Source organism: Serinus canaria, chromosome 20 (assembly GCF_022539315.1).
Source record: "Serinus canaria isolate serCan28SL12 chromosome 20, serCan2020, whole genome shotgun sequence".
NCBI classification, from domain to species: Eukaryota; Metazoa; Chordata; class Aves; order Passeriformes; family Fringillidae; genus Serinus; species Serinus canaria.
This window is the reverse complement of record NC_066333.1, coordinates 7,984,550-8,248,074: the sequence shown is the minus strand read 5'-3', so window position 1 is coordinate 8,248,074 and position 263,525 is coordinate 7,984,550. Positions and strand designations below refer to the sequence as shown.

The following is a 263,525-nucleotide window of genomic DNA, read 5'->3' as shown; positions in this document are numbered from 1 at the left end:
TAGTGTCTGCTAAAAATAGTTCCCTGTGTAGGTGGAAGGAGAGCTCATGAGCACAAACACGAGAGGACAGGCAGACATGGGGGGCTTAGGCTGGAGCAGCAGGTCAGCAGCAGTGGGTCACCGGGTCCGTGGTATGGACAGGGACATCTGCACTAGACCAGGTTCCTCCCAGCCCCATTCAGCCTGGTCTTGAATGCTCCAGGGATGGGGTATCCACATGTCACTTACTCTGGGGGGCAAAGCACCTCCTCTCCCCCAGCATTGTTGGTGTCTGCCTTCAGGTAACATGGGACAGGACAAGAGGAAGCAATTGTGCCAGGGGAGGTTTAGAATGCATATTAGGGAAAATTTCTTCACTGAAAGGATGCTCAGACATTAGAACAGGCAGGCCAGAGCGGTGGTGGAGTCACCATTTCTCCTTAGTAGATCCCCCTTTTGCCTCAGATCTACACTTTCCCCAATAGAGCCATGTTTTTACTCAGATCTGCACAACCCAGTCTGTCTGAATTCAAGAAGGGTTTGGATAAGGCTCTTGGGCACATGGTGGGACTTTGTGTCCTGTGCATAGCCAGGAGCTGGACTCAGTGATCCTGATGGGTCCCTTCAGTATATTCTATGGGTCAATTCAGCACATTCTATGCTTTTGTGATTATTTTGCTTCAGCAAATCAGCCCTGTGCCCATGCCAGCAGCTCCCACTGGGCAACTGCTCCTGCCAATAGCAAACATGGAGCCATCACCTCCCTTCCCACCCCATGGGCTGCTCCTGCCACTGGAGTATATGGAGCCATCCTCTCTGCTCCCACACTGCACCTGCTTGAGGCAACCATGGCTGATTCTTCCCCAAACGCCATTTCTGGTGACTTCCACCCCCGCTGCCGCCATTGCCCTCACGCCGCGCCGCCATCTTGGATCCCTCCCCTCCCTGCCAGCCCGCCACCTTCCTCTCCCTCACTCCGCCATCACCAGCGCTATCAGATCTAATTTAGTTTCAGGGCTACAAGACAGAATTTGTTTTGTTTGTGACAGACTGCTGGTAGCAAATGCCACGTCGGAAACACTGCGTGGGCGGCAGGCGGCTCCCTCCCTCCCTCCCTTCCCTCTGCCTGTGCCTCACTGCCCCCCCAGCCGCAGGCTCTGAGGCCATGCTGGCCACGGGCTGGGGTGGTGGAACACAGCAAAAACCACTCTTTTCTTGCCAAAATATCGGTCTAAGGCTTTCTGAGCCGCCCCAGCCATGAGGCTTCATCACAGCAGCGTGGCGGATGCAGCAGGTCTCTGCACCAGCGCAAACCGCCCCGCCAGGGCCACGCCATTTTTCAAGCTGAAAAAAGGACAAAAATGGGGAGTTTTGAGCATGGCTGAGCCCAGCACTGCACAGACTCTGACCAGGACAGGCACGGCTCCAGCTCCCAGCTGCTGTTGGACAGCCCAGCCAGGAGTGTGTGGCACATGGCTACACTCCCTAATGCCTCGTCCATAACATGGAGACACTGGAGAAAAGGACCAAAAAAAAACCCCACCCTTCTTTTCTCATTGCAAAACACATTTCCACATATCTCATTAAATCAGACCAAAAGAAAAAAAAAAAAAAAGCATTTGATTTATTGCTATCACGAGGTGCCCATGGGCTCAGCTGTAGCACCCTGCTATGGCTGGGTTCCACCTCCCATGGCAGGAGTCCCACTTCATCTGCCTGCCATCATTTCAATCCCAAATCCCCAACCTGGGACCCCTGCTCTCAGCAGCACCTGCAGCCCCTCACCACCTTCGGGGTCCCTGTGCCCATGGCAGGACCACCAGGAGCGGCTGTGCTTCACTTCCTGCCTGGCATGCAGAGTGACCCAAACCCACACTGAGGTGACCCATGGCAGGGCCTCTTGAGCACCATCCCCTCATCACTAAAAATAGACCCGAGCGGTTTAAAAAAAAAAAAAAAAAGCCAACAGAAAAAAAAGCCAACAGGAAAAAAAAGCCAACAGAAAAAAGGAGAACAATGTCTGCTTGACCATCAAAGAGCAACCAAAGTCATTTTGAGGCAGGAACACCTGAGATGAGGACTTTCGGGTTGTGTTTTCTCTTTCTGAAGCAGATGGGCTCGGTTTTCTCTGAAATAGATGAAATCTCTCCTTGCCTGAGGTAATGACATGCGGAGCTCCAGTGCTGGGGGCTGCCCCCCTTGTGGGCTTCTCGGGGCAGGAAAGGAGCCAGGGGAACAATGGGTAGGAAGATAAATTCAATTTCCTTCTGAGCTCGTTACCTGCTTGATTCTTATTTGTACAGAAAGACACAGATCTTGTGGGCCGAAACCTGTGTGCTGGCCCCAGCACTCAGCTGAGAACTAGGAAATTCATTGAATGAGTGGGCTGTGCCGTGAAGGTCACCTCCCAGACCTGGTCTGGGTGAACAGTGTGTCACAGCTCTCCAGACCTTCAAGACCTGGCCTGTCCAGCCTATGGCTCTGCAGGGCACATTCTTGGCCAATTGTTAAAAAAATGCTGAATTTCCGTGTATTATAAACGAGGAGATTTGTCAGGGCTGGCATCAAACACCCTGCTCTATTAGCAGAGGCGGTTTTCAGAAGTTGATATCGAAACAGTGGTGAAAAATGGGGCATTTTGAAGCTGTTGAATGAGCAGTGTTGTGCACAGCGATCAGCCGATATGTCCGACAGGCAACACATGAAAGTGTTTGCCTGGTGCCACTGGAAACTTATTCAGCAGCACCTTTAATCAAACTCATCTAAGCCATCTGCTGCTTAGAGTGATTCTTGGCCAAACTCACTCTCAGAGGCATTCAGAAACATCAAAGATATTTTAAGGCTTTATTTGACCTCAGTGCCTTTGAACAAGGGCATGAGATGACAGGACCACGTGAGAATGGCTCCAAACTGACAGAGGGCAGGGTTAGATTGGACATTGGGAAGAAATTCTTCCTTGTCACAGTGGCAAGGCCCTGGCACAGGCTGTCCAGAGAAGCTGTGGCTGCCCCATAGCTGGGAGTGTTCATGGCGAGGTTAGGCATGGCTTGGAGTAACCTGGGATAGTGGAATGTGTTCCTGCTCATTGCAGTGAATTTTCAGTATACATTTGTTGAATCATAGATTCCTACAAGGAGCTGGAAGGGACTTAAAAGCTCATCTCATTCCAGCCATGGAGTCTTTCCCCTCCAGACCAAGAAACACTACTCCAGATGGGCGTGGATCCTTTGACAGGTTCCATATTTTCATGGTAGGCAGTTTTCCTCATTTCCCTTTGCCCTCCTCTATTTTACAGCCAAAAGGGTTCTTCTGCACACTGAGGATAAATGAAAAATTGAAATAAATTGCTCTCATCCTGATCTTTCCTCTCTGGGTTATGCTGGAGGATCTGCTGGCTGAGGCAGAGTGAAGGGAGATGCAGACAGCCCCACAATCTCTGGTCAGAGCAGGACAGAGCTTTGTCTTATAGCTCCATTCAGTGAGGCAGCATTTGGGAAACACTTTTGTGGGGTGGTGGGTGGGAAGGAGGATCTTCTTGCTGAACTGAGGAGCTGAACTTCTCTATCCCTTTGGGGACAGGGAGGAGGAACCCAGAGCAGCTGAACCAAGACGGCAGGATGGCCTTCAGTTCCCACACAGCCAGGACACCCCTTTTCACCTCTGTCTCCATCTAACAGCACTTTCTCATTTTCAAAAGAGTTGAGAGAACCACTGAAACACAGATATGTGTTGGGGTTCCATTTCTTGCCTCACTTCTCTCTGCTACCCTGCCTGTCCAGCGTGTAATGGAAATTTTACCGCAGGCTCTCGATGAGCAAACAGGAAGCCAGCAGAGAGCGTGGCAGCTCGCTGTGGCCCAGCTCAGCTCAGCCAGGGGACAAGAAAGGCTATAAAAGACAGCATGGGGGTGGCAGGGGGAGGAGAGCAGGCCAGAGGGGCCAGGGCTGGCAGCAGTGCAGGGGACCTGGTCCTGGGTTCACAGGTAAGGCAGGCACTACCCTGCACCCTCTTTTTCTTCCTTCTGCAAATGATTCCTGATTATTTTTGGAAGAATTTTCCACTGTTCATGGGGCTAGTTGAGAGGATTCTGCCATACTTTATTCTCTGTGCCAAACTTACTAAAACTTCACCTTGCTTGGAAGAAAACTAATTCTAATTGGCTTTTACCTCTTCTTTTTCATCTTTACAAAGCCATAGTACAAACCTTAAAATCCCCCAAAGCTGCACAGATTTCCAATGGAGGTATCAGAGAAGGTAAAGCTGGGCAGTGGTTGCACAATTCTCTTGCTCCTGTCAGAAAGATTTTTCTTCCTTTTCTCAGGGGGAAATCCAGAGTCCCTCTATTGAATAGTCTTGGCTGTGTGTGGAGTACTTAGAGCTGCATCTGTCTCAGTCCCCACCACAGAAGTGGGAGGGTGTTTGGACCCAAAGTAAGAAATGCAGAAAGGAGCTGAAAACAGGTTACAGATTCCTTTCACTGTGATTTTTGTGACAGCTTTCCAGGCTCGCTCACTGCTTGCATGGAGCTTGTCAGTGGGAAAACCTTTCCTTTCAGTTTCGTACTAAGTTCATTCATTTTGATTGAAAAGCTTTTAACATTCATTTTTTCCTTCAACTCCCTGAAAGGAGGGTGTAGCCAGGTGGGGTGGTCTCTTCCCCCAAGTAAAAAGTGACAGGATGAGAAGAAACAGCCTCAAATTGCACCGGGGAAGGGTTTACATTGGATATTAGGGAAAACACTTCTTTACTATAAGACTTGTCCAGCCCTGGAACAGGCTACACAGGGCAGTAGTGGGGTCACCATCCCTGAAGGGATTTAAAAGAAGTGTGGATATGGCACTTGGGGACATGGTTTAGTGATGGTTTTGGCCATGAGGGAATGGTGATCTCAGAGGGCCCAAATGGTTCTGTGATCCCTCGATTCCCTGGCAGCATGCAGGGCAATGTGAGGAGGTTTGAGTTGGTCCCACAGACAACCCCAACATAAAAACAGAGCCAAGGGGCTGCTTCTTTGTTGTCTCCAAATTCTTCAGATGTTGGGAGACCTGGGCAAGTACACGATGTGAGGCACAAGGCAGGGGGTTCGGCAGCTGCCCCAGCGAGGGGCACCTCAAGGACTGTCTAACCTGAGAATGGTGAAACATCAGGGTCAATCTCAGGTTCGTCAGCCCATGAGATGCCTCCTCCAGAGCAGGACGGGCAGCACCAACCCCCACCAGCCCCACAGCTGCCACCTCAACCCAGCACATGGAGAAGCACAGCAGGCAGACACCAGAGCTTCATCTGCACCGTGGCACGGCGGTTTGTGAGGCTGGGTAAAGACTAAAGTGGGTGTCAGCCCCCAAGGAGCAAAAGGAGAAAAGTGGCTGGCAAATCCTGTCTGCTCCTCAGGAGAAGCTGCTGGAAGCTCGGCCACACCTTAGTGCTGAAGTTGCCCCGGCCGGCCGGCGATGCAGCAGCTGCCGCTTGTGAGCTGCTTCTCATGTGACAGGAGGCTCTGAGCATCAAAAGCACCTAATTAGGAACCTCGCTTACTCCCTCCCGGATCTGCGCCTCTGTGTGCAGCGAACGCAGCCCAGGGGTGAGTTTGGCATCCCTGAAAGCATCATTAACACTTCGTTCCTCACATTCCTGACTAGAGGAGGAGAGTGACAGCCCTGAAAGTGACGATAATGAATCCCCAGGCAGTGCACAAAGCCCATCAGCGTTGGATTTGTCAGTAATTTATGAAGGGAGCAGGAAAAAAAAAAGGTCTTTTTAATTTTTCAAGTTGAGCTGCCTAAATAAAACACAAGTCCAAGATACACTTGTCAGAATCACTGTCTTTCCTACAAGTAAATGACTAATGGTAAAGGTAAACGGTGTATAACATCACCAGCCACAGAGCAGGCCATGGGGGCAAGGGGTGAACAGAGCTGCCTCTCTCTGCACCTGCCCCTGGCTGTGCCCGCAGTGGTGCAGGAGCAGAAATCTCTAGTGAGCAATGGGCTCACTCTTCTGAGACAAGGTGGTCCCCAAAGCCCACTGAGTGATGCTCTGGGCACAGCTCCTCCTGCTGCATCTCTCCCTGTCGCAGCCCCTGGCCCTTCCAGGCGCTGCTTCTGCAGAGCAGCCCCAGGAGATGGGCTAGGAACAGTAGGAAGAGTTTTCCAGAGACAGCCCAGCCTCACGTGCAGGGGAGGAGCCAAAATTGCTGAGCTGGACCCCTGGACCTGCCAAGTCCTAGAACGACTTCAAGAAGATTTAAAACCATGCTGGGAGCCCCCATGAGCAGCCAGGCAATCCAGGGGAGGCAGCTCCATTCCCCATGCTGCGATCCAGTCTCTACTGGAGGCTTCATCTCCTCATGGGATTTTGGGGTCTCATTTGCCATGAGCCCCCAGCAGGTGTGGGGATACTGCAGGCAGCGCTCCTGGCAGTGCAGCAGGGCCAGGCTCAGCACTGGTATCGGGGTAGGGGACACCCTGGGGTCAGGCATGGGGGATAGGGAGAAAAACAGCCTCAGGTGAAGCAGTGGAAATGAGAGAGGATCTCGATGATTCAGTGAAGAAAAGGACTTTAAAAGCTCACAAAGCCAGCAGGAGGCAGCTACTCCCCCTTCCTGCCCACCCAGCACTTGCTCTGCCGCTGCTGGGAGCTATTCTTCAGCCTGGGAAGGGGGGGGTGAGGGCCCCCCCGGCTTGCCACCCCCACAAACCTCTTGAGCCCTTTCCTGTGACCCTCAGAACTCTGCAGAGCCCTTGTTTTCCATGTGGTTCTTGTCATGGAGGAGGATGGGAGGGGTTCTTGCCATTCATCCAAGTTCTACCTTATGTGGGCTGGTTTGCTTTTTCCCCTTCTCTTAAGTTTGTTCCTCAGGAGGGAACTTTAATTTTAGAGACGGCAGCGCTTCTGCAAGTTGAAGGAAGCAATTGCTGAGCTCTGAGGGGCCGGCAACAGAGGCTGCAGCAGGGAGGCAGGGAAAGGTAAATGAATCCCTCGCACAGCTGCTGTGGATCCCGGGATGCACGCCCAGGTGTGTGTCTGTGCTAGGATCAGGCCAGCAGAAGAACACGCCTTTGTGCTGTGTCAAATTGTGCTCCAGGAGTGCATTTTGCTTCTGCAGTGAAGTTTTCATCAGTGTGATAGCAGCAGAGGGCTCACTGGGAGGAGCCGGGAGGCAGCCGGGGCTGTCTTCACCAAACAACTGCCGAAGGAGCCATCGGGAAACTTTCCCTGCAACACGAAACGCTGCAGAGCTCAGGGCCGAGCCCGCACATGGGCGTGTGCCGGGTGTGCCCCTCTGCCATGGGCACTCCTGGCCCCCGGAGAATGGGAGAGCTCCATGGGGTGCTCAGGGCCCGGGTGCCAGGAACACCACCCGGAGCAATGGGGGAGTGTGGGGCTTGGCTGGCGGGTCCTGCTGCCCCCCCAGGCACCCCGTCACGCACAGAGGGTCTGTCTGGCACACTCATGAACTCACACTCACCTCACACCCCTCCCACCCCCCCAGCTCCCCTTCACCTCTCCCTCACCTTTCCAACCCCCAAACCCGCAACACACCGAGAAACGCCCCTGAACACATTTGTGCCCGCTTCACACACACCCTTACACGCCCCACGCCCCACACCCCCCCCACAACCCCCCCCCTGCCTCACCCCGCATACCCCCCGGACTCACATGACCATGAACCCCCTGTGCCCCCCCTCGCAGACTCTCCCCTCTCCCACGTTCCCCCGGACTGTCACTCCCAGCCCGTGTCCCCCCGGCTCTCCCCCCGTTCAGCACCGCGGACAGATCCCGGCCCCGCTCCCATCACGTGGCTCTCCGCCCCTATATAGCGCGGGGCCGGAGCGGCGCGTCCTGCGGGAGGCGTGGAGCGAGCGGAGCGCCCGAGAGCGGTGAGACGCGCACGGGGACCGGGACACAAGGCGGGGGATCCCGAGCTCGGGGGAGTCTGGTCCCAGGGAGAGGAGGGTCCTGTCCCGGGGTAGGGGGTTGTCCCCTCTCGGGGGGATCCCAGGTCCTGGAGGGTCCCGTCCTGGCTGCCGAGGGTGTCTCATGCCCGGGGGGAGTTCCATCCCGGGAGAAGGGGTGTCGCGTCCCCGGGTGGGGGATCCCAGCCCGCGGGTGGTCCCATCCCCAGAAGGGTCCTGTCCCAGGAACGGGGGGTGGGATTCCCATCGGCGGGGGTGGGGACGCCGTTTTGGGGGGTTTCATCCCCAGGGAATTTCACCCCTGGGGAGGGGGTCCCCAACGGGGTGAAGCCCCTCGAGTAACCCCTGACCGCAGCGGGGGGGGATGTGGGGGTCCGGGGTGGGGGGGGCTGCTCTTGCAGGCTTCTGGCCCCGGAGTGGCTGCGATGCGGGTCAGGATGATTTCAGCTGCCTCCGTCCTCGTCCTGCTCTTCCTGCCCTCGGAGACCTGCTCCCCGCTGCAGTGGCCCCGGGGTCCGTCCCGCAGGCTGACTCTGGCCCCCCAACTCACCTGGGAGCCCTGGATGGGAGCCCCGAGAGCCCCGGTCCCCGCCACCGATCCCCTGCCCCAAAGACTGTGCCTGTTCCACGGGGCAGAGCTCGCCCCGGCTTCCCGAGCCCGGCGGGCGCTGCAAACCGGCAAGAGGCGAGACGGAAAACCCAACTCGTTGGATCTCACCTTCCACCTCCTGCGCGAGTTCCTGGAAATGTCCCGGGAGGAGAGACTGGCCCAGAAGGCGCTCAGCAATAAGCTCTTGCTGCAGAGTATAGGGAAATGAGGGAGGGTCGTTGGAGGTGGGGGAATGAAGGAGACCGACCCCGTAACAAGACACCACGGCAGAGCGGAGAACGGGGGGCATGCTGTGGGCTGCAGCCGTGCCCAGGGAGTCCCCACCTTGCCAGGCAGTGTTCCTGTCACTGCGTCCCGCGTGTCACTGTTGTGCATTAAAGTCAGAGTCGTACCTGCCCTGCTCTGTGCTCTTATGCTTCCCCTCATAAACCAGGTCACCCCAAAAATACCGGAGCAATCCCAGATGCTTCCTTGGGTGAAAAAACCATCTGCATAAAGATCTCTGAATTATGCAGGTAGTGCAGCCCTGGCTAGAAGCTGCACCCTGAGACCCAGCCAGGGCTTCTCCAGTATCCCTGCAAATGGCTCCAAAAGCTGCTGCTTCCCAACTTCACAGCAAGTCTGCACCTTTTTGTGTCACAGCTGGGGATTTGGGACAAGATTGAGTGGCACCTGAGCTTGGCGGTTCTTGGAGGAAGGTGAGCATCTGTGTAAAACATTGGCAGCAAGAGCATTGCAGCCCACCCAGAGGCCTCCTCCCTTCCAAGCTGTGTCCTCTCTGGGGCATGGAGCCCCCCATCAGATCAATCCTCCTCCTGCAATCACAGCCCCAAGCTGTGCACACTCCACTGCCAGGCTTGATGGGGCTGAACCAGGTTTGGGAAGGCTCACAGGCACTGACAATTTTGGTGGAAGGAGGAAAATTGTCCCAGGGCCCCACACTCTGCAGGCCAGGGAAGGGGGTCAATATCCTTCCCCCAGGCCAGCTCAGCCAACCCAGCCTTGGCTGATTGACTGGGGTGGGCACAGGGCTGGACGGGACCTCTGGCACCCTGGGGACATCAGAGAGGGGGCAGTGAGGGAGCAGAGACTTGAGGGGTTGGGATAGAATCTGTGGTAAGGGTCAGACTGTGCCAAGAGAGGAGTGCAGGGAAGTGGTGAGGAGCACATGCCTGAGTCCAGCAGCTTGGTCTCAGGTTTGAACCCAACCTGGCCTGACCCTGCACTCCATTCCTGCCTCTCCGGAGGGGCTGCTCGGCCCCAGCAGCTTTTGGTGTTGCCAGAGCAACATGGGCCACGGGCAGGGATACCTCCCTCTAGATCAAGTTGCTCAAAGCCTTGTCCAACCTGACAACCCTAAGATAAAACACAATTTAGTGCTCATCTCCATCAAATGCAGAACTCACCTTTCCAAAGTGAACAATCCCAGGGTCAGAACAGCCGCTGGTGCCACCTACAGCAGGGACAGCCCCACAGTCACCAGGGACCTGGGGGCAGGACAGATTTGTGCTGCCTTGGTCCCCACCTTGGCTTGGATCAGTCTCAGAGCTCCTTCAGCACATCTTCCACTCATCTTTGTTCTCTCCACCAGCAACACCAGGAGCAAACCCAGTGACAATAACCTGAGTTTCTCCAGAAAAGGGTATTTTTACTGCAGAGACAGCCCCTGTTGCCTTCCTCAGCCCTGCATACAATTCCCAACCCACCAACAAATCTAACCCACATTTACACCCCAAATACCTGCCAGGGTCCACCATCACAAGAAGTTTTTTGGACTTTCAGGCTCAAAACCAGCCCAGAACCTGTGGTGGGTGCAGGAGGAGTACAAGGGAGTGGCTACAGTTCCTGCCCCAAAGACTCTGAACCCACTGCCCATCCCAGGGATGGGTGACCTTTCCCACCTCCCACTTCCTAGCCAGCCCACCCTGTCCCACAGCCCCTCCCTCTTGTGCAAATAAAGAAAGAAAAATCAGATGGGCATTTCTGCATTGAAAACATTTATTTTACAACAGTGGTTTCCGATAACTTAGCAATCTTTATTTTAGTTTATATTCGGACATACAAGACACAAATTACCATGCTAAAACAGAAAATAATTCCTTCTGCTGTCGCCACGGGTATGTACAGGAGCTCAGTAGTATCGAGTGTTACAATCCACAAAGTTCAGACAGCCACGTCTACTTACAGACAACTCAAAGTATGGTCCTTTAGTAACATAACAAAATAGATATATGTCTATATTATATTTGCTTCTCAGATGCATTTATACTTCGATTGTGGTGGGTTTGGTTTGGGGTTTTTTTAAACTATTTTTTTCTTTTTTTAAAGATGGGCTCCCTCTATCCCCCGCCCGAGTTGAAGTGCAGTGCAAATGCAGGCGAGTCTCTCCTGGCATCCTCAGCTCCCTCTGGCTCCATTAAGGGGCCAGGAAAACAAACCTCACAAGGAATGACACAGTTCAGGGCCTTGCTCACATGCAAAATGAACATAAACTGCCTGGGATGTCAGCAGTGACACCAACCAACCCATCCACACCCTGCCCCAGCAAGGCAGGCAATGATGGGGTGAGAGGGAGGAAGGAATGACAGTGATCAGCTCAGCATCCAGCACGGAAACAGCACGTTTGGAATTGGCAAACTTGGAGTTCATCAGTTGTGACGGTCACAAACAGAACTTCAGAGGTGCCAGCAGTAAAAATCTCCCCAATATTCCCTCATTTCTGCCGTGAACCAGGAACCCCTGGTATGCTGCATGTCAGGAACAGCCCCTAGCAGGAACAGCCTGAGGAGGAGGACAGCAGTGGGGACTCTATCCAGCATGGCTAGAGGGGACATGGTGGGACTCACATGTGCATCAGTCACAACCGTTGTGCCTTCACATGGATCACTGCCAGCTTCAGGTGTAGGAATTTCAGTAACTCCAAATCCTTATGGAACCAACCTGCAAGAGGAGGGACAGCACCTGGCTGTGCAAACCCCATGCTGCTCATGTGGGAACTCCCCAAGCAGGGTGTGGGGAGCAGGAGATGCTTCTCCTGCTCCTAGGACCCATTTATTTATACAACAGGCTCCTTCACCATGTCCTCACCAGTCCCTCAACACCACAGGTCGGGTTTGGGTTTTCCTGCAGCTGAGAGCAAAGAAGCACAAATTTGTGGCCACACAAAACTCACACCTTTCCCCTGCCTGGCTGAGTTCAGAGCACTACTTGGAGCCAAATCTCATGTTTTTACCACCAAAGAAAAACCCAAGGTGCACACCTGTTGTATAAATATATACATATGTGCATATATACATACATACACACACGTGATGTTGCAGCCCACGCCCTCAGCACAGGGTGGACCTTGCTCCATGAGCTCACCCAGCCCTGTTCTGGGGAGTCCCGCGTGGTGAAGCCTAGGGAAAAAGCCAAATCCATGTGTTCTATCACAGCTTCAGTGATGATCACATTAACCACATCTAAACACCCCATGTGCCAGTTGCACAAGTTCCAGTCACTCCAGAGCTGCCTCTGTGCCCTCTGCCAGCTCTCCCTTCTCCCCTCCCAAGGAAAGCTGGAGCAGGCAGAGGTCTGTTCCATCCAGAGGAGCTGGGACAAAGGGCAGCTCATGGAATTCAAGTAGATTGTTAAGTTTTTGGAATGGTTTGACAAGCAACCGCTCACAGACTGCAACAGAACACCCACAGGGCTGGGAGAGGGAGCAGAGAAGACAACGGCACTCGGGAATGAACAGCCAGTTTATATAAGAGCTTCCTCTATACATATACATACATATATATATATATAACCACCAGAAATTCCCAGCATCTATCCTTTGAACACCAAAATGAACTGTGCATGTAACATTGGCATAATGAAAGTTCATCTTCCAGATTTCTGGCAATTGACTTGTGCAAACATCAGACAGCCAGCTTCCCTCCTGTGGCTTCTCCTCGTAAAGGAAGTGTCTTCTTGGAAGAACACAGGAATTGCAGTCTTGCTGAGTCCCAGACAGTCCCAGAAAGCCTCCAAAGGCAGCTCGTGGAGGGGACCATGGATCTTGTGGGAGCTGAACACTGACAAATTTCCTGCCACCTGGTGAGCTACTGGCTACGATTCTTTTGAGAGATTTTAAGCAGCTGTTGGTGCAATGAGATACTACAAACTAGATGATCTCCACTAGAATACAGAGAAGCAGCACCAGATGCTGAAGCACGTGAAGTTTATATCGACCTGACACTATAAACTATAACTGCGGGGTTACGGTTCAGTGCTCCAAGATTAATGCATTTAAACACCATTGGGAATTACTGACATGAGGTGGGGGCTGCAAACTGCCCAGACCACCCTGCCAGAGTGACCTGTTAAACATGATGCCAAGATACAGGTGCACTGGGTACAAAAAACCTGCAGCAAAATTTCCTAAATTATCCAGAACTTGGCAAAAAGGTCAAAGGGCACCAGAGGAAGGGCACAAAGTAGTTGAGAGAAGCAGGTGCCGCTCTCAAGGAGTGTACCTGGTATAAATGCTCTGGAACAGCCCCTCAGAGTGCACAGGTGTCCCTCCCACACCACTAAACTGCCTCACAGATGGGACAGGAATAGTTTTTCTGTCAGGCTCCTGCCCTGGTTACACCTGTGTGAGGTGTTTACAGGCTGACAGGAAAGTTTTGGAGAGCTGCACTCCCCCGACCACAGCCCTGCTTCAGGACTGAGTGTTTCTGTACCATGCCCAAGCCCTCCTCCTCTGTTCTGTCCCTCCAAACCTCCAAGAGGATCCCACTTTAAGAACACTAGGAGTGCTAATATCTAAAGCAGTTTTAAAAGACTACAAATCTAAAAAAAGACTAAAAAGGGAACATGGCTTTAAAACATCACCGCATGGGACCAGCAAAAACCGACACCCTATGGGATGCCACGAGGTCTTACATATATTTATATACAGATAAATATTTAAGAATTTCCTACAAATATCACTAACAAAATGAGACTGGCATTTAAGGGGTGTAATGCCCCTTCAGTACAGTGTGTTTAGGATGTTCCCATCCCTAGAGAGGATGGGCAGGACAGATCCAGCACCTCCTTTTCCAGCAGCTCCATGTGCCAGGAGGGACAGCTGGCACCTGAGCACTCTCAGCAGCAGCTTTCCCTCCTCACCTAATCTAGGAATGGCTCGCCATGCAACACAGGGATAAATCAGTATCCTGAACACCAAACTCTCCAGCTGGGATTCACCCTTAGCTACAGGTGCTAAGGAAATCAGTGCTGGAGAGGTTGGAGGAGCTGGATGGAGGCAGCCAAACAACTGGAATGGAGGACTCAGGCAACTTGTACAAATGATACAACTTTAAAGAAACAAATAAATAAATAAAATCCAAGCTCAAGTTTTAATTCTGGCAAAACACCGGACTGAGATGGACAGTGGTCAGGGTTGATTTTGGAGGGAAACATTCTGCACTAAGCCAGGTCAGGCTGCAGCAACTCCCCTTGCCCAAGCTCAGCATTCCTGGCTGAGCTTCTCTGCCAGATTTTAAACCATTATTCCCAATAGAACTTTGCATTTACTAGGATTCCACTTGGCCATTATGAAGTGCAACTCGCGTTAGAGCCCAGGGTTCTCTTGCACCCTCCCTTCAAGAGGGGAAAAGTGGGCATTAATGTACTTATGTGCCATGACACGGTTTTGGCTTCAAAGAAGGAATGTTTAAATCACTTCCTTACATTGTTCAAGAAGAACTTCACTAATACACAATGATCCAAAACTCAGAGATTAAGCAGCAACATGGGCAGACTTGAAAGAGCTTCAAAAAACATGAATACTCCTCTAGAATTATGTTTTCCCATCATTCCCTGTAAGTGAGATCTCAGAACGGTTTCCCTTGGAGCATCTAACATCACTCTGGCATGTAACAGACCAATTTCCTGTTCACACACCACCCACAGACAGAACCAACAGGAAAGCAGTCTCTCTCCAAACTCATCCCTTGCTAAGCAAAGATCTAGAACTGCAAACTTATCCTGGATGTCATCTTTCCCCACAGATAACTGTTCTGCCTCTGGTCCTCATGTGCTGCCCACACTTCAGTTCCCTTGTCAGGAGCCTGTAGAGTGATTCCAGGTGTGTCACACACCTCTGTGGAGCCACAATTTCCCAGCAGCATCTCCAATTCTCTGGAAACAGCCCAGAGAGGTTAAGAAATAAGAGCATTATTCCAAATTAACAGTGACAACCAACCCCCAGCACTGGGGGCAAAGCTGCTCTGCTGCAGAGCAACACCCAACAACCATCTCTGTATTATCCACTGAGATGAACACAGGGACAGGGAACGGAACAGCTTCCAGGAAAGAGCCCCTCCCTCATTCACTGACTTGCCCTGATGAGCCACATTGATTTACAAAGCCAAAAAACCTCAATACCTTTTTTTTTTTTTTAACCAAGAACACAATTTGCAGATGCAGGCAATTTTAACCAGTAAATGTGGAGAGGACAAAGCCTGCACATGCCCCATCGTATTCCAGAGTGCAATTTTACACCAAGAACAGGCTTCAGGAGAAATCTACAGGGACAGACAAAATTATATTGGGTTTAAGCCTAAAGATGGCTTTTAGTTACAAGGGGTCAAAGAAAGACATTAACTAAATAAGGACCTCCAGCCAAATCATGCACAAATGTCCTCAAGGCCATCCAAGTCGAAAGATAAAAGTATCTAGCACTAAACCACCACATTTCAGGTCTGTAAGGACTATGGGCAAAGAAGAAATGACTTAAGGAGTGTGCTGCTGAAATCGAGCCATAAATTAAAAGTAACAGATTTTTTGGGGAATTTTGGGGGCTGGATATTGTACTAAAATCATGCTGATCTGCAGCAAGCTCCCATGCAGGCAAATATGTGCTTGTACCAACAGCCACAGCAAAATCTGGGTTGCAAACACTCCTCACTGAGCACTGAGACCTTGGGGAGAACATGTTCTCCTACCCAGCACGTTTAACATGGTTTCATGGCAGATTTCACGTTGCTCATGCAAAGACAGCAGGAAAATATATTCAGAATAGTTCTCTGGGTCCCTGCCCTTTCCTGGCAGTCTTTGTGCAGACCAGCGGATCTTTACCCTGCTTCAAAGCACCACCTGGAGCTGGTGAAGGAGAAGCAGACACGGGGGGAAGGTGCCAACAGCCCCTCCACAGAAAGAGGGGGAAACAGATCAGGGGGATGGGGGTACAAGGGACAGTAGAGGCATTGTGATATAAAACCGTAACAATTAAAATTAACAAGGCTGTAATTACCCACTGAAAGTGCCAAGTGTGGGTTCTCTGGAGCTGTTCTAGATCTGACTCTGGATCACCTAAAGCAGGACTATTGACAACAAAATACACCAGTAATTCAGCAGCTGCCTAAAATGCCTTTTTAACAGTTAAACCTCAGTAAACCACAGTTTCTAGAACAGAATTCAGACTTGATTTGGTTTCAAAATAGTACAGGAAACCTTTCAGTGGTTTCCTCGTAGTTGTTCCAAAGAAAAGAGAAACAATGGTGTAAACAAATCTAAATGCAAGACAATGTGCAAATTATACAATATAAACACAAAGAAAGGTGGTTTGTTCTTTAAAACCCATTTAAGTACTCCACAAAGATGTTAATTAAATTAAAGGGTTAGTGTATTACAAAAGCTTTAAAAAAAAGACACTTGCCTATTAAAGTCTCAAATTATTAGAACAAATTTTTAAACACCAGTTGTTTTTAAACATTTCTGCTGTTGCCTACTGTCTGCATTTTACCATTTGCTCAGTGAGAGCCAGTTAACCAGTTTCACTTTAAGATTCTCATGCATTCAGAAACAAAGCTGCACTATTTGGTCTTTAGCATTACAGGAAAACAACTGAACTCAAATGAAAACAGAATTGTGCTTGGAGTTAAAATCCCACTGCCACCACCACAGGAGCCCATTCCCAGTAGGTTTTGGTTCCATTGTCACTGGAGATCGCCTCATACACAACGAGCTGTTCAATTTACTGTTCAAAGATTGGCAACTCTCCCTTTTTATTTTTCAAGGTAGATTTATTTAAGCTGAAAACCAGCATTAGAGAGGACTCCAGCTCTGCAGGACTGGCATTTTTTGGTTCTTGGCTTTGTAAACTTGCTTAGATAATAATGCAGGAATAGGAGGAGGAATGAAAGAATTGGTTTGTTGCACTCAAATGAAAATCCTCAACTTCTAAAGGTCTTCGACAGCTCAGCTGTACAGAAGAACAGTGGCTTCTGTGACACTTTTTAAATCTCATTTTTAGGCCAGTACTGCTGCTTAAAATGCAGAATGTCTCCACCGCACTGATATTGTGACAACTCAATACATTACACCACAGACATTTAACATAACTCCATACATGCTATAAAAAAACAAAAAACAAAACAAAACAGGAGGAAAAAAAAAAAAAAAAAAAAAGAAGGAAACAAATAAGACCGTAGCTAAACTGCTTTAAATACTGCATGCTACAGCACTTCACGTATCGTTGAGATACGACACTGAAAGGTGACAAAAGGCTGAAGGGATTACAAAATATTTTCGGCAGGTTGGAAAGCTGCCCTCTTACTGTGGCAGAATTATTCCCCCTCCCCATTCTCTACTTCTAATGTTCATGATTCTAGTGTTGAGTTGGCCATGTATTTTTTTTTTTTTATCCATTCTAATGACAGTGTTTCCTTAACTTAATTAAATCCATCAGTGTGGTAGCTGGGGTGCGAGTCAGCTGTGAGCTGGGTTGTCTCTGTGGCTGATGCTGGCTGTATCACAATAGGTGCGTCTGAGGCCTCTGAAAAGTGAAGACAAAAGGCTTAGCACACCAAGGCACAAACACAGCACTGTATGTTTTGGTAAGCACATTTCCCCACAACCCTCTGATAACACCATTTTACACTCCTTTAGGAGCATTATATTGATTCCCTGATTTTCAGTGTGCACACAACAGCGTTCACATCAACTCTACATGCGGAATGTTTATTGCCATTTCTTTTTTCCTGTAAAAGCTGCTGATCCTCACCCTCCATTAAGCAGTGCCCATTAAAAATGTAATCAGAGCATACACAAGGCTCTACAATATTTTAAATAATTGGTTTAATCCTGCAGAAATAGCTTCACAAACAGTATTAGAGCTACAAGGGTAGCAGTGCCACTTCCTCTACACCTGACACAATTAAAGCTGCCTTGACATCCCCAACCTTTGGGTACAAGAGCCCCTTTCAGCAATCTGGTCCATATGTTACCCCAGGATGTGGAAGGAACACAGTGATGGTCATTGACTGCTCTGAAGTTGATCCCAGCTAAGTTCTGTGAAGACCCTCCAGTGTTTTTAGCAACTTTATCTCTGGTGTCAGCATCACCCCTGTAACTCGTGGCACAAACATTCCCTTCTCATCATCCACACCCCAGGATCTGCTTTTTTCTCAACCAGCTCACTGAGCACTCCAGCAGTGACTGATGTTCATCCCAGAGAGCTCACAGCATTTTCACCTACCCCTTTCATCTGACTGCAACTGTGCCTCCAAGTCCTCTGGAGAGACGTAGAATTCCTGCTCTTCGCCTTCGGGGGGTTTCGGTTTACACTTTCCACAGCAACAATTACAGCAGCAGCACAGACAGCAGCAGCAGTAGCAGCCTGTGATGAGCCCACAGAACACAAACAAGGCCTGCAGAGGACAGAAAACACAGAAATAGTCATAATCTGTGTCTACTGTGCCATGACCACAGAGTTTGTGAGACTTGGATACAGAATCAGAGAGCAAAACCACAGCAGTCCAGAGACAGAACTTAGTAGCTACAGCTTTGTACATTATCACTGAGAAATACTTCAAATCACGTGTAAAAGTGGCTATGGTTGCCCACATTTTACACTGAGGTGAATACTGCCAGCCTGGTTTGCTTGAGTAATTTCTACAATTTAAGTTAAGTGGACTATTCTGCTACATCTGGAAGAAGGTACAGGTCTAATAAGAACATCTGTACTTAAAACCAGGGGTACAACAGCTCAGGACAGGCTGTAACTCGCTTAAATAACCCTGGAAACGACTGAGCTGTACCAGATGCTGCACAGGCCATGATGTACCTACAGCAGGGACTTGGAGCAGCCCAAGGCTGTGGGCATGGCTGAGGATTGATGCTCCCAGCATGTGAGCAGGGCAGCTCCATACCAGCCAGGTCTGCCAGGTGCTTATCACAGTGACAATGGGCTAAATTAAAGTCTTCCTATAGGTCACTGTGCAATTGTTTGAAAAAGGTAATTTTACAGAGAGCAAACCAGCATGCTGATATAATTATTATCTTCCTTAGGGGATCAAGAGATGGAGGCAACACTGGTAAAGGGCAGAAAAATGGACCCATGGAATGAAATGCAAGGAGATTTTCTGTAAGCCGAAGTTCACAGTCAGGACTCATTCTGCAAAAAATATTGACCAAATATTATAGGAGAATACACTTCATATTCTTATCTCTTCTAAATCCATTAGAAGAGTCCAAACTTCAATTAGTAACCCAGGTCTTGCTTATTAGACCTGTATCACTAGAAGTTCCTAGAAAAATACTCCTGAACTCAAGATCACAGCACAGTAAGAGAAGATTAATTAACCCGGTGCCAGAAATTCAGCAATTTTCAAAGGTAAAACAAGAACAGTTATCAAATGGAGCTCTCTAAGAGTTTCCAATACCAATCCAGAATAACTCCTGTGCCCTTTTATTTACCTTTGCCCACCAGCTGGACAGCACGAAGTATGTGTTCACATTTTCTTCACCAAACTGCTCTGCTACATAGAGCCCCAGAGACCCATACTTATCGTAAATGTTCCGCTTTGTGGCATCGGTCAATATTGCGTGGGCATTATTGATCTCTTTAAATTTTTCTGCTGCCTCTGGATTATCAGGGTTTTTATCAGGATGATATTTCAATGCCAGTTTCCTGCAGAAAGAAAAAAGAGAATCAAACCTGGGGTTTGGGTTCCTGTTTTTTTTTTTTTTTTTTTTTTCTAATTCCGTAGCCTGCCATTCAAGGGAGAAGTTGCAACTGTTTTACTTCATCTGTGATTCAATTTCCCTGATGATTCTTCCTTAGATGATAACAAAAGGCTACAGCAGTGTCTAGCTTAGTTCACAGGACTGACTTCAGACTGCTGGATTTGACCCTCAGAAATCTAATGGAAAAAGAATACGAGACATTGAATAAAAATAGGTTTGGGTTTTTTTTATCCTCAGCTCCAGCAATTTCCACCAGTAAGTTTTGCTCCTGCTACAGGAAAAACACACCACAAGTCTAAGGGATAGCACCAAAGAGTAAATAAAAGCAAGTTGCTACAGCTGCTTGAAGAGTGTCTGAACTGCTGCTTCTGCAGTGTCTGAACACAAAAATAGAACACACGATCACTTGTGGTTAATTCACCAATTCCTGTGCAGGAACAAAGTACTTTTCAGTTCAAGCTTTGCTAGAATAGAAAACACTTCTGAGTTTCAAGACATCAGGAAATCACAACGTACCTCCCCCTATCAGTCCAGATCTCTTACAAATAACAAAAAAATCAGATAAAGCATTGATAAATGTGCTAGTTCTCACAAGGCCCAAGCTATTTACAGACACCAGTAGAAATAACTGGCTAAACACCTCCTTATGAAGAGAAAATACGTGCTCCCAAGTAGAAAAATGACACGGAGCCACATGCTGGCAGTTCTCCTGCACCACAAAAGGTACTTGTCCTCCTACAGAAAATGACCACAAAGTCACGTATATGAGAAAGACAGGAGGAGTCTGCAGACAATTACATGTCAGCTTTGCAGTGGGGAAATGTTTAGACAAACATTAAACAAAGATGTGTGCAAGCACTTGGATGTGCCTGCAAGTATCTCACAGCATTTAGAACCAGCCTGAGTGTGCCCTTGGGACACTTCACCATGCATGGTGCTGCTCCAGTAAATCATGTCCACAGCTGCCACTTGTGCCCCAGCCTCAGAGAAGGCTGAAATAAGCACAGCAAGTTTTATAAACCTTGAAAGGACTTAGTCAGGCTGCAATAATTAAATATTTTTATTTCCCATTTCCTACACATACACAAACCCCACAGTCTCAGGACAGCAGAGGATGTTCACACTGAACATGATAAAGGAGCAGCAGAGGAAACAAGAAGAGTTGAAGATTCAGGGAAGTGTGAAGCAGCTACATTTCACCCCAGGATCTTGTAGGGTTGCTCCTCCAAAGGAAAAACTCACAATATTTTCCCCAGGAAAGTAAAACTATTTTCCAGTTGCTTGAAGATAACCTATTCAAACTTCCACTTAAAGCTTCTAGGAATATAAAGCTATTTTTTGAGAATCTGTGGATCTGGTTTATTCATAGACTTCACCATGTAGTTGCCATCATGTAACTTTGGAAGGGAAAAAGCTTTGGTAAAAGCTAAAGACTAAAGGAAAATAAATTTGACATGAGTATCCTCATGGAAAGATGATGCTGACCCCTAGTGTAATCCAAACACATTGCCACTGGTCACAGCAGCAATTGCCTTTAAGTAGATTTATGGGAAAGGAAGATGCTACAAAAGTCTTTTTTTGGAATTGTTATTTGCTAAGTATGAAGCCATTTCATGTGTCCATCTCTTAAGGAAAGGGATACAGGAAAAAAAATCTTTTAAACGAGTAACTCCACAAAAAACAAGAATTTTTGAACAGAATTCCAGGAAAAAGTAATCATTCATGCTCTGTTTTCATCCTTATTTGTATCTTTAATCTCCATCTCCCTGTGCCAGAAGTGGAAATGATGGACAGCAGAGCAGTTCTGCACATCTGTGGTACCCCTAAGACAGATACAAGACTACACAACAGGAAGAGTTTAACTCTGATCTGTCTTAAAACTCTGCTCAGAATTAGGCAAGGACCTTTCAGAATGACATCGTGCATTTCAGAATTTAACTTACTAGATAGAAGATGGAAAAATTTAAAGCCTAGGCATGTTTTCACACCCTGTTTTGCAAGGAGCAACCATGTTTTCACCTATTTTTCCCACATATTTTTCTTGCAGAAGGTCTAAATAAACCAACTGAGGCTCCTACATAAATGGACCGTTTGCTGAACACTGAATTAAAGCCATTTGTGCTACTGGGACAGATGCAAAACTCAAAGCTTTACCTGTAAGACTTTTTGATATCATCTGAAGTGGCATTTTTGTCCAGCCCCAGCACGTGGTACAAGGACTCCCCAGAGGTAGAGAGCGAGCGTTGCCTCTGGTCTGCCATCTCGAGCTAACCTGAGGAGAGAACTGGCCCCTGCAAAAAAATAAAGATTAAGAAATGCTTAAGCCAAGGAAAAAAAACAAACCTCTTTAAGCAAACTGTCCTCAAAAACAAAGTCTACACATCAAGATTCAGCTTTTATAAAATGTGCTTTGAAAAGGTTCTTTACACACATGGAAGGCAAAAAGTTTTAAAATTCAGTGAATTATCAGTGAAAACAACTATGACATTGTTGGCACAACAGCAGCCACCCTGAATCCCTGCTGTATAGACTCAACTCTTCTTTCCAAAAACCCCAAATTAAGAGCTGAGGTGCAGCTATAGCTACATGCTGCATAACACATCTCTCAAGTCACTTCATCTCCTTTCTTAGTCTTAATATTATAAGACAATTTACTTGTGATAATACCTATAAAAACCAACATGGCAACAGGGAAGTTGCTGTTGAGGCTGTCTTTTTGCACTACATTAGCATAGGAATAACTGACTTTATCTGTATTTTCTATTTCAGAAATTACATTTAAAAAACCCCCAAAAACCAATCTTCCCCACAACTCTCAAATCCCAGTCTCCCATCTTATCACCAGCACCAGGTCAAACAGAATCCTTAGACAAATCCAGTGTGACCAAGCCTGTGCATTCCACAAGGAAAGAGGGAATGTCTGCCCAGAGAGGAGATCCCCTCTCTCACAATTTAAAGATGTGGATCCAACATTTAACATGCATTCTAATTAAAATCATGCTACTTGAACATGGATTAACCTCCTGCTCCACATCCAAATGTGACAGACCCTAGAGGCACCCCCTGTGCCATGCCAGGACCAGTTCTGGTTCTGCCCTCTCCCACCCTGAGGAGATCAGCTTTGCTGCTCTTTAGCTGCAGAACTGCAGCCAGGATGAGCATCCAAGAAAAGACTATTGGCTATTTTTGGATTATGTCATTACAATTAGCCCACAACAGATTATGCAGCCTTTGAAAAAGATATTTAAAGCAGCAGACTTTTCTAATTTAACCCTATGTCTTATATAACAAATTAAGCTTTCATAAGGCTGGCTGAAAGCAACACCCTCAGCCCTCAGCCCCTGCACTGCCTGGGTGGAGCTGTGACCACACCTCTGCTCCTCCCAACACACTGGAATTGTCACACCCACACAAGGGGGACCAAGTGACAAGGATGTGGACAGACACATCACCACTGTTTTGTTCAGCTCAGACCCTGCTGTTGATTCTCTGCCTCACGTGGCCTCTCTGACTTTACATCCATTTAACACTGCTCACCAAGCCCAGTTGTTTTAACTGGAATACACTGGCTCACCCCAACTCTCATCTAATCTCCTTCAAGAAGCCTTTGGCAATTCTACCCAAGTTTAACTTAAAGCTTCCTATAGGATGCTATAAATTATTACTATTAATAATAATTTGTTTAAACTCTAATTCTCTGGCTAAAAATTCAAACTACACCCCAAATCTGGAAGGTGAATGTGTGGGTAGGGAGAGAAAATATTTTCTTTTCAAGGACACTGTTCAGTACCAAAAGCTTTCTGTATGGCAAGAAAATTACTGAGTGCTACAAGACACAACAAAAACAACTCACTTACTTGGGCATAATCTGATTCAGGGAAAGGAAAACCATATTTCAGGAAAGAAACCCTCCACCCAGGCACAGAGCAGAGGCATCTCTCTGGGCTAGCCTTTCCCAAAGGCAGCTCCCAGCCCCCTCTGCCCCAGAGCTGAGGTCAAACACTGATGATCCTGACATGTCTCTGATAATCTACCTAATCACAGCAGCCTGCTCCTGCTGCTTCCCAGGCTCCCTGCTCAGCTCCTCCTGCTCTGTGCCCATCATCCCTTCCTCCCACCCCCCCAGGAACCTCCCTGCAGCTCCAGCACACCAGTCCTGCCAGCAGCTCCCTGCCAAGGAGTGTCTGTCACTACTGCTCTTGGACAGGGACCTGAGAAGTCAGGAATGGGGGAAAAAAAGCATCCTGATTGGAATTTTACACATTGATTTAGCCCTTCTGAAGAAGATACTGCTTCAAACAGGAGCTTCCAGGGCATTATGGACATTTTTGCTAAAAGCTGAAGCTCTGTTTAAGCATAACAAGCTTCCTGTAACATCAATCCAACGTGGCCTTGGTGACAGATGCTGCAGATCACAGCCATACACCATGTTCTGCTTAACAAAATCTGCACTGCTCAATTAGGGCCAATTTGTTTAATAAAAATGAATTCAGTTTGACCCAGGCAGTCAGTCTGCAGGCACAGGGATACAATTCCACACTGCTGCATCCTTAATTGCTTCCATCTGAACAGTGCTGGGGATCCACAGCTTGATCTAATGGGATGTTAACATTCATTTCTCCAGACTGGTATGAAATGGACACATTGGCCTTGGCAGAAGAGTGGAGGACAAGGCAGGGATGGGAATTCATCTGGGAAGCTTTTTACTTAAGGGAACAGAGGAGTATTATCACTAGGAATGCAGCCTTTGGCTTTTTAAATATGAAACAGACAGTAAAGGTGCAAGTTACTTAAATTCCAATTTTCCTAAACTCAGGTATCATTTCTGCTGTTTTCACACGTGGCTCTAATTCACAATCCTGAAAGCTGCCCTGTATTTTTAAAAACTGTTGTGTTCAGCAGCACAAGCCATCTGCTCCCTTTTCTAACCAAGCAGGATGCCCTGAAGAGGTTTCTCTGGGAAGGCTCTGGAGAAAGGTAATCTCCTGGATTAACCAGCAGAGTGTTTAACCATCTGAGTACCACAATATCTTGCCTCAGTCAGCTCTACCACAACAGACTGCTTTCAGTACCACCTTGCTGAAAAGACTCAGATTAAACCTGGCAGGTTATTTATGGAAGTCAGCCTTAATGTTCTAAATACATCCATGGAAAACTCAGCCCTAGAAACACTAATTTGCTTTTCAGCTTCCCAAAAGAACCCCATCAAGTTTCACGAAACTGGTGATACCTTAGTTTCTGCCAAGTCTGCTGACCCTTTTGGAAGTTGTATTTAACTCATTAAAATGGCAAAATGTTATTACAGCCAAGGGAAAAAAAGATAGCTCTCTTCCAGTTTAGGGAATTAAATACTCACAGAACATCCCAAATAATGTCTGCACTGAAAAGGGTGACAGCAGATCTGGTGGCCAGAAGCAGGGAAGGAGGAATTAAACTCCATCTGATCGGCTGCAAGATGCTGCAAAGAATTTCAGTGGAAGCTGGCAGTGAGTGGGACACATTTTTCCAAGAAAACATGCTGGGCTGTGTGGCAGAATGGAGGGTGGAGGTACTGACCCTGCTCACACAGACAGCAGGTGCTTGGGACAACACAGAACCACCACTGTTGGATCCAGGAAGGGCTACCTTGAAATAAAGGGATGGAAGGCTCACTCCATGGACAATATGTGGGTGTCATTAGCCTCTGGAAGCAGACTAACAGCAGTTCTCATCTCCTCCAGGGCTGAAGCACTGAGTATTTATTCCAGAACAAACCTTTGGAAACTGTAACCTCAACTATCCCTTTCCCCATCTCCCTCTGTGTAAGTCACACAGGCACTGCTGCCCCTTGAATTTCCTTGCTGGAGGAAAGGCTGCCACAGGAAGGAGTTATGGCTGTTCAGCTGCACTGATCAAAATCAAAAGGGGCACAGGACACCAAACAAGGTTAGCTTTAAAGATCTCCAGCTGGAGCACAATTTCCAGAATTCTAATTTTCTCCATGCCTGTATACTCTTCAGTTTAAGTTCCTAAAAATTAAATAAAATAATGAAATCATGCCCTGAATGGATGTGCCAACATCCAGACCTGTACACAGGTAAACACTGCACTACAGTGAACTGTCTACACACAGGGTGGGGAATCTGGTTGGAAACAGCTGTTCCAGAAAGTGAAATCCCACTGTGAAGGAGAAAATCCACCTCCTGCTGACACAGTGAATGATACCCACTGGACACAGGACAATGGGAGGTTATTAACCTTAATGGATATTGTTTGCAAAAGAGTTTGGTTAAAACCAGAGCACAACATCCTCCCAGTCTTCCAAAATATCACCAGTAACACAGAGAACATAGGAATCCCCAAAAGGGAAGATTTGAACCAGAAGGAATGACAGACAGACTCAGAGAAGTGCTGGATAGGAGGAGGTTGCTGCTGCCCCAGCTCAGCCCAGCCCTGCACATGTCTGTAACACAAGGAATGCTGTCAAGCCCTCTACAATTACAGTTTTAAGAGCATATTAAAAGATGATTAAAGAGTCCAGCTTGGGAGTGATGTTTTGCCAGTCTTATAAAAATAATGTCTAGTTGATACTTTATTATATGACTTTAGGAAGCACTTGAGTATTTTAGGAAAGATTTGGATTCCACAAAGCATTGCTGCTAAGTGATAAAATATAATGTTGGCTTAAGCTAAGATTCCAGCTTTGCAAAGATTTCCAGTGCAGAAAATTAGCTAATACTAACACCTAACTTTAGGTGTTAATCTAAAACTGAATTATTCTATACCAACAGTATTTATCAGTAAAAGTCTAAATAAAACCACGAAGCCTGAAAGCACTTCAGTAAATATTGATTTGTCACAGAAAGGAAAAAGCACCACTGGCCTCCACATCCTGTCCATCTGTCTCAGAGTCACTCAGAGTTGTCCTCACAATCTGGTATTTTTCAAGGAAGGAAAAAAAAAAATTAAAGGGGAGATGGGAGAAGCATACACAAGATTGTGTTACCACAAAAAATATGAGGTGTTTTAGCCTTGGCTTCATGAGGTAGTACGAGATTTTTGCAGGAAACTTTGTTTCCTCAGCAATATTTTGTATTTAAATGATGTACAAGAAATAAAAAAGTCCAGAACTCACCTGGTGTCTATTTTGAATATTCTATTGTAAGTGATAGAAATCTTCAAACACTTCTAAAACTGATTCTCCTAAAGAAAAAACAAAAGCAAATTAGTTGTTCACCAATTCTGAAGTTGAGGATTCATTATCATCACATTACTGGGCAGGCAAAAACACAGAAGTGTTTTATAAATATTTGTACCACAAGTACCAAGTAAGTCCCCACTATGTAAATATTTGTCTTTAGAATTGATAAACTGTCAAAATAAATAACAAATATTTAAAAACATAGAATCAAGGCCTCTGTGGTTTGAACCAGAGCTTCAGTCTCTTCTCCCAACTCTTATCATGGGAAAGACACACACACCTACCCAGTTGCATGGAAAGTCTAATAACCATTATCTGTTTAAGACTTTGGACTTTTTCAACGTAGGCCTTTGTGAATAGATGTGCTGAGAACACAAGGAGCGTGTTTTTCAAGTCTTGGTAATCTGTTGTGCTGTTAGAGAGAGACTGTAAAGCAGCTTACCCAACACAGCAGACCCCAAGCTCCTTCACTGGAGCAGCAGGCACAGCCTGCTCTGGGGAGCAGCACCAGCTCCTCCTGCCAGGACAGATTTCCATCAAGAAAACCATGGTGTCATCCAATTTGGATTCCCTCATCCTGATGCAGATGAAAACCAGTCTCATTCTGGTGTACAAGGAAGGAGAGAACCTGAGATGACCCAGCAGCACACACTTGGTCTTTCAGCAGTCAAGCTCCAGACCAGCCATCCCATGGAAATAACAGAGCAAAGGGGCAAGAGCAGCCTAGGAAAAGCTACCTGGTGCCATGGAAAAAATCAGGGAAACTCACTGCATCAGATTAAAATACCTTTCTGATTAAGCAGGTGCAGGACACATCTAACCCACATTATCAATCACAAAGTCACTTATGCATTAGATGGCTGAACAATAAACCTCATGAGAGGAACTTCAGAGCAGCTTTTACCTGGCAAGTCATCACTTAATTGTCATACAAACCCTTTCAACAGCTTTCAGAGAACAGGCTCTGAATGCACTTGAGAAATAAACTCTTCATTGAATTAATAATTATGCCTTTCATGGGCTGGAAGGTTCCAGCATGGCAAACAGAGATGTTGGGAATACACCCAGGGAGCTGCTGGCATTGCTGCCCACAGCAGTTGCTTGGTGCCATCTGTAAGAAGCTGCTTGATCCAGCAACACATCCCTAAGTGGGTATGAATGAACCAAGCAACAACTCAATAATCAGCTTATTGTTAATGGATCTGTTTAGTTCCTTTGATAGGAACCAGCAAGGACTTTTCCTGAATAATGAAAGGCAGGGAGTTAAACTTTCCTACTCAGAGCCTGTGCAATACTAAGGGCTGGACTAACTCCCCAAGGAAAAATGTGCTATTTTGTGAAGCTATAGAAGCTTCCAGGTTCTCTGCCCACAGCTTTCTTCATTAAAAATAATCCACAAGAACATTATTCAAGCATTTATAGAAAGCTGCAGATTGTTAATGGTGTTGGCAACCAGAATTATGGCTCCCTACCCAGATGACCACCACCTCTAACTGTGCCACTCATTCTGTTTCAGACAGCAAGCCCAGATCCAAGTATGTTGACAGTCAAACTATGTTCAATTTATGGAAATAATATCAGTAGAACAGGGGAAAAAAACAAAGTCCAAATGTAATCTGGAAACAAATGTACTTTGAAAAAATGAGCTGTCCTGCTAAGGTCAGAACTGGGCATATAATGATGTAAATATCATACCATGATGTGAGGATAGAAGGTTCAAATATAAGATACTGGCCCAGGCCTCATCAAAACTCCGTCAGCAGAAAAGTTAGTATTTTTTACAGCAATTATATATAATAACCAGCCATGTAGAGACTCAAAATACACAGTCAAGCATTGTCTTAATCTGGATGCAAGCAGCAATATTTCCTTCAGTCTCACAGCTATGCCAATACCAAGTTTCATTAAGAGAAGGCAGCCTGATTTACAGCTGAAAATAACCAAACAAGACAAAAATAAATTCCCAAGGAAACTGCTTCTTGTAAAAATCAAAGTACATGAGAAATCCATGCCAGGTACCTCTCATCCTCCCTTCCCCAGTGCATCCTCCCTGCCAGCACTGAGCCAGCCCAGCACCTCCCAGGGGTTCACTCCCTCAGTTTCTGTTGCAACTGGCAATTCCAATTTAGTGACTCAGGAATGTTTTGATCTCCCCATCCAATCTCATTATTCAGCAGGCCAGATCCACTGACCCAGAGCTCTACATAATACCCTGCTTGTAATTACTTGTAAATATCTCCCCTCCTTTTTACATGATATTCACAATCCAAACAAAAGCAGAGAAGATGAAAGGACAGATGCTGGAAAAGGAACAGGAGCATTCAAAATCCACATCAGTGCATGACACCAGGTTCAACAACACACATGAGAAAGGAGGAAGTCTGGGAACAGGAATACATAACTCTTGAAGAATCAGAAAATACAGAAATGAGTATGAAAATTACAAGAAAGAAGATTAAAGAATGATGAAGATAAAAACAAGCAAAGCTACACAAATGCAAACTGAATTCAGCAACACATTAAAACTGTGGTAAATTTTGTAACACAGAGGAAGATATTTGCTTGGGGAAGTTGCATGCTCTTGCAACCATTTTGCTCATAGCAAAACCAGCTCTTCCAGCCTTATTTCTCCTGCAAATTTGAATCCAATTAATGCACTGCTGTATCTTCCCCATAACTGGAACCAAAAATCTGCTCAGCACCCTTTCCTTCTCTAACCAAGAGACAGATACTGCCTTCTTTTTCCAGAAATCAGGCATGTTCTCAGCTCTAATGGACAAGAAGCATATGTGTTTCTTGAGAACTCAAAACTCCTCTGAGTGATGCAGGATAACCCTTTTACTGAATAATTCTACTGACAGAATTGTGCTCACCCTGCTCCATATGTTGTTACCAGAAAGGGGAAATTATCTTCAGCATACATGGCTTCATAATCCATCTCCACCATGTACAGGAGCTGTATCATGGCTAGCAAATATTTAAAGAAATAAGGCTGCAATTGAGGTAAATAAAATAAAGTAAATCAATATACAAAATAGAAACTCCAGTCTTTATTTTCACATCCCTTCTTGCTTACCTGACTTGCAAAATGAATCATTACCAGAAAAACAATGTGGAACAGCTGAAGGGAAAGCAATCTGGCCAGCAAGTACCTGCAGAAGACCACTACTATTTTAAAGCACTTTTCTTTGCCCTGTAGCTGTCATGAAATAAAGATTTTTAACCTATTAATCAGAGCACTAACATTTTATATTCCATTAAAGCATCCAAGAGTGTGTTTTGGCGTTGCTTATATTTTTTATATCACAGCACAAAAGTCTTTCAGCTGAATTTTGCTATTCAGTTTGTGACCTTTTGATAAAGATCATGTGAGAGATCTCATATCCATAAAAACATTCTGTTTTAACATATAAGCCCTGATGGAAAGCTGAGTATCCAGGGAATTGATGTAAATGCAGACATCTCCTGGAAAAAAAGAACTTTACTGTGTCCAAATCCATCTACCTCGGGAACAGAGGACAGGTCTCCTATGCTGAAAGACTGTGACACTAAAAACTTCTTTAAAATCACTTGAGTTCTTTAAAAAAATAGAAACGCACACCTTTTAAATAATTGAAATCTGGAGCAATTCAATTTTTCTGCTGAATTCAAGTCTGAAATGACATAACATCCACCACTGCTGACTGCAGGAGAGGTTCCACTGAAACTTGTGACAAACTTAACTACAGCGACACAGAGTTGTTTCTCTAATGAGCTTAGCAGATTAAAATGTAACCATTTAAGTCTGATTGACCAACCTGTTAAAAAGACTTGTGACCTTTTACCCTACACAAGAGTAAGATTCAAACCTACTAAAGAAGGCTTTCCATATTAGGGGAGAAAATATGAAGTAATGGATTTGCATTTTCTATCCTCTCTCCTCAATTAAAATAATTACTCTAAAAACCTGGGGGGGATGGGGTCAGTGGATTCCCTACTTAGGATTTCATTGCTCCTATTTAATCTTTCAGTAATAATGAATTATTGTTTATGACATCACAGTACTTAATGTGCAGAGTGCAAGCATCACAAACTGCACATGGCAATAAAAAAACCCCACATCTGCTTACTCAGTTAGTTAAAAATCTCTGAAAAATCAGCAGCTGTGTTTGCTTTGTTCATTATTACTCTTAATTTTTCCTCCCTATAAATAGTTTTTGAATCATTGTGACTACTCCCTGAAAGTTCTCTAGAACAAATCAGCCAAACCACAACACTCCCTACTGGGATGAGTGATGCTGATGCCACTTCTCTGAAGAAACATCGTCAACTTCTTCCAAGACATAAAGCCTCACTTTCTGCTAAGTGGGTTGTATAAACTACATCAATAAAAAACCCTCATATTGTTAATGACTATATCAATACAGCCTAACCTTTAAATTATAAAAGAACTCTTGGAACAGATGGGTCTACACATATAAAATTGAGATTTACATTATTATGTCACACCTGTAGGTAAGACAACTAAAGGCTTTTAAATAGGGGAAAAAAAAGAAGTCTATTGTCTTGTATAAGAGAAGGTTGAGAAAATCACATCAGTTGTCAAAACATGAATCCCTTGGCAGACTGTTACAAAAAGAGAATTTAAGGAGACAACGTTGATCCAAGCAGCCCCTTTTCTACAGCACAGGCTTTTGCCTGGTCAAAAAGAAGAAACAAAGTGAGGTTAAAAATAACAGCAGAAAAGCCAAATAAGCAGCTTGAGACACAAAAAGAACAGAAAGGAACATATCTTTAAAATTACAACTTGGTTGGCAAAGGGCAAGAAAAAGAATTATCTGAAATTAACTTGGAAGGGCAGGAGAAGGTGGTTCCTCTCTGAGCTCATGGACAGCAGTAAGAGATGGAGGGGAAAAAAGTTCACTCCTATTTTCTTTTCCTATCAACTGTGAGGCAGATGAAAAGGTAAATGAGGGTTTCCCCATACACACAACCTAAATAATGTGAAAGTATGGCCTTACAAACTGCAAAACATATACAAAAATTATTTTACACCTAATTTGGTGTTAGAATTGCTTTGCCATCAAATAAACACTATAAACTCTTGGCAGTTTCAATCATGAGCAGTTTTTGTTAAAGACTTTGAAATGAAGACTTTATTTTCATGAGTAAAAAAGCAAAAAGGAAGACCAGTTTACAGCAACAATGAAGGCAATACTCATATCTTCACCCTGATCTAAAATGATCCACTCTGTGCTTCCCTTTTGAGAAACTTCACCTATTTTCAGATTACTAATCTCTGCTCTTTAATGGCTCTCTCCCACCAAGCACACAAATTTTCCACTTAAAAAGTTATGAATAAAAAGGGAAAATAAGCAGAATTGAACAGCAGAAGTTATAAAGATTTTATATTTTCTGGAAACAATCACGCAGAAAGCTCAGGAACAGAAAATCCAAAATGTCTTTATGTGATTACCAGGAACCCAACGTCACTGCCTCTGTCAGAGCCTTTCTACTTCACAGGATATTAGGTTTTAATCTAAAAATTAAGCTTATTTATTTAATAATACAGGCAGAAAATAAACTTCCCCTCTCCCCCATTTACTTTTACCTCTTGTATCCAATCAGGTCCTCCAGCCTAAGGTGAAGCATAATTATTCAAGCAGCACATGTATCCACTCAGTTAAGGTCCAAAGGCTTTAGTTCCAGAGATTATTTCTTCTGCAAAGTTAAAAATTTAGGCATATCTAAAGATCCTCACTTCTCCTAATTGCTCAACTGGATTTCCCCAGTTTTTGTGGAGGGTGGGGAAGAGACAATTTGATTATTTCACTTCCTCCCAGAAACTGAGCAATTGGTGTTGTAAAAGATATTTTAGGCTTGGAAAAAAAAAACAGAACTATAAAACCTAAATAAAAACAAAACCAATAAAACATCACCAGAAGCAAGGGATGCTCTGATTAAAAGTGGGGCACAGGCTGTAGGTAAAACCCTCTGACCACTCGGAAGGGTGAGCAAAACCCAAACAAACCAATATACCCAGAGACTATCTCCAGGAAATAGACATATATAGATATAGATATATGTCATGGAAGACATTCTTCACTTCATGCCACAGATTTCTCCCCTCTGTGTAGTATCAGAAAATGGTCTAAAAGGCATGATGAGATGAGTTTCATACCTGCCCCCTTCAAATCCCCAGCACATGGACATTCAGAAGCATGAAAGGGCTTAAAACCATAGAATTCCACAATAAAATCTGAACTGACCAGCACAACTTGTATTACTCAAAACTTCTACTTGTTGTTTTGGCAGGAAAATTCAACCAAGTTCCTTTTGAAGGCTGGGTGATGCCAGAGGTGATGCTTTCACTGCAAATATTTCTGTTTCTTCTCAGGTGAATTAAACCAGAGCATATGTCAAGGGGCAAACACACAGTAAATCACAGAAGAAAGCACCCTGGGGTAGAGAACACATTTATTCCCTAGTGATCCCAAATTCATCCTTATGAATACAATGCTAATGTCACAATATTCTTATAATATCTCCAGAATGATGCCCAGTACACCCCCTGCATGTTGGAGTCAGCTCTTTCAGCTACAAATACTCAAACAAATCACAGGGCTGGATTAAAACCAGCTTTAATTTAAAATGGCATTCTCTTACAGAAGACAAACTCTTTGGTATTTTCTAACCATACAGTGTGGTTTCACCAACAAAAAGATTTATTTTATACTACTCCCCCACAAACCATAATGATATTTATTTCCCCTGTTCTCTCACTCTGCATACATTTAATCTGCAGACTGCCTGATGAAGGATGTCCTCAGTTCCACCACTCAGTCTAGCAACAGTATTTCATGGCTGCTTAAAAAGAAAAAAAAAAAAGCCAGTCCATAATTTAGAAATAATAGGGCAACAAAGAATGTATTTGTCCTACTGATTTCCCCACTAACTCACTGGTGATTTAATAAGCAAAGACACAGCTTCAATTTCAGACCATAGACATAGGCTGAGAACTTGACACATGAGGAAAAACCATGTTCAGACTTTATTTGCAATTGAGTTTTCTATCACTGTAATTGGGCAAGAATTAGAACACGTAGATTTTATACACTAGGTTTTCAGACAGGAGTCACATTTCAGAGGGCTTAGAACCAAAAGGCCACTATTATACTGGTGCATAATTTAATCACTTAATCAAAGGCCATTCTCAAGGCCTTTCAGTTTCAGCACAAAGTATGGAATTATCTAATGTAGTCTTTTTTCCACCTAAATAACTTATACTAAAGTCAGAAAACCCTATGCATAGTTTTTGACTGATGTTTTTATTCCTCCCTCTAATTTTCACTAACACTGGAGCGTGACAGATGTCTCTTCACTCTGCCTGTACCCCTGATGTGATGCCATCAGTACAATGTTAAACCAGGGTCATTCCTACATGTATACCCCAAACCAAGGTTATGTCCTCCTGGAGATCCTTAACAGGAACAAAATTAGCTGCAAAATAGCACCTTTCCTCATTTAGGGTTATTTAAAAAGAATACTTCATACATCTACACACTTAAAAAGCCTCAAAACAACAAGAAGAGAGAAAGTCATCACAGATCCTTTTTAACAGCAAGAAGGACTCCCTGGCCTTTATATGGAAAACATCAAAAAACCAAGTCACAGGAAGAAATGTGGTTTTTAGATAAGCTGCAGCAAACCAGGGTAAGGAGTTGTGCATTGCAGGACAAGCACAGGAGATGCTGGGTTTTCATCATCCAGGATGTTGCACACAACGTACATTCCATGCCAGGCCCAAGAACAAAGTCATGTTGGCTGCTGGCCCTGTTACCCAAAGCACTCAGGGAAATAGCAAGGTAGGCTTGGGAAATTACCCTGTGCACCTTCCAAACACCTTCTGATTAATTCTGACTGCCTGGTTTTCCCAAATCAATTGTGAAGAGCCAATGCTGTGCCAATTTAAAAGTGCAACAAGAATGAAGTGAGCTAGTATGGAAATCAGGAACTTTGTAAGAAAAGAGGAAGTGAGACTTCATTAAGGAAAATAAATATTTTCACTAGTTACTGTCCAGACAAAAATACTTCTATGGAACATGCATTTATTTTGCCCTGTGATAAAAATGGTCTACTCCAAGCAAGAATGTTATTTCCCAGCATTACCATGAGAGCCTTCAGAAGGACTGACTGATCAGGATTTGTCAAACCAAACACCAAAATGATAAAATAAGTTTTCTTTAGAAAAGACATGCTTCAGACCCTATTTTTACTTCACTACTCAGACCAGAAGAACTCCAAGACACATCTCAGAACTGTACATGTGGAGAAAGCAGGGCCCCTGTGCAACAGAACTTTTTAGGAATCCCATGGAAAACATTCCTCAAGTTCTCAAAGAACAGTAGCTCAGAATGGACCTGGAACTTAAATCTATTCACTGCACTGAACAGTAACTGAATCTGTCTTTTAAATTCAATTTAAAACAGGAATATTTCTGGTTATAGCTTCCCAGAAACAGGTCACCTCAGATTTCAGTGGATTTCATGGTCCCTTCCCTCCTCCTCAAGAAAAGCAGGTGAGGAGATGCCAGGGAGTGCTGGGAGGAGTGCAGGATCCAGAACCTCCAAGCAAGGTCCCACCAACCACTCCAAACCTCTTGCCCAGCTCACCATGCCCACCAAGGGCCCCTGCCCCAAATAGATCAAGTCAGGTGAGGTGTGTCAGATGGGTCCAATGTGTCAGATCAAAGCTGTCAGCAGTCTGACCTGGGACTGCATTGGGATAACTCCAGTCCCTGGTGGACATGGACTAGAGCAGATCTTAAAAAAAACCAAACCCAGCACTGCTTCAATTCCCTGTCCAGATGATTTCACAGGGAACCCATATGGCCTTTGTAAAAGCACATGAACACTTATTAATTTTATTCCCCTTCCACCTGCTTTTGTCACAATGTCACATGTCTCCCAAAGGCAGACTGCAACCCAGACTCTGAACAGGATCTTACACATCCCATTTTGTCTGCTCATTCTCTTCCTGTACTTTTAACCAGCAGAAGCAAGAGCTTCAGCTTTCATAATCACCTTTGAACTACAAAGAAGAAAAATTAAGACATTACTTAAAATATTTTTAACAATCACTCCTTAATTGCTTACCCTCAGAAAACTCCGGAAGCAACCTGAAATTACAAATATCTCATTTGGTGGGGCCTAGCCTTGGTGGAAGGAATTTCCTGCACCTGGCACATTCAAGATTATGGCAGATATTACCACCAGAAACTGCCCACAACATCTGGAGTTTGGATCCCAAATTCTCCTCCTCTCCACAAGCAGCTTTAAACCTAATTATGTAAATGTCTATTTAGGGACATTCCAGTAAATGTCCCTAAATCCTCAAGACAAGAGAAGCAGATACGTAAAGAAAATTCTCTGATGACTGACCCAGGCAAAGGCCTACATAAATAAAACTGCACAGCAACAGAAAAACCTGCTAAGATATAAAATAAGTAATGGCAGATGGAATGGAAAAGAATATTTTCATTTGAAGTTCAGCCAAAAAATTAAAGACATAAAAGGGGAAATGCAAAGAGAAGACCTCTGTGAGTTTCTGCTTTTTGGAACTGCATAATAGGTCACTGTAACGACATCAGAGAACTCTGGGCTTCTCCTCTGCCACTGCAAAACGTGAGCAATCTGTACATTCACTTTTTCTATAGATTGTTCCTTAAAAGTCACAAAGGTTCCAGAATTCCTGACACTGAACACTACTTTAGTAGCACCCAGATGAAACCAGGGAAGGACTGTGAAGTTCCCTGTGACCAAAGCAGAAGCAGGATGGTGTAAGTGCTCAGATATAGAAATAAATATTCTCAGAGGGAAAAGGAAGCCCCAAAGACAGGAGGGGAAAATGTGGGGTGCTGGTGGATCCGTGGTTTGTGCTTTTCTGTCACTGGTCTTAGATACTGCCTGTCATTGCAACCAGATCCACTGAACTGTTTACTTGCATCATTCACTGGTCAGAAGCCACCACCACAGAAATACCAGTTAATGAATGCAGACTTATGTCACAAAACAGAAAAAAGGTTCCTTAGTGATGCTCTGGTAACAGGTAACCAGATGCTGCTGGGTTTTTTGTTTCTTCAACCATTTGCCCAACAAAGTTGAGATGATGGCATTGAAGTATATTTTAAAAAAAATAAAAAACCAAACAAATAAAGAGCCCCAATCTTTCACTGAGGAACTCTATTCTCATTTACCAAACCCTTGAGCAGATTATGAAAGAGGAGATGGCAGCTGCTAATTTAACTCGGGCCTAGAGGACTCGTTCTGTTTGCACCCCTGTGCACCACAAACCTTCAATTTTCTCCTTTCAATACTTGCACAAGAAGATGAGAAACTTGCACCCAGAGGAAAAAGGCACTTAGATTTTACTGAATTTGGCCCTACACCACACTGGCTCTGAAAACACTTCACCATTAATGAAAAAGGCAGAAAAAGGCTTTAAAAAGGCACATTTCAGTGCAATGCAGATACAGTGTAAGAGGAATTAGAAACAATTGCCAGGACATAGAAATTTTAACATATCATAAAACAATCTTATCATTTAAGCAATCTTGATGCACCTTTTGGAACACAGGTCTTTCTATCAGTTTGTATGGCCTGAAATAGGAAGCAAAGTGCCTCTGAAGATAAAACATGCACTTTCCAAACACTGTGCTTTGTATGTTTTTATTGATTAAGACAATATTTCAACTGAGCCTCTAAGGAAATCCTAAGATATCACAACATTCAAACTCCTTTCTTTCAAGACTGAAAGCAGCCACTGGTTAACCAACCACCATCACCACAGAGCACCAGCACTGCTTAATTCAAACTACTTCAATTATCAGAGCACCTGGAAAACAACTTCTTCTGGTGAAAAGAAACAGTGCAATCCTTCACGTTGGTCCTGGGCACTGGTGATGTTCCTCATCCCTCCCTCTGGATTGTGCCATGACCCAGCTGTCCCAAGGCCCAGGTGGGCACACCTGAGACAGGGGACAGGCTCACTGCAGGACTCTGTGCCATCTGCTGAGAAGGTGTGCAACTGCCAAGCTGCACACTCCTGCTCCTGGAAAACATCCTTCTCCTCAGGCCAGTGGAGAGCAACAGAAGATCCTCATCTTCCCAGGCAGAGGCAAAGCCAAACAAAGAGGACTTGCACAGCTTGAGAGCAAACTGTGAGGGAAATTAGTTAATGTAGTAAAACTACCTTAAATGAATCCCTGTTTGTGGTTTGACAGGTAAGCAGTGAAGTTGCCAGCACATGCCAGTTTGCATGCTCTGGGGAGGTACTGGAGTGCTCAGTCTGGGTATAAGCTCTGCAGAAAAGTTCTCAGAGGGAACTTTTCCATTTCCAGACATACTGAAAAATATTTTGATCTGGTTATTAACATTAACAATACTTACAAAAATATTACAAACTGGCAAACTGATAAAAGAAAGAAATATGGCAAATATCAGAGGCAGTTACAGCACTGTTGTTCTAAGTCAAGTTGTTCAGTGGATAGACAGGATTTGCTGAAGGCCCTTCCAGCCTTCAGTTGTGCCTGCTTTCCCAGGGAGGATATTCTGGCAACTGCGTTCATAAATTAAAGAAATAGAGTCAGAACAGAAGCTTTTCTATTTAGCCTAAAACATGATTTCCTAAGTAATCCAGTTAGGTTCTCATTCATACTCCCTATCACACTGTTCAACACAGACAAAAATCCTTCTTGAAGCTCACCATGACAGGAACTACACTGAATAACAGCATCACTGCTGACAACCACCACCTGCCAAACACAGAACCTGTGAGGCCAAGGGATCTCAACATCAATGCTTGTGCTGTTGGGCTCATGGAATCCCAGACTGCTTTGGTTTGGAAGGGACCTTGCAGATCATTTATTTCCACTCCCCTGCCATGGGCCAGGACCTTCCAGAAGACCAGGCTGCTCCAATCCAGTCTGGCCTTGAACACTTCAGAGATGGAGTAGCCACAGCTTCTCTGAGCAACCTGTGCCAGGGCCCCACCATCTCACAGGGAAGAATTCTTCCCTGGTACCCAGTCTAACCCTGTCCCCTGTCAGTGAAGCCATTACCCCTTGTCCTGTCACTCCAGGGGCTGGAGTCACTTCAGTACTGGAAGGGGCTCTAAGGTCTCCTGGAGCCTTCTCTTCTCCAGGCTGTACAACCCCAACTCTTTTAGTGTCTCTACACAGCAGAGCTGCTCCAGCCTTGGGAGCATCTTCATGGCCTCCTCTGGACTCCCTCCAGCATGAAAGTTCTTAAGTCATACTCTGGTACTCCTCCATGTTTTCCAAAGTATGAGGATCCAAACTCCCTCACTGACTCCATGGATGGCTTCACATGGTGTGAGAAGCTTGTCCATACCCCAGCTGCATCCCAAGCCCTGTTCCCAACATCTGCTGCAAAACAAGCCTCTGGCAGGCTCCAAGCATCCTGGGCCACTTCCCTGCTGCAGCCAGGTCAGTGATGGTACCACCTCAGCCACAAACCAAATCAACTGCCTACAATCCACTGCAAACTGGGACAGGCTACCAACAGAGCAGGAGGTGGGTCCCTGGGCACTGGGGAAGACTGAAACAGTGTTTATACTTCCTGGGAATAATCAACATGAACTATGGTCTACACCAGGAGCCAAAACACGCTACAAAACATTACTTCTTTCAGGCACTCACTAATAAAAGAGGGTTAAATACAGCACAAAGCCACTCTGGGAAGGAGGGGAATCTTCCACTTGAGCCTCCAGCCTGCAATTTATCAATGCAACACATCCAAAAATTAGGAGGAGCATGACCATGTTGCAGCATCTCCCCTTTATTTAAATGCTGTGGACAATCCCTAAGACAAAATAAATGAGGGAGTGAAAGAAGTATTTATGCTTACAAAAAGCTGTTTGGCTGAAAATCCTATCTCCAAAGCCCGAGTTCTCCACAAAGCAGATTCTGCACTGCCAGCAACATGACAAATTTCTCCAAAGCCCTTAGAGCATGGCAAGAAAACCACAGGAAGCTGCTCAATAAAAATAAACTTCTTTTCATCTTACATTCTATGTATTAATGTCAATTTCTCTTCCACTCCAGCTTCTGTTTCCCTTCTTGTCTCCCTCCCAGTGCATAGCATACTTGATTCATTAAAGCTAATTCATTAAAGCAAATTAATTTGGCATCTATTTCTCAGGATCCCTTAGTCAGATTAGGATTCTATCATATTCTACCAAAAGCAAACAAAAATGCAAACACTGATCCTAAGCAACCTGAAACCAACAGATGCCTGAGAAGCTGAAAACACCTCTAATGTAATTGCAGTCAAAAGAATAAATTCCACTTCAAGGAGACTGCTACAATTCAAGAATTTAAATAGGTCCAATCCTGACGCATTTCCAAAAGAAATCCTTGCAGCTCTGCATACTTTGGAGAGCTTAATTTACTCAGAGAAATGGGTGAACCACCACTGCTCAGCCACTGGGTGACTGCGGCCTGCAAGTTTTTGCTTCAAAAGCAGCAAACTAACACAGTATTTAAGCACACACACAGCATTTCCCTTTCCTGATGATAAACTGGCACGAGGCAAACATCAGCAGGGAGAATTAGATTATTTCACACCAGTCTGAGATGAGGTACCAAATTTATGCCCTTTTTTTTTTTAAGCCTTACAGCAGCACAGACAGCACAACAGCAATGTCTCACACTGCACAAAAATTAACGCCCCATTGAAAACAAACCTAGAAAAGATAAAACCCTTTGGCTTTCCCTCCTGTGTCAGACAGGATGGCCTTCACCTTGCTCCCCAGGGAGCACCATCTCCATCAGTGCCCACACTCCACTAATAAACTCAAGGCTTTGTGTCACCGGCGTGGAACAGGCAGGTATTGATACAGCACAAAAGCAGGAGCGAGGCGCTATCAGGGAATCCGCTGTCTCCGTTCGGTCCACTTGCATTCCGTATCTCCAGAATTACCTGACTGGAATTCTTAATTTGAGAGCCAGAAGACGCTGGACGAATAAACAGAAATATGCTGCCTTTGCAAGTTTCTCGTTATAAAGGCTGGATTTGCTTCCCGCCGCTGGTACGTCATTCATTAAGCACCTCATCAGCCGAGCGGCTACTAATTATTTCGATAAAAAATAAGCAGGATAATGTAAGGAAAGGGAAAGGAAAATCACCCCGGCTTCTGGAGAGAGCCAGAGTGATTCACAGCTCCCACACACAGAGATGACTTTCATTTGGAATTCACCTTCCCAGGCCTTTTGTTCGGGGTTCTTCCCCCCTGCTCCGAGGAGTGGGGGGGGCGCGGGCCCCGCACCGGCACCGGGGACCAGGGCGGGGGGCTCCCGGGACGGGGGGGCTCCCGGGGCGGGGATGCGCGGCGGGCGATGCCCCCGGGCAGGGAGATGCCGGCGGGCAGGAAGATACCGGCGGGCACATCCCACCTTCCCCCGGTCCTCCCGCCTCGCCGCGCCCCCCCCTCCGCCACCGCCACCAGCTCCATCTTGGCCTCCGCCCGCGGCCCGGCCCCGCCGCGCTCACCTGCGGCCCGCGGGCGGGCGGGCGGGGGCCGCACAGCCCCGGGCGGGCGGGGGCGGCCCCGCGGGGCGGGGGCGGCTCCTCAGGGCCTCGCGCGGGGCCCGGTCGCGGCGGCGCGCGCGCTCCGTCCTCAGCGCCGGTGCCGCCGCCGCCGCCAGACACCGACCGGGACCCGGCCACGGGAGGGGGCGGCACCGGCACACTGCGCATGCGCGTCTCCGACACGCAGCGCCCCCGCCGCGCGCGGGCACGCGGCCGCAGCGCCGGGAGCGCGCGGGGGATCCCGACGGGAACGGAGGGGGCGGGGACGGAAGGGGGAAAAGCGGGAGAGTGCGCGGCAAAAAAGGACTTCCCTGACCGGGAATCGAACCCGGGCCGCGGCGGTGAGAGCGCCGAATCCTAACCACTAGACCACCAGGGAGCGGTGCGTTCTTTTCTTGCTCGGGATATTTCATGCACTTCGTCTGCGGCCAGGCAGGGACAGTGATACGTTGAGACTGGGGACTGCGGTACAGGGGGCGGGGGCTGCCATCCATCACAGCAGCCAGTGACTGTGGCACGGGGACCGGGGTCTGCAGTGGAGTTGTCGGCTGCGGCACAAGGATCAGTGAGGCCAGGGGCTGCAGCTTCTCACAGGAGCTGGTGACCGTGGCACAGGGAGCGCTGGGTTCGGGGCTGTGACACGGGGATCTGCGGGCTGGGGACAGAGGTACGGGACTACAGGGACAGTGGAGGAGCCGGAGGCTCGGGCTGCAGCAGCACACGGAACACGCCCAGGACATCACCCGCGTGCTGCAGGCTGAGGGTTCCCCGCCTTTAGGGCGCTGTCACAGCCCGCTGCCCGCGCACCGACCCGCAATGAGCCTGGGCAGCGCCTTCCGAGCATCCCACCCAGCCCCACAGCGGCCCTTGGGGTCCTCAGGAGCTCGGTGCAGAGCCGGTTCCCTTTAACGAAAACGAGTGCTTACAATTAGGGCAGACGAGGGGTTTAAGCTCCCGAGTCTGTTTTCCCCAGTTGCTCAAGTTTCCTGGCGTTCCTGGCTGTTTCCTGGGAAACACGGCTATTTCCCAGGGTTAGGTAAAAACACAATTTCCACCTATCCAGTGCATCCTGGAGCAGGTGGGGCTGGGGTGGTGCCTGGTTCCAGTTGTCCCTCCCATCACTCCTGCTGGTGTGCGTCTTCTCCGTGAGGCTCTAATGGCCTTTCCCGTCTGCTGCCTCTGACTCACGTTTTAAAGAAATGAATGATGATGGATCCTATTTGCCAACAGAGTCATCACCATGAATCACACACCCACACCATCTCCTTGCTCCAGCTCCATCTCCAGCCCAGCTCCTGCACCTTTCCCTGTCCAAAACACCAGCCATTTACAGGGCTCCCCAGCACTGACCTTGGATCTTGCACAGAGTCTGCACACAAGAAGAGGTGCTGAGCCCACCCCAGCACCCACGGGGGTGCAGCAAGTGGGCCCAGGCTGGCAGCTTGGCTCTGGATACTGCTCGCTCGGCCAGAATGAGCACAGGCTGCTGGAGTCGTTGTGCAACCCCTCTCAGACCATAAATCTCAAATTCCTTAAGAAACACTTGCTGTGGTTTTGGCTAAGGGTTGGGACATGGTGCCAGCAGGGAAAAGTGGCTCCTTCCTGCTTTTTGCACTGACTTACTTTTCGATTCTGCTGTTTATCTGCTTTGTGGGACAGAGCCATCTGCCCTCACCTCAGCCTGGGTGCTCCCAGCAGCATCTCTCCTCCAGGACCAGGTCTCACACCAATCTGTCTGTCCTTAGCCCCACTTGGAGAGATGTAGTTTTACCTAATGAAGTGATGTAGGAAAAATACCCCCAACCTTCAAAACAAACACCCGAATCCCACAAATCCAAAACCAAACCCTCATCACCAAGCAGATGTCCCAAGCCTAGCTGGGAATCCTTCCTGTGCAAACAGCACATGGAGCATCTCTTGTGGCCTCTTCACAACCTATTTGCCTGCTCAGCACTGCCCTTTTAAACTTGGAGACAGCAGCTCCCAGCTCCAGCCACCCATTCACAACTTCCCCATGCTGTGCTGTTCGACTGCCAGAGCTTCCATGGAGGTGACTGATTCCCTGAGGTATCATGCTGTCAAGCCACACCAGCACCTCAGCTGCAGCTTTTCCACATTAGGAATTTCTCCAGCCTCAGCTCTCATTGCCAAGGTTACTGCTGGGACTGCAGCCCCACGCTCCCAGCTCAGGAGAAGGGCATGAGGAAGTTTGGAATTCACCTGCAGCACCAGCCATGGAGTTTTGCAGCTCCCCAGCCTGGAGGAAACAGCTTGGGAATAGTGTCCAGTATCTTGGAAAGGAAACATCAGACTGTAAATATTATTTAGTACATTCTTTCATGAGAGAGAATCCACAGAGCCAGCAGATAAACCAGAGGGATAGGATGGAATATTTCACTTGCTTCTCACCTCAGGCTGCTGCAGGCAGTTGGTATTTACCTGACGAGTTCATAACAACCACTCAAGAGAGGATTTTGGTGCCATTAGAACAAGACAAAGACATTCACCCCATTTTCTCCCAAAGGAATTCTTTATTGACACATATCCTCAGTCTTTATCTTAAAGAGAAACAGTTCCATACCCAAGCTCCTGCAGTCCCCATTTCACTGGGTCTGCTCCTCACAGTTCCAGTCAAACGAGGAGTGCCTGTGAACGACACTCTACACTCCACCTATGGCCTAGTACATCTGCCCACTAACATCTCATCCCACATCCCCAGGTCTGCAGAGGGAGGGGAGCAGGGGTGGGGGAAATGGAGATTTATCAAATCAGTGTCAAAACTTGCTTCTCTAAAGGGTCAGAGGCAGTTCAGTCCCTCCGGGGTGATCAACCACTAAAACTACCCAGATATGTACATAAGTTTAAAGACCTGAGTAAGTCCCACTTCGCCTCTAAGGCACAGAATTGCTCACTCTAGGTATTTCTATGTGGAGGCACCTTGCCTAGAATAAGACCAGGCCTCTAGGAGAAAACTTGGAATTTGTCAGCTCCTGAGCAATGAAGTTGGACATCAAAAGAGCAAAACATCCAGCCCCTGGAGGGACTGGGTGAGCTCCATGACTCTCTGCCAGTTTTGTAAACTAAAATTAGAGCTGGGGCTTTCAACTGAGAAACCCATCCAGTCACAGCCAGATGTACCAGCTGGAGGAGCCCTCAGAGAGCAGAGCAGAGTCCCTCCAATGGTATCCATATTCCAGCCTTCAGAAATTCCTCCTCCAAGAATGAAGGGATAAGCTGAGAAGGGAGAAGCAAGTTTCATACACTCAAGAGTGCACCACTGAATTTAACACAAGAACTGGCTTTATAAACATGCTGCTATGACTGCATGATGCAAAACTCCAGTGCTCAACAACCAGCTTTAGAACCCTTGCAGTCTCCTCTACAGAAAATAAATCATAAACAAGTAAAGCATAAGTGATGTAAGGCTTGCAGTTCAGCTTCAGAGTCCAAGGGAGCTTTGCCCTAATATGCAAAAGCTTTTTTTTGTTTGTTTGTTTTTACGCTTTATTTCTTTAAAGTTCGTTGCATTTAAAAATAAAGATTCTTAGTTTTGTTAAAGCTAGAGCATTAGTGTAACAATGAGGCAGCTGCTAAGTGAAGTTTGCCTTTTAGGAGCCCAGAAAAAACCCCAACTGTTTACCCCATCAGCCTGACAGCTCCAATGAGAGCCAGAGAAAACAGTAACAGGAGAAGCCTGGGAGCTCTCAGAGTAGCCCACACAGAGAACGGAGCCAGAAGCTGAAGCTAAGGTGCCCATGCACTTGGCTTCTTCAGTTACTGCCCTCCTCATGCTGCTCAGGGCCATGTATCTGCTCCAAGCCATGACAGACAAGGGAAAACTGTTTGCATCCACAGCAGTGGCGTTTCTGAGCTACTATGAGGAAACTCCAGCTTACACGCTCTCCCAAAAGGACAGCAGTGATAAATTTAATCTACAAACTTTAGTGTAAAATATTATTTGTGTACAAAACTTTGCATTCTCTTTATTTGACTTGGATCCAGCAGCAGTGTCTATGAATGAAGGATGGATCTCTCCAGACTGGCTCTCAGCCCCTTCTTGGATTCGCATGTTGTTGCTGTGGTGAAGGTTTGGGAGGGAGGGGGCTCTTCCAGTTGTGCACAGCTGTGCAAAGCCACATCCAGGCCTAGAAGGGAGCGTTGTCTTGTGGAGGCTTGTCCCCAGCTCCAGAGGGAGAGTGGAGGCCGTCAGTGCTGTTTTCCCTGCTGCCCACCACTCGGGACTGGAAGGAGAGAAGAGAGTGAGGACACCAAGAAAGCAGCACTGGGAATACCAAGTCAATTCCCCCTTGTCGAGGTCACCTACTGTAGCCAAGACTTCACATATCTGAGAGGCCATTTGCCCGAATACTAGTCTACAAGAAAAACATTGCAGAAATTAAAGTTTCTGCACAAGGCTTCACGCTGTGTGTTTACAAGACAAAGCAGACTGTTACCTTTATGGTCCCAACTCTATCTTCAAAGGACTTGAAGGTTGCAGAATTCCTTGAAGAAAGAAGAGGGGAGAAAAAAACAACAAATCAAGACAAGTTAGCTCTTAACTATATCAAATGGCACAGTGTGACTGGGCTCTGTGGCCACTCCCTGGCAGTGACACCATCACCCAGAACACTTCCAGCTCCTCACAGCCTTTGGCACAAATCTCTCAGGCACCCTAGGCATGAACACCACATCCAAACTCTGAAGGGAAACACTTATTCCACATGCAGTTCACTCAATTGCTCAAGCTAAAATGTTGAGGGAAACAAGTCCTAGTTTACTGGGGAATCAAGGCCCATTTAAGTGGAGAAGAAAACAGCTCTTAGCTTAAAAAAACTTCCAACTAAAAACATTCTGTTTTAAATAGTGGAAAGGGAAAACTGAGAAAGGTTTAAAACAAAGGCTTCATTTTCCTGTATCATATCCCATGGGGAGGAAGGGGAAGTGCCACGTACCTGCACCTATCAGCAGTTTTATTTCTACAGGGGTGATCATCTGCATCAGGAAATGCTCACAAAAATCCAGCTTAATAAATTAATCAGAGCATTTCATATTTCTAGCAAAGAAAACCAGGTCAGTTGTTTGACAACCCAACAAGCTGCTTGGCTGGCAAAGGATTTCAGGGAGTGCTCTGTACTGAGCATCCAGACCAGGCAATTACTCATCGAGCTGCTCCCCCGGGCCAGGCTGCGGGAGCGCTGGGAGATGACTCGCCCCATCTCAGTTATTTTTGTTCCAAGGAATTGCTTTAGATTTGCAGCCATAAAATAACCTCTGCTGATCTGGAAAGAGGATGAACAGAGAGAATTCTGTGGGCTTGTCCAGCCCTGGCAATCATTTCTCCTGCAAGGAGATCACCAGCTAAGGCACAGTGAGGGAAGGCTGAGAGGGTTCCTGTTAGGATTCACCTCAGTGTCAGCAATGGCTGTGCCATACATTGTGGCAGAACTGTAATCCTGCCCTTCAGGGACCTTTGAAAGCTGCAAGCTTCAACCAGACTTTGGTACAGGTGCAACACTTCACTTAGTCCAAGAAAAGACAGGTGCTAATGACCTTAAGAGATATTAAAAAACCCTTTAAATAGTCAAACTGCAGGCCGTGCTTAATCCACGCTCAGAGAGGGGCCTGCTCGAGAAGGGAGCTGGCTGTCCAAGTCAGAACAAACTCCCCAGCAGTGATGGAGGCAGCTGTCCTCCCCCCAGCCCCACTCAGCAGACACAGGCATGTGCTACATTACCTCATGGCTGGCATACTTATCGAGTGGCGGATGGAGTAGCCGCTGCTCGGAAGCGTTTGGGACAAGGAGGAAAAAGTTAACAACAATTTGACACCATGCAAAAGCAGCCTAACCCCAGGTGTGAAGCACTCACTGTCAGGTTGCTGTGCACAGCCCAAGTGGTAGGAGCCAGCCCTCTCTCCCCTTATTTGATAGCTGCAGCTCCGAGTTTAGTTTCCCAGACACAGGATAGCCAGTATTTAACTGAACTGTGATCCAAAAGTCAATCCCAGGGCATTGGTTTGTGGTAGATTTCTCAATCTGTGTCAAAAGTTTAGGCAAGGCTTAAATAACCAGCTTCCCCTTTAAGGTCTGCAAGGGCCTGGCACAGAAACAAATGCTCTTTTAGAGCCTTGAAGAGTATCTTACCTAAGGGAATGTGAGATGGAGTGAGCCCTGGGAGAGGCCACGGGCAGCAGAGAGAAAAAGGAAGGAATGGTCAGAAACTTGCACAGAGCTAAACACCAAATGCAGGGACATGGTCACAGAACATTGGGACAGCAAAGTCAACTACCCAGGAGGAAGCCTCTCAAAATAAATCACAAGAGCAAGCAAATAAAAGCTTTTCATTAACTCCAGACAAGCTAAAATGTTTCACAAAGAGCAATAACAGCACCTACATCAACTTAGAACTCAGCTGGGGAGGGGAAGGAGTAGATGTGCAACAGAAAACCAAAACACTTTACCTACCCCACCTGTTCCTTTAACATGTTTTTTTAAGCATTTTTTTCTAAACTGAAGGTTTTACCAAGCACCAGCTATATTGGCAGAGATACCTCCTTCCCCCATTTCCCCCTGTGATCCCTCATACAAAGACAGCATTGCTCAGACTTCTGGTAAGGACTTGAGTAAGGGCAACCTGCAATGGATACCAGCACTTCATCTTGCCAAGCCTGCAAATCTCAAAGTTACAGTTCAGAGAACAAATGCACTGCAGGTTACTAAAGAGAAGATTAAAGGTATCATGTTTACCTGTAACTTGCTTGCCCATTTTTAGGATGGGATTTTGCAATGCAGCAGCATCTCAGCAGTCTGAAACAACAGACTGAGGTTTCCTACTTCTATTAGGAAGATTACCAGGATGCTCTAAAGGAGCTTCTCCTGCCAGAGCAGTGTTTTATTCCACTTAAATATAATTCTTCTGCAGTAGGAAGCAGTCATGGCAAGCTGGATGTGAAGTACTTGGCAATGAGTACAAGGGCTTTTCCTGACAGACAGAGTGAAGATGTTGGGCTCTGTGGTTTCATTTCCCCATATATCCAAGTCAGCTCTTTGGCAGGGCAGATGCCTTGAAATGCTGCCTTTGCATGTGAAATAAATTAACCTTCTACTTACTCTTGCTTAAAGGAGAACAACACAGAACATCCATGCACCATGCTGCTCCATACAGAATACCACAAGCACTGGTTCCTTGTTCAGCATCTTGGCCTGGACCTAGCAGTAACCCTTCTCCTCCTTCCACAATGATCGAAAGTTCACATACATTCCAGAATCTGCAGGCACTCTGGGTTCAGGCTGACATTTCCTAATGAATTTGCTCGTAGCATTATGTACAGCAGCAAACTTCATCACACACCACAAAGTGCACAGGTGGACACAAACCCACAAAGCAACAAAAAGGAAACACTTCCAATTTTGCAGTTTACTGGCATCAGTAAAATGCAGCAACAGAATGTTTAAAAGCCAATTTACTTTTTAACTGTAGGTGGAGATAACAGAGACATCTGAACAGGCCAAGATTTGAAAAAATCCCACCCACTAAGGTTCATTTCCTCTCCTCAGAGCAATCCAGTAGAGCATTAATGCAGCAAGCACACAGTTACAGCATTAACTTCCCAAGGTTACAATCCACACATCAAAATTATTTTGACCAGAATACAGCACGTCCAAAGATTTAACATACTACTTTTTTAAAAACAATTTGGCCCAAGCATTTTTAATGGAATTAGACCCACACCCTCAGTGTATTGGAGGCTCTGCCCCATTCATCAGGCTTTCCTTGCACTTATCAGCCAGTGAAGGCTGACTAAACAAGGAAATCCCCTCTGTTATCTCAACACTTCCAGTGCTGGAAAATAAACTCGCTTTACAAGTGAATTTGTAGTGTAAGAAGGAAAAAAACCAGAGTACAGAAATGGAGGTCAGTGTAGGCTACAAGGCCTGTAAGAGAGATTCTCTGGGAACAGAGATCATCCCACTGGTTCAGAGCAGTGATCACAGCAATACAACAGACTTCACTCCTTGTCAGCTCTGATCACATACCAGAACACCAGAGTTCACCTGGCAAGGGTGAAAAGTGGGACAGCCCCTGCAAAACCTTATGCCCAGAGTTAAACTTCCACAGTATCAGAAATAGGAAGACTTGGATGTAGCACAGGAGTTAGAAGTCTGTTTATATTTGCAGAGAAAAACTAAAAGTCTTTAAAAAAAATCATTACTGTGTTCCCCCACAGGGCCACATACACAAATCCTGCTGAAATAACTTTGGCAGGGATTCCCAAATGATAAAACAGAAGCTGCCTGTATTTCATAACACCTCACCCAAGGTATTAGCTATAAAAAGGAATGCAGATGTTGAAGCTGAGAAAACCCATTGCTGCAAAGGCCTGGCATGTGCTTGGGCCAGCTGATTACGTGGCCAGCTGTGACAGTGACTGTGCCAGGCCAGCTCTGCCATCAGGGAGAGTTTCCCCTCCCTCTACCACCTGCTCCTGGGATGGCACAAGCATTTCAGCAGCTGCCTGACCTGCATTCTCCCAGCTCAAAGACAACAGGCAGGACCAAGCCCGTCCAAACAGCTTCTGCCTGTGGCAACCCCAGTTCTGGAGTTCCCCATGTGATCCCAAAAAAAGCACAGTTCCCATTCCTTTGATGCAATAGCCCAGCCAGACTGCAGAAACCAGGCCCCAAGTTCATTTATCAGTTTGGCAAAATGTGTTCCCACCACATCTTGTGCCAGTATCTGTAATCTGCTGTGATTACATGAAATTCTCTTTTTCCATCAGACTAGGGAGTTTCCAGGAAAGAAAAGTTACAACTTGAATGCTGGAAAGGGTAGGAAGCCAGCTATCCCTCTGCCAAATTCAGAGATGTGAGCTTCTGAAAACATCAAAAAACACCCTCAAGGAACACAGTAACTAACTCACTGAGGACAGAACCAGAATAAATCAGTACTGTGTGATCAGAGGCCAACAAGTTCTTACCACTCAGATACTCCCAGCCACAGTGGAATAGGAAATTCCCTACAAAGAATGACAGCTACCCATTCAATCCAAGCTCTGAGACAGCATGTTAAATACAAGCTCTAAAAATCCTTCCTTAGTAACCTAAACAGGCTGTACACCCAGAATTAGCTCTCAAATCCAAGAAAAACATGGTCAAGGGATTCTGCAAGAAAAATGTGGATGTTACCATCAGTGGGGAAGAAATCTTTAGCTTAAAGTTCTGAGGAGCAGGTAAATCACCAATTCTAACCTTGGCCTTTGTACAGCTGAGAATCTCACAGAGCAAGAACCTCAGCCAGGAGAACCTGTCCCTCTTGCCAGTTTGGAGAGGTTGAAATTTGCAATTATTTCGGTGGTCATCCACTTAAGGAATGGAGATAACCCCAACCACAGAAAAAAATGTTAATGTTGTCATAATCTTCTGAATCAATTGATATTTTCCAACCAACATGACATAACTGTGCCTGGAAGACATGCGGCCCCTCTCCATGGAATGTCAACACCCAGGGCTTGAAACCACATGGAATGCAGCAAACAGACTTTTCCCTTTTTGTTTTTAATCATAACAGAGCACAGGAGGGATGATCCCTCTCTAATCCAAAGCAGTTACACTGAGAAAACACACCTCCATAAACAAGTAAGAAATAGAAAAGGGAAATTTTAATTCTAATTTCTTACATATAATATAAAAGCTGCAGTGAAACCACATGATGGTAAAAGGGGGAAAGCTGCTAAAAAAATGTTTGGTCAGTTCTCCTAAACCAAACCAAATTAAATGCCTTAGAACAGGCTTATCCCCTCAGTAAGTCTACAGTAAGAGTTTAATCTGCCCTAAACTACAATGCACAGGGCCACACAGAAGGTGGCAGTCCATCAACAGCAACATGCTGCCAGCTAAGCAGAAAAATGGAAGAAAGCCTAGTTATTGTCTAAAGTCCCATTCCTGTTTGAAACCAAGATCAAAGCCCTGGAGTGCAAAGCAGAAATCTTACCTCATGTCACCAAGCTTCCTGCTGATAACAGAACCTACATTGGAAAGGGCTGCTGAAGTCTTCTGTCCTGCCTGGGAAAGGGTTTCCTGGGTCTTCTTATAACTACATGGGAAAAAAAATTCATAAGCTGAACTAACAAGTTGGATCAAAAAGTGTCCCCCCTCCCCATTTTGGAAAAGGACCCCATATTAAAGGAAAGAAGCTGGGTTAGTGAGCTGCACTGACTTCACTGAAAGAGCCACTCCCAGATTTGCACATATTCAAATACTTGAAGTTTTACAAAAGCAGCAAGTGTAGGATTAACCTTTCCATTAACCTTTTCTCACCTTCTACTTTTGACCATATATTGTTAAATCTAACAAATATTTGCTAAAAAACAAAGCAAAATTTTCCACATGGAAGCTCTAACACCTCAGCACTGCAGCCTAACTGCTCTGCAATCATCTTTTCATGTCCTGGAGAAAATAAATCTAGGAACCTATTCCAAACTATCCTTTCAGCCTTGAGGAAGCCATAGCACTTGACGTGGAGTTATGTTTTGGAGGAAAGAGGCAAGAAGCAAGACCATAATCATCATATAGAAAAGAAATGCAGGAATCAGCATTAGCTCTACAGCAGCAGTTTAGAAATAAATTAGTAGAGAAGTTTCCTATCAGTTACCATTAACCACAGTAGGTAAAAAGTCTGACAGCTTTTATTTGTCAGCTGATTATTTGAGTTTCTACCTGAGCTGGAGACACCTGAGAACCTTTGTTTCCTCCAGATGAGACTAATCTCAGGAACAAAGATTCTTTGTGTCACTTTCATTAATTCATTCTCTCTAAACTATTCTCCAGCTGATGATTAACATCTAGATTTATGTCATTCTTCAGACTACAAAGAAAAGACTCAGGCTGGAAAACAAGTTCAGCATTTTAAACTTTTCTTATTCCAAATATTTCAGCTTGAGATTATTTTTTTGCCTGGTGAGGACATTTGGGAGAAGGGCATTATAAACAGCCTAATGTTCTCTCATGCCTGAGCTGCCCTGGCTACAAACACCACGGTGACAGATGACTTACTCACATCTCCTTCTCTCCAGGCAGAAGTGCAAGGGCAGCACCACAGCACCAGAACTGGATTTGAGCAATTCCAATTACAACATGTTGGGTTTTGTTGGTTATTTTTAAAACCACAGCCAAGTATTTCTGAATCATGAATACACACGAGACTTAGGCAGAACAGGGCAAAACTGCATCAGCTTTTCCTTCCTTCTTCCTGCTTCTCAGAGAGAATTCCTGTAACTCCTATAATTCCTGTAATTCCATTTTTCAGACCAATTCTTCTTGAAGTCCAGAGGTCCGGAAGAACCTGAGCATACCCCAACAGCAAGGCCTCAACACTGCCTCTGCACAGCACAATTTTCTGCACCTCAGCACAATTTAGGAGTGAACTGATCAGCACCAAGGCTGCTTGATCTCACACAAGGATTGCCTTCCTATTGCAACCACAGTGTTTGAGGAGGATCTCGAGCCCTGCCTTCAGCAGCCAGGCTCCTCCCTGGCTGAGCCCTGTCATGGGGCTTGATTTACAGCTGCCTAACAAGTATTGAAGACCTCGTGCTCACCAAAGTAGCAATGCTGACTCCAGGTCTGCTTAGCACTCAGAGCTCAGCCCCGAGGAATGCTTTACAGCCTCCAAAGACACCATCATGCCATTCATACTGCAAAATTCCAGGTATTATGCCCAGCTTCAGCAGGCCAGAGATTTTCCAATCATGTTTTCCACACCTGACAGCAGAATTTTTCATATAACTGAAGAGCAAGTGCTTGGGTGCTGCTGCTTCTGCCTGAGTGTGCTCCTTCCTCCAGCACAACTGCTTGTGCTGGCACAGCAATCTAGATCAAGGCAACGATCTGGATTAAATATAAACTTGGAAGCACAAAAAAGCAGCAGCTGATCAGATGGCCAGCCTAGTCCTGCATCCACAGCTCCCACACACACGTACACACCTCACTGCTGCCAGGCAGAGCCAGGGAAGCACAGGGAGATGAACAGCTCTGTAACCCAGAACTGCCACCACACACATGCGCAGCTGCAGATGTGACAGCAAGGGATCAGCTTATACAAGGCTTTAATGCAACTTAAACTACACCCAGCCCTGACCTAGAAGTTGCAATTCTTCTCCTGCAAGTGCCACAGCCTGGTTTTCCATGGGTGTAAATTCACAAGCACTCTCTTCCCTTAGCCCCAGCACAAAGCACAATGGAATAATCCAAATCTGGGAGTAATAAATATAAGCTCTGGCTAATACCCCACTTTACTTACAGGCAATTGGCTGCAGCAGAAGCTGCAGAGATGATCTCTGCCCTGTGCTGGTCATCCTGTGGTATTCAAACATTTCACTGCACCCCTCTCCTACAAACCCTGACAGGAAGGAGTGAAATCTGCACCCTCAAATCCTCCTTTATCCATTAACAGCAGCTTCCTCTCACTTGCTTTCATCCAGCAATCACCATTTGAGCTGTCTGCCTAAAGACACAAACTGTGTAAGTCACCTCACATTCTGCTTACAGTGAAACTGGATCTAGGAACAGACTGGGGTGGGTTTTTCCCTGTTTATGTACTGCTTGCAGAGGGAAAGTCTGTGGCCAGGAATGGCAAACACCAGGAAATTCCACAGCATGCAAAAGCACCATAAGGTCAGGAGTCAGGTCCATTCCCAGCTCACTCAAGAGCCTTGTTAGTTACAGAGCTGAGCAGCATTGAAACAGGAAAGACGATTTATTTGCATAAAAACCCAAAAACACAGGAATGAAACCTCACCCTTGGACTTCTTGAACTTGCCTTTTTGCACTCACTAAACTTTGTAGAAGTAGAAACTCTGATTGATTTCTGAAATGTTGCTGGAATCTTTCAATCCCCCTCACGTCCCTGTTTCAGTCTCTACCTTGCCAGCACCAGCTGTCACTCTGTCCAGTGCCAAAGCAAGCAGGAAGGCAAAGGTGCCACAGCTCTTCAGCCCCCAAGTGCTCCACAAAAGCTCATTTCCTCCACATTTCTGTGCTTATGAAGTACAAGGAAACACATCTAACCAGAAGCTTTCTGCTCTTGCAGGCACACCCAGGGAGGGACTCTGAACTCTGCTGGAGTCAGCCACTGACAGCAAGCACAAAAACCAAGGTCACTCTACTTGGCAAGTGAAATGGTGACAGTTTACAGCTTCTTAATCTAGAAAACACAGTTGAAAGTCGACCTGTATACTTCAAAGTTCTTTCTGCTACTCCTACACTTTATCTCTGCTCCTCTTTCACCCGTGTTAGGAAGAAAACTGTGCACTCACACATGCTGCTGATAACCAGCCAGCTCCAAGGACTGCTCTTTAGAACAGCTCCAGGGAACAGGAAAAGCTGGCTCACATCTAAGACCTACCTCCCCAGCTTAAATCAGCTCAGAAAATAATGACAAAACGTACCTGCACATTCTCCAGCAATGTAAGGGATTGCTCTACACACTGTGGGAAATGCACAGTGAGAAAGACAAAGGCGAACTTCCACAATATCCCTCCATAATTTAGTCCAGATGAGAATTTAATTTCAGGCATTTAGTAAGAGCACACCTAAGAGAGATTTGCATTCAACAAATGGAGTAGAACAGCTGTGAGGTTTAAGCTGGTTGAGTCGATTTGTGGCCCCAACATGACAGGAAGCTGCCCTGGACACTACAGCTCTGTTCTCATCAGGTACCACAGCAGAAAGCAAAGCTCCTGCTCCCTGCAGAGCATGTTGGGGTAACAAGAAAGGCAGTCTGGCTATTCCACAGCTTCTCAGCTGAAGGTGGAACATGTGGCACACAGGTCTCAGCTACCCAAGAGTTCCAGCCAGTTCCTGAGACCAGGCAGGCATTTACAGAGTATCACTTGGATACTCACCTGAGGAAAAGCTCCCTCTCCCAGCAGAGGCATTCATTGGGTTAAAAAAGTTAAAAGCCAGGAAAGATAAATGTCCAGGTAGATCTGGTGAAAGCAGAGGACTGGGAGCAGAGGCACAGCACAGTTAGTGGCAGCAGACTGGCAGAGGGAAGCATTTGTTAAGGCTGAAGGTTAAGACACTCACGCTTCTGATTGAGTTAATTTTTCATTCCAGTCCTCCAGTGTGCTGCTGGCTGAAAGATATCTACAAACACAACTGAGGTTAGAGACAGCTCCAAGATTCACTACATATGCTTCTTCTGACACTTTCTACATTATTAGGGACTCTTTACACTTACAGTATCAGAGGCTTTATTTCTCTGACAACAGCTTCAGTCTCTCTGATACAGCCAGAGGGAAAAGAACTGTTTGAGAGGCAGGGAGACACCTAAGCCCCAGTTTCTTTTGTTTAAGCATGTTCAAACACTGAGCACCAAGAAACAAAGCCTGCAGTTTAAAAGGTGTCAGGAAATGAAAAACTTTGCATCTTCTGCACCCTTCCTACAACTTCTGTTGCTGGTCTGTATTAAAAGCACAGAGCAGTGAACTGATCTTAAAGCCAAAAAAATCAAACTGCCACACCCAAAGATGTACTTTACCAATACAGCAGGAACCAGACAAACAATTAAACTTTTTGCTTTTCTGATCTTTAAAAATCATGTTTCTCTATACAAAAACAGTACCTTAAGGGTTGTGACAACTAACTCTGGAGGTACAGAACACACACACTACAGGAGGTGGCTGCTCCCACCTCAGAGAGAACACAGAGGTGCTCAAAGGAGGGGACTTATCACCCAGAATTCACTTGCCCCAATTAGATCAGTGCCACCTTGCCTAATGATGTGATGCTCTCAATTCACATTTTCCTCTTAGCTAAATCATCTCCTTCAACACAAGACAAAGAGAGGGAAACTTCAGCACAGAAAGCACTCAAGGGCTCTTTAAGTTCAGTTATGCAGAGGAATTAATGATTCATGACTAATATCAGTGGAGCTTTAATATAATTAAAGAATTTATTACAGAAGCAAAAGTAGCCAGATGCTCTTTGTGTGCATTTGTCACCTGCTTGGATACACAGCAAAGATTAAATTCATGGATTTCTAGTGCTGACACTGGGAAAAGGTCACACACCAATGCAGCAGACTGAGAAGCCCATGAACACATTGGCAGTTGCACAGCCCCTAATTCCAGCTATGGGGAAGCACCTCCAGCCACTTGTCTCCCAGGAGGCCATACAGAAAGGCAGCAGTCAAACTGATTCCTACCACATTCATGATGAGAAACAGTTTCACAGAATAGGTAGAGTTCACTAATAAGACACCTGAAACAACTGACTAACCTACTAATTACCAGCTGAAGGGAAATTGTGGTTACATTTTTGTCCCCTCCTTTTTTTCTTTTTTTTTTTTTTTTTTTTTTTATTCAAAATGTGGTCTGGTAACTGATTGGAATTTTCCTTCTGCAAGACCATGACAGAGATGATGGCAGTAACATTTACTCATCTCCTCTGCACCTGAGAGATGTTTTTAACTGGAAGCCAGGCATGCTAGAAGTAACAATCCTGTTTCACCCTGCCTCCAAGCAAGTCCTGATGCCTGGGATACAAGGAGCAGCACAAATCAGGGAAGGCAGCAAGGAACAAGGAGGTGATGCTGAGGAGCCCGAGGCACTCACAAGTCAGACTGTGTCACTTTGTCATTCCACTCTCCAAGTTTCTCAGATGTTTTCACATAACTAGAAACAGAAAGTGTTAATGAATATAACTTTAATATTCATTTTTTAGAAGACAATGACACAGATTCCAGTGACAAAGGAATAACAGAAACAGGGCAGGGACAGAGGAGGGAAGATGAGGAAAAAAGGAAAAGAATAAACAGCAAGATGAACAGCTCAACAATCTGCTCTGCAGTATCACTGTCATTAACTCCAAACCCCAGTTAAGGTACAGGAGACTTTTTAGCCTGAATGATGTCCATGGGCACCCAGAGTCCCTGACACTCAATGCAGGGACAAACTTACCTCAGTGTCCCTCCTTCTGGCACTGTCAAGCACAGGAGGGACCATACCCTTAATGACAGTTCAGGAACAGTCTCACTTCACATATTTAGGACAGGATGACTCTGGTGAAGCACACCAATATCACAGATTTTTTTTCCTAGGAAGTGCAGGCTTTTAATTCAGGCTATACAACCCAGGGAATGCTTCTGAACTGGCACAAGCTGTGAAACTGCTTGCACTTCTCTTTGAGCCTGAGTTCAGAACAAGGCAGCTGCTGCCTATGCCTCAAAAAAACAGGCAGAAATGGGCAAATTGAACCAGTAAGTGAGATCTAGATTTTTAACACCAAGTGTGATCCAGATTTTTAACACCATGGCAAAGAGCAGCCAGCAACAATTTATCCTGATCATGGATATGGAAGTCCAGTTTATGCAAACACGAAATAGATTTTTTAAAGGTGTCTTTTACTCTATAAACCCACCAGAAGAGAAACCTCCAGGCAGTGAGCAGAGCTCTGAAATACCCTGCTGGGAAGTGTCACAGAGCCCTGGTTAAACACAGGAGTCACAAGCAACACTCACGCGTTGGAGACTTGGACATCATGCCAGCTTTTGGACAGGTTCTGCTTTAGCCCATCCAAGGGAGTCAGACCCAGCTTCCTCTTCAGCTCTCCACAGTGCCTCTCTTTGGCAGCCAGAACTTGTCTGAGAGTACCAATTTCTTCTTCAACCTTAGAGAAAGGCAGAGATTTGTGTTAAATCACAGTTCAGTTAAAAACTAAATTAAAACAGATTTTTACCTCCCTTGAAACTAGCAACATCTCATTAACATTCATTTCAAAAATTGAAAAGAACATCAGATGAATTATTCAACTCAACATGGACTGTGCTGGAATGGGAGGCCACTCAGACTTCACCTCCATACAAGTCACTGTGACTTAGTGGCACTGAGATGAACAGAACCCATTCCTTGTATTGTAATTTCAACAGTAAACATCACTCAGTCGCCAAACCTTATTAACTAAGATTTTATCTTTTGTTTCTTTTCCTCTGATGTCTTTAAAGCAAAGAGTTTTTTCCTCAGAGTTTTTTCCTACAACACTTTCAAAGCACTCTGGAGCTGCTTCCAGGCAGAGTGGGTTCATTTCTACCTTAGCTGCAGCTCACCAAGCCCTGCATGAGCACCCAGAGCAGCAAAGTCCCCCCCTGCCATAAGCTGCAGGTCAAAGAATTACCACAGGATTCTCACATGAAGGAAAGGACCACGGAGAAACAGCTGCAATTATCTTCAGCCACATTTCAGACAGAAATGATAACCAGAGGTGCTCAAACTTCAGGATGTTACAATGTAAACCCTCAGCTCTTTGAAAATGTATAGGCACCAAAAATAGTTGCGGTAAAGTGTAATAAATATTTAAGGGTTAAAGGTAAGAAGAAAAGCTCATTAAGTGCTCCAATGTTTCAGTTTCCCAAGGAAAAATGGCTTTCTTTTGCTTAGTATGTGCCTGAAGTGTTTTCTGGCTTCACATGGAACTCAAATCCTACACTGAGCTCATGGCATCAAAAGCCACTTGTTTCCTTAGAGCTCTAAATTAGGCTGTTCTGGGAAAGAGCAAACAACACACCGCAGCGTTTGAAGTATCTGCCAGCTTTGTGCATTTTAACAATTACCTCCGAGACCCAAAGGTAACACTGCAAAATTAAAAGCCAAAAAAACAAACCCCAACAACAAAACACCCGGTCCTGCCCCCGTGGCTCCTGTTTGTTCCTTCCCAGCAGATCACAGCCGGGGCACACGCTGCCCGGGCGAGCCCCCCGTACCTTGGCGAGCTCGGCTCTCAGCTCCTCCTCCTCGGCCAGAGTCAATCCCTGGGGCGCAGCGCCCCGGGCCGCGTTATCCACGGGAACATCTGTCATGGCATCCGCCAGCAGACCTTTGTTGGGAGAGTTAAGGTTGATATCTGTCGCAGACAAGGAGCAGAGGGCACGGAATAAGCAAGCGGCAGGCGAGGCGCGTTATGCAAAGCAGGGCGGGGGGCGGCGGAGCTGCGGGAAGGGGACAGGAACAGAAACCCCGGCCGGAGTTTCCTCCACGAGCATCCATCGGAACCGGGCAGCGCCGGGCGTTCCGCGGCCTCACAGCCCCTGTGCCCGGCACCGTGGGTGGGGACGGGGCGCGGCGAGGGAAGCGGAGCCAAGGAGAGACCCCCGGGGCCGCTCCCCACCCGCGGGGCCGCTCCCCATCCCCGGGGCCGCGTCCCCGATCACGGCAACGGCAGCTCCCGCACCGCTGTCCTCGGGCTCCCCCCGTGCCCGGCACCCCCCGCCACCCGGCGCCCCATGGCCGGAGCAGCCCCCGGGCCGTACCCTGGTTCGCGCTCTCCATGGCGGCGCCCCGGGCCCGTCCAGCCGCCGCCGCCGCCGCCGCCCCCGGTGACGCGCTCAGCGCGCGCCGCCCGCCCGTTCCGGGGAGGGTCGCGGGCACAGCGCGTCACCGCCGCGTCGCCACGGTGACGGTGACACGTGTGTCACTGCCCCCTGCACCGGACACCGGGGTGACGTCATGGAGGGGGCAGCGCGTCCGGGCGGGGCCGGGCGGGGCCGGGCGGTGCCGTGAGCGCGGCCGGAGGGCAGGGGGCAGCACCGGCACGGGGCACCGGGACAGTGGGCACGGCCCGACACACCGGGCGGCGCCGGAATGGGACACCGTGGCCATGGGGCAGCACCGGCACGGGGCACCGGGGACTTCCCTGCCCTGCTCTGTACGATCCCGGAGGTCCGTTCCCCGGCCCAGCTCCCGCCGCTCTCGTTAATTAGCGCCGATCGCTCAGCACGGTGACGAGCCGCCCCGGCTGTCCCCGCACACTCCTTCGGGACTCGGGGCTCCCGTTAGGCCCGGCGGTGGCTGCGGAGCCCGGAGCCTTCCCGGCACCCCCAGCCCGCCCCGGGGGCCCGGGCACAGGGACCCCCCCAACCTGGGCAAGAGGCCATGGCCGCGGGTGGGAGCGCACGCCACTCACACTGGTGCACACTCAGTCATTCTAGCGCACACTTTTGCACGCTGCTCACACTCACACTCTTGCACACTACTAACACTCTTGCATACTACTCACAGTCACGCACACCCTTACACAGTCACTCACACTCTTGCACACTACTCACCATCACACTCTTGCACGCTACTCACACTCACACACACTATTGCAGCTGCAGGAATCAGGCTCCAAATGTGCCTCAAAACCGGGATTGCCACGGTGCCACCTGCAGTGACATCAAAGAGGAATTAGTGGCAGGAGGGGGAGGTCTGGCCAGTGCCTGCTGCGGGCAGAGCTCGGCTCTGGTGAGATTCTGCTGTTCCCTTTGGAGGGGCTGGGTGTGGATGGCAGCACAGCCTGCAGTTCCGCAAGGGTCTGAGACCTGTGTCAGGGCACCTGGAAGCCCTGGGCTGCAAAGCTCCCAGCTATTTTGCAATCCCTTGCTTGAAAATCCCACTGGGCTGCGGCCTCATTTCATTTTCAGAGCCTTTTCCCCTGTCTCTACGGGTTCCCCAGGACGAGGCATGAAAAGGGAAGTGAATACAAATGGGGAAATGGAATTTGTCAGAGCCCTTTCCATCAGCACCTTGGCCACCCGAGCAGAGGGTTAGCACCCACAAGAGCTCCTGGAAATGCCCTTCCTGGAGCACAGCACATGACACCCATCCGCCTGCTTGGCCTTGGAAGGACAGGGAGCACTTGAACAGCTAAACTTTTTATTGGGGGATTTTTTGAGGGGTTATTGTGAATTTTGGAGCCTTGGTGCACACCTCATTTCGAAGCTGAGCTCAGTGAAAACCCAGGGAGTGGCCAAATGTTGAGCCCATGAGAAAAATCTGGATTTTTCCAAGCTCACCGGAGCCTGAGTTCCTGAAAATCTGGCCCTGAGGTGGCTGCAGCAGGAGGGGCTGGGAGGGCTGCGGCTCACAGGGACTGCGGTGGCCTCTGCCAGCTCTGCCAGGCACAAAGCCCTGCCAAGTCCAGCCTCCCTGAACAGCCAGGGATCAGGCTGTGCCTCACGGGATTGCCCTCCAAAAATCCCCTGCTCTAGCAGCTGATTTCCCTCCACCTTCAGGCGCTGGCTTTTAATTAAATGCATCGTGGTGCCAACTTAATCATCCCCCAATCCCAAGACCTTGAAGGATGTTGGGAAGTGCAGAACAATCCTAAATTTGGGGAGAGGGGAAAAATAAAATCCCTTTTGTGTTTTCGGATCTGCTGTGGCTCTGCCAGGGCTGGGCAGATATTTGGGGGGCAAAATGTGGAGGAATTTGCTCACCCTGGCAGCCGCAGCTCTGCACCCTCCACCTCTCCCCGGTTCCCTTTTTGCTGCCACCGGGATTTTTGCTCGGTTGGGGCTTTTTTTTTTTTTTTTTTTTTTTGGCCGTTTGCTGGCGAATGCAGAAATGTCAGACATGGGGCGAGTTCCCTTCGCTGACGCCCTTCCAGCCGTGTGGAGGCGGAGGGGAAGGAGGGAGCCATTTGACCCTCTCGTTTGGGAGGTGAGCGGCATCTCCCTGTGCCCAGGCACGCGTGTCTCTGGAAAACGCATGTCCCCGGATACCACGTTGTTTTCCAGCCCTGAGCTACAAACCACCGTTTCCCAGCAAAGCAAGGAATTGCGTGAACGGCCACGCACACGAGGAGCAGCACCCGTGGGCGTCCTCGGCCCCGCAGCTCCCGGGATGGGGATGCTCCGGGTGAGCGCCGACATTCCTCCGCTGCCAGCTCCCGGTGTCTGCGCCGGGCTCGGGCAGGCGCTGCTGCTCCGTGGCTTCTCTGGAAGCCGCCGCGTTCTGGGCTCTGTGCCCCCTTTTAAAGCAAGCCCTGACCTAGATTCCCTCCCTGCCCGTGCACAGCCGCCGGGCTCTGCTCTCCTGCCGCTCCTCCCCGCGGCTGGAAGGGGCCCAGCGGAGCGGGCCGGCTCCTGCTCCTTCTGCCAGTGGCACCCGCCCCGGCGGAGCGGGGAGCCAGCCTGCGCCGGCTGATACAGCCCCTATCGCCCTGCCCCGGCCCGGTGTTGATCCCCGGGCGCCAGGTGTTGATGGAGCATCCCCGGAGCAAGAGGGGCGGCCGGTGGGGCTATCTCTGTTCGGCAGAGACACCACCGCCCAGGGGCGTCGGTGATGGCCAGCGGCCAGCCTTTGGCCCTTCTTGTCCTCCCCCCACGGCAGTGCCCCCGTTCCCACAGCATCAGCCGGGGGTGAAATGGGGAGGGAGCACAGCTGGATGGCCTCCTGCAGAGTGTGGGTGCAATAGGACCCTGACTGTTCATCCCTGTGTCTATCTGCCCATCCATCCATCCATCCATCCATCCATCCATCCATCCATCCATCCATCCATCCATCCATCCATCCATCCATCCATCCATCCATCCATCCATCCATCCATCCATCCATCCATCCATCCATCCATCCATCCCTTTATCTTCCTTCCTTCCTTCCTTCCTTCCTTCCTTCCTTCCTTCCTTCCTTCCTTCCTTCCTTCCTGCCTTCCTTCCTTCCTTCCTGTCCTTCCTTCCGTCCTCCTTCCTTCCTTCCTTCCTTCCTTCCTTCCTTCCTTCCTTCCTATCCTCCTTCCTTCCTCCTTCCTTCCTCCTTCCTTCCTTCCTTCCTTCCTTCCTTCCTTCCTTCCTTCCTTCCTTCCTTCCTTCCTTCCTTCCTTCCTTCCCTCCATCGCTATCCACCCCATCAGCATCAGCCCCCACTCACAATTATATCCCTGACCTTTCCCTGGGTCACTCACACATGCAGGCACTCAGGCTAACATTTACCATTTACCTGGGCACTGGTTGCAAAACACACATTGAAGAGCAAAAGCCAGCATTTAAAAATGGTGTGTGCACCAGCACCCTGCCCCTGGTTCCCAAAGGCAGGAATTAGGAGCTGGACGCATTGGAGGATCCCCTGCAATAACCCTGGGAACCGCCCAAGTCCCCAAAAACCTTTAACGCTTCAGGTGAGACAGATCCTCTTTCCTCATCCCACAGGTGGGAAGGGGGGTGAGGGGTGATGTTGGGGTTCCTCTTTCCCCACCCACCACTGGCCCCTGCGTGCTGCAGGGCATCGCCCGCCCGGTGCTGCCTTCCGCTTTTCTCCAGAGCCAAAATAGCCCCGGACACAGCGGGGGGATGCCGGGGGCGACGCTTCCTCTTTCTGAGACACCACCGTGGCTGCTGGGGAAGGTACAGGGACTCTCAATTGGGGATGAGCCGAGGGGACGTGAGTGCAGCTGCTGGGGCTGACATCAGGCATGGGTCTGGAGCATCATTTGTGTGCTCAGCTCCTTGCCTGGACCACCCCAACATCCCCCCCTTTGCCACCTCCCTGCCGGTGTCGGGGGTTGGTGTGAGAACCTGGAGCATGTGGCTGCATCCCATGGAGCAGTCTGGGGTGGGCTGGGGTCCCCAGGGATTCCCCATGCCCACCTCTACACCCCAAGCAGAAAGCTGCACTCACGGGCTGCCCGAGGGGTTCCCGTTCACGTCCTGCTCTTTCCCAGAAAATGTCAGTGACTCCCTGGTTGGTGGCTGGGCTTTCCCACTGTCAGCTGGAGTCCCCCTGTTCCCACCACAAATGCCCTCAGGAGCCATGGGGACAATCTCAGCTGGAGCAAGTCAGACCCTTCTCCTCTGAGGCCACTTTTGAAAATCACTCCTCTGCTGGAAATGGGTCCCTTAATTTCTGCTTTGTTATCCTGTCTCATTTGGCTGATCTCAGCTCCAAAACAGCTCCTGGGGGCACAGGAGCACTCTGTGTCAGCCACCAGTGCTGCCCCAGCTGTGGGGTTTCTCTCTGGGCCCCACCTCGTCATCTCTTGTTTCCACCCTCGTCACTGGGAATTCCCCCAGCAGAATTTGGGGTGAAGTTGCTCATCCAGGGAGCCACCAGCGCCGTGGGGCAGGAAGGGCAGTCCCATTCCAGTCCCACAGCAGCACCCTGCTGCCCACAAATCCATCCCTGTGCCCAAGAACATCTCAGGGACATGCAGAGGACATGGAGGGATGTCTAGGGCTTCCCATGCACCCCCAGAATGACATGCACACCTGGGAGCATGTACTCCTGTTGATGCCTTAGGATTTTAGCTTTTATATTTTTCATATATTTGTAATCCTTCAATTCTTTAGTGTATTACTCTAAACTCCATAGAAAGTGCTTTGCCATAGCTCTAAACTCCATAGCTACTGCTTTCCCATTTTGGTCAGACAAAACAATACCTCTCCAGGCCTGGGAATCAAGGACACCTCACTGTCTCAGGGCCTGAGAAATGTAAACGAAAGTGAGTTGGGGGGGGCAAACTTGAGGTAAATTACTTCATTACCTGAAGGTGTTATTGGAAGATTAACCTCCAATATGCAAAAGGACCAAACTTATAAAAGTGTGAGCACCTGTGACCTGTCATCCATTTTGGGTGTTGCCCCTGGGGGGCTTTGTCTGCCCAAAAGGTACCTGAAGGCCCTTCAATAAATATAACCACTTTTTATTCCCTTAATTTTGTCTGGCCTCTATTTTTAGGTAGCCCAAAAAGGCATCCCTGTGGCGAAGTCCACCTCAGGGGGATCCAGGGGACATGGGATGAAACCTCTGGTCTTGGAGCTTCCCACACACGCCCAGAATGATGAGCACACCCGGGAGCCTGCATTTCTGTGGAGACACAAACACACACACACACGTGGGGACAAGGGACATGTGCAGCTGAAGGACCCGGTGGGTGATGGAGCCACGTCCCGAAACCGGGACCTTGAACCCCGCCGCCGGGCTGGGGTACAAGGGAAACTTCCTGGGGCCATGGCGTGCAAAAGCCACGCTGCTGTCACTGCAGCTTTTTTGACCGGCTCTGGGCGTCAGCTGCCATTCCTGGGAGCTGGGGCAAGGATCTGTCCCTCCAGCCCTTCCTCGCGCTCCGGAAACGGGCTGGGCAAAAACCCTCCTCCTCCTCCCGCTTCTGCCTGATTTCCCCTGCCCTGCCCAGGGCTGCTCTGGGACCTGTTTCCCACCCCGCTAACCCTGCCCTGGGATCCATCCAGCACCATCTGCCGCTTGGAAGAGCCCTGTTCCCTAAGCTGCTCTAATCCCTGAATCCTATCTGCGCCCCGCAGTCGGTGTGAGCTGCCGGCAGCGAGCATCTCCCCGGCTTCCGCAGCCCACGCTCCCGCAGCCCACGGCCCCGCTCCCTGCGGCTCTCCCGGCTTTTCCCTGCCCATGATGGGCTGGTCGGGCTCTGAGCAGTCCCTGCGCTGTGGGAAAATGGGAAATGCTGGGAGAGGCAAGAGAAGAAAAGCAATAAGTGATGCTCGACGCTGCTGCCTCCTGCCTTCTTTTGCCCTGGGAGCGAGGCGAGCTCTGAGCCAGGAGCGCAGGAGGCAGCCCCGGCATCAGGAGGCGAGAGAGGGGAGAGATCCCCAGGGATCGGGAGCTGGCAGGAGAAGAAAAGGAGCGAGGGGCCGCGGAGAGGTGGGAGGAGGGTGGGGGGCGGTGAGTCCGAGGGTGAAAGAGCTGAACGCTGGAGCGAACAGAGCCGGGGCTCAGGAAGGAGGCCGGAGGAGCGGGGGGCTGGGGAGGTCTCCCTCGCTCTCCCCGCCGAGGAAGCGCAGGGAAGAGCTTCCCGAAGGATGCGGGGCATGGAGGGAAAGGAAGCGGAGGAGACAGCTGCACAACATCTGGCAGCGGCGCGGCCCCCCGGGACCCCGAGGCAGCCGAGCCCGGGGGGGCCGGGCCAGCGCGGCGCTTCCTGCCACCCCTCCGCTGCCAGATGCGCACCCCGCTCCCCCCGGCCCGCAACCCCACCCTTCCTCCCCGCCGGGACGTGCCCAACACCTGCTTCCAGTTCAGTCCCAGTTTGCCGGCGCTCCCAGGACCCCGCGGTCCCCGCAAGGCTCAGGGGACACGCGGCCCCGTCACCTTTGGCATCCCATCCTCTGATGGCTTTCCCGGCTCCCGCGGGGCGGGTGGGGGAACGATCAGTGCGTGGCCGCAAATGGGGAGCGTTCCCCTCCGTGGCACTGATCAAGCCCGGGCGTTCAGCAGCCCCGGGCCCGGCAGAGCAGGGCATGGGGTGCAGGACCACCCCATCCCTGCCGGCATTTCCCACCCCATCCCTCCTGTCCCGAATCCCTCTGGATGCAGGCTGCCCGGGGCAGGGAGCCGCCCATTGCGCTGCCCCGGCAAATAGCTGGGTAAGGTTGAACGGCAAGACAGGATTAGCCGCGGGCAGGGAAAATAGCCTCTCCCTTCAAAAATAGCTTCCTGGGATTAAAAATAGCCAGAGGTCCCGGAGCCGTGGCTGCGGGGGGACACAGGCACCAGCTGGGCCAGGCCACCCGCTCCCGCGCCGGGGGACAATTAGGGGCATTATGGAAAGCTTAGGGCTGCTCGGAGCCATCTGGTCACAGGCAGAGCCCCTCGGCACAGTCCCTGCAGCTGGGTCAGGCCCCTCCAGGTGATCCCGTGAGCCCTGTGGTGGGGATGGTCCCCAAATCCTGCTTATTCTCCTTTCCAGGCAAGCCATGTACTGCAGCTGACATGCTGGAGGGAAGGGATGGTATCCAGAGGAACCTGGACAGGCTGGAGAAGTGAGCTTGTGCTGCCCAGAGGAGTCTATAGAGATGCTCCAAAAGCTGGAGCACCTCTGCTCTGGAGACAAGTCGAGAGAGCTGTGGGCATTCAGCCTGAAAAAGAGAAGGCTCTGGGGAGACCTTAGAGCCACTTCCAGTACCTAAAGGGGCTCCAAGAGAGATGGGGCCTTTGGACAAGTGCCTGGAGTGACAAGACAAGGGGCAATGGCTTTAACCTGACAGAGGGCAAGGATAGAGGGGATATTGGGAAGAAATTCTTCCCTGTGAGGATGGTGAGGCGCTGGCCCTGGTTGCCCAGTGATGTTGTGGCTGCCCCATACTTGTGAGTGTTCAAGGCCGGGTTGGATGGGGCTTGGAGCAACCTGGGATAGTGGAAGGTGTCCCTGCCTGTGGCAAGGGGTCAGAACAAGATGAGCTTTAATGTCCCCTTTAATCCAGTCTATTCTGTGAAGTCCCCAGGGATGTTTTAGGCTGTCCCAGGGAAGAGAGCTGGGGTTTCCCTGTGGCTTGAATGGGGCTGGGGCAGGTGAAGTCCAGCTTAGAGTTCTGTGGGTGTCCCACGACATGGGGACTGCCCCACACCCCTGGCACTGGAAAGCCCCAGACTGGGGTGGTGCTGGGACATGGCCAGGCACCCCAAATCCCAGCCAGCCCTGGGGGGTTTTCCCCCATGTCACAGGAAAATGTCACCAAAGGCAGCCAGCAGTTCCTGGGCTGGGAATGTGGAGCTCAGATTTTCCCTGAAAACTCCAGCACAGGCTGAGCCCTGGGTGCCACAGCACTAGCAGGGAGGTGGCTGAAGTATCACCACCACGCTGGGGACCAGAGGCAAAGGTGGTCTCAGTGATTCCTTGAGGGACAAGGACCAAAAGCCACCAGCAAGCACTCTGTCCCCGCACAACCAGTCCTGGGAGGTTTGACATTTTCACCTCTACCTCCTGTTTTCTGCTCTCCTCCCACCGAGCCCTTGGAAACAGCTCCTCTTTCTCTCCCTGCTTTTCTTCCCGCATTTCCGCTGCCTGTGGGCTTTCCACAACATCTCCCGCTTGGAGGAGGAGAGCAGAGACCTCCTCCCACTCCGATGGGAGCGCTGGGTGTGCTGGGGCTGCTGGGAGTCTCTCAGGTGGAGAGATTTCAGCAGGAGCCTTGTAAGGAATAAATCCTCAGTCCCTGGAGTCCCAGGAAAGGGCGAGTCCTTGGATCGTGTCGCTGCAGCCAGAAAGATGTGTGTGGAGTGACAGTGGGGACAGCTGGCAGGGAACGGCAGTGTCCCAGTCTGGAGCGGGGACAGCCACCCTCGGGGAGCAACGGGGTGGGGTGGCCTGTCCGTGCCCCCCCCCGTTATCATCAGCTCCATCCGTTGAGCAGCCCCCCTCTGCCTCCGCCAGCATTATCCAGCTGATCCCGCCCGCAGCCTCCCTAAGGCACTTACAGGGGTTAAAAACAGCAACTGGCCCAGCCCTGACCCCAGGGGACCCTCCGAGTCCCCAGCTCCCTTGGTGCTGGCACTGACCCAATGCGGGGTGGGCACTGTGTGTGTGTGTGCGGCCCTCCCCATTCCAGGACACCTCGCAGTAACCCCATGCCAGCTGGGGTGCTGGGAGCACGCATGGGGTGACCCTCCCATCATTCTGTCCCTGTCTGCACAGGCAGAGACTAGATGGGTGACATTAATGGGTGTTGGGGGCGCTGTGGCTGTCTGCTGCAAATGGGGGCAAGCGGGTGCCACAGCACCCAGCTGGTGCTCCCTTCCCAGCACCCTTCTCCCTGCCTTCCCCAAAATCCCGCCCGAAGGCAGGGAGATGAAAGCGGGGTCACGCTGCCCTGCCTACCCACATCCTTCCCGCACATTCCTCTCCCTCCTTCATCTCTCCGGGGGTGCCCATCCGTGCTCGGCTCCGCAGCAGCCCAGGCTGGAGGAGACCTTGGCGTTTTCCCCTCTGTTAAAAATAGCCTGAGATTTATTTTCTGGCAGCATGGAAAGCCCCCGGGGCGGCCGAGAGGAAGCAGCCGGGCTGGGGCAGGCAGGGGCGGAGGGGGGAGAGTGCGGAGGGCAGGAAATAACCCCCGGCAGCGGCTGCCCTGGACGGGGAGAAGGCTCAGATGTGAACAGTGTGTGGTTCATGTGGAAACTCCCAGGACAGCAGCCACAGCTCTGGCCCTGATCATCCTGAGCTCTGGCCAACTGCCTCCGCCTGCTCCCCACGGCCAAGGTCGGACAGGGCTGGGAACAACCTGGCCTAGTGGAAGGTGTCCCTGGCCATGGCAGGGGGTTGGAACGAGATGAGCTTTATGGTCCCTTCCAACCCAAAGGATTCCAGGGTTACACAGTAGGGCTACAGCCCCTCTGGACTGTCCCCAGCACCCCAGTCACCCTGCCTGAATCCCTGGGTTTGTCCTAACCCCAGCCCCATTCCCCACACCCTTCCTGACACCATCCTGCTCACCTGTGACATACAGAGGGCAGGTGGGATGCTCTGGAAGTCCCCAGAGATGCTGGCAGCCAGCAGGCAGAGAGGGCGGGGAAGTGCCACGCTGAGGAAAGACTTTGCTTGCCACCACTCCCTGCCCTGTTCCCCTTGGGTCCATCCCAAACCACTCCTGGAGTGCTGGGCACTTGGTTCGGTCCCTGTCCTCCTCCACGGCCCTTCATGGCCATGCCTGGAGTAGAGGTGGCGGTTGTCTGCGCACAAACCACACTGAGCTCTGTGCTGCTCTCCTCCTCCCGGCATTTCACTCCAGGGGTTCCCACCCACCCTCCGAGGATGCTCAGAGTGCCTCTGTGCACGTCTGCCTCCCGTTGTCTCTCTGCCTAAAGCGGGATGTGGGGACAGGGCTGCCCCCAGTCCTGGCTGGCAATTCTCACGTTGCTGAAGCATTCTGTCCATCCCTCGCCTTCGCACCCATCTCCGGGAGCTCAGAACCCCCTCCTGTGCCGTGACCTCCCTCTGCTTCCCAGAGGGACCAGTTTTCGTTTCCTGGGGACCTTTTGGTTCTTGTCCCCCTTCCCCAGCCCATTCCTTATCAGCCTCACTATCATTTCCTCCCTGTCCACCCACCTGCTTATTTTAGCCGCTTCTTCCTTCCTCTCAGCTGCTTTTGGAGCACAGTCCGTCCCCTCTCCCCTCTGGCAGCCCCCAGCCCGGCCACACCACCCCCTGCAGTGTCCCCTCCGCAGTCCGAGCGGGGCCCGGCGGGCGATGCCCGGTGCCGGCAGCGCGGGGTGCCAGGCCGTGCTGCCCATGGGCACAGTTCCCTGCCCGCCGGCCGGGGATGGAGGCTCTAATTGAGGCAGGATCCTGCCGTCGCTCTTCGGCTAATTGTAGCCTGCGCTGCCCTGCCAGGCTCCCTGGATCGCCGGCCGGTCCCTCCCCGCTCTGCCTGGCCTCTGTCTGAACCCTGCCTGCGGGCTCTGCCCGCACCCGGCCTGCCTCCCCCGGCCGGCAGCGCCTTCTGGAACGCTCCACCCTGCAAACCAGTTTGCAAGGAAGCATCTTCCAACAGGGAAAAACCGATGGGTCATATCCCCATTGCCCCGCCTGCGCCCTGCCTGCATTCCCGCATCCCTCCCTCATGCCCACACCCTGCCCGCATTCCTGCATCCTTCCTGCATCGCCACATCCCCGCATCCATCACAGCTCCCCAGGAAGCACCAAGCACTTCTCTCCCAACCGAGCCTCAGTGATTAAATCCCATTCCCAAAGCAAGGCTGTGATGCTCCATCACAGAGAGCTTTAAGGAGAGGGTTGGCAGAGCCATCAGCCAGCGCTGACCCCGCCAGGGGCATCCCAGGGCCCCGCCAGCCCTTTTCCCTCGATCATTACCACCCCCCGGGCCGAGCTCCCAGGAGCACTGTCCCCATTCCCGTCGTGTTCCGGAGCGCGGGGGCTGCCAGGGAGAGCTCCCAGCGTGGCGCAGCCAGCGGAGCCGGGAGATGTCGGCAGCTCGTTATTTATTTAAAGCTCCATCTTTGCGGGGAGTGCCTGTCCTGCAGGAGGGATCCGGCTGCCAGGGACGGATTCGGCTGCCAGGGAGGGATCCGGCTGCCGGGGAGGGATCCAGCTGCCAGGAGGAACGCTGGCCAACAGCCACCCTTGCAGGGGCTTTTCTCCCTGCCCAAGGCTGGGCGATGCTCCCCTGCCCCGGGGGAGGACACAGCCCCCTTTGTAGCCCCCTCTCCCCCCGCCTGGCACCAGCCATCGAGATGGATTGGGGGACACGCATCCCAACACTCCTGCTGTCACCCTGAGCCGGCAAGTGGGGCTTGGCCTCACCACCGCAGTGGCTCAGTCCCTCAGTGGTGACAGGGACGGCTCGGGCGCCGTTTCCAAGGTAACCCTGGATGAGCTCGGCCTCCGCATCTCTCCATGTCCCCGCATCCCTCTGTGCCCCTGCATCCCCCAATCCCCCGCACCGAGGAGTCTCCCCCTCAGTGCGGTAGGGTTTGGTCCCTCCAGGGACGGGGATGGGGAGGGAACCGACGGCAGGGAGGAGGGATAGGGAAGTGGAGAGGTACAGGACATCCCTCCCCTCCCCATTCCCAGCACAGCCATCCCCTGGGCATGGGTGTGTGTGACCTGTTCCAAAGACAGGACCTCAAGGACCTCGGGGACCAGGTCAGGGTGTTCCCGTCCTCCCTCCTGCAGCACCTCCCAGGGAGAAAACCAGAAATAGAATCTGTGGTTCCCCACCCTGCCCTGGGCAAGAGGCCATGGCCACGGGTGGGAGCGTGCCCTGAGTCCCCTGGGATACCCTGGATGGAGTCTCTCCCCTGACATCTCCTGTCAGGGTGGGATGGGCTGAGTGGGCAGTGCAGTTGGGTGCAGGGGTCTCTGGGGGTCCCAGCCCAAGGAGGTGGGGGTGGGGTGAGAGACATGTTAGTACTGTCCTGCTTGGGATATTCTGGCCAGACTGGGAGGCTGCCTGGCCTGCCAGTGCCTCAAAAAAAGCCACTTTGGATGTATTCCAGGGGGTCACTCTGTCCCTCCAACCCCTGCTGTGCCCCCAGGCCAGTACAGCAGCTCTGAGTCATTCAGCACAGACAGACACTGCAACCCCCCTCACCTCTCCACCTTCCCCCTGCCCACCCCATCCCTGCAGTCCAGCCAGGATGAACATCCCCAATTTTCCATTAATCCTGGCTTGTGTTAAGTGTTTCAGGGTAGGCAGCCAGGGCTGGAGAAGACTGGGATGCTCCACTGAGAATGGCACAAAGGGGCTCAGCATGGGTGGGATTCTCCCAAAGGGAGCAGAGATGATGCCAGACTCATTTCCCCTTGCACTGGGAGGCCCAGGGGGTCTGTGGGGAGTGCAGGACACCAACTCCCTGATCCTGGCCCACTGGCTGTCGTGAGGAGGGGACACAGCTCCTCTGCCAGGATGCTGCCAGCCCGCCCTGGGCACTGTTTCCATCTCAGCCCTCCCTTCTCCATCTGCTCCTGCCGGCTCCTCAGGGCCCTCCTGCACGGGGCCACCGACAGCAGCGATTTCTTATTACAAATATGTTCCGGTCCATCGCCCCCCAGATCTGCATCCCTGGGACCTGTGTGAGGAGGAATTCGATTCTTTGCCGTTAATGAGTTTATGCCAGCAAAGGGCTTTGAAGACGTAATGCTCTGTACAGGAGCTCAGCATCATTTTTATTATTGATTTCACTTCCAGCCCCTGAGATGCTGCTAGAGGACATGGACCTCTGGGTGAAGCCTCTTGAATCCTTGGGGAGGTAGTGGGGAAGAATATGCAGAGAAGAAGAAATCCCTCCCCTGTGGGCAAACATCTCCACAATGCTTCCAGGTTTGTGCCCTTCCAAGGGCAAGCCCCCCACACACAGCAGGACAGCAAACCTCTCCTTGGGATGGAGAAGGGGTTGTATGGCAAACCCCCCAGCTGGGGCTGGGGCAAGTGATCTGAGTCAGCCACTAACAGAGTGTCACCCTGCCACCCTGCCCAGCCTCAGCCGAGCCCTGGGGTCCTGGCGCCACAGGGGACCCTGAGTCATGAAGGATCTGGAGCAGCAGAGGTCAGGGTCAGGGTGGGGCTGTGGGTTTGGAGGCAGCAGGAAGAGCGTTCAGAGCCTTTTATCAGCCTTGGATGGTGGCAGCTACACAAAGGCTCTACATGGCCCTGTCCCCACATGCCCTCCCCAGGGACCGGCTGTGCTGGCAGCTGCCCTTCTTTCAGAGCAAACATGGGGTGGGTGTGCAGCCTCCCCCAACTGCTGATCCCATTGGAGCAGGATGTGGCATAAGATTCCCTGCCTGCACCCACCATTGCTGCCCTGGGCTGAGCCTGGAGCTGCTGAGATGCTCCATGGACCCCTTGGGCTTTAAACACTGGGGAGGATTTCCTGCCAGCAAAGGGCACCGCTGTCCCTTGGCCTAGACTGTTCCTGGCCATGGGATTTTCGGGAAACGCCTCCCTAGTTCCCCACTCCTGGGGCCACCCATGGTCATTTCCCGTGGTGGGAACTACAGTGGGTGTGGGGCTCACGTCTCCCTCCCAGCACCCAAATGGGGAAATGCCACGCTGGGAGAAATCACCGGGAACCGCAAAGCTGAGGCTAATTATCGGCAGGGGAAGGAAGTGGGGAGGGAGATGCTGTGCTGGGGCCGAGGGTGGGGAGAGGAACCGGGCTGCTCCCGGCTCCGCCACTGACTCACCGGCAGCCCTGGGAAAGCCACCTCGCTCCATGGTTACCAAACACCGACACTGATAACGCCCTTTGGCCATCACACCGAGCAATGTGATCCTGGGATCAGCATCCCTCCCTCCTGGGTACTACTTCTGGGATGCTCTGGTGGCCTCAGAGCTGCCAAATGGGACTGGCAGAGATGTCATCGTGGTGGTGAGCGTGGTGAGGTGACAGCTGTGATCTGGCATCAGGAAACGTCTAAAAAACTCAGGTTAAGAAAAAATACAGAAATCAAGCAGAGCCCCACTTTTGCTTCCTGTTTTGGGGTCTTCATCTCTGCCATCGAGCACTGCCCTGGGGCTCCAGTTTGGTGCAAGAGGCTGATGTCACCTCAGTGCTGGGGACACAGCTCTGGGCATGCACCGTTCTCAGAAGGGGGGTGCCCCGAGCTCACTTGATGTTTGGGGGATTTTCGGTGGAGTTCCCGTGGGTCCTTTCTCACGGGTTGCTCCTGCTGCAGGCAGAGCCAGCACTGCAGGCAGCACAGACATCCTGCCCATAGCAGGAGCACCCTTGGGCACATCAAAGCTGAGTTTTGGGGTCTGAGGAGGGAGCCCAACCTCCCCTCATGCAGCAAACACCCCCCGGGCACGCAGAGGGGGCCGGGCACTGACCCATTTATCAAGGTCACGGCTGTGGCCAGCGCGAAGCAGAGGCGATGTGACTATTTCGGTGAGCTGAGGGAACTTCACTGGCCTGATTCCCATAAATAAAACATGCAGGGAACAGCCCCTGCTCTGTCCTATTAATTCTGGACCCCAGGGGCCTGGCTCTGTGTGCATTCAGCAGCTCAGCACTGCCTGCTCCGTTCCCCTCTCCGGAGCCTGGCTGTGCTCAGGAAGGCTCGAAACCCCTGATTTCCACAAAATGCCGAGTGTGACGGCTCTGAGGGCACTTCATGGAAAATCCATTTGTTTTCTCAGGCACAGAGGCAGCTGGGAAGGATGCTGGTGTGTGGGCGGGTCGGGGAGCAGAGGACAGCTCCAGTTTGCTGCAGCCCCCAGCCCAGCTCCCCCTTTTTAAGGAGCTGGAGCTGTTTCCACCCACTCTGCTTCCCCTTCTCCCAGCTCTCCTCCAGCACACCTTTGCCTCCCAGCTCTCCCGGCTGATTCCTCCAGCCCCTCACCGAAGGCATTAACAGAACAAGGGAGTTTAATTATCTGGGTTTTCTTCCAGGAGGGCATGAACCTGTCTATCCCTTGAATTTATCAATTGCTGCCAGATTTTATCTCTTGCTTTCAATTTGCTTGTGATGGTGTTTTCTGCACCAGGGGCACCATGTCAGCAGCTCCCTCCTCTCTCACCACAGACACAGTAAATGATCTCGCTCTTTCCTCGGTGGCATTGAGTCCTGGGTGCTTTCTCTGACACCCATGGCTGCTCACACTGGATTTACACCCATTACTGACCATGGCACTGCCCATCCAGAAGAGCCACAGAGCAAACCTGGAGCGACACCAGCGCTGGGAGCACATCTTGCCCTGGGGCTCTGCTGAGATCCACGGCCCCACCAGTCATACCCAGAGATGAAGGGCCCCCATTTTCAAGTGACTCAGACTCACCCTTCCTTCCTCAGGAAAACCTGTGATCAGATAAAGCCATCAAACTATCTGGTGAGAATAAACACGCTGCATCTGCACGGATGCAGGCTGTAGCCCCGCTAACCCCGCAGAACCCAGGCAGCCTCTGCTGCCCTAACCCTGTCCTTTGGAGAGACACCTCCAGCCCCGGGCAGCACAGCAGGGATTGCACACGCCTGTGCAAGGCTGGGACCTGCTCTTGCTGTGACCTGCACTCACTGCAGGTCGGGGAGGTCAATTCCCAGCTGGCACTGGGCACAGCATCTCCCCATCCTCCCTCATCCCACTGAGCTGTATCCATGCTGCACCAGCAAGAAACACATGGAGAAAGCAAAGGGTGAGAAGAGGAGGAGCAGAGGATGGAGGAGGGAGAGGGAGGGAGGGAGAGAAAACATTTTAAAAAACCCGCAATTGCCAGCAGATGGGCACTGCCCCCGCCAAGGTGCTGCACTGGCAGGCGGAGGGGCTGGCAAGGAAAAGAGCAAAGGGAGGTGTGAAGATCTCCCTGCAGATTAAACCAAACCCACACTGCTCTGGTGCTCACTGAGCCAAGCCTGGGCTAGGAAAAAAGCAGGGTTGGGGGTTTGGGGTTCCAGTCTGACACAGACAGGACCCCTCCAGGTCCCACAACTACCCACAGCCCTCAGCCTTGTCTGTGAGGTGTCAGGGGTCTTCAGTATCACACTGTTCCCACACTACTTGGGTGTTTGTGTGACACTGATGGGGCCAAGAACCCATATCTGGGGGCAGCTCTGCTCCCCTCACCCCTTGGAGGTTGGAAGTGAAAGAGTGTGCTGCCAAGATGGGGCTACAGGTGCTACGGGAGATTACACAGGCAGCTCCAGCACTGTCTTCTCTGGGAAAAGCAAGGATGGAGTGGGATGTGAGCAAGGCAGAGGGGAAGCACAACGGGGATGCTCAAACTGATGCTGGGTCCAGCAGGATGTGGAGCTCAGGGCTGGTGTGACAATGAGGGAGCAGATAATGTATTACAGGGAACAAACTCCTGGAGGGATAATAAAAATGAGTGGGTTGAGTCTAGAAAAATGCTGAGAAGAGAGCACAGACATTTTTTGGAGGGGGTTGGAACCACTAAATCCAGGGGGAAAGAAAATAAAGAAAGCATCTGTCTTCCTTGTCTTTGCCCACATCCCTGCGCTACTTCCCAGAGATCAGGGGCTCTCCTGGGCTTTGGGGCCAGCAGTGGTTCTGCCTCTGCTTGGGGGCACCCCTGAGCCTGTGTTCGGGTGCTGGCCCTGCTGGCAGAGCTCCAGCTGTGGTCTCACCAGACACTGGATGCCAGGGGGCCCTGCCTGCCCAGGACCCCCACAACCTCCGGGCCAATACCCCCGGCCACGGCCCCGGGCGATGCTGAGCTCTGCCCTGCCTGACCGGAGAGGAGGAAACATCTTCCCGAGGACAGCTGGCTCCGAGAGGGATTTTCCGCTGCCTGTTGGCCACGTGCTGCTGGAGCCAGCTCAGGTGCTGGATCTCCCTGGCTGTAATTTCATCCCTGGGCTCCTGTAACAGCTCTGGCTGGGCGGCACGAGGGAAGTGACCGGGGCGCAGGTCCGAGCCCCAGCCCGGAGCTGCATCCGCCCAGCGCTTCCAGCCCAGCCTTATCTGGCGGCTCCCCCTGTGACTCCCCATTTTCCTCCTCTCCCCTCCTTTCCCCCACTCCACCCCGTGCTCCCGGCCGAGTTTCCTGCAGCAGGGCGAGGGCTGGGGGCTGCGGGGTGCTTGGCCGGACCCCTCCCTGCTGACCCCGGCTCTGCCCAGATAGGAAATCCTGCGGGAACTGAAGCCTGGGAACAGCGGCTGAGCTCTCCCCAGGGCTTGGCAGCACTGGGATTTCGCCTACGGGTCACAGCAGCCAGCCCAGCTTCTCTGGAAAAAGCTGGGATGAGCCAGGAGAAACCCAGGGAAGGGCATGGAGACAATAATGAAGTGTCCAGGGTGGACACCCATCATGGAAATGTGCCATTTACAACAGGAGGGTTTAGGCACTTGAATGAGCCACTTTCCCATTGGGAACGATGGGAGGAGAGGGCATCACAGCAGGGAGATGCTGACCAGGGTGATGCACGGCCACTGGCATGACTCAGGTGTGCAGGAACCAGCTGGGTGTTCACAGAAGGGTGCAAAATGCCATAAATAGCTTTGAACAGCTCCATACACAAACTAATTATTGACAGCCTCATCGCTTCTCCTGACAAGCAATTTACTATAAATTCAAAAATCTTGCAAAACCCTTCTTATTTGCTTAAGAGCATTTTGTGACTGTTTTGCCAGAGTCCTCCTGATTTTTCTTGTTATTATTTTAGCATGGGAAGCAACCAGAGATGTGCTGCTCCCCACACCCTGCAGTTCAGCTCCAGTACAGCCCTGCGGGGAATCCTGAAATTGGAGCTGTCTGAGCAAATTCAGGACACTGGAGGTAAAACCAAAAGGAAGCATCAGGGCAGGAGCAAAAGGAAAACAAGCTCTCCACACCCTCTGAGCTGAGGAGGTTGGGAATGGAGGTGGGTTAATGCTCCCAGAGTAGAGTGTCATCCCAAGTTCCACAATAACTAGAGCAAAACTTGACTCATTGTTTAACCCAGCTAAACCCTGGCTGTGGCCTGAGTTGTTAGGAGAACCAGCAATTGCCTGCTGAAACCCCAAACCACACTTCCCAAAGTCCAGGAGTTATGTATATTTTTATATATATGTATTTTTTAACTGTTCCCTCTGCCTGTTGCCAGCACAGCTCCATGACACGCACGGCTTTCATGGATCACACTGAGCCAAGGACTTGCCTGCAGCCCTGCAATTTCCTTGGGTTCTGAAGAAAACCAAATCTTTGCAAACAGAGGGATCTATTTCAGTGAAATCTCTCTTATACACTAGATTTATAGGTGTTGTGGTAAAGAGGGTTGGGCTTGACTGAGAGACAAATGAGACTTTGAAGGATGTAGGACCGCGGGGATGTCCCTGCTTCTGTCTCCTGAAAATGGGTTTGTCTGTTTCTAAAGGAATGCTGTGAGCCCCTGATAATGACTAGGAAAGGTTGCAGGAGTAAGGGAGGGTGATAGTGGAGGAGGAAGAATCAAAATTTATTCTGAATGTGCTGACATTTTGCTGTTGGCATCAGGACAAAGCCTGGCCCAAGCACTGACATTTCCCGGATGCGCAGAGGTGACAGTCTGCAAAAAGCTGCAGAAGGAGATCTGGTTAAAGAGCACTGCCCAAAGTGCACAGCAGTGAGCTGCTCCTGATCCATACTGGGACAGGAGGAAACCTGGGAAGGGGTGAAGTACCAGAGCACTGTGATGCAAAATACGCTGGAAACAACTCTGAGGAGAACCCAAGCTGAGAAAGGGGAAAGTGGAGATCCTTCATTGCTGGAGGAGGGTGGTGTCAGCAGGGCACAGAGATCTCTTGAGCTCCAACCAACACACAAATGGCCTGTGGTTTCTGGGTGGGACTTTGAGGGGCCCAGGTTGCTCCCACTGAGGACCACAAGAATCAGTGTTTGGCTGCTGCTGGGCCACTCCAGGGAGGGGAACAGAGAAGGATGAGACAGAGCCAGAGCAGCAAGTCAAGGACAGTGGAGATGGAGCAGGCAGGAGAAGGTGGACACAGAGCTCATTGCACCCTCCTGCACCCCCCTGCCATGGCCCCAGCATCCTTCATCCTTATGGTCACCTGCAGCCTTGGGGGACCTAAATGGACACCCCAGAGCTGAGCTCACCCAGGCTACAAGAAGTTGAGAGTGGGGGACTGAATTTGACAGCCTGGATGTTTCTCCACTTGAGAAGCTTTGAAAGGGAATGTATTTTTGGAGCATTAAAGATCAACTGTTTGACTCTGGCCAATCCTTTTTCAAGAGCAGCACTAAAGGAGGTCAGTGGGATGTGTTTGGTCAAATATTTTGTACATGACCATCATCTCTCACCCCCTCAAGTATTTACAGACCTGAGAGCATTTCCTGCTGTTCCCCCCCCGTTGAGTATCTGGTGTCTCTGCTCCAGCAGGATGGTCCTGTGCGTGGTGGAGCCATGAAGGACCACCCCAGTGCTGCCTTTGGGTGCAGAAAACAAAACTGAATCAGCACAATGTGTTTAGTCCCACAAATGGCAACAGGTTTACCCAGCCAGTAGTGAGACACAGCACAGGATAATGAGAACAAATCTGCGGGGGTGGTGGTGGTGGGGAGATGGGGTGGAAAGAGGGAGGTTTACACTCCAGGGTTTTTTTGTAATCTTCACTCACCATATTTAGTAGGCTTGTGACTTGCCCTTGCTAGCTCATGGAGAATTCCCCCAAGTGTTTACTCCCACAACCTAGCAAATGCCTCAATACACATCATGGAAAAAATACAATCAACATCTTCACTCCCACTAGAGAAGGAATTCCGACTTGCCCGGCACAGACCGGGAGTATGAGCCTGTGAGAGAGACAAATGCTGCTTCATTAGCTCCCCTCAGATGTGGTTTACTCCTCAAATGACCTGGTCAGGGCTGCATCACCTCCCTCCTTTCCTTCACCTAAGGAACCCCTGACCTTTGGTCAGGGCAGTGGGGACAGGAATGTGGGTCCTTTAACCCTTTCCTCTGACATCTGCCAGCTGCTCTCCATGCCGTGCACAAAGCTGATGGTCCTGGGATTTCCAGGGATTCAGAGATGCTGTGAAGGGCAGAAGCTCTGCAAAATGGCTTTCTTCATGCTTCACCCAGGGAAGAGCAGGGTTTGGTGATGGAGAGCCAAGTCTACCTTGTCTACCAAGTCTACCAGAACATGGAAACAAAATGGGGATCACTGAGATCACAGATCACAGATTACCCAGGATTGCTTTGGAACCTCTATTTCTACAACACTTTAGTAGAGGAAAAAACAATAATTAGGCCATTTAGATTTTGTCAACCTGTTCCCAAACTGCCTGCATGACAAGGACACAGAGGAAATCATTTCAGTTTATCAAATGTAGAATCTCCTACAACTGCAATGAACATTAGAAGAGAGCTGGAAAGAGGAGCTGAAATGAGAATGTTCAGCATGTCTGATGATTTGGCACTTCTGGCCAGGAATTTCTTTGCCCATATTGGCAAATTTTGGGAATTTCTGCCCACGGAAGTGGTGGAATCATCATCCCTGGAAGTGTTCAAAAACCATGCAGATGTGGCACTTAGGGACATAGTGTAGTGCTGGGTTTGGTAGTGCTGCTTTAACTTGATGATCTTGGAGGTCTTTTCCAACCTCACCCGTCCCATGTTTTTGCAAATGGGACATGGTATGAATGCAGCACCCAGCCAGCTGTCCTCTGCTGCTGTCCCCTGGTGTGGTCCCACCATATCGCAGTGCAGGAGAGAGTGGGAGGATGGTGCTGACTTATTTGCTCTGGAGAGGTTTTGGAGATTGTGCAGGGAGCAATCACAGAGGAGCAGGATTACTGAAAAGGCAGTGAAATTCAGCAGCACCCGTGCAAGTCCATGGTGCTTAATTTACCCACTCAGTGAGGATGGAGCACTGGCACGTGATGGCCGTGTGGCTGTGCTGGGGGTCCAGGTGCTTTGGCAGAGCAAAAGGAACATATCAGGGCAACCCCAAGCACTCTTGTGCTAGAGGAATATGGTCCTTACCTGTTGTGCCAGTGGCTAAAACCCATCAGTAGTGTGATACCACCAGTCTCCATCCATCAGTAGTGTGATACCACCAGTCTCTGCCAGGGTAGAACCTGTGGTATAGTGGGTACCAAGGGATGTGGACTCGGGCTAGAAACACGTGGTCTGCAACCTCTGACATGATATTACACTCCTAATCACTCCTTTGCACCAAAAATCACAGGAACTACCCCAATTACTCCGATTTTTCCTCCAAGCTCTTTTTTTTTCCATGCACATCCTTCCCTTCTTCATGAGGAGAAAGCACCTCTCAGGGCATGCTGAGCTATTGCAGTAATTACCTAAAATACAACACAAACTTCTAATTAAAGGAGAGGGGCTTGGCAAAAGAATATTGAAGCATTTCAAGTCTCCTGAAATCCTTTGTGTGGAACAGCTTTGGGAAACGGGGACTGCTGCCACCCTCCCCCTCTTGGGAACATTCCCTAGGGCAGTGCCCGGGCAGCAGCTGCTGCTGCTCCGGGGGAGTCAGCCCAGCCTGACACACAAACAAATACCACAGGAAGAAATGCTTTCTTCCAACAAAGACCTGGGGAAGAAACCCTGGGCAGGAGGAGAGGAGGGGAGCTTACATCCTGCACCTGAGGAGCTTTGGGCTAGCAGGGGAAGCTTGGCCTCAGAGGAGTGAGGAAAGGCAGGAATGGTTACAGCCACAACGAGGTATGATGCAGATGTCATGCAAAACAAGATATAATGGCATAAAGATAAAGCTCCACTTTCAACAGCCCCTTGAACCTTCTTGTTTCAGCCTAAAAAAAGCACTGACTCAAAGCACAGAAGGATTTAATACCTGCAGGTGTGGGGCGGACAGAAACACGTGAAAACCAGTGCAACATTTAGGGTGGAAATGGGATTTTGCTTGTTCACCTCTGGTGCTCCTCACCCACAGGTGACAGAGGCTGGAAAACATGTTCTACACAGGATTGCGTGTGCAGAAAGAGCAGGTGGCAGCAGGAATTCCCACCCAGCACCGATTCTGAGTGGCTCAAGTCTAAGAAATAGTGTCCTTGGTTGCATTAACAACTTCTGCAAAGTCTTCATTTGCATTTTAATGGAACTCTTTCTAGGAAGGTGGTGCTTGGACTCTGTTGCAATATAAAATGAAGAGGTAATTATAAACATGCTGGAGTGAAAGGCATTTTGTTTTCATTAATCAGGTTTATTCAGAGTCTTTTCAAAATTAAAGGTATTTAGGGTATGTGGGAGGAAACGGGGGGAAGAAAACACACGATGGAACATCCGTTTATTTAAATTACAGATTAAAAAGTGGAAAATACACTTTTTTTAAGGGGATGTCCTACGGATTAAAAGCACCTTATAGAAATGGATTTGGATGAAGAGCAGGCATAAAAGTCAAATCTAAGATTTCGACAGCAGGTCTGCCTACTTGAAAGCCAGAGATGAAGGAAATATATAGGATGAGGGAAAGGAAACCACGGAGGAAATTTTTAAACCTTCGGCACGCGATTAGCCAGGCAATTACTGTGATTACACACCTAAGTCAGTTAACCGTGCAAACGGCCAACCCCGTTGGTCAGACACGTTATTTCCCCAATTTCGGGCGCAATCACAGCACGCAGACGTTGATTAAACAGTTTGCAAGCGTTTTATCTGCTGGACCAGCTCCTGCTTTCACAATCCAGCGACCGCACACAGCACCGAGAGCGATCCCCTGCTCGCCGCAGCCATCGTGCGACCGCGCCGACTTCCCCCACGCTCCAGACCTATCCTGCCCTGTTAAGCTCCGTCCTTTGAAATATAGGGCAGTTTCTGTCAGATCCTTCAGCGCGACAGTCAAAAGGGCAAAGCCCTGCCCTTTGTTGCAGCGGGCGGTTTTCCATTGCTGAGCTGGCTCTGATCTCCATCCGCTCTGATCTCCATCCTTCCCCGGCCACCGGCCTCGCTCTCTGGCCATGACGGGTCAGGGGGCTCCGAACTGCACTTATTTTATATGATTTCGTTTCAGACCATTGTGCGACATACACCTCAGTGCGTACAAGAGGGGGCAAGTGATTTTTGTTTCTCCTTGCAAGGTCCGGAGGAGGCTGCGGCGCTGCCCCGCTCCAGCACCCGCCGCCCTCCACCCCGCGGCGGAGGCTCAAGGTATGCGCCCCGCTGAGGGCGCACAGCCGCCCCGCCCGGGACCAGGCGCACCTGCCGGGGGCAGGAGACAGCCGGGAGGCCCAGAGAAGTCCGGAGCAGGAGCGGGGTTAGGATCGGGAGCAGAACCGGGACCGGCACCAGCAGCGGGACCGATGCCGAGCTCCCGCCGCCGCCCCCGCCTCAGAGAAGCCCCCGAGCTCTCCCGGCGTGCCCCGCGCGCCGCGCGCCCCCGCCCTCCCTCACTTCCGGTGTCCGGCAGTGGCAGCGCCGCCGGCGGCGCCCCCGCTCCCCCGGCGCAAGGGGAGGGGGGCGTGGCGAGAGGGGCGTGGCCGACCGAGAGGTCGCCGCCCAATCACCGCCTGCCGCTGGGGGAGAGTGGGCGGGGACAGCGCCGGCACGCGCTGCGCGGCCCCGCCCCCCCGCGCCCCCCCCGCCCGCCGCGGGCTCGCGCCCCGCGCGCCCGAGGGAGCGTCGGGAGCGCGCCCGGGCGCCCCCCCCTTCCCCCCCTCCGCCGGGTTCTCCCCCCCCTCCTCCGCCCTCCGCCCCCCCTTCCCCTTCCCCTCCCCACCCGGGAGGAGAGGCACGGAGTGACCGACGGAGCCACCGCTCCGGCCGCTCCGACACCCCGCTCTCCTCCATGGGGCACAGGTAAGCGCGCCGCCCCCCGCCCCCCGGGGCGAGCGGGGGTCGCCATGGCCGCCCCCCACCCCTGGAGGGGCGGCGGGGAGCCCCCCCTCGCCGCTCCCGCACCGCCGCCCCGGTGTTATCCCCGTTATTATCCCCCTTATTATCCCTATCCCCGTTTTTATCCCCGTTATTCCCCCCACTGCCCGCCCGCCGCGGGGGGAGCGCGGCCGGTCGCGCCCTGCCCGCCGAGGGGGGCACGGAGCCTTCTTTGGGACGCGATGTCCTATTTGGTGTGGGTGGATGGCTTAACTTGGTAAGTGCCGGGTTTAACCCCCCTCCCCCGGCCCTCCCCTCCCCTCGCTCCTCCGCCCGCCCCCCCCTCCTCCCCGTAACCTCCAAAAGGGGAATTTTCCAGCTGGTAATTTCTGCTGCGTCAACACCCAGCTCAAGGGAGAGGAGAAGAGACAAGGGGGCATTTTAACAGCAGCTCCACTTGCGGATAGCCAGCCTCAATCCCGGCTCCAGCATTAAAACCCTTTCCGCCCCCTAAAAACCAGCATCCGTGCAAGTTGGACCAAGAGTTTGTCAGGAGTGTGGTTCAAAACTGCTTGGAAAAAGGGATGAGGTAATAATACTGGTGAAGCATGTTGTATTTCTCTCTTTCTGCGTGTCTCTCTTTCTCTTTCTCCCTCTCCTCTCCCTCTCCTCTTTTTTTTTTTTTTTTTTTTTTTTCTTTTTTTTTTTTTTTTTTAAGCCAGGCCTGTTTTGGGTTATTGTCTCCCCCTAAAGCCAGACATAGATCGCCTGGCCTTGCCTCCATTTTAATTGCAGGCTGAAATGGGGGAAGTGACCCTCTTTTCAAAAAAGAAATACAAAAAATCCCAACAAGCAAACAAACAAAAAAAGCCTTGAAAGAATAATGCTGTTCCTTTGGGGGGGATATAGGTGATTTTTCATAAGGCTGTAACAAGTGCAAAAGTGGCTGGAAATGTTCTCTGTCATGCTGGGAAACTAGTGAGGTGTCCTTCCCCCTCCCCAGAAAAAAGTGCTGGTAGAATTTGGCGGAGGGGAGAAGGAGAGGTGCTGGGAAAAGCAGGGGTTGTGCTGCTGGATTGCCTTTGTGTCTCTGTAAATAGACATGTCAGTTCCCAAAGTAATACAAGTAGTGTCTGATAACTCAATCCCAGATGACAAATAGAGAATGGAGCAGATTTTCAGGACTGTAATAGTGGGAGGATTTCTCTTTTGAAACGGAGAGGAAAAAAAAATGTTGGTACCTCCTGAGGAGGTTCTTCCCCGGCGCGTTATTGTGGAGCGGAGCATTCGGGTGGAATCCGGAGACACAAACCCATATTTATTTATTTTTACACCTGACCGGGGAAAGATAAACAAAGGAGAGTTTAACAGCTCTTTAATGAATTCCTCATGCTTTTTATTTTGCAATCCCAATGATTCATTTGGCAAGCCTTACAGAACGGGATTATTATCAGCATTGTTTAAAGCCATGCTAATTAGGAGATGTGTTTAGCAAACAGTGGCATTGTAGACACCTGTACCAAAGTTCGTGCATGCATTCTAATTGCATCACTGGTGTCATTTTTAGCGTTCAGTTGCTGTCATTGAGATGTAGGTCTCAGTTTGTGGACTCAATCAAGTATTTATTGAGTGTGGGTTCTCTGTATGTACAGATCAGCCCTGCTACTAATGCATTAAATGTGTTTCCTCAAAAAAGACAGGGAGTATTTTTTCTCTTTTTATTTCCCTGTGGGGATTATAAGAAAAGGCAGTGATGCCCAAGAATAGTGAGAAAAACATAATTATTGAAGAAGAAGCTTTCTGTAACTGGATAGCTCATTTCACTTTAATCAATACCTTACTTTTATGCTTTTATAGCCTCTTTTAATTGGAAATAAAATTTGACTTTCCCCTTCTAAACTCTCTTACTGTTTGTCAAGTTTTATATTTTGAAATCCTTAGTGATGGAAAAAAAATGGGTGGAGTGTATTATTAGTCACAATATTTTCAACATGTGGTGAGGAATTACAGCTTTGAGGTGTTTTTTGGGAGCTGTCAGGGAGCAGGCAGAGGAGAATGAGCTACAGGACAGGATTCAGGGGGCTCCCAAATTGCTGAAAAATATCCCAGCAGGTTTGGTGCGTTCATGGGATGACTGAAATAGAAAACGAATCTTGGTTTTGATGCAGCGTGTCCAGGAGGGGGAAACTCACTCACAGTGAAACTTCTCTCGCGGTTGTTTTCATAGCCCGTGTGTTCGCCTGGGTGCAATTGAGTCAATTTCAGGCTGGTACCAAAAACGGGGCATTCTAGTAACTCTCACCTTAGGTGTTTATTTCTATGCTTTAAATGCTGCTCTGATCTGGGGTGTGTAGGACTGAGCCTTTGAAAACATGACCTGTACTTGGGGTTCTTGGAGACTGGAGAAAATGGGCCACTTTCTCCCCGTGGTCTTTGTTTTCTGGGACAGTTGTACAACAGTGGATATAGTCTTTGCTAGAGGATTTTTTTTTCTTTTTTTTTTTTTTTTTTTTTTTAATATCTGGAAGTGCTTAGAGGAAAACCAGTTTAGCAGCTCCCCCCTCCCCAGCAGCCCTCTGTCAAAAGGAAAAATGCCCCATGTTTGGAAGATCTGTTAATTGCCTGCTTTTCCTCTGGTGATGTGCTGTGTTTCTCTGAGGTTCAGCCTATTCTTTTTGTCTTTGCTGTCCACTTGGGTGGATTTTTTTTTTTTTTTTTTTTTTTTTTCAGATTCGTGTTTTTGAAGTTTCTAAGCAAAGTTTCCTCTCCTCCCAGCAGCAGCAGTGCAGAGCAGGCTGACACCCAATCCAAACTGCCACTGCCTGCTTTCAGGGCAGAATTATTTCATAAACAGCTCAACCTTTCCCAGGACATTTTTCCCTTCGTGTTGCCGGTTTTACTGGCTGCTCCAGAGCGCTCTGTAATGCTTTCCAGCCTCCCCCTAAACTAAAAAGCATTCACAGGGGTTTTCCATGCTCCTATATGCTTAGTTTAATGGGCAAACAGAAGAGAAGGAGAGAGGGTTTAGTTGAAGTCTTTGAGGAGCTACCTGCAGTTGGAATGGTTACCCCACATCTCTGTTATAATTCCCAGGAGGCAGCAATCTGTGTCTGCTCCTGGCTGGGAGCACTACCCTGGAAAATTCAGACAATTTACACAGAGACATTAATTCCATTTTTATATTTTGCTCCTGGCTTGCGTTTGGCTGGAATATTTTGAAGTGTGGAGCTCACCTGTGTTTTCTGCGTGTGACATTTGAAACTGGGAGTGTGTTCATGGTGAAAGCCAGCAGGCTGTGTGCACAGAGCAGGGGTCACTTTAGGACCTGGCTGCGAGGCATTTGGCCTGTAGGAAATCCTGCCATCCTACTGCACCTCTAAAGCAGCTGTGGGAGTTTTGATGATATTTGTGCAAGCACACAGTCAGGTGTTCAAATTTGTTGCTTCAAAACTTCACATTATTCCCTTCCCGAGGATTTTTTGTATGTTTGTGTTTGCAGCCCCCTTAAACACATCCTTCAGTTGGGTTTCTCAGTTCCCTCTGGATCTGCAGTCCTTTAGGCAGGATGAGAAATAAAAGCCTGTATCACTTCATGTGGGGCTTCTTTCCTTGAGATGCAAGAGGGAAGAATCTCAACTTCCCTAAGTAGATCGAAAGTTTTCTGGTTTGTGCTGCCTTGGTGTGTTTGGATGCACAAGGCTGTCCAGTTCAGAGGGAAAGTTGCTCTTTGGGACTCTGTTCCCATCCTCCAGCTTTGATTGAATGTGCTGCTGTGTAACTTCTCGTTACCTGTCTCCCCTTCTGTGAAACAGGGGTTTGCTCAGCTCTCCCAAACATTTTCAATTATAGTGATGAAAATTTGTACTAAAAGTGCTTATTCTTCATAAAGACAAACCAGTGTGAAGTCCTGGGTGAATTCCCTCTGGGATGTGGTGGAGTCCAGAGGCTCGTGGGTGGGGTTTGCTGTCCCTATTTTCTGAACAGTTGCTTTAACTTTCTTTCATACCCATGTGTTTAAGAAACATCAGGCTGCTGCTGAGATGCTGGTTTGGAATAGCTTCTGAGCACAGGGTGAGATCCTTGACAGCTGTTCTAATGAGATGGAAATGTGTTCCCACTTGGCAGTGTTCAGTTGTGCATAGGTAAGGATGTCCCTGGCATAGGAGGGGAGAGGTGGCTTTGCTGAAAAGTGACAGGTAGATGCTGAATTAGAGCTGAAACTCACCTTTTTGCCTTGATTTTTGGGGATGTGCTGGCTTTTATTCCAGCCCAGACAGTGGTGATCTTGTCCTGCTTCTCACTTGACTCATGTGTGCCCTTGGGAAGAAAAACACCCTGCAAATGTTGGAAGCTGTCCTGTGTTTGCTTTATAGTGACTCTGAGTTGGCATCTTCTGTACTGGAAAGAGGCACCAAGGTGTCAAAAAAAATTCTACAAACACATCTATGAGCTTGTGTGTGGACTAAAATACTCTTGTTAAGGAGAGTGTCAGTGTGTACCAGGACCTCACCTGCCCAAGAACCCTACTTAGAAAATCAGCAAGGTTTTGTATATTAAAGAATATATTTATACCTCTGTATAGTGAAATAGCCAGTTATCTTTCCTAATTATTTCCTTGCCATATATTGAACAAACTGCTTATTCCATCCAAGTGAGTTTGCTTCCTGGTATTTCTCACCCTATGGAGAAGGGCTCTGCAGAAAGCTGATATTTCAGTATTTCAGGGCTTTGGCTCACTCTCTTAGAGGAAAGGGTTAAACAAAATTTGCACCTTTTGCACTGATACAGCATCAGAGGAAATACCTTCCTGACTAGTGCTCAGATCATGCCATGAAACAGAAGAATCAATGGTCTGTATTGGACATTAGGTGCTTAAAATATCCAAACCCAACTAATTTAAGTGCCAATAAATGAAGTAGTCAGGGCCCAGTTGCTCTTAACAGTCCTGCTACTATAAGGTTGGAGAATGAGGTGGTGGCTAAATATAAAATGAGCTTTTTGACTTCCTTCTTGTTACCAATGTCTCCTTCTTGGCTTCACTCCCTCCCCTTTTTTTTTTTTTTTTTAGTAGTAGTTGATCAAATCTGGATTATGAGATTTGTGCTAAAAAGTAAACCAGGATCCTTAGCCAAGGCACAGAGGGCTTGTCCCATGAAATACACAAACAGAATAAGGCTGTTCTCAGAGCCCTTCATGTGTTATCTTTAGTTTTGCACTGGTTGATTCTTTTACTCTTAGATTATTCATGACTCCTTGTGTGTTTTCTGTCTTTTAGGTGATCTTTCTCTTGGTTTTTACCCCTGATTTTCTTCTTTTTAAAAATCACCTCATGATTCTTCCTCCTTTGGCTCCCTCTCTTTTTGTGTTTTGAGTTTGGGAACTTTGGCAAAGATCCCCTAATTCAAAAGCCAAAAACCAATGACAAAGTTTGGGGGAAACCATTCTTCAGGGCAATTCCCAGTGTGATAAGTTTACAGTTCTCTAATCCTCTTTTTTTTTTTAAGGTACTTTTTACGTTGTTTTTTTGACTAATAGATGCACAAGGGCAGAGGTTTTTTGCTTAGATTTCTTCTGTGACTCTTTAAAGTCAAAGCTTAAGATCTTGTAGGAGATCTTAAGGAGATCTAATGGCACTTGGACAGGTAAGTGTCATATGAGCCACAGGCATTTGAATTTTTCAGGCTGTTTTTTAATCTTCACTGCTAGATTAGCAGATATATCTGTAGCTAAAATCTTTTTTTTTTTTTTATGTCACCAGACTCTCAAGCCTGGTACCCTGTGCCAGTTCTGCCAAGTTCTTGCTGTGTTCTACAGGGTCCATGACATGAGTAGTGTTGGGTCTGTTCTCCTGGTGCAACCAGAGGGGAGAGAGAACAGAGATCAAAATAGGGGAATGATTGGAGCAACTGTTACTGTGCCAGGATGGGGAGAGGATGGGAGACAGGCAGATGGACAGAGTTGGAAGTTCTGGGGAAATGAATAAGGGAAATGCAGAGGAAATCCAAGTGCAGTGGAAATATTTCTGCAGGCGAGCAGCTGGAGCTGGCTGCACACACCTGTGCCCTGGTGCAAAGGTGCATCCTGTGGGATTAGCAACTTGTTACCCACTGGAATATTGTATTTCAGGTGCATAGCTTTTACAGGCATGGAAAGTAAAGCTTCTGTTAGTTATTTACATCTTCATTTTTGTGTTTGGGTTGTTGGCTGTTTGGTTTTTTTAAAGTTTTTTTAATGTTTGCAAGAGAAGCAAAGTGCTTTCCTCTGTACCTTTGTGGATGCTGCTTGGTGGTTAAAATCTGGGGGTCATGCTGGCTTTTGAAGGCTGGATGGGAATAAAACTCAGATCTGTTCCTTTCACGCAACACGGACACATGATTTTTCTGTAACCCTAGGCAAATATTTTGGTTTGGAGGGAAATCACTGTTACTATGAGGTGAGATTAATTCCAACCCCATTTAAAGTGTGTGGGTGGCAGAGGTCACAGAAACATTCACTGAAACTTACATGTCAACTGAAACAATGTTGTTAAATTTTTTAAAATCCTTTTATACACTGCTGGTTTTTAGAGTGACATTTTCAAAGCACTTCTGGAAGCATAGTCAGGAGTTGTTAACAGTCTTAATACTGGTATGTTAAACTCCTTCTTTACATTAACACAAAGGCTAAATAATTTTTCCTGTGTGATTAATTATAGGAATATATCAGATTGTTTCTTGTTAAAATGGCAAACAGTGTTGTAAATGTGCAGTTATTTTAAACATTGCTTGTAATTATGTGATACTGAAGGGCTTTGTATTGAGTTAAAATTTGGATTTTAATTTTTGCCTCCTATTCTTTCCATTCCCAAACACAGGACATCTGATGAACCTTCTGGAGCTTCTCAGCAGAGACCATTCTTCTCTCTCCATTGAAACATGCACTGTCCAGCTGTGAAACATTGCAAGGTTTATTTTTGCTGACAGGAAACACTTTCAAGTATCGGTAAGCTCTCAGCATTTCAAAGATATTTTTGTCATGTGGTGTAGGAAAGAGAAAGGGGACCTGGAGAGAACGTTGTTATGGGAGCTGAAACTTCCCAATAAAACTTGACTTAACATTTATAACAAGGGCTCATTTAGAAATCTTGGTCATCTGCAAAAGTTGGAGAAATACCTCTGGCTGTTCTGCTCCTTCCTTGTGGCAGAGGTGCCTCCATCCAGCACAGTCCCTTGGTTCTCATCTGTTTGATCACAAGAGGGACACAGGTGCACAGCTCCAAGCAAAGAAGAAGAAGTGCAAGGCTCAGCTTTGCCATTTTTACCAATCTGTTCTGGCTCTTTCTGTGCTCTGGGACAGGTGTAAGTGAGAGCTTTAACAGTAATAGCCCCATGTCTAAGTAGAAATGCATACACCTTGTTACACTTTGCTAACAAAGTCATTTCCCATGTGTCTGGGTTGGTCTGGCTCCCTCACTTCACCACTTTATTTTTTCTCAACTGTCCAAATAACAGCACTAAAAGGAGCTCGCCAAAACAATTGCTATGGAGAAGCAATCAGAAATAGAGAAAGGCAAGACTTGGCAGTCCAGAATAGAAACAGAGAACAAAGTCACTGGTGTCTGCTTCAATTGGGTCATATTTGTTTTCAAGATTTTCAGTTCTGCTGTTTGCCATAAGACTGCTTGGATTTTCCAAATTACTTTGTTTGTTTATTAGATATTTTATTTCACCTTCTATAATGGCATTAATTTGTGTTGGAAAAGCTTTCTTAACTTTTATCTTCTGATGTTTCCTTTCACAATCTGTTACTACAGGAGGTCAGTCTTGAAATCACCAGTATTGATTTATAGCTCATTTTCATTAAGAGAGCTAATCTGTGTATTGAAGGTGTTTGAAATGCAGAGATCAAAAAGGAGTTTATTATGGCTAACAATATGAAGTTTTAAATAAAGTAGACTCAGAAGTGTTAGATTTTAAGTTAAATGTTGTCAGTGTGGTGTATATGCTAATCTGAAGAGAAGAAAGTCTGTTTTATACAAGAAAAATAGGTGTAGAAGATGATAGTTTTAGTGGATGTGTCCTCACAGACAAAAGCCTTGGTGTAGTTGAACTATTCCTACTCCTTGTGCCTTGTAACCATAAACACTCAGGTTTTCTCTGAGAAGCCTGTCTGTAAATGTGGCTTACCCTCCTAAATATCTGTATTTTACACAAAACTTCATAAATCTTGAGATTGTTTGGTCTCTTAACCCAGAATGGTGTCAGCCACTACAAACTGGCAGCTAAACATTTCAAGAGTAAATTCTCCTGAGTGTTCCACTGCAAATTTCTTTCAGGAGCTGTCCTGGGAGCTTTTAAAGCTCAGTATTTTATAGGTCAGATAAGGTGAGACTCTTTAAAGAGTCATTAAAGTGAGAATGTTTTGAAAAGCTCCCAAACAGGAAACCCTGTTGTTCAAGGGTCTGATTGAAGTTTTAGTAGCTAAAATTAGACCTTTTTGTTCCCATACCTTTAAGAAGTAACTCTTGCTTATATTATTACAGAGTGGTAGCCACTTTAATTAATTTCAATGTATTGATACGTTTGGAGTTGACTTTTTTGGAATTCATTAAGTCACAATAAGGATGCCATAACTGTGAGTCTGGAGGGAAAGGATTCAAAACATTTCACTGTTAGTTTATTGCTAATAATTTGTTCTGGTTTTGTTTTTTGTCATAGTTCTGTCTTTCTCCTACAAGAGTTCACCCCAGTGCTGTCAGAAGGTCACAAAAGGGCACTACCTGTGCTGCCCTGGGGCTGTTGATGTCCTCAGCTGTTGTAGGAGAAACACTAGACCTGGAACCCAGTTTGTTACTGGTAAGAAGTAATTGTCTTGGATTTTAATTGTTTATTTATTCAGTATTGCAGTTTACATGTTTTCATTAACTAAATCTGCAAAAATCACTTGTTACTTTTAATAACAATATAGCAAAATATGCATATCTGCTCTTTTCTTTTTTTCCCCCCTAAAATTTTTAACTTTAGTCTCTAAATTTTGAATTCTAATTACCCTCCTCCCAAAATGTGGAGGACATCAGTTTTCACTCACCTCTCATTTTCAGTCCTGGTTTTCTCTTGAAATTCTTCATGTCAGAGCTAATGAAGGTTAATAAATGGATTTTTCTGTGAAATCCTGTTTTTTGATTGCCCTTATTTGCTGTCCAGCTCCTGCACGTTGGCTGACCCATAACTTCAGGTGGATAATTTGACAAGTGAAAGGCCACAGCCAAGTCTCTGGTTTAAAGTTTTGGAGTAGTATGAAATGTTTAATGATGACTCCCTGCTATTTTGATTTTCCTTGTTCTTGTTTGGACTGTGGAAACAGAGCTTTAATGCTATGGTGAGATGCTGGAAGTGTGCAGTGTTCTACTCTGCTGTTTGAACTTTACTCATGAATTTTCTGGATTGTGTCTGCTACAGATTCTAATCAGGGATGTTGTTTTGATGCTCTCTATGATGGGGCAACGTTGGCTTGAAGTTGGAGAAATTTTAGTGAATTCTGATCAGACCAAGGTTAATAAATTTCTGTAGGGACTTGGGGCTCTTTTTGCCCTGCAATCACTGACAATTCAGTGGGGCTGTCAGACTTGGTCATGACAATGGAATTCAGTTTACTGAAAATCATGTGCCTCCCAAATCCCTGCCCTTTCTGTACTTCTATAGTTTCTCTCAAAGTGAATGGTGAAACTTTTATTTTCTTCCTGTGAGTCCCAGCCCATGAGCCCGTGCACTGCTGGGCTGCAGTTAAATGTTCCCATCCCTTCCATCAGGGAGAAGTGGTGCTCCTTGTTTGCGTGGAACCCTGAGCCCTGAGTGACCCCTCTGGCTCCAGGGTCTGGTTTGATCTATTTACAAACATCTGCCTCTTTCTCCTCCAGTTCAGAGCTGTGGTTGGAATGACCAACTTAAAACAAGGGATGATTGGTTTCAGGAATCAGAACAGGGTAAAGGAGTTTATTTTTTGGCAACTGTTCATTTTTGTAAGCTGTTACTTATATCTATATTGGACAAAGATAATCATATGAATATAATTTGGTGTTATATAGTATGAAGAAATTAAAACTCTTGAGAATTGTGTGCTGCTGTTCCTCAAACACAGGTGTGAGAAATCACTGCTGTTGTGGAGATTTGTGCCTGTGAAGCTGCTGAGCAATGTCTTTGCAGAGAGTTACCATCCATGAAGATTCTGAGTCTCCTTTTTCTCTCCTTTACTGTCCTTTTCAGTTCCTTAGGGGTTTTGTTCTCCATTCTTTCCAGCACAGGGCAGATGGAGAGTAGGAATCCTGTGCATTTCTGTTGTCTTGAACTGGATAACAGTGAAACTTGCATGCACACTGTGTCTTGTTGTGCAAGGAAGCATTTCAAACCCAATCTCACCTTACAGAGCTCCTTTGCAGAGGAATTTTAAAAATGTTGGAATGTCTTGGGAGTGGAAACATGGACAGGACACAGGGGAAGCAGAGAAGTGGGGTGTGTTTGTTGGGTTTTTGTGTAATAAAGCATTGGAGTGAATTGGAGTTCTTCCTTAATCTGTTTTTACTTTTCTCTGAAGGGAGAGGGGGGAGGAAACAACACATTTTTGGTTAAATTCCAGTTGGCATGTTTTCTCTAGGGAGCAGAGTGGTGGAGGAGTGCACTAGTGAGCATTTTTGGTGCTCTTTACCTTTGGTCCTTGGTTTTAAGTGTAGAAACATGCTGAGAAAATTGATAAGATGAAGTGCCATGTCGTTTAAATCTTCAGTTCACTTATATTCTCAGAAAAGAAAAAGTAACCAACCAAACAAATCCTAATAACAGCAACCCCCCCCCAAAAAAAAAAAAAACCAACAAAACCAAAAAAACAAACCTCCAGGCCTTTTTTTTTTCCCCTGTTTTCTTTCTGAGGGAAGGAAGTTTATTTTTGTCCCCACTATTTCCCAGGGGACTGCTCTGTAGAGGATTTTGTGTGCAATTCATTTGTCATCTGTGACTTTTTGTCAAAATGTAAGTAATGCACTGAGATTTAGCTGCAACAAATTTGTGCTCCCTAATTTTAGTGATGTTAAGATTTTGGTTCGGAGACTCATTCCTGGGCTGAGAAATTTGCCAATAAATAAATATTTTCTCTTCCTAAAACCTTTCCAATGGGAAGTGAAATGTGATTTAGAATCCTACTGTGCCATCAGGTGCTATTTTCATGTTTAAATAACTGTACTGGCAGGGCAAAATAAACCACTTTCATAGGTTCACTCTAGCTAGGGTTAAAGATTGTATAAATTATTAATGCTTACTTCAAGACCAGGGTTTTCTGATATGAGAAATAAAAGCAATCCTGTATCTTGGCAGAAGTTTGCATGAAAGTGACTCTTAAATCTGCTCACTCTGTGTTCTTCTTGCTGTTAAGTGCAATGGTTTGGTTTGGGACATTTTTTTTTTTGGAGAAGTAATAGACTTGAATTACTGTACTGCCTGTGAACTGGCTTATGAAGAAAGCCTGATCTGCTACAATTTTTATTTTGTGGAAAATCTTCAGCTGAGCATTCCTGGTTCATTGGCTTCCTGGAAAGTTGTGCTGTGGCCATGTGGCCTAAAGAATTCCAGTGCATGCTCAACTTTTAAAGCCTTCATGTACTAAAATGACCTGAGATAAACCAAAAAAGACATCATTAATCTTTGAGGTCTGTTTGTAGGAAATCTCCAGTTTATTCCATCTTCACTGTGCTTCTACAGAAGTTTGAAGGGTGCAACTTTTCTGAAGAAATCTTTCCACAACATTTTTTAAGTGGAAATAAATATCCTTACCAGGGAAAGGGAAAAAAAAAAAAAAAAAAAGAAAAACAAACCATCAACAAGCCACAAAACAGCATGTGAAATTGGAACACAAGAACAGGGTTTTAAAGCTTCCTGAATTTTTAACTACTAGCAAATTGCCTTAAATTTAACTTGGATTAATTCCCTAGTGATCCTTGACATTAAACGGATGTTCTGGTTTGACAGGGGTAGACAGAAAACTAATTAATTCCTCTGAATTTGAGGCGTATTTAATTTTCTCCCCTAAAGACCTCTTGTTTAAAAGGTACAATGCTGTGACAGATGTTGGATGTGGAGTGATGGGTGTGAGGGAGCAGACCTTGTGGCAGAGGAAGATCAAGACATCTACAGTAATAATTCCTGATTTGGAAACTGTTACATTTTATTGATCACACTGAACACGGGAGTATCCACCTCACTCCTTGCTTGAATGAGCTGTAATGTGCCCTCCTCAGTGGTCAGAAAGGAGTCTTGCAGAGGTTTTTGCGTCCTTGTGTTTAGTAAAAATTCCCTGGTATCTTTTCTCTGACTTTATCTTCTATTTCCTAAAGAGATGAGCAAGAGCTCCATCCATCCATCCATCCATCCATCCATCCATCCATCCATCCATCCATCCATCCATCCATCCATCCATCCATCCATCCATCCATCCATCCATCCATCCATCCATCCATCCATCCATCCATCCATCCATCCATCCATCCATCCATCCATCCATCCATCCATCCATCCATCCATCCATCCATCCATCCATCCATCCATCCATCCATCCATCCATCCATCCATCCATCCATCCATCCATGTCAATGCCTGAACCTCAAACTGCTCCAGTCTAAACCAAAAGTAGCAAGAGACATATTTGAAATTCTGTATTTCTGCCACTAAAGGACAAAAAAGGACAAGGTGTATCTGAAGTGGATTGTTATCAGTAGGGGGGGACCTGACCCAATGAAATAAACTGAATAAATGTATGAGATAGCAAAGAAATAAAATCTCAGGGAATTGATGTAATTTCCAGTTGAAGACTATTTCCAGTTGAAGAAGGAAAAATGTGCAATAAATTCACAAGAGCAAGTGGAGACATTGACAAATACTGTGATGCTAATCTGTATGAAATTGAGGAAGAGAAAATTTTCCTTGCAGGAGATTTCCTGCTCCTCGTCCCCACAGTTCCAGGGAGTTTGTGTCTTGGAATATGGACTTTAATATCCATAGGATGGAACAGTGAAAGAAAATGCCATATCCAGAACATTCTGACCCTTTCCTCACTGAGGGCTCTGAGGTTTTCTTCCATCTTCCCCTGAATTGTGTGGATATGGCAGCTGTTGGAGACACGACTGGTGATGGACAGCTCACTTTATCCTATGTGGCAATTCATATTTCCTAAGGGGACTAAGCTGACTCTTCAGCTCCTAAAAGTAGATGCACTATTGGTTTCTGGAATAGAGACAAAACTGAGCTGTCACTCTGCCTTAAGAGGTGGTTCTTTCCAACATGGGGACGTTGGGAAGTGCTGGCAGCCACCTCCAGAGCCTGGCTTAGAGAGATGCTGTGCTGGCTGGTGCCATCATAACCTTTTCAGGCCAAACACCTGAAAATTCATTTATTTTTCTTTCCATACTCCCCAGCCCTGATTCTCGGTTTGATTTTCATCGATTTATTTTGTTTATTTGAGACAGAGATGGTGTCTGTGTGAGGATTTGGTTTGAGGTCTCTGGGCAGATTTCTGTGGTAAATAGGTGTGTGCAGCTGCACTGGTATTGACCTCTTTCAGTTCAATAAAAAAAAAAAGAAAAAAAGATTGCCTTCTCTGTGAATTCTGTGCTTAATTCTGCAGAAAAGCTGCACGGTGTGAAGTGGATGAACACAGTTCAGTCTGCTTCTGTTGCAGGAAGAAGGTCCTTCCTCTCTAGAAGGAAGCAAACGTTTCTCAATGATCAGGGACCAGCTGGCCTTGCAAATTAGGGGTTTTGGGGCTGCAGAGAGGCAGCTCCATCCTTGCAGAACTGGAGGAGCTTGGAGCAATCTTGCATAACTTGAACTTTTGAATCATCAGGTGGCTCTCTAGGAGAAGGTCCCACCTCACGGATGTTCTGTGGGCTGGGAGGTGCTTTTCTAGCCCACAGTGACTAAACTGCAGCTATTTTGCTCCTGCCAATGATAATAATAGCACAGGGTAGGGGAAGGGGGCAGGGTACTTGTGGATCTGTATTCCACAGCCTAGGAAACACACTTGGATGTGCCAAGGAAACTTCCTGAATCACGGCTGTGCTGCCCACTGCTGCGAGCCAGTGTGAGCAGATGGCACTGAGCTTGTGTGTGAGCTCTGTGGATGTTAGAAAGGTGCTCCAGGCTGGAAACCTCCTCCTTAATGCCAGTGCTAACCCTGAACCATGTGTGCTTTAAGGCTGTACGACCTCAGAGGTTTTGTTTTCAAAAGTAACAACCAGTAGCTTAAACCCAGGCTTCTGATGAGTGTGTCTGCACATAATAACATTTGGAACTGGGTCCAATTTTACAGTGGTGTGTTGATATGTGGACACTCATATCAATTCTACAGTTGGGACTTTTTGTATTGGAACAAATTTTAAGCTTCTGAGAGAGAGGAGTAAGATATCCTTCACCTTGGTGCTCCTAAGTAGTTGGACCATTAAACCACTGTTCCATGGTAGATAAATCTGGATAGTAAGTTCCAAAAAAGGTGGTATAAGCTAGAGAAAATGGTAGAATTGAATGCCAGAGGATTTGTACAGCTGTGGAATTAAAGGCAAGTATGGAGTTGCAAAGATAGTAACTGGAAAAAATTCAATCTGAAAATCCTTGCACTGCTGATTACTGTCAACATTTAGAACCTTTTTTCTGTTTAGAAGTGTAAGAGGAGGATAATCTGGAGCATAAATTTGAAGATACAACTAGCCTTTTATTTTGGATAATACTGCCAAATGTTATGAAAGGTGATCAAATGCCTTGTGACTTTTACCCAGCTTCATGTTGGTCATAAGGATCCTTTCTTTAGATGATCATGAGAAGTTCTCTACTCAGTATCTGAGGGTGGCTGTGGGGTAAACTTGGAGATGTAAAGCAAGGAAATAACAGGTTTATTGCAAAGTATTGCTTGTAAGTAGTTCAGCTTCCAATACCATTAATTTCATAGTTGTGATCTATTGCCAGTTGAGTTTGGGTGGGGACTTAAAACTTTTCTTGGATTTACTTGTTGCTCTTGTGACTTTTAAACTATTTTTATAGCCCCTCTGCGGGAGTATAACTAGGGAGATGCTGGGTTCAGTTGGCTCTTGCTGTTTGAGAATTTCAGCTCCTCTGTGTGCTGCACACAATGCTTGTTCCCTTGAGGAAAATGTGTTACAGTGTGGTCCTCAATAGGCTGTGGGCATCTGAGCATGGTTTCAAGTGCAGTATCTCTTTCAAAACCAGATTTCAACAAATTCACAGTAAAAACTGACAGCTGTTCTTCTCTGCTTACTTCAGATGGGTTTTTTACAAGTTTGTAGTAATTTAAAGAAACATTTGCTCTGGGATGTTATGAGCCACTGGAGGATTGGCTTCAAATCTAGTCATTTTTAATGTAAATTATTTGAAGTCTGGCCAAAGTAAGGTGCATTTTGTAATGAATGTGGAGGCATTGCAGGCAGTAGCTGTACTTGTGGCACTCTTCCCAGATGAACCTGCTGCTTCTTTTGGTACAACCCGGGGTTTGTCTCAGCCTTGTCTTGGATTTTGTAATCCTGTCATTTCCTTCCCCCTGCAGGACTTGTGGAAGAGGAAACATAAAGATCTCCAAATGAATAACCGAAAGGAAGATATGGAAATTGCTTCCCACTACCGTCACCTGCTGCGGGAGCTGAACGAGCAGAGGCAGCACGGCATCCTCTGCGACGTCTGCATCATCGTGGAGGGCAAGATCTTCAAGGCTCACAAAAACGTCCTCCTGGGCAGCAGCCGCTACTTCAAAACCCTCTACTGCCAGGTCCAGAAAACCTCTGACCAGGCCACGGTCACCCACCTGGACATCGTCACCGCCCAGGGCTTTAAGGCAATCATTGACTTCATGTACTCCGCACACCTGGCGCTGACCAGCAGGAACGTCATCGAGGTGATGTCGGCCGCCAGCTACCTGCAGATGACAGACATCGTGCAGGCCTGTCACAACTTCATCAAAGCAGCCCTGGACATAAGCATCAAGTCTGATGCCTCGGAGGACCTCGTTGATTATGAGCTGGGAGCCCCTTCCAGCAGCAGTACGGACGCTCTGATCTCGGCAGTGGTGGCTGGCAGGAGTATATCGCCCTGGCTGGCTCGGAGAACAAGCCCAGCAAACTCCTCTGGGGACTCAGCCATTGCCAGCTGCCACGAGGGAGGGAGTAGTTATGGGAAAGAGGATCAAGAACCAAAACCAGATAGCCACGAAGACATTTCATCCCAGTCTCTCTGGGCTAGTGACATGGGCTATGGGTCTTTGCGTATCAAAGAGGAGCAGGTGTCCCCGTCCCATTACGGAGGGGGTGAGCTGCACTCTGCCAAGGATAGTGCAATACAGAGTGGGTTCTCAGAGCAAGGAGTGGGGGATGGCTGGCAGCCCACGGGCCGCAGGAAGAACAGGAAAAACAAAGAAACTGTGAGACACATTACGCAGCAAGTGGAGGATGACAGCAGGGCAAACTCTCCTGTGCTGCCCCTTTTACCTGCCTCAGGATGGCCATACAGCAGTCGAGACCCAAGTAAGTAATTCTTCCAGTTTTTGGGGATGGAACTGAAAACGTTGAGTTAATTAGATCTGTCTATGGGATGATCTTATCAGCCTCTGAAATAGGAGCTTGCCAGAAATACAAAAATGTAGGAACTTGTGTTGCCAGCAATTCAGAAGCAGCAAGCACTGTGGGGTTCAGTCAGGAGCCTCAATGGAGGTTGGTTCTCCTGTAAAAGTGGTGGTTTTGTTTTTGCTTTGAACCACATAAATCACCCCAAAACCACCACTCTAAGTATTGGAATTAATGAGAGGAAAGGTTAAAAGAATTTATTTTAGCAGGTGTGGACATTGATGTCAAGGTTGAAGAATTTTCCTTTCACTCTATATTGATGAGGTAATTACACCACACACGCAGGTGTAATTTAGTCTTACCGATAGCATCTTCAGAATTTCCTGATATTCAGGTGTCACTTTCTCTTGGGTAAGAAAACCACCATAGCTTCTTGCTGGTAATGGCAGGATAAGTGTTTAGTATCTCTGAAGAACAACATGTTTTTCTGAGGCACCACTATGCTTCAAGTGTATTTTGATGTGTGACTGCTTGTGGTCTGAGACGAGTGGCTGCGTTTAAAGTGTGTAGCCAGCAAGAAAATTGTTTTCTTGACTTCCTTTGAATCTTCAGTAGTTTTGGGGTTTTTTTGTCTCAAGATAACTGGCCCGTTTGATTCATTAATATGTGGCAATAAATAGATTGAGGAATGCTTCTGGACTAGGAGTTTGGTGGTTTTTTCTAAGGACTTATGAGAGTGTGTTAGTAAACTCTCTCTAGCTGACTTCAGAACTTAGTCTGTGCTGTGAGTTAGCCTGTGTTTCATTGCATACCAGAATCCAAGTCAGCCAGGAGAAGGGTGTGTGAAATTACAGACTTTTATGTTGCCAAATTTGGATTTAAAAAAAACAATACAAAGAGTACTGAAAGTCTTCAGAGTCTTTATGGGTTGAAAAAGGAGGTTGAAGTTGCTCCTATACTGGAGTTTAAATGTGGTTTTCATTGAACAGTAACTCTGCAAATGTCTTGAGATTTATTATGTTTTATGGTTATCTGCTGCAGCAAGATAATTGCATGTAATTATTCTAATTAGCTGATGATAAAATCTAAACAATGTCAGTTAGAAGAAAAATGCTAGATAATTTAAGGCAACAGTGATTTATGAAGAATCTCAATTTTTGCAATGCATGTATTTTATCCTTGTTTTGAGTGAAGACTCAGCATGGATTGCTTGGTCTCTGTTCTCATGCAACTGTTTTTCATTTTCCATAAAAGCAGCTCCATCACTTGTGCTGTCTGAGGGATGTGGGTTTGGACAGGTACCTGCAGGGAACCAGACATGTTGGAGTGGCTGCAGAAACAGAGCTGCAGCTCTGATCCTCTTGGAAAGCTGGGTTAGACCGAGTGTCTTTATGAAAATAATGCACCACAGAAAAGATTGTGTTACTGGAAGCTGAATGAAACTTAGATTATTTAATTCCTAATTGTTAAGGAATTAAATTGCAGTGGCTGTTCTCAGATGAGAGGAAGATGGCTTGGGGGGTTGACTCAGCACAGTGCTGAGGCAGCATGTCAGCAGGCACATCAAATTATTTGTTCCAAATCTTGCCTTAAATGCAGTTTCCAATAAAGGAGGTGGTTTCAGTGGTGGGAAAAGGGCAACTGGATGGTGGTGGTTGGGGGAAGAGTTTCAGTATTCCAATAGTGCTGATAAAAGAAAAGGAAAAAATGAGTGGCAAGACTCAAGACTTCTTGCTGTCCAATATGAACAGGTGTGTCCATGAGGAGCAAGGTGGGGGTGTGGAGACTGAGCTGCTCCTGGGCTCCCCAGATTGGCCATCTGGAGAGGTGAATGCAGGTGAAATTCTCATTTCTGCCCTGCTGGACTGGGAGGTTCCTCTGCAGTGTGGGCCCTGAAACTGTGGAATGGGTGCATGTGGGCTTAGCAGCAGGGCTTGTCCCTGCCTCTGTTATAGGTCAAGTTGTGGTGTCTTTGGGGATTTTTTTCAGTATGATTTCAAAGGATTTGAGATCCATACCTGTTTAGTTTTGGTTAACCTTGGATACCTTGTCCACTGGCAGCCTCTCTCTCTTGGGTTGTGATAAACCTGTGGTTTGGGGACATCAAATGGGCACTCAGGTGAGGCTGCTGCTCTTTCACTGTGAAGTAAAAGCAACCATGCCACCCCAAAAACATCCCTGGCTGGAGCCCTGCAAGCAGTAGGTTTTCTGCTCTTGCATGGGTATTTCCCATATCCAGCAGATGGGAGATTTTTTCCAGCAAACTTCATATCCTGAGCTACAGGGTAGTGCTTAGGCTGGATTTTGGTACCCCAGATTCTTCCCTCTCCTGTTAGAATTCAGCAGTGCTGTAGGGGTGTTGCAGACTTGACTCCTAAGTGTGAAGAATAATTGATTTTCTTGTGTGCAAATGGGTAATGACACAATACAGACACTTGTAACAAGTATTTGGGCTGTACTTAAATTTCAGCTTGAAGTTGTCTTTGATTTAGTCATGTCAGGTTTCATTTTTTAAAACAGACTTCATAGTCTGGGGCTCTCTTTTACCTCATTTATTTAGAAGTATCCCTATCAGCAATGTACACAGCTAAGATGGAAAGCTACTCACTCACTGAGGAAATGGGTGTTGAATGTTCTTTCAGAAGTAACTGGGAGGAAAGAAAGTTACCTAGAACTCTCTGTTCTTTAAGGCTTGTTCACTTTTCTGATCCTATCAGTTATTTTAAGGTGCTGCTTGCTGAAAGTTCTCGCTGGGTTCACTGGGGTGGTTTACAAATGCCTCTCTACTGCTGGGCTAACACAGACATTGCATTCTGGAAATGCAAAAGCTGATTTAGGAGAATACGTCTTCAAAGCTCAGTTTTCCTCCTGAGATTGTATAAGGTACTCTTTTGGTCTTGGTTGCAAACAGCACTGCAATTTAGCAGCATTTTGGAAGGAGAAACTTGCAGGTAACCATTGCATCACCCTTTAAATTCAGTGATTATTTGGGCAGATGAAAAATATACTTCCTACTCCTCTGTTATATATAGGATTATTTAATTCCTGTTGTATTACAAAGAGGGACATTGCAATCACTGAAACTTTGCTTTTGAAACAGCTCATTCACACTCAGCAGTGGTGCTGCTATCAGTGGGAAAAACATTCTTATCAGTATGGGCAGGTGTATTAAAGTGTCCCAAATATTTAAGTAGACTATTTGAATACAAATCATTGACATCTCAAAAAAGGACACAGATGTTATTTAAATTGAAAGGTTAAGAAAATTCTTTGTGAATCTGTTGCTTTCCCATATGCTGGTGGGGTGCTGTTGAGGGTTTTGGAATCTGACAACTTTGGAGATTAAAATAAAAAGGAGTGTCTGAGGTAATCTTATTAATGGTAATCTAACATAATGGAAATAGCAAGAGATTGTTAATGTCTGCCGTGAAGATCGTGTTTTTCATCCAAGAAAGAATGATCAAATGGGATTTGCAGAAGAATGCAAATGGATAACTGAGGTGCAGGATTGGGGCTGTGATTCAGCTCTCAGTTTCTCAGGGTGGTGTCAGTCAAGCACAAAGCTTGATGAGCTCCATCTTCTCATGCTAGTCTCTATTTATTAATTTGGACTGTCTGTTTAGCATCCAACACATTAGATTTTGTCTTTCTCATCCTGTTTGGGTTGTTCAGGATGTCAGTCTGTCATTCCTTGTAGGAAACATTCATATATGTGTTTTCCTCATCAAGGCACATTAACTTGAAGCAGCAGTTCTCCAAAGTAAACTGAAGGATGGGCTTTTATAAATAATAACTTTCTTCATAATTGAGCCAAGAAGAATTTCCTCCATGGACTTGCCAAAAGAACAGGTCTAACTTTTATTTTATCCCTTCTTCTTGAGTTTTATAGGTTTTCTAAAAAAACCTGTTTTTTAGTCTTTGTTAGTTTTTGTATCAGAGATGTTTATGAAGTTCAGAAGTAGTCTTGTGCCTTGAACATCTTTATTTGCCTTAGGTTCCTGTTCCTTTAACCTTGCTGGATAAAAGTTTTTCAGGATTGCACATCCTGAGTGCGTGGACTACAGGATCAGGTGGTGTTTGGAAAATAAAATGGATATCTTCTTCACTGTTAAGCCAGCAAAGTGTTGCTGGTTTTGCCTCTTCATGTAATGGAAAACTGTCACTTGAAGGGTGTCTTCTGAAGAATTTATTGACGGCTTTATTAATGTGTTAGTTCAAGCATGGTAGTTATGATTCAGGAATTTATTTCCAAGGAAATACTCCCACACATCTTCTGAGTGTTTGCACCCAAAAGCTGCAAGTGAATTTCTGTGTGCCAATTGACTGTGAAATGAAGCTAATTATTTTAAAAACAGAGCAGCCCCTTTCTAAAGACACCACAGTTTGGGAACTCTTTTCTTTCCTTTGATACATGTATTGGAATTGCTGTGTTCTGTTAAGAAGAGCTTCAGGACTTGAGTAAGCTCAGACTAGTGACCTGCATGGGAAGGACAAGCAGGACTTTGCTGTATCCTTCTGACTTTGCAGAGCTCACAGTTCCTTTAACGTTTTCCCCATCAAAATCTTTAATTATGCACAAGTTTCCTCCCTCCTGGTGAGGAGCTGTTGAAGCTGCTGGTTTCCCAATGCCACACGTGTGGCTGCAGTGGCTGCTGCAGGAGCTCTGCTCCCCAGGAAACCTGGAGACAGCTGGTGTCCTCAACATTCCCCATCCCTTTTTCTGTCTTGGTTTCCAGAGAGCAAATTATGATTACAGGAGCTGTTGGGCAGCACAGATGCTGAACAGTTGGATCACACAGGGAGCTTGCATTGCAAAAGGCTTCAGAGGCAGGCAAGGAAGAGCTCGTTCCAATGAGCTCCATGGAGTTTCTGCAGGTGAGGTCTCTGGACCTGAGTACAGGCAGGTCAATGTGTGGATTGCCTTAGTACAGGATGATTTTATTCTTGAAATAAAGTTGTTTTTTCTCAACAAGTTACTGGGCTTCCTCTGACTCTGTCCCTTTATCAATGCAAATCTTCAGATCTTCCCTTGATTCATATTTGCAAGTCATTATTAAATAAGGAATTCCCCTGAAAATTCCCCTGTTCCTGTTATGGTATTTGGCAAGCATATTGGTCCAGAGGAATCCAGATTTTGCAAAATGAGAAAGGGGGGGAAAGATGAGTGTGGTGTTGGTACTCAGGATTCAGGTGTTTAAGGAACTCCTAAAGATTTTTGCTTTTTTCTACAAGAAAAAAATGAATGCATTGAAGGAGGTGCTAAGAGAAGTTTTGGAAGTCGGCAGCGTTGAAATAATCCATCCAGAAAAGTCACTGGGACAGAGTACAGCCAGTTACTCTTCCTTTAAATGGATTTTACTTTGAAGAGAGGGAGTCTCCAGTCCACCTGCCATGGTCTGAGTCCTGGTTGCAATAGGAAAACTTCAGGTGTTTTAATGGTTTAAATGTTTGTTACAGCCATGACTAAAAACTGGACTGGCTAAAATTTCAGTTGTCAAATAAATGTATGATGTCCTAAAAACCAACACAGGCTCAAATCTTAATAATTTCCTACTTTTAGTTTGTTACTTAGACCTTTTTTATGCCTCATTTTGGAAAGATCACTTTTTAAGCAGGATAGATGTTTTGCTTTAAAACAGCTTATTGGAAAGGTGTTGGAGTATTTTCGAGGGTAGGTAATAGTCAACTACAAATTGCCTGCCAATTGGAAAATTAAGTTAATTACTGCATTTTCCCACCTTCTTTTACAGCCATGACATTGCAGTTTTGGTGCAAGGTGTTAAAATCTCTGCTACAATGGAGGGGGTTTTGCAGGGGAGATGTTTTGCTAGCCTGGTGACCAGTGATGCAGCCAGGCATGGAGGGGTTACAGCTCTGTGCTCTTGTGCCACCCCCTGAATTCTTTCTTAGCCCAAAATCGGCTTAGCCTGCATTCCTTGGGCTTAGGAGCTGCCCAGGTTTCTGGACCCTCTCTGGAACTCTTGGTGTGCCTGAAGCTGTGTGGAGGCACACAGCTTTGAGAGTTGCCTCAAAATGCAAAACCAAAGGAAAAAAAATAAAAAGCCCTGACCCCCAAGACCACTGATCTGTGTCCATATTGAGAATTTTGCAGAGGGTGCTCAGTGAATAATTCAGGGTCTCTGTATCACCACGGCTACAGGCTAATGGAGCTATTAGGGTACAATCTTTGCAGGAGTAACTTTGGTGTTTCTGTTATTGAAGGGTTAGGTCAGGTTATTTTCAAGTTTGGAAACTAAAATCATTGCTTTAAACCCAGACACACTTACTCCCTGGCTACACCCTGGCTTTAAAATGGTTCCACCCTAAACCAGCTTTAGCTCAATGCTCAGTGTCTGTTTCCTTTCCCCACCCTGCATTCCATTTTCCCCAGGCTCCCAAGCCCTCCTCCTCCTCTTCCTCCTCCCCCTGGTTGCAGTTCTGATTCTGTTAATCTGCTTGAACTCCAGAGATCAGAGGCATTTTCCCTCTCTTGAGTGCCCTTCTGACTATTTTATTTGTTCCTTGTGCTCTTCTTTAGGGAGATCTCAACTTCTCAAAAACCTTATACCCCCTTTTTTTTTTGTTCTTTACTTTGAAATTATGAGTGAGAAATCAAAACGTTTTTAGTATTTTAACATAAATTCTATTCCTACTTTGCAATCAGCCCTGTTCAAGATTTTAATTTCCTTATTTACAGTGCTGCTTTTGCATTAAAATGTAGTAGGAATGAATTCTTAAGATGCAGTGCCTGGGAATCAAACCCAAGCTTTTCGGTACTGGTCTATGATTAATTTTTTATTCTCTCTCTTTTTTTTTTTTTTTTTTTTTCCAAGGCACTTGTTTCTAAAGGTAAATATTTGTTCTGAGGATTTTCAGAGTTTATAACTCAGCATTCTGTCATATCACCAGTGCTAATATTCATATTTAATGTGGTACTTGAATGTTTTATTTCTGTCCCTTCATGTTTGTGTCTGCCTCTGTCCTGAGGAGCAGCAGGGAATAGTGTCACTCCTTTTATTGCCTGAATTAAGAGACTTGAAGAAAGAGGTTAAGCTTGCAGTACTGTTAAAGTGATAGTCTCAAATTACTCTATAATTCTCTGCATGTTTTGGAGAAACAAGAGTGGCTTAGGGTATTTCTGCACTGCCCAGTCATTCCTGCTCCTGCAAGGATACTGTGTCACCCCACTTCAGAGTAGTTTCTAAAACAATGAACTCACCCAGGTTTTTTTTTAACCATTTCTCTCTTTTTTGGATTTGTTCTGTTCTATCTTTTTTAGGAAGGTCAGCAGTTGGCCAGGTTTGCTCTGGAGCCCAAGGAACTTGTTGAGTTGAGGTCACTGACAGGAGGTGGGGGAGCAGCAACGAGCAGCAGGGTTTGGGCCAGGAGCTCCTTTTGCTGACCACAGGAAAGTGTCTGCAGAACTTGATTCAGTGGTAGAAAAACAAATATTACGGGAAAGAGATGAAAATTGATTATTTTTTTCCAGGTACCTGGAGGAGTGGAGGGAATTTTCCAGTTACTTGTACACTGATTACTGTTTTGAGGAAGACAAAGATGGGGATACACTTGTGCTTGGAACATGCTGCAGGAATAGCAACATAAAACCAGGTCATATTGGTGTAAAACAAGGCTGGTTTATTTTAGCAGTAGTGTTCTAGAGCTGGTGAGGAGAATGTTTCTGTTGGTAAAACACAGAGAGTGAACATCCTATGGCTGTAGGCTGGAAAATTATATTGAAGCCTCAGCTGGCATGGGCTCCTGCTGAGCCCTCCAGAAACAGGAGCAGCAGTGGAAATTGGCACTTTCCTGCAGAACAGTGTTTTTCAGGACTCAAATCCTGACAGTCCCAGGTCACCCTGCTTTGGGTCATGGTGTTGAAGCCACAGTAGGGCTCAAACCTGAAAGAAGAGGGTTGGGAAAGCACAGCCTGAAGGAGACCAAGTTTTTGATTCCATAAGGATTCACTTAAGATATCTTACAGCCTTCAACATAAAGAGGGTTTTTAATGATCATATGTGTTGTGGTTAAATATCTATGTTTGCTTAATTGTTTCCTGCTCGAGGAAATTGGAGCTGATTCTGAATGCTGTGCACATTTATTGTATCCACATGTCTGCTGTTATGGTTGTAAAAAAGTGCAAATCAAACCCAATATAGCTCATGGCATCACTTCCCCATGTAAATATTGCAGTGGGTGAGAATGCTGGAGTTTGCTTAACAAATAGTGAGTTGTGAAACACTTTTGGAAGATTTCTGTTAGAAAGGAGGAGGGAACTGAAATACAAACTTCAAGGATATTTTTAGCAGCTGGTAAAATATTGTCATTTTTCTGCCAGCCTGTGTGCTCTTTTTTTTTTTTTTTTTTTTTTCCTTTTTAATTCCCAATAAAAAACCACACTATGAAATGAAAGCTATTTTTTCTTTTTTTTTTTCCCTGAGAGTTTAAAAATTAATTGCCTTTTGTACAGAAGGAGATCAAGCCAAACCTTCCTAAACTTACACAAGAAACATCATCCCTGGAATTCTAGATAAAATCAACTGTCAGGCAGATATTTGACCCAGATAGGTTGAAGAACCTCAGAAAATTAAGTCTTTTATTTCACCTAAGTCTTTTTGGGTCACATTTTGTCAGTGTACGTGAAACAAAAGCTGAATTTAAGTGGCTCCCACTTTCCTTTGGTACTGAATTGCACCCCCACGCTCTCCTGCAGTTGTTCCGGTGAAAATCTCCATGTGACCATGGAGAGAACCAGATAGGGGAACTGATCTGCATTTAAATATAACTTTTTTTTTAAATAAATCAATTTATTTTTAACATATTAGTTCCTGTCTCAAGTTCAATCACAGCTGTAGGTGTGGTCTTGGTGCCACTGAGGGAGTAGCAGGGGAGGGTGCAGGAATTTGGCATGGGAGAAGTTGCTGATGCTGGAACCTCTTCCCTTTCTGCTTGTAAACAGAAAAAAAATTATGTTTTCTGTCACACTAAAAATTATCCAGCTGTGTGCAGGGGATCCAAAACATCTGGCCCAGGAAATGTGATGCCCACATCCATCCCAAGCTGCTTCCAGGCCTGATGCTGTTGACTTTGTTCATTAACAAACTAGTGTGGGGGGATGTTGGGTGGCACCAGGCTGGGAGGGATGATTGGCTGGAAGGCAGCGGTGCCAGGCACAGCAGGAATTCCACCAAGACAAGTGTGAAGTCCTGCATGTGGCACAGGAGAACCCTGTGCAGCGGTCTGGGTTGGCAGCCAAGGAGGAGAGAAAGCAGCTTTGCAGAAAATGTCTCCTGGTGAGTAAGGAGCTGAAGAGGAGCCTGTGTGCCCTCACAGCCAGGGAAGGCTGGCTGCCTGCCTTAGGAACAGCATTTGGAGTTCAGCATCCACTCTGGGCATCTCCAGGCCAAGAAAGGCTTTGACAAGCTCGAGCAAGAGCAGCTGAGGCCATCAAGATGATGTGTGTGAGGAGAGGCTGAGACAACTTGGTTTAAAATCTTGGGGAAGAGAATGGGGGTAGGTGGATTATCCAGGGCCAGACCCTTCTCAGATGTGGGCTGGGAAAGGATGAGAGGTAATGGGTGTGAGTTACAGGAAGGGAGATTCTCCCAGGGTGAAAGGAGGAGATTCTTCACACAGTGGGCAGAAGGTGGAGGAAGGACCTGGGGAAGTTGTACTCTGTCTTCCTTGCTGATATTCACAACTGGGCAGTACAAGCCACTGGAATCTTACTCTAAAATAGCTCTGAAGTCACTTTCAACCTAATTTATTCTACAGTTCTCAAAGATGACTCTAAGTGACAGAGCAGTAAGGCTGCCCTAGGTCAGGATGACTTCTCACTCCCCTGTCTGATGGTGATGCTGCTTCACATTAGGTCCAGCTGCTCCTCTCTCCAGACTGGATTTTCCTGGTTTCTTGCCTTGCTGGCAGCAGGACTCCTGTCCCCAGAGGTGTCTGCCCTTCAGTTCACCTTTCCACCTAATTCTGCCAGATTGGCTCCTGCAGGTGGGGTGAGCTACAGAAAAGGCTCAGGAGCTTTTTGTGGAGGTGCCTTGAATTGCCAGTGTCCTTGGAGGCTGTGGGATTTGCAGGGAGTTTACTCCAGGTGCTGAGGGGTGAGACCTCCAGCTGAGGAAGGTGTGCTCATGAACCACCCCTGCATTCCAGCGTGGGAGGGCTCCTCAAAGATTCCTGGAATTTGCCAGGCAGGTGGAGAAACACGCAGGAGCTGCTTTAAAGCTCTGTAAATGGTGGGTGAGGTACTGCTGCCCTCCTTTGAAGGACTCCTGTGCCTGTGGCTGGCTCCCCCTCACTGCTGGGGGTCACCTCTGTCACACAACCCCAGAGACTGGAGCCACCACATCCCTGCTTTGTGCTCCTGCCACGCTGAACAGGGCTGTGAGGAGGGGATGACAGATTTCTGATCCCCTCTTACCTCCAGACTGTGATGAAAAGAGCAATATTGAGAGAGAGAGACCTTGCAAAACGTTGCCTTCAGTTCTTGTGGATAAAGCTTGTTTCTGCTCTGAGTTTTCCAGCAGCAGATACAACCTTGTGTGGCTTTTATCCACTCCTTTCTCCCTTCTCGTGGGTTTAGTTCTCCAGCTCCTGATTTCTAGGTGTTCAACTGTCTACATGAGAGAGCAGGAATAAAGGATGAAAAGGGGAAAAAATAATTAGAAAAAAAAAGAACTATGAAAGAGAATAATAGCATTGGGAGTCTGGGAAACCCCACTGGGGGTTTACTGAGAAGGTTAAAACACAGAACAAACAAGAAACAAGTGGTGTGAGAGAAGCAGACACTGAGGAGGTGCTTTGGTAACAGCTGAGTTTAAGCTGTAATGAGAAAAAATGACAAAAGCAGGGAGAAGAAATGCAAGAGAAAAAATTGGTTTGTGTATTAAAGTAATTAATTAAGGTAGTAAATGGAGTCTTTAAAATGGGGCCTTTCCTTGTCTGGGATGGCATGTGTGTTTTGTTCAGTTGTTGGACTAGGTTTAATGCTTTTTACTGTCATCTTCTTCCTAGATCTTTGAAAATAAATTATCACATTAACATTTGGATACTTTTGTATATTGCATTACTTTGATTTGTGCCATAGCCCTTTCCAAGGGGCTGACAGGTGTCTGTAGTGCTTGATTTTTTGTGACTAGTGCAACTTGCTTTTCCCATTCCTGGGTTTGTGACAGGAGCTCAGTTTATAGAACTTCCAGAGCTCACACAGTAGCTACCCTGGGTGATTTGGGAATATTTTACTGCTCCTGTTGTGAGGTTTATTCCTCTTCATGGATCTGTTAAAGCCTGCCTGGTCTGTATGACTGAGAATGAAGTGTGCTTTGAGCTCAGCTGGGATGGCTGACCTCTGTGAGAAGGTGACCTCTGTGCAGTCCTTGTATCCCTGTTAGGTGATGCTTCATGTGTAGTTAAGAACTTTACTGTTGTTTTCAGAATTGTATAGAAGTACTGTGGCCAAAATTGTCAAAAAATAAGCTCTGTGTTTTATTTGACACTAAAAGCTAACAATAAAATATTCACCCAAGTCAACAAATTTAAGAAAGCTTTTCTAAAGCTGCTGTGTTTTGGAAAGTAGGCTGGTGTAATAGAATAACTGCAAAATAATGATTTGCTAAAGAGACTAATGAGCTCAGTTTTTGAGCAGCATTAATCCCATGTTTAGCTCGGGATTTCCTGCGTGTGCAGCCCTGCAGTCCCAGGGCTGTCCCAGCAGGGTGAAAAACGAGCTCTGGAGGGCTGGGATGGAGCTCTGGGCCCGTGGCAGTGAATAATTGCAGAATAGAAGCTCATTGACCAAAGCCTGGTTTACATGGGGCTGAGGCTCTGTAGTAAACAGTTTGGGTTACGGGGAAGTGACGGATGCTTTCGATTCATATAATTCTTTGGCTAAATCTTGTTAAAAGGAGCTGCATTCTAGAGAAAAGAGAAGTGGTTTTGGAGCCACTGTGGAGAGGAACTTGGTGCATTTTTTTTGGGTTTTGGTGTGCTGAGAGTATTTTAGTACTTATGTGACTAAGTGGATATTTATTTTGCCATAATGTGTGTTTGATTAGATTACATCAGCTATAAATACTGGAAGCTCTGAAGCATCTATTTCACTGTCTGTCTCTAATCTTGGCTTTTGAGGAACATTTAATGTCTTGTTGTGGTTACAATTAATCTGCGTGTGTTTTAGCAATTAGTGTTTATGTGCAGCAGGCAGCAGCCAATTCTGGCAACTGTCAATCAGCAGCTGTAGCAGGCTCTGGAAAGGAGTGCAGAAAGCACAAGGTGATTCCCTGCCTGCCTGCTTACTTGGGAGTACAGTTTTGTGGGCAAACACCCTTTCTGGCCTGAGTTATGTGCTGTGATTCCCCATGTAGGCAGTGGGACTGTGCTATTATTGTGGCTTTGATGTGATGAAGCTCTGTTACCTTGCCAGTTTAATGGGCTAAAGTTTCATTTGCTTCCTTCACCACCTTTTGTAACAGCTGCTGGTTTTTACTGTCTTGTAATTTTCCTTTATGTAGGCATGCTGGCTTGTTTTTAAAAAACCTTCATTATCATCTAGAAAAGTGGATATCCTGTGAGCCACTAACGGAGGGATGACAAAATACATAAAAATTCCAAGCATTTGAATTCTTCTGCTTGGCTAAGATTTAATAAAACTGATAATATGAAATTATACAAGCAAAACACAGATGGAGGAGGGAAAATGGCTTTAGACAGAGAGCATCTCTAGTAGTTCACATTTATGAACTTCCTGCTGTGTTTGTAGCCCCCAGCCTTGGGCATTCCCTGCCTCTCCGGGGTGTGGGAGCACTCTGCCTATGATTGCTTTTTCCTTCTTTTTTGCTTTGAGGCTGTTTGTTTTTTAAAGGAACAGCTTTAGCAGTAGGATATACTGGCAGAACAGTGTAGCTTAGTAAAACCAATCTGAACATGTTCTGGAATCTGATAACGCCCTGAGCTGGGACTGGGAAATTTGCTGGCTGCTCCTGGCTCCACAGGCTGGGCACCTTGAGCGAGTCCCCACGTCTTTCTCTGGCAGCCACCACCTGTGAAATGGAGATAAAAATAATGATCTTCCTTCAGCTGTTTTCCAGGTTACAGGAGGTGGGCACAGTACCAATGTCCTCATTAACATTTTTTAATAAGGCTCTGCAGATTAATGCCTTGCCCTGGTTTGAAGTTGTGGAAACCAAGGGCTGGTTTGTCCCACTCTGCCTCCTCACTTCTCCTGAGCTTCTGTGCAGGAGTGAGTTTATTGCAGTGCTGTGTGTGGACAACACCTGAATTCCTTGCCCTGAAGAGTGCAAAGTGAATTTATGGAAGCAGCAGGTATTAATTTTGTAAGTGTCCTACCACTGGTTTGAGCTCTAATAGTTCCCTCTTGCATTAAGTAGATTTAAATCTCTTTTAAACTAGGAGGCAATAAAATATTCAGGATCTGCAAAATAGCTTCTTTCTCCATCTGATAGCTCATTATCTGTGCCTTCTCTTTGGATATGGATTTTTTTTCCCTCTCCCTGATAGGAGAAATGCCACAAAGGCATGAGTTTGTTGGGAAGCTTCAGCTCCGTTTGCCAGGTGCTCAGCTGGGCTTTGAGTGTGTCAGCTGTGTTTGTGCTGCAGATTGTGGAGTAGGTAATTGCAATTTGTTTTATGCACTTTTAAATGGGCTAACAGCCCTTTTTATGTGTAATTTTTGTTGTTTCATGTGAAGAATAGAGAGGAGTTTGAGAGTCATTTTCCTTTACACAAAAATACATAAATTATTTAAGCTAATAAGAGAGTCAAAGTTCAAACAAAGTAGGCTCTTCAATTAGACCTCCCCAAAAATACAAAAATAAACTGTGTTTTTGCAGGAAGGAGTTTACTTTATCATAGCTTTTTTGGTTTTGTTTGGGTTCAGTAATTGATATATTTGTTACTAATGTGTTATATTTTTATACAGTTTCTTTATAGTTACATGTTGTAAAGTGGCTGATCAGTTTGGGCTTTTTTAAATGTAACATTTCTCTATAAAACCCACTTTGTGATATATCCTGGGAACCAATGGTTGCTGTGTATTTTTCAGAGAAGTGACCCCGAGGGATTTATAGTCAGTATCCTACTATTAGAGGTTTCTCAAAACCTTCATCATGGGGAAGAAACAAAGAGTGAAAATTTGGGCTAAGTGGAGTGTAAAATTAGGGAGAAAACACAACTTAAAGCTTTGAATGTAATTTCAGTACTAGCAAACTATCCTGAAATCTTAGTTTAAGATAAATAAATAATCTTATCCAGGCTGTGGGTAAAATACACATCCTCTACACATCCTCTGCCTGCCTCCATAGCGTGTGGTACCGACATGAAGCCCAGGTGGTGGGGCAGGAGGGAAGGGGCTGGAAAAACAGAACCCCCAGGCGTGGGGCAGGAAAAGGGGGGGGAGGGCAGGAAAAGGGTTCAATAATTGATATATTTGTTATATTTTTATACAGTTTCTTTATAGTTACATGTTGTAAAGTGGCTGATCAGTTTGGGTTTTTTTAACTGAAACATTTCTGTATAAACCCCATCCTGTGATGTGTGCTGGGAACCAATGGAAAAGGGGGATTAGGGCAGGAAAAGGGGGTGAGGGCAGGAAAAGGGTTCAATAATTGATATGTTTGTTACTAATGTGTTATATTTTTATACAGTTATAGTTACATGTTGTAAAGTGGCTGATCAGTTTGGGTTTTTTTAACTGAAACATTTCTGTATAAACCCCATCCTGTGATGTGTGCTGGGAACCAATGGAAAAGGGGGATTAGGGCAGGAAAAGGGGGTGAGGGCAGGAAAAGGGGGTGAGGGCAGCACTCCCACGTGGAAAGCCAAGCCAGAACAAGCGTTGCTGCGTTCCCGGCTGCGTCCCGCATTGGGCCGGCCCCGCTCCCGCAGTTCTCCCGTGTCTCTGACCGCATCTCCCCCGCTGCAGGCGCTGATGCGGCCGGGACGGAGCCCAGCAGCTCGGACAGCCGGGTGGAGCGGCCGGAGCCCTTCAGCAACGTGGAGGAGGCGCTGCTGGGAGGGGAGTCCAGCTACATCCACCAGCCCCTGACTCCGGACAAGGAGGACGCGCTCCAGGCCGCCACCGTGGCCAACCTGCGCGCGGCTCTGATGAGCAAGAACAGTTTGCTGTCGCTGAAAGCCGACATGCTGAGCGAGGACAGCTCGCTGCTCTTCGAGTACCTCCCCAAAGGCACGCACTCGCTCTCCCGTAAGTTGGCCGCCTTCTATTTTTTTCTATATTTTAATTTTTAAGTGTTGCTTTAAGGGAAATCTTTAGTGAGAAGAAAATAGAGGTCGCCGCCCTCCTTTGTTGGTGCTGGTGTGTTTATATCCAGGTTTAAGTCCTGCTTAATCCCACTTTCCATAAAATATGGAAACTTTAGTCCTATATTGATCCAACTTTGTTGTTAACTGCTGAGATCACAGAAAAAAATATTCAGCCTGTAGTGTGTGCCATCAGATTTCTGTTTCACTCATTTGCACAATGGTGCTTACAAACAAAATACAGAGTATTTGAGTCATTATGGGAAAGGTTTTGAATCCAAGCTTGATTGATGTTGAACAGCTTGAAGGTTGCTCCTGTGTCTGTGGGAACAATTGGGATGTTGTAGATTGCATGATCTTTACTTCTTGCAGTTTAATTTTAGACCTGCAAGTAGTGAGCAGCTATTGATTTTGTTAAACTTGCACCTGGAAATTAATGTTTTTCTACTGGTGATCTGTTGGAGACAGCTGATATGAACCATTAGGTGTGGACAGCTGAATTTTCAGCATATGCTTATGTTTTCTTCATTGCAGCCTGATTCTCTAGTGCATAAAGAAATTATTAATGCTGTATTTTAGTAATGCTCTGAGAAGATACATCATTTGTGAAATAGAATAGAGCAAGCAGCAGTTTTCTGATTATTGCACATTAATTTCCAGAAGAAAAGGTTTATCTTTATCTATTCTGAGAAAACTGACCAAGAAAATAGAATGAAAGGTCACTTGTGATACCTGTTATTCTATTTTCTTTTAGTTTCCTCAATGGGAAAAGATAGATGACTTTAATGGTCATGGAATTAGAGAATGAATCACAGAATCCCAGAATGCTTTAGATTGGAAGGGACATGGAAGATCACCTTTTTCCAGCCCCTTGCCATGGACAGGGACACTTTCCACTAGACCAGGGTGCTCCCAGCCCCATCCAAGTGGCCAGCTGATCCCTGGAGTTGTGTGACAAAGGGAAATAATATGCACAGTGCAGTGTCAGACTTAGTGTCTCTTTTCACTTCTCATGTCTGAACAATGGGATTTAAAAAAAAAAAAAAAAATTCCAAAAACCTTGAAGTTTCTGTACCTTATTCTGTAGCTTAAATATTTGTGGACGATGGCTGGTGCAGTGTGCTGGTTTCTTTCACAGTAACTCACTTCCCAAAGGATGTGCAGTTAAATCAGATTTAGCTGGTTCAGACTGGGCTCCAGGGTTGAAAACCCCTCAGTTGCAGTGGGGCAGCACAGCTGTGGCTGAGTTCAGTGGCTGGGTGCCCTGAGCTGGCACAGGGAGGGGTGGGAGCCTGGGTCAGTGTGTGACTGCGGGTGATGGATGCACCACGGCTTCGAGTCTGTGGCTCCTGACAGGGGAAATCAGCAATTTTATCTTCTGTCTTGATAAATTGGAATAATGACAGGGCTGCCCTCTATCCATCATCCTTCTCCTTGTTGGAGGATTTTAGGTTATACTTAAGAACTGAAGCACCTCTTGACGTAAAGATAAATGTGTATGAAGCAGTCATAAATCCAGGTTAAAAATTAGAGATTGCCCAACCACCTGAGAAGCAGAGCTTGGGGATGGGCATGGTGGAGGCAGGAGACCAGCTGGGTTTAAAATAAAGCTTGATACATTTAGAAAAGGGGGTAGTTGATATCTCACTGAGGGGTGCCATGGCCCACAGGTCCTGTCCAGTATGTATTTGAGGTCCTTATTTTCCAGTCTTCTTAATATTACTTGGATTTCATTCAGCTGAGCTTCAGTATCTCATCTTTATGGAAGCAAAGTGAAATGCCCAAGTCAAAAGGAACCCTTTCTGCTTGGTCTGTAGCTCTCACAGCAGTCAGGGATGTGGCTGTGTCCTGGTAAGAGGATTTTTATAGAAGCCAGGAGTTAAGAGACATATTTTTCTTTCATCTTATTCAGATCCACAGGTATCAATTTATTTTAATCACTTGAAAAAGATCTCGTGATACATGATTCCCTTTTAAGTGGTCATTACTGAATACAACAGAACATCAAGTCTGATGAGAATTTTCAGTGTATAAAAATGACAGTGAAGCAAGTGGTAGGAAGGTTGTGGAGATGTAAAAGCAAAGTCTAGGTTGGTGCTGGCTTTGTAGGTGTTTTTGACATTTTTCTTCAAAAACAATTTGAGGATGTTGAGTCATTTTAAGTCCTGTGTTATATTTAGGAAAAAAAAAAGAAAGGAGGAGGGAGTAGGTGGGAGCACAGTGAAAAAGCCTGAATTTAACAAGACAAACCCAGCAGTTTTCATCTGTCTTGGTTTGAAATGAAATGCACTAATTTCAGGGATTATAAGTGATCAGTCTCTCTGACTGTAAAGTGAAGTGTTTTTTAATCTTGGCTGCTATCACTGGATTATCTTCTCTTAGAAAGCACTGCAGTACATAACTGCCTGAAGGAGCAGTATTCAGGTTTTGTTTTGATTTTTTTTTTTTCCCTGAAGGATAAAAGACTTAATGGAAGTGGACAGATGAAAAGAGGATGTTAAACATGTTTAAAATTTGGATGAGCCATTTCTAAAGGGGATATTATGCTCCAAGTTACTGCACACATTAAAAGTTTTCACTTGCTCTTCCACATAATTCTTCCTGTTTTAGAAATTAGAGGATATCCCAAGGTTTTCATTTTACCACGTGTTCTTTTTAACTAATTCATTATATGATCATCTGAGGTATGAACTTGACATTCTGCTGGTGGAAAATGAAGCCCGGAATGTGTGTGGGGGTGTTGTATCACTATGGTGAATTTCTGAAGTTAACCAGTTCAAACTCATTTAAAATCAGAAGGGAAAATTTAAATACCTTGCCATTTGGGGAGCACAGTTGCCAGATAACCTGCAGCTGAAGGGCTCTGAGAATTTGATGTTCATGATGTGTGATCAAGATTGACATTGTTCATATGCTGCTCAGGAACCTGGAACACGCAGATTTTGCAGAAAAAAATGTCTGAGTTACTCATGGGTAACACCAAGGCTGTCTGGGGAACTGCTGGTTACTGAACCTGCCTGGGTTGTTGCTGGGGTGCCTTTCAGATAAGACATCCCGAGAGTTTTCCTGGTCTTGCCATGTTTTCCTGGTTTTTCTCCAAAAGCAGGTGGTTGTTGTGTGATTTCCACTCTGCTCTGCAGAGCTCCTTGCTTTAATAACGTGTCTTACTTCATTTATGAGCCTGAACTTTGGTAGCATTGTTCCACACAGTTACATCACACAGCCAGAAGTCTCAAAGGCTTCAGTCAAATGTTTTGAGATGGTTTTGCCAAGTATAATCAAAAGAAAGAGAATTTTAATTTTCAGCAGAAAATGAGGTGGTTAGTTTGCATCCTTGTTTTCTCATTTAAAAAAGAGAAAACTTTCAGATCGTTGTGGGGGGATGACTCCCTTCAAGGGTGACTTCCACATTTCAGAATAGCCCATTTGAAGGCTTTTTTATATGTCTAAGTTTGGCTTTTCCTGTTTACCCTGTGGCATCTGAAACTGTTTATAGAAGCAATTCCTATGAAGCTTCCAGTCCAAGTGATTACGTGGTACACAGAGCCCTTTTCTTTTGGGCAAACCAGCTAATAGGTTATTTTTAGTTAGTGGTTCATTGGAGCCAATAATTTATCCTTGCACTGAATGTTAAGAAATACATTCTACACAGTGGTCAACTTTCCCAGGAAGAAGTTAAAGGTATTCAGTTTGGTGTGGAATTTTCATACATGGTAAAAGAAGATTTAGGGGAGAATGGATGCAATTTTAAATGAGATGTAAAAACTTTGCCTTTCTCTTTTCCACAATATTTTACTGTCCAACTGTCACAAGAATTCTGTATTCACTCAAATATTGCTGAACCCTTACTTCATTTTCTGTGTGCAGAGCTGACTGAAGGAAAGTGGGTTTGATTTCTGATTTAGAGGTTAAAATACTTTTGCTTAAAATTCATTTTAGTACAAGTTTAGGAGGGAAAAAGGTTTCTCACAGTACAAGTCAGAACTGACATAAATCTGTGTTCTTGTCTACAAAGCGTGGGTCATTGATGTGGGTTTCTATTTTCTTGTGTTACTTGCAGTTGTTGAAACCAAATAAATACTGATTATTGTTTGAAAACTCACCTTTGTTGTGCTGTACCTCTTTGTGTGTTTGTATTCCTTGGTGATAGTTTATTGCTTCTCTGTGCTTTATTTCATTGCTTGTTCATTAGCCTTAGTTTTTGCTTTAATGCAAAGGTTTTTTGGATCCTGTGAAACTCTGGGAAGGTGCTAATAAAGAATTCATCAAGCCAGGCCCCAATGGTTTATCTTTACTGTGTGCTAAAATACCATTAGTTCAAAGAATTGTAACTCAGAGATGCCTTTCAGGCAGTTTGAATCATTTTGGGATGTTCAGGGGTAAAAAAAAAAAAAAAGAACCTGTGTCTGTCTAGGCAGGAATTCTGCAATGGACCTGTAGAGCTGGATTCCTGGTAACAGTTTCTAACAGGAAATACTGATAAATTCCTTTTCCCCCCTGAATTTTTCCCTATCTTGAATTTCTGGCATTTTGTTGACCTACATTAAAATGACAACAGCAGCAGATGAGCAGCACCTGAAGGAAACCTTGGAGCAGTTATCCCAGCTGAACAGCCTTAACTCAAGTTGGGAAAGATATTGATCTGCCATCAAAGCAGAGGAAAGCAAATCAAACATCCAGCTTGTGGCACAAGAGCAGAATTTCCTTTGATAGCTGATAAAAAAGGAAGGTTTGGGATTGTTCACATTTTGAAACCTTGGTGTGGTTCCACTCCAGTGCTTTGTTGTCACCCAGATCACATTGTATTTGGACACAGTGTAAACTGTGACTTGTTATTTGTAGCTGCATTAAAAAGTGGGGCTTTTATATCCCTGAAGGTTTCCATCAGACTCTTTTTTGCTGGAGATGAAAAAGCCTTTAGGGCACAGAGTGCTTTAAATATGAATTTGTTTATTTTATGCCATATTTGCTTCTGGTTTTGCCGCCTTGCATTTCAAAAAGAACAAACTACTCAGTATGTCATTCCAATATTCAGTCAAGGCATGTGCTAAAGTTTGTACAATAATTTATAATGTACAGTGATATTGATGACACAGTCTTTATTTGTATTTAGCTTTGCCATTGATCCTCAGGGCAGCTTCTGGAGTATCGTTTTCCATTTGGCTGTTGCTGTAGTGTAGGTGAGAGCTGGACACAGCATGTTTTCCTTTTGAATTATGGGAGATTTTTAGACTGTAATGACTGTCAGGTATAATTGAACAGTTTTGTACAAATATTTGAACCTCCATCCTTGCTAAATAGAGAGTGACAGGAATCCTTTTTTCCATCTTTTGTAAAGCACTTTGAGATCAAGTACTGACAGTCCGATATTAAATAAACCACCACGGACAGATCTTGAGATCTGAACCTGTGACATAAACTTTCAAGAAAGTTAGTGGAATGAAGTGTGAAATTTCCTTAAAGGTGGAAGTGTGTGTGTTCAGAATGATGCTTCTCCAAGAGAAATATGGATATTTGTGCTGCACTGTGCTTCTTTCTCCCGACGGACTCTGTAGTGACCGAGCCCTGCGACGTCACTCCAGTACAGACATTTGGGTGGGGAGGACGGTTTAAAAAAAAAAAAACAAAAACCAACCCATCAACCAGAAAGACCAAAAGCCTGGCATCCCTGTCCTGCTGCATTCCCTCCCACTGCCAGAAGATGAGCTGCGAGTGCTGGGGCGCTGCCTTTGCGAGGCCATTTTTAAAGCCACCAGCTGGTGCTCGTTCACGTGGGTGAGATTCGTTTCCTGTGTTCCCCAGGGCCTGGCACCAGCTCGAATCCTTCAAGGGGTGAAAGTGATGGCAAAGTGGAAGCACCATCTCCCCCGCTGCCTTCAGCACACCTTGCCACTCAGAGCCCCACCAGGATCTGCTCTTCTGGTGAAATGTCACCAGAAACTGGGACAAAAGGAGAGGTGCCTTCCTCAGTCCAGGTGAGATCGGGGGGCAGGGGAGAATACAAAGAATTTAAAATGCAAAGGTGTCTGTTTGATCAAATCCTCCCCAGTTAGGAGTATTTTGAAAGATCTAATACTTTAATCTGTGAGCTTTTTTTAAAAAAAAAAAGGTTGTTTTAAAACTAGAAATCTGTTGAAGGTCAGTACTGGTGCTGTCCAAATTTTAGTCTTTCTGTCTTACCTCAACAGAATTTCAGTTCAAAAACCTCTGGGCTTTTTAAAATATGAATGCCCTTTTTATTGTAAATCCCTTCTTTTGCACAACGTTGCACACTAGCATGTAATAATGGCATGAGACCTCAGCTACCCATTGCTCACTTCTGGTGTTGGGCATTTGGGTTTCTTGTAACTGTCTGAATTCAGACAGAAGTGGGCTGGCTCTCTCTGTTACAGAAGTCAGAAGCTTTACTTAAAACCCATAGCTTTCTGCAGCATTTCTTGTCCTTAATATTTTTGAATGATACTCTATGAAACAAATGGGTGGAAAACAGATTTTGCTTTGCCATCCCTGTAGAGCAAAGTGAGCTGGTCTGCACAGACCTGCCGGGGCTGCAGCACGCCTCTGCCTCATACAGGGCTGCCATCTGCCACACGCTGGCATATCGCAAAGGATTTATAAGGAAAAAAAAGAGAAAATCAGCTTTTATATAGAATTTGGATCAGCAGTGCCAGAGGGCATTGCAGAAGGGGAGCTATGCAGAAGGTGTTTGTGTTCTACAGGCTCTTCTGTGTGCAAAGGAAAAGTACCTGTGGAGGGCTAAGGGAGAACTTTTCCAGTTGGGTTGTATCAACTAAAAATATCCTGTCCAACATTTCCCACTGGCCCGAGTGGGAGCTACGGATGCTTAGTGAGACTGGAAATTGAGTAGTTATCCAGGACTTAAACAGGGATGTTGATTGCCATGTTCAATACACCAAATAATAAGGTGCTTTGAGGCAAGATAAAGGCCCAGTTTACTGCTCTGGCAGTGAAAGCTTTGTGAAGGCACTTTGAGTTGTCAGGTCAAACGACTGAGCCTCCCTTAGAGAAGGGATGAAGGCAGTGACAGCAATGGGAGGCAGAGCTCTGCCTATGGGACGGCTTCTTGTCAATACCTGCCCTAACTTCCCTGTGCTTTTCCTTTGCAGGCCGCCTTTGATGGATTGCTGGCACTTTGGCAGTTTGATAACTCTGACTCAGGTAAGCAGAGAGAAAAATACACCTTTAAACTGTCATTATTTTATACCAGAAAAGGCTGATCCGTGCGTGTGTACCCGTGGTCCCGTTTCAGATTCCAGTTTCCCAAGATCTGAAGACGCGGACATCACCTCGGATGGGACCTTCCTGGACTCAGCCCTGACCAAGAGGCTGACCTGTGGCTTCTGCAGGAGGGTGTTCCAGCGTGCTGAGGAGCTGCAGGAGCACATCCACGAGCACGCCTTCTCCATGCTGCTCCCGCTCGACGTGCTCAACTGCTCCCGGCCCGGCCGCTTCCAGTGCTCCAAGTGCCCCGCCAGCTTCACTCTGAAATCCAACATGGAGCGGCACGAGAAGACCATCCACTTCCACTGTAAGAAGATGCAGTGTCCTCACTGTGCCAAGCTGTTTCGTGACAAGACAGACTTAAAGCGGCACCTTCTGTCCGTGCACTCGAGCGAGCGCGCCTTTGTCTGTCTCTGCTGTGGGAAGGGCTTCGGCACCCAGAAGAGCCTCAGTAGCCACGTGAAAATGTGTTACCTGGGCTCTGCCCACCTGGCTGGGCTGGAGCTTTTGGACAGTGTAGGGCCAAGCCAGGATCCTGAGGATGCATAGCTGCTGTTGTTGTATACGAGATGCTTCCTTGAACTAGGAAAATCAAATTGTGCCGTGGTTCTCGTGCTGCAAATAAGTGTTCCACAGGTGTAATTTCATAGAGTGACTCCCCAAAGGTGACCAGCTGGTGCTGTGCTGGTTCCAGATGCTGTGTCACTGCAGCCTTGTGGCAATTTTTGTGCAAAGATAACTTTTTGGGTCCATAAAATAGGCACTTGGGCTGTTTTATTGGAGTGCTCATTCTGTGTTCTGACACTACCTTGAACTGTTTTATCAGTTGATCTCAAAGTGCTTTATAAAAGAAATGGGGATGTTTTCCTCCAATTCCTCTGGAAAATAACATCCCTCAGGTTGCTGAAAGTGCTAGCAATAGAATTAATAATGGAATTCAATTCTGAGTTCTGCCCCAGTGCTCTGTCCATTAGACCATTTGGGCATTCCAGGAGTTTTCACTGTGAACTTAGGAGCTGTGGAAGCACAGGATTGCTGTTTGTAAAGTGGTTTTCTATATCTTTCAAAGGAGTAAAATATACTGCTTGTTCATATGTCCAGTAGGGTATGTTACTTGGTCTTGAAGTTGTTGCAAGGCTTGCATCTTTTATTGATACTGTATTTCAGTACTTTCAGGGCTTTTTTTTGAATAACATGCTGGAGTTTGGCCGTGGTTTGCAGGGATTCTGTACATTTTTGTGACTCTTTTGGTTTATACACTGTAATTAAGTTAGCCAAGCTGAGTGTGGTGGTGTTGAAACAGAGGAAGGAGGCTTTACATAAATTTAATTGTAACTTGGGGTGTGCATGCAGAATCAGTAATGGCTGTTCCTGGTGGGTAGAAATCTGTAATTCCTGTTTCGTTCTATGAAATTCACTTATTTTTAAAAAAAATTAAATACTTCTGTGTCTATTGCTATATATTTACATACAAAACCAGATTATGGTAACTGTGAAATGAAAGTAGCATAATTAAGAGCAGTGCTTCCCAGCTGCTCTGTGTGCAGCACAGCTTGTCAGCATGTGGGGTTTCTTTCCTCAGTGTGAGAGACAGCTGAGGAGAAAAAAACTCCAACTTCCACCAATGTTCTCTGGAGTTCTTCAGGGAAGTTCTTTTTCATTATACTGTTGCATCTCAGGGAGACAAAAAATGAGAAATACTTAGTTGTGCACCATGTGGACTTAGTGAGGAGCTTCTTCCTCAGCCTTTTCCTGTGGAAAGATGAATGAGAGCCCACCAGGACCTGCTGCCCTTGGGCTTGTGGAGGAGGAACAGGAGCTCTGCTCCACCTGTTCCTGCTGGGAGTTGGAGTTTCAGGGACACGGCTCCGTGCCACACCAGGGCTGGGAAGCTGGAGTTTCCCTGCTTGGCTTAGCTCTTACCCTTCATTTGATCATTCTGCAGTCAGAACTGAGGATGAGTTCCCATGTAATCACTGTAGAACACTTTCATCATTTGGGTTTAGATGTTATGCTTTTTGCAAAGTCAGGTTCATCTCTTCTGCTCTCGTTCCCATTGACATCTTTGGCATGGGAGATCTCTGCTGTCTGAGTGTGTGTAGCCTTTAGTGTCAGCTTCCCTTGTGACAGATGTCAGACTAATTGCCTCATGATTTATTTTGCTCTTAAATAATCAGCTAGTGAGAAAGGAGAAAGCTGAGCCAGAAAACAAAGTTGTAACCCAATGAATCTTATCTGGAAATTTGGGAGCAGCAGAGAAGGATTTGTCTGACTTGGGAAAGGAAGATGCCAGCAAAAGCAATTTCAGCAAACTTTAAAAGGTTTCATTACATAATAATAGTTAATGAGTTTTCATGTTTGCCGATTTTTCTTCTATTTTAGAATTTAATTCAACAGGGGATTCTTTTTCTGCTGTCTCTAATAGAGGTTTTAGTATTTTCCTTGGCCTGTACATCAGAGTGCTTCCTGACTTCAGCACTGGGAATTTCCAGTGCCTCCCTTCAGGATCAGGTCTAGGTTTTTTAAATTGTTAGAACTGAAGGGTATAACAGGGAAGAGCTTTGTTGGGTTTTGTAGGACAGGTGTTAGAAGCAGGATTTTACTGTTAGAAAATGGCATGGGAAGCTGATGGGAGGTGTGAGTCTGACAGTTAAATTGCACCTTCCTATCTTAAATATAAAGGGATTTAGTGGACAAGAATTCTCCTGAAGTTTGGGAATTCTTTCTAATAACCCAAAGAATGTAGTATGTCAGTGATTATTAACTAGATGACAGTTTACAGAGTTAATCCAGAGCAGCTCCATCAGGCATCACTGGTGCATTTCCTTTACTCTCAGGGATGTAGGAACCTGTGTCCTTTAACAGCCTCAGTGAAATAAGTTACTTGAGATGACAATGCCAAAGACTTTTTCCCAAGCATTATTGTGTTGGTTTTAAAAACACACATTTCCATAAATATTTTAGTGGCATTAAGGACACAGATTTTTACTGTGTCACTGTTTCTATTTCCTTCTCCATTTCTTGGTGCTGTGTCCAGGAGCTCTTTACCCATGGTGCTGCTGTTTATCACCTTGATGATCATGTTAAAGATGATTTCTTAGGACCTTAATGCTGCTACACTTAATGCTGCTATAAAATATTGTCATTTAGAGAAAGGATGATTCTCATACCAAAGCTGGTATTTGTGCATTAAATAGATTTACTGTGGGGGCATATATTTTACAGGACTGTGAAAATGTTAATGCTGCAATATGCAATTCTTTTTCTAACCATGCTGCTGTTTTTGAGGTGTTTCCTTTTGTAGATACCAGAACTAAATATGTGGCAAAACATTTGGTGCAAAAATAGTTTTCAATAAAACTATAGCTGCAAACAGTGCTCTGTGAGTATTTTTAAATACAGAAGCTGAAAATATGGGTTTTGAGTGATTTAAGCTGAATGCAGGCATGAGGGATCTTGGACAGAGTCAGGAATAGGCTGTTGGGAATCCATGGATGTGTTGGAAGTAGGTGGCTGGGCAGGAGCCTGCTGGGGGTGCAGCCTTGGGTGTTGCCTTTTCAGCTTTGCAGCAGCTCAGCCCTGAAGGGAAGGGAGAGGTGGGCAGGAAAGGAGCAGGCACTGAGGGAACAGCAGGATCAGCTACAACCCAGTGATGTAGGATTAGGGGGTTACTGGGTTTCTCTCCTCAAAGCACTTTTTCTTCATGCTCCCAGGATCTGAGTGCTGTCAGATGTCCAGTCAGTGTTTCCCAGTGGCTCTGTGTCTCTGCAGGGTGTGTGGTGAGGAGCAGGACTGGAGGAAGGAGGGTTTGTGTCCCTTCTTGACTCCCCGTGCTCAGTTTGCAGCTTGCTCACCTTGTCTACACTCCATAGCAACAAGGTTGTTACAAGTGTGTGTGGCCTGTCACCAAAATCAAGTGGTTACAAAATCAGACTGGAAATGAATTTATAATAAATAGCTTTGTATGATAAAATTGCTGCCTGCTGTAGGAAAACGTGGGCTCCTTGCCTCTGAGTGTATAGATGAGGGAGTGTCAAACCCTAGGAGAAAATTAAAAAAAAAAATTCCTGTAATAAAAGACAAAGAATTTTCATATTCTAGTTGTTAAAAAAAAAAAAAACCAAGGTAGGAAAGTCTCCTCCATAGACTGTTTCCTTTACCAGGAGTCATTTACAAATACATAAGTTACAGTGATTAACCAGAACTTGCTTTCTTTTTTCCCTCCTCCTTGTTATGTAAATATATTGCTTTGAGAAATAACAATAATTAACATAATTAGGAGAAAAGTGGGTGAAAATTAACACACTAACAGGAAGCAATAGAATGAAGGAGAAACAGGAGAAATCATCTCCTCCTGGTCAGTCACTTCCAAACTTGTACTGGGTGGGTGGTGCCCTCAGGGAGCAGCATTGCTCAGTTTTTTCACCTGCTGTATTTTGTGTGTGGCACTGTCCCTGTGTCACTGGATCATGTAGAGAGTGGTGGTTGGAACTGTCCTGTTTCCTCTGGGCCATCCTCAGTCTCTTCTCCTTCACCAAAGTGCTCCTGGGGTGTGTGATGATGTTCTGGCATCACCCCATAAATAACACTGGCGCTGTTTGGGCGCCACCTTTGTGGACTTCTGTACCTGGCTCCCTGCTTCTTCCAGAAGTAATGCTGTTAGCATTTTAGATCTTGATATTTAGGATAACCCTTTATAATAAATCAGAACTCTAGCAGGCTGACAGCCCTCTTCATTTTCCCTTTAGCAAGCAATGTCTGTAACAGGTTGTTGCTACATGTTTGTGTGTCAACTTGTTCAAAAGCTGCTGTGGTGGAGGTACTCAATTTCTTAGCTTTAATAATATATGGGCAGTAATACAGTATAAGGATTAAAAATATGTAGATGGTTAAGGGGTAAGAGTGTGATTTCATAGTGAATAAATTTAATAGTGAAATAGTCAACAAAAGATTGTTTTGAGATGTTCTGAGATTCATCTGTGTGTTCTGCTTCCTCTCTTGCAGTCAACGAGTTCACAGTCATCAGGAAGAAGTTCAAGTGCCCGTACTGCAGCTTTTCTGCCATGCACCAGTGCATCCTGAAGAGACACATGAGGTCCCACACGGGGGAGAGGCCCTATCCCTGCGAGATCTGTGGGAAGAAGTTCACCCGCCGGGAGCACATGAAGCGCCACACCTTGGTAAGGGCAGGGCTGGGCATCAGCCCTTCTCTTCAGGGTAAAGAGAGCAGGAGTTCACCTCACTTAAGTCTGGATTTTGTTTGCCACTAAGGGCTCATCTGAAGGTTTCTCCTGTATCTTTTTCCCCTGCCTTTCCAAGGCCTCGTGGCTGGCTGCCTGTTCATCCTCCTCTCGTTCTCCGAGCTCAGCTAGAGGCTTTCCAAGTTTTTGGGTGGATATTAGCAAAATATTCTTCACTGAAAGGGTTGTTCAGCCCTGGCACAGGCTGCCCAGGGCAGTAGGGGAGTCACCATCCCTGGAAGGGTTTAACAAACATGTAAATGTGGCTTTTGAGGACAAGATTTAGTGGTGGACTTGGCAGTGCTGGGGGAACAATTGGACTCAATCTTAGAGGCCTTTCCCAATCTTAACAATTCTGTAATTCTATGACTTGGTGCAGAAAGCTTTAAAACACATTGCTCAGCAATAAGTTAAGGCAAAGCTACTCTGTTCTGGCCATGCTTGGTTATCAAAAGTGCTGTTACAGCTTGTTAAAGAGGCTCCTCAGCTCTGACTGCGAGGCTGGTGCTGCTGGCTGGCTCTTCACAGCTTCTTCAGAAACAGAATTTTAAGCCAAGCTTTGATTATTTTTCTTTTCAGGGTAGAAATGATTTTCCATCCTAAAGAGGTTCTCAGAGCTTGGTGTGGAGGTGGTGTTGTGGCAGAGCAGGTACTTTCCAGGCAGTAATTCCAGCAGCAGATCTGGCTCACCACTGATGGTGTCCCAGGTCCTGCACCAGGATCCTGGAGCCCTGTGTGACAATTTTCCACAGTGCCCTATCGTCTCCTCCCCTTCCTTTGCTGCTCCCATGTCTGTTTGGATGAGTGCCCAGCCCTCAGCTTGGGCACTGCCTGTTCCCTGGGACGTCCCTTCCTTCTTCCCTTGGGGTGCTGGAGTTTGGGAGCAGATCCCAGCGTGAGCTCAGTCCTGCTGCAAGCACACAGCAGGTTTTGAGATCTGGTCCTGGTTTTGCAGCAGGGAACACTTGTCATGCCAGCTAGTTGCCTCCAGCATTTTATTTCTGAGAACTTGCCCTTTTTAAATTTTTCTTTTCATAAGTTTAGAATGTTGTCAGCATATTTCCCTTTCTCTTCCTTGTAATATTGGCATTTAATCAGTTAGACTATCATCTTTCTACTTGCACTATCCAATACTGAGGGCCAAATCCTGTTTCTGTGTTTAATACTATTTTGGCTGTAAAGGGAATGAGATTAATTTCTGTTCAGTTGCATCCAGGAATATGGCTCACATCTGCTGACTGAACTGTCAGCATTGGAAAAGAGGGAGAGAGGTGATTTTAGTTTTTTAGAGTTTTTTAGCAGAAATGCAGCTTGCTCTAGTGGAAGATGTCCCTGCCCATGGCAGGGAGTCAGAACTAGATGAGCTTTAAAGTCCCTTCCAACCCAAACTATTCTGTGATAATTACAAATTGGTTTAGTACCTGTTTAATGATTTCTTTTTTTATATGGCTCTTTTAGCCCTTATTCTGCACCCCTGACCACCTTCTGTTCTCCTATTCAGCTTTTGATGCCTGAAAATCATTCTTGTATGAGTTGAAAGGGAGTGATACCTATAGATCCTGCTGGATGGCTCTGAGCAGCCCTGTCCAACTGCTTTAAAAAAAGTAATAAAATTTAATGCCTTTGCTTGATGCAGTAGAAGAATGTCATGGGGACTGGCTCAGGGCAGGGGAACCTGCAGCCAGAGCATATCAGAGGCACTCACAAGCTTTGAACACAGCTGGGACTGGTGCAACACAGAGCCTGAGCCAGTGTCCTGCAGTAGTGAGGGCTGAGGGGCTGCAGTGGGTCAATTTGTCCTCTTCCCAAAGAGCTTCAGCTCAGCTGAGTGTTCCAGAGCACAGGGCTGTAGAGAGTCAGGTGGTGAGAGCTGATGATCCCCTACTGAGGCAGGAGCAGGGAGCAGGTATCCAGGCAGCTGCTTTAAAATAAAAGGAAGGACTTTAATCAGCAAAAGCTTTCCCACAGGCTTTTGTGAGCATGAAAGGGAGAAATGAGTTAAAAAGGATTAGGGACTGGTGATATGTACCCGAGGCTCTGGTGGCTGCTGGGCTGCTCAGAACAACCCCAAACCACTGGCACTGGATCCTTGTGTGCTCCTGCACCACTTCCTAAAGTCTCTCCTGAGGATCAGTGCATCGAGTGCCTGTGCTGTCCCCGTGTGGTGTTACTATATAAAAGAATAAAGAAAAAATATATAAAAGAGAAATACATATTTATAATACATACTGGGCAGCCCTGAAGCAGTCTGGCAGTTGGATTAGAAGATTGTCATGGGTCCCTTCTAACTAAAACTTTCTATTTATAAGTAAAATCAATATGTATTTTACATGTAGATATATATGTGTAAGTGAAAGTACCTGATGAGGCTCCTTGTGGTGGAGTTTGGGAATTCTCACTGCCCTGGTTTATTTGGCAGAGGAGCAGGTGGATGGTTTGACAAGCTTCTTGCCTTCCATGCAGGGCACAAGTGGCCAGGGACAGATTTCACCTTTAAACAGGTGTTTTGTGCTTTTCAAAGTATGCAATTTTGCTCATTCAGTAGTGCAGTTTGACTCTGGAAGTGAATTCTTTTATCCTGCAGAGCATTTTCCTTGCTTCCTTTACTGGCCATGTATTCTGTGATCGCTTCATATGCCCAGGATTCTTGCAGCTTGAGTTATAGAAGAAAAACATTTTTGTCAAACCAAAGTAGTCAGAACTAAGTAAACCACTAAATCACCATGACATTAACACTGGTTTGATCAGGGTTGTTCTTCTCTGAACATGACTGGTGCTTGTGGATTGTTTCTTTATTTCTTTTTAACATTTTCCTCTTGATGCTGGGTGTGACACAACTACTGCACCCCAGAAAAACAGAAGGAAAAAGGAAGAAAAAAATCATGGTAGAAGTTTGTCTCAGACTTATGAGTGTGATGATAAGCAGGCAGTCCCAAAGGATTTTCCATTGTGTGTCATCATTGCAGGGTTGAATTAATCGTGGTGGGTTTGAGTTCCTGGTGGAAGCCTCAGGTAGCAGTTGTGGATTTGCCTTTGCAAGGACACGGGAGCAGCTCTCATTCCATCTCTGTTGGCACTCACCTCTGTGGTCTTTCTTCTTCTCCAGGTCCACAGCAAAGATAAAAAATACGTCTGCAAGGTTTGCAACCGGGTGTTCATGTCAGCAGCCAGCGTGGGGATCAAGCACGGCTCGCGCCGCCACGGCGTCTGCGCCGACTGCTCCGGCCGCGGCATGGCCGGGCACCTGGACCACAATGGGGCAGAGGGCTCCCCAGAGGAGTGCTACCCTGGGGAGGGGCAGTACATGGAAGATCCAGATGACATCAAAGTGGAAGGAGACGAGGAGATGGGAGACGACGACGACATCAAGTGGAAGGATGACGTGGGGATGTCACAGGATGATGTGATTTTAGATGATGACAAAGATGTCGACTCCCCGCAGGAGCAGGACAACTCTGGGGAGAACGACAAGGATTTTACCTGGATTTCTTAGGGATTATTTTTTGTTTGGTTTGTTTTGTTTCGCTCTGTTGTTTGTAGGGGGAGGGAGGGTGGGGAGGAAGGAGTATGTTGGAAAAACTAAGTAGCCTTGTTGTCGTCCATGTGTGCAAAATAACTCCTGTGTTTTCTAAACAAGTCCTTCTCTGTTCCACTCAGACACTGTCTTAGCAGGGTCGCTTCCAGCGGCACGACTGACTTCGCCTTCCCCCTTGTCCCTTTCCCTTTCCCCCTGTGACCCCCTGCCCATGGCCACCCCTTGAGCCAAGTCAGCCAGGCTGCCCAAGAGGGAGGTGGAGTCTCTGCAGGTGTGGGGAGGCTGGTGAAGCATGAATCCTCCTCCCCTTCCCACTCCAAACCGAGCACCGGGGAGGTCTTTGTGTCCAAAGCAGGTTTGTTGGTTGGTTGGGGTTTTTTTACACCTTGTCTGTGCTAAAAATCCTAGCAGCAGTGGAATTTCAAACTAAGGTTGTGAAAGCAGATGGATGGATGTGTTGGAGGGCTTCCCCTGATGATACAGGCCTTTTGCAAAATTATTTAAAGAGTTTTAATTATTTTTTATGGAGCCAAATAGATCAAAAGGCAAGTCAGACTACAGCCTTACGAATACTTATCTTGGAGTCTTAGCTTCCAAAAGAATCACCATCAAAAACAGATTGTGACTTTTCTTGGACCTACTGGCATCTTACCCACGTCCTGTCTTCCAGCCTTGGTCATCCACAGGCACTGAAACACGTTTGTGCTTCTGGAAGCACCTCTTGCTCTAGAGGACACAATTCTGTACCTGTCATTCTTCTCCACAAAGATCTTCACTTTTCTCCCTTTGCTCAGCTGCCTTTTTCACAAATATATGCAAACTGTAGCAAAATCAAGGCATTTAGCCTTGTGTGTGCAGGATGAGCTAGGGAAGGCAAGAAGCCGAGGTGAGGAGATCCCAGCAGGGTGGAATCCTGCTGCTCCCATCCCATGGACTTTTGTGGGGCCAGGATTTCACCTGGGTACCTTGTTCTTCCTTGCCAACCTCAGCATTCTTGTTGATCATGGGTAGGTCTAACACCTACTGAATTTATGACAAAAACCTTCAGCTTTAGTTGCACCAGTTCCATGTAAATTTTCCAATAAACCAGTTTTTCTTTAAATAAGAACCAGGTTTCTCTTCCAGCATCTCCTCAGACTCTGTGGGGCTGTTCCAGATAGTTGGATTCTCCCTGTTCATATCGGCCACTGTTGCCTTCTTTCAGCTACACCTAAATAACAGCAGCAACAGCATGTGTTGGAATTGTTTTATTCCTGAGAAACAGCTTGTTCTACCTTCACCTCTTTGCTTCTGGTGCTTTTTAAAATAAAATAAAAAAAAAGCCGAAAACCTCACTCCATCCTTGCCATCAAGCAATTTTTTATGATGTCTGTGACTGTGGTACCTTGAAACCTGCCACGAAAGACAACCCATTGCCAGAAGCCAAATGACTCAAGGTGCTATTTTCCTTTCTGCAGGCCTGGTGGTCCATGAGGAAAAGTGTGGTTCCACCCAGCAAAGGAATTAAAAGTATATTGTACAATAAACCCCCATAAAGCAAATAACCTGAAAGGATTTAAGCCACTTGGTGCCAGGATTTCATGGAGCATGGTGGGAGCCTCGGTCCTGGTACCTGCAGGAGCTGGGATCTCTCTCCCTTCCCTCCTTCCAGCTGCATCCTGGGTTTATGGCATTCACTTCCTTTCCCTGTTCCTCAGTTCCTTTTAGACCTTCACCACCTTCTCTCTGCATCCATCACCCCAGTTCACCATTGCTTCCATTGGGAGCCTCCAGGCTCCTGCCCTGTGGATTTGGGGGTGTCCAGTGCTGTGGGAACATGGGTCTTTCCTAAAATCCTCGGTGCTGCTACTGCTGCCCCTTGGACTGAAGGAATTAGTGGCACTTGTTGCTTTAGGCACTGAGCATGGATAACCTTCTTCTTTAAATATGGGAAGGGCAGAGCAGGTCATGTAAGAACATTTTTCTTAACTTGTAAAAAATCTCATTTTGCTTTTTAGCTTCTTTTCCTTCTCTTCCCCTATTTAAAAAGCTGTAAAAACCCACCCAGAATGTCACAATTGGACCTTTCTATACCCTTTTCCAATGGCTTTGGGGTATCCCAGAGAGTGAGGAGGCTGTTCCCTTATCCTGATTTTGGCTCCCCAGAGGGTGGGCTCTGTATTTATTGTCATTTACCCTGTAAATAGGGAAGGGTTAGGGGGTGCCTAAGTCCTGAATGTGCAGCCTCACCTGTTGCATGTAGACAAATACATACAGTACTTAAAGATTTATCTTTAGCTTTGCTTTTTGTACGTAAAAATCTATTTTAAAGAGAATTTTAAAGCCCAAACAGTTCAAACCCCTGGGTTTTTGTCACCTTCTGGTGGCTCATCCCCTCCAATGCTGGTGTGTGCATCCACCTTCTGAGGAGGAGCAGGTGTGGGCCATGCCCTCCTCTTCTTCCCTGCCCTTGGGTGACTCAATTTTGCCATCAGAATTACAGAGTGCTGAGCTTTCTTCACAATCCACTTGGAAATATTTTATTTTTTTCTTTCCTTATTTTTATTAAAGGTGGGCAGAGAGCCAGGTAGCGCTCAGGAGTGTTTCCAAATTGTGTCACTTTGAGGCTCTTTGAACTGAGGATGCAAAAAATAAAGCAAAAATAAAAAGGGAGAGAAAAATGGAAAATCCACATAAGAACTAACTTTTCCCATGTCATAACCTCACAAGTGCTTCTGTCCCACTAACACACACCATGTACCAAATAAAACCCTTCTAACACCTGATGTCTACTGAAGTGCTTTGTTCTGATGGAGGTGTGCAGAGTTGGAAACACAGGGATTCATCTTCAGCCTTCCATGCTCCGACTTGGGTTTAAAAAACAGGATTTTGGGCATTTTTTATGCTGAAACTTTATAAACTTCATCAGTCACTCCAGGTGATCACATCCCTCCAGCTTCTCTCCGGGGTCTCTCGGATATACTGCCTATGCAAACTTCTGCTCTTGGAGATTTAAACAAAACCCCACTAATTCTGCCTGTTCTGCATCTCGTCTTTGTATTTCCCTTCAGGGCTTTGTATACTTCACTGAGGTTCCCTTTTTTTAATTTTTTCTAAATATATATATATATGTGTGTGTATATATATACAGACTTAGTTCCACAACAGTAACTCCCTTAGAGGTAAAACATGGATATACTCCTTCTTGAGAACTTGCAATTCATTTTTTTAAAGCATTTGTACATGTAAATGTTCCTCCTTGAATTCCTTGATTACTCTCTTTTTTTATTTTAAATCTGAGTGCCAGGAGTAGAGAGCGGAATGGGGCAGAGGGCATCGTCCTGTCTGAGCCCTCTGGAGAACATCCCAGGGATCCATGGACTTGGAGAGCATCTTAAAGGATGGACACAAACTAGGTCCTTGTGTTGACTTGAGATTTCCAACAAAAAAATATTCTTGAAATCATGAGTTTCCCAGTTTTGTGGTTTTTAAGGTCACCCCAAAGCCTCACAGCTGCAGAGCAGCTTTGTGGGGAGGCAGAGGGGGACTTCCCTAATGAAGCTTTGCAAAGTGATTGCCCTTTCCCTTTTCTTTTTTTTTTTTTTTTTCCCTTTAATCAAAAATCAGTTTTTTGGACAACAAAATGAGTAATTTATGTCCGGAAGGAAACTCACTCCAGCATTACTTCCCCTTTTGTTTCCTCTCCCCACTCCTGCCTTTAAACACTCCATTTCCCCCAAGCAAAGCTGTGGCTTTGGGGTGGGTGGCTGCGTTTTGGGGCTGTCCCTGAGCACCTCCCCTCAAAGCTCCCCCTTTTGCACATCAACCTTAAGGAAAAAACTCCATGAAAACAATGCAAAAACTGGAATTTTTTGCAATATTCTGAAAGATAATCTAATTTTCGCTCAATCTGTGACACGTGTGACTCCTACAAAAGCCATAATTAATGGTTCCTTTGATTTTGTAGCTCCTGAGTCGTGTTTTGAATTTCAGCCTTTTTTTTTAGTCCCCCTAGTCAGAGTGCTGTGTGTATGCTTTCATATATATTTATTTTTCAACGTGCTTTAAACCTGTCTACAAAAATAAAGCTGAACAAACACAAAAAGGATGGTGTTTGAAGATTGTTGATTTTTTTTTTTGCTGGGAATATTCTATATTATACTGACTTTATATTAATTATTATAAACCTGTGTTTGTATTGAAGATGTGTTTAATATTTTGGGGAGGTTGAGGAGATTTCGTAACAAGAAGTCAGTGGGAGAACATGCTGTGTTGTACTGATTTTCTGTCAATGTAGTTCAGGTAAATCTGATTTTATTTTCTAGTTGCTGCCCAGTTCCTCACCTGCCGGGGGCTGCCCCTCGGATAGAACCTTTGTGATGGGATTTAGCTTAGACATACCTGCAAAAATCAATCAGTTCAATAAATTGGGAAATTGCTGCTACAATTTTGTCTGCTTTTTCTTTTTTTTTTTTTTAAATACGTAATTATTATTATTTTCCTCCTTGCCCTGTGTGGAAGGATGAGGCAACGTGGGGACCAGCAGGGAGCTCTGCTCACCCCCAGACTGGGGGTGCTGCTCCCTCCACCTTCCCCTTCCCCATCCCAAACAGGCACCTGAGGCTCATTCCCTTCCTCCCTGCTGCCTGTTGGTGGCAATTTCCTGATTTTTTGGGCATTATCTGAAATTAAAGTAACTCCCAGAAGGATGCACAGGGTGATGCCATCCCTGGGGGATGTGGGATGAAGGAGGAAGGTGACAGCAGTGGGGCTGGGGGTGCCAAGGGGCCCAGGGTCCCCACCCTGCCTGTCTTAACAGTAACTAAAGAACAGGAATCATTAAAAAAAAAAAATCCAAGTATTTATTTTTTTTTTCTTTTAGATCTGATACATCACATCCCTGGAGGGGACAAGTGGGGGCACAGCACCAGCCCGACCCATGGGGCCAAAGCAGTGTCCAACCCTGCAAGGGGGGACCCTGCAATGGGGGGTCCCTGATGCAAAGGGAACCTTCCCACAGGGCAGGAGGGTGGCAGGGCCACCACCCCCCCTGTCCCCTCCCTGCACGGGGAGAGGAGCAGGGTGGCATGGCCTGGCCAAACCCGAGCTGCTGCCTGGGCTGGAGAATGACAGGACAAGAGAGAAGAAAGGGTTTTTGAGGGAAAATGGGGGGGTTTTCTTGGGTAAAAAAGGGGGTTTAAAGTGAATTAAACCCCTTGAAGCCCGCCCAGGGCTGGAGGCACCCCGCGGCCCGCGCGCTCTCGTGCTGTGGGAGGGAGTAGGTAAAAATACGAATTTTCATATATTTTATTTAAAAAATAAAAACCACACGAAGGAAAAAAAATAAAAGTAAAGGAAAACAAAAAAACCCCTCTTTGTGCAGTTTGGCTTAGTGCAAATGGGCGCATTCCTGCAGGCACTTCCCGGGGCATGGCCCCGGTAGGGGCTCCCCAAAACGAGAGAGAGAAATGACATTACAAAGAGTAAAAACCCCCCTGGGGGGGGTCGAGGGGGGGCAGGCGCCCACCTCTGCCCTGGGCACTGGGGCTGCCCCCCGGGAGCAGGCGGGGGGCAGGAACAGACACCCCCTTTTCTGAGCCCCTGCCGGCCACAGGCACAGCTTATTTCAGCCATGGGGGGGTCCCCAAACCGGAGTGGGGAGGGGGCCGGGAGCAGCCAGACACCCCCTGCCAGCCCCCCCCGGCAAGGAGAGGGGTTGGATCGATGGATTTAGCTTATTTCCAAAGGGAAAACAAGGCAGGGGGGAGAAGCTCCGCGGCAGGGGGGCTGTGTGTGTGCATAAAGCTTTCGGGGGGCCGTTCCCTGAGTCCGGGGGGCGGCCGGGGGGGGGGCGCGAAGGCACCTCGAGTGCAAAATGTGCAAGAAGGAGGGAGCGGCGGGGCTCCGTCAGTCGAGGAAGCGCTGGCACGCCTTCTTCCAGCGGCACGCCGTGCACCACATCTCCCGATGCTCCATGCCGTACACCTTGCGGCACTTCTTGGCCTCGCCCCGCGGCCGCCTGCGGGCAGAGGGGACAAGTCACAACCGGGGGACACACGCGGGGGAGAGGGGACAGGGTGGGGCACGACGGCAATGGCTCACCTGGGCACGGCCGGTGGCTTGGGTGGTGGTGGGGTGGGGACAGTGGGGGACACGGGTGGCCGTGGGGGGGTCCGGCAGCCCTGGAGAGAGAGGACACAACCGTCATCAGACAAGGTGATGAGGGAGTGCAGCAGCCCCACCTCCATCCCTGTCCCTACTTCCATCCCTGTCCCACTCCACCCCTGTGCCCACTTCATTGCTGTGCCCACTCCATGCCTATCCCACCCCACCCCTGTCCCCCTCCATCCCTGTCCCCCCACCTGGTACGCGTGGTCAGTGTGGACGTGGCAGCGGCCGGGGGGCCCCGGGGGGCTGCAGGGGGAGGCCAGGGCCAGGTCGAGGACAGGCAGTGCTGGCAGCAGAGGAGCCTCGGGGCCAGGGAAGGCAGGAGGCACCGAGGAGGTGGGAGAGACCGGGGTGAGGCTGGAGAGCCCGTCAGTCAGTGCCTCCATGTCCACGTCCAGCTCCGTGTAGTAGAAATCCTCCTCGCCATCGCTCTGCTCCAGGTCGGCTTTCCGGCTGCAGGGAGAGCAGAGGCTGGCTGGGACACCCTCCCTCAGCACCACAGGACCCTGCAGGGGGTACCAGGGGGTCTGGGTGTGTCCAGGGGTACCCCATGTGCTTACCCAAGGTGCATAGTTCGGATGTGCTTCTGCATCCCTGAGGAGCTGCTGAGGACTTTGCCGCAGCTCTTCCACAAGCACTTGAACATCACCTTGGTGGAGTTCTGCAGGAGAGAGGCATCAGATTGGCAGCCCCATCTCCATCCTCATCCTCATGCCCAGCCTCATCTCCAGCCCCACTGTCATCCCAGCCCAAGTATCACCCTCATTGTCATCCCCTACCTTACCCCCATCATCACCCACATCCCCGAACTCATCTCAGCTCTCACCCCTATCTCCAGCCTCATCCTCTTCATTCCCAGCCCAAATGTCATTCTCCTCCTCATCTCCATCCTCACTATCCCCATTCCCAAACTCACTCACGTACCCAACCTCATCCCAACTGTCATCCCCATCCTTAACCTCATCCTCCTCTTCACTGCCATCCTTACTATTCCCAAAACCCAACTTCACCCCCATCATCATCCCCAGCTTCATCCCACCTTCCTCTTCCGTGGGGTGGGCTCTCCAAAGACGAAGTGGGTGCCATCGGGCTCATCAGGGCCCTCATCTGGGAGTGGGCCAGGCAGGAAGGTGCTGGGGACATGGCTGGAGAGGGGGGGTGAGGGGGTGGAGGGGGTGGATCGGTCGCTGGAGGGGTCCCAGCTCCAGTCCCCGCTGGTGTTGCTGCTGCTGCTGCAGCTGGAGGACATGGCAGGAGCCTCCTTCCAGACCTCACTGCCAGGCTCTGGTAAGGAGGAGGAAGAGCAAGGTCAGGTCCTGCTGTGGGACACACGTCCAGGGATGGGAGGACAGGTACATGCTCTCACCTGGGGCATGAGTGGTCGGTGGGTTCCCCAGCACCAGCGGGCTGGCGGAGAGACTGGTGAGCACCGCAGCTGCCATCACCTCATCAATGCCCGCTTTGCCCGAGAGCTTCCTGCCAGCGAGAGCAGAGGGGGCTGTGTCACCATGGACAGGCCCCCTGGGACCCTCGATTGCTTTCCCTCCCCCACTGAGGTGACAGGACCCACGGTGGCCTGTACCCATCCCAGGGTGGTTTTTGTGGGGGTACAGAGGTGGCACAAGGTCTCAGTGGCCCTACCATGTTGGCAGCATCACCAGGTGGAAAGGCACTCACAGGTGCCCCACATCCTGCAGCACCCTGCAATGCTGCCATCCCCTACAGGGATCATCCCAGCAGCTGGCTGGAACTCCCCTAGGCATGGCACATGCAGATGTGCAGCCAAGCTGCCAAAATGCCACTGCCTGTTCCATGCCAGGGGCAACCCTCCATGACTGTGGGCAGCACTGTGCTGGAGGGTACTGGCACCTGCACCCTGCCCAGGGACACAGGGATGGCTTGTCTAAGGCCAAACAGTTCCTTGAGATAGGAAGAAAACTATAAAAAATTTAGATTTAAAAAAATGCAAGAGATCAACAGCACCCGAAAGCATTTTGCAATCGGATAACCTGGTGATGCTCCCAGCTGGGAGTCCCCGGAGCTGCCATGGCAGGACAGCCGCTCACCGCCGGGGACCCCGGCACGGCCAACAGCAGCCAAAGTCCTCCTGCAGAAAGAATCCCGGCTCCCGCAGCAAGGCCGGTGCCGGCGGGAGGGTGGCGGCCGTGCCGGTGTCCCTACCTGTGCCGGGGCACGGGGATGCACTGCACGGCCGAGTGCAGCGCCAGGCAGCGCTCCAGCCCCGCGTCCAGCACCCGCAGCATGGCCTCCTCCTGGCGCGACGGCGGCTCCTCCAGCCAGCCCTCGGATCCCAGCGGAGCCTGCGGGAGAGACGGCAGCGGGCAGCAGGGATCCCCGAGCAGCGGATTTTGCAGGAATCCCCACGGCCTCGGTGGGATGGGGAGCTGGGACTGGGGAGCTGGATCAGCGCCTCCAGGCAGGGCTGTGGTGGGACCCTCCCTGCCAGCCACCCCGTGGGTGCCCCTGGGGTAAATCCCAAGTGGATCCCACCAGGTCGCAGTGGGATCCAGCCCACTGATGCTGCTGCCAGCACCATCACCCACTGGCTGAGCATCAACAGGGATCCAGCAGGGATCTCCACAGAGCCAGGAGACGACCTGACACCCTCCTGGCAACGCAGCCCTAAGGTGGCAGCACCCACATCCACACCCCGGTGTAGATCTACACCTTAGGGATCCACATCCCAAGTTTATCCCGCTCTCAGCGGATCAGCCGGCACGCAGCGGCTATCCCAGAGCTGGGAGCGCACTCGTGCCTGCCAGGCCAGCCCCAGACACCGGCACCGCTCCTCGAACTCCGGCACCGAGTGGATCCCGCTCCGGGCAGATCCCACGGGATCCAGCACCAAGTGGATCCCGCTCCAAGCGGATCCCGCTCCAAGCGGATCCCGGCCGATCTCCCTGGGGCGGGGCGGGGCCGGGCGGATCCCCGCGGCGGGAGATCCCGGGAAGATCCCAAAGGCCAGCGATCCAGGAGAGCCGATACCGCCGGGGGTGCGGCTGCTGTGACCCACCAGCCCCCTCCGCGCCCCGCCGCCACAACCCCCCCCTTCCCGCCCCCCAAAGTTTATCCCATCGCGGCGCCATTTTACCGGCGGGGAAAGTTTCGGGCGGGCCGCTGTCAGCTGTCACCGCCCCCCCGCCGCCTCCCCCGGATCCCACCCCGGTCTCCGCCGCCGCCCCCCGGTACCTTGGCGGCGTTGGCGCGGGCGGCGGGCGGCGCGGGCGGCGGCGGCGGGCGGCGGCGGCGGCGGGCGGGCATTAGGACCGCGGGCGGGCGCGGGGGGTCCATGCGCGGAGCGGCCGCGGCCCGGCGGGGGGAGCGCGCTCCGCCGCGCGCGGCCCCGGTGTCGGCGCCGGCAGGGCCACGCCCCCCGAGCGCCGCGCCATTGGCCGGAGCGCGCGGGCTGGAACGCGGCCGCCGCTCTCCGCGCCGCTGATTGGCCGCGGCCCGCTGCCACTTCGCTGGCGGCGGCCACGCCCCCGCCCTCGCGAGACGGCCACGCCCCCCTCTCCGGCCGCGCCACGCCCCCGCCGGCAGCGGCCATCTTCGCGCGCCCCGCCCTCCCGCCGCGCGCGCTGACCGCGGGACCCCCCCAAAAACAAAACACCCCCCCCAAAAAACCCCACCGCACCTCCGCCGGGCCGCCCCGGTCACCCCCCGCTCACCACTGAGTCCACGCCGGCACCCCCGGGGCCGCCGTGAAGTCACTCCCCCATTTCCCGCCAAACTCGCGGGGCTCCCCAAAAGTCGCAGAGGACCCCCCCAAAGTTCCGATTTTGTTGTTACGGCGCGGGGTTCTGGGTGCTGCCCAAATAAACGCGGGGATCCCGTCACCGCGGAGCATCCCGCAAAACTCCCGATGGCTCCTGCGGACTTACCGGGGTGAAACACGCAGCATTAAAATTTGGGGATTCGCGCAAAAGCGATGTCCCCCACCAAATTATAGGGCTGCCGATAAGATAGAGGGGTTCTTAAAACGTTGCAGAGCTCCTCACAAAGTTATACTCCCCAAAACTTATAGGTTCCACCCAAAGTTCTCTCCAAAGTTTTAAATCCCCTATCGCCTGTAGGGCTCCCCCATCAGCTCTAGGGCTTCCCCAAAAGTTAGAGTCACCTTCTGCTAGAAAGGGGGTGTGGTCTGGACTTTTGGGGTGTGTGCGCCGTTCCCACCAGGAAAGAAGTCCCGAATTCCACCGTCAGTCCTGCCCACCACGAGGAATCACTGCCAAAAACCCCCAGAATGGCGGATCTGGGTGTGGGTGGGCTGCGAGGGGTGCAGGAGGTACTCGGGGTGCTGAGGTGCGTGGGGGGTACAGGGGGTGCGTGGGCTCCATGGGGAGCATGGGCTACCCAGGCATGTGGGGTGCATGGAATGCCCTGGGTACACGGAATGCTTGGAGTGCGTGGGGTGCAGGGGGTTCTGGGGGGCACTGGGGTGCGCTGGGTGCCTGGGCTGGCAGGGGGTACCTGTAGTGCAGGGGGTCTGTGGGGTCCATGTGACACATGGGGTGCGAGGAGTTTTGGGGTGCACGAGGTGTTTGGGGAGCTCCGGCTGGCGCCCACCCTCGTTCTGCTCCTCACCTGCCCCAAAACGCGCGGGACGGCGGCGAGGAGCCACCGGCTCCTGCTCCTGCTGGATTGACCAGCCCTGAAGGCCGGGACAGAGTCCGTGCGGCTGTTCCGGATGGTGGCCCCCGCCTGTGCCCCCCCGCCTGTCCCCCAGCAGCCCTGGGCTGCCGGGCACGGCCCATTCCCGCGGCTCGGGGGCTGCGGGGTTGCTGGGGCGGCTCCCCGGGGATCCCCTGCCTGGGGAGGGGACGTTCCCAGCCTGGCTCCCGGGGTGCTCGGCCGCCCCTCGTTCCCCGCTCTGGTGGAGGTGGGGCTGGAGGTGCCGCTTGCACGCTGCGCCAAGCCCGGGTGCTTTTCTAGGAGCGAAAAAAGGAGCAAACCGGGAAAACCCCCACCAACCCGGCCAAGCGCCCGGTGCCATCCCGGCACGGCCGCCCGCGGGGTGTCCCTGCAAGCCACAGGAACGGGGGACCAGCCGGGAACCGGGACACCCGCGGGGCCCCAAAACCCGCCCGGGCAGCAGGGGAGGAGGAGCACCACAGCCGCAGCAGCCTTTATTCCCCATCTGCCCCGTCCCTGGGGAGTCCGATCCCGCAACCCCCGTTAGCGCAGCCCTGCCGGAGCCTGTGGGGCCCGGGGGAGGCTCCGCGGCCGCCCCCGCTCTGGTTTAATGGTTAACGGCGGCCGAAGCGCAGAGCTGGAGGCTCCGGCAGCTCCGCTCGGTGTTGTGCAACTCCGCGAGCATCGCCCACCCTTGCACAGGGTGCCACCAGCCCGACCCCCGGCCCGGGCAGTGGGGCTCGGCAGAGGGACATCCCAAATTTAAAAAGTGGTCATAGCACCTCCTGAGTTGGAAAGGCCGTGCAAGGATCATTCAGTCCAACTGCTGGCCCTGCACAGGACTCCCCCAGGAATCACCATCCCTGGGAGATGCCCCCGTGGTACCCGGGTGCCCTTGCCAGGGCTTGGCTGCGGACTGGACTGATGCCCCTGGCCCAGGCGGTCGTGCCGAGGGAGCCGCGGCAGTGCCCGCGCTGCCCGTGTCCCCTGGCTGCCTGCTGGGGCTGCCGGGCTGCCGGGGGACGGGGCCACACGGGGGTGAGCTTCAGGGGTGGGGGACTAGGCGGGGTCTGGGACTGCTCGGGTGTGGGGCTGGTTTGGGTGGAGAGCCCTGTGCTGCCGGACAGCCACAGAGCTGTGTGGTCTGCGGGGCCCTGCGGGTTGCAGGGACATGGGGGTGCGGATCCTTATGGCACAGAGCGCCCTACAGCGCCGTGCAGGGTGTCACACCGTACAGGTGTCACACCGTGCAGGTGTCGCGCAGTGCAGTGTGCGCCTTGCAGCACCGTGCTACATCCCACAGCGCGCACGGGGACCTGCAGCCCTGTTCGGCCTCTTAGGGCGCTCGCTGGGCTCCTGCTCGCTCCCTCTTGTGGGAACGGCACCGTTCAGCACCGTCCCTCGCAGCACCATCCCCTCGCAGTGTGACAGAGCTCCGCACACGTCTGTCCCTCAGGGCTGAGTGGGGGTACTCCAAGCCCTACCCTCTCCCCTCGCTCCGACCCCAACCCGACCCTTCCGAGCAGACCCTGAGGCTCCAAGTGATGTTTGGGATGGGTTCTTCATTCACCAGCCACATTTCGAGCCTCCAGCCAGGGTTTCGGGCACGTTTTCCACCACCCTCAGGACTGGGCAGTTCTCTTCTTTGAGTCCAGCTCTCCCAAGCCCCACAGGAATTACGGGCAAGCGGGCAGCCCTGCACACCTTCTGCTGCTGCTGCTGCTGAGGCAAGTTGAAGACCAAATTTGGCTGCCTCAGCTCCGCCACAGCAAGAGCTTTTCCTTCCCTGCTGCCATTCCGAGCCTGCCTTTCCCCAGAGAGGTGGTACCGTGGTACCCACATCCCTGCGGGCAGCTCAGGGACCGGAGAGAAGCCTCACTGACCCCAGACGGAAATGATGCTCCTGTGCCTGGCATCACAGCCCAAAACAGCTCCCAGAGGATTCAGGTGGTGCAGGAGGGACCCAGCCCCGTGTGCTGGGATGATGGAGAAGAGGAGCAGGGGCAGGATGCGGCTGGGGCAGCATGGGGGGAGCCCACACGTGCTTGTGGCAGAGTGGCAGCAGGAAGAGCGCGGCAGCAGCGGCACCAGCCGTGCTCTATCAGCGCCCTAATCTCGCAGGGGGATGGGAGAAGATCTCGAGGGCGGCTGTGGTTTGGCGTCGAGCGCGGGGCTGACGACGCCCGGGGTGCCTCCAGCTCTGACACCTTCAGCAGGGTTTGCTGAGCGCTGCGTTTTCAGTTTTAATCTCTTCACCTGCCGCGGTGCAGGGGCAAAGATGCTGAGGGTTGGCGCGTCGCTTCCTGCCACAGAGCCCGGCACAGCACGGCACGGCCCGGGGGCTGCAGGTTCCACCCGGCTCCAGCCAGCAGCACGCCATCGTGCCACGAGGTCAGGCAGCCGCTGGCCATGTGACAGGGCCACCGTCATTGCCTCTCCACCGGGGAGGAGAGGAGGGAAGTTGAAGCTCTGGTACACATCCAGCTCACCCAGGTTTTTTTGGCACGTGGAGGCTGCAGGACCCACAGGAGTGATGGGGAGGTGAGCAAGGAAGCAAATGCTGAGCAAACACAGCCTGGCTTGTACCGCAGCCCTGTGTAAGGCTCTGCTGTGGCACAGATCACCCCACACTGCAGCTCTTGGTGGCTGTGTGTCCCCATTTCAGAGGTGCCAAACCACCCATCCAGGGCGGGTGCACTCACAGTCAGATCGTGCTCAAAGCTGCTCTCTCAGCACCATTTGCAGCAGCAGCAGCAGCAGCAGCAAGAGCCCCCAGAACCAGGGATTTAGACACAGTTGAAGAGTGTAAACCTTCTCTCAGCCTTTTAATGGTAATCCCTGGAGACACCTTGCATGGGTCTGAAAGGGTGGGAATGGAGGATGGAGCAGACCCCACAGCCCACACCCGGGAAATTTCTGCGTAGTCCTGTGCAGGTTGAGGAGATGGACTCACTAATCCCTTCTGGATCCTTTCCAACTCAGGATATTCTATGATTCCATGCAGGCATGGGACTAGCTCCATCTCCCCGTAACAAGGGACGTTCTGTGACAGGGGCAAAGCTTCTCAGGGTTTCTTGGGGGCTGGAGGGGGCCCTGCTCTCCCCCAGGCAGTGTGAGGAGGGCAGAGACCCTCAGGCATGGCAGAAACCTCCTGATGGGGGTCTGCTCCTGCAGCCCAAGGCATGGGGCTGGCTGCAGCCCTGCCACCCCCCTGCCCCAAAACGTGTCTGGTCCCCACCCTGTTCCCATCTTGATGCCAGTGCCAGCCCTGTCTCACTGGGGTCCCAGCCAGCACCCCCAAACTGTCCATCCTGGGACATCCCACCACTGCTGGCACCAGCTGGGCTGGGATAGGACAAGGACACTCGAAGAAAAGTAACAGAAAATATATACAGAGAGTGAGTGCAGGGCACAGGGCTCTGGTGGGCACAGAGCTGCTGGCACCTGTCCCTTTGGCACCCAGTGGTGTCCAGCCAGGTGGGACCCCCCTATGGCACTGCCCCTGCTCCTGGGGGGCTATAGGTTGGTGATGTAAACCTCCAGCCCATTGGCTGCTGTCCGGGCAGAGGCTTTCCGGGACCCCCCTGCCCAGACATCCACCACACTCTCATAGAGGTTCTCGGGGACACAGGGCTTCCCTGGCTTGTCCCGTTTTGCTGCCTTCTTCCAGTTAATGTCCACAGCCTCATAGTCAGGGTCAGGGCCATGGGCCTGAGCAGGCCATGCTCTGTCATTGATGGACTCGTAACAGGGGTCAGGGGGACCTGGGGCTGCTGGGGCCCCCTCCTGCTGGCAGGGGGGCGGCCACCCAGACCCCCCCTCCTTCACAGCCCTCGGGGTTGATGCAGGGACTGGGGATTTCTTCTTGGTGGCTTTGCACACCGTCGAGTACATCTCCTCCAGCTGCAAAAGGAAATTTTTTTGGGGGTGGATGTTTGGGGGCAATCCCTGCCCACTGCAGGGTACCCTCATGATTTTGTCCCCCACACCTTCTGACAGCCCCCCAGGAGGGTGCTGGCAGTGGATCCTAACTTATACCCTGCTCCACACACAGGCACAGCTAGGAGAGGGAATTAAATGACCCTTCCCCATGTGCCCCACCCTTGCTGTCCCCCAGACTGTACCTTGGCATGAGGGGCACTGCCTGCACCATCCCAGCAGTGCTGTGCTCCAGAGGGTCCTGCCACAGCCCCATCCTGCACCTCCACCGACACCACCTTCTTCACTTTGTGGACACAGGCGTAATCAGCTGCCCCATGCACAGCCCGTGGAGGGGATACCTGGGTGCCAGCTGGCATGGGGGGCACCGGGGTGCCCTCCTCCCCCACTGCCAGGCACTCATAGACAGCGTCTGGCGCTGGTTTCCGCAGCGGGGTGAAGAGCAGGTTGGAGTAGGTCTGGTCGGGGGCTGGGGAGGTGGCTGTGGGCTCAGGGACGGGGATCTGGGGCAGCTCACGGTGCAGGAGGCCAGAGCTGTGCAAGGATTCACCCCCAGGGGCCGTGGGACTGGGGAGATCCAGGCTGGCTGGACGCTGGACTGTGGGAGAGAAGAGGAAATAAGGGGATGCACCAGGCACCAACCCCTGTGCCAGAGCTGTGGCACATCTGTCCATGACATGATGGGCAGCTTCAGGACTGCAGGATGCTGCCAAGGGCCACCAGCCCCTTGGGCTTCCCCTGCTCCAGGCCACTCACCGTCTCTGACCTTCACCCGGTACAGCTCGTGCAGCTTCGTGTCCGACTTGCTGAGTGACCGCAGCTGTGTCTGGCAGAGCAGGGCCTGCCGGGGGGGACAGACACCCTCAAGCTGGGCTGAGAGCCCAGACCCCCCCCAGGGCTGATCCTGCACCCCAGATGTGCTCTTACCTCATCCACGAGCTTCACCCCGTCTGGAGCGACCTTCTTCCTGCCCTTCCTGCAGGGAGAAGTGGGGCTGAGCCCGAGGCAGATGGCAAACCAGGGGGGAGGAGCAGGTGTCCCAGGTCCCCAGTGTGGCACTCCCAAAACCCACATCCTGCTCCTTCCCCAGCCCCACAGCAGGCTCTCTGCTGGCTGGGGACATCACAATTGCATCCTGCATCCCACTGAGCTGTGCAGGGCACCACTGGCACCACCCTTGGCATTGCCCCTCCTGCTCACAGCTCAGCCCTCTCTGGGCTGCTCCTCTGAGGTTTTTTGGGTGTAGAGGCTGTGACACACAGGGATGCAGGATCAAGCCAGGCAGAGCTGCGCTGAGGCACAGGTGGGGTTTGGGGTGAGCAGAGCAGCAGACCCCGTGGTCCCAGCTCAGGATGGCTGCGCACAGAGTCCCCACGTGCAGCCACCAAATGCCACCGAGGAATCCCCAGCCCCAGCCAGCCCCAGGAGGGGGAGTGGAGGAGCACGTACCGTTTGCAGGCAGCACACAGGGTGCCCAGGTAGACCAGGCCACCAAGCAGGGCCAGGGCAGTGCCAGCTGGCAGGAGCCGGGTCCCTGCTGTCCCCTCGCCGCTGGCTGCAGCCATGGGGGAGCCGCTTGCAGCACCACTGCAGGGCTGAGCTCTGAGGAGAGAGAACACGAGTTGCAGTTCAGCCTGGAGCTGCTGGGCTCACCATGGCATGAACTGGTGCTCTGTGACCCCAGGGCTTAAGGGACCCCGGCAGCACAGTCCCCCAGCAGGGGGTCTCTCTGGGTGCTCTGGATGGGAACATTGCACCGGGTGTCCTGTTTTCTGGCCAGCGATTGCTGTCCCCAGAGTCACTGTAACACCTCCAGTGCCCAGCCCCATGTGGACACTTGGCACTGGGTACTCTGTCACCACCAGGGAAAATTTCAGATTTTGGATCCTTTTGAGAAAAACAATCAAAAAAAACCCGCTGGATTCAAGCTCACAATGTGCCACTGAAATGGTGAAAAGGAGATGCCCAGGACCCCTGAAAACCCTCTGGAGACACCCTAGAAATGACAGAGCGCTTTCTGGGGACACTGGGACACCAACCCTGACTGCGGGATGGGGGTGACACCGCTCCTGAGCATAGGGGAGGCCAGTAAGTACAGGCAGTATGACTCAATTTCCTGGAAACAGGGAGCTTTAGCATCTCCTTCCTCTCCCTCCTCCTGCCCTGGCCTCAGCAGAACACATCAAGACACCCTCATCCTGCAATGGATTCACACTTTCCCTGTGCCACCACAACCCCAGGTCTGCAGTCACTCTCTGCTGTGACACCAGAGCAGAAAACTCCCCATCTTCCCACCCCTTTCCTGTGCCTAAAACTGTGCTTTGCCCAAACCCAGCCCTTGTTCCTGTGCTTTCCTCAGGGCAAAAATCATCTCTGCAAACCACAGCAGGGGCAGGAGGGTGTCCTGACACAAAGCATGGGTGCTCCCCAGGCTGTCAGGATCACCTCCTTCCCCAGGAGGCTTTTGGTGACCTCTGTCCCATCATTCTCATGCCACCATCCCCATCCCAGCTCTGCTGCCAGCACGCTGCAAACCCAAAGCAAAAGCTGACACCCCTTCACCTTCACCGGTGTCTGCGTCTCCCAGCTCTGCACAGCTCAGCTCTGTGCACCCTGCTCTACAAAAACAGGCTGGCCTGTCACCAGCACCCAAGAAATGCCTGATCTGAAAGGAGATGGAGGCAGTTCCTGGAGTAGAACACAGCTTCAAGAAGCCATGGTAGCTGATCCAGATGGGGCCAACAGGAGGGTCCCTGGGCAGAGCTGAACAGGATCAGCTTCCACCAGCACAGATGGGAACCCAGAGATCCAGAGGGATGTGCTGAGCACCTCTTACCCACCCTCTTGCATATCTTCATCCACATGACAAAGCCCAGATGAGCTCTGGTGAGAAGCCACCCTGCCTTGTGTAAATCACAAAAGCTACTACAGACCCACAGGAGTTCCCTCTCCCCTGCACCCCGGGTCACACAGCAGCATCTTTGGCACCTTTTTACCCCAATAACCAGAAGGTCTCTGCCCATTTGCAGCACCCTTTTATCTGTGAGCATCCTTTTATCTAGGAACTTCCCATGCCTTTGGAAACTGCCCTGACTGAAGCATGAACCCTGGAGAGCAATTATTTCAAGGTAGAAAGTGAGACAGAGAGGTTTTAAGGACTAACCAGGCTGGACAGACTGGCTTAGATCAGAGCTGGGAAGGGGAGGCTGTTCCCTTTCCAACGTTTTAATTAGACAACACAGCTTTTCTGTCTGAGCATACTTTAATTATTCGGATTACCTGCAACAGGGCCGGTGCGTTAGACAGAGCCTGGAGCTCCTCGCTGGACTCGTTCAGCTCATTAGAGGGATGGAATCGTGGGCTGCAGGAGCAGGGCAGAGCTGAGCAGGCTCTGGAGCTGAGCAGACAAAGTTCTAGTGAGGTTTGATGGCCGGCAGCTGGTGAGGGGTTGGAATCGAGGTGGGAGCTTTCAGCATGCTGAGGCAGGCACACACGGGGCAGCTTATCCCACAGCAGGGGGATTTTCCATCCCTGAATTTTGAAGATTGAAAGGAGAGACTTCCTTGAGTAGGAATGAACGCAGAGAAATTCTTCTGGCCTACTTTCTGCAGAGCAGGTCGGTGGTTGCCCCAGGATTTCTGAGCAGTGAAACTGTGCTGTGCATCCTCCTCAGTGTTCGGGCTCAGCAGCCACTTGGAGAAGCCTCTTCTTAGGGCAACACATTGGGTCTCCCAAAACCACAGATTTGCGAGCAGAACCCCTGACTAAAGACACCCAGATAGGACTGAGCAGGTTTGCAAGGCAAACTCTCAGCCAGACCTTCTGAAACCTTCACCTGGATTTCCTGCCAATAAAGTTATCGATCTCCCTGCCCTGGGGCTGCTCCCGAGGCAGAGGCTCCCCCGCCCAGCCCAGCCCAGCCCAGCCCAGCCCAGCCCAGCCCAGGTGGCTTTGAAGGAGAGGGCGGTCACAGCCGTTGCCTACGTGTGACAGCACCCACAGCCCTCTGAGCAGGGATCGCTGCCCTCTGTGTGTGACACCCCAGCACAGGCACCCTTAAGGCCTCACCCTTAAGACCCCAGCACAACAACCCTTAAGGCAGATGGGCTGTTACTCCAGGATGTGGGAGTTTTTTGTGAGTCCTACAAAAGGTGCAAATTTCTCATCTGGGCTTCCTGAAAGCGAGATTAAATTCACTGTAATACCAAGTGCTGCTGTTGATGATGATTCTGCCTGGCCTCTGATTCATCTCCCCAGATAAAACCACACAGTCTTCAGTGCAGGGTGGCAAGAAAAAAGTCTGCAAAGCTACTCAAAGCCTATTTGCACAAAACCAAGAGGAACATTTTGAGCTGATTTCCATCAGCAACTGTGCACACAGCTGCAGCAAACTCTGCTCAGGTACCCCAGGGAGTTGTGCTTCAAAAAAGGTCCAAGAAGCAGAAGTAGATAGATTTTTTTCTTTTCAATTACAAAAACTGAAATCTCTGTTTACAGTCAGTCACAACACTGAATCTGCCCTGGACCATGGGGTGCAATTAGTGAATTTTAAGACTATTTCAAAAAAGCAGGCATGAGATCTTACCCACTTTCTTTATCTCTGTAATGAGATTTCATGGTCAAGCACCTCTGGGGGCTTTTCATTTAGAAAGTGCCAGCTTATAAATGCCAGACCCAAATACCTGAAAACTTGGATGCAGACTTCTACCTGCATTTCTGATCTCTGCTCACATGCTGGAGTAGCTTTTGAGAAAATACAACTTTAAAACTTTCAGGTGAGGGACTGTCAGCCCACACCACAGGGCTCTGCTTGAGGCTGACCCCATTTCAGCACTTTTCTTTCTTCCTGCCCTTCTCTGGTTGCTGAACACTGACTTGGGCAGAAAAATGCTCTTTTAAGGCAAGAATAATCTCAAGAGGCTTTCTGCAGAGCTGAGCCACAGCAGGAGGCCAGCAGAGAGCTCAGAGCTGCTGTTCTGGGAAGCCAGATTCCATACTGCAGCATGGCTGTATGAAGGAGATGTGTCTTCTCCAGAACCATCTGCCTGCCACAGTGGTTTCCTTTGCCACAGATGCCCTACTTCTACATCGTCTTAGGTTTTCAGAAGACAGCATTTCAGGGACCACATTCTCAAGCCTCCTCACCCAGAGACAGGGGCTCAGCACTTTCTCATTGTACACACCAGCAACACTCCTGTCCCCACAAAACAACTGGAAATTTCCACAGTGCCATGCACCTCTGAACTGAATTCATTCACCCCAAAGGCTCTCAGCCTCCAGACCCCAGCCATGGGATCCCAGCAGCCTTGCCAAGCTCCATCACCTTTGCTTCCCTTTCAAGCCCAGCTACAGAGCACAAAGCATGGAATGACACAGCTGGGAGCCCAACTCACAAAGCTGAACCCAGCTGAGAGGATCCCAGAGCAGAGCAGAGCAGGAATCCTGCTTGTCCAGTCTGGCCATCATCTCTGACAATGCTGTCACTTCTGTACACATTGCGGGGTTTTAAGGTGTTCTCCCCCAGTTTAGCTGCAGATTCCTCATTTCCCAGGCAGGAAAGCCACCACCACTTACTTGTAGGAACTCAAAAACCGGTGAGTGTGGAGTGCAGGGATCCAACCGTGCTCTCTTCCCTGCCGGCCAGCCTGGAGAATTTCATTTCTTATCCCACAGCAAGTGCCAGTCAGGGCCTCCCGCACATTTCCAACATCCCGATCTGAGCTCTCCTGCTCCCTGAGGAGCAGCCTGCTGCTCACAGACACAGAGCACACACACCACAGCTTCCTGGCCTCGGAGGTGGTGGCTTCACCCCGGGGTAGGCTGGGTCTGTGCTCGCAGCCGGGGCGGGAAGCTCGGCACACCCGAGCAGCCTCTGCCGCGCCCGCTCCCCGCCCGGCTCCTCCGGGAGATCAGGGCAATACAAGGAAAGAATGGGGAGCCCCAAATCATCATTACCTTGCAAATGAACAACGCCTTACAAGGAGAGAGGAGGAAAAAGAAACACCAACTTTATTCATCAGTGATGTGAACTGCGCTGGGTGGGAGGTGGCAGCTGCTGGAATAGGAGTTTGACAAGTCAGGCTGTGGAGATCCCAAGGAAGAGTTAAAACAGGACTGAGAAAAGACACAGGGCTCATACACCCAGTTCCTAAAGAGATGATGATGTTAAACAGTCTCAGAGCACAAAATAAACTCCCAAGTTTTCTCTGCCCAGCTCAGCTCTCCAGTCATGGGCCACTTCAGTGAGCATCCATGCTAAACTGGGCACATTAATCCTTGTCACCACTTAGCACTCAAGTGTGAGAAACAAACAGTCATTTGTGAGGGAAGGGCCATTGTTAAACCCTTGAGCTGAGCCTGGTGTGTGAACACAAATTCAGAACAATAAGGAGAGTACAGCCAATTCCAATAGGAACCGATGGATGCTGAAGTGGCTGAGGCAGCCCATGACACATCCCACATCCACCAGGATCACAGCCTGATCCAGGTGCTCTTCAGGAGCACAGACTCACTCCCACAGGTTTCCTGAAGATGTTCATCTTGTTTGGTTTTGCTGTCTCGCTGTGTTTCTGAGGTGTGTCTGCAGCAATGTGCAATCCCACACAACCTGAACAGCTCTGATCATATCTTCAGTCTCAGATTTTCTTGCTTGTTTGGCAGCCTGACCCTGCAAATCAGGCACTGCCCTGCCCAGGCTGACAGCTTGTTTTTTAATCTGTTCTTAGGGATAGATAAAAAAGGGGGCACTAAAGGAACCATTTCATTAGAAAAATTACTCACAGAATAAAAGGAAATTGGTTCCTTAAATTAAAAAAAAAAATGGTGTCCTTAAGATACTGGCATGAATTGCAAACTATTTTTGTTTTTTAAAAAAGCCATTACAATGCAGAAATCCCACCAGATGATGAAACCAGCATCTCTGAGGGAAGGACTGGCCACCACCAACACAGAATGTAACCAAGGGGAGAGGACATCCTTCTGTCCAAACACTTTCCACATGGCAGGGAAGAGCATTTGGCTTGCCTGGCCTGCTTCCAGCCCAGCCCTAAGCTCTCCCACTGCAGGGCTGCACACTGGGCTCAAACAGATCCTGCTCTTTGTGCTCATCCAGGGCCCAGTCCAACCTGGATCTGGGTCCTGAGGTTTTTTAGTAAAAGGACCCATGCTCAGTCAGCCACCTTGGACAGAAAAACCCAACTGAACGTGGCAAAAATCACAAGGTTCCCTGTGGAGCTGTTCCTGGATAGGTTTGGGAATTCTGATATGCTGCTGGCTTATTCCTCCAGCTATGGCACTCTACTTGTGGAACCAGGCAGTTTTCCATGCCAAGCCAGTGAGTTTGGCTACAGCATGGCCTGGGATACTCTTAACAGTCAAACTGCTGAAATCTGATGCTCCAGGCTGCTGGTTCCACCTCTGAGCTGTCAGTTTTCTGGGCTACAAAGAACTGCTCCCCCTCAAAAATGGAGTTCTCATATAAATCCCACAGTAAAAACCTAAAGGCAGAGAGCAGCTAAAGCACTTGACCTTTGATGTTTCCACCCAGCCATGGTTGGGACCCTGCCTGCACCTGTGCTTGGCACGTGGCCACAGACAGAAGCCACAGTTAATGGCAGGATGTGGGGCTGTCCAAGCCCCCTCAGCTGGTTTGTAGCCAGCAGTGTTAACACCTGAGCACCCACAGACTCTGGATGGAGCTGCTACTGCAGGGAAAATGAAGGAAAGAAGTGTGCAAGAGAGCAGAGAATTGTATCCCTTGTAGCTAGGCCTCATCCAAGGCTCAATTCACTGAATGCTTTCGGGGCTGGACGGATGTGCACTACTCCCCCTCCCACAAGAGCTCAGAAGCATCCAGAAACTGCTGCTTTTTTGCCCAGTTTTAGGCTGAGCAGCCTGAAGCCCAGCAGAGCAGGACAGCTCATTGAGACTCTGAGGCCAGGAGCACCAGGGACAACTCCTGCAGTCCAACACCTTCCTCAGCACCTAGAACTCAGTCATCTTCTTGTGGGTGTCTGCTTTCTTCTGCTCCCGCTGTAGCCTGGCTTCCTGGGCCTGCAGCTGCCCCAGCTGCTTGTGGGCATCAGCCAGCTTCTCCTCCAGCTGAGCTGCAGCAATGCTGTGCCTGAAAGCAAAAAGCACAGTGGCAATGTCATCCTGCATGGTAAAATCAAAGGCAACTTGTTCCATACCAGGAGGGTTTGCCCTTTCCTGTAGGGATTAGCCTAAGGGACCTGCTGAAAGCCAGGAATAACCTGATGCTCAGCACTATCTGTGCTAGAGAATGTCCGCCTGGGATGCTCAACAGCAATGCTGCAGAGGTGGGCACAAGGACTCCAGCACCTTTCCTCACAGAGCTCCTCTCTTTGCCACAGCCTGAATTCCAGTCAAAGGACCCCAGACACATCAGCCAGTGTTCATGCTGATCTGAAGCACACACTGAACTCTCTCCTCCCCTCCGCTTCCCCTTAAGTCCATCCAGACACATTTCACTTGTTCCTCCCACATCTCATTTCAAGCCCACCCCTCCCCAGAAGCACCACAAACTGGATCCCAAAGAACATTTTCCTACCGCCCGATGTTGCGCGCCAGGGCCTGCTGGATTCCCCTGATATCCCTCTGTGTTTGCTCAATCTTCTCCGTGGTCTGGAAGAGGCTGACACTCAGGGCTTTCTTGGTGCTCTTGCTGGCGTGGTAGATCTCTTTGCTGTTCCTCTGGGGCAGAGCCATCCCCCCAGCCTTGTCCCCAGCGCTCTTCCCACGCAGTTTCTCGTTCAGGAAGTCAAACACGTTGCGCGGGGCCTTACGGCCGCCTGGCTGGCCAGAGCTGCTTCCCTTTGCTCGGCATTTCCTCGATTTGCCTGGCTCCAGCTTCCCCTGCTTCTTTTTCTGCAGCACCTCAGCACACTGGTCCAGGGACTTCCCTCGAGGAAGCACCACAGCCTGCACTGGCTCCACTCTGCCCTCGCCATTCTTCCCTAAGCCTGAGGAGAGACTCCGAGTCATTACAGCATCCCCTCTCAGAGTCACCTCCCACCACAAGTTCACATTGACAGTCACAAGCTTAAAACAAGCCAAGAGGCTTCTGAAGTACCAAAAGTTAGAATTTCTGTCCGAGCCAAGGGGACCAGGAAAGGCCAGGCCAGGAGCCTTTCACAGCAGGAGATTTGTGATTCCAAGCCTGAGGGCATCCGTCAGGCTGGTTTCTGTGAAATCAGGTTCAGCCTCACATCCTCAGCTTCTCAAGCCAGGTTCTGCTTAAAACTGGTTTGGTTCCTCTAGGAGAACCCAAGCCAGGTTCTGCTTAAAACTGGTTTGGTTCCTCTGGGAGAACCGGAGACACAGAGGCCCTCCCAGAGCCCCCAAGGCTCGATGCAATTTGGGTGGGAGCAGCAAGTTCAGCAGGCTTTGAAGTCTGTGTCCAGGCCAGGAGATGCATTAACACAGACATCAGAAGCTTTGCAGATCAGCTCCCCTCCACCTCCAGCCTTTGAACATTCCACAAGGTTCTCACGGCTTTGATCATGAACTTGACCGTGCTTCCAGGTGCCTCCACTGTTTGCCATTACATACAGGGGCTGGTGCCCCACATGCCTGCACTTCCATGAAGTAACTCATCCCTCTTCCCTCCAACACTGCTGGGATCTACCACATTGCTTGAGCCTCAGCCAAGTGGCCTTCAGCACAGCAAAGCTCTGGCTTCATCCAAAATACTGGGTTTTTCTTAACAGCCCCAGGATCAACCTCTCCCCTTACCTTTTCCAAACTCATATCCCATCTGAACAAGCAGTTTGGAGCCAATGCCACGAGTATGGGCCTCCCAGCCACCAAAAGAGGAGCTGCAGGCAGGGGTCCATTCCCCATTCTCTGGAACCCCTGAGTCTATCACTGTGGAACACAAGAGGAGAATCAGTGAAACAGGAATTGTGAATAAAGCTGCTGTGTGCAGCATCCCTCACAGGACAGTACAATTCACTTCTCCAACCCTAAAAGCATTTGGTCATGCCTCCAGCTTTACTCAGTTCTTACTGAATTGTCACCTTCCATGAACACTGCACAGGGGGTGGCTAAAATGTGAGGTTTCACTTGATTTAATGCACATACCATCTCCCAGTTCCAGGCAGAATCACCCAGGAGTTTTAAGATTCTTTTCCTTCCTTCCAGGGTGATAATACAGACTAATGTACACATCTGAGTAGAATTTAGCACAGTGGCACCTAATACTTATCCTGTGCCTCCAGCTCCTGTCTCTGGTATGAGGCTCCTCCAGGCCACAGCATTAATTTTGTGTTATTAGGATCCAATAACCTCTGTCAGGTTAAATGTAAAGAGCTCTAGGACATGACTTTGTCCCTGTGATGCAGCTGGGGCACCACCAGAGGGACAGTGCTGCCTGTGCAACTTCCAAGAAGTCACTTGGGCACTCTCTGTGTCACCTTTCAGCAGTAAAACAGGGCATGGCTGTTCCTGCTGCCTCACTGAGGCACCAGAAGGACCCAACACTCCCATTTCCTTGGGTCTCACATTCCTGGGCCATGGATCTCCCAGGGATGAGAAAATCTGATTCACTTATTAACTCAGCTCAGCCAGACATGTAAGAAACAGGCTCAGAGCTTGGAATTCTAATATATCACACCCTCTTCTTCCTTGTGTGGGGAGTTCCCATGGAAACCTCCAGCCTTCGTTAGCCCAGGGATTTGCACAAAACAAAGATTTTAGTTTGCAGTTATAGCATAACATCAAGTTACTGTTCTCAATCTTTCAGGAACACATAGAGATCAACTGCTCTTTCATCAGAGGTGAGACACTCAGAGTGAGAGCTCTAGGACAGTCAGCCAGTCCCAAAGAAAAGCAGAACAAAATCCCAAGTCACTTTTGCTCACATTCTCCCCACTCCCTTACCTTTGGCATAACCAGAATCATCCACACTGTCCGCATCAGACTCGCCAGATTCAGCAGCATCTTCACTTCTCAGGGGTGGAATGACACTGTCCCCTTCCACCACGGCCTCCTTGAGCAGCAGGGAGTCAAATTTCACCGTGTAGTAACCACTGTCCACATCTACAGAGGGAACAGCAAGGACAGGAGCTGCAGCACACAGGGAGCTCAACCAGAGTCAGCTCCAGCAGAATGACACAGGATGGGGGGAGGCCCAAGGAACAGCTCTAGAAAATTCTGGGCTTAATCTGTGATTTTTATTTCTGTCTGAGAGGGGGAAGCACCCACTGCAATGAAAAGCTGTTTCCACAGCGCCTGTATTGATACCCAAAAGTTTATCTCTACAAATCAAGAAAGATGGGCTGTTGAGAAATGGAATTAAAAAGAAGTTAGACTTGCTCCCTTTGACTTAATAACAGTTAAAAGAAAGATGGAAAGAGGGAATAAACCCTCCCTCTTCCCAGGACAGAGGGAAGCCTGTATCAGCAGCTGCTGGGCAGGGCCAGCTCCCCAGGTTTTTGTTAAAACAAGACCAGATTATTGCCATTCTCACCTACTAGACATGTAAATTCCTGCAGTCCCTCCCTCTTCCCTGGAGCTGTTAATGACCTCGTAGTCATTTCCTTTCCACATTCTTGCTCTTTATCTCCCATTTCCCAGTCAATTCTCTCCTCTAGCCTGACAAAACTCAGACTGTTTCCTCAGCTAGGTCAAGACTGTGAGTTCAGGGCAGCAGCCACATTGTTTATGCTTTTCTGTCATTAACCACAGCAGCCAAGTCTTAGATCCACATAAACCTCAGCCTCCACCTTCCCCCTGGGCCCCGGGAAAGCCCCTGCCCCCCTCACCGGTGATTTTGGCCGTGTACCAGATGCCATCACTGTGCTTGGCCAGGCAGGCTGAGCCCACCCCCAGACTGCTCAGGTCGGGCTCCTGGAACGGCTGGAGCTCCTCCACAGACACCACCTGACCATGGGAAAACCTGCAGGGAAGGAGGAACAGGAGTTTTCAAATGAAAATCCTTTCCTTCCTCAAAAGAAATGCACACGAGTGTCGGGGTGAGGAACCTTCACCAGAATTATAATTACAACAGCACATGGTCAAACTTCCCTAGAGTTGTTCATGTTTCACTTTAAACACGTTATTTATGTCAAGGGACAAAGAATGCATCTCACCCCAGAGAATTAAACTTCCTTGCTAGTGACACATCCAATTAAAAAGTTCCTGGCTTTGGGGATAAACAGGATCAGAGAGAGGCAGGGCTCCAGGCCAGCACCTTGACAAAGGTGAGGTTCACAGCCCAGCTCCAGCCCAGCACCTGCACAGACCACTGAGGCTGATCCTGGTGGAGATCCACAAAACCAGAGCCTATACAACCTCCCTGTGCAACTGGAATGTGGGCATTACCCACAGACCTGGGTGCTTTGTTTTAAAATACTTCATCAGTTGTTAATTCATCCACTCAGTTCTGTAACATCCCTGCATCTTTCCCACAGGATTTTCCACTTCACCTGTGCATCAGCTATAGAGAACAGCCAAACCCATGCCCCTGCTCACCACAGCACATTTCAAAAACACCAAGGCACAATTTTTCTGGGTGAGAAAGCCATGCAGAGCACTTGAGGAGGAGGTTTATCCCTCTGAACCCTCCCACCCCTCTCTCTTTACCGACAGTTCTCCTTAAATCTGCACTTGTCATCCAGGAAGAACGGGCATGGCTTCAGGGACTTGTGGGTGGGGTACAGGTAGAGCACCCTGACCCCTGCACTGCCATCCTCCAGCTCCTCTGTCCCCACAATCATGGCATTGTGGTACTCCAGGGTCCCCCAGGAGCTGTAGTAGGGGGCTTTAACCTTCATCCCACTCAACTCCTCCTCCTCCTCTCTCTCAGACTCCTCCTCCTCCTCACTGCACTTTGATTTGGATTTATCCCCTGTTTCTCCCTCTCTCTCTGAGGAGATCTCGTTGTCATCAGCTGGAGGCTGCTCATCTGTTCCAAGCCCAGCAATGGCTTCCTTAAAAGCAGCATATTCCTCATCTTGGGCAGAGCTCTCCAGGTGGGAATCCTGCCCTGGGAGACCTGCTGGGGAGGAGGAGGAGGCATCTGTGTCCAAAGTGGCCAGAAGTTTGCTCTTTTTCACAGCCACCAGGCTCGACTCGGTCAGTTCAATGAGCTGCTTCAAATCCTCCTGCAGCTGGATCAGGTCCGACTGCTGCGATGGGTCCTGGCCCGCCCCCAGCGCCAGCTCCACCTGCTCCAGCTGGGCATTGTAGGTCTGGATCGCTGCTTCCAGACTCTCTTCATCCATTCTCAGCACAGGAAAGGCGCTTCTGCCCGCGTCCTCTCCACGAACTCAAAACACATTCAGAGTTCACTCAAGCACTACTGGATAACAAGTCCTCGCCCGCAGAAGCGACATCTACCCGCCGTCCCGCTCTTTCCCTCGGAAATGACCAGGGCGATGCTCCGGCTGGAAACAGGCGGCAAGAAGCGACGGGAGAGTCCGAGGAGAGGCCGGGCCTGGCCCTGCCCTCCCCCGACACGGAGTCCACTCTCCCCCACCGAGCCCCCGCACAGCACCGCTCCTCCCACAGCCTGGGCGCTCCCTCAGCCCCAGGGCTGCAGCACCTCCCTGAGCCTCCACCGCCACCTCGGCGGCCCCACTGCGCCCTTAGCCGCCTCAGTCCCTGCGAGCCTCCTCCATGACACCCGCCATGACAACCCCACTTCCGGCATCAGAGCCCCCACTTCCGGCTGCGCTGGACAGCGCGTCACCCGCTCCGCACTCGGAGTACCCGGGAGGCCGGCGGCGCTTGGCATTCCGGGAGTTGTAGTCCATAGGTTCCCTTCGCACTGCCATCGCAGGGGCGACAGGACTACATTTCCCAGAAGCCGGGGGCGCGGAATGGCGGTGGCTGGTGGCGCTGGGGAGTCGTGAGAGGCGACTCGGGCTCCGACGCTGACACCGGCGCCAAGGCCAGGTGAGGGGACGCGGGCCTCGGGCTCGGGATCTTTTCCTCGCCTGCTGCCCTCGGGAGTTTGGGCCGGGACCTGCCGCTGGCCCGGGACGTGGCGCGGGGCCATTAGGGGGAAATGGCGGTAGGGTCGCTGTTCCCCTTCGGCCGTCACTGGCCGTGGCAGGGCAGGAAAGGGCCGGATCTCCCGGATCTTGTGGAGCTGGAGGGATCTGCCGGTTTAGAGAGGATCTTCCGGGCTGGGGAGGAGCAGGCCGGGGGTCGGGCGCGCCCGGGATCAGACGCTGTCCCGAAGGGGAGCGGACCGGGGTTCCCCCGTGCCGGTGGCTGCTGTCCCGGGGTTCGGCAGGAGCTCCCCGCTCTCAGCTGGGGGCGAGGGGTGGCCTCGGTACCTGTGGGATTGAAGCCCCTGGCCCTTAGGTGCCCTGTCATCCCTCACCGTGAGCCCCCCGATCCGATTCCTGCTTTGGAGCACTTATTTCCCTTTAGGTAATGGTGTTTGACTTCAAAGTGGTTGTTTAACCACGCACTTGCTTAGAGGCAGCTGCCTCTCAAAGGCTCTGCCTTGGGGTTCCCTTTATCTGTGTTTGAACAGAAGGGTTGTTGCAATGGCATGTGAGTCAGCTGCAGCACTTGGTGCCAGTGCTTCCTGCATCCCAGCAGAGCTGCTGGGCCTGTGTGTGCACATCCAGGTGTGAGCTTCTGTAGGTTCTTGCTCAAAATTCCTGTTCTCTGTATTTGTATGAAGTTTTCTTCATATTCTTTGGGTCTTACATTTACTGCAAGAGGTGTTCAAGTCCTTTCTAAGTTCCCCTTTAAACCCTAAATTTGATCTTGAGCTATTTTCATTATCTCTCTTAGATCTGTGATTTTTTTCCTGGGATTGCCTAATATGAGATTTACTGATAAAAGAATAGCATCATTTATTTGTTTGGCGTTGTGGCGTGAGAGGCTTTTGGGAATGAGCTGTTTGCTAATTGATTTCCTGGCATTTGTTGCAGGAGCAGGATGTATACACTGCTGTCAGGGCTCTATAAATACATGTTCCAGAGGGATGAGTACTGTGTCCTGATCCTGGGTTTGGACAATGCTGGTAAAACTGTAAGTGCTGTTTATCACCCTGTGGAGGGGCACACACAATCCTAAACATCCTCCAGGTTAAATCTTCCAACAAGGGTCAATCTTTTTTCAGCTGTGTCCTGAGTTACTTTAGTGATGTCGCACCAAGCAATCAACTTTTCCTCATTACTTAAATTTAGTACAAGCTTTCAGGGATGTGGCTGAGCTTTAGTAATCCCATAATCACACGTGATCCCTTCTTTCCTTGCTAAAGTGGGGAGCAAGAAGAGTGCTTTGTCCAAAATTAAGTAGGGCAGTGTCTGCTCTAGCAGGATTGTGCAGAAATGAAAAGACTAGTTTGGGGTAGGATTACCCCAGCCAGTAAAATGTTTGACAGTAAATACTTTGTATTATTCTTTTTCAGACCTTCCTTGAACAAACTAAAACCCGATTTAACAAGAACTACAAAGGGATGAGTTTGTCCAAAATCACAACCACTGTAGGCTTAAACAGTAAGTAAATTCTCATGGATTTTTTCAGCTTTCTAGCACAGATAGACACAGATAGCTGTTTTGTGTTTGAATTGTTTAAGAATTCAGAAGGGCAGAATAGTGCCTGGGTGCAGAGATTGTATCTCCCAGCTGTCCAGGTCTTTTTGTAGAGAATAAAATAAGACTTTCTTGTTTTAGGAGGAGAAACTCTTGAAGTATTAAAACTCCAGGTATCCTATTTCAGTACTATCCTCAAACTGTATTTCCCTGGAGTTCATTCTCTGGCCCAATTCTGGAGTTATTTGCACCAATACTGCTCTATATTTGTGATCACTCTGTGCAGGTTTTGCTGTGTTGTTGCAAGCAGCTGCTGCCTGGGATTTGTTCCCCTACAAGCCTGTCCTACCCCAGATTTTTCAGTGGGGTGTTCAGCTGTCTGTGCTTTACAGCACCTGTAGTTTCCATTGGATTGCAATTTCTTCCTTCCTTCCTTCTAGTTGGAACTATTGATGTTGGCAAAACTCGGCTCATGTTCTGGGACCTTGGTGGGCAGGAGGAGCTGCAGTCACTTTGGGACAAGGTTAGAGATGTGGTTTTGTTTTGTTTTGTTTGATAAATACTTTTATTTATTTATTTATAAGTACTTGATGTTTGTTTGAATCAATGTTTGATTTTTTTGCCCAGAGAAGCTGTGGCTGCCCCATCCCTGGAAATGTTCAAAGCCAGGGTGGATGGAGCTCTGATCAGCCTGATCTAATGGGAGGTGTCCCTGCTCCTGGCAGGGGGTTGGAATGAAGTGGTTGGCCCTTTCCAACACAAACCATCCTGTGATTCTGGGATTTATTTTAGAACTGAGCCACTACAATCACTTGGTAATCACACAGGCTTATTGATAACCTCAGTATTTAGCATTAAGATTTTTTCAGAGATTCCACTATTTCTGTGCTTAATATTTGCATTATTGGTTGCAGATAGCAATTACTAACCCAGATCACTCTGTCCAGGCACACTGTGGATACAGCTGCCTCTAACTGATTGATCTCCTCCACATGTACCAAAACTGTACCAAAATCAAGTCAGGAAGAGGAGCAAGTGATCCTAGTGGATTGACACCAATATCTGTGTTCTCCTTCCAGTACTATGCTGAATCTCATGGGGTGATCTATGTTATTGACTCCACTGATGAGGAGAGGCTCTCTGAGTCCAAAAGAGCTTTTGGTAAGTACAGTGTGAACAAATTGTCCTGGAAGGTTGTATCAAACAAAACTGTAATGCAAGAGGGAGCTTCTGGCTTCATCTCTCTGTCCAGAGAATCTGTGCCAGGCATTTGTACAACTTCCAGAACTGGCTAAACGTGGTTTTGTTTCTGTCCTTTGTAGAGAAGATGATTACCAGTGAAGCTCTGGAAGGGGTTCCCATTCTGGTGTTGGCCAACAAGCAGGATGTAGAGGTAAAATATGGAGGATTTACATAAATTAGCAAATAAGCCTTGGAAAGGTGAACACTCCATTCATGTTGAATTTGTTCCACAGTCCTGAGCTGATCCTATGGTACTTTCCCACCACTGGAAATAATTGCTTTGAATTTAGTTGTAATTTTTTCCTTTATCTTCCAGCCCTTTTTCAGTGCCATGAATGAGTTTCCTACAGGCACATAGTTTTGGAGCCTTTATGTAAACAGAACAAACTGCATAGCTATGGTGGGTGTTCCTTGTACTGTGACTGGCTATACTGATGCTGTTTTTTCCTGTTTATTCAGAAAAAAAATGTTTAGTGCCCTTTGTTTATGCTGCTCTTCGAAAACCCAGGAATAGCACAACAGATGTATATGAAGCAAATCATCCTTTCCCCATAACTGGATAAGATCTGTTCTATAAAACACTTGTTTGTTGTAGAGCATTCCATCAGTGACAGCAGTGAATGGCAAGGAATGCTCTTTTCTGATAATTTGAATTCTTTCCATTGTATTCAGAGCTGTAAAGCTCTTGGTTTGGGTTTGGCAGTTCGTGGGTGGTGCAGTGTTTAGGTGACACATCCTGGGTCATCCTTACTTCCCCCCAGCATGGAAAAAAAAGAAGAGAGTGCCCAAGGTGGTCGTGGTGGTTTTCATGTTTTCCTCCTAGGAATTGTACCTAGAATTCCAGGACTGCAGCTCCAGTGAATGGTCTGTAGATGGAGCAAGAGGCTTGCAGTAGGATTCGGAGCACCCGGCCTTGGGGCTGGGATCAGTCTCTGTTCCAAAGGATGCAAATACTTCTGAGGTTCCTCCTCTTCACTTTACACTTGTCTGAGCGATTGCACTTGTGGAAACACGTGAGGCTTCCATAGAAATCACTTGGCTCTAAAGCAGGGTTTCATGAGTACAGCACAGATTGGTTTTTGGATCATCTAATTTATCTAGATTAGTCTTAGAAATAAGAGAAATGTAGTTCCATGTAAAAACATGAGATCAGGACTGAACTCCTGATTTATGATCCTGGCTTTGCTGTGGTCTCTGAAATGTGGGGAAATGTTCTGTCTTTTTTCTGTGGAAAACAGAATATTGACTCTCATATGTCTGTACAACCCCACAGCTTTTCTGCAGGGAACAGCCTGCACTCTTGCCTTGACCTGTTGAGGATAAGATCCAAGCAGTGATTTGGAAATTTGTTCCAGTTTCTCTCTTGGTTGCATATACAAAGTTTCTTACAGGCTGTAGATACTGGCTCTTCTGACACTCTAACCAGACTAAAGACAAATAATTGAACAATTTGGCTTCTTTAATTGCTAGAAAGAGATATTTGGAACAGCCTTTCAAAAGAAAATCTGGCTTCTTGCTCCCTCTGGAGGGTCCAAGACCAGCTCACAGACTTAGTGCCTCCATGCAGTTGTAGAGCTACAACAAGAGATGAGCAAAGCGAAAGCCACTGGAGGTTTGCCTGTTTGTAAGAAATACCTGCATTGGATGTTTAGAGGTCCACTCCTACACAGTGATCTTGGATATGGAGCCAGCAAAGAGACATCAATGCTCTTAACAAATCACTAAGGGAATTATAGCTTATTTTTCAGTAATTACTGAGGTTCACTTAAACAAAATTGAGAAAACTTAGTAGCCTTTTTCTCTTCTTCTGATTTAGCAGAATGGAAGATCTCTGGAATAAAACTGATAATTAACATTGATAGAAATTATTCTGCTCTGTATCTCCAGACATAAAACTAGGAAATTCTCACCAGCGTCCCTCTGTCCTGAACCATGATAAGGGAGGATAAATGGTATTTTAACCTTGCTGGTATTTGGAGATGAAGGGTAGTTCTTGATGATGATAGAGGCCAGCAGAAGGCTTGTGGTCCAATACATCAGAAATAGTACATCTGACATAGTTTGTTTTTTAAGTGTACATTCTGTTATCAAGATAACAAAAGTGCTGATGCAACCTGAAATTGCATGAAGTGTTAAGAATTCTGCTGTGAATCCCAGGGTACATTGTGTCCTGTCAGCACTGCCAAGCATGAGTGGTATTTGGTCATTCCAGGAGATAAAATATGGGCATTGACTGCAAAACACCACTTTTAATTCTCACAGTACTGAATGGGATATTTTATGGTATCAGGAGAATGCTCTGTGTTCAGCAGGGGCTTCAAAACTGGATTATTTTATAAATAATTTAAAATAATTTTGAAGGAAGGAAATTGTTTAGGTTTTTAAAGGAACTATTGCATTGTAGAAGAAATTAATGATGTAATATCTGCTAATTTCTGTGAACTCCCTTTCAACTCAGAATGGCACTTTTGAAAATATGGCTTATTGCAGAAGAAACAGCAATATCAGAATTGATAATTGCTGTTTTGATGTGAATGCAGCTGTTGAAAGGTTTACACAAGGTATGCTTTATATCCTATGCTTTACAATGAACTGTTGCAATTTGAGGATAGAATGGCTCATTATGCCACACTATTCAAAATACTGGAAAAGCATGACCTGTCAAAAACAGCATCTGAAATTTAACAGTCTCAAAATTACTGGGTGCTGTATGATGACCCATGTCTGGGAGGAAGTTTTGCCATCCTCATCTAATGGTAAATTTTGAAAATTTAATTTGAAATCTCCAGAATGTTGAAAAGCCTCCTCATGCCTCTGAAAAATGTGAGGAGTCATGGTGAGTAGCAGAGTACTCATTTCCACACAGCTGTTAGAAAACAAACCTTCTGCATGAAAGTCATTCTAGTTTCCAACTGAAGACCTCCCGCAGCTTCCCTGTAAAATTAGTTTTCATTTCAATAAGATGATTTCAATTGAGGCTATACTATTTCTTCTTTAAATTGAAAGAAGCTTAAATTCTAATTTAAAATGAACTCGTAAAAAGGTGGTCCCAGACCAGTCCCAATTTAGAACAAACTCTAATTTAAAAAGGTAGTCCCAGACCATAGGTCAGGTGAATCAGACTGTTATGTGAAATAGTATTTTATTTAGGCAATCCACCTCGCTCTTGCTTCTCTTCTAGTTCCATTCTGATGGTTGTTACCCTTGAGATGACTGAAGAGCCTCTACTTGAGATTTTATGCATGCTTCTGGATTTATCCTGAGAGGAGAGCAGGCAGCAACATTGTCTTTGCTCCAGTGGATTTGGGAAATGGGCAAAGGCTCTGCAATGCCACCTTTTTTTGGCTAAAACTTGCCTTGCTGCTTGATAGACTTTTAGGTGTGCCATTGCTGAGTCTTACTTTGGGTAATGAACCCTTCATAGGAGGAATTTGGTTTAGTCCTGGCTAAATTATGGCTGGAGGAGCCTTCATCAAAAGCTGTTTTACATGTGTTATTCTGGGGAAGCTGAGATGGAAATCTGGTTCGTCATGTGTTGTGTGTGGGGTTCCTGTGAACTGCCTGAGAGATACCATCATTCCTGAAAGGTCACTGTGGATTGTGGTATTGTAATGGAGCACTCTTGATGTGATTACAGATCCAGCTTCCCTTCTTTGCCTTTGGCTTATGGGTTTGCAGCTGAGAAACAAAGCACATCTGTAAACAAATATTTTGTAATGTGGCTGGGGAGAAGGGGAACTTGGAAGCCACAGCTGACATTTTCACATTTTCCCCTGAGTATGAGAAGCTCAGATGCCCCTTGCTGAAGTGGCAGACAGTCAGCCCCTGCTGTCACATGAGATTCCAGTTCATGGCTTTCCCTGGAACACTAAAACAAGGCATTGATAGTTTGGTGTTACCTGTCTGCTGTGCTGCTCTACTTCATCCCAAGGGGAAAATGATGTTCCTCAAAACAGGATTGGTGATGCAGTGGCATCCTGCTCTGACAATGTGAGTGGTGCAAAGTCTCCTCAGAAGCAAAACTCTTTCTGATGCAGATTTCCTTAGAAAGCCATGGCTGGGCAGCTCTGTGGAAGGTGGGGCAGGTCACAGCTCTACCAGAAGGTGGGAAGGGGAAGGTGTAACAGTGGTTTATAGTGGGAGATAAAAAAGGCTGTAATTGTTAGCTGCACTGGGAAGAGTGAACTTAAAGGCTTCAAGGATGGGCAGGGTGAAGGATGTGAGTTCTCTGTGCTGCTGGGTGTGTTCAGGTGTCTGCTAGTGGTGTTGGGAAGTTCATTACCTGATTGCTTTGCTACCTGTGCAAGTAGAAGTTGAGGAACCAAGGACATCGCCACTGTGCTCTCTGTTGCTACTTTGTATCGTGAACACTTTCTCTGTTTTATTTTAAAATATTTTAAAATGTATCATCATACAGAAAAGGAGAAGGAAAGGTTAGACTCAAGAAGAAGAAGAAAAGGATTCACTCAAAAGTATATGATTATACAATGATACTAAACTACGAGAAGCTTCAAGTTTATTTCAAGAAACATTTGCTCAATTTCAGCTGCTAAGTCTCATTGAGTGAAAAAAACAAAGATGTGAAAAACAGCTCAAATTCCTGACATGCTTCTCCTTCCCCATTGTTGGGTAATTGACTTGTCCAGGGCTTTGGTTAAACCAGGAAGCATTTGGACCTGCCTTTCTTACTGGGCAGTGGACACCATACCAGGCTTTTACAAATCAGTAGAGAATGGTTGATTGTAATCTCTTGCCCATCTTGCAGACCTACTGGTTTGAATTGCAGCTCACAAGCCCAGTCTGACTCCCTTTCAAGTTAGTAATTGTTGGTGGTTAATTTTTTTTAATTAACAGTGTATCCTGTGGCTGACAGCTCATCTGTATGAACTGCACATTTTTCTCTTGTCAGAAATCCTGATCTAAATTGTTGAGGGTTCTGCAGAATGATGTCAGTAATGTTTTTGGATACAGTTTCCAGGTCACTGATTGAAAGGGCAAGTTTAAAATGCAGCTGAGGTCATAAGAAAGTACAGTCATCAAAAGTTGCACAGTTAATGGAACCAAGGGCACTGGGAGAATTGGGTGTTGTTAAACTCCTTGCAAGCCATTTCTTACGATCCCTTCCTACGTATAAGCAATGAAATCTACTTCTGTTGTCCACAAAAATTTCCTGTATTTTATATCTCTAGAATCAGTGTTTTGCAAGTGGATGGCTGGTAATAATTTTCATATTTCTGTTCTCTCAGAGTTTATGTTCATTTGGCCAATCCTCAGGACTCACAAAGGGTCCAGTTTGGCATTTGTGTAAATATTTGTCCAAAACACGTATGTGGGCCTGACTGAAGGTTCCAAACACATACTTGAGATTTGTTGGAGGTCCAGAAGGTCTTTGTTGAGAGGAGGGAAGGTGGGCTTGGGGCCAGCTGAAGTGCTTAAATGGCTTGTCCAAGACTTCTGAGGGAAAAATGAACACTGAGTGCTCAGGAAAGTGCCAGTCCAGATTTTAGTTGGGCAGGTTTGCTTTTGTTGTAGCTTTAAGATTTTTGTGGTGCCATTGTGATTTGTGTGGGGAAGGTAATCACTGACTTACTGGGGAGTTATGATTTGTGGTGTTGTTCCCAGCAGCCTCCTGGCAGATTCACAGAAGTTCTGGACCTGCTGGGGTTCAAGAGCACAGTGACATCAGGCATCAGAAAATGTGCTGCATTCCGTGCTGCCAGCATTTTCTCTGAGTGCAAACAGAGAAGTGCTGGTGGGACATGCCTGTAATGCCAAGGAATGTGCTGAGAACTGAGGAAAAATCACAGCTTATTTTGTGAGAGTGCCCAGGATGCTGGCAAAGAGTCAGCTGGGCTTGTGGCAGGGACACTGTTTCAAAAGGCTTTGTAAATATTAAAGCTCTTGTAGTGTCCTGTAAATATAAGCTGTTGAGCAGCTTGGAAGGGATATTGTTAGAGGATGCTGGTTGTGCTCATTTTCAGGACTGTTTGCTTAGGGCTGTACAGATTAAGAATCAGGGAGGTGAGGCACTGTGTGTACTGTCAGCAAACAGCATTCTCTTTGTTGAAAAAAGAATATGCTCGTTTCTTTGGAATGTAAAGAGGTGAATTTACTGTTGTCGTGGTTTGAAAGGAAATGAAGTTTTTTGTGATGGTGTGGGCAAGCCAATCGGTGTTCAGATTTAATATTGGCACCTGGTTTGTCCACTGAGGGCAGGATACGCCTCTGAGAACACAGGGGTTAAAAGCTGTGATCTGCCAGGGGAACTTCCTCTTGGAGTCCCGCTTGAGAGTGAGCAGACCCCCCTGCCCAGATCTGGCTGGGCAGGGGGGGAGGGGAGCCATGTGGCCGGAGGGAGAGGTAGGCCAGGCCTGGGCCCAAGGGTGGAGGAGAACATTGCAAGGGCTTCGGGCAGCCATCCTCCATTCCCACCCCGGAGAGAGGGAGAGAGAGACAGAGCCGGTGCCGGTGATAGTGGCCCGGCGTGAAGGAGAAGGGGGGGGTGCCCAGCAGGGCAGCCAGGCGTGGGAGTTGATGAAGCAAACCGGCAGAGTCTGGGACTTTTAACCCCTATGAGGAAGATGGGAACCTTGCAAAAGCTGAGTCTTCCTGAAGTTGATGAGATTGAGAAGATGTTGAGATTGAGGAGATGTTGAAAAGAATTCTAGGTGGGAGGAGATGATGGAGTGGCTTTGGGCTGGACTTCTCTTGTGTAGCCACGGCAGAGCCACGGGTGTTTCTGTGACACAGAGACTGCGTTCTAGGGGGAGGTGATGGCTCAGAGCCAGGAGAGTGCAGTGATGTGGAGGAGTGAACAGAGACGACGGGTGAGGAGGGGGGTGGTGGTGCCCTCCGCTTCGAAGAAGAGAAGAAGGAGATGATCTCTGTTCAAGAGACCCCTCGGCCCCAGGGGGTGAAATTTGGGGGGGACAAGTGTCCCAAAAGGAGAAGGACTGTGCTCCCTTTGGAACTGGACAAAGTATCCTTAAAAAGAAAAACCCTAGAAGCAGCTCTGATCCATGTGCAGTGGTGAGAGCACTGGACATGGAAGGGATGTGGCGCAAGAGAGACTTCTCTCTTCTCGAGAAATTGAGAACTGATTATCTAAAGGGTGGATTTGGTGGTAATGGAATTGGAAATCTAGGTGGGGGGAGGTGGAAGAAATTTGGAAGGTTTTCATCTTGGGTTCTATGTGTTTTGTGTGTTTTCCTTAGTGTTTTTCTTTGTAGTTTTAGGTTAATAAAGTTTTTTTTCCTTTAAACCTCAAGTTGGAGCCTGCTCTGCTCTGTCTCTGATCACATCTCACAGTGGGTGCCAGGGAAGGAGGTGATCTCGTTGGGGCACTGGCATTGCGCCAGGCTCAAACCATGACATTTTGGACATTTTGGTTGGTGGGTGAGTGGGTTTAACCTGATAGCACTGCCATCCTGACTGATACAAGATTGCAGTCATGGTAGGATTCATTGTGGAAGAAGGTCACCATGTCTTGTAGCACAAACAAGCTCTACTTTGGTTCCCTTTGCAGACTTGTCTGTCAATACCCGACATCAAGACAGCATTTAGTGACTGCATTAACAAAATTGGGAAGAGAGACTGCCTGACACAAGCCTGCTCAGCCCTTACTGGGTGAGTATGAGAAGGGGTAGACTGAGAATTGGTTGACTGAGTAGCTGTGGGGTGTCACACACAGAGCAGCACTACACGAGTTATTAAGCCTTGAGAAGGAGCTCTGTTTCCTTCCAACACTGACAGACACTTGTTCAAGATCCTTGGACTTGCACCAGCTCAGTAACTTCATCTGTAAATCCTGCCTGTAAAACACAGTGGAAATGTATTCCTGGCTGAGAGCAGTGGGACTTGGAGGCATATTTGTTGTCCTGTATCATCCCTTCTCCTTACACAATAATCCTTGCAGATGTTGGTTTGCTGCAGCTCCTGGTTTTCAGGTTAGAAGTCAGTTGAAAATGTCACTGTTGATGCCTCTGCCAGAGAAATGGGTGGTGCATCACTGCTGGTGCCATAATTATGTTTCTGCTTGCATATTCTTTGGCATGCAGATGAGCTTCATGATGGGGTGATATCACAGTTTCCAGGAGTCCTCTTACATGGGGATGCCTGTGGTTTAAGATTTGATGACTAAAACAGACCCTAATTTGGGCTTTCAGGGCTGCGTGCCTTGACCAACCCACTGCATTCCTGAGGTCTCGGCATCATTGTTGCGCATCGAGTCTTGCAGTACATTTCTTATTTGTACTTTCAGTTCTTTAAGTGAAAAGTGCTACTTGGCATAAGTCAAATGTTTTATTCCTGGTGGTGGAAACGCTTCTGGCTGAATTACTGCCTGGGCTGAATCTAGAGCTTTGAATTTTTTTCTGTGTTATCATACAAGCTACTGCAAAAGATAACAAAACTTCTTGAACCGTGAAAAAAATTTGTTGTCTGCATTGCTACAAATCACATGCTGTTAAGCAGGTGAATGACCACAAGAACAGAGTTCAAGCACTGACTGGAAGAGATGTATTAGATAATAACCCTATTTGCACAAACATTTCTAGTTTTGATCTCTGTGGAATTTCCTTTCAAAATTCCAGTTTGAGCTTGCACTAAAACAATAACTCATGGAAGTCATGGCTGGGGAGCTGTACAGACCAGCAAGGTGTTGACTTGCTTGGCAGTCCCAGCACAGATGATTACACAAAGCTGGAACCAAGATTGCAAGATCTTGTACAACTAGTGTGAGGTTTGTGGCAAAATGACCTCAAACCAACTGTCAGGTGGGTTTGATGCTTGTTCATCCCAAGATTTCCACAGAGTTGGTGACTAAGTTGGGTGTAGACTTGCACAGACACCAGAAAAATAAAGGATGGAGGTATATATTGCTAAGCTAAAAGAAATCAGATCCCTGTTGTTTGCCTACGTGAGAAATAACACAGAAATACCAGCAAATAACTGTAGACCCCCTCCCTCCCTCATGTAAGGGCTCAGTTAGGGCTTATATGATCTATGTTTCTGTTCTTGGTTGCTTCTTGTTGTTGCTTTATTTTAAAACCTTGTTTGCTTGCCTTCCTTAGCAAAGGGGTGAATGAAGGGATTGAGTGGATGGTGAAGTGTGTGGTGAGGAACATCCACCGCCCCCCAAGGAAGAAGGACATCACGTAAGAGCTGCGAGCCAGCCAAGCAATGGACAATCTCTTTCCACACACTTCTGTGTTCCCTTTAAAGAAGGTGATCCACTGGATTCCTATTACACCTGATTCTTTCCTAAGTTTGGAGACAAATATTCTCTTTCTGTGTCTAAAAAAAACTTGAGCCAAGGATTCCAACTGGGTGGGGGGTGGGAATCTCTTACACTAAGTATTGTCATTGGCCTCTGAGCATCCTATGTAGCAACCTACACATTGTTGCCAATGCAAAAGACTTAATTTTTCTGCAATCTTACTTTGTGATTCCTGACTTGTGAGTCTAACAGGCTAGAGGCTGGTGACATGAAGGAACTCCTGAAGGAAATGCATAGGTGAATGTTGAAGGGGAGGAACAGCCAGGGGAATGGCTGTTCCTGCTAACTGCCAAGATCCTTGCGGCTCCAGCCCCATGTTCCTGCAGGGTGTTAGTGGCCCTGTTATGCTGCTGTTTGTGTAGTGGGGAGAGACAGCATTGATTAGAACTTGATTTTCACTCGGGGTGTTGGTTCATAACTTTGACCTGTGGTAAAAGCAGATGTGGAAATCAGCAACTGCACAGTGGTCATTGGATTATGGAATTGTTAATGCTGGAAAAGACCTCATCAAATCCAGCTGTGCTGGTTGAAATGTATATTCCTACCAGGACACCGATTCCAGAAGCACTGCCTTGCTCTGACTGCCAGTCTCTATGTGCATTCTCTTTAATCCTAAGAGTAATTGAGATCTTCTGTAACTGGAGTGAATCAAGGCCCTCCCTGTGATCTTTCTAAGGTGAAAACAACCTCTAGGCAGGAAAAAATCAGTATGCAATAAAGCTTCCTACTTATTTGAACTTCCCTGGCTGAAACAGTGGTATTTGGGAATGGCACTACTTAGCCCTTAAGGGGGTTTTTTTGAATTGTAGGAAAAAACAGCAAGGCAGCACTCAAAAGACAAACAGTGCTCAGTGCTTACATCACCTACGCAGCTAGATCTGCTGATATATCATTGTGTTTTCCCTGAATATGAGTTTTTATGTGAATTTCATGGTGGTTTGGCAGTGGGTGTTGCTCCTCTGCTGTTTTATTTATTCCTGGCACTGGTGAATGTTCTGTGCTGTTTGCTGACATGATGAAGGGGCCATCATTCAAGCTGTACTTGAGCCAGTCTGTAGTATTTGTTTAAAGTCTCTTAGTTGGCATCTGTCAAAGAACTTTCTGCTGAATTTCCTGCATGGAACTCATAGAAGTTTTTTGAGAGAGAACATCATTTATTTGCTCACATTTGGATCAAAGCACAAAGGCAGCTGGGCTGTGTCATTAAGTTCATGAAGTCAGCAGAAAAAATTGCAAATTGAAGAGCAGAATCTTTGCTCCTCAGCAGGAGAAGTAAGGCTCCTTCAGACCTAGCGAGCCAGTCATTTTTCTTGTGTGTTCTATGAATGTGAAGGATCCCTTGGAAATCACTCACCCACTGTAGGAAGTGGGTGTTGGGTTTTTGTTGGGTGCTGCATGTGATGCAGAGCTGAGATTTTAAAGAGTACTAAAGTTTTGGAGAACCAATGGCCTTTGATTATCAGGGGCATCTCTCTCACTGGGCTCTTTTAAAACACTTGGAAAGTCTGGTGTTTTCAAGGTGGCTTTGTGGCCCTGGCTGCTTTGGTTGGGAGAGTTGGTGCTGACAATGAAACTGAAGATGTAAAACAGTAACTAATGAACAAAAGTACCTTGCTAAGAATCAAAACACTTTAGTCAAGTAGCTTGAAATGTCTATTTCTTGGGACACAAGGGATTTTCCAAGATTTCCACATACTGTTTTCAGATCTCTTGCTCTCTTTTTTTCCCTGGGAAACCAGAAAGGACAAAACAGTTTCTAGACAAAGACTGCTTTGTGGTGCCTATCAGCAGGGTGTCTTAAAGCCCATGTTTTGACCTCAGAATTCCAAATTCTCAGGTGTGGGAGAGTCGTTTTCTCAGAGACATGCCCAAGCTGGGATAGGTATGTATGAGTGTGCTCTGGCCCCAGCAAAACAGGGAGGATTTCTCTGAAACCACCAGTGTAAAGTTCATTCTAATTCAAAGTGACCTTCCACAGCAGTATCCCAGCAGATGGGACAATTTTTTATATTTTGATCGGAAATGTAGTGATTTTTCACATTTTATACTTACAGGAAGCACAGACTTATTTGAAATGCTTTTTTTGTTTCAAGTGACCCCTCTACCAGACCTTAAAGCAAGAATGTTTCTGAATTCAAAGTACAAATTTAGTCAGTTCTCCAGATTTTTGAGACATTTGCATTGGACTTGTTTTGCCCATGCCTGTTCACAGCAATGAAATTGCCTAAAGAGCTGGTTTATCTTCCCAAGGGGATACAGATGGATCACCTGCACTTTGCAATCCCTGTTCCCTTTGGCATGCTGTCCATGAGATAAAGGTAAGAGTTCAGTAACTTCAGCAGGGAACCCCACTTGCCTTATTTGAGCAGATGATTACATTTCTCTCACCCGTTTGGAATTCTCTCACCCATCTGGAATTTCCTATGCTAGGATTCAATAACTGGTAGCAGCAGGAGACAAGAGCTGAAAAACCACTTCTAAAGCATTTCTTTGAGTCTCAGTGCTGTCTGTGTGCTGGCAATTCCATCTTCATTTGGATCTGTGGAAGGATGCAGAGGAGCTGCCTTACAGCACTTTTAGCTGATCTGACCCAGTCCCATCCCGCGGTGACGTGTGCATTGAGGGTCTGCATTACAGACGTGCCGAGGTCACAGCTCATCCCACTTCCCACAACATTCTGTTCCACAGAACCATGGAAAATGCCAAGACAAATCAGACCCAGCTTCAGAGTAAGTCCAGCATCTTAGTCCCGTCCCTAGCTGCTAACATCTGTCTCAGAAAGTGGAGCAACCAGAGGCTCTTTAGGGTCTGTGCCCCTGGCCATCCTTCCTACTCTGACAAACTGAAATCAAGCCATCATCATGAAGTGGACTTAGAATCCAGTGCTGTAGGATGGTTTTATTGCTAACTGAGCTATTTTTAGTCTCTTCTTCCTTATCATCCTGCTTGTGTACTGCTGACACAGCCAGCAAATCTAGCAGTTTGTTTAGGGAAAGGATCTGCTGATGGAATACAGATCACAATCTTGACAAGTGTCTTCAGCAGTGATGTTTTAGCTGTACATGAGATTGTTAGATTAGTCATGATTTCCAGAATTGTTCTTGATTAACTAACTCTGACCTGGTAGTACAGGTCTAGAAATGTAAGGCTCAGCTAGAAACCTGCCTTAAAGTACTTTTGGAGGGTTCTGAATTGATCTGGTATTTCGCTGTGTTTTTAACACTGTCCTGGGATCTCTCTCCTGGCAAATGGTGTCAAGGAGAGAACTTATAAAGACTGAGTGGTGCTGTCACTGCACTTGACAAATATCCCTTTAAATCAAAAAATCTGATTAATGTGGTTGGTAATTCCTGGCACACAACCAGCAGTGTCCATACATTAAGGACAGTGAATCCTGCCTCCATGTCCAGCTCTGCTGCTGCTCCTCAGCTTTTGTCCAAAGCAGCACCACAGGCTCAGTTTGCCTTCACCTTTAGGGCTGTTTTCAGACTCCTGAGTATTTGTCTGTAGATTTCCCAAAACCAATTTGAACAATTAATGAAGACAGGCTGAATTTCCCCTGCCATGCAGACAGGTTCCATGCTGGGTGACCTCTCACAATTCCCTCCTGGCACAGTTTTCTACTCAAACTTGCCTCAGATTTCTCTCCTGAGAGATAAGGGGGAGTGGTGAGGTGCCAAGAGCCTTTCCCCTCTTCTGAGTTCTTAAAATGGATGCTAAAAAATTGGAACAGGTGCTTTTTACACTGGAATTTTATACCGCCTGGAAATCCCATGTGAAACATTCCTGGTGGATAACACCTTATTGTTTACTTGACCTTGGGCATTTCCTGCTACTTTACCCTTGAGTTTTGTTCTTTATGCTTCTGCAATCCCTAAGGGACTTGTTTCTCTGCTCCTCTGGTAAAACCAGCTTCCATGACAACTCCTGGGGGCTTTCCATTAATTTCTTTACACACACTCAAGCTTTTTTTATTCCCAAACTGCCTTCATGATGATCTAGTCCCAGCTCTCAGCAGTGTCTGCTCTCAAATTACTTCATCTGCACAAATAACTTCCGATCACAAGCCTTCACCCATTACATCAGAAGGGAGTGATGCCTAAAATTCCTGGTAAAGCAACAAGCTAGTACTAAAAAGAATCAGACCTCATGGAAAATGACACACATCAGGTGCAGAATAAATGGATAGCACAGTATGCACTAGCACTGGGGGAAAAAATTACCTAAAGGTTTTTTATAAGTGAGATGCTCATCAACTGGAAGCAAGGAGAGGAGGAGCATTGGTAGTTAACTACACAGTGCTGGAATTCTGCCTGACATTTTTTTTAAACACAAAATCAGGGGGCAGGAATCTCTTCATTCCTTCTTGGTTGCACTTCTTCCTTAACACTGCTGATGCCAAATGAAGTTTCAAAATTCCTGTGTTGTTATGAGAGTCTTCTTGATTATCACATTGCTCTCATCTCTCTTGAGGCTGTCTGTGCAGTCCCACCTTTCCCACGTGTTACCCAAGGTAGCTGTGAAGATGAGGCAGTGGATACATTGACTTCAGAACACACAGGATCCTTTTCTTGAAACAAAACCCTTCTGCACCAATATTTAGTATTCTCACCAGCACTGCTAATTCATTACTAGTAACTTCTTTTTGTGCTTGGCCCAGCTTGTCTAGGCTATCTTTTTGCCAAGAAAGGTTGGACTAGATGATCCTTGAGGTCACTCCCAAGCTGGAATTCTAGGATTCTATGATTCTTCATCATTTGCAGAATATATCCTTCAGCTGAACACATTTCATGCTAAACCTTTGGAGGAACTAACGCAAGCCTCTGACCCATGCAGCCTTAAGCCATCTTGTATTCAGCACATACCAGAAACACTTCTCAGAGGGCAAATTAGATTCACTGAAATTAGGTGTATTCTTAAGTGTTTTCCTGAAACAGGAACCTCTGGAGTTGTTTCTGTTACATTGCAGTTCAGTTCATAGCCAGGAACTCCTCTGCCAGTTCTCAGAAGTCAGAGAACCTGATACTATTTCATTAGAGATTTTTATTAGAATTTTTGCCTTCTTGAGTCAGACTTCCACAAAGAATAAAAACATTCTATAAGGCAGTCATAAGGAGGAATAAGTAATTTGCTGTTCCCAGAAGCTGGTGTTAGGCACAGCACCTCCTCGCTGCCTGTAACAGTAACAGGCAGAGGAATGTATGGGCGACTCAGTGTTTCAGAGAATCATTAAATATCCTGAGTTGGGAGCAGCCAACGGGGATCATTGGGTGCAACTCTGTGCTGAGCTTTTGCTGGGTTTTGTGACCAAGGGCTTTTAGATGGGCTCTTCTGCCAGGGGAACAAGAGGACCTGGGGCATACTGAGGTGTATCCTGCCCTGATGAAAGATTTTGCTCCTCTGACAAAAACAAGACTGATTTTTAATCGAGATATTGGCAGTTGCACATGAAACCCCCAGTAGTGACCCCCAGTAGGGCTTTGCCCTGCAGAGGCAGCAGTGGGGGCAAAGGCAGCTGTAGCCTCCTGGAAAGGACAAAAACCCAAACCAACCAATCCCACAGGTCAAGGATTAAGCTTTCCCAGGGCTGTATCCACATCCTCAACATGGTGGGAATTTTGACAGCTCATTTCCATGCCTTGAGAAGAGGCAGGATCATGGGATAGCCCAACCACAAGCTGTGAAAGACTGGTAAGTACCCTGTGAGTACATGTGGTGTGTCAAAGGGCAGGGGATCTCTGCAGACAAGAGGTGCTGAATCACAGGCAAGGCTGTTCCTACACAACACGTGAAACTGTGTGAAACGAGAACTTGGGGTTGATGTTCTCAGAGCTGATTTTTCCTTTCAGGTTCAGAGTCGTGAAGTGGGAAATGTACACTCCTATTCTTATCTCCCAAGTTTCCCAGCTAAAGGGCTCTCAGCTTCTGGGAAGATCAAAAGAAGTTCAATAAATCACCTGCCAAGCTGCAGTATCACAGAAGGAAGTGGAGAGAGAGAGGAATAGAAATCAGCAGTAAGGAATCTGTGTGATTTGACCAAAGCTGAGCAAGCACACTGGATCAAGTCCCCAAAGCCAATCTTACACTTACACCCAAGCCTTACACTTCCCTCTCAAAACCACCCTGAAATCCACATGCCTGAGGCTCAGCAGCACTGACCACCCAACACACATCCTTGCCGAGCTCGTGTCCTCACAGCAATAGCTGGGAAGTTGTCATTCCTTGTGTTTCCATAGGAAAATGATCAAGTCTCCCAGCTCCACTCCCATGTTACAGCTAAGTTACCATGCTGCTGGAGCTCCTTCATCTTCAGACCAAGCACAGGATCCTGGGGCACTGGGTGGCCCAGGGTGATGCTTGGGTGAGCAGTGACAAAAGGACACCACAACAGAGACCTCAGTTCTCCCCACACCCACATGGCACTGTGAGGTCTGGGATCCCCAGTACTGCTTAGTACTGAGACACAGCGGGTTTTCTGCCCTTTTTCCATAAACATTGTGTAATTATAATTGTTTTTCAAGTAAACAAAGAGTTGCTGAGGGAAGACTCCTGTTGACTCAGACAATAACATGTCAAAGGTTCATGGTTCTAAACAGGGGGCGTGTTGTGCATGGATATTGTAGTTGTAGCCATGGCTTTGTTACTGAGAAAACTATAAAGTTAAAGGGCACCTTTACTAATATATTCAAATTTTATTGAGCTAAGAGGAGGCAGTGCCCAGAACTGATCACTAGAGCCCAAGTACCTTGTGAGCAAGGTCAGGGGAACCAAACAATGTCTGACCAAATAGAATCACAGAGCATCCTGAGTTGGGAGGGACCCACAAAGTTCGAGTCCAACTCCCGGCCCCACACAGGACATACCAAAATCCCACCATGTGCCTGAGAGCATTGTCCAAATGGTCTTTGAGCTCTGGTTCAGGCTTTGGACTGTGAGCACTGCTCTAGGGAGCCAGTTCCAACCACCCTCTGGGAGAAAGATCTTTTCCTAAAATCCAGCCTAAACCTCCCTTGACACAGCTCCAGCCATTCCCTCAGGTCTTGTCACTGGTCACCAGAGAGCAAAGGCCAATGCTGCCCCTGTAAGTGACCCTTTAAACCTCCCAGGACAAAACCAAACTGTCCTATGAAGGGCAAGTGGTATCCCAACACTTGCTTGGAATTAAACTCTAGGAAGAAGTGAATACTCCAGCACTGTGCTGTGTACCTACCTCTGTACTACCACTGGGCTCTGTAACTACCACAAGAAACCAAGTCCAAGTTTCTGTTTAAAAAGACAATCTCATGTTAGTACTTCTTTAGCTGCCTTTTAAATGGTTGATTCAGCACTACAGATTGTACAAACAGTATTGTATTATTGTATGAATAATTGAATTTGCTCAGGGAGATGGTGATAGAAGGTATTGTCATCTGTTCCCAGCTTAGTCAGCAGCAGGTGGCAGTAATCTGAGTTTTTGGAAGGTGATTACTCCAAAGACATCCCAACACCTTTGGAATGTGGAACCTGGGAAGATCATCCCATTTCACAGAATCACAGAACAGTTTGAGCTGGAAGGGACTGTTAGGTTAGGTCTGAACAGTAACTTCTATTTGAGTTGGACTCGATCGCAGGTTTGTGAAGCCCACAATGTCAGCTGTTCATCTTCAATCTGTTTTTAGATCTATTTTAAACCTATTAATTACATATAAACCCCCACCCAGGGGCTGCTTTACCAGCATTGATGTCACCTGCCTAGGACATTTCAACTTTCTCTTCAGAAGACTCCAGACCATCTCCCATTCACACTCTCCTCCTAAAAACAGGCAGCTACTGAATTTTCACCCCAGGATCACCCTCCCCACCCTCCCAGGCCACAATTTCCATGGTTCCCATTTCCACTGCTGGTTTCCAGCTGTCCCAGAGGAGTTTGGTGCCATAACCTTGGGTTTCACAAGATTTTTTTCACCACCAGCAGAGTCAGGGACTGGATCCTGAGTCTGGGAACAGATCCTGAATCAGGGGCTGGATCATGAATCAGAGGCAGGATCCTGAGTCAGGGACTGGATCCTGGGTCAGGGAGAGGATCATAAATATGGACTTAACCAGAGTTCCAACTCTGCCATTTTACAAGGCGGACAAAAAGGCCCTTTGGGGACCAACACAGGCAGCTGGATAGTGAGGTGAGGGTGGGGAGTGACCCCCCAGCCTGTCCTACACCCCGAGGCCAGACATGGCTCCAAACTGGTGACCCTCCAGCAACACTTCTAGGGTCATCAGGCCACCAAAATGTGTTTGAGCTTCTTTAATAGGACTATATTGACAAACCAAACTGTTTCCTTTTATCAATGTTTTTCATGGAGGTTTTCCTTGGAAGGATTTATCAGTCAGATTCTAGTTTTGCTCAGTGTGAGGCAAAAATTCTCTTTCCATTAAAAAATACATGGTATGTGCTCAGCAGGCAGAATTTCACCCAGCTATGGATGCAGATCCATGGTATGAGCCCTACTCAGCCCAAGAGCACCTGACCCATCTCCTCATCTGGCCAAAGTGACACCAACGTCATGGGGCTCCCTGGTCCTCACCCCTCAGTTCCCTGGCCCCATCTGGGACAGGTCACCTGCTCTGCCTTCTCTTGCTTGCTTTTGGAGACTTCCCACTCTTAGGAAGCTCCTTGAACACAGAAAGAAATAAAAATTATAAATTGAGGAGGGGTAGAAATGAGGGTAGGGATCAGGTGAGACCCTGTGAGAAAAGATGTCCTGACATCCCCATTCTCTGCCCCACAGGCTGGGCTGCCCTGCATATCTTAGCCCTCTCTGCTCCTGCTCTAGGATAGGATTGACTTCCTCAGGCTCCCCTCCTGGCCCTGACACCAGGAAATTTGGTCCCACTGTTGGGTGACTGCTGTGAGGGATGTGTCCCAGCAGGGACAGCATGGACACATCACACAGATTTACAGCCAGAAAGGAAAATGTTACCATCAAGAGGAAAATAGAAGTGTGCTTCAAAATAAGATAAAATCGGCACCTCTGGAATAGTGATGGGAGAATGGAAACAAGTTTGGTGTCCATTAACACTCTCTGAGTCCTCTCCCACAGAGCCTGGAGGGCTCAGCCCATTGTCAGCTGCTGAGCAGCACGGGAGGCTGGCAAAATCTGCAGGCAGAAGATTGAATTTACCTGCCTTGTGCATGAAAAGGTGGCAGCCTCAGGCAAGAGGGCTGCAGGCTGTTTCAACAAGATGAATTGTTCATTTGCCCTGGTTTCATCCCCTCACAGCTCTCTGCACACCTCAGAAATTCCCCCGCTTTGTTTCCTCTGTCAATCCTGGCTCTCCACCCTTGGAGCCAGCTGTGTATGACCTCACTAGAAAAACTCCCTCTGACTCCTTCCATTCACATTAGTAATTCCCTGACTCCATTACAAGCTTTGCAAGTGGGCCAGAACCTGCAGTGCTCTCCTGGGCTGAGGAGAGACGTGTCCCAACTGCTCCTGCACCGAGCAGGTTGGGAGCATGTCAGCTCCTGCTGCCAGTGCTCCAGGGTTTGAGGCATCACCACCACCAGCCTGAGTCACTGCCACACCTGGCTGTGGTAACAGGTGGTCAAGGAGCCCATGGCACTGACCTAACCCACCTCAGCACTTTAAACCAACCAGTGGTTTTGTGGGATTTTATCTGGGTTTAAGCATTTATCGCCAGGGGGAAGCCTGATATTGAGAGCAGTGTGGGCTTGGCTTTTTATGTAGTGCTTGTAGCATTTGGAAAATTATCTTCTGAGTACCAAATATCTGAGTCATCCTGGGATAGCACTGCATCTACTTTTAGATGTTACTATGTGCTCTCCTCTGCCACAGTTTATGAGGAAAGTCTTTTAAACCATCAGGAAAAAGCTCATGCTGCCAACTCTTCCTCTTCTCTCTCTGGGCTTTGGAAACTTCAGGGGAAACCAAAAGGGATTTTCATCCTCTTAATGTTAATTATCTAAAAAGGTGAAATATCTTGTGATGAAGCCACAGGTGGTTTGAGAGGGCTCTCTGTGTGCTGCCCATCCTGGCTTTTCCAGCAAAGCCCAGTTCCTGGAAGCCCAGCAAGACTCACGTGCCAGGGTGTTTGGCCACGCTTATAAAGGTTAACATTTATCAGAAAGATCTTCCTCAGTCACCCTGCCTACGAGCCCACGTGAGAAGAAAATTCCCTGTGCAGAAATTCCAGCTAACTTGGCAATGAGGGAAACCGGGAGGAGAGGTTCCAAATCCCCTGAACAGAACATGATAACAATGCGTGGGTGTTCAGGAGATACCCTGGCAGAGCAAGTCAGGCTCGTGGCACCAAGCTGGGGAGCTGCTGGTGGCACAGGGCATCATCCCCTGCCAGCTCCTCAGTGCTGCAGTGGCTGGTGGCATTGGAAGCCTGGCAGTGAGTGCAGAGCTCTCTCACACAGGCTGGGCCATCTTGTTATTTAAACTCCCTCTCCTACTTCACTGAGCTGAGCTCTGTGGTCCCCACTGCAACCTGCCAAGGCACGAGGGTGCCAGACATGGTGCCCTAAGGAGGGTTGGCCATGGTAGACCCTCATTCAGTGTGAGAGGCAGTTCCTGCACTAACAGCTCTCCATTCCTGTTCCCCTTCAGAGCAAGGACTCCAAATGCTTTGTGCTGAGTCAGGATAACTGCAATGCAGCAGGATGGCAATCCTTCAAGGAGCTGCAGCCAATGCAAGAGGCTCCGGCTGCTCCAGCCTTCAACCCATCAGCACTGGCTGTCCTGCCTTGCAGTCTGCCTTGGAGCAAAGTGCTGCAGCTGAGCTTCAGTTCTCCCCATGCTCTCATGGAAACCCTCCTCGTGTCCTGCCCCAGTTGCTCTCAGACCCTGCAGGGGCACTTGGCTCCTGCCAAGGGACTTGGAGAAAGCAATTCTCAGAGACTGAGCTGCATCCCACTGGGATAAAGCAGCTTGGGAGGGCAGAGATCAGACATGGTAAAAACTGAGCACTGGAAAGGGGAGTTCTGGTCCCCTGTGAAGCTCCTTAGCAGGATTTCAAGGCCGGGCTTGATGAAGTTTAAAGGATATTGCCAGGACTGAGGGGATTCCCAGGGTCAGCCCAGGCTCAATGCAGAGGGGAGAGTGCTCCCCTCAGCTGCTTTTCAGCCGTTTGCTTCTCTTCTTCCCTGGCTGAACTGACCCAGGACAATGCCAGGGTCACTGAGCTGCTTCATCCTCAGAGCCCAAAACTGGGGTGAGACATTGCAAGTCTGGGATCCCAGTTGAAGCCTGTGGTGCCAGGCAGGTGTGAGCAGACATCCAGGGACTCCCAAACTCTGGAGCAGTGAAGAAGCAAACACTGCCCCTTGAGATCACCCCCTGTCATCCAGACTGCCATGGATTAACTTGTCACTGCAGCAAGAAGAGCCTGGCATGTGTCTGTGGGCAGTGAGGGGAGGGTAAAATTCCCTTCTTCCCCCTGGAGCTTCCTTGCACAGAGGAAGTGTGGGGGCACTTTCAGGTTGCACTCACTTTAGAGAGCTTTAAACAGCTCCAAGCTGGGGGAAAATACCATCTTCTGAACCACAAATTATTCCTGGCATCTGCTCCACTAAAAAAGAGCTATAAAAAGTCAAACTCATTCACAGCGTAAAATGTAGCTCTGCGTCATCATTGCTACAGACTGGAAAATGCCAGAGGGGATCAGTCTTGTTGACTTCCCTAAGCAACATCTGTTTAAACAAAAACTCCTGCAGTCAGCAGAACTGTTCCAAGCCCAGCTCACTGAGCACACAGCCAGGTTTGGGGACAGAGCTGGGGCTCAGGAGGACACAGTTGGGCTGACCCAAGAGACATGAATGTCACCCTGGCCACAAATCCCAGTGCACACTGTCTGCATCCCGCTGGCACACAGCCTCACCGAGGCTCAGGGCGCAGGGGTTGGCTGGGGCTGTGTGATCACAGAATCCCAGAATGGTTTGGGTTGGAAGGGATCTTCAGGATCATCTTGTTCCAATGCCCTGCCATGAGCAGAGATGCCAACATGTGGGAAAAACAGACAAGGGTAAGCAGGGTCAGATATGATGGTCTGGGTCTTCCAGCACCACCTCCAAGTGAGATTAGGAAAGGACTAGGGTGACAGAGAGGTGTACAATAAAATAACTTCTTTGGTTTCTTTCTATAGAAAACATCTTTCACACATGGTATAAAAACAGTTAGTTAAGAAATAAATTTCAAATGAGCTGTACCAGTGAGTTTGGGGCATCTTCCCCCTTTCTGCGCCTCAGCAGCAAACTCTCTTCTCAAACAAAAGCATGACAAAAATCGCAAGCAAATCCTCCATGGGAAATACTGTAAAATGACTAAAACCCCAACAAGCCCAAACTTATACAGGTTAAAATAAAGCCAAACATTTTTCTATAATGGGAACCATGTTCTTCCCCAGAAATAATGACCCTGGATGCAGGTTTTTCTTTTGATAAAATATTGACACTTGCTGAGGGCTGGAAAATCTGTGTCCAACACCTGGTGAGCTCCCAGGAGCTGCCCCAGCAGCTGGCAAGGGGTTTCTGCTGCTCACATATTCTATCCCATCCCATCCCATCCCATCCCATCCCATCCCATCCCATCCCATCCCATCCCATCCCATCCCATCCCATCCCATCCCATCCCATCCCATCCCATCCCATCCCATCCCATCCCATCCCATCCCGTCAGCAGTGACACAGCTGCTATAGCATGATGCCACTCCATCACTCATCTCTCATGCTGCTTTTCAAGTTATGTTTGGAAAGATGAATAAATTAATGGAGCCTCAGAAGATAAAAACCAAAACAAAGAGCACCCAAAAAGTCACAAGTCCAGTTTGTGCTCTCAGGGCAGCTGGAAGCGCTCGCGGACTTTCTCCTCAATGGAGTGGAGCTTGACCATGCGCAGCGCATCCAGCAGCTCCTTGGTGACTTCAGAGTCCTCCTCCTTCTTGTGGGTGAGGAAAGCCCGGAATTTCTCCTGGATGGCTGCCCTGGTCCATGCTGCCTGCTTCTTTGGTGAGTGCTCCAGGATCTGCTGCAGGCGCTTCAGCTTCTTGACGGGGATGTTCTGGTACACCACAAAGTCTATCATGGCCTGATCGCAGTCGTCATCTGCAGCTGGTGGGGGAAAACAGCCGGGGGTTAAAGGGACATGGGACAGCAGGGCACAGCCCTGCCAAGGCTCTCTGTGGGACATCACCACCCCACAGGGCTGGTGAGTGCCCCAGGCCTGGAAGCGTTCAAGGCCAGGTTGGATGGGCATTGGAACAACCTGCTCTAGTGATTGCACTCTACACAGGGCAGTTGGAAAACAAGGTGTAGAAGTTCTGTAGAAAGTCAATGTACCTATTCCATGCTCCTCCCCATCAGGGAATAGAAGAAAAGCCCAGACAAATCTGATGCAATTGCCGTAAGTACTTACGCATTCTTATCCCTGAAAGTTTCAGTTTCCCCACACACATTTGTAAACCTTGTAACAGATTTGCAACAGGACCAGCCCTAAGCACAGCCCCAGTCAGGGCGCTGGGATGGGACAGATCCAGCCCCGGCTGGTGGAAGCTCCTGGAGTGCAGCCAGCATCAGGAATGAAAACAGAAAGAATTTTCAAGAGGTCAAGGGCAAAGGATTACTCAATCAGGGAGAGATTAGCCCAGTTTCATGCCATTGCAGACTGGGAACAGTTTCACTGATTATAGTGGGGTGGGGTGAGCTCCACTGCTCTGGCTCTGCCTCTCCGGCAGGCTCAGCTTGATGATGAGCAGATCCCTGTGTGCCTCCTGAGAGGAATCATAACAAACTGGAGTTAAAAAAAACCTTCAGCTCCCATTGCTGGGGCCTCCTCCCTCTATAAATATCTGCAAAGGGCTGGTCTGGCTGCGGGGGCCGGTGCCTGACGCACGTGCTGCTGACACTGCTCTGACCTGGCCATCCCCCACCCCGGGACTGCATCCCACTGGTGACGGAGCTTTCCAGTCTCTGTGTCAGGATCACTCTCCTGGCAGGGAGCTCATGGTGTGAGTCAGGCTTTGTGAGGAGAAATCTCGGTGCTGCTGGTGCCAGGAGAGTGTGGAAAAGTGAGAGGTGCCCAGGGGGGAAGCCTCCACATTCCTTCACCACAGAGGAAAATCTTTTAGAGCCATGGGATGTCCTGAGTTGGAAGGGACCCATAAGGTTCACTGAGTCCAAGTCCTGGCTCTGCACAGACCACCCAAAAGCCCCACAACAAGCCTGACAGCTCTGGCCATGACCACTTCCCTGGGGAGCCTGTTCCAGCGCCTGACCACCCTGTGGGTGAGTTTCATTAAAGCTTTTCTACCAAGCTTCATCCTGGTGAAAGAATGACATTTTTTCACTCCAGAACAGCCTCCCCTGGAGGTGATGACGTCTCCATTGCTTTTCAGACATTCAGGACATGGCACTGGATAATGTTCACAGGCTCACTTTCCCATTAAAGGTTGGACAAGATAAATTTTCCAAGTCCCTCCCACCTGAGCTCTTCTTTGACTTTATGACTGACACCACATCTCCACTTCGACACCTGATGGGTCAAAATCCACCCCACATTAGCTCCAATGAACCTTGGGCTCTGCTCCACTCAACCTGCACCAGACCAGGCTGCCATAAAACTTCCAGAAAACAGGTGCAGCCAGGAAAAGGGAGTGCAGGAGCTGTGCCAAGCTGGGTGCCTCAGCTGCCAAAATCCCCTGTCCCAGCACTCCCAGTTGTCCCTGGTAAGATCCAGCAGGATTTCACTGTCAGCTCTTTGTTCTCACTGTGCAGTGACTGTTGCTTAAGCCCAGCACCCTGTCCTTGCTCTATGGGACTGACACTGGAAGGAGGTGAAGGGAGACAGATTATTTAATCCATAATTATTAGTAACACTCCATGCTTTTACAAGCCATTTCACCTCATTTGCATCTAAGTAGGAGAAAGTCATGAGTCAGTTTGCTCTCACCCTGGCAGCATCTGTCCTGGCACGCTGTGCCCGTGGCTCACCTGCTCCCTGTGTGCTGTTGCCTCTCCCAGGTCTGCAGGACATGCAGAGGGTGTCATGGTACTTGTTGCCCTGCACGTTGGTCACCTTCCCCTGCTGCTCACAGTCCTGGTGTGGCTGGCATGGGTCAGTGCTGGAGTTGGAGGAGAAGAAGCCGTGGGGGCAGTCATGGCACTGGGTGTCCTCAAAGGGGGTACCTGTGCATGGGGACACAACGGGACTGTCAGGTGACAAGCTGGCACAGGAGCAGAGGCAGCAGCTGGGGATGATGCCAGACGCCATTGGAGCATGAAGGTGAAGTTTTGGAAACGACCACTGCCACCATCTCCCCAGGAAAAGGCCACCTCCCAGGCAGGAGCCAGCAGCCAGGCTGGTGGCTGAGCTGCCAGACCAGTCCCTCGGTTCCCAGAGCCCTTCTTCCCAGAGCCGGAGGCTCCCTCCCAAGTGAAAGTGAAACTCTCTGTGGAGGTGAAAGTTGAGCTGTCCTTGGCCGCGCTGTCACTGCTGCCCTGGCTCCGGGCCAGCGCTTCCCTTGTGTCGCAGGGCTGATGCCACACGGGCAGGATTGCACCGAGCAGCATTCCCTCTCCCTGGCAGCAGAGGGAAGGGCTCTGGGGCAGGAGATTTCCCACCCTTTTCACCTCCTCTTCACGAATCAAGTTACAAGCAGTTTCTATGCTGTTGCCTCCCCTTTAGGCTTTCCCAGAAGTCTGATCTTTCAGGTCCCTCCCAACCCAGACCATTCATAAGGCCCATCCATTACCCCCAACATCTGAGCCACTATTTACAACTGGGAAATCCCAAAGTTGGTTTGCCCTGGGGGTTTGCACAAGGATCAAAGCTCTCATCCAGTGGGAGAAGGTGTGCACCCCAGTGCACACCTTCTCCACCCAGACACCAGCACTGGCAGGTCCAGGGCTCTGCCCACCACACTGAACACTCAGCCCTTGCTGTGGTGTTCAGGTGGCTGGGCTGGGGGGAAATCCTCCCCACACAAGAAGCCATTTGCAAAAAATAAATAATAATACCAAAAAACCAGCTTCTTCTCAAATACCCAGCTTGCTTGCATGGCTCCTCAGTCCTAAAGCCAACCCTCAAGACAAATTCCATGTTTAATTTCAAAGTGCTTCCCTGTAATGCCTGGATATCTTCATCCCCCTTTTCAGTGTTACTGCATTTTGCCATGTCCTATAGAAAATTAAACCCTAAATCTCAATTATAAACATCAGCTGAAGACAACAGATATTTTCCCTGTGGCTGGTGAGCCTGGAGCTCTTCCATGCCACACATGGAAGGACTTCAAAAGACTCCATACTTCAAAAGCCTCTCAAAGTGAGAAGCAAGATGCTGCTGGGTTTGCTGTTGCTGCTCACACTGGTTTGCCATTCCCTGCTGGGGTATCCAGGCAGAGCCTGGTCCTCACTGGTGAGTTTACACACATTTGGAGCAATTAAAGGACCAGAGAAAACTGTTCAAGAGAAACTCTAGGAGAATAAGTCCCCTAAAATATCTTGGTACTTAGATCACACAAGGAGATGAGTCTCAGACTCAGGAGTCAAAACAAAGCTGGTTTTGTGGATTTGGAATCTGGCTGTGTGTCCACTATGTATTTTCAACACAGCCTCTCCAAGGTGCTCAATGAAAAACCACAACACTGGCCCCAGAGCTACACACATTCCTCAGCCCTGCCCTTACATCATCAGCTGCCTTCTTCAGCCCAGATAATCATCATTCCCAGCTCCCGGGCTGCCTGTGCCAGGAGAAGGGAGCTGATGAATGGTTAGGAGCAGCTTGGACCTTCCCACCTGCCTGTGGCACAGGGCCAGTGGCTGCTCCGGGGATGGCCAAGTCACAGCTCTGCCTGCTGTGGCAGGTGAGGCAGGTAGCTGGGATTGACACACCCCATCAAAGTGTGCTGCTGGGGATTTCAAAAGCTTTCAAATTGATAGCTGTGGAAAAACCCAACCGAATTCCTCCTTGGAAAAGAGGCAGGAGCACACTGGCAGGGAGGGCACAGTGCCAGCACCAGCGCTAAAAGGGAATCGGTCAGGCTATGGGCAAGCATTGGCTGCTGCATTTGGCTGCTGTATTTTTCCTTGATTTTTATCGCCCGCGGAGATTTTGGGGCGTGGCGAGAGCCGTGGGAGGATGTGCAGTGCCCGAATTACTTACCCGGCTTCAGAGCCCCGGCGCCCGGCGGGCACTCGGAGTGCCGGATGCACAGCTCCATGTTCGAGTAGTAGCCCTGCTGGCACTGGCAGACGCGGTTGTGCGTGGCGTTGCAGTGCTGCACCTCCACCTGCTTCTCCCCGCAGATGACGTTGCAGTAGCGGCACTTCTCCAGGTAGTTCCAGTACTGAGTGTAGTGCAAATCCGGGCAGGGCTCGCACTGCGTGGCTCTGTCCCTGGAGCAGTGCCGTGCCACGAAGGTCCCCGGCGGGCACTGCTGGCATGTGATCCTCTCTCTTGTCACAGCATCCTTCCACTGGTACGTGGGCTGGGCGTCGCAGGCGAGCTTAGCCAGCAAAAGGAGGAGAGGGGGGAACATCCACTACGGCAAAGACAGCGCAAAGAGCCCTGAGCTCATCCTCGGGCAGAGGCTGGAGCAACAAACGCGGCTGCTGCTGTTACAGAACTTGTTATTGTTGTAGAGACAAGAAATCGTTCTCCCACCCCATGCTGTTCCCAGCCCAAGCACCAGCTACTGCCCTCCTTTGCCATGCCAGGTGAGAGAGCATCCTTCCCAAACCCACTTGTGATGCATTTAGAGCCCAATTTCCCTCACTCGGAACTTGGAGCAGCTCCAGCCCATTCCCCTCTTTCCCCCCAGTCAGTTCCCCACCATTGCAGTAAGAGACACATTTGCAAACCAAGAAGCAGAAGGGATGTTTTCCAGACTAGCAGATCCAAAACATGCTCCCTAGGACCTTTAACACTTTTTGGAAACCCAGATGCTCAGGATAGGACTGAATCCCAGAGCTTGTTGATCCTCCCTTTCCAAGCCCACGTGCCCAGCCTGACAAGCAGAAGATCCCTTACCTTGGGTGGATGCCTCAAACTCGGCACGTGGCAGGATGGCATCGCACCGAGGGCTTCCGAGCGCCGGGATCAGAAACCTGGGGGGACAGAGCGGGTCCTCAGAGGCCGGTGCTGCCTGCGCCGGGGCTCCCCTCTGCAGCAGCAGCCTCAACCCGACCGGCCGGCTTAAAAACAGAGGGAGATGGGGAAGGGCTGTTGGGAAAGACTGGGTTTCCTCGCCTGCTTTCTTCCGAGTCAGCCCTTCCTCCGAGGGAGATGCCGGCTCTCCCCAGCGCAGGGACGGAGCAGAGCCTTATAGCGGCTGCGGGTGAGAGGCTCTGGGCACCCCCGCACCCAGGCAGAGCCAGACACGTGGAATCGCCCGGGGGAGGGAAACCACCGCCAGCCCACCGCAGCCGAGAGGGAGCAGGAGCAGGTGGGGAAGCAGCCAAGGTCTCCCTTTCCTCCCCTTCCTCCCTATCCCATTCCTCAGCACCGGCTCCACTCACCGCAACTCCGCCTGGCGCCTCCGCTCCGCTCCTCTCCCCGCGGCCGGCCGTGCCTTTATAGACCGGCCCGAGGGAAAGACCCCTCTTGGGCAAGGGGAGGTGACATCGCCGCTCCATCCCGGCTCCCCCCCCCGACTCCATCCCGGCCCCGAGCCCTTCCCGGTGCCCCGCCGCGGCAGCCCCGGCTCCGCCTTCGCGTCCCGGCGCCCTCCCTCTCCCGAGCGCCTCTTTCGCTCTCGTTTCTGCACTTGCCTCTAAAGTGAAGCTTTCAGAGCAATGAAGTTCGTTTACCTGTGTGGAGGAAGGAGGCGAGTGGCATTCGCACAGTTTTTCAAAGCTAAGTTTTACAGGGGGTTGGTGAGGAATGGTTTTCTGGCAAGGGGAAAGGCAGGGAAATTCCCATGCGAACGTTCTGTTCCCCGGCTGGAAGCGCCGAAGAACTTCCCAGTAACAGCAGCTGCCTCTCGCTGGGAGTTTGCCCCGTCAAAGGCAGCACGGAGGGGCCGGTTCTGGCTGTGGCTGCGGGCAGGGAAACCGGAGCTGTGGGAAGCATCGCCCCGGCTCTGCCCAGGGGCTCCGCGACCAGACCCCATCCCACTCGTCCCCCGAGGGCACTGACCCTGCCAAACCAGCCCCGGTCGTCAATGATTGGGCACTGGCATTCCTAAAGCTGGCTCCGAGCTTCAACCTTCTCCTTTCAGGAGCACCGAGGACGACACCACCTCCAGCTATAACTCTAAACACGGGTACCTTTTGTGGCACAGCATCCGGCAGCTAAGGAGGTCAGCCCTTAAATCCCTTACAGGTGACAGTGCCCTAAGTCTTGGGCCCCAAGGATTCAAATGAAAACTGAATTCAGCCTTGCAGGTACAGCCTCGGCAGACCATGTGTTCCAGTGCCTGCTTCAAGACACGGGACTCCTGCCCTTTGCCCTGCTCTGTCTCATCACATTCCCTCTGAACAGTCAAAATCAGATGCTCAAAAAGCAAATGCAAGTCTCTGCAAGGGTGAGGGAACCACAGTGAGGACCTGAAAGGATGTGGAGGTTTTCTCCTCAGGAGTCAGCAGCCAGCTCCTCTTGCAGAGAATTAACAATTCTGCATCTGCCTTCTGCCTCTCTCATCCAGCTCTCAGCCGCTGGGGCTGCGGATGGAGAATCTCATGGACTTTATTCCGAACACAAAGTTCAGACCTACAACAGCTAAACACACCATTCACCAAGAAAATCAAACCCAGTTCTCCACTACCCAGAAAGAGAAGGAAACCTCAATGGTCAAAAAGAATACAAAGCTCCTTCCAGTAAGGTCAGTTTCTACCCACCTCGGTTAAAGAATATCCTCTGACTCCCGCAGGAGCCAAGGGGCGTCAGTACTACAGTCCAGCAGCAGGCTCTGGGCTGTGTTTATCTGCACTTTACACAGAACAGGCGATGAGCTGATCTACACAGGCCACTCTAAAGTGGTTTTGTTTTTATTTTATTGCTTGTTTATCTCGATCCCCTGTAGCTGTCCAAAGTAATCCTAAAGATTTCTAACTCATTTTGACATAATCCCTGAGCCAAGGACTGCCGGGGTTTCGCTTTGTCAGTGTGCATCAACTCAGTAATTAATCAGCTAATCTCCCAGCCCTGCCCCGGCACTGAGGCACAGCCTCTTGATGCTTTTTTGGGTGAAACTCACCACTAGACTAGATCCAATAGAAAGCCCTGCTCTGGGCTCACCCAGCTGGGGAGTTTCACTGGAATCCCTCTGCCTGAGGCTTGACCACCCAGGAGCCGCAGAGCGTTTCCTCCTCCACAGGCAGAAGCACAGTTTCAGTTTTCTGTCCCTGGATTTCACATGGAACCCACCAGGTGTATGAAACAGTAGCAGGTGGTTACATCCTGAATGGCACCTGCTGGCAGTCCCTGTGTCCCAGCCATGACCCTGCTGGGATGGACACAATGCACTGGGAAACTCCTCGCTCCTCGCTGCACTGTGATCCCTCATCAACATTTATTTTAGTTGTGAATTTGATAACAACAAAAATGTGTCAGATGGATGCTCCTAGAGAGCAAAACACCACATTAATGGGACAGAAAGGCCTTCCCCAGACAACTTCCTCAGACTCCAACAGTCTGGTGGAACAATGACCTTTGATTAATCTTCTGTCTGTTTTTCTGTTGGTCCAACAAACCTCCCAGAATGGGTTTAAGGGTCACTGCCTGACAACCAGAAAGCAGCAACACAACTCACTATTGACTCTGACCAGTGGAGGTGGCATAGAAATGGAATTCAGCATCCTATTGCCGTGGCTCTGCCTTCACTTCTCCATACAGGGCACAGTTTCACACTCCAGGGTGTGCAGCAGCACCACCTTCTGAAACTACTCTTGCAAAATAAATTTTCCTATTACATTCACAGAAAATTCTGTTGAGCAAAGAAATCCCTTGCTGCCCATAAGGAACCACTTTGGCAGCCAGAGACAGGGCTCATCTCTTTCCTGATGAAACATTTTGCTTTGCTGATTTTGATCTCTTTTGTGAGTCCTTTCAGTTTTTGGGGGGGAGAAAAAAACCAGCAGGAAAGGTTTGTTCAATGACACACTACAACGTTCCAGGTCTAGTCATAGCACTGCAAGGCAAGGACAATCAAAAAATTACTATCTACTTCCTTCATGATCTGTAAGCCATGTGTCATTTGCTTCTGAAAGTCAGCAAGGAGTGACTGGGATAGGTTTTTGTCCCCCCATCATGAAATGATTTGCATAAATTCCTCTAAGCACCTAAAACAACACAGATTTTTTCTGAAAGTTTTCTCACTTTCTGTTCTTTATCATTAATTAACTGCCCCTGTCTTTCCTTCCTGTAAATTAAACAAGTTTCCAGATGACAGAAAAGTCCTGATTGCTGGAGACCCTCTTCAAGGTCTCATGAAGTCACAGCAGGGTTTGGGTTGAGAGGGACCCAAAGGTCCTCCAGTTCTCCCATGTCCAGGACATCTTTCTGTCCTGCCCCAGCCACCAAGAGCAGGGATTGATTCCCAGATCCACTGCAGTGCAATTCCCAGTGCACCAGAAACCAGCACCAAACCCAAACCCACCCCAAACCAAAGCCATGTGCACTGGGACACTGGTGGGACACTGGTGGGACACTGGTGTGACACTGGTGTGTTTCAGAGCTTGTCTGGGTGGGTTCAGCTGGTGAAGGGCAGTGACTGTAAACCTCTTCAGCAAGGAAAGCCCTCTGCTGAAGAGAAGGAGCTGCCTGGAAAAAGGGATGGAATGTCCTGGGTGAGGGGAGAGAAAATCCCTCAGCAAGTTTTCCCCTCTGTGTAAGAAAGACAAGGAGCTACTGGAGAGGATCCAGCAGGGGCTGCAGAGGTGATGAAGGGCTGGAGCCTCTCTGATGAGGAGACACAGCTGAGCCTGGTTAGTCTGGAGGAGGCTCAGAGGGGATCTCATCAATGCATATAAATATTTCCAAGGGGTGCCAGACTCTTTATGGTGCTCAGCAACAGGACAAGGAGAAACAGCCATAAAATTAAAGTCAAGAATTTTCACCTCAACATGGATAAGAGCTTTCCATGGAGGTGGCAGAGCACTGGAAAAGCTGCCCAGGGAGAGTGTGGAGTTTTCTTCTCTGGACATTCCAGACCTACCTGGATGCAATCCCTTGTCCCCTGCTCCAGGTGACCCTTCCTTGGCAGGGGGGGTTGGACTGGGTGATATCCAGATCCCTTCCAACCCCAACCATTCAGCAAATCTCTTGAAGGCTCTGAGATATTCTTAGCATTGGTCCTCTGCCCTGTCTCAGAACAGAGCATCCCCAGGTTGGAACAATCTTCAGACCAAAACAACTGCAGGAAAAGGCACAGCTTTAAAACTACTTCAGCTGAGGGGGAAAAGCAGCATCATAATATTTGTCCCTGCCAAGCCCTTTCCAAGCGTGTGGGGTGATTCAACCCCACAAGACTTCTCAAGTAATTCCTTCTGTCTTGCTGGGTCTGGCAGCATTTTTGCAGCCCACGGCAGATGATTCCCACCCGGCCCGAGCTGTGGTCACCGCCCCCAGCACGCTCCTGGCCGTGCTGTGGCTTCCCTCCAGTGGCACAAGCAGTCAGCTGCAGCTTCCTGGGAGAGACCTTCCCAGGAGACCAGGCACGGAGCTACCCCCCAAAACATGACATTTTACTGCTCACTGCCCCCAGACTCACTCCAAGTATTTTGATGTTCATTTCTACAACACACCTGTATTTATTATAATACTTTTCTGTCATTTCCCTCATTTTATTTGAAACATCCAGGACATTATCTGCATTATTTATTCCTGTTTTGCTGCACTGAATAGATACATGGCTAGAAGGTAATATTCATCCAAAAAATTTAACAAGACAGAATATATGACAGCTCAGAACAGCCTCAATTCCTGCCTAAGCTTTTGTTGTCAATGAAGTACAAAGGTTTCCATTTCACTGTAGCAACTCTGAGATTTGAAGATTGAAGGGTTTAAATTCTATAACCAGGAGAAATTGAAAACTTTGTTAAAATGAAGCTCGCTTTTCTATTTTATTAAGAATAAAACTTTATTAACATAAAATTTTCCAAATTCTGTTGAGATGAAAACCACCAACAGAGTACAACCCTTCCCCTTGCTCCTACCAGGGCCATTAGAACTCAATAGCCAATGGTTTTTATACCTTCATTTTTGTTTGTTTGGTTTTTTTTAATTACTGGGGTTTTTTTTAATCTAACCAAATCAAATTTAGACAAAATAGTTTTATTTTACAGTCTAATTAACAGCAGCTACAGAAGATTTAAAATTGCTATCATTTTTTAGGTTAACCACTTATATCCACTACTCACAGAGAGTGGAAATACCAAGGAATTTTTAAAATTTGATTAATTTAAAAGTTTTAAAACATTTAGATCCCTCTTCTTCTTGGAAAGCAAATCAGGTAACACAGGCACATGGAAATCCCAGCCCTGAGTGAAGAATAAAGCCTCTTTAGAGGCTTTTGTTATTCTTTTTTTCAAAAAAATCCCTCCATGGTGGATGATGGAATCAGGCTTGGGGGATGCACAGCAGGTGAGAGGGAGCTCCTGCTCACCATCCTGGCAAAAATCATCCTTTCAGTATCTTCTGCTATTGGAGACAATGGCTGCTGCCAAACCCCAAAGAGTGAATGTGAATCACCTCTTCCAGGAACACCAGTGACAGGGATGGGTAGTCTGGCATCCTCAGCCAGCTCAGTTCCACTGTAGGAGCATTCCTGGGGTTTTTCCATGATCTGGTATTACCTGAAGGGGCCATAAAATGACAGCAGCGTCCAGGATATAAAATTCCAGCCTAAGAGTGGCCATGGAGAATTCAGAGGATAAAATAAGTAAAAAAATTAACTTTCTAACAGAGGACAATGTTCTGCTTTGTCTCCTGCCGTGAGACCTTTCAGAATTGACCACCTTTGCTGGAAAATGCTCAGATCACAATCCAGAGACATGGATCACAGGGATTTAAAGGAGCCTCCATCCTGCTCCTGCTCAGCAAGAGCCAGAGCACAGCCACTGCCTTCTGCTGGCACCAAGGGCTTCCTGCCCTTTCTGCGGGGGCATCAGGACCAGAAGAAAACTTGGGTTAATCGCTGCCTCTTCACATCACTGCAGCACTTGGGGCACTTCTTCACCACCTGTAGGAACCAACAGACAAAACACACAGGGAATGTATTTATTGTGGAGGAAATGCCACAAATGGAGGGAGTTTTCACGTGGGCAAATAGTGACAGGATAAGGGGCAATGGTTTTAAACTGAAACAGGGAAGAATTAGAATATATTTTAGGAAGAAATTCTGTACTCAGAGGGTGCTGAGACGCCCTGGCACAGCTTTCCCAGAGAATCTGTGGCTGCCCCAGCCCTGGAAGTGTTCAAGGCCAGGTTGGATGGGGCTTGGGGCAGCCTGGTCTAGGGGAAGGTGTCCCTGCCTGTGGCAGATAAGCTTTAATGTCCCTTCCAACCCAAACCACTGTGATATAAAGTATCTTTACCACATTTTGGCCAACATGAACTACAAGCCACAGCAGCTACCTGTCAGTCCCTGAGATGAGATCTGTTGTTTGCAACCTCTCTGTTACCACACAGTCAATTATTTCCTTGGTAGTAATAAAAAGGAGAGGAGGCTTTGTGGCACCATGCAAAGTGGGAGCAGAATTTACAGCACTTGTCCCAGCTATGACACATTTGGAGGACTGAAATACAGGAACGAGGAAATGTGGAGCTGCAAGAGCTCTTGAGAAGTACAGTTGCACCTCTGGGTAAAATCCTGTCAACTGCCTGAGTTCCCTGAATTCCTGCTTCCTCTTGCACAGATGACAAGGAAATGTCTCCTTGACATACCTGGACATGGATGACACACATGGTCATTGCCAAGAGTTTTGTAGGGAACCAAGGACACATTTCTTCATAGCACCCCACACCTTTCTCATTAGCAGCATGAGACATGAAGACACATGAGGCATCATTTCTCCACTCAGGTTTCAGTTTGCTTCTTCACTAATCATCAATTTTAAAGTAATTTGACTTGCAGATGAATCCAAACTGTTCTTCTCATAGCTTGCAGATTACTGGTAAAACTGAACTGGTCTGTTCATTTCAAAAGGGAGACAGCAAATTGGTTTTCTTTTAAAAAAAATTTTTTTTTTTTTTTGGGAGAAGACTGCCAGCTCAGGATGCCTAAAAAGATGGTCAGCTACATCAGTGGCACTGCACAGCCTTCCCTGAAGTGTGGAAGTTCTCATTAGAATCACAGAGTGGTTTGGGTTGGAAGGGACATTAAAGCTCATCCAGTTCCAAACCCCTGCCATGGGCAGGGACACTTTCCACTAAATCAGGTGGGATGCCAAGCCCTGTCCAGCCTGGCCTTGGACACTTGCAGGGATGGGGCAGCCACAGCTTCTCTGGACAGCCTGTGCCAGGGCCTCACAGGGAAGAATTTCTTCCCAATAGCCCATCTAACCTCTGGCAGCTGGGAGCCATTGCAAGAGAAGATGCAGACTGCAGAGTAGGCTCAGGCAGTAGGATTTTGGTTCTGGTAACATGAACTGAAATATCAAAATTGGAAGGGGAGAGAAAAGGTCACTTTATCTCCCAACAGCCAGTGCTTTGGCAAAGGCAATTTTAACTGCAACATTTAATTGTGAAATCTTTGATTATTTCCCCAGATTACAGATAGTCCAAATGAAAGTAACTCTGTCTTCTTGGAAGACCTGCATGAATAAATGCATTTAAACACCTGGAAGCAGCAGTAGAACTTCTGGAGGGGAAAACCACACCCCAAAGCAGCATATCCTGGTCCAGTCTCTGCAAGGCTTCCCCTAACACACTGAATCACCCAACATGCTCAAGCACTAATCCCCCTAATCCCCCTCCTCCAGCTGCAGGGAATTCCATCTGCTCTTCTCCTCCAAAAGCTTCCAAAATTATTCACCACCTCTCCCCACCAGTGTTTTGCTAAAATAACAGATTGGACAAGACCAAAATTTGCAAACCCCGTCGTGAATGATGCTCTGAGTCACTTCCTCGGTGGGACAATATGCACCAAAGGGCTTTTGAGCTGAAAAAACAGTGAGTAAGTTATTAGGAAAGAAAACCAGGAGTTCTGAAAGCAGCCCTGTCAGAGTGACAAAGCCCAATCCCATCCGATGAGAGTTCAGAGCTCGGACATGGTTGCTCATTTCCTGCTGGTAAAGGTATCCCTGTCCCAAACACATGGATGGGGTTAACTGTCCAAGCTCACTGGCATGAGCGGGAATGGGGATGGATGTGGTGGGACATGGCTCCTGGGATTGGTTTCAAGAAACACAGGATCATCTTCCTGTTTACAATCCTCTGTTTCTGTCTCAGCTGCATGACCAGCACAGCCTCATCACTGGAGAAGCATCTCTGCATCAGCACAAGTCACGTCCTAAACTACAAGGGGAGAGGAAGAATTTCTCCATGGAAAGGGTAGTAAAGCACTGGAACTGGAAAGGCTGCCCAGGGAAGTGGAGTCACCATGCCTGGAGTGTCCAAAAAACATGTGGCTATGGCACCTCAGGGTGTGGTTTAAGGTGAACACAGTGGTGGTGCTGTATTGATGGCTGGACTTGATGGTCTTTAAAGTCTCTTCCAAAATAAATGATTCTGTGACTGTATTTGACTTTTCATTAACCAAACAACACGTGAATCACATCATGAGCCACTTAACACTCCTGTACACTGAGAACATTAATCACTACACGTGTAGGCGTGTCTGTAAGTAAGATTAATCAGGTAAGTGGATAATATCAAAATAATTAATAATAAGATTATTCAGTAAGTAGAAAATATGGAAATCATTATTAGCAAATGACCCATGAGTCATTTCCTCAAACATGGAAATGGGATGCAGGGGATATTTAAATAGAAGGGAAAGAACACTTCCAGTAGGAAGGGACCTACAGTGATCCTACAGTCCAAGTGCCTAACCTCTTTAATGGTTGAACAGAAGTTATGGCTCTGTAATATTAAAGAGCATTGAGGCATCTCTAGGAAACCTCTTCCAGTAACTGACCAACCTCTTGGTATAGAAATGTCTCCTGATATCCAGTCTGATGAATTCTGACATTAAATCCCAGGGAGAAGAGCTCAGCACCTCCCTGTGTGCCCTCCTCAGGAGGGGCTTTAAACAAGGACCTGGAGTGACAGGACAAGGGGGAGAAGCCTTAAAATAGAGCAGGGTTAGATGGGATATTGGGAAGAAATTCTTCCCTGTGAGGGTGGTGAGCTGCTGGCACAGGCTGTCCAGAAAAGCTGTGGCTGCCCCATCCCTGGAAGTGTCCAAGGCCAGGCTGGAGGGGGGTTTGACCATCCTGGGATAGAGGCAGGTGTCCCTGCTCATTTCAGGGACTTGGAATGAGATGAGCTTTAATGTCCCTTCCAACCCAAACCACCCTGATCCTATGCTTATTCTATATTCCTCTTGGACCAACCCTGTCTTGGCCGCTATATTTTATTTGAATGTCAGCCCAATGTTTTCTATCCTCACCTGACAATTCAATGTCTTCCTGAGAAAAATATCTTTCTCTGGAACTTGGAATAGCAGATTATTTTGTACTTGCTTATAGATTGACAAGCTGAAGAAGTTTCTTTTCCTGCTGTACTGTTTTTGGATATTCCTGAGCTCCACTGATCAGCAGCCTTCTCATCACATATGAATGTTTAGAAACCCCTAAACTCTTGCATTATTCTGGTTTTGAAAGTCTTTTAACACCTGGCTGCTGAATTAAGTGCTGGGTAAGATGCTCCCAAACCCAGGCACCCTGGGACCAGCTACATCCTCTTACCGACAGGAGATCTTTGAGCAGGAATTCAGAATCACAGATTCACAGAATTGTTAGGTTGGGAAAGACCCAAAAGGTCACAGAGTCCTATGGTTGACCCAGCACTGTCAAGTTTACCTCTTAGCTATGCCATTAAGTACCACATCTACACACCATAAATCCATCCAAGAATGGTGACTCAACCACTTCCCTGGGCAGCCTGTTCCTTGTTTGCCTCATTCTCATAACAGAGTTTTACAGCAAGACTTTGATGGGGAAAATTATGAAACTGAGAAAGAAAAAAAGTTTTGAATAAACATTAAAATATTAAAAAACAACAGAGTTATTAAAGTTGACTCCACAGCTTGTTGCCTTTGTAGTTTTAGACCAGAAAACATGTGGAGGCAGCTCGGAAAGATGCCAAAGTGTAAAAACCCCAGCTTAGGGCAGAGATCTGCCTCCAATCATATTGCAAACCATGGGAAACAATGGATCAAGTGGTAAATCTTCCATTGGCATTTGGGTGCTCTTCCTGGAAACAGAAGAATTCTGATTCCAGGCTCGTTCACGTCATTCTCCTGCAAAGCACAAAATTCCCCGGCAGTTTTGGGAAAAACCAAACCAATAAACAGGAGAACCTTTAAGAACTGCTTCCAGCACGTTTTGCAGCAAGTGAAGTCACATAATGGGCATTTAAAAGGCACATCATCCTCGGATTTGCAGTTAGAGCAGTGGAATCTTCCTAGAACAGAGGGGAGGGTGAGGAGAGAGAAAGAGAGGGAGGAAATGACTAAATTCCTGTAATCACCTGCGAAATTCTCATGTATCCACACTTCCAGTGCAGTCCAGAAAACAATGACCATGAGTGTAATGATCTGCCTCAATAGTGTCCTGCCACATTATTGCTTTCAAGTGACCTCACAGTCTCTTGATGCTTCAGATCCCAGTAGGAACTCGGGTTACATCCTTCCTTTACAAGGAAGTTGTGAAGAAAAAAAATCCCTAAAGTTCTCAGGAAACTACTAAAGCATTGTGATGAAGACAATGAAGAACTTTGAGAGCACGTGCAAGGTACAGAAAGTACAGATTCTCCTTAGCAAACCACACCAATCACACTGCACCTGAGCAAATAGAGGCAGGAACCAGTGGTTTCATACACTATCAGTCTCATTTCTGTAATTTATTTTTATTCCCAAGAATTACAAAATTACATCCCAACTCTCTTCTGTACCTACCACACTCTGGTTCCATCTCTAGGGGAAAGATGGGCACAACTCCAGAGTCTGTGGGTGCTCTCACATTATTGGTTTCTTTGGACAATTCAGTCTTTGGCAACTGAAGTTCACTTTTCTGGCTGAAGCAGAAGGAGGAAATCTTACTCTGAATTTTTTCTGGTGCCCCACTCTTAGAGGGGGCTGCATCTGGGGAGAAAAAGAGAAAACCAGTGTATGAACCTGTATCATGCAAAACAAACACTAAGACTCTGCAAAACACAGTCAACAGTAAATTCACTCAGTTGCCATTGTATAAGAAGAAAAACAAATGTAAAGAACTAGTTTTTATGCCATAGTGCTTGGCAACAGAAGTTTTTGATAGATACTAACACATGCAACATCACTGAAAGAGACCCTTTATACTGAAATAGTTCTATGGCACTTCTTCCTACAGAATGGGCCTTGATCCACTCCTGCTCCCATCCCACTTAGATGTAAAGATTCTGCCTTCACCCTTAACACACCTCACAGTTTTAACATGGCAGAATTAAATCTAATTTCTTTCTTATTTCCTTGCACTTCCCCACCTCATGTTACCTTTTATCTTACTCCTGTTTGAGTGTGGTTTTTTTAACCCAATGTAGAGATAACCAATGACTTTGATTCTCCTTGACAGGCCTCAGGCAGGGAGGCCCCAGCCCAGGAGAGGGACTTTTCACAAGGGTGGGGAATGATAGGACAAGGGCAAATGGCTTTAAACTAAAGGACAGCAGGTTTAGATTAGAGATTAGAGGGAAATTCTTCCCTGTGAAGGTGGAGAGGCCTTGGCACAGGGTGTCCAGAGAAGCTATGGCTGCTCCATTCCTGGAAGCATTTAAGGCCAGGTTGGATGGGGCTTGGAGGAACTTGGTCTATGGAAGGTGTTCCTGCCCATGGCAGGGAGTGGAACTGGATGAGGTTTAAGGTCTCTTCTAACTCAAGCCAGTCTGTGATTCTATGGCTGTGAGGCTGTTGAGCCCTACCCATCATCATAATAAGTAAGATTCTCAACTTGTGACAACTGCTCATTCCCTACCTTGTATGTGGCTGATTCCTTTTGTGCAGCTCTCCAAGCTCTGGGGTTTCCCTTCACTTTGCTCCAGATGTTGGAGTTGCTTCTCCCCATCACCACAGACCATTCCAGTCAAACCCTTACACAGCTCTCTGAACTGCTCTTTGTGGTGGGGACGCACGAACATGTAAAACCCTGGCCAAAAGAAAAAACAGTCAAATGCACAGGAAAATCCATGCCTGACCATGGAAGACTCCTTGCTTTGGAGGGGAGAAATTCTTTGGAAGCTGAATAATAGCAGTCAGATTCCTCAGAGTATCTTCAGCTTGGTGAAACACTTGATGCTTTTGTGATTTTTATAATTACGGGGCTTTCCTTGCCAGAGGGCAGATGAGTATATAGTATTGAAAATAATCTCAATTTGTCTTGAAATTCTTCTACTCTCTACAGCTCAGAATAAACACCCGCCCCAGCACTTCACTTGACGAGTGATCAGGTATACACACAACATCCAGAGAGACCCTCAGGAAGGAAATTTCTTGTTACTGTTTGGTTGACAAGGATTCACAACACACATACAGAAATTCTAAAAAACCCCAATTATGACTTACTGCCAAGCACAGACAATTCTACCACAAGGTTCTCTGAGGTCAAAACATTTGCTCAGTAAAGACAGTGACTGTGAAAGAGTGCTCAGGGGGAGGTTATGACTCACACAGCTCATGTTCTCCCACTCTCCACTTTGCCAAGACAAATCTAACTTAACAGTTACTTAACATACCAGGATAAGGGTATTCTCTCACAACTTGCAGACTATGGTACTTGTTCAAGGCCACTGGAATATTTATTGTTATCTGCTAAAGATAACAAACAAAATTCCATCAGCATTTCCCAGCATACACTGAATGCATCATTTCCAGCAGAAGTCACCTCAGAGATATGGGAGAAGGTGGAATTGAGGTGTCACATCACACAAGATACCACCACTGAGGCAGTCAGGATCAGCATATAATGCCTCATCTTCTTCTTTCAAACAATTAAGTCCAATTTCAAATTTGAAAAATCTGTAGTTCCCTAAACTCTTCCATTACTAAACCCATGAACGGAAAATAAACCAAACCACGTCTGAGAAAATAAATTCTATCACAGTTCAGAAATATTTTCAGCTGAAGCTCTGTAGAAGATTAGTAAATGAAAAGCCTGACTGCTTGTCCTGAAACCTGGAAGTTATCTAAGAACTTAGCACCAGTACAGCAATCACTCGTCATGGGAATAAAATTGGGTCAGTTCAATAGTCACCACTGTCCTTTCTAAAGAGCAATTGCAGTATCTGAGGAGAAAAAACAGGTGGGATGAAGGTTAGGACTGGAATTACTGAAGTGCTGTGTAATGTTTTTAATGGACAATTTCTACCTGAGCAGAGCTAACATTTCATAACCTTGACATGTGCTGCTCTCTGAATGGCATTCACTGAACCCATTGTTCCAGCTGCTCTGCTGATCTGGGTAGCTAAACCAAAAGGTGAGACCTCACATGAGATCACAGCTGCCACACTTTCCTTTCAAATAAATAAAAGTGTTTTTAAAAAAACCTCTTACTTTGTAGGAGATGAAAGTCCTGCGGCCTCTCGGTGGTGAGAGCTGCTATCACTGACACCATGGCATCGTAATTATCTGTCTTCTTGTAAGCCAGCAGAGCCTCATAGAACTGGCTGTAGCTGCTTTTTTCCAAAGCCCTCTGCACATCACTGAGATAGGCAGTCCTGAGGGCCTGGTGATGCTCTCTCCTGGAGCCTGGAGCCTTTTCAGCCTCTTTCCTTGGAGCTGCACTGGCATTCTGCCCTGGGAGACAAAAAACATGTGAGCAGGGCTTGAGGAACAAACAGGCCACTCCATCATATCCACCTCTTACATTAAGAGGGAATTCCTGAACTATTTCAAAATGGTGAAGCCAACCCCACCTGCCCAGCCATACTGGCCTGCCCTGTGGCATGGCCAGACCTGCTCCTGGAAATGGCAACAGAGCAAAATTATTTTGGGGATCACTTTCAGCATCTTCTGGAGCTCCTTGATCATTTGAAATGGAGAAATGTTTCAGAAGGTCACTAGGGAATGAGGGTAAACAGATGAGTAAACCAACCCTACTGGCCTGAAATGGGTAATTTTAAAGTTCAGATTTCTCACCCCTTAATAAAAAGAGCAGACAAGGGGTGGGGTGTGTGTTTCATACCAGTAAAATGATGTCCAAAAATGCTATCTGACCTGAAACAACACTCAAGAGAGCACAAGGGCCATGTAGGAGATCTGCAAAAGGGAGGAGCAGCTTGGAACATCCTGCTAAATGCCAAGTGAACTTTATTTACAATATTATTCTCTCACTTCTGGTATGTTTTAGAGGAAAAAGTTCTGTTTTGCATATCACAGGCATGCAAATATGGATGAAGGATATGATAAGAAATTTATTTAAATTAAGCTACCATATATTTTGGTATCTGGATCTTTAAAAGTCCTTTATTGGAGGATAAAGATAATTAGGTTTCAAAACACAGGCTTCATTCAGTTTGCTGGTAGGGAAAAAAACTTGGGTGTGCATTTTATAATCAGTATTTATTGCCTGTCCTAGAGCTTTCTTATATTTCCACAGAAGCATTCTCTTCCTAAGGAGGCATAGATATAACATATCCATTCACTCCTATTATTTTCTCAATTACTTTTTGTGGAAACAAGTTTCTGTGAAACCATTCTAATGGTTTCAGGACAAGATAATTCCTAATGATTCTGCTTTATTCAAATATTCTCAAAATAGAAAAGAAAATGGAAAAACAAACCAAAAGAAACAGTATGGTTTCACACATTAGAAGTATTTAAAGCCTTCCAGGAAACTGGCTTGTTTTTTAAAGAAAGGATTAGCATTTGACTATTCTTTGTCCTCTAAAGAAAGACTTCTAAGCTGTCCAATGATCCTACTCATTTCCTTGTGAGAAACACAAAAAATTCCCAGCTGTTCTCAGGAAAACCCATAATTAAATAAATGAGCCCATGAGTTTGAAGATAAATACTGGACAGAGTGAGATTAGAGGGATACACACAGAGATTACACTCAGTACTCTCTGTTTCTGCAGAAAAAAACAGGCTGTCCACAGAGGGAGTGTACACATTGCACCAAGAACAAAATGAAACAGTTTCTACATACCTGAATTCATACTGAGGTAATCTTAACTCACACTCCTTAACTGGCTCCCTTTCATGGACCCTGGACAAACAGGAAGCCCAGCAGACCCGTGCCCAACCCCCACTTTTCCCAGCTCAGCCTCTAGTACAAGTGTCTGGCTTCAGCTGGTTTCTTTCACATCCACCTTGATTTAATTCATTGACTTTCATGTTTTGTTTTGCACAATCCTTGCTGAAAATTCTGAATTATCATCCCTCCCACCTACAGAGGGGGAGCCACTGTGCTAGGCAAGCATAAAGAACATTGGTTTGCCCCAGGAGAACTTCCAATCAGTTATGAAATAAAACACAATAGACTGGTTTTTATTAAGCATGGAGGGTACCTGCACTATTCAGTCCTGTTGTCAAGTGGGATCCTCCTTGGTTCAGGTGGAGCCCAGGGTTCAGCTGAGCACATGAGGCCTTGGAGAATGTACTTTTCTGCTGGCTCTGTTTTTCTTCTGTTAAACAAAACCAGTCCATTACAAGTGAATTGAGGGAAGAATGAACATGGAATGGTGCATTTCAATGTATGCCATCCTGTGCTGTAAACATCTGAGCAGCCCACAGAAGCTGTGGCTGCCCCTGCCCTGGAAGTGTCCAAGGCCAGGTTGGATGGGGCTTGGAGCAACCTGGGATAGAGCAAGGTGTCCCTGCCCATGGCAGGGGTGGAACTGGATGAGTTTTAAAGTCCCTTTCAACCCAAACCAGTCTGGGATTCCACATAGATTTATTTCTCTGATGATGACCTAACATCTCACTTTTTCAGAACTCTACTGCTCCAGGATTTCACAGATTTGACAAGTTCTGTGAGGACACAATCACCCTCTATCCACAATTCTGCTGGCACTTTGTGGGCAGAAAAGAAGTCACACACCAGGCTGTTTCATTTCCCAGAGTAAATAATTTCAGCATCAGTGAAATCCCCTTTTGAAGCAAAATGGCATCATTATCAACTCTGCAGTAACCAATGCTCAGGCATCTGCACAGCTCATGGGAAGGCAAGAGGACCATGGAGAGCAGAGACTTAGCTCAGTATCGATGAAATTGAACTTCCTTGCATTTCTACATCTCAGACACATCCTGCTCTATGACTGGGTGAACAAGGATATTTGTCCTTCAAATGCTACAACTGAACCAAGTTCTCACCCATTCTCTTGGCCAGGATCTCCCTCTCCTCCCATGGGAGGCTGTGCTCAGGTTTGTAGCCACAGCCCACTCCAGTCAGATTGCAGCACGCTTCATCAAACTGCTTTTTATGCTGAGGTCGAACAAACTGGTAAAAATCTTGCATCAGAGAGAGGGAAAAGGGGGGAAAAAAAAAAGAAAGAAAAAAAAAATTAATCCACAACAGGCAAAAAATCAATAAATGCTACCGAAAGCTACAACAGTGGAACTTCAAGTTTAGAGAAAAAGGTGCAACTAAATAAATTAAAATCTAAATGTTTTTATGTAATATTTATACAATAAGCACACTTACAAATTACACAAAGGTCATCTATCATGCAAACATTAAGCAATATTATCACCAGTAGGTAAAATCTCATTTTTTCACAGTAAATATAAAGTAACTCACCTCTCAGTGAAACAGCCCTGGAGGTGCCTCAGAAACGTTGAGATCCAAGTAACTGCTAGGCTGATACTTCAAATAACTGATAAACTGTTAACTTTACACCTCACATTACTTACTCACCACAAAATGCTGGCCAACCAGAACCCTAAAGAACTTTAAAACAACTTTAGGTTTCAGGTGCCTGACAGTTTCCAAAACTAGATTAAGACCTTGATTTGATGATCAAATATCTTCTTATTTATGTAGATCATAGCAAATTGGGAAACCAAGTGACTGAGCTTCCCATTCTTTAACCTTAGAATTTCCCTGAAACTATAAATAAATGCATAACTATGCATTTATTATTTCAGCTGATGGAAAAGTCACAGAAAAATCTGTCCTTTTGTTCAGAAACTGAGAGGGAAAGGAAAAATCACACAGAAAATACTGTTAAACTAGAAGAACTCTTGGTGGGAATTCAGTTCCTATCAGTAGAGTTAAAAGGCAATAAAAAACCAGCCATGCAGCCAATGCAGTAACTATCCATGTTTGCCCAGATCCTTTGTTTTACACTCACAATTATCTAAACAGAAAATTTCTCTCTATATTCTATCTATTTTCTGCTTTAGCACTGAACCCTTACGAAGGCATCTCTCCAACTCACACAACCACACTCTTGATCTCCTAAACTACCAGGAATAAGTCACTGTACTTTTAGACAAGGCTTAAAATAACACAAACTTCCACAGAACAGGATTTTCTTCAAGTCAAGATATGAGCTAACACATGATAATCAGATTGATGAGAATTTTCTGCGTTATCTGGGAATATAGTGATGAATCATCTTAATTGAGTTGTACTTCACATCTAAAACATTTCTGAAATACCCAAGCCTGTTTAAAAGACGAAAGTCACGTCTACAAATACACCAGGGATGCACAAACACTCTGAAAGTACCTCTCAGCAAGACATGCTTTTTTTCATCTTCTACAAAGAGGGAGCTCATCTGGGACAGCATGGCATGGAAGTCATCTGTCTTCTTGTACTGCTGCAGAGCCTTGGAGAAGAGCTCGTAGTTCTGCTGGCTCAGGGTGTCCTTCACCGTGGCGATGTAAAACGTGGCCCGCGCCTTCTTGGGCTCGGCCGGCTCCGCTCTGCGCTCCTGCTGCAAGGCAGGAAACGCCCCTCAGTAAAAAGCAGCACGTGAGGGGTTCATTTCAGCTGGAAGCAATATGTTTACAATTTCAACAGCACACAGGGTAATGAAAGGAATCATAGAATAGCTGAGGTTGGAAAAGTCCTCTAGAGTCATCCAGTCCAATGGCCCACTGAGCAGCACCACTCTCTCCACTAAGCCATAGATGTTTCCATCTAACGGGGTGCAGTTATGGCAGTCACCCCCATAATTCTTCTTGCTCACTGCCAAAACAGATAGCTTCAAGAAAAATTCCTAGAGAAGGCAGCCAAGTATCATTGCACAATTCTATTCTTAGGAGAAGGGTTAAAAAAAAAATCACATCTATTCCAAAGCTGGAGGCTGAGCTGAGTCATCATGACATCAGATAGCAACAAATTCCAAACACAACCTTTTGCATGAACCTGTTCTCTTCCTTCTATCTTCTCTTAGATATTATCGGCTTCGGGATCAGTTTCGTTTGCCAGGTGCTTGGCAGATCGACAGACAGGGAACATCCAGTTAGGACAGCACCTTGGACAACTACTGGCACTCACATCACCCACGGACTTCTCCTGAATTTATTGTGACTTAAGCAATTGGCTGCATAATGAGTTGACTGGGTTTGGAGACAGGACAAAACATTAATGCACAGCTGCAGAGCTAACACACAACCATGACCCACCTCACAGGGGTAAGATGTGATCCCTTACCCCAAACTGGTCAGTTCAACCATTTGAGGCTCTACCAGAGCAGCTGGACTTGCTGATCATTGTAGGTTCCTGCTAACTGAACTACTCCATTTTAATCAAAAAGAGTGAAACCACCGTGGTCAAATTGTTCATAAAGCAATCAGTGTCAGAGAACAAGTCTTTTCACCTACCACTCTATGTGGACCTGTGCTTGATTTGGTCTGGGATGTCTGGATTTGGGAAAGAGCACGACAAATAGCTTTCAGATGTGCACAGATGAATATTTACAATTTGGAGAAAAAACACACTTGTTCTAGCAACAGTTATCTGTCTGCCTGGAAATTTCCAATTCAAATTAAAGCAATCTATAAATGGAAAGGATGGCACAGACACAGGGAAACACATACTGTATTGCTGACTAGCTTTATTTTCTTCCTTCCTCCTTTCTGCTCATCTGTTAATCTCTTCTCATACTGAAGGGAAAGTGTGGACAGACGATGTGCCTGTGAAGAAAAAAGTAAGTAAGGCACAAAAAATGCTTTTCAGAGATATTGCCCATTTCATTTAGGTATTTCCAGCAGTAAAACCTGGTAACCCAGTTTATGACACCATTCAAGAAAGTGAAACAAGTCAACCTAAATTATTGTAACAGAGCCTACCCTCTTTCTAGAGGGTAGAAATTTACTGGACAACTCACAGAGACCAAACTAGAAGAAATTAAAGACAAAGTTGGTCTTGAGGGTGCAAATTCCTGGCTAAGCAAAGCTGGACTCACAGCAGACTGTTCCAGGGCAGCCTGAGAGTGTACACAGACTGTGTGTAACCAGTGGTTCACATGGCCCTTCACTTTCCTGTCTGGAATTCTCTGTACATAAGGGAATGAAGAATTGGAATATAAGCAGCAAGTCAAATATATATGATACATGCAGTAAATCAGAAAAATTATCAAAACTATCTTTTTAGTCCCATGCTGTGTAAAGGCAGCACCTTGAAAAGTATGGTTCAACAGAAATAAGTCTTCCTAGACATGAGGCGTAACTCACAAAGAAATCTGATTACAGGGAACTGTTATTACTTAAATGGATTAAGAAATTATTACTTGTATTGTGGATTTTTGAGGTGGCAAAGCAAATTCTTTCAGAATGAGAGCAGCTAAACTTTGATTATTTAGGGATCAAGAGTGCAGTGTAACTTTGATTAAAGGAAAAATGATGACAGACACTGTGCTGGATGGTGAAGACAGGAAATGACACCAACCCCATCCTCAGTCCAAATCCAGTGCTCAGTGCTGGACTCAGAGAGAAAGCTGGCTGCCTGAGAGCCACTGCCTGTCTCAGGACTACACCCACCAGACTGCTGGGATCAGGTCACCAATTTGGGAGCAGCACAGGGTGACCCCAGAGCTCTCCACAAGCCTCAGACAAGCAGCAATGCCAAATACACAAATAGGAACTGGACATGAGCAACTGTCAAGCTATTTGGTTTATCAATTTACCTAACTCCAGGAAATGCTGAGCTCTGCCAAAAGCACTGCAGCTGTGTTAGGGATATTCTGTAGCTGAGTTACCAAAGTCCCTGGAAATGTGCCAGGCTTTCCAAAGAATAGGTTTTGGTGTCGATGTCATGGCCACGCAACGGGTGACAGAGCCCATTTCCCACTTGGCTGCACACAAGTTAAATATTTGCTGCCCTTTGTACATTCCTTCTGTTCTGTACGTGTCTTCATTCATGTCCTTGGGCCTACTCAGATATTCCCCAGATACTCCTACATTTACACATTTTACCTCAGGCATTCTTGCCCTGAGGAAAGTACTTCAGAATGCTGCAATTGGCATTGCAAGCAAGAACACATCTTAATCATGGATGTATCAAAAATACCAATCCAAGAGGAAAGAAAATTAACAGCACAGAAGCAGCTTTGTTGATCCTGTGATGGAGAATTTTTGATTCAGATAAAATATTCCACAAGTCAGCAATATTCTTTCTCTGGGGCAAATCAAAGATTTTCATCTGTAAATGCAATTTCTAATCCATAAACCCTCTCCCACCCTTTTTTAAATTCAATATCTGGTCTCATACCAAGTGCTGACACAGAGTCTATCCAGGACAAATTGTGTATTTACAAACCTCTTCTCTGAGAGCTCCTTGCTCCTCAGAAAGTGTGGTTAACTTCCAGGAATCTCTGGTCAGCAGCCTTGGAGCACAGAACAAGCACATACCTGTCAACCATCTCCTTGAAAGTGGCAAGGAAACCCTTTGATTAATTTAGTTATGAGAACTTGCAGTTACTGGTGCTGATTACAGTGAGCTTTTCTCAACAGAGGATTGAGCTGGTTCTCTGGATGCCAAAACCATTTTGCTTTAGAGCCTGCAATTTTTACTTATAAGGAAGTATTTTGCTATTACCTTTTCCTCTCCTGGCAAATCAGTTTCCTCCTCTGCATCTTCACTGCTCTTCTCACTGCGCTCCAAGGCATCCAAAAGCCCAACACATTTTCTTCGGGGTGAGACAAACTCTTGTTCATATTCCACACACAGGCTGGGTGCTCCATCTCCATTTACTGCCATCACAGCAGAACACAGGAGACAAATTCACATTCCACATCCTCTCCTGCATTTTGTTTCATTTAGTGATAGTTCCCCATCTTACAAAGCAACACACAAATATGTGTTGATGAATTGTTGAGGGATTTTCCCAAAACTGAGATCCAGAGTTTTTAAGAGATTTTGGTACAAAACATGATCTATTACTTTTAAACAGAGCAAGTTTTTTTAAAGCCTACAATTCCTATAGTATCAATACCCATAAGACAATTACCAAGGTCCCAAATTACATATTCTCACTAATCAGAATCCATGTTTCAAATATAAGAATTTTGATCTGTAAGTAGGGTTAAATTAGTATCAGCTTGATATTTCTTTAAGACATTACCTTCAAAATGTATTTCCACTACTTTGTGGAATTACTCCAACAGTCAGTTTCTAAGGAAAGTCACTCTTTTGATAAGAATGGGAGTATATCATGATCAATATGACTACAGGGCAGTTTGATGTTACAGCTGATGCAATGCAACTGAAAATCTCTATGAAACAGGAAATGCAGCTTCCTCCCTTCACCTCCAGCCACACATTCCAGTCCATTCTCTGAGATGGATCTGGCAGTCAAGTGTATGGAAGGTAAATAAACTGGTTCAGCAAAGCTCAGCTTCTAACTCTGCAACTGCACAAAAGATAGACTCGAATCAATAAAGGAGCAAAAAGTGCACAGCTGGAAACTGAGAGGGGGAAAAAAGTGGTGGCCAAAGTAATCTCTTTAACAACTGCCTTCAAGGCAATGTCAACCTCACTCATAACTGATTAGGAACCACAGCTTTAAACAAACATCACTGCTCTGTTCCAAACCAGTGAGCAGTCTAGAGTGCTGAAAGAATATCTGACATGAGAAATGCTTTCTTCTTTAGTGTTAGCTACCCACAAAATTTGAAATATGGTTTTGTTGCCATGCCCTTTTTGTTTTCTTAGACTACTGGGTAAGAGTCATCTACACAACAGGATGGAATGAGGACACATGGAAGCCAGTGCTAGGCGGAAAGAGGCTTCCAGGTCTTATTTTCCAAATTATCTGTGAGACTCCACCAAAAAACTCCTCCTCCTCTGTGGGACACTTTTGCCAGCCCCATCTGCCTCTTTTCTCTGCAATTTTCTCTGCAATTTCAACTGTTTTGCCCCATTTTCTAAGGCTTAACTGTGTCCCATCTGACCAGACTTTTACATCAGTCTTTGAGCTCTCCTTGCTTTCTCTCCCAGTTTCCAGCCTCTTGATCCTCCTTGTCCTGGTTCAGTTTAAAAAAGGTGCATCTGTGAGGACCCAAATATTACCTTTCCTTTTCCTCTTCAAACTTGGAACATGGTCATCCAGGTTTTTAGCTTTTTGCACGGAGAGGATCTGCTCAGATGAAGTAGAAGGTGCTGCATTGCTTTCACTCAGGGATCCAGCATGTCCAGGAGGGCACTGAGGCAGGGGTGGGGGCATCTGCAAGCAGTTTACAAAGTGTTACAATAGGCAAAGGCCCCTTTTCCACTCCATCTGTGACCAAAAATCTCAGCAACAATCCAAAGACATCCCCCTTTCCCCAAATAACCTTTGGTAGCAAGACTGTTTCACACTCTGGATTTATGGGCTTTTGAAAAAAAGGATAAAACAGCTCTCAAGTGACACAACTGAAGTGCAGTAAGTGCACTCTAAGTGACTTGGTACCAGAAAAAGGATCATGACCTGCTAAAGAAAATCAGTTCCTAATGGTATGCCTGCAAAAACAGCTCCTTCTGACAAAGCACATTGGCTTGTGTTTTTGATTTACCATGAAACTGTCACTCATAATCAGAAAAGATCATCAAGTCCAGCAGCATCATCCATATGTAACTAATTAGCTTGAACAACTCTTTTAGCCTTGTAGTTGGCTAAAGCATCTTCCAGGAAGTTGTTCAAATCTGTAAATGAAATTTTTAAGTGCTTATTTTAATCTTAACCTCCGTTTTGGAAGCAAAGAATTTTCCATTCTGGCTTCCAGCCCATTTCTTGCTATGACTTTCTCCAGTGAATTAGGAAGACTTTTTACAATATTACTTTTTAAATCAAGGAACTATTACAGACAACATCAGCTTCCTAATGCTAATAGAAAAGCTGTTTTAGTAAAGATGACCCAGTGTTGAACTGCAATAACAATGGATGGTTTGTATTACTCTTTATTACTAGTCAGCTTCAATTTAAATTTTGGGGTATGAGCCTTCCACACACATAACCTCTCCCTGAGATAGAAAGCCTCTGGATGCCAATATCAGTTCCAGGATTTGCATACCAGCCAATAAATACATGTTTATTTAGGGAGAGCTGCAAGAGGAAGTTATTTTTGTAATCTAACTAATGAGTTGCCCAGTACAAGAACAACATCCTGTCCCAGATCACTCATGGAGAAAGATGAGGCCTACCTCCTTCCAGAAAATCTTCCAGTCTTTAGAAGTGACAAGTGACTCTGTGTTGGGCAGGCTTGTGAAGAGCAGAGAGCTGGACTCAGTGATCCTTAAGCATCACTTCCAATTTGAGATCATCTGTGATTCTCTCACATCTCCCACCAAGCTTAGCATTCCCAGTTTCCAAAACTATTCAGGAAAGTTGTTGTTCATTTTATGGGGTTTTTTTTAAGACACTTACAATTTCTTGAGCCACACGGAAGAAGAGGGAGACACTTCTGACCGCGTGCCCAAAGTTGTCATAAACGTTCACGTAGGGTCGGACCCACGAGGGCAGTTTGCCCCTGACATCACAAGTTGTGAACCTGGGCAGGATGGGAAAACCTGAGAATTATTTGCCAGGTTGGACTAAATTAATTAAAAGAACCCTAGATCACTATCTCTCTTAGGCTGCAATGCAAGATGAGGCTGGGGGTGTGTATTCTATTGTCATCTGTTAGAATTAGGGGGGGCAGTTATCTTGTGTTAAAGCCATGTGGGGCAGTTTTCTTTATCTCTTCCACCCATCCTCCCTCCAGGGAGATACCTTCTGCTAATGGGCTATTGAGCCTCACTGCATGACTGATACAATTACATCATCCCACCAGGAGATGCTCCACCCAGGGGGAGGAGCCAAGCATTCCTACCTGGATGGAAGCTGAGATTTGGAACACCACAGCAGCCTTTGCCCACTGGATTCCCAGAGGAAGACCAGGCCCATCTACACCACCACTGCAACTTCAAAGGAAAACTCTATCCTTCTACAGGGTCAGGGCTCCAACCACATCTGTCACTGCAGGAGGGCTGCAGCCACCATTGAATGGGACTGCTGCAACACCCTCAGGGTGCCAGGTTGTATTCTGACTCTGCCAGTGTTGTTTTGTATTATTGCATTTTTATTTTTATTTTCCCAATAAAGAACTGTTTTTTCTACTCCCATATCTTTGCCTGAGAGCCCCTTAATTTCAAAATTATAATAATTTGGAGGGAAGGGGTTTACATTTCCCATTTCAGGGGAGGCTCCTGCCTTCCTTAGCAGACACCTGTCTTTTCAAACCAAGACACTATCCAAAAGGACAAGAGAGGAGTAGCAACACAAATAAAGACATAACAGAGCAGTAAATATAATGGAGTGATGCCTTCACTCAGGAGAAAGGGCTTTGCTGATTCCATGTACTATCAGTAAAAGTCCTGTTGCCTATAATATACATATTATACTAATTAGCATTACATGAATGGATATTCAGGCAGTATAATGTTAATACAGGATATGACTATAAATAGTATTGTTTTAGTAATATAATCTGTCCTCATTTCCATTCTTCTTCTCTCAAAACACTGCAGTGCTGATGACTGCCATCTCAAATGAAAGATGGAGAAAATGCAAGACCATAAATTGTTGTCACATAATTTCCCATGGTATTACAAACATGAATTCCAAAAATTGGTTTATTTTCCATTAAAACCATTAATCTCCTCCTGCAGCTCTGAGACTACATGGATGGGGAGCAGAAGATAACAATCCAGTTAGTTTCCTGAAGTAGTGCAATATTTATGTAACCTGTTATATGAATTAATTTTATTATTATGAACTGTAGCCTTTTCCAAACAGCAACATCAGTACATTTTAATTCAAATTACCTATGCTGGGATATAAAGCTGTTGATGCTATTGATGCCCCAAACCTGGAAGTGCTCAAGGCCAGGTTGGACGGGGCTGGGGGTGGTGGAAGGTGTCTGCCCTTGGCAGGGGGTTGGAATGAGATGAGCTTTAAGGCTCCTTCCAGCCCCAAATGTTCAGGGATTTGGTGAGCCAGGGTTTACCTGTGGTCACACAGGAAGATGGCCCCGTAGTCCTGGCGGTGCCTGATGACCCGGCCGATGGCCTGGTTGACAGCCCGGGATGCCTGCTGACTGTACCACTCACGCCCAGACAGATACTGCAAGAGGTAGGAGGAAGAATCAATGTTATTTACCAGGTAAAATGTATTCTCTCTGCTGTACAGTCATTGTTTTTTTCCTAAAGAAATAAAAAGTGAAGCACAGGTGTTGGTTAATATCAACCAGATGTACTGACAAATCTCAAAGAGCTGAGGAAAACCAAAGACAGGTGGACTCAAAAGTCACACCTGATTTCCAGAGCACAGAAAATTCAAGTAGCAATGTCCAGCTGGACAGGCTATTTCCTATATGGTGCACTCAGTGCCTTGGCAGCACAACAGACTCACCATATTCTTTAAGACTGTAGATCAGACTAAATTGTAACATCATTCATTCTTGTGCCTGAAGCAATACAACACCAAACCCAAACACCCTGACACACACCACCACACTTCCAAAACAATAATTCCCAAAACTGCCAGCACAGGCCATTCTTCCTGCCCACGCTTTCTCTGGATGAAAAACATCCCTCAGAACGAGAGATGGATAACACACATACAAAGATTTTGTAAACTTTAATTACAACCTTTATTGGGGCCTATATTTAAGACTGTGCCAGAACATGGAACCCTCAACACTATTTAAAAAGGTGGCTGGATTTGTGACAAATTCCCAAGCTGTTTGAATTTTTGATATTCATGGTCCCATGAGGCTGAGGGGAGAACAAAACCCAAAACCCACTGGGACAAGAGGGAGAACCAACGACAAGAACATGCAAACAGCCAAGAGTGAGAAGCTGCCCAGTCCTACCTGTCCACCTGCACCACTTCTCCTCATCTCATCCAGGAATTGCATCTTTAAAACAACTCTGGGCTCCATACGAGGGGGAAATGGAAGCCCAGTAATGATGACTCCTCGTCCATTTATGTCTGCAAAGTCCAAGCCTTCACTGGCCTGCAGGGACAGAGTTTTCCATCCTCAATGGAGTTTGCAGTAACATTTCAGAGCAATTCAACAGTTGTTGGCCCTTCTCCTCCATTAAATTAACTCCCTGACCAAGTGTAGTTTATCAATAGTGTCAATTAATCATTTCAACTAGATTTTTTTTCCTTTTATTACCAGGAGTTTAAACTTGGCTTTTTCCTCTGCCAAAGCACAGCTACAAAGCAAAGCCTGTTAACAGCTGTCCTGTTCCTGGATAAGATCAGCTGTATTGAGAACATGTCAACACCTTTGTTTAAACCTTCCACACCCGGGGTTGTTGACAAGACATAACAACATAGCAAACTTTCTCTGACAGTAAAAATTAACAGAATCACTTGAAAGCAATAACAGAAAGCCATCAGCTTCACCAGACTATAGTGCCATGTCCAGCAGCTGTGCTGTTGACATCCCATCAAGTATCTGTCACACATGTCCCCTGTACATGCTCACTGTGCTGGCAAATCACTTTGTGAAATGAATAAAGTTGAACAGACTGGGAAAATAAATCAAGGAAAAAAAAAAGCTGTTTTGTTTTCCAGCTGAATCCATTATCCAAATCTCAGCAACAATACTTGAGAGAGCCACATCTTTTCTTCACTCCAAGAGCCTCTTTGGAGACTGGGACCAAAGTTTCAAAAGAAGTTGTATCTTCTCCTGGTATACAGCAAACAGCAGCAAAAAGGCTCTAAGAGTAATTTCACCAATATTTCCACTGATAAACATAAGTCAATTTACCAGCACTGGAAGATGCAGAGGCCATCAAATGTGTCCACAGAACAGGAAGTTAATAAAGCAAGTGTTTTAAGGCTAAGGATTATTTTTGGTTTGCAGCAGAGTTGTTTTAACTTGTTTCATTACAGTTCTCCAGAACAGCTGTTCTCATCTAAGGGGTTATCTTTTCAGTGAGCAGACAACATGAAATGCAAGTATGATGCTCATCCACTTCAGAGAAATCAAAATGTGTCCCTTCAATAAAAACAGGAGTGAGTCATACAGAAATGTGGCCAAATTTTGAAAAAGCTTCAGAGCACTTGTTTTTTTTCCCTACATATAGTTTCAGTCAAATAATAAAAAATGTATTTAAATCCAAATGAAGGTTTTATCCTATCAATTATATAATCTGATCTCAGATGAAACAAATTCTCAGTTACATTACCTTGCCCCGACACACTGCCAAAAAAGCAGCTCCATTGGACTTAGGACAGGCGACTTTATCATAGTAGGCATCAATAACCTAAAATATAAACAAGTTTAAGAGGAAGAATGGTATTACCCTGTACTAACTAAATTTGACTTGCACACTAAGATCTAAACTGTGATTAATTTGGTTTGGTATAATTGTCTTTAACTAATTGCAAGTGTGAGAAGCTATTTTCTCAGCAAAATCCTTGTATCACTGTGAAATCCAGAACACATCTGGGTAAGCATAAAATAATTCAGGTACTTCTGAGAAGATGGACCATCCTGTGTTTCTGCAGATCGTTAAGTAATATAGACAAAGCAGGAAAGCAATTATTAGATATTAATTATTCCAAGAAGCAAAGAGGATGGCTATAAATAAATAGGATGACACTGTACAACTCTTAAACATCCAAAGCAGGATGATCTGGGAGGAAAAGTCCTGCAGAACATTTGCAAATGCTGACTACTGACATGACAGCTTCCCACCAGCTCGATTACTCAGCACTTGTGTATGTTAGCTGCTTTACATCACCAGATTTAAATGAAAACTGAACTCTGCATGGCCAGACAAGAGAGGAAAGTAAGGATGCACAGGAAAACTACACTTCAAAGTAGCAGTCAGAGTTTTACTTTCACCCTAGGCCAAAAACTGGGGTGTTTCATGCCCAAACAAACCTTAGAGAAGGTCATTAAACATAGAAACAATTTCTGAAAATGATAGAGGTATGTAATGCAAATAATCAACCTCTGAAAAACTTCCTTTGTTCCTGGGTTCCACAAACATCGGCTTCACTTCTTCTATTCTTTTGGCAAAATCATTCTCCTGTTGGAATAGAAGGAGCAGGTCAAAAATGCCAAGTGAGCTCACACCACAAGAACAGAACCGCTCAGAAATGGTCACTACACTTCTCCACCATAGCCTGCTCCTCTCCTGCCAAACACAGGAAGAGATGGAAGCAGAAGCATGCAAGCCCCTGAGAGCACAGCATTGATTCCGTGCAGTTGGTGCACCTCAGACATCAGGCAGATGGGAGAGCTGCAGCACTCACCTCGCAGCCCCACTCCACAGCATGAAACCTCTGCCCCTGCCTTTTCAAGTAGCATTTAAACCGGAACTGTTCTAGCAAATCTCACCAGGGGCATTCAACTCACGAGTACAGAGGTACCAGAGGTTACAGCTGCAATGGTTACAAATTAAAGGAGAAATGCTTAGGTGGGGATTTTTTTCCTCCCCAGTATTGAAACACAGAGACCAATTCTAATTCAGAAGTTTAATAAAGAAAGGTCTGGCAAGCTAAATAAAATGGGACATCAGATGGGATAATATTTTAAGATTCTTTTGGGTTTGGTTTCTACAGCACTGCACTTTAGTATATTGTGATCAAAATAAAAGAGGCCTTACCTGAGATTTTACCTTCCAGATTTTATAATTTACTTACTAACAAAAAATTTTTCATAGAATCCCAGAACATTCTGGGTTGGAAGGGATCTTAATAATAATTTAGTTCCAACCCCCTGCCAAGAGCAGCAACCACTTCCACTAGAAGGTTTTTAATGAACATAGTTAAATGGAATAACTACAAGCTGCCTGATGCAAATAACCAAACCACCTAACAAAGGCAGAGCTATGATCATACTCTCCAATATTCCAGGCTCTTATCCATGACAGGATAGGATGGGAAGAACACCAACAGCCCATGTGGCACAACTCGCACAAGGTTGCCTGCAGGGAGAGAAGACAAGTGTGCAGCTGAGGGCATTTTCATCCTGGAATGGAGAACATGGACTGCAGAGGAAAAACAACAGCGTGGCCTCCTTCCAAAATATTCTCTACTTTCTTGACATGAATGATTGTGTTTTAGAAGTTGTTCCATTTCTTAAAATGATTTGATAATCTTGTCAAGGTGTAAGCTTTAACACAGAAGCCAAACAAGCTTTCATTTCTCCTCCATATCCTTCAAGCGTTTCTAGATTTAACAGATTCTTTTCAATCATGTTAGCCAAGCTACACAGGTGATCTTCTTTTATTCTGTCCTTATGTGTTATGACTTTGTAATTCTATTATATTTATAAAACATTACCAAACAATAAATGCTATCTTCGGGCAGGCTTGACAGTTTAAAATATCACAAAAAATTGCACTGATTTCCTGTGATTCTCAATTGCTCTGCTCATCCTTGGCTGCATCATCTCTGGCTATTGATTTTCTAGTTTGAGCCACTTTCTGACTGTGTTTAGGAACCATATTTTTGATCCAAACACAAACTTCTGACAATAAAAATGAAGTCCGGATTTGGAAATATGAAGCCAGGGACTCAATTTTGTGTGCTATTGCAGCAGCCAGTTGCCTTGAGCAAGCAGAAACACAGAAAACCTGACAGCAGCAAGCTATGCACTGCATTCCTTTACCTTTCTCTTACTGCATCTTCTTTAGCATTGCCCTTTCTAAATTTCCAAAATCCAGGATATGAACCCATTGCTGAAATCCACACACTTCACTTACCAATTGTTTTCCCCAGAGAAGATAAATAATCCTCTGAAAACCTACAAAGAAGAAAAATCAAATAACAACATTGCATTTCCTTTTCTATGTTTTTCATCCACACTGACTTCCTTTGACATTCATCTAAAAAAACATTTCCAGACTCCCAGTTGCTCTCCCTTCTGCGGCAAGCACCAACACCAAGGGCAAGAATTAATAATACCTTGACTACATTTTATTAATGCTATGAAATATTCTTATTAATAGCTCTGAAGATGATCTAAGCTTCAATATTTCAAAATGCACAGGTAGAAATGAGCAGCCATGTGAGTAGCAACACACGTGAGAGTTCTGTCAGGAAGTCTGCCAAGCCTGACTAACATTACCATAAGGTGTGGTGTTGCTGCATAGTTTGGTTACTATGGTTATTACTTAATAAATCACTTCGTCTTTGGCTGAAGAAGTCCTGCTCTCCAGTGAGCCATATTTATGTTCTTCCACACCTGACTGAAAACTCCCCTGTTCTCTCATGCTTTTTTTTGCTATGTTCCTTTTTTTAGCGTCCTGTAGTTTTGTGCACTGTTTTCCCAGAAAATTTATATATGCAGGTAAAAAAAGCTAACATATATACTTTTATAAGACATACAAAAGCCAGTTATCAACACAGAGATGTTGTCAAAACAGAGTGAACACAGTGAATCCCTTTCCTTCAAAAAATCCCCATGTTCTAAAGCCCTGGAGGGGTGGAATCCCCAACGCTCCTTCTTTAAAAGACAGCATCTTCAACAGAAATACACTAAAAATAAGAAATGCAGTCTGAGCGTTTTCCAGATTATGACTTCTCTGTAAAAATCCATTACAATTGCTGAGTCCCTTTCCAGTTCTATGGAACATTTGGCCTTTGCTGGCAGCAGAAGCACTGCCAACTCTGAACAACAGATAGAAAGAGAGAAAGTGATGGAAGACCAGATGAGCAAGAAAAATGATGATGAAAAGCTTGACAAATATTTGGACATGTTTTCCTTAAGAAGGCAACCCAGAAGTGAAAGAGAGGCTGGGCATGGTGACAAGCTTTAAATATAAAAATAGGTATTGCAAAGGCCAGTCATGTTTCAAGTCAATTAAGCCTTCAGCAAAAAAATTTGGATAGGGTTCAGTGCAGCTCCTGGGGGATGTTTGTGGGTGCAGTTCCCAGCTAAGGCTGGTAAGAGCCATCAAGGACTCTCAGTGCCTTGGTACCTGATCCCTTCCAGACCTTCAGTTGGAGTGGTTAAAGGGTGTTGTTATTCAGCAGTTACCCAAGAAAACCACTAGAGATCCCTTACTTAGCTGGCATACTCCTGTTAACAGGACCCAACGCTGGAACCCAAAACTCCAAAGCAGGATTCCACATGGAAATTCATTACCTTCTTTCATAGGTGGAAGTAAGAACAGCTCCATCAGGTCCCTTTGGAATGATCCCAACCCAGAGCTGGTGTTTATCAATTACATGAGGATTCTCCAGGCAAACAGGAAAAGGGCTGGAGAAAAAAGAAGAGGAAGATCCCAGTCATACCCATTATATGATTCCCTACCAGTTCAAGAACCATAGAACCATAAAGTGGTTTGGTGGAAGAAACCTTAAAGCTCATCTCCTTCCACCCCCTGCCATGGGCAGGGACACCTTCCATTATCCCAGGCTGCTCCAAGCCCCATCCAGCTTGGCCTTGGACACTTCCAGGGATGGGGCAGCCACAGCTTCTCTGGGCAAACAGAGGACTTTAAAATCCTGAGATAAAACCTAAATCCACAAGAGCAGATTGTGCATCTTTGAGGAATGGCAGCGTTCCCACATGCAGGTACTCACATCTGCATTTCCATTGTAAATGATGAGAGGGGGGAGAGTGTCCCACTGGTGAGGATGATTGTCCTGACTCCCTGTCGAACGAGCTCGTGCATGCTGTACCCAGGGCTGAAACACCAATAGCTCAAAGTCTTGCCTGCATTAAATAAAGAGAAAACACTAAGAAATCAGTCAATGTGGAAAAACTAGACTATGACCAGCACAGGGCACATTGCACCTGAACTTCTAAGAGTAAACCAGACAGCATCCAAAGTTAAAATTCCAGATGTGTGGTATGTCCTGCTTTGGTTCTTCCCAGATTTAATGACTTTTTATGAAAACATCACTGCTTCTTCATAATCTAATAGGAAAGTATGTTCAACCTTGCACTGGCTTGAATAAAGAACCCCTTCTCTATGAGGAATTTCCTAGGAAATTATATAGGCTATAAATCTTTCACCTAAACTTCCCACTTTCCCCAGAGTCAACTCCCAAACGTTTCAATTTCTGCTCAAATCTTTTGTGGGATGTGGTGGCATATAAATATATATATATACACACACACGTACACATATATGTATTTTAGTGTGTGACTCTGAAAATACGTAAGTTATCAACAGAAAGGATATTAAGAAAAATAAATAAATCACATCAGTAATTTCTTTCATTGCTCAGCTCAAACTTGCTGAAAACTGCATCAGCTTGTCAGAGACACAGGCACAAGGGAATGAAATGGAATGAAAACAATATCCATGTCAAGAACAAGAGCAGCCAAATAAAACATCAGCTTTTGTTTCGGTTTCTGCTTTTCATGACTAGTTTCAGTAACAAAAATAAATACCTCTCACCCAAGTATCATGTGCATTTATTTAAATTTTACACAAGCCAATCAAAGCCTTCATTTCCAAAAGAAAAAGCTGGTGTTTTCAGGAAATCCCCATTAAGACTTGCCCAGTGAGTCACTTACTGCTTAGAATTACAAGTGAACATTTAGCTAAAAGTTTTACCCTTCCATCTCATTTGGACAGACACATCCAGACAATGCCCAAATTCTAGAAGATTCACATTCCAAAATTCAACAAATTCCCTATCTTTCTGACTCATACTAACAATTGGTGCAAATTGGACAAGCCAGTGAGTATCTACAGATAAGAACAAACTCACTCAGCCAGGAAGCCAAGAAATCCCAGTCCAAAACCAAACTGGGCTGATATGGGATGGCCTGGAAAAAGAAATCAGGCCCTCATGTCTGCTCCTCCAGTGCTCAGCTGGAAACACATTTCTGTAACCCAGCATGACAACTGCCAGGCACCAGTTCCCAGTTCCTGGACAAGTTGGGACTGCTGTACATTTTTAGCCTGGTGTGCTGCAATTGTGTCTTAAAGCTTAACAACAATAAATCCATTTTCAAGGTCCCATTTACCAGCAGGAAGTGTTGGGCATTAAACAAAGCTGGTCTCTTTTTCCATTCCTGGTACAAGGACAGCTAATACAAGGAAAAATGGCTTGCTAATAGTCTACAACATGATGATTTAGACCATGAATAGGAGCATTTTAACTTAATGTTAAACTGTAACAGTCCAATATTGTTGACATAAACAGCATCTGTTCCCAGATGACTCATCAGCTACCCCATGCTATGCCCCTTGTCCTCACCAACTACTTTGTAGAGAATGATGTTTGAGTGGATAATTTCCACAGAATCCCTGGAAAACAGCTGTTCTTAAATGCTTGAATTATTCCTATACCATTTGCTGTATCACTAAAGGAAACCAAGGACTCCATCAAACATGTCTGGCCTCTGCTAGGCTTACATAAAGCACAAGTGTCAGCATACTCAGGTGTGTTACACGGGTACTTCCAAATACTGTTCTTATTTAAAAAACAAATATATCAGAATCCATCTAGTCAATCACAGAATTCTCTCACTTCTTTGTATTTCTGTGTATAAATCCTCCAAACTGTGCAATTAACCTAAAAATGTTTGTATTAGCCTCTTCCTGCACCCATCTTTAACCAAATCTACTCAGAATTATTCCTGCATCTTAAAACTCGGATTGAGGCATATCTCAGGAAAACAGCATTTAGAGATTACCAAACAGCACTAACTTAATGGAAACATTTAAGGGGCTATTATGTGCAAACCCAGTAATTCTTGGAAATTCATTCTTTGAAAACTGTTACTTTTGCCCTTAAAAGAAGGACTTCCATGAAACAGATAATTACACATGAATGAGCACTTAACTGAGTAATTAAGAAGATATGAGACAAAGTATTTACAAAAGTCCCTGAAGAGTGTTCTGTCAGGAAGGCTTAGGTAAAGAGATCTGCATCTGTCTTCTCTAACTGAAAATGTTTTGCTTTCAACTTAATTAATAAAAAATAAATTAAAATATCAGAAAGAATGAATGTTACAGTCCAACAAAGCCAAGCTTGGTGCTGCCTTATAGGAGCATTAGGATAAGCCTTTGATTCAGAGGCCAAGTTTTTTTTCTTCTAAATATATGGTTCTGAAGAACAGTTCTATTGAGGTAATTCCAGATACTGGGACCTGCAGAGCATAAGGAACAAAACAGGTGGGAGGAGATTTATAAGGGGAGGGAGAAATCCCAGAACTGGAAAGTATGTCTGAAGCTGAAACTATCAAGAACTGACAACACGCCCTGAAAGTTGCTCAAAGTAGGAAGTTTCACAAAGCAGGTGATCCCACAAAAGGTAAACATGCCCCAGGGCAAGGCATTTTCTGCCTAAGAATTCACATGATCTGGACAAGATCTCTGGTACATCACATGAAACTTCCTTCAGAGCAACAAAAATGAGCCAACAACTGTAACACCTGTACAATATAAATAATCTCAACAGAGAATGGAATAGAATTTATTCTTATACCACCTCTGACAAACATTTTTGCCATCATAACTGTACCTGAACCCCCTTTTTGCCAAAGGCAGTTACAGCTTAGTCAACACCAATTTTGTGTTTAACTCAACACAGTTGTACAGAGAAATCCAGCTGGTATGAATAGAACAGAACCTGTCATGAACCTCAGTATCAACCTGAGGGTTGGAGGAGAGTTCCCCATTCTTGGCTGCTCTGAAGATTTTCTCTACACCAATACAACAATTCCATGATGGAGATGATCTACTTTCACCATAATCACTGCCCTAAAAGAACTCCAGCAGTCACAAAACACCAATGGTACAAGAAATTCTTATATTGAGATGGCATGTGCCACCTCCCCTTCAGAAACATCTATAAAAGTGAAAAGCTTGTCTCCAACTCATTGTATCCACAAGGGAGCTGCAGTTGTTTTCTTCTATTTGAATCAGAAAGGAGCAGTTGAGGAGTTTTCAATACAGCTTTTGCATGAACCTCCCCAAGAACAGTCCTGTACCTTGTCTTTTGGAAGATGATGATGAGTTCCAGAGATCTGTCCTTTGTTTCTTTTTCTGATAACCATTATCCACATGAATATGGACCTGAAGGAAAGTAACAAACATTTCTAGCAATGGCTGCAGAAACGAACTTGAACTTCATCCCTCAAAAAAACCTGGCCTACATCAAGAGTAATTAATGCAAGAAGTGCCACTTTCAGTGTTACTAAGGTTATATCATTTCCTGTCTCTTTTCTATTTTGCTTCCAATATTTCATAAGTAGGAGCAAAAAAGTGCATCACCATCCAACCAGTCATTTTTGAGTCAGATGATGGGAGCAGCTTTTCATGAGCTGACCCAAGCAGAGACCAAGAACTCAATTATTTGGTTTTCCACCAGCATAAACCACACAGATTAAATGTAGAACACTATCATGGTGGAAAGATTTGCTTCATTTGGCAACAAAAATAGTATAAAGTCTAAATGTGACAACTAGAAAAAGATCTGTTCCTAAAATTTATCATAACAACACATCCCATTAATCCCAAACTTTAAACAAATTAAAACAAGTTAGGGAGGAGGTTCAATGGTTCTGCTGCATTTGCTTAGCACTGGGCTAAACTAAAAATACATAACTGGAAGAACACCTTCATTCTTGTTTAATATCCAGTTTCAAAACTTTCTGAAATTTCCATTTGCTGCACTTTCAAAATTTAATTTACAAATTGATTTTTAAATTGTGGTTTTCTTCAGAATCTAAATTAAATACCATTCCTTTGGTGGTTTTTTTTTGGTTGTGTTCTCTTTTTTCCTCTCTGTAATCAACATCATGTGCTGTATTACCCACATCATTCCAAGTCTGAGATACAAGGCACAGGCATGAAATGCTGTGAGGAAAAACACAGCACACAAAAGCTCCCATACCTTGTAATATTTAGATATTGCCTGACGTGGCAGGAACCCTGCTGTGACTCCTTCTGGGGGATCCATGCTGAACACTGTCTGCAAAATGGAGTGAAAGAGAATCACAGAATTATTTAGGTTGGAAATAACCTCCAAGATGGTTGAGTCCAAGCTGTGACTGATCCCCACCTTGTCACCCAGCCCAGAGCACTGAGTGCCACATCCAGGCGTTCCACAAGCACCTCCAGGGATGGGAACTCCACCACCCCCCTGGGCAGGCCCTTCCAATGCCTGACAACCCTTTTCATGAATAAATTCTTCCTTATGTCCAACCTGAACCTCCTCTGGCACTGCACGAGGTCATTTCTTCTCATCCTGTCCCTGGTTCCCTGGGAGCAGAGCCTGATCCCTGCCTGGCTGCTCTCTCCTGTCAGGGAGTTGTGAGGGTGGGAAGGTCCCCCCTGAGCCTCCTGTTCTCCAGGCTGAGCACCCCCAACTCCCTCAGCGGCTCCTGGTGCTCCAGACCCTTCCCCAGCTCTGTTCCCTTCCCTGGACATGCTCCAGCCCCTCAATGTCCTTCCTGCCATGAGGGGCTCAGAACTGGACACAGGACTCGAGGTGAAGCCTCACCATTGCCCAGCCCAGAGGGACAATGACCTCCCTGGTCCTGCTGGCCACGTTATTTTTGATCCATACATACACATACATCCTTTTGGTAAAATCCCTGATGTGTCTTTGCACTGAGAAGTGTCTCCACAAACATTACTGCTGCAATAACCTTACATTTATTTCCTTACTCTTGTTATCAAATGAGACAGAGAACCTTGAATAAATGTGGTTCTTCCAGGCAACTCCTGCTCCCCACATGGTGCTCTCAGTGTTCCAAAAACTGCAAGTCAGTATCTAAATATACTCAAACTATAAAAATGACAATGTTATTATTCACACTGTTGATGACTGACTGTGGATAAAAAACCTCTCTTAGGAGATCAGTCACAAGCAAGCATAGAAGAGCTTTTTGAGTTCCTTCAGTTTAAAATTTCATCTGTGGTCCCTCTGCTAATAACACCCTGCTTAGAAAAATAATCAAGTTGTAATCATATCTAATTGTCCATATATTAAATTAAAAGCTTCTCTCAGAGTTATGCTTTTCCCCCCTTTCCTGCATGTGATGTCTCATGACTACAGATGATGCTCTTTCAAACATAAGGCATCCCAGTGCAATTTCAGTGAAAACAGCTGTGGTTCTCAAATATTTACAACTCTGTTAATTTTTCTAAACAAAATTTCTCCAGACATTTATAGGAATTACCCAAGCTCATAAGAGTATCAGCTAGTTACAAGATGTTCCCCAGCAATTAAAAAAAAAGCACAATTCCTGGAACTATTTATTTCTGAAAAATAGCCAAATATATGGTGCACAAAAGGCATTTTGGTAAGTGTTCTTTGAAAAGGAAGAAAAAAGTTACTATTAATTAAAACAAGCTGGTGAAAAATTAACATTCAAGGCTCTGCAAGAAGCAAACACTGTTTACCCAACAAAAACTCTGACATGTCCCGCTCATCTCAAGATGGCAAACTGTCCACTAGCAGATCCTTTGCAGGCACTGTCCCTGTGCTCAGCAGCAGAAAAGGGATCTGAGCTTTCTCCTCCAAAGTCAAATCTCCTTTTTTATCTATCCACTGCCCAAAAGAGCACACACAGACAATTATTCCCAGTTTTGGACAACAGTCCCCTGGGATCAGGGGACCTGGTTTCTACTTTTGAATTTTCTCATCTCTCAGCTTTGAAACCCATTTAAATGAGGCTCACCTGGCCTTCCCTCAGAACAGCAACCTCTGCCAGTAAAACCATTTGGTACCAGTGTACATAAATCACTACTACTGTACTGGAACACACAGGAAGGTTTTGTTTAACCACTGCTAGAAAATGGAATCCTGTGTATGCCACTGTGAATGCACCCCCGCAAACACCCATGCCTTCAGAGTTCAGTGCTGCAAACCTGCCAGGACCATTCAAAACACACCCAGGTGACTTGTCTTTATCATACAGCTCTGCAAGGTTTGAATAAAGTTTTCATTTTCAGTTTTAAATAGGGTGTTAATCTCTGGTGCCTTTTTGCACACATATATCAGACAGACCACTGTCTAATATAGAGGCTCACTGCATCTCTGAAATTTATGGGGCTTGGAATTTTCATAATCAAAGTTTTGGAAGTGTACAACAGGGAGATGACAGCATTATGTGGATAACCACAAGTGTCACATTCAGTTCCTAAGGAACTGAAGACTTTTGTTTTAGACATCTCATAAGTTAATAATTAAATTTAAAAAAAACCTATTAATTATCTTTTGTTGGCTTTTTTTCCTTAGCCTCTCTTGTTATTTCATGAGATGATCTCATATTCCCAAACACTGCTGCAAACAAGTTCAATGACCCAGCTCCACCTGGTGGATGCTAAGCCCAGGCAAAATTTAAATCCAGCATCTCCAAAAAAGGAGACCAGAACTACAAAAGAACAACCTGGGCAAAAATCAGATTAATCCTTCCCATCAGGCAGCAGCTTTCTTCTCAAAAACTGCAAACTTACACCATTGCACAATTGTACATCCCAACTAGAATAAAATTGATCAAATATCTGTCCACATCTTTTAAACCAACTCTTCTGTCCTTCAGATGTGTATAGAAGCAGCATCAAATATTTACCTGGATAATATCTGAGACCTTATGCAATCCAGATGTATTGACAAATATCCCAGTACCTGGAGAAAGCAACACAAGATTACTCTTAAAACACAAATATACATCCCCTTGTGTATAGCCACACCTTGTCTGAGCAGCTCAACACTCTGAATATGACTTCAAAATATTCTCAGAAACAAATACTTTATTTCAAGTTTTTCATTCTTATTCTAGACGTAAAGAGAAATATAAAAATGGCATTCCACGTCTGACACACTGGGAAGCTGTCATCCCAGAAAATTAAATACACTTCTTAAAGATCCTCTCCATCTTAAAAATGGGAAAGGAGCTAATTAAAGCAGCAATTAAAGGGGCAGTTAACATATGAAATACACTGATGGTAGGGATTTTGCAGCAGAAATGATCAACAGCTGCACTTGTCAGGCCTAAAAGGAGAAAGGTGCTGGACAAAGAGAAAAGGAAGGGAGGATGTGTCATCCAAGGATGTCCTTTCAGAACTGACAGTCTGTATTCTACTCCCTTCAATGTTTTTTCTGAAGAGTCTGCTGGTAAGAGGTAAATCATTCTCTTAACACGTGCAGAAGTTGAAAAATTTTCTTTACAGAAGAGCAATTTAAGGACAAACATTAGACAGACATTAGAACAAAAGCTTGTTAAATCAAGGAAAAAAAAGCTCATATTATAAGATTCTCCACCTTCCTGTTTTTTAACTCCAGGACCAAGGAAGAACTCAAGACACGAAAAGTACCATCAGCAAAATGTCAGTAAGCTTCACATCACAATCCATGTGGTTTTGGAGAAAAATAGTGTCTGTGCAAAAATCCTCTGTGCATGGATGGAACCATACTTAGGTACATACTGTTGTGACACAAGGTGGTTCTCAGCATCAGTTCAATTACATCAACAGACAGAAAATATGTTTCCCAGCAGAGGACCCTGAATGTCTTAATGAAAAGACAGAAGTCAGATTTTAGCTTACAGAGGTTTTATCATTTGATTGTCTCCCCAACACAAATTTCCAGTTTCTTACACTAAATAGGAAAGTCTGAGTAAAAAAGTTTAAAAGTTCATGCACTTACGGCCTGAAAGAAACTGTAAAATCTGCTCCAGTGACTCCAAGAGGGAGGATTTGGTCTGCAGTGTTATTTGGGCTTCTGCAAACAGATCAAAGATGTAGCTGCAATTTACAAAGAAAAAGCAGAATTGGGAAACATTGTAAAGAACCAAACAGGCACAAATAATGTTACTCTTTCAGAAGAATAATTTCACCATCATGTAGCAAAACATGTTTCTGTCTCCATGAGAATGAAAAATTTCCAAGAATAAAATTAAGTACTTGCTTATAAAGACAGTGCACAATACTGCCATGGCAGAAAGCACACAGACCATGTAATTCCCTTTTTCAATCATTCCTCCCCAACATACAATCCATTACTAATTTAGAAGCAGACTGGCAGGCAATTTCCATTTTTTTTTTTTTACCATGTACAACAGGCACCAGTTTAGAAATGGACTTCCAGAGCTCAGAGGTACCTCAGACACTGGTACCTCTGCTTAAATCATGACACAAAAGTGAAAGAAGCACAGCTCAAGAAACTCAAGCAGAGGATTTTGCACTCTTGAAACACTAAAAAAGGGAGTTACTCCAGAAATAATGATTACTACAGATAGGGGATTTCAGGAAAACAAAAACCTTGAATACTATTCCCAGAAACTAGAATAGAGCTATAACCCCAACAGCTGCCCCAGCTCCAGTTTGCTGTTCTTTTTAACATTTAATTACATGATTGAATAGAAATTTACCTTCCCTCTTTGGTGACTCCGTTACCATTTGCTGGCAGCTCCACTGCATCAATAGCACTTTCAAGCTGAAGAAGAATTTCTTTAGGGAAATTTAGAGGAAAAAGTTAGGGTGCACGGAAAGTCATGTCTGGGACACAATCTATGTCACTTGTTCAAATGTACTTTATTACAAAGGCTGTTACAAAAGACAGAAGCCCAGCTGTTCTCTCAACTCTGTAAACAAACCAAAATGATCAAAACCAATTTCCTGGATACCACCTTGAAATATTCATATTTCAACTCTAAGAACTTCCATGACCTCAATTCCTAATGAAGCTGAGGCCAGCAGCTAAATGTTAAACTCTTCACAGACAGGGAAAGTTGTTCTTGGAAAGCCTTTGTATACAGGAGATATCTCAAGCTCTTGATGTTAACTTCAGGTTCTGACAGCAGAATGATGCAACTGATGCAATTCCAGCAGACTGACAAGATTAGACAACATGGGAACTTCTAACAACGAAGGAAAAGACACATTCATCTGCCAAATCTCTCTTCTTGGGAAAAAACTAACTAAACATTCCAAAAAGTTCTTGGGAAAAAAGCCAGATAACTTATAACTGAGACATTCATTGGTGTTTAAGTTATGAATATGGCAATGCTACATGAGCTTGATTTGTAATTGCTGACCTTTTCAAACTGTTGCAACAACAAGTTTCAACACCACAAGAAATACACTTACTCTTGATCTTTGCTATATCTTCCAGTTCCATGTTCAGTCCTGTTGAAAAAAGTGAAGACTTCAAAGAGTTTGTTTCACACCTATTTCATTCCCAGTCTCTTTATGCCTTTCCAGAAATTATGGCTATGAGGGTTAGAATTGTGTACATGGAAAGATATTTTGTGTGGTCCCCTCACTGTTCTCTTTCATAGCCCCTCATGTCACATTGGTTTGATCAAATCTTCCAGTGTCTGGCAACAATTACTAATTAACAACAATTTACTTACTAACAGGAGTGTAAATTTCCCAGAAACTTTCCCTAAAAGTTATTTTCCAGTTCTTGGTAGTGGCACTTTATAATCCCAGAGAAACAGTGATGTGCCACTGTCAACACACCTGAACTGGCCAGCTCCATGTTGAATTCAGCATTGATTTCATTCTGTTGAACCACTTTGGCTTGCTCCTCCAGGACAACATTTATTGCATCCATTGCTGAAGCCAGATCATACGGAGTCAAGTCAAAAGAAGAGGACTCCTCACACAACTTTTCCTAAAATAGAAGGAATGGAAGAATTATTCTGACCACTCTGTGTCCTGTTTGTTCAGGCAGTTTCAGACATGATGAAGTCCAGACAACCAGGCTTGATTTTATTCTTGACCTCCAGCTCAGGCCAGAGGATACTTTATAAACACCTGAAGACTTTGACTATTCGTAAACAACATTCTTTCTGAAATGTAAAACAGATTTTACCTCTTACACATTATCAACATTCTAGAGAGTACAGACAGTAATTGTTTGATGTTCAAGCAGGAAATTCTATTACTTAGACAATTGGTTTGTTCTTCAAAAAAGCTATTTCTCTACTTTCTATTTAAAAAGCAGTAATGGTTTAAACACTCAGGATTAGCAAGTTTGACAAAACTTTCTCTGACTTTGAAAATTAAATCACATATTGCTTTACAAGAAATTTTCTTTCACAAAAAGAATAATTTTCCCTGAGGATTGATGATAAATTCTAAGGCCTAACCTACACAAATATTTGACTGTAATAGCTATGAAGAAATAAGTTATAAAGAAAATAAGTGCTGAATTAGTTGCATGTGTAAACAATCTAATCAGAAAGAAATTAATTTTTATTTCAGTGTAAATTTCCACATACTAATCTGGAAGAGACAGCACCATCAGATAACTATTGCAAAATGAGGAGCTGTTCTGGCTAATTTCTGCATGCAGGCATCAATTAGTACTTCCTGCATGCTACAAAGTGAAAAACAAATCCAAATCCCAAACAACTGTGACAGCATTTCCACATTTTTCAGCAGAAAGAGATGTTCTGAGGAATGGAGCAAACCCTGGATGCAGCAATGCAAGGCTCTCCAGTGAAGCAGAGCAGACCCGGGGGGCTGTTTACTGAAAGGACACCAGGCACTCAGACAACAAACCACAGCTGTTCAGCAGAAATCCCACTGGGAGACTGTGGCTTCGTGTGGCAGAGAAAGGGACATATTTCAAAAGTTCCTTTGCATTTCATCATTGAGGAAAAGAGCTGCAGTTTCAAGCCAGCTAAAAGGAAGAACTCCTAAGGCAGCATTATTTTTTTTTTCTTGTTTTCCTCTATGAGTGAGGACTTGGAAATATTACAAGAGTCCTGTTTGCTATCTACTGCACTTGGCAGAGCTGATGCAGCTGAGCTTCAAGAGTGGGTCTTCCATGATTTCTTACACAGTGTTTACTTGGAAGTCTCCAAGAAAAGAAGCACCTCATAAGTCTGGAGATGTTCTCTTTAGAAAGAAACCACCACCTTGTAAAAAAAAATTAGCAGTGTCAAAGGACTGTTAACTCAACTACAAAAATTTAACTGTCACAGAAACAAGAAATGTTCATGATAATGAATATTAGCAACATACATCTGATTACAGATTTTACAGGCTGTTTGTAATAGGATGGGGTTTACTCTTTGGGTGCAGATTGAAAATGGTAACAGACCAGAACAACTCACCACATTGTGAGCTTCATCAAGTATCACCACAGTGCCCTTCAGGTCCAAGTTGTGTGATTTCCTGCTCTAAAGACAAAATCAGAACAAGAAAATGGACAAAAAGGCCACTGAGAAATATAGATTTGATTGGCTGAGAAAGTGGATGATAAAATACTTTTGGGTTTTATGTATTTTTTGGTTGGGTTGGTTTTTTCCTTTGAGAAAACAGCAAGTTATGGCTGTGGCAGCCTGCTACAGAAGCCACAGAAATCACTTTCTCTGGAAACGAAGGCGCTAAAATGTATAATGTAAAAAACACTGATGTGCTATATTTGGATTAGTTTAACTAATTTGAGAAAGTTTAACTATTAATTTGAGTCACTTTGAGTCATTTTTGGCAGTAGAGATCTCGGAGAAGCGAGGTGTAAAGCAGAGGATTTGCCTTGTATTTACAATTTTATTCTTGTGTTGCCTTTGCAAGTGGATATTCTGGACACACCCCCTCCAGTACCACATGACTTCATTTCACAATGCTTCTCTGCTTATAGGGCTTAAGGGATCTTTTCAATTTCTTTTTTAATTTATTAAACTTTCAGTCTTCCTGCAGCAGTGGGGTGCAATCTGGCTTTTACTATAATTCATCATGAAGATGTCAGCATGTTTGTTTCCTCAACAAAGTTTTCAAAGGTTTCACTTCCTATCCATAAAATACAAACAGCTCATTACAACTGTTTGTACACAAAACCAGAAATTATTTCCAAGGGATATGTTCAGTTTTTACTGAAAGCTGCCTTATTCTGAAAATCATGCAACAGCTGCAGAAACAAAACCACCTCAGATTGCATGCAAAAATACTGCACTGTGTGACTGAAGATTTATGTCCAGGAGGTGATTATCACTTAAAAATGGCACCACATTCTGCAAAGCTAATTCTACAAACATAGAAAAATCTCAAACATTTTTTTTTTAAAAATCATGAGAAAGAATTTACAGAGAAAACTGCAGATGGCATCCTCTACAGTCCTGAACTGAACTGGGGTTTGGTCAGTTTTGAATCATACATAATGCATCCACTTGCCAGGCATCACTCTTCACTGTTTATCCACTAAAAGCCAACATAAAACAAACATAAGAACAATTGCATTTAAAAGCAAAGTTACATGATACCTTTGAGTCTAGTAAATAGTTGTAAGGCATAAATATAATGTCTGCTTGCTGCTTCAGGCTTCGAGAGAGATAATAAGGACAAGCTCTGTTTAAAGAAAACAAACAGTACAGACTATAATGCTTGCAGAAATATTAAGAGGGCATTCAACATTCATGCCCTCTGATACACAAATGGATTAATAAAAGTGAACAGGGAAACAATTTTCATTTTCACAAGTCAGGGGAAGGAAAGTCAGAGCGGACTGCTCACCTGTGCTTGTTTCCATTTTTAACCAAGTCTTCAATATCCATGATTGATTCAATCAGATCTTTCTCTGTACTCTTTTCTGTAAAAGATGACATTCAAATGACACCAGCTCAGGTGAAGGCATCACACAAAGATTTGTTGTTACTCTGGTCATCAAACTCATCCACTAATATTTCATTCTTGAAAGACAGTAACAGAGAAAAACACAGGTGGATTTTGCCAACTCTTCCAAACCTCTCCACCTGCCTAGCACATCCCTCCCTCTCCAAAAACCAGGACTTGGCTTCCAGGGGAAGTGAAGGTGAGCCACACTCACCTTCCACATTGTTATAGAAATGACAAGCACGAGCCATCACTTTCATTCTGCACATGTAGATCTGTAAAACAAAGCCTATGTCAGCCCAAAGTAGCACAGCTTGTCAGGCACTGAAAGCAGGTTAAGGAGTGAAATCAGTTCTAACCCCAGCTAATGAATAAATGCTAATCACAGTTCTTCAGCTTTAAAATCACGTCCTGCTCACCTTGCAAGTTAGGCTTTTTTTTTGTAGCAAAGAACACTCACGTGCTCAGAGAAAAATGTGTTATATTTTGCCATTAATACTTTTCAAAACAGTAATCTTTGATATTGTAAAAATAACAGCTAAATCAATAACTGAAGCAATGTTTTGAAATTATTATTGCTCTTGACAAGCACATAAATAGCAGATCAGAAACTACAAATTATTAACTGTCATGTTCTACACAGTGACATCTTTCTTTGGATAGAAAATGTCACCCAGAGACTCAGAATTACATTTTGCACTCACAAAACTGGAAACTAAACATTCCTAAAAACAATTTTACAACTACTGTGTTTCCCTACAGCCTCTTGTAGCTAAACAATGCCAGAGTGAAGAATGACACAGAAATGACACAAAAGCCTCCACGTTCTTCTCCCTGAACATCCTCTCCAGGCTCTGCTCTCACCTGCATGTGGTTGCTCTCCTGTCGCTTCACTTCAGGATTGATGCAGAGCTGCTCCCTGGACCCCAGCACACAAACCTTGGGCCTGGATACACAAAACTGACATTAAAAATAAGGCAAGAAAGAACAGAGTTGTACATGCTTACATTCAATATCTCAAAAGTGAGAGATTCAGGAGAAGCAGGTGAGCCCAAAGCAAGGATCAGAGCCAGAGCAAGTCAATTAGTCTGTCTGTGACTGCTGTGTGTGTTACTGGACTTGGAGGTACTGCATCTCTGCTGGCAGCAGTGGGTGTTAATAAGCAGCAGCAGCTCACAGCAAGAAGTCACAAGCAGCAATTTACACCATCCAGCACAAAATCTGAGTTCTGTTATGACAGCTCAGCCCAGGCAGCTGGGGCCTGTCATCCACTACAAGCTTTTCCCAGCTGGTTGTGATGTTCAGAGCAAGGTTAGGATAGAACTGGTTCACTACAAACATTCACCATGGTTTGAGCTTTTTTGCTTATTACACGGTTGTATCTTTCCAAGAACTACATAAACAAATGACTGTGCCTGTCCAAAGAGCTCAGCCACACACTGGCATGTGAACAGCTGAAAACTGTGACACGCACTGGTATAACAGAACCACAAAGTTCTTCATAGATGTACATCAGCCTAAGGAGTTCAGCTTGGTAATGGCTTCCCACTGCCTTAAAAATGTCCCCAGAAAAATATAAAGAGCGAAAATTAAAAAAAGGTTTTATAAATTTTAAAAACCATTAAAAAAGGTTTTAAATTTTATAAGTTAATGTGTCATGTAAAAAACCAAAACCAGACTAAATTCAGAAAATTCTGTGACTGAAGGAGAAAAGCTGTGAAGTATTAAAATAAACCAAGCCCATCAACAAAGAAAACCAGGTTCTAAACATGCACATTAAAGGAACTACATTTCTCTGGATATCATCCTTTATGCATTCATCCACAGAAGTCCAAACAATAACTACACCAGAGGGGTTTCTCTACCTTTTCTTTGAATAAGGACACTACCCTAAACCATACTTACCTGTACACTGTGTTCTTTAGCTCATTAATGACCTGTGTAAGCTGGGAGTGAGTCCTGGAGGCATAAATTATTTTTGGAATGTCAGTGTAATAAGCTGCCAAATGGAAGAGGAAAAAAAAGCAGAAAGACATTATGAGCATAGAAAGGAGAACTAGGGATATTCTTAGCCTCCTTCCCCAGCTGGTACTATGGTAACAGTTTGCCTTGCAGAGACAGCAGGAAATGCTGTCTTCTAACTATTCACATACATAAAATGAGCTGAATGAGCTTCCAAGAAACTAAAGAACTAAATGAGCTCCAAGAAAAATTCAAACTACACAAAACACCTTGAAAATTTATAAAATGGTGAAGCTGTGCTTCAGCTGATCAACAGCAGCTCTGTAACTTTTATAATTGGATATTTATTATAAAAGGCATATAAGAGCAAGTGTTAACTACCATCCCTGAGTGCAGGGGTGGTGGTACTCACTTGGGACATCTCCATCTGTGGCAGCAGTGCCCCAGGAGGACACAGGTCTGTCAGGGAAGAGCTCCACCCCATTCATGCGCTGTGCGATTTTCCGGGCTGAGATGGTGTCCTTGAAGTGCTCCCTCCAGGCCAAGGTGGAACACAGCAGGCACAGGGTCTTCCCTGTGCCTGTGGGGCTCTCCAAAATGCCATTTACCTTCTTTGGTGGAGAGAAATAAGAGAGGGATTTAGGGGTTCAGCAAGACAGGTCTTGGTGCAGCACTGCATGTCCTCTGCCAAGGAACAATGCCAGCTGGCAGCCCCACCAAGGAACACCCACACAAGAGGTCTAATCAGCCTGTAGGACCCTCTAATTAACTTAATGAGGTTCAATCGAAAACCCAGAGCCAGCCATCACATTTATTTACACAGGAATTCAATTCTCCACTCTTAGAGCCATTGGAGTCTGTCACATTTCAGCATAAAATACATAAAAATAGGAGAAGTTATTGAAAAAACAGCCCAGAAAGTGGCTCCCAGTTAAGAGTGCTGGTTTCCCTTAGGATTAAGGCTTTATCCCATGCCAGTTTAGGCACAGAACTTTGTCAGCACTTGGAACGCCCTGACCTAGAGGATGTTACAATTTTTAAGTGTGGCAATACTAAAAATTGGAAAAAAGCAGCAGCTGAGCTCAAGTGTATGAGAGGAATTTATATCATGAGTTCACAACACTGAGTTCAATGAGAGGAGGCACCAAGCAGGTACTGTGATCCAGAGCTTATGGTGGAAAGCCAAAGTTCCCACAATAAGCTTGTTTGTCCCTCAAAACAATCTTTTGGTTCCAACAAAGATGTGTCCAGGAAAAAAAGGTTATTACTGTGAAAAATACCATTTTATTATTTGACATTCATTAAAACTCTCCTCTCACACAACAAATGGAAAAGCATACAAATAGTCCAAATATTAATAAGACACGATAAAATCCCTCCTATGAGAAAAGGCTGAGACAATTGGGATTGTTCAGCCCAGAGACCAGAAGACTCCAAGATGACCTAACTGGGGTCTTCCAGTTTCTGAAGGGGACTACGAGAAGCATGGAAAGGGACTTTTCACAAGAACCTGTAGGAACAGGACAAGGAAGAATGGATTCCTACTGAGAGAGAGTAGGTTTGTATTGGAGAATAGGAAGAAATTGTTCCCTGTAAGGTGGAGAGGCCCTGGGACAGGGTGCCCAGAGAAGTGTGGCTGCCCCATCCCTGGAAGTGTCCCAGGCCAGGTTGGATGGGATTTGGAGCAGCCTGGGATAGTGGAAGGTGCCCCTGCCTGTGGGAGGGTGTGGAACAAGGTGAGCTTTAATGTCCCTCCCAGCCCAAACCATTCATGATTCTGTAATCAGATCCAGCCAGCCAAGGACAGACTGCATGAACACAAGCAGCCTTTCTTCCTTTTCCCAGTTTAGGCAGGAACAGCCCATCTATATTTCTACTGACTGCCACCTGCCAGCCGCCCTTTTCATTACCATTGAGAAAAATAAAAATACAAGTAAAAGGTCAGAGAAGATTTGGAAAGGCAGCATACAAAGCACATAAAGAAAACTTTAATTGTGACAACCTCTTCTTAGAGAAACCTTTTTGTACAATTAGAAATGACACACAGTTGGACACTCACTCACCTTTTGCAGGCATTCCAGCACCTTGGCCATGTAGGCTTCCTGGCACGGGTAGGGCTGGAAGGGGAAATCCACTGTGATCCCGTTCAGAGTGATCCTGGGCATGGCTCCTTCCCTGAGGTGCCTGCAAGGAAGAGCAGAACGTGCTGACCCTGCTGTGGTGGTGATATCGTACCAAGATAGGGCTGAAAGAGACCTGGAAATTCACCTCATTCAGCCCCTGCCATGCGCAGGGACATCTTCCACTATCCCAGGTTGATCCAAGCCCCATCCAACCTGGCCTCGGACACTTCCAGGGATGGGACAGCCACAGCTTCTCTGGGCACCCTGTGCCAGAGCTGTCACCACCCTAAGAGGGAAGAACTTCTTCCCAGTATCGCACCCAACCCTGCCCTCAGTCAGGCTGCAGCCGTTCCGCTTTGTCCTGTGTCCCCATGTCCCCGCGGTCCCTGATCTCTGTGCTCCAGGGCTCCCATGTCCCCGTATTGCTGTGTCCCCATGCCCCCGTGTCCCCGCGGCCCCGTATCTCTGTGCTCCAGGATTCCCATATCTCTGTGTCCTCGTGTCCCGTCGCTCCGGGGTTCCCTTGCCCCCGTGTCCCCATGTCCCCACACTGCTGTGTCCCCAATCCCGGCCCTCACCTCCCGCTGCTCCGTTCGGAATCCCCGCGCCGCTGTCACGTGTCACGCCCATGCGTTCCATGCGTCACTTCCTGCGCGCGCTCTCGCGAGAGCGGCGGCGTTGCCCCAGTAACGGGCCGGGAAGGCGGCGGCCATGGCGGGCCCTGGCAGGGGGATGCCGGTGGAGCCCGGGCCGGGGTGTCGGGGAGTGAGCAGGGCTGGTAGCAACTCGTGAGGAGCCCCAGGCAGGAGCGGCGCAAGCCCCGTGGGGTTTGAGCGCTGCCAGGTCTGAGGGAAGCCGGTTCCGCTCCCCAGACAGGCCCTGTGGTTTAGCCCCACGGTTCCGCAGTCGCTTCCTCCGGGGCGGAGGCCGAGCTTCGGCCCCGGAGAGGCGGAATGTCGGCTGTTCGCTCGGGAAAAGCTGCATTTCCAAAGCCTCCCAGCCCTGTAGGGGTCCTCACGCGCCAGGGCCCGCCGGGAGTGACGTTTGTCCCCTTTTGAATGGCTCAGGACGTGCGACAAACGATGTCCTCGGGCAGAGTTCGTGTCCCGGGCCCTGCTGTGCTTTGTGCTGGGCTCTGCTCCCCTTCGGCGGTGCTGCTCGCTGGAGAGGGCAGAACGCGGCGGGATTCTTTGTGAAACCCTCGGCGTTTGAGGAGGGAGGGTTCTGTGGCTTTATGTTGAGCTCCTGCGTTAGGAACGGTAATGAATTCTGACGGGTCTCTTTTGTTAGGGGTGAATGTGCCGCGCCTTTGTTGCCGGCTTTTCTGCAGCACAGTGCTCCCACCCTTCAATCCCCTGCCAGTGCATCCAGGCACACCCAGGACCGGCTTTGGCATTCCAGGTGCTCAGGCCGTGTGACTCTGGTGAACTCTGGATTAATGGATTACCCAGATTTGTAAGAATCTGGTTTTAATAAACGCATAGGCGTGGCTTACTTGCAAATTTTGTAAAACTGTGTTTCATGCAGCTAGATGAGAGAGAAGGCAGGAAGAAAATACTTTGTACTCATCTCTGTGGTTTATTGCTGTGTCTTATGCTGTCACTGCATAGATGTAGAACAGGATGTGGCTTTTTTTTTTATTGTAGCTTTAAAATGCTTTAGTCCTGGCCAGCTTCACAGCTTGTTTGTGTGCAGAACAGTTCTGATGTTAAAAGGAACAAACATTAAACTATGTAAAACTGTGTGGTCTGTTCTGTTCCCAAACTCGTGGTGCCTCCTGTGTCATGGTGTTGGGTCAGGGGAGCGCATGGGTGTTGCTTTTTTGGTGGCCAGCCTTTAAATTCCTTGAGCTGAACTTCCCTGGATCATAAACTGTCTTTAATTGCAGGGAATGAGCTGGAGAACACTGAGTTATTCCTGTGGAACTTTGTGTGCGCCACACAAAATTTAACAGCTGGTTTTGTTCATGTTTCTGACTGTGAGCTCTTTACTGCGATACCAGTCACGCATGATGAAGCTGCAAAAGAAATTACTTTGTAAAGATTGTGAAATGAGAGTGTGAGATAACTTAAGGGAAGAAAAAATAAATTTAAAACTCCTCCTAAATACATGGAATACTCTGTTGTTGTTATTTCCTGTAAATACATCTTTCCCACACGGAAGAACAATGCCAATAATGTACCAAAGGAGATTATTTAGCCTTATTTCAGTGCTGCTGATAGAAGCAGTGTCACCTGCTGGGAGAGGGGAGCTGGGAGGTGCCCAGCCCCAGGCAGGAGTGGGCTGTGAGTCAGCAGGTGCCCGTGTCCAGCAGCAGCCGTGAGTCAGCACCCGCAGCTCCTGGAGCTGCTCCTCTGCACCAGTGACCTCACCTGACCAGGGCTGCAGGCTGCCTCCTCTAAAAACACAACAGAGGAAGTGTGTTGTAAGCTTAGAGAGAAAAATACAATCCTTGTTGTGGCAGTTTAGTGCAGTATCTGTTGGGATAAAGACATGATAAATAAAGGTGTTGGTCTCATACTGGATTGTCATCTTGGTGTTTTTCTGCCTAGGATAGACCCTGAGTTCTTACAAAGGCAGAGTTTGGAGAGGGAGGATTTCAAAGCTGTCCGAGCAGCACAGAGTTGTGTGACAGCCCAGTCTGTCCCTGCCAGCCCAGCCAGGAGGAACCAGCCCGTCTCCACTTCTCACTCATCCCTGGGTTTTAAGATCTTGGATAAAATATTTTTCATTTTCAAGGAAAAAAAAATAGTTTGCAAAATAAAAACCTTGTGAAAGATGGTTAATCTTAATCTCTGTAGGGAAGTGGCTGAACCACACCAGAGACCCCAGCAAGGGGAACACTGGTGCTGTTCAGAAGTGCAAAGTGAATAATGGCCATGTTTGTTCAGAGGCTGCCCAGGCAGGATCTCTCTTTCCAGATGAGATCCAGATGCTGCCAGGGGAACAGGAATCTTCAGGAATGGGACAAAAGAGCCATGAGGGCCATCTGTGAAGCGCCTGTGGTTGGCATGAAGGTTATTACCCCTTTTCAGATAGAGGAGGATTGAGTAGCCATTTGTTGTCTTTCTGAGTTTTTTTGTTTGCCCCTCAAATTATTTGATTTCTTTTAATCCTGGTAGTCCAGAGCCTTTCAGTCTATTTACAGCTGGGAAATGACAACACATATTTCCACCTTGACCCTCCATTTGCTCCCAGTTTCTCACACAGTGTATTCCAGTGGAACACATGGCCATGGCACCTTTAAATCATTCCACACCCTTTTCTCAATAAAAAGAATAAAATATGTGCTGGATTGATGCCAAAAGATCCAGAATGTTGTGAGAGGTAGCCAGACCCTCTTGGGACTGCTGGGAATATCAAAGCCAGAGTTCATCCTGAGAAGAAGGGGGAAACCATTCCAGCAGTCAGGTGCCTGGGATGGCTGCCTTCCTCTGATCATGGCAAAGGTGGTTTTGAAGCACACACAAGAAAACCTGTCAAGTCCTGGACATCCAATCCAGGGAGAAAGTAGAGAGAGTTGGAACTACAAAACAAGGCTTGGACAGAACAGGGAGCAGTTAAAGGTCATTAAAAAAAAACAAACTTGCAAACAAATTTTGAAAATGTGTGGATAGTGTTCCATTTATTCTGAGTTAGACATTTTCTCTATTTTTCTTTTCTTCTATGACAATGTTTTCCCCAATCTCCCAATGTTACGACACTGGGAGATTGGGGAAAAATTAAGAAAATAGAAAAATCTCTAGTCTTTCTAACTGAATTTACTGTGGCTTCCACCCCTGAGCAAGCCAGAGCACTGGCAGGTATTCCAGCAACCTGTGGTTCTCTGCAGCAGCTGGAATTGTTTGGGAGTGTCTGCATTGCAGCGTGCCAGGAGATGTGTGGGTTTGGGAGGATTCCTTGCTCCCAAGTGTGTGTGTGGTGCTCCAAAAGCACAGAAGCATTGGCCCCTGGCAATAGCCAAAAATGGAAATGATCGAAATTATAGAAAACAGACAGAAAATTAAAAGAAAATAGGTTCTGATGCCTAGGGTGGAGGAGAAACCCAGAGAATTCTTACTGAAATTCAAAGGCTCCATTCTGCTCTTTCTCCTCTACTTTTACAGCAGTTTCCACCTCAAACTGCAGCTCCTTTAGTGCCTCAGTACTGGTGCAAATAAAACCCAAAACAAAACTAATTCCATACCTAAAAACCTGCTGGGATCCCTCCTCCCTTTGCTGTTTGCCTAAAGCTGCTGCAAGGTTTGGAGTTTGGGTTTCACTCCTCAACCCAGCCAAGCCAGACCCCCGACCTGGCCCTGCAGGTGAGGCTGCCTTGGAATGGATGATTAAAAAAGAAAAAAAAAATATTTTGTTAAATTCTGCTTTCAGCAAGGGAAAAAGCAGTTGAGTCCATCTCGAGCAGACAAGAAAGGGAGGAAGAGGAGGAAAAATCCTCTTTTGCCAGCGCCCGGCTGGGTGTGTCTCGCCCCCCCCCGGCCGTGGGGCTGTGTTCCTGGCAGGCAGGCTTGCCTGGGAGGGATCTGCCGTCAAAGCCACCCAGGAAAGGAGGCCTGATATGCTCATTAATATTCTGAACTAGTGACCCTTCTTTTTCTTTCCACCCCTCGCCTTTCTCTGGGCGCTCCAGCCTCTCCCCGCCGCGGATGGCTGCAGCCCCCTCCAGCTGAGTCAGTCCTCCCTCCCCGCAGCATTGCAGCACCTCCGCAGCTCCTGCGCTCCCTCCTGCTCCTGCAGCACGCTCCGCTCCCGCCGCAGCATGGCCAGCACCGTCTCAGGTAGGACAGGCGGCTTCTCGGGGGCTTGACATCAATGCGCTTCTAAAATCATCAAGTTTTATATGGTTTTTTATCATTATTCTGACGGTTTGGATTGGGTTTGGTTTTTTTTTTATTTTTTTCTCCCCGTGGGTTTCGGGGGAGTTCTGTGCTGAGGAGGCAGCTGGTATGGCAGCATTGTTCCCCTTCCTCCCCCATACACACACCCCTCTGATGCAAGATAGCAGGTGGGCTTTTTATTTTAATATGAATACACGTGTGATAAACTTGCCAATTTAAAGTATTGCTGCCATTTCATTGTGCCATTAGAAGACGCTGCTACGTGCCAATTAAATATTATTTTTGTAACGTCGTAGAGCTTTTTTTTTTTTTTCCCTATGATAAAATTGCACACGGTGCAGCTGGATGTAAGAAAATCAGAAATTACATTTTGTTTTGTGAAGATCATGTATTGCCTAATTAGGTAATGCCCTAAAAAATCCCCCAAAACCAACCAGAAGAACCTGGTTGGGTTTTTGTGTATTCTCCGGGCTTCCCAGCCCCAGATTTCCTGCACAGCTCACATTTCTTAGTTCGAAGATGCTACAGGGGAGCGGTCCTCTGATGGCGTTGGGTGAAATGAGATGCTGCAAGGGAAGCCCTTCCTCCCTCCTGCAGCAGTGCCGGGAATCACAGCGCGGCTGCCCGGGAGCCTGCTCGGGTCTGCCTTCAGGATGGCAGTCGAGGATGCTGGGCTGCTTCGGTCCAGCTTCCTAAAGAGCCGTCTTACCCCCTTTGACTGGGAAGGAGGGATTCAAGTGGCTGAAACTGGGAGTGTGGGTGAAGGAGAAGCTTGAAATGGTACCATGAACAGTGGGTGGGTTTAGAGGGTCTTTTTCTTTTTCTTTTAGAAAACCGATTTTTTTTTTTTTTTTTCTTAGAATGACTCTGAATTCTGCAGCCTACAAAGAGGGGCTTGGGAGGGGGGAGTGAGATGCTGGAGGGCTGAGCAGGAGTGACAGACAAAAAGGAAGAGCAGGCAGTGCTTTGTGCCCCCCAGGCAGGGAACCAGCCCGCAGGAAACCAGGCAACACTTCTTGCTTCTTTGCCTGCCCTTTGCCGAGGTTTCCTGCCATGCATTTTCTATTCCTTGCTCCTTTTAAAAGATCAGTAAATGCAGGGGGAAAGAAGGACAGAGGGATGGAGGGGTGTGTATGTGGGGGGAGTATAAGGGCACAGCTGATCCTGAGTGGGCTTTGCATGCAATTAAAGACATAAAACAGCATTGTAAAAGTGTGTTTATGACAGAAAACCTCCAGCTATTGTATCTATTCCTGCGAGTATCCCTGTCTCAATGAACGTCTGCAGCAGTGCACTCCTGGGAGGTGCCACCCATCTCCTGCCTTCCCTGCCGAGCAGGATTGGACCTCGTTTGCTCAGTGGGGGTGGGAGGGAAGGCTCAGACTTACCAGCCCTCTAAACCAAGGTTGCATCGAACTTGAGATGGACGAGGTGGTGGATGAAACACACGTAGGCAGAACATGCGATTTCCAGTTGGTGCATTCTCACCCTCCCAGCCCACTGCATGCTCACAGCACATCTCGTTCTCCCAAAGATGCAGTTTTACTGTCAAAGAGACTTAAGATCATGAAGAAGCGTGAAATGAGGCTTTCTTGTGACTCAGATCAAGCAGAGAAGCAATTTCAAGGAGTAGGAAGTCATGGGAAGCTGGCAGGAGAGAAGAGAATAGGGCGCTGTGTGCCAAGGGAGGGTCGGGGCTGAGCCTCGCCCAGCTGCCTTTGCAGGAGCAGCTCCCCATCTCCCCATCGTCCACAGCTCGTACAGCAGCAATGGAGAGCAGCCTGGAAAGGCAGGAGAAAAAGAATTACGAATCCTTAAATTAAGGAATGCGTCTTGTTTCCTTTCTTCATTATTTCCTTCTTTATTCCCAGCAAAAGCCGCTCCGTGCCGAGGGGAGGGCAGCTGCAGTCTGCGGCTGCTGCCCGGGGGCTTATCCCCCTCGGGAAGATCTGCTCAGTTTGTTTAAACAAACAACCAAATCCTGGGGATGAAAAGAAGCAGGGCTTGCTCCGCCGAGCCTGGCTGCCCTCTCTCTTTTCTCCCTGTCCCCTCGGGCGGTTTCTCCTGGCCCCGGGGGCTGTTTTGGGTGCGGGAGCCGCGGGATGGGCGGCACATGCTCAGTGCCGGCGGGGCTGCGGTGCCGGCCCCGCTGCCGGGCAGCCCTGGCAGGGCAGAGCCCCCGCACCTCCTCCCGCAGCATCCGCACAAAGCTTTGTGCTTTTGTGCACCGCAGACCGGCCTGCCTGGGCTCTGCAGGGCTACGGAACTCCCCGCACAGTTTGTAGCATCTGGGTTGAATAAAGGGACGTGAGATTATAAAAGGATGCAGAAGGTGACATCCCCACCGGCTGTCTCCGACACTGGCGTGTCTGTGGAGGGAGGAGCCAAGAGGAAACACCAGGTTGGCGTTCCTGGCCTCATAAGTGGGCATGGTAAATGGGCCTTGGCAGAGCCCAAGGTTTTCCCATCCTACACTGAAATGTGAGAGCTGAGGGACTTCATGGAGCTCTCAGTTATCTCCTGATCCCTTTTCTGGGTGGCATTGAAGGACACCATATGGTGTTGCCCTGTCCTGACATTTCTACTGCCCATGCCGGAGAGTCAGAGTCCTTTCTATCAAGCTCTCCATCTCTCTGTGGTCTCAAGAAATAACTATTGTCTGTTCAACTTTGGCTGTTGAAGAAGTCTATGTGGCCTTAAAAAATTACAGTTCCTTTATTGGGAATTCAGTTTCTCATGCCAAAAGAGACTATTATTGTAGGCTTTTTTTTTCCCCCCACCAGTGCATCCAAACAAGGGATCTAAATAGCTAGCAAATACTTGTTCTTTCTAAAATATAAACAATATCTTGTTTTATAGCACCATGGCACCATGTAGACTCAGGGAAGATGCTTCAGATATCCCAAAGGAGCCCTTTCTTGTAACCTGTCATTATGGTTGGTTCAGATCTGGTGAAGGCACTGTTTTGTCAGATGAACACATTTTCCTTCTTTTGAGTAAAAGCTGAGATTTAGTGGTCTGATGTTGCAACCAGAAGGCTGCAGATAAGCCCATTGTGACAGCAGTGTGTGCATCAGAGGGATGAACGAGGCCAATGATTCTTCATGACAGTCCTTGGGGGAACCTGAAACTCATTCAAACTCCTAGACCCCTAAATTAACTGGAAAAACATGCCTGGCTAATCCCTCCCAGCTGTCCTACTGACATGGGCTTTACTCCTCCAGATGTGAGTTATGTTTCAAAAATTAAAATCTCCCCTCCAGAGGGGAGTTAAACCAATGGGCTGTGATTTAGAAAATACAAAAGAGCCAGAGAGCAACCAAAGATCATGTGCATGTGCTGTGGCAATTCAGCACTTCCCAACTGGTGAAGAGGTGCTCAGCATATTTCCAAATAATTATTTTATTGGTCAAGGTACCTCTACATGATTATTGCCCTACTAGAGATTCTTATCCCCTCTGAATTTTTTTATACAAATAGTACCACCATATAATAGGGAAATACAATAATCCTCAGTTTATGGGAAGGAAACTAAAATACAAAGTGACCAAATGACTGTCTGTGGTCACAGAGCACATAATGGGACATCACACACCTGACACATCATGGCACTGGGCTCTGTCTTTGACTGTCTCATGAGCTTCTGCCTCATCAGCTCCCCAGCTCTTTCACAGCTCTTTATCTCATCCAAACCTGACCATCCAAACCCATGTTTGCCTCAAATCCACAATCACTCTGGGCTAGCAGCTTCCATTGGGTTCCTTCCTCTGCTTTATAAAGCAACCTAGGCCATGCTTCTCTCCTTCCAACAGTAACCCCCTAGCCAGGGCTCTGCCCCACAGCTTGGGCCCTTCTCTGTTGCTGAGCCCATGCAAGAAGAGATTTCCCAGGATATTTTCCTGGGAGCAGCCCACATGTACCTGTGCTACAGCTCCAGTGATTTGCTGATGCACTGGCTGTGCACAGCCTGGGTTGTTGTGACATTCATGAGCTGCCAATAAAACCTGGGGGGAAGGAGGTGGGTGATTGGAAACCACTCCTGGGCAATGAATGATTCCGAGCCCATGGCAACTCTCATGGATGATTCCATGGATGATTCCACATGAGCCCATGGCAACTTCTGGGCCTGGATCTCGTGGTGTCCCTGTACCACCAGTGTGGGCTACAACTACTGAGCTGGCAAAAGACCTCCAAACCCCTCAAAAAACACAAACAAAAAACAAACAAACAAACAAACAAACAAAAAACCAAATTAAAAACCCATTAGTGTTTTCTGGCTCTGTAAGATCTGCTGCTGACTTGTTTGTGGAAGCTGGGGAGCAGGAAGGTGGAAGTGCATTAGACTGAAGGTCTGGCCAGTATTTTTATGATAGGATTCATAGTAGGGGAGAATATCTGCTGTTCCCTCAAGGCTTGTTGAGGACTCTGGTTGCTTTTGTTGTTTGTGTGGCATTGCTGTCTGTGCTGGAGGTCTCATTTCTGTCTCTCTGTCTTCTGCACCTTCTGTTTCAGCTTTGGCTATGTTTATAATTGCCTTGTTCTTATTTTTGCATGAGATAATATTCATTATAGAAGCAATTCTTGCTTCTCCAAAGTTATCTTCACAAACCAAATTATTTTCTTGTAATAACCTTCCTCTGACCCTGCTATCAGACAGAGCACATCCAGTCTCATCCATTTAAATTTCCCATAAATTAACCTTGCTCTGCCTCTGCTTCACTGTGACTGATGCCATGTCAGTGTTGTGCTGAGATGTCTTCCCTCTATTTTGATGGATGCCATTAAAAACCACTCCAAAACCTGGCAGCAGTTTAGCTTTATGTATTTAAGAAACAGAGAACAAAACTTTTGAATGAATAATAGGTTTTCAAGCCCCACCATCCAGGCACATCATGAGCAGGAAAATGAATCCCATTGCTCCTGCACCACGCCATTCCCAGCTGTTCCTCCATCTCTGGCACCACCAGCACTTGGGGAGCAGCTGGATAATGTCTCCAGGGCCTGACTTGGAGATAAACACTTTACATGGATCGATGGTGTGCACAGCAGAGGGGATGTGGAAATGCAGGATGTTCCCTGCGGCACTAGAGGGAGCACAGGAAAGGAGTCGCTAAAGAGAGCTGGGAGCACCCTGAGCCTCCTGGCGCCTTGGTGAAGGCTCAGGACAATTCCTGATGAAAAAATGTAATAAAGATTGATTGGCTCATGGGGTGTGGATGGAATACAACCAAACCAGAATCAGTGCTGATTGCAGGGCATAAATGTTTATAAGGGTTGAGGAACTGACTGCACCTTTATGGATTGTAGCTTAATCACTGCTCAAATTCCTCTAAAGCCAACAAAATGGGAGTTCACTCCACTTTAGAGGATGAGACACTGATGTATTTTCTCTAACTTCTACAGTTTATTCACTACTTGGTTTACACAACTCAGTTATTTGCAGTGTTTCACCCCAATTCTGATATGACAGCAGTGAAATGTCATGACACAGTGATGAAGGCCATACCAGAGTGAATGAATTTGCTGCTGAGACAAATGAATGAGAATGAATTTTGCTGTTGAATTTGTCCTTCTATTGCAGTGTTTGCCTTAAAAGAGAAGGGAAATGTCAGTAAGTCACACCTGGGTGAGCAGCCAGTCCTAATCCTCTGCCCAGCAGCAAGGCAGAGTTCTTGCTGCCCCTCTGAGACTGAAGCAATGCTTTGGTATCAAGTCCCTGAGGACCTGAGTCAGATTAATTTATACAGAAATGAAATATTTGCTCAGTGCAAGCTGAATTTATTTTTATTAATTTAACAGAAGTAAAAATGCGAATAGATGCTCAAGTAAAAAGTTCAGCATTCCCTGTCTAATAGTTCTTAAAATATGTTCATTTGTGCACTAGATCCATCCTTTCTGGGAAGGAACTCCTTGACCATGTCATATTCTGGCCAGCCACATGTCTTTTCCTGGTTCAAGGGTTGTCCTCTGGAATAAAAATGTCCTCAAAACCTTAAATCTATTGCAAATAGGAGTGCAGATACTTCTGAAGCAAATTCTTGTGCTGAGGTTGGCAATCTTTCACCCCTGAGTTTTAAGCAGCTGTGATTGAGCCCAAGTCTTGCTTCAGGTTTGATCTTCACTTCACAGGTTCTTAAATAGCAGCCCAGAGGTTATGGGTCTTTCTTTAAGTTACTGAATCAGAGGATGCACCTCTCCTCACAGGATGCCTTTTCTTGTCTTAGCCTGATAAAACAATTATTTGTCACAGGATGTGTCATGAGCACAAGGCCACCACTGTGGTGCTCCTGTGTCCCACAGGTGTAACTGCTGGCTCTGGGGCACACGTGTGGGGCTTTCAGGGATCCATGCAGCTCTCAGGGCATGGAGCAGGGGCTTCTCAGGATGTGAATGTCATTGAGGGGCTTGAACTGTGTTCAGAGAAGGGAACAGAGCTGGGGAAGGGGCTGAAGCACCAGGAGTATCTGAGGGAGCTGGGGGGGCTCAGCCTGGAGAAAAGGAGGCTCGGGGGGACCTTCTCACTCTGCACAACTCCCTGACAGCAGCCAGCTGGGGGTCAGGCTCCTGTCCCAATTAACAAGTGACAGGACAAGAGGACATGGCTCAAGCCGTGCCAAGGGAGGTTTAGATTGGACATTAGGAAAATGTTTTCACCGAAACAGCTGTCAAGCCCTGGCACGGGCTGCCCAGGGACCAGGTGGAGTCACCATCCCTGGATGGATTTAAAAGCCATGTAGATGGACACCTGGGGACATAGTTTAGTGGTGGGCTTGGCTGTGCTGGGGGAACACTTGGACCTGATGATCTTTGAGACCTTTTCCAATCCCAACAAACCTGTGACGATTCTGTGCTCCTATGATTCTATAATTTCTTCAGGAGTCAGTCCTTCCCCCTCTCATGCCCCGCGGAGGTGCTGAAGGGACAGCTCCGGCCGGGTCCGGGCCGTGCCGGTCCTGACGGGACAGCTCCGGCCGGGCAGCGCAGCCCCGGCGGCTCCGGGGGGCTCGGTCCGCTGCCCCTTCCCGCTGCTTCCCTCGCTCCCCCCCGGCACTGGGGGCTGCTCGGGACCCTCCCCCGCCGGTCCCCGGCCCCGTGTGCCGCTAATGGCATCTGCGGGCTCCGGGCGGGGGAAGGACACAGAGCGCTTCCAGCGCCCAGCGCGGCCCTGCCGCAGCCCTGGCCTTTTGTCCTCCTGCTCCTCTTCGTTTTAATTGACAGACAGGGACGGTCAGTTTGTCTGCAGGAGGGAAAGCAGCGCAGGGGAGATCCCGATGGAATGGAGGCAGCTGGGAAATCAGCACGGCAAAGCTCCTGAAAGGCAGGGAATGCAGCATGGCATCACCTGCACCCAGTGCCACTGCTGCAGCCGAGTCGTGAAACACAAAGCACTGTGCTCTGTGACAAGTGCTGTCAGACAATTAAATTGAATTAAATGAGGGGGTGGGGGTGTGGCACATCTGCCTCATGCCTTGGTTTCACCCAGGACCAGACATAATGGTGGAGCAACGACCTTGCTGACTGGTTTGTTTGTATTAAATGAGAATGCCTAAATGATAATAAATGATAATGTCTCTCATCTATTCCCAGGGATCCTCCTCAGGGCTCTTGGCAGCACATTAGGAGCTGCATTAGCTTTCTGCTCCATGCCACGACTTTGGGCCTCTCAGAGGCTCTCCAGAGGTTTTTTTCATTAAGAACAAAATCAAAGATGTCTGGCTGCCACTGCTGGTGTAAAGTATTTCTGTTTGTTTTACATTTAACAGCAGGACTGGGCAGGAGGTTCAAATGGGCAGCAAGCTAAAAAAGTGTTCAGTCAAGATCTGAGCTTCAGGGACGTTGGTTTAGCAAAAGAAGGGTGCTAATTATGATGAAGTTCTGTACCTAGGAGGAAAAATCAGTGCAAGCATGAACATGGCATAGGTTTTCCCACTCAGTTAGCTGTGGGAAGGCAGAGGAGAATACCTGAAAGATGTTCCTAAGGGCACGTGATACACAGGATGTTACTTTTTTCAGAATTGTTCTGTGTCTAATGCCTTTTCAGATCACAAAGTTCTGGGGATTTCCCTGTCCTGGCCCAGGGGAGGGTCTTGCTCTGAAGGTGGCATTGGAAGCTGAGCTGCAGAGTTGCCTCTGGCTGGAGCATGAAATGAGCTCAGGACAGAGGGGACAAACCAAGGCCAGAAGCAGCAGGATGTGTGGGGAATCCAGAGGCAGAGCCAAGGCAGGACAGCAGAATGCCTGTGCCTGTGGCAGGGCAGGAGGAGAGGCAGCACAAGGACACTCAGGGCTGGTTTGTCAGGACATGCAGCCATGAATGCAGTGTCCCCACGAGCCTGGCTGCCACCCAAGGAGCCAGCCCAGGACAGAGCCTCACAGGACCCATGAGGCAGCAGCACCCAGTGCTGAGCCCCAGCTGCTGACCTGACTCATAGGAGTGATGCTGTGAGAGTTTCACTGATGTGATAAAGAATGTGACAGCCTGACAGAGCACCTCACTGGCTTCAGCTCCTTCTATTCTGAGGTTCTTTGTCAGCAGTGTGCAAACAGTTCACTGTCTTAAATGTGCTGAACTCCAAAGATACAGGTGAAGATTGCCCCAGAAGCAGATTGCTGCAATCTGTGTTGGGGCAGCACTTGTGGTCACCGAGGATTCTGTGGTGCATCCTCCAGTCCCAGGAACAATGAGCAAACTGGAGGGCTCACAGCAGCAGAGCTGGAAAGGATTGAGTGTTTGCTGTCCTTTACAGAAGGACAGGTCACAGACTGTGACTGTTATTGTGGTCACAGACTGTGCCAACCTCTGCCTGTGCAGGCCATGGTGGTGGCAGAATCCACCCACATCCTCCCTGACCTGCTGCTGAAAGGCAGGAAGTACCTTGTGAAGCTGGGATCCAGCTCTTCCCTCGGTTCCAGAGCCCCTGAACGGTTTCATCACTCAAATGCCCATTTGTTCTCCACATTGCTGACCTCCTCCTGCCTCTTCACCCTCACCTCAGAAATGCTGAATTGGGAAATATTCCCAGCTGGCCAGGGATTGAGCAATGTTTCCAGGTGTCAGTGGGCATCATTTATCTCAGAGACTGGAAATTCCACTTCCAGAGAAAGGGTGGGGCAACTGTCCCAACATGTTTAACTACACAGGCTGCAGCTCCCAGCTCCTTTGGAGGGAAAACCCTGCACAGAAACTTTACCCCTGGATGTGTTAAATCCCTGCTCTGTGTGTTCCCATAACATTTGCCACACTGGCAGCTAATTTAGGCTGCTCTAGATCAGGCACTCCTTGGGGACCTTTTGGCAAGCTATGGTAGCCTGGAAACCTCTCCACAGAGTCTGGAAGCTGCAAGTGGGATTTCCTGTCAGCATGGAAAAGCCCCCATAGAGTCTGATATCTGCAAATGGGATACTTGCTTAATTTCTCCATGAAAAAGAGATGCTGGTGCCATTAGAATCTCTCTCATGGCTTTTTCATGTTTTTCAGCCTACAAGGAAAAAATGAAGGAGCTGTCTCTGCTCTCCCTCATCTGCTCCTGTTTCCACACCCAGCCCCATCCCAACACCATCTACCAGTATGGAGGTAGGTAACCTGCTCCCACTCCAGCACTGTCTGGATTGTTCTCCCACAGGCAATGTGAGAGCTTGCCAGAGTCAGAGTCTCTCTGCTTCATGCAAGGGTGACATACAAGTTATTAACAGCAATGTGACCTTTCTGTAATTATGCCATGACTTTAAATTAATCGCATTTGCATGGAGGGAATGAAGGTGATCACTAATCAAAAAATTCTGGAGATAAAACAAAATCACCCAGATCAGGACATGGGAAAATCCTAATTCCTGTGTGAGGAGCTTGATGACCTCAGGTCACTCTCCTGAATGTCACAGGTTCACAGAGTCACTGTTTTTTTTCCCCACAAGATATGGAGGTGAAGCAGCTGGATAAGAGGGCATCAGGCCAGAGCTTCGAAGTGATCCTGAAGTCCCCTTCAGATTTATCTCCTGAGAGCCCAATCCTTTCCTCCCCTCCCAAGAAGAAGGACCTGTCCCTGGAGGAGCTGCAGAGGAGGCTGGAGGCTGCAGAAGAGAGGAGGAAGGTAAGGAGATGTCCTGTAGAAGCAGTGACTTTTCTGCTACTAATTGCACCAAACCCTAAAAGTCAGCAGGATTAACCTAAACCAGCTGGGAAGTGTTCTGACACTTGTTATTCCACTGTAAATTGTCAGGTGAGACATAGGAACCATGGAGTGAGGTTCTGCAGCGTGATTTAGGCAGGGAATTCAACTCCATCTTCATCATCACCACATGATCACCAAGGCACTTGGGGACATGGGTTAGTGGTGGGCTGGCCAGTGCTGTTCTCAGTGATCTCAGAGGGCTTTTCCAACCTAGACAATTCTATGATAGCAGGAAAAAGGCACCAAAAGTATCCTTCAAGCAAGCAGATTGTGTTATGGGGTGGAGGGAGGGTGGCAGAATGGTTTGAGCAGAGGAGGGAGTCAGGAAGCCTCTCTGGGGAGATGAAGGCTGGAAGAGCCTCTCGGTGGCCTCACCCCATCCCCTGGCAGACCCAGGAGGCGCAGGTGCTGAAGCAGCTGGCGGAGAAGCGGGAACACGAGCGGGAGGTGCTGCACAAGGCACTGGAGGAGAACAACAACTTCAGCCGCCTGGCCGAGGAGAAGCTCAACTACAAGATGGAGCTGAGCAGGGAGATCCGTGAGGCACACCTTGCTGCCTTGAGGGAGCGGCTCCGCGAGAAGGCGAGTGGGACCCCCGGGACAGGGCTGGGGGCTGGGGGTGCTGATCCTTACAGAAAAATGGGGTCTGGTCCCAGTGTGATGGGTGCAAGGGACAGGGTGTTTCCTTGGTGGTGGTTGCTGAGGAGGAGCTCTGCTCCAGAGCAGCATGAGGAGGGGGGTTATGACCTTCAAGGTCAGTAGAGAACAGAGCCTGGATAATCCTGATAAGTGCAAGTCCACAGTGTCAGGCCCACCATGGGATGTGTGGCTGAAGGGTTTTGCATGAGAGAGGAGCCAGGAGCATATTCTCTGGAGGTTCCATCACCTCCAAGCTCCCACAGATGATCCTTTACTCCTTGCAGGTGTAACCCCCCCAACCTCAGGATGGTTTGGATGAGAAACTGGTCTCTTTTTTTATCTCTGATGCAAATCCTGTGTGCAGGAAGAAAACATTGATCACAAGAGCAGGGCGTGTTAGCCCGGTGTAATTTCTCCCGTCTTTGCAGGAACTGCACGCGGCCGAGGTCCGCAGGAACAAGGAACAGCGGGAGGAGATCTCTGGATAAAGGGCTTTTCTACACATCTAGCACCTGATTCCTGTTAACAAACCAACCAGTTGACCAACCAACACATTTTATTTTGTTTGTCTAGATGCAACATTCGGTTCTCCATCCCCCCTCCCCGGTGTTTGTCCCCCAGCTACACGCTTCTCTCTGCATCCCTAATCGTCAGTGCTTGTGGGGATTCACAGATCATAGGGACCTCTAAGCAGAATAGCAACTAGTTCACATCAAATAGAGAATCAATCAGTTGATCAGCCAATCAAACAGCTTCTTTGGAGGGTTTTGTCCTTTTTTTAAAAAAAAATATTTCTTAAACAGATGTAAAGAAAAAAAACCAAACAAAGATACTAATAAATTCAACCACCAGTGTCACAGAGATATAGATTTCTTATCCGGAGCTTTTCCTCCTCTTGGTGTTTGCTCTGAGCCAAATATCAGCTTCAGAAAAATGGGAAATAAGTGATAATTTCTGTGTGTGAAGTAAAATAGGGAGCAGTCCCCTGTTTGCCCTTGGTAGGAGAGGGGAAGGAGAGGGATGGATGGCTCAGGAGTTGCAGTGTGCAGAACCCCCATCTTTTGGCTGCCTTCAGAGCCAGCCCAGGTAGGTAGTGATCACAGTCCTCATCTTTGGGTGATTTTTGAGAACACGTGTGGAAGCAGCTGAGGGGCTCCACCCAAAGCTTGGTGCCAGCTGCCACATCATGGCAAGTCCCTGTCACAGTGGGCACTGCCTGATGCCCTGGTTGGCCACTGAGCCACCCTCTCCCCAACTGAGGGGGGACTGAGAGGTCTTGGCTGCTCTGCCTGGGAGAGCTGTGGGTGGTGATTGCATTTCCAGCTCTGTGGGAGCCTTGGGAGAGACCCTCAGTCCTCTATGGGCTCCCCAGTGCTCCCACCAAATAGGATTCCACTCTGCTAGGAAAGCAAATCCAACAAAGATGGTGCATGGTTGTGAAATTGCCTTTTAGTGAACAGAAGAATCCTACCCTCTTTCCAGAGATGGATGTGGCTCTTTGGGGCTATAACTGGGCAGATTGCTGGACACCAAATCCTGGGGCCCTCTTCTGATCTCCACTGAATTCCCAGCTGGATGTGGGAGAGATCCCTCCATGGCCATGGCTTGATGTCAGGGGACTCTGCTCCTAAAAGGAAGGGCTACCTTACTCCCAAAGCCCTCCTCCTGGTCTGGGGGGACAATAGGGCTGTTAGAAAGCTCCTGAGCTGTCAGTGACAAAAGAAAATTAGATTTAGGGCAAAGAAGGAAACTGAGGGTTGAATTTCTTAACAGTAGCTAACGATCAGTTTATAGTAGCAGCTGTCTTAGATAAGCATTTGTGTAGAGCGCGGCATCACCGACAGCATCACCTCATCCATATAGTGACGAGAAATTTTAAAAAGTTTAAAAAAAAATTTAAAAAGTAATTTAAATGAAATGTTTGTGTGTAAGAAATGGTTGAAACTGTCAAATGTCTGTGTCCCACGTTGGTGGGATCTGAGAAGGTATCTGCGAGATATTAACCCTGTCCTACTCTCTGTGGTGCTGAGTGTTTGCTTGGTGTGTAATTCTGACCTGGAGCTTGTTGTAAATACTGTTTTTAGTACTATGATTATTATGATTATTATTATCAGAAATGTTGTACTCATGAGCAAGAGTTGAAAACAAGAGAAATTGCCATTTTCACTCTCTCCTGGGGGCTCAGAAGGAGTCGGAGGCTGGGCCAGGTGAAGGCAGGGTGCCAATGGGATGCTGGAGCAGAGAGCAGCTGGAAAAGGATGGAATTGGGAGCTGGAGGCAGCCGAGTCCTGCAGGCAGGGCAGTGAGAGCGGGGACGGCTGCTCCTCGTGCTGGGAGGACAAGGAAGGGCTGAGAGAAAGAATAGAGGTGATGCTTCAATTCTAGTACATGTAATTTAGTATTTTCTAAACCTCCTTGTGGGGAGGTTCCAGGTGGTTCCCTGCAACCCCACAGAAGCTGGAGGATCTGTCAGGTTTAGCATGTGCTGGGAGAGAGCTGTAACAGGTTGTGCCAGTCAGAGCCATCCTCCCAAACAGCTCCTGAGTCTCCAGGCTCAATTCCTGCCTGGATCTTCCCTCTCAGTCCCCTTTGCTGCCCTATGTCCCTCTCTTCCCCGTCCCTGGAGCCCAGATGGGTCTCAAGTGGAGACTTATTCTTGCAATATCTTTTCCTGGCAAAAATTCCCATGGCAAGTGCAGAATGGCCTGGCAGATGGTGCTCATGCAGGTGTGAGCACTGGGAAACTAATTTTTCTCCCCTCCATCAGGTTGGCGCAGTGAGGGACGGTGGATATGGCTGGGAAATGTGTTACTGCAGGAGAAGCTCCTGCAGGGAGGAGCAGGGATGTGCAGGAAGAGCTGTGCATGGGTAATGTCAGGGAGCTGCCAAGGAAACAGCCTCAGCTGTGGGGCCAGAGGCTTTACATGTCCCAGAGCCACGTTTGCCTGGTGCAGGTGGATGGAGTAGGGATGTTCAGGAGCTTGTCCAGTGCCACTGGGCACTATCAGGGAAATGTGTGACTGCTTTGGCTGCAGTGTTGGCTGGATGAGGGGTGTCCATCCACTGCTCCAAACCCATTGTGGCCAGGAGCTCATGCAGCACTGTGCCCAACCTGCAGCACGTAGCATGGGCCAGAATCATGGTTATCCCATGCCTTCCCATATCCCTTCATGCTATTGGCTATGTGCAGCTGCATACTTCATGCCTCAAATGAGACTAATTAAGTATCCTCATTAACGTCCTTACCGCCCCAGCCTATGCCATTCCTGGAGCATTCCCATGTACCATGGATGTGGACACGGCATGCAACCCCCCCAGTTCTTGGGGTCACCTTCCTTACTGTGGGGTTTGAGGTCTCCACTGATCCCTGAAGGTGTTTATTAATCAAGTTCTGAACCAACAGTTTTCAGCCCCATTTTAGCAGCATCATATGGACATGGGAATGTGCCTTGTAGGGGGAGCATCCTCAGGGCACCCACGGCATCCCTGCCTGGACCTCAAGTGTGGCAGCAGTGTGAGGGAGGAAAGCCGGGAGGGTGACACCATTATGTGCATGCACAGGCCTTCCAAGAGCCCTCCTGGAGAAGAGCCTTTGATTTGGGCAAGAATGAGGAGCTGAAGCTAAAATGAGCTTCCAGCTGGCACCAACAGCCGGGCGATGGGTGAAGCTGTAGGAAAGGCACAACAGCCCAAACTACAGCTCTGTGCCCACGTTATTGCACACAGCAGGGCTCACCTCTGCCTGTAAATAGGCACTTCCAAGGATGCTGGCCCCTCTGACTGCTTCTGGACTGAGCCTATTCTTTGTCTTATTATTTTGGAGTCATTAAAAAATCTTGCTCTAACCCAGTTGTGGGGTTCCCTTTGAGCTGACCTTCCAGGGCCGGTGGGAGTTGAGGAGTTGCATGTGTCCTACCTCGGAGGTAGGTCAGTATTGCTGCTCCCTTTCAAATGTAAACTTCAGCTTGCTTGCTTTAGCTTAGCCCAGCGTGACTCTCTGGCCCTGGCTCTGCAATCCTGTCTCATGGGGTTTGTTCTGTCCCTCCCATGGCATTCCTGTCCTCCTGGCAGTGGCTGTGCACCCGGCTGTGCACACGCGCACAGAAACGCAACCGTGGAAACAATATATGCACATTCACTCTGATACCACTTGAAATGAGTCAGGGCATGGCTGTTTACGGTGCTAGAGATTTCTTACTCTCCATGCTAGGGACGAGATGACATAGTAAGACCAATAAACTCCACCTGTCAGTTGTCTTTAAGTAAAGCAGCAGAGGGGCACTGGCCCATGCCTATGTGTGGGTGCCCCGTGGTCCCCGGGGTGCAGGGATGCAGGGGACAGCTGGGCATCCCTGCCCTGGCATGCTCTGTGCCTCAGTTTCCCACACCCTTTGACAAGGGGACGTAGATGCTCCCTCCCCACGGGGACCGTGGGAGAGCCGATGCCTCCACGTCTCTAAAGTGCTCTGAAATGGAAAGTACCAAAGTCTGGAGTTGGGATAGGCAGCTGTGCACCCCGGGAGGAACACCTGGCCCGTGGCTGCAGGAGAGGGTTGGAAGATGACTGTGTGGGCACAGGGCTGAGCGGTCACCCCGGGGAGGATGTGCTCCTCCTGCCACAGCCAGGGTCACATCCCTTGTGCTGGGTGGGGAGCTGGCACGGTGTCATGGAAAGACTTTCCAGCCCTAACAGAGCCTTGTCCGGTTCCCTTTGGTCTGCCACGTGCATTTCATTGTCAACTTGAGGTTGTTGTTGTGCAAAAGAAGTGATCATGAAAAAAATAAAGGAAAAAAAAAAGAAATAAAGTTGGTATGAAACCGTATGTGGCCGTCTCTCTCCGGGTTGTTTTAGTTGCAAGGCTTCTCTTTGTATTGTGAGAATACTAATAAACAGCATTAAACAGAAAATTGACCTAAAGAGTTAACAAAATAGACCTTAATCCTCTGAATGCTCAGTGACTCCTTTTTCACACAGTATAAAAGAGGCAGAAATTGACAGTTTATCACCATTCTCAGAGGGACAACGTAAAAAATGCTTTAATGAGGGTCCTGCTGCCACCCCCTGTGGCTGGGAGTGAGGGTGTGCAAAGTCCTTACACAGGAAGATCAAAAAAGATATAAAACAGTTACAAATACAAGTGCAGTTCTAGAAACCACATGTGTTTCTTTATTAAAAAATCCAATGCTTCCTTCATGAGCTTTTCCTGAGAAAGGATCCAGCTTGGGCTGGACAGAGTGGGAAGGAGCAGAGCTGCAGTCCTCAGGGAGATGGACCCAACCCATGAGACCCTGCATGGCCAACGCTGCCAATCTCATCCCTGGAGCCAGGTGCACAAAAATGCCCAAAAGCTGCAGCTGAAAACAGGGACGTTCATAATCCTCAAGGACATGTGGGAGAGAGAGTGCCTGGCTGCTTTCTTTGCTGCTGGGGAAAGGTTCTCCCACTTGCCTTGTGGGGAGGGCTTTTGCCATCACAAGTGGTGCCCAGTGTCACTGGCCACTGTCCTCCTTGTCCTTGAGGGGATATTGAAATGGCAGCATCCTCCTGGGCTGTCCCACATCTTGTGATCCCATCAAAACAATCAGTATGGGACACTTTGCCCAGAGCTCAGCAGCACTCGGTGCACAAGGAGAAAAACTGAGGGGAAGGCAGGAGGGAATTTAATTTTAATCCCCAGAGCAGTGTTCTGTAAGGGCAGGGAGGACAGTGCCAGGAGGACAGTGCCAGGACAGTGCTGGGGCCATCACGGTGGTGGCAGTGGCAAGCAGCCCATGCCTGATGCTTTTCCCACGTGTCCTCAGGATGCTGCTGCCCGCACAAACAGGAATTCTATTTTTGCAGCTTGACCTTCCTGATTCCGGAGACAGCAACCTGACTGCAAACGCAGCTTTGCTCCCTTTTCCTCTGAGATTTGATACAGCCCACTATCCCAGGCTCTTCTAAAACATGGATGTAGCAAAGCAAACCCCTGCATTTGTCTTAGGAAAACAGGCACGGACCTTGGTGCCAGACAATTTGAGATATATTGATGAGACCAAGCATGGTCACCTCCTAACTAGTTAATTCAAGACACATCCTTTTGTGATCTGAAGGGGAAAACTACAGAGGCATGGGATCTGCTGGGGCAGGATGGGGCAGGAGGAGCAGAAGGAATTCTGGAGAGGCTCTCACCACCTTCCAGCCCTGCCCACTGTGCAGCCCTGAGGGGCTGAGTGCTGAAGACACAATACTGAAGGCTTGAACCACGCTCCAGCACCCACAAAATCATGGAATCACAGAATGGTTTGGTTCCAAACTCCTGCAATGAGCAGGGACACCTTCCACTATCCCAGGTTGCTCCAAGCCCTGTCCAGCTTTGAGCATCTCCAGGGATAGGGCAGCCACAGCTCCCCTGGGCACCCTGTGCCAGGGCCTCCCCACTCTCACAGGGAAGAATTTATTCCCAATATTCAATCTCACCCTGCCCCCTGCCAGTGCCCCCTGTCACTCCATGCCATGTCAAGAGTTCCTAATGGAAAAAATCAAAACCCAGTCAAGAAAGCAAAATACCTACATAACTCTGGAAGGGATCCCTACTAAATGCTTGAGCTGTGCCTGAGTAAGGGAAGGGATCAGAGCCTCTGCCAAGGTGAGTGCAAAGGCTCACCTGGGCAAGCAAAACCCAGACATTCTGCAGAGTGATTTGGTTTGAAACATAACAGCTCACTCTGTTTCGGCAGCCTCACTGGCACCATGGCTGGAGCAAGTCTGCCCACTGATACAGGGGCAGAGCAGGGAGCAGACTGGGTGCCAGGAGGTGAAATCATCCCACTCTCTGTGTGAGGAGGAGCACAGGGACCTTCCTGTGTCCTGGGATCTGACAGCAAAATCCAGGTTTTGCCTTCCAAGAGGGAAAACTGGAGTAGGGCAGCATTACTGGGGGTCTGCTGCCTTCTTACCACCTTGATAAGGCCACTGTTCTTGGGCACTGTAGGGAGATGGTATTAGTGGAAAAAGGGATCTTTTATCAGTCCTGTCCTACCCCACAGGTGTCCTGAGGATGCAACAGTGGCACTGGTAGAGAGACAGTTATGCTTCCATGGAAAAGGGAGTCACCATTTCCAGTGGATGATTTAACCTTGCTGGGTACCAGTGGTTATCTTGGTGGAAGAAAAGAAGTGCAACTCCTTGTGGAATATCACTTTAATGGTATTAGCTGGGGTAAACTGGTGAGGGGGAACATAAGGTAGCAGCTGGTTTTCAGGCAGGGTTGGTTTGCAGGGGACAAAAAAAAAAAAAAAAAAAAGAAGAAGGGCCTTCGGGGAAAAAAAAGTATTAAATAAACCACCACAAATATATCAGACAGGATCATTAGAAATTTGCATAAAAAATACTAAAGAGACCAAATGCCACCTGAACACCTGTCAGGAAAAGCCACCCACCCAGTAGCTGTGAAAAGCTGACAGAATGGAAACACAGCAAGCGCTTCCAAAAGGGATTCACGACTTTTGGGGCCTCTGGCCTCGCTCATCCGTTCCCAGAACGTGTTAACCACCTACTCACAGAAGAAGTGCAATGTGGTAAAATCATGCTAAAAGTCCTCTCTGAGAAATTCTTGAGCGCCTCCCCTAAACCCCGGGCCTCACAGGCACAGAAATGGCAGAAATTAACCAAAACTTGTGACAGCTTGTGGTGGCTGGGGAAACACGGAGAGCACAGTCTCAGCTCGAGAGTTAGTGCTGGTAAGGACCAGCAGCAGCTTGGGAGGGCTCAAGGAGGAAAACAGCCCCTGAATCAAACTGCTCAAGGGCAATTTTAAATGCTGGAAATGTTTAAATGCTGGCCCTGGGGAAACCTTAAAGCCCCTTCCAGTGCCTAAAGGGGCTCCAAGAGAGATTGAGGGAGGCTTTGGACAAGGGCCTGGAGTGACAGAACAAGGGGGAACGGCTTCACACTGACTGAGGGCAGGGTTACATGGGATACTGGGAAGAAATTCTTCCCTGTGAGGGTGGTGACAGGACTGGACAGGGTGCCCAGAAAAGCTGTGGCTGACCCATCAGTAGAAGTGTTCAAGGAAATGTTCAGCCATGAACAGCTGAGGTCTTTCACAAAATCCTGGAGAGCCACAGAGGGACACAGGGCTTCAGGGACACACACAGGGGACATGGAAGGGACACACAGAGTCCAGGGGGAACATGCAGGAGATGGGGGGGGGATTCAGAGGCCATGAAAAGGATACACACAGGACATGGGGGGCACAGAGGACTGAGGAGGGAGATACAAGGGGCGTGCAGCGCACAGGGGACACACAGAAAGGACACGGGGGGCATGCAGGACCTGGAAAAAGGACATGCAAGGGGACATAGGGGCATGCATGGGACAGGGGAAGGGACATGCAGGAGAAAAAATGTCATGCAGGACCCCAGCTGGGGACACGTAGGAGACATGGGGGCACACAGGAGGTACGGTCAGGAGACATACATGGGGCACGCAGCACGAGGGAGACATACAGGGCACACGGGGAGCACACAGAACCCTGGAAAGGGACACGGGGGCCACGCAGGAGGGCAAAGGAAGACAGGCCGGGCGGGGACAGACAGGA

General features: G+C 47.3%; 11 protein-coding genes and 1 non-coding gene across 30 annotated transcripts; 4 read left to right on the top strand and 8 right to left on the bottom strand.

The window, feature by feature from the left end:
• The first annotated feature begins 8,267 nt into the window (after positions 1-8,267).
• Positions 8,268-8,870, top strand: LOC108962457 (corticoliberin-like). Its single transcript, XM_018917165.3, has one exon. It carries the CDS (start codon positions 8,321-8,323, stop codon positions 8,711-8,713), a length of 393 nt encoding a protein of 130 aa, XP_018772710.1. The 5' UTR covers positions 8,268-8,320; the 3' UTR covers positions 8,714-8,870.
• A 1,611-nt stretch (positions 8,871-10,481) lies between these two features.
• DNAJC5 (DnaJ heat shock protein family (Hsp40) member C5) lies at positions 10,482-26,900 on the bottom strand. The gene is made up of 5 exons (XM_018917328.3): positions 26,603-26,900; positions 21,643-21,779; positions 19,219-19,432; positions 17,999-18,170; positions 10,482-17,296 (listed from the first exon to the last, which is right to left on the bottom strand). Exons 2-5 carry the CDS (start codon positions 21,747-21,749, stop codon positions 17,193-17,195), a joined length of 597 nt encoding a protein of 198 aa, XP_018772873.1. The 5' UTR covers positions 21,750-21,779; positions 26,603-26,900; the 3' UTR covers positions 10,482-17,192.
• A 14,663-nt stretch (positions 26,901-41,563) lies between these two features.
• TRNAE-CUC (transfer RNA glutamic acid (anticodon CUC)) lies at positions 41,564-41,635 on the bottom strand. The gene has a single exon. It is a non-coding gene; the product is annotated as a tRNA-Glu (tRNA).
• Positions 41,636-43,764: 2,129 nt separating this feature from the next.
• On the bottom strand, positions 43,765-59,731 carry TPD52L2 (TPD52 like 2). 5 transcript variants are annotated; one of them, XM_050982101.1, is made up of 9 exons: positions 59,559-59,731; positions 59,013-59,152; positions 57,774-57,922; positions 56,869-56,928; positions 55,340-55,399; positions 51,246-51,347; positions 45,711-45,759; positions 45,581-45,629; positions 43,765-45,497 (listed from the first exon to the last, which is right to left on the bottom strand). In XM_050982101.1, exons 1-8 carry the CDS (start codon positions 59,575-59,577, stop codon positions 45,594-45,596), a joined length of 615 nt encoding a protein of 204 aa, XP_050838058.1. In that variant the 5' UTR covers positions 59,578-59,731; the 3' UTR covers positions 43,765-45,497; positions 45,581-45,593. The 5 variants fall into 5 exon arrangements, with proteins under 5 accessions (XP_050838058.1, XP_009091320.1, XP_050838055.1 ...); XM_009093072.4 differs by lacking the exon at positions 45,581-45,629 and having other exon boundaries at positions 59,559-59,726; XM_050982098.1 differs by lacking the exon at positions 45,581-45,629 and having other exon boundaries at positions 59,013-59,125; positions 59,559-59,725.
• Positions 59,732-83,392: 23,661 nt separating this feature from the next.
• On the top strand, positions 83,393-135,813 carry ZBTB46 (zinc finger and BTB domain containing 46). Of its 6 annotated transcripts, none has more exons than XM_030231257.2 (11): positions 83,393-83,485; positions 83,909-84,089; positions 90,354-90,481; positions 92,197-92,334; positions 99,074-100,043; positions 115,033-115,314; positions 121,173-121,345; positions 122,498-122,549; positions 122,641-122,919; positions 127,617-127,792; positions 130,959-135,813. In XM_030231257.2, exons 4-11 carry the CDS (start codon positions 92,281-92,283, stop codon positions 131,343-131,345), a joined length of 2,373 nt encoding a protein of 790 aa, XP_030087117.2. In that variant the 5' UTR covers positions 83,393-83,485; positions 83,909-84,089; positions 90,354-90,481; positions 92,197-92,280; the 3' UTR covers positions 131,346-135,813. The 6 variants fall into 6 exon arrangements, with proteins under 6 accessions (XP_030087117.2, XP_030087116.2, XP_050838059.1 ...); XM_030231256.2 differs by lacking the exon at positions 83,393-83,485 and adding an exon at positions 83,561-83,777; XM_050982102.1 differs by lacking the exon at positions 83,393-83,485 and adding an exon at positions 83,561-83,777 and having other exon boundaries at positions 83,880-84,089.
• A 1,330-nt stretch (positions 135,814-137,143) lies between these two features.
• On the bottom strand, positions 137,144-141,620 carry SLC2A4RG (SLC2A4 regulator). 2 transcript variants are annotated; one of them, XM_030232494.2, is made up of 8 exons: positions 141,437-141,620; positions 139,716-139,855; positions 138,901-139,010; positions 138,574-138,818; positions 138,095-138,195; positions 137,729-137,987; positions 137,469-137,548; positions 137,144-137,385 (listed from the first exon to the last, which is right to left on the bottom strand). In XM_030232494.2, exons 2-8 carry the CDS (start codon positions 139,796-139,798, stop codon positions 137,274-137,276), a joined length of 990 nt encoding a protein of 329 aa, XP_030088354.2. In that variant the 5' UTR covers positions 139,799-139,855; positions 141,437-141,620; the 3' UTR covers positions 137,144-137,273. The 2 variants fall into 2 exon arrangements, with proteins under 2 accessions (XP_030088354.2, XP_050838220.1); XM_050982263.1 differs by lacking the exon at positions 141,437-141,620 and having other exon boundaries at positions 139,716-140,238.
• Positions 141,621-144,993: 3,373 nt separating this feature from the next.
• Positions 144,994-152,071, bottom strand: LIME1 (Lck interacting transmembrane adaptor 1). Its single transcript, XM_018917309.3, has 7 exons — positions 151,701-152,071; positions 149,406-149,657; positions 147,576-147,728; positions 147,054-147,102; positions 146,883-146,967; positions 146,312-146,724; positions 144,994-146,090 (listed from the first exon to the last, which is right to left on the bottom strand). Exons 3-7 carry the CDS (start codon positions 147,689-147,691, stop codon positions 145,704-145,706), a joined length of 1,050 nt encoding a protein of 349 aa, XP_018772854.2. The 5' UTR covers positions 147,692-147,728; positions 149,406-149,657; positions 151,701-152,071; the 3' UTR covers positions 144,994-145,703.
• A 40-nt stretch (positions 152,072-152,111) lies between these two features.
• On the bottom strand, positions 152,112-159,816 carry ZGPAT (zinc finger CCCH-type and G-patch domain containing). The gene is made up of 6 exons (XM_009093067.4): positions 158,730-159,816; positions 157,910-158,043; positions 157,026-157,184; positions 155,880-156,011; positions 154,696-155,107; positions 152,112-154,248 (listed from the first exon to the last, which is right to left on the bottom strand). Exons 1-6 carry the CDS (start codon positions 159,368-159,370, stop codon positions 154,110-154,112), a joined length of 1,617 nt encoding a protein of 538 aa, XP_009091315.1. The 5' UTR covers positions 159,371-159,816; the 3' UTR covers positions 152,112-154,109.
• A 60-nt stretch (positions 159,817-159,876) lies between these two features.
• Positions 159,877-172,900, top strand: ARFRP1 (ADP ribosylation factor related protein 1). The gene is made up of 8 exons (XM_009093066.4): positions 159,877-160,043; positions 161,039-161,138; positions 161,521-161,608; positions 162,085-162,167; positions 162,724-162,805; positions 162,967-163,037; positions 170,412-170,512; positions 171,958-172,900. The coding sequence occupies exons 2-8, from the start codon at positions 161,046-161,048 to the stop codon at positions 172,043-172,045; spliced, it is 606 nt and encodes a 201-aa protein (XP_009091314.1). The 5' UTR covers positions 159,877-160,043; positions 161,039-161,045; the 3' UTR covers positions 172,046-172,900.
• An 11,992-nt stretch (positions 172,901-184,892) lies between these two features.
• TNFRSF6B (TNF receptor superfamily member 6b) lies at positions 184,893-194,532 on the bottom strand. 7 transcript variants are annotated; one of them, XM_018917316.3, is made up of 5 exons: positions 194,313-194,532; positions 190,187-190,263; positions 189,320-189,698; positions 187,150-187,344; positions 184,893-185,271 (listed from the first exon to the last, which is right to left on the bottom strand). In XM_018917316.3, the coding sequence occupies exons 2-5, from the start codon at positions 190,226-190,228 to the stop codon at positions 184,997-184,999; spliced, it is 891 nt and encodes a 296-aa protein (XP_018772861.1). In that variant the 5' UTR covers positions 190,229-190,263; positions 194,313-194,532; the 3' UTR covers positions 184,893-184,996. The 7 variants fall into 7 exon arrangements, with proteins under 7 accessions (XP_018772861.1, XP_050838108.1, XP_018772859.1 ...); XM_050982151.1 differs by lacking the exon at positions 194,313-194,532 and adding an exon at positions 191,995-192,287; XM_018917314.3 differs by lacking the exon at positions 194,313-194,532 and adding an exon at positions 190,966-191,438.
• A 351-nt stretch (positions 194,533-194,883) lies between these two features.
• Positions 194,884-239,948, bottom strand: RTEL1 (regulator of telomere elongation helicase 1). Of its 3 annotated transcripts, none has more exons than XM_030232780.2 (36): positions 239,876-239,948; positions 239,238-239,358; positions 237,587-237,785; positions 237,118-237,211; positions 236,077-236,158; positions 235,427-235,487; positions 235,114-235,189; positions 234,864-234,948; positions 233,718-233,783; positions 232,114-232,267; positions 231,739-231,777; positions 231,021-231,099; positions 230,297-230,394; positions 229,221-229,276; positions 226,535-226,612; positions 225,630-225,714; positions 222,260-222,392; positions 221,820-221,933; positions 220,435-220,475; positions 219,569-219,654; positions 218,677-218,754; positions 217,906-217,983; positions 216,576-216,719; positions 215,709-215,824; positions 214,088-214,211; positions 212,755-212,908; positions 211,282-211,436; positions 209,283-209,378; positions 207,967-208,174; positions 206,607-206,744; positions 205,802-205,918; positions 203,847-204,089; positions 202,273-202,443; positions 201,219-201,404; positions 200,622-200,725; positions 194,884-196,337 (listed from the first exon to the last, which is right to left on the bottom strand). In XM_030232780.2, exons 2-36 carry the CDS (start codon positions 239,337-239,339, stop codon positions 196,263-196,265), a joined length of 3,915 nt encoding a protein of 1,304 aa, XP_030088640.1. In that variant the 5' UTR covers positions 239,340-239,358; positions 239,876-239,948; the 3' UTR covers positions 194,884-196,262. The 3 variants fall into 3 exon arrangements, with proteins under 3 accessions (XP_030088640.1, XP_030088641.1, XP_009091312.1); XM_030232781.2 differs by having other exon boundaries at positions 207,967-208,171; XM_009093064.4 differs by lacking the exon at positions 200,622-200,725.
• Positions 239,949-243,780: 3,832 nt separating this feature from the next.
• On the top strand, positions 243,781-259,851 carry STMN3 (stathmin 3). Its single transcript, XM_009093062.4, has 5 exons — positions 243,781-244,075; positions 253,614-253,709; positions 254,048-254,223; positions 254,695-254,886; positions 255,372-259,851. The coding sequence occupies exons 1-5, from the start codon at positions 244,057-244,059 to the stop codon at positions 255,429-255,431; spliced, it is 543 nt and encodes a 180-aa protein (XP_009091310.1). The 5' UTR covers positions 243,781-244,056; the 3' UTR covers positions 255,432-259,851.
• Positions 259,852-263,525: the final 3,674 nt, after the last annotated feature.

What these genes read in the sequence shown, in the direction of transcription:
- LOC108962457 (XM_018917165.3), top strand. Translation starts at nt 8,321, where the DNA reads ATGCGGGTCAGGATGATTTCAGCTGCCTCCGTCCTCGTCCTGCTCTTC.
- DNAJC5 (XM_018917328.3), bottom strand. Translation starts at nt 21,749, where the DNA reads ATGGCAGACCAGAGGCAACGCTCGCTCTCTACCTCTGGGGAGTCCTTG. An exon ending in TGTCCAGCTGGTGGGCAAAG is followed by an intron (nt 18,171 to 19,218) that starts GTAAATAAAAGG and finishes TGTCCTCTGCAG; the next exon opens with GCCTTGTTTGTGTTCTGTGG. An exon ending in GTTGCAGTCAGATGAAAGGG is followed by an intron (nt 17,297 to 17,998) that starts GTAGGTGAAAAT and finishes TTCACTTTTCAG; the next exon opens with AGGCCTCAGACGCACCTATT.
- TPD52L2 (XM_009093072.4), bottom strand. An exon ending in TGAGAGCCGAGCTCGCCAAG is followed by an intron (nt 57,923 to 59,012) that starts GTACGGGGGGCT and finishes CCTTTCTCTAAG; the next exon opens with GTTGAAGAAGAAATTGGTAC. An exon ending in AAAGTGACACAGTCTGACTT is followed by an intron (nt 55,400 to 56,868) that starts GTGAGTGCCTCG and finishes TTGTGTTTGTAG; the next exon opens with ATATCTTTCAGCCAGCAGCA.
- ZBTB46 (XM_030231257.2), top strand. Translation starts at nt 92,281, where the DNA reads ATGTCCTCAGCTGTTGTAGGAGAAACACTAGACCTGGAACCCAGTTTG. An exon ending in AGGTGCCTTCCTCAGTCCAG is followed by an intron (nt 121,346 to 122,497) that starts GTGAGATCGGGG and finishes TTTCCTTTGCAG; the next exon opens with GCCGCCTTTGATGGATTGCT. An exon ending in ACATGAAGCGCCACACCTTG is followed by an intron (nt 127,793 to 130,958) that starts GTAAGGGCAGGG and finishes CTTCTTCTCCAG; the next exon opens with GTCCACAGCAAAGATAAAAA.
- SLC2A4RG (XM_030232494.2), bottom strand. Translation starts at nt 139,798, where the DNA reads ATGCTGCGGGTGCTGGACGCGGGGCTGGAGCGCTGCCTGGCGCTGCAC. An exon ending in CCACCCCACGGAAGAGGAAG is followed by an intron (nt 138,196 to 138,573) that starts GTGGGATGAAGC and finishes TCTCTCCTGCAG; the next exon opens with AACTCCACCAAGGTGATGTT. An exon ending in AAGCCACCGGCCGTGCCCAG is followed by an intron (nt 137,386 to 137,468) that starts GTGAGCCATTGC and finishes CTCTGCCCGCAG; the next exon opens with GCGGCCGCGGGGCGAGGCCA.
- LIME1 (XM_018917309.3), bottom strand. Translation starts at nt 147,691, where the DNA reads ATGGCTGCAGCCAGCGGCGAGGGGACAGCAGGGACCCGGCTCCTGCCA. An exon ending in GGGTGAAGCTCGTGGATGAG is followed by an intron (nt 146,968 to 147,053) that starts GTAAGAGCACAT and finishes CCCCCCCGGCAG; the next exon opens with GCCCTGCTCTGCCAGACACA. An exon ending in GCAGTGCCCCTCATGCCAAG is followed by an intron (nt 146,091 to 146,311) that starts GTACAGTCTGGG and finishes TTCCTTTTGCAG; the next exon opens with CTGGAGGAGATGTACTCGAC.
- ZGPAT (XM_009093067.4), bottom strand. Translation starts at nt 159,370, where the DNA reads ATGGATGAAGAGAGTCTGGAAGCAGCGATCCAGACCTACAATGCCCAG. An exon ending in GTACACGGCCAAAATCACCG is followed by an intron (nt 157,185 to 157,909) that starts GTGAGGGGGGCA and finishes TTCCCTCTGTAG; the next exon opens with ATGTGGACAGTGGTTACTAC. An exon ending in CTGGCGCGCAACATCGGGCG is followed by an intron (nt 154,249 to 154,695) that starts GTAGGAAAATGT and finishes TTTTGCTTTCAG; the next exon opens with GCACAGCATTGCTGCAGCTC.
- ARFRP1 (XM_009093066.4), top strand. Translation starts at nt 161,046, where the DNA reads ATGTATACACTGCTGTCAGGGCTCTATAAATACATGTTCCAGAGGGAT. An exon ending in AACCACTGTAGGCTTAAACA is followed by an intron (nt 161,609 to 162,084) that starts GTAAGTAAATTC and finishes CCTTCCTTCTAG; the next exon opens with TTGGAACTATTGATGTTGGC. An exon ending in TGCAGTCACTTTGGGACAAG is followed by an intron (nt 162,168 to 162,723) that starts GTTAGAGATGTG and finishes TTCTCCTTCCAG; the next exon opens with TACTATGCTGAATCTCATGG.
- TNFRSF6B (XM_018917316.3), bottom strand. Translation starts at nt 190,228, where the DNA reads ATGCCATCCTGCCACGTGCCGAGTTTGAGGCATCCACCCAAG. An exon ending in CGCCGGGGCTCTGAAGCCGG is followed by an intron (nt 187,345 to 189,319) that starts GTAAGTAATTCG and finishes CCCCATGCACAG; the next exon opens with GTACCCCCTTTGAGGACACC. An exon ending in CAACAGCACACAGGGAGCAG is followed by an intron (nt 185,272 to 187,149) that starts GTGAGCCACGGG and finishes TTCCCCCACCAG; the next exon opens with CTGCAGATGACGACTGCGAT.
- RTEL1 (XM_030232780.2), bottom strand. Translation starts at nt 239,339, where the DNA reads ATGCCCAGGATCACTCTGAACGGGATCACAGTGGATTTCCCCTTCCAG. An exon ending in TGCTGGAATGCCTGCAAAAG is followed by an intron (nt 237,786 to 239,237) that starts GTGAGTGAGTGT and finishes TCTCCACCAAAG; the next exon opens with AAGGTAAATGGCATTTTGGA. An exon ending in AGGTCTCAGATATTATCCAG is followed by an intron (nt 226,613 to 229,220) that starts GTAAATATTTGA and finishes TCCATTTTGCAG; the next exon opens with ACAGTGTTCAGCATGGATCC.
- STMN3 (XM_009093062.4), top strand. An exon ending in CACCATCTACCAGTATGGAG is followed by an intron (nt 253,710 to 254,047) that starts GTAGGTAACCTG and finishes TTTCCCCACAAG; the next exon opens with ATATGGAGGTGAAGCAGCTG. An exon ending in CTGCAGAAGAGAGGAGGAAG is followed by an intron (nt 254,224 to 254,694) that starts GTAAGGAGATGT and finishes ATCCCCTGGCAG; the next exon opens with ACCCAGGAGGCGCAGGTGCT.